General features: G+C 46.4%; 2 protein-coding genes and 1 pseudogene across 2 annotated transcripts; 2 read left to right on the forward strand and 1 right to left on the reverse strand.

Annotated features, from left to right (window-relative positions):
- Positions 1 to 18,157: 18,157 nt before the first annotated feature.
- On the reverse strand, positions 18,158 to 18,752 carry LOC113934194 (annotated as a pseudogene).
- A 6,780-nt stretch (positions 18,753 to 25,532) lies between these two features.
- On the forward strand, positions 25,533 to 227,738 carry MED27 (mediator complex subunit 27). The gene is made up of 8 exons (XM_027616754.1): positions 25,533 to 25,757; positions 27,975 to 28,119; positions 89,457 to 89,587; positions 155,590 to 155,683; positions 198,200 to 198,307; positions 207,919 to 207,960; positions 224,864 to 224,941; positions 227,164 to 227,738. Exons 1-8 carry the CDS (start codon positions 25,555 to 25,557, stop codon positions 227,296 to 227,298), a joined length of 936 nt encoding a protein of 311 aa, XP_027472555.1. The 5' UTR covers positions 25,533 to 25,554; the 3' UTR covers positions 227,299 to 227,738.
- On the forward strand, positions 191,971 to 192,643 carry LOC118356225 (28S ribosomal protein S14, mitochondrial-like). Its single transcript, XM_035723774.1, has one exon. It carries the CDS (start codon positions 191,971 to 191,973, stop codon positions 192,355 to 192,357), a length of 387 nt encoding a protein of 128 aa, XP_035579667.1. The 3' UTR covers positions 192,358 to 192,643.
- Positions 227,739 to 288,358: the final 60,620 nt, after the last annotated feature.

Here is a 288,358-nt window from a genome sequence, read left to right on the forward strand (position 1 = left end):
TCTACAGAAGCGGTGTCAATATCAGAGCACTAAATAATCTCTAGATAGCAGGAAGATGCAAGAATTTTTTTTCTTCATGGAAGATGGATGTAGCTTTTTCAAAGGCCTTAAATACTGAAGCAAGGAATTAGCTCTCTAAATGCCCTACAATGACTGGCCGCCTTGTCAGTCCTCTGAGGACGATTTGAATACCTAACTCCACTCTTCCATCAGTGTTCTTTAAATAACAGTGCTTGGCTCCAGGACCGGAGGCCCTTTCCAAACCCTAATGAATCCATCAATCACGGCTTGCTGCATCTTCTTCTTCAGGACGAGCTCAGTGAGCCAACAGGGGAAATTGAGGCAGGGGAGAGTTTAGAGTCTTGTCTAACTGAAGTCCCAGAGGACCTCAGTTTTCTCGCAGAGTCAACCCTATGGTCTCCAAGAAGAGGACAGGGCTGATTTCACTTGGGGCTCTAAATGGAAGTTACGTGAACAATCAGAGTGCTGCGTTATCACCATCAAATGCTTGCTGGACCCTATTAAGTGTAAGGCACTGATAGACATTGGAAATGAGGAATCAGCCTTGCTCTTTCAGTCTTAGAAGGAAGGAGTCAGGGCGGAAGGATGTTTGCTTAGCAATAAAAACCACCATGCATTGAGCAGTAGCAGCACCACGCTCTGTGCAAATTCTCAGCTGAGTGGCCCCACGGTAGTCCCGTGAGGTAACATCAACCCCATTTTACAAACGAGACAACATTGTCAGTGATAGAGAGCCAAGGCAAGGCAGCAGGCCTGGACTTGAGTCCCAGCTCGGTGTCAACTTGGGCAAGTCACGACCCTCTTCGGCAGCTCCCTCGTAAGTAAAGCGAGGGGAAGTCAGACTCAGTGACCCCGACAACTTCCTGGTCTTCATAATCTTTGGGTTCTGTGAATATTCAAATAGGCAGGCAGACTGTGTCCTGTAGCATTGGTTGAGAGCCTTTTGCATGCCAGGTCATGTGAATGCTGGTTGGCAGAGCTGATGTTGAGTGATGCATCTTTTGTTCTCAGAATGGAGAGATTACAGAAACCCATCCCTTCCTATAAAGTTATTGCAAAAATAATTAAATATTAATAAGCTCTAGTGTGCCTGGCACTGTGGGGAGGGGAGAGGTGTAGGTATAGAACGTAAAAAGAAGAAGAAAACAGAGTTTCTGACTTGAGAGATTTTGCAAGGATGCTGGAGAGGGGAGGCTGGTGCCCAATAAACTGCCCTCCACAAGGCAGTGTGGGAACAGGGGCTAGGGAAGCTGGGGGTAGTCAGGAGAGCACTGGAGGTGGAGTCCCAAGCCGCCTGGACTGTAGCCAGTCATTAGGGAGCTGGGCGAAGTGCCCCAAGTTTGGAACTGAAGACCTTCTTTCAGTGCGGACCTAGTAAGAATGAGCCCAGAACATATAAACCTGGACATTTGCTCACTCTGAGAAATAGCCCGTGAATGCCTTGCCGACTTGGGAAACACTTAAATCTAATCAAGGTAAACAGGGTGTATCATCAGGACTGACTAAGAAAGTGATAACTACATCGATTGCGCTCTAACCTGTCTGGAGAGGAACCATTAAGCAGAAAAGTATTGGTCAGCATCAAGCTTAAAAGAAGGAGAGTTGGATAGCAGGGACTGGTCAGTCTTTTTAAATATTTTGTATTTAAAATAAATTTTTAAAAAATCTTAAAAATGTTTTTATTTAAATTCAATTTAATTAACATATAGTTTATTAGTAGTTTCAGAGGTAGAATTTAGTGATTCATCAGTTGTATACAACACCCAGTGCTCATTACTTCAAGTGCCATCCTTAATGCCCATCACCCAGTTACTCCAGCCCCCTAACACCTCCCCGGGACTGGTCAGTCTTTACCCAATGCTGCCCAAAGGAGAGAGACACTGCCCAAGGCAGCATTTTTAGCATCTCTTTGGTAGCTCACCGTACCCTGAAATACTCGGGGAAAGAGCTCCCAACACGAGAACAGGTGGGAAATGCTGCACACCACATCCCCTCTGTGTGAGTCAACGTGGACATTAAAGTCCATTGAGGTCCAGAGAAGTTTTTCAGTAAAAAAAAAAAAAAATGAAAACAAAACACAGCAAAACCTACTTATCCTTGTTTAACCTCAAAATTACCAAACTTATTTGGAGGTGAGGTGGGGATAGGAATGTCTGTGAATATGAAACATAGTTTAGAAAAGAATGATCAAAGATTTAGCTCAAAGGCATTCATTGGTCTAGAAAAGGATAGATAATGAGGAATAGGGGGAAACAATTTTGGAAAGACATGCCTTAAATGCTAAACTAAGGTATACAAATGATGAGGAAGGTCCCCCAGATGCATTGTCTCAGATGAAGAAAGCTAGATGCAGAAGTGTGTGTAAGGTCTGCTTTCATTTTTTTTAAACAAAAAGGGGGGAATATATGTGAATATATACTATACACACATATATATGTGTAAGTATATATGTATATATATTAGTATGTGTGTATGTATATATGTACACGTGTGTGTATATACATACACACTTTTATAGGCACAAGACATCCCTGGAAATATAAAGTATAAATAAGAAATTAATAACACTGACTTCAGGGAAAAATAGGGGAAAGATTGATTTTTCAATGACTCCTTTCAAATTTTGAAACATACAACAGTATTATTTATTAAGAAGTAAGATAAAATATCTTGAAGTATATAGGTATTATTCATTGTAAATGAACCTAAAAAGTGACTATTATTAAGAGTCATTGCTCCCCTTAAAATATGTCAGTAACTTTCCACCCACCTTGAGATAGAGTCTAGACCCCCAAGAGGTCCTACACAGTCTGCCTCATCTTTCCCTACATTCCCTCTCATCTTCCCTACCATGGGCAAGGTGGTGTTCTTCCATCTCTTTAGACAAGCCACTGTCTTACTCTCTTCTCAGGTTTTTTACAGAAGATAGTTTTTCCTCTTAGAATATTCTCTTCCCAAATATTCATTAGGAAACCCATGCTCTTCATGCAGGTTTCACAAGAGGTTATGTCTCATCCACGCCCTTAGCTGCTTTCCATTGTGTCGACAGCCTAGCCACCCTCTCCAAGGTGTGCGCTATTCAGGCCGCTGTCCGTGGTGCTGAGAATGCAGTGGCTAACTGGGCAGTCTGCACTCATGGAGCTTGGATGCTACAGTGACCGAAGCTGAATATACCCAAGGAAGTAAATAAATACAGACTATTTATTAATAGTGTCCCTTCACTCTAATAGTGTCCTTTAGATTTTAAGTCATAAAGTCACTCCAGCTATGAAGAAAATAGGGCATGTCCAGAGAGAAAGAGAGAGAGACGGAGACAAAGAGAGAAACAGAGAGAGAGAGAGAGAGAGAGAGAGAGACAGAGACAGAGACAGAGATAGATTGAGAGTATTGTCACTGCCTTGTGGGCAGAGGTTTTTCATGACCCTTGAATTGAATGTCTGTGAAAAACAACCAGAAACAGAAAAACAAAGTAGAGCAAAAGGGTTGTTTAAAAACCCTAGAAACAAAGATGTCTCTAAAAGCAGGGTCTTGTCCCTCTTAAGAAATACTTCTGCTCTTGGTAGCTTTTCATAGATGCTATCTCTTATCTTTTATCTTTCAGCAAGTACAGAAACACTGAACTGAAGTGAAATCAAATCTTGATCCAAGCAAAGTGGAAGTGAGATTTCCCATCTTGGGGGCCAAGGTGCTTTACAAACACATTTTATGTGTGTGTCTTTCTAATCTATTGGAGAGTGTTGCCTTGGGAACCAGGACATTGAGAGAAAGTTAGGGAGCTAAGAGAGTGTGTTCCTCTGTTGCTCCCCCCACACACACACAAAGTGTCCTAGAGTGAAAGCAGTGTATTTATGAAGATGCTATCACTTTTTAAAGTTGACATCGCAGATCTGGACAGATATCTTCTCATAACCAGTTGTTTATCCACTTATTCCTATTAATTGCTACTTTCTGAATCCTGATTTGGTTACTTTTCTGAATTTTGGGATGTTGCTTCACCAGGATGGGAAACATGCATTTTGGAGGGGTGGCAACCAGAATATAGTCTTGATCAATGGAGAGATTTTATTTGTGTAGCTAAAGGTCTTAATCAGGATCCAATCCTCCAGGCATATTATTATCAACCACAGTTCTTAAGGATTGTGTGCTTTCTTTGTAAATATATGCGGTTCTTGATACGATGCCAGAAGTACATTTTAGGACAGGCTTTTCTCTTCCTCACTGTGCCCAGAACCTGAAATTGCCAGGCTATATTTGAGAAGTGAGCTCAGATGCAGATTTCTAGACTGTATTTTGTTTAGATAGTTCTTGTCCTAACCACCCACCCACCACCACCACCACCACCACTACCACCACCACCACCAGCCACCACTACCTGCAGGAAATATAGTTGGAATTTTGTATCAATGTGAGTTTTGCCAACCAATATCTCCGACGTTTTCATTTGTATTACCAGTGTGGTTGTCTGTGGGGTTTTTTTGGGGGGGGTTAGGGTATTGTTGCTTTTCATAATTGCTTATTGAACACAATATATAGCACAGAAGTTTTGAAACTAAGGTGGGGGGCAGAAATACCTCTTTCTAAAAAGATCTTACTTAGATCTATACTTAGATCTCAGTATAAATGGGATAAAAGTGAACTGTTTTTGGTTGAAGGGGGCCTGAAGATCTGCTCTCTGACCACCACTTCCTTACCTCTACCCTTAAGGCACAACCTTCATGATACTTCTGAGGAGTGTTGGTGACTTGGGGAGCCCAGTTTGAAAACCACTGATACAGAGACATAGCACTGCCTTGTTGTTGGGTAACCTGATTCTATTCTAGCTCCACCCTTAGCTGTTGAACACTGAGCAAGTCATTCAATGCCAGTGGGCTCAGTTTCTCCATCTGTATAGCGTTATCCCTTTGACTGACTGGTTTTAAATCCTGAACTCTTAGCTTTGACAGGGTGAAGATCCCACAACAGTAAAATTTAGATTCCAAAATTTTATGACTGTCAGATTTTGGAATTCTGCTGCTTAAGATTCTGAGAGTGATTGTGTACTTTAACAATAATTTCATAGTAACTTCTATATTTTTAAAAATTTATATATTTATTTATTTGAGAGAGAGAGTGAAAGAGTGCAAGCAGGGGGAAGGGCAGAGGGAGAGGGAGAAACAGACTCCCTGATGAGCAGGGAGCCCGATGCGGGGCTCAATACCAGCACCCCAGGATCATGGCCTGAGCTGAAGGCAGACACTTAATCGACTGAGCCACACAGGTGCCCCATAGTAACCCTTATATTTAAAAAAGGAAAAGGAAATATGCCTGGATGGGTTAAGTTTTTTTCAAGAAAGAGTGGTTAGTGAATGTCTTCTAGGAGAATATAAAGAAAAGTCTTGAGTTATACGAAGACCTGTGGAAAGAGTATTCCTGGGAGCTGGATCAGCACATGCAAAGGTCCTGCAGTGGGGAATGCGTTTAGTATATTCAAAGACCAACAGGCAGACGAGCAGGGCTGGAATGGAGCGAGCAAGGGAGAGAGTAGTAAGAGATGAAAGGAAGAGGAATGTTGGGGTCTTCTTGGGCAGAGCACTGAGTTTGAATTTTGTTTTAAGTGTAATGAGAAGTCACAGGAGAATTTTAAGCAAGGGATGACATAACCTGATTTACAGTTTTAAAAGATGCTTTTGGCTTCTGTGAGAAGAATGAACCAAAGGGAGGCAAGCATGGAAAGCAAAGAGACCAGAGAGAAAGCTAAAGCAGCATTCCAGATGAGTGATGGCCATGACGCCAGCAGAGAGGTGTCAGAGGAGATGGCGAGAGGTGGTAGGATTCAAAATACATTTTGATGGTGGAACAATCAGGACTTGATGACCGATTGGATGCTATGCCACACATACTAAGATACTGTGGACATAGAAAACACAGAGCAAATTCTAATATGAGCCTTAAAGGTCATGAGCATGGTGTTCAGAATTGTAGATGTTGGTCTGCAATTGGGCTGCTTCTCACGTGGGCAACTTCAGGGCGTCTGCTTCAGAGCAAAGAGTAGCAGGGATGAATTTATTCAACAATTGTTCAAGATTCTCTTGAGCCACACAAGATGGGCCAGTGAGCACAGATGTGAACATAGATCAATGGGATATATACAAATAGCATGTGCAGCCAAAAGTGGAAAAGTGAGCAATTTTCTTTTTCATAAACTTATGTATTTTCTGAGTTGTTTTTTGTGGGTAGCTATAACTCTTATAATCAGAAAAAAATTATCCCTTTAAGACAAAAGATAAATCTCATCCACTATACTATTGTTTCTCTTGCCGCCTTTGCTGTCTTTTGAATCCCAGTTCTCTGCTTTTAACTACAGCTTTTGGTAATTTACCTCCTGGTCAACTGACATGTGCCCCACCTTGTCTGCCCACCTGCCCTTCCTCCCAGTTCTGACTTGGGTTTGGGCTTCATGTGGCCCCAGGCTGCCCCTGATAGTTTCCTGCTTCGGCACCCTGAGCCACACCTGCTTAGATCTGGGTGCATCTTGCTCAGGCAGCCCCTGTGAATTGGCTGCCTGATTGATTCATTAGTCTAAGTTTGCTATTTCCCCAAAATGTTTTGAGGTTTTCCTCCTGACAACTGTGCTCATTGCAGTCATGATGAAAACAACAAAATGAAAAGGAACCTCACGGGCCACACAATTCCAAACGATGTAGGGAAACATTTGGTTTCTCGTAGCTGTCAACACAATTATACCCACAGAGGAAGAAAATGAAAGGCAAGGCGGAGACAGCTCAATTTGGCTTGGAGAGTGGGGCAAAGGCTTAGTTGGAGCTTTCATGCCTGGGCAGAAGGACGCCCAGGCCTCTCCGGCTGGGCAGGAGAGAGGCTGAGAGACATGCCAGCAAGAGCAGGTTGCAAAGCTGACAATGGATGAATCTTTCACCAAAGACCTGCCAACCTTCGAGAGAGTGCCTCACTAAGCCCCGGGGAGGAGATTAAGGAATCGTGAGGCCTCTAGGGGAGGGGATCCTCTAAGGCTGGGGACCCCGAGAGGGTGACCCTTCTTCCTAGCACAGCTTGCACGGGATCCCAAGCTGCCCTCAGAGTTCTTTTCCTCTCTGGGGGGCTCCCATGAATGAACAGAGCTGAACTGTATGATTTTAGAGAAGACAAAGTTAACTTTGGACGACTGATTCCTAAATGGGAGGAAGGGATGCCCCATTGGGTGCGGTATCAGAGTCCTAGAGGGAGCTTCTCTCATTTGCTTTCTACCTCCACCTCCCACATAGTCTGATTTTGCTGCCATGGGGGGAAGTGGGCCCCACTGCCAGCCAAGGCTACTGTTACTGACGGAAGCGTGTTAGTCACTCATTCAGCAAGTACTTGCTGAGCACCTGCCACGTGCCAGGCATAGTCATAGCCCTTGGGTGGATTGGGACTAAAAAAAAGGGCTGAGCCTCTGTGATTTAGACTCCGTGACAAAGACCAGGTAAATGTGACAACTGAGGTTTTGTTTAACTACATTTTCTCCCTTCTTCTGATACTACTTTTTTAAAAGGCAGAGGACAGATATTAATGCCCACATTGAGTGCCTCCAGTGTGGCACGCATCATGCTGCTGTGTGTGCATCATCATGTAATCCTAACTAGAAGGTGAAGAAGTGAATATTTACCTGCCCATTTTACAGAGGAAAAAAAGCTAAGGCTCAGTGAAGGTAAATCACCCCCTCAGGTCACACAGTGAGTCAATGACAGAAGCAGGATTTTAACTCGGGTGTCTCTGGTGCCAAAGCACGTGCACCCCAGCCTTGCAACTAATGTGGACTGGCTGCATTGACATCACTTGGGCTCTGGTTAGAAAGGCACCTGCTGAATCATGATTCGCATGTTAATAAGTATCGAGGTGATTCATTTACACGTTAAAATTTGAGAAGCACTGAGCCAGGAAATTCACACACAAAAACAATCTCACTCTCAAACATGTACACACTTTGGAAATCAAAAGGATTCATTACATTTCCCCATTCTATCTTCAGTTTCTCGAATGCTACAATACAGACTTAAAGAGTATTCCCCCCAACCCAGAGTGAGAAACACTGGAGTTAAGTGGTCAAAATTGCCAGATGGCTGTTGTATCCTGCTGATGCACCCTCTGGTATCCTCATGTGGTACTCAGGATGGGTTCAAGGTTAGGAGGGAGTGTGCAGGGGGAAGGGGACAGTTTTATTTACAAAGCTGGGTGGCTAAGCCTGAATGCCCCAATTCCACAAAGGAAGGCTAGAGGACATTGGCCCCTGTTCTAATATGATTGGTGAAACCCACTTTACCATTTCTCATTTCTCAGATGAGCTAGTGCAGATTTGCTGCCCTTCATGTGGGGCTAACAAGCATATAGCTCAATTTTTTAAAAAGATTTTATTTATTTGAGAGAGAGAGAGAGCACAAGTGGGGTAGGAGGGGCAGAGGCAGAGAGAGAGAGAGAGGGAAAACTGACCCCCGCTGAGCAGGGAGCACAACGTGGGGCTTGATCCCAGGACCCCAGGATCATGACCTGAGCTGAAGGCAGCCGTTTAACCAACTGAGCCACCCAGGCGCCCCCGGGGTTTCATTTTTTTAATCAACTTTGGGGTTTAAAGACCCTAATAATAAGCCTGGAAATCATTGACATGAGGCTACTCACAGGTCTCTAAGCCCTATAACCTTATAGGAAGTCAGAGTTGCTGTTAACCCACAGAGCAGCACCTTTGTGCAAGTTAGAAAAACATGCCCTTCCAGCTAGATGGACTGTGTTGACTTGGTGAATGGACTGTGAGATAGATCTCAGTTCCCACTTCCCCCTTGGCCTGGGGGAACACCCTGCACAACCACATAGGGCAGCCCTGCCAGAAGCAGTCATTTAAGATCAGTTATGAGATTGGATTGTCAGCTCTAGCAGGGTAGAGACAACATCTGTCTGTTCACTGTATCCAAGAATCTAGTTCAGTGCCTGACTGTGCTGAGCTCCAGGGTGTCAGAACCTGTGCAACCAAGTTCTGCCTGGGGTCTTTCTTGAATCCCTGGAGTAGCCCTCTTAGGAGCCAGGCACTTCATTGTTTTGTTTTTAAGATTTTTATTTATTTATTTATTTGAGAGAGGGAGAGAGCACAGAGGGAGAGGGAGAAGCAGACTCCCCGCTGAGCAGGGAGCCCGATGTGGGGCTCGATCCCAGGACCCTGGGATCATGACCTGAGCCGAAGGCAGACGCTTAACCAACTGAGCCACCCAGGCGTCCCAAGGCACTTCGCTGCTGATGGAGGGCAACATTTCCTTTTGCTCCCCAAGTCCTCCTTCCAGGACTGCCTCCCTCCCTGGAGATCTTCCCTGATTTGGAGACTGGAGCAGAGAAGTGAAGACAAGAGAGTGTCTCTGGCTGTGGGAGCAAACCAGACTGCAGTCACATTCCCAGGAAGTGTTGGGGGTGGGATACAAGGCAGAGCCCCATTCCCCACCACTAACTTTCCTGGCTGCCTCCAGCTCTCCCTCTCTGTCCACCACCCAGGTCTGTCCCTGGAAAGCGACGTCACTCCCAAGCTGACCCTGGCCCCGGGGCCGCCAGTCCTGCTGGGAGCACTGTGGGCAGTGACAGGTGCCCGCAGCTCACAGGACCCTGTCCACCACTGCTTTTGCTCTCATTACAGCAGTCACTGTGATCGCGGGGAGGTGGAGGGCTTCTGGCCTTGCCGGACCTCCTACGGATTTGATGTCCTTTGCTGAGATCATCTCCCTCCTGTGACTTAATGAGGCTGGAGTCAGAGAAAACCTGGATCTGCCAGAGGGGCTGCGTGTCCTGGAACCCAACACCTGCCTCCTTGTGATGACATCCTTCCCTTCTTTCCCCTTTAAATTAAAAAAAAATTATTACAGTGATATATTACATAGTTTAAGCGGTCAAATAGACTGTAAGGCTTATATTTAGAAATAGCCCCACAAGCCACCCCTGATCTTTTGCCCCAGAAGCAGCCACCTTCAACTCTTTTGGCTTTATCCTGATTTTTCATCTAATTGACTTCCTGCTGGAGAAAATGAGGGTTTAACTCTCCTACGCGCACGCGCACACATGCGCGGGCGCGCACGCGCGCGCACACACACACGCACACACACACACACACACACACACACTTCAATACCATAGACCCTCATTCAATCAATATTCAGTGCTTACTGTCCAATGATTTATGTAAACCGTTTTCCACAACCACCCAATGCCCTGTGATCACACTTTCGGTACAAGTTTACATTTCACAGAGCTGGCAAACTTTTTGGTCGCTTAGTTTTCTACTTGACTGTTGGTAAGTCATCTCCAAACTCTCCATCCTAACTATAAAGTTTTGGTTAATATAATAAAAACCTCTGGGACCTGTCAGTTGCATGTTTCACTTTTAACCCTGTGTCCTGGTTTCTCTCTGTTGAGGCTGATGGCTGTGCTGAGCCCACCGCACGCCTGTGGCCGGCATCTTCCAGGGTAACTTTGACCCTCTCCTGCGTTCCTTCTGCTGTGTCCTGAATTCTCTGTCTTCTGCTTGCATGGTTTACTCTCTCATTTGATGAAGCACATCTTCTAGTAGCTTCTTGAGAAAGGTACACGTATGAAAACTTCGGTGAGACCTAGGTGTGAGAAATATATTTAATCCACACTGGCACTTGATTGATAAAATTATCAATAAATTCTAGGTTGGGATCTTTTCTCCTTTTCTCCAATTTCCAGAGATAACGTTAAAATGACCAGTGCCTGATACCTCATCCTTTGTGTACAGCATTCTTTCTTTGGAAGCTTTGCTTTTTTGAAGATTTTATTTCTTTATTTATTTTAGAGAGAGAGAGAGCGGGAGGGAGAGAGAATCTGAAGCAAACTGCACACTGAGCACAAGGCCTGATTTGGGGCTTGATCTCGACCATGAGATCATGACCTGAGCAAAAACCAAGAGTCGGACGCTCAACCAACAGAGCTATCCAGGTGCCCCTCTTTGGAAGCTTTTGCTATGCTTCTATGTCAGGCACTCTGAGGGCCCTTTAAATCTGGAAGCATGTGCCCTACTGTTCTAGGAAATTGCTGTGTATTATTTCTCTGATAATCTCCCCTCTCCCCTTTACTTTTGGTCTGAAACTCCTAATTTTGGATATTGAACTTCCTGGACAATGGTAGACAGAATAATGCACCCCCCTCAAGATGTCCGTGCCCTAATCCTTATAACCTGTAAGTGTGCTACCTTACATAGCATAGGGGTGATTAAGTTAAGGATCTTGAGACAGGGAGAATATCCTGGACTATCCAGGTGGGTCCAGCATAATCACAAGGATCCTTATAAGAGGGATGTGAGAAGGGAAGGTCAAAGTCCAAAAAAGGTGATGTGATGAGCTTTGAAGGTGGAGAAGGGGCCACAAGCCAAGGGATACAAGTGCCCTCTAGAAGCTGGAAGATGCCAGGGAATGCATTTTCACCTCAAGCCTCCAAAAACTACACCAGCCCTTCTGACACCGTAATCTTAGCCATTCTCAGATACATGGCCTCCAGAACCATAAGACAATAAAGATATGCCACAAGAAAAGCACACAAAGACAAACGGGTAGTCATTATGTGCCCAGGCAATGCCCAGCAGTTCACATTCATTAACTTCTTTGCCGAAGCTCTCCTCATCCTCCAGATCAGAGTGGGTCTCCCGTTCAAACTCTTCTCCATGGCATTCATCATAATTCTGATCAAATAGCAAAGGCTGTGATTATTCCTTTGTTGTCTCTCTATGCACTAGACGGTAGGTGTCACGAGGGCTGGGATTGTGGGTCTCTTCATTTTATTTGGCACTTTGTCCTGTGGATGTTAATAAACATGCGCTGCGTGAATGACTAGGTGTCTCAGATGAATGATCTCAGTCATCCTCACAACCATCCTGTGAAATGGGAACTAGTATCCGTTTCACAGGTAAGGAAACTGAGGCACAGAGGAAGGCCTGTCGCTTTTCCAGAGAAGCATGGATTAGAAGGGGCAGGGACAGGTTTTGAGCCCAGCTCTGGGTGTCTGGGCCCTAAAGCCCATAAGCTCAGCCGCTGAAACTAAAGCTGTCCCTCCAGGCTCTGCCCCTCTGACCGTCATCCCTATGGAGGACAGAGCATCTTAATCAGGCGGGCTTGCAGCTATGAAGGGAGCTGCCTGGTCCCCTGTGGAAGCGGAGGTTTTCAGCGACGAATCCCACATCCCGCGCTTGGCTGGGCCGGGGGCGAGGCGCTCCAGGATTTGTCAGGTTGCTCTGGGATCCTCGGGAATGGGCAGCACTCCAGAATTACAGTGTCATCGTTATTATTGTTTTATCTAATCTGTTCTTGAGAACAACCATTTTGAAATTGGGCAAAAATACAGCCTAATATATTTAAACATATATATTTTTATTTTTATATAATTTAAAAATAAACGCATTGATGTACATTTTCCAAGTGCCTGCCTGCTGAATTCCTAATGTAATACAACATGACTCAGAGCTAAATTTAAAGAGAGAAGCACATATGTTTAAAGCAGGCACCAACTTTCAATCTGAGGAGAAACAGAGTCAAAAGTATTTTTTTTAGCGAGTGAACGGACTGAGTGCAAAGTGAATTATCTGCATGCCATCTGGGCAGTCTGCTGTTTCTCAATCCTTCGCAACTCTAATTTTAAGCCGTTATTTGGCCTTTAAATAACAATGTCTTTTCTTTCCATTGGAATTTGCACCAGATTCCGCATTTATTGCGCTATGGGCTCCAAAAAGAGACCTATCTTTGAGAGCAAAAAGAGCAAAAGTTATTGAACGTATTACTCTGCAGATTGGCTCTGGGAAAAAAACAGCAGTCTGATATTTTGCAAATGAAGTTTGACATATTCTGGGACGGCATATTGTACTCACCACAAACAGGCTGGTTGTGCCCGGAGGGGAAAGCTTAATTAAAGCCCCCTTAACAGCATGCAACTGGAGGAAGAAGACTCAGGGCACACTGTATGTGACCTTCATGTTGTTCCACAGGCCTCTCGTTTATGAATGGTCTTGATTTTCACCTCGAAGACAGTACAATTGATTATAGAATTTTAGCTCCAAGGGGGGTGGGTTCTGCTCCAACCTACCAACCAATGCCAGAATCCCTTGCGCGGAATCTCAGATAAATATCCGTTTACTTTCTATCTGGATACCGTTAGTCATGGAACTCACTGCCTTTTCCATTATAGGACGCCCTTTTGCAATATTACGGTGAAACCTTCCCACAGCTTCCTCACGAGTGGTTCTTGTAATTGCCACCAGATGCCACAGAGGGAGTCTTCCCTATGGTTGACATGAAGGTGAGTTGAAGGTCACCATCATGACCTTCCTCCTGCCCTCCATCTTCTCTGCTCCAAGCTAAGCATGCCCGGCTCTTCTAAGGAAAGAATGTGACGACTTGAGCAGGTTCTCTCTCCAATAAATATGGTAATATTTTGGGAACCTGTCCATAGTGGAGAGGACAAAGGAGATGTCTCCAACCCCTCTGCGAAGCCAGATATTTTGTCTATTTTGTTTGAAACCCAAACCCTCTATTCCCTTCAGAACCTCTGTGTATGTATCTTCTCTTCAGTGGTGTGGACTGTCCTGGAGACTAGATTCTGATTGGCACAGAGGTTCTCAAAGGGAAAGGCCTAATGACCACATCACCCAGTAAAAAGACCCCTCAGGTCCTTCCTGTTCCCTCTACTATGAGAAAAAAAAATGCCGACAAACTTGTCAGAGTTAACGTGAGGTGATTCCAACAAAGACTTGATGAAATGCATTGGCACATCATCAATGTGTGGCCCAAGGGCTATTTTGTTCTACAGTAGATGTTTGCGCCTCCCATGACTTCTCCTTCTGCGAGAAGGTTCTACCTGTAGATAGCCTCCCAGCTAGTCCCTGAGTTCACACAGGTCACCACCCAAAGATCTCCTTATCAGACCGATTTATCGGAATGGTCGCCTCCCTGTCACTCTGTTCATTCCTCCTGCTGTATTTTCCTTCTTAACTGTTCTCACTACATGACATGCTCGAGATAAAGCTATTCTTTTTATCACCTGCCTCTCTTCCCTAGAATGTAGGCTCTGCAAGGCAGGGACTTTAGCTATGGACCCTGGTGAATCCCTTGAGCATGTTCAATTCATCAATATTTATTGGATAAATGTTTGAGGATCAATTGGTGGATATCAGTCTCAGAATATCCTGCAGACAGGCTTGAGAATGACTGGGTTAACTTTAATGCTACATCCTTCATGAGCCCTTTCTGACTCCCAGATAAACTGACTCTCCCTTCTATAAGTTCTTTTCAAACTCCGTATTTAACATTCAGATGGCCTTGATCTTATAGCAGTTTGAGGTTTAGTTGACTTGCGTTCTTACCTCTCTTGTTAGGAGCAGTTCCCGGAGAGCAATCACTCAGCCAGATATCAACAGGTGCTCAGAAAACACAAGTATGAAAAGGAATGACGCCCTCCTCCTCCCCCTGTTCTCTTTAATAGAAAGGTTTTGGAGATATTTTGGCTTATGGTAGCTATTCGTGATGAAAACCTGTCATACCCAGAACAATTTGGGGTGCTGGTTAGCAGTTTGGGTGAGGCATAGTATGAGGAATATCTCAAAGAACTATTACTGTTTGCTCAGTTACATCCACTATAATGTTAGGTATCATTTAGAATTTATTTAAAAAGTCCTCTTACAACTTAACAATAAAAAGACAAATGACCCAACTTAAAAATGAACAAAGAATTGAACAGACATTCGTCCAAAGAAGATACTCAAATGAATAGGCACAAGAAAAGATGCTCAACATCTTTAGTCATAAGGGAAATGCTAGTCCAAGCCACACGAGTCCAGTTCACACTAGGATGGCTATAATCCAAAAAACAGACAGACAATAAAAAGCATTGGTGAGGATGTGGACAAAGCATGACTCTCATACATTGCTGGTGGGGATATGAAATGGCATAGCCACTGTGGAAAACCTTGACAATTTCTCAAAAATTTAAAGTTACCACATGACCCAGCAATTCCACTCCTAGATAAATAACCAAGAGAATTGAAAACATATGTCCACGCAGTAACTTGTACACATATATTTATAGCAGCATTATTCATAGTAACCAAAAAAGTGAAAGCCACCCAAATGTCCATCAACTGTTGAATGGATGAACAAAATGGGGTATATCCATTCTCTTTGGCCAGAAAGAGAAATGAAGTACTAACCCATGCTATAACATGGATGAGCCTTGAAAACATTATGCTCAGTGAAAGAAGCCAGACACAAAAGACCACTTATCATATGATTCCATTTATATGAGATTTGCAGGCTAGGCAAACCCATAGAGACAGAGTCATTAGTGGTCTCCAGGGACTGAGGGGAGCGGAAAATATTCTGGAATTAGATAGTGGTGATGGTTGCACCACTTTGTGGATATATTAAAAACAGTTTTTTAAAAGGTGAATATTAAGGTATGTGAATTATATCCATATGAAGCTGTTATTTTAATACAAAAAAAAAGAGGTCCTCACCTTTCAGTAATTGAACACTTACTAAAAGTGATTAGCATCTAGCTCTTACATATTCAATCCAGTGTGGAAAACAGAACAAAACGAAACAAAACAAAAACCCACCTGCAAACCAAGCAGTGGAATACTGTCAATTACCATGTTGACAGCCTTCAATCCTCCCCCCAGCCCCCCGCCCCCTCCAGTGCAGATGACTCAAGACATCACCTTTTGGGTGGAGATAAAACAGAAGTCCCTTTCTTGGGGAAATTATGCAGGAGAATAAAGTGACTGTTGGCAATACCACGTTACCTTCTTCCTTTCCAGCAATGACTATCACAGTGGACAGTGTGCTCAAGAAGCCACTTGGACTGTTTATTTCAGCCAGGCTGTCACCAGAACCAATAAATTCTTAAAAAAAAAAAAAAGGCTAGAATCTGAAAAACTTAAGGCATATTCAATACCCGCATGATATCCTTAAGAAAACAAACTTCACGATGGAAAACATCAAGCGATATAATGAAACCTACAAACTCATCACCAGTTTCAACAATTATCTTCTTTTTTTTAAAAAAGATTTTATTTATTTACTTATTGAGGTTGTGGGGAGGGGCAGAGGGAGAGGGAGAGAGAGAATCCCAAGCAGACTCTGTGCCCAGAATGGAGCCTGACGTGGGGCTCGATCTCATGATCCCGAGATCATGGACATTCAACTGACCCAGCCACCCAGGTACCCCTGACCACCAGTCTTCTTTCATCCTTTCCCCATCTGTCTCTGTGCCCCCATATTATTTTGAAGTAAAGCTCACATATCACATTATTTTACCCATAAATATGTACCACTTAAAGATGACTCTTAAAAAAAAAAAACCCACACAAAATAGAGGCGCCTGGGTGGCTCAGTCTGTTGGGTGTCTGACTCTTGATTTTTGACTCAGGTCCTGATCTCAGGGTTGCGAGATTGAGCCCCGCCCCAGGAGTCGGCTTCTCTTCTTCCTCTGCCCCTCCCCCGACTCTCGGGAGCACACGCACTCTCTCTCTCTCTCTCTCTCTCTCAAATAAATACATCTTAAAAAAACCCCACAAAATATATTCAAATTTCTCTTATTGTCTTACAAACTTTTGAAGAAACAGTTTGTACAATGCCCTTTTTTATTGTTACCTTCATTCTCCATGGAGACATGGAAACACAAATAGCAATCACTACTATTTACAGGAACAGCTATTGGGTGCCTGATAGTTGACTGGGAGCTTTCCACATATTATCTAATACCATTCTTGCATCAGTCGCAAGGAGTTAGCCGTTATCACTGTCCATGCCCTATTCCCCAGCTCAGGGAGGTTAACGGACTCAGCCAAGGGTCAAGCTGGCGGACCCAACCTCTAGCTCCTACTCATGCTTCTCCCTTGCCTGCCTTTATTTTGGGACTGTGCTGACCAATAGCGTAGCCACTAGCTACATGTGGCTACTGGGCTGAAAAGTAGCTAATGTGCTTAGTCCAGTTCAAAATGTACTGTAGGTGTAAGATACATGAAGAGTTCCAAAGGTTTAGCAGGCAAAAAAGAATGAAAATTATCTCAGTAATTTTCATATTGAAGCATCATGGTTTGGATATATATTAAATAAAATATATTATTAAAATTAATTTGACCTGTTTCTCTTTACCTTTTTCTTTCCAGTTATGGCAAAATACACGTAACAAAATTGACCATCTTGGTCATTTTTTAGTGTACAAATTCAGTGGTGTTATCAAGTACATTCACCGTGTTGTGTAACCATCATCCATCTCCAGAACTTTATGATCTTCCCAAACTGAAACTCTGTCCATTAAACACTAACTGCTTATTTTGCTTCCTTCAGCCCCTGGCAACTACCGCCTACTCTGGATTTGATGACTGTAGGTACCCCATGTAAGTGGAATTGTATGGTATTTGTCTTTTTTTGTGACTGGCTTAGCTTATTTCACTGAGCATAATGCCTTCAAGTTCCACTTATGTTGTAGTATGTATCAGAGTATCATTTTTGAGCCCGAATAATATACTTCTTTTTTTTTAATCTGTCAGAGAGAGAGAGAGCACAAGCAGGGGGAGCAGGAGGTAGAGGGAGAAGCAGGCTCCCTGCCGAGCAAGGAGCCCGATGTAGGACTCGATCCCAGGACCCTGGGATCATGACCTGAGCCAAAGGCAGATGCTTAACCGACTGAGCCACCCAAGCGTCCCGAGCCTGAATAATATTCTATTGTATGGATAGACAACACTTGCTTAACCATTTACCCACTGATGGTTGTTTCTACCATTTGGCTATTGTGAATAAAGTTACTGTGAACATGGGTGTACAAGTACCTTTTCAAGACCCTGTTTTTGATTTTTTTTAAATTTTAAATCATTTGTTTTATTTTTCGGTACTGGAAATTTTATGTTTACTTAAAACCTTACAGTATAACAGAAACAGACATATTAACCCATTGTGCCTCTGTATAAACAAATATTTTCAGAGTTTACTCCTGGTATTTTCTTCAAATTAACCCCACAAAACTAACTGCTTTGAGAGAACGTTTTATACTAGACTGATGATTTAAAAATAAGCTCAAAACCAACATGAAAACAAAGAATTTTCCTCTCTTTCAGGACAAATGTTTTCTATGAAGTTATCCTCTTCAAACACCTTTGGTCTTGATTCTGGGTGAACCAGGATGGTCGCTTCCTATCTCGTTCAATGATTTTCTTACCGTTGTCTTGTTCAGAGGGTGACTCTCCTGTGTACAGCACCAGTCTCCACGGAAGGAGCCTTAAAAGGGCTCCCTTCTTGTTTCCCTATCTGTCTTCTGAATTCTGCAGTCTCCTTGCACACCTTCTCATAGCAATAGCCACAAAGGACGTGTTTCAGTTTCAGGCGACCGCATTCAGGACAAACGTCAATATTGTTCTTAACTTTAATAAGCTTCTGAGGGTTTCTTCTCCTACAGCGGTTAACTTCAATGCTGCGTCTGTTCTTAGGAGCTGCCATTCAAAAGATACTATCGGAAAGGCTGAAAATCTCACTTCCATTGGTATCATTTGCTGGTTCTGTAAATATAGCTGGCACTTGGACTGCTCATGCTGGTCCCCACGGAGGACTGGGAAAACCTGGTCCTCTCTGCTGAAGTTTCCACCGTAGTAGTTCCCAACAGCTCCAGAGGAGTCCCCGGGCTGCCGGCCATGGGTGGACTACAAGCACCAGCATGGCTGACACCATCTTCCTCCCCTGTTTTTGATTCTTTTGAGTGTATACCCAAGAGTGGAATTGCTAAATAATATAGCACTTCTATTTTTTTTTTTTTTAAAGAGAGACACAGTGAGAGAAGGAACACAAGCAGGGGGAGTGGGAAAGGAAGAAGCAGGCTTCCTGCCGAGCAGGGAGCCCGATGCGGGGCTCGATCCCAGGACCCTGGGACCATGACCTGAGCCGAAGGCAGACGCTTAATGACTGAGCCATGCAGGCGCCCTCTATTTTTAAATTTCTGAGGCAGCACCATACTGTTTCCCACAGTGGCTGAGCCATTTTACCTTCCCATCATCAGGGTTTCTCCACATCCCCACCAAAATGTCTTTTCTTTCCTTCTTTTTAAAATAATAGCCATTCTGGGGCACCTGCATGGCTCAGTCAGTTAAATGTCTGACTTTGTCTCAGGTCATGATCTCAGGGTCCTGGGATGGAGCCCTGAGACGGGCTCCCTGCTTAGCAGGGAGTCTGCTTCTTCCTCTCCCTATGCCCCTCCGCTCTGCTTGTCCTCTCTCTCTCTCTCTCAAATAAATAAATAAAATCTTAAAAAAATAAAATAGTACTCATTCTAATAGGTGTGAGGCTCTCTACCTTTTTTAATGCAACTATTAGAAAATATGAGGTTCGCATTTGTGGCTCATAGTACATCTCTATTGGACAGCCGTGCTAATAAAGAGTCTGGGAAAGAGGTAGAATTCAGGTTCCCAGACTCCTTCACAGTTAGAGGTGGCCATGTGACATTGTTCCGGCCAATGAGGTGTGGGCAGAAGTCTGCTGGTGCCTCCTCTGCTCTTTCCTCCTTCTTCCTGCCTGAAATGCAGAGCTGGGACCCAGCCACCCTGCAACCATGAAGTGACAGAAATGAGTCTGGAACTAAGGGCACTCGGGCAGACTGATGAAAAGGTGTGGGTCCCTGATGAGCCATTTATGCGTATGTGTGAATAACCAAAATGTTGAGAGGTGGAATTATGTGTAACCTTATTTTCTTATGTAGGTTTTTTCTATAGTTTCCAACATTTCAAAGTGTGTGTTTGTGATGAGGTAAAATAAAGCAACACATGAAAAAGAATAAGACTCCAGCGTCAAGGTGAATGGACTGTCTCTTTGTCAGGAATCTCATGTGCCTTCTTTTGTTGTCTGACCTGAGGTTTGGAGGAGGGGGTGTGGAGCTGGAGGGGAGTGTTGGGAGAGTAGGGGGGTGCTAATGAGAGCCCCCCCAGACAAGGATCCCTGTGTTGCCGTGGCTGCCCATTTGCCTTGGCCACCCCTTGGGAACCTGAAAGCCTGGCATCTGCCCTCTACTCCCACGTTCTGTGTGAGGGTTACACGCTTAGTAGCTTCTGACGCTAGTGGTCCATTGTCAGTCTTGATTAAAACACACCATCCACATAACACAGTAATAGAATTAGAAGGCAATCCCTCCCTCAAATGGGCTGTGGGAGAGGCTGAACAAACAACTTGCTTTTTGTTCCACTTTGATTTAGCCTAATGTGTTGGTAAAAGGGTCCATTCCTGAGATGTTTTGTACTTAATTACGTATGAACACAGGAGAAAGCAGAGGTCCCTAACAACATGCTTGGTGGTTGATTAAGTGAGCATCCAAATGGGCAATCAATAATTTACTAAAATATTTAAAATACCTTCTGGCTTCCTGTGATGGGAAGAATATGGCTCATGTGTGGTCTGTTGTTGACTTCTCTGCAGGTGAAGGTATCCCTCGCCTTTCTGGTGTCTCTGCCTCTAAGCCTGGACACTTACCCCATTTTCTTCATAGCCAGAGGTTGTACTTTCACAAACACAGATCTAATCACAACACACCCCTTCAAACTGTCCATTGCACTACCTTACCTCTACCCCTCACCACACCTGCTCAGCCCATAGTCTCCTCGGAAGCCTTGCCTCGACCCAGGCTTCCCCTGTGCAGAAGGATACTGTAACCACCTTCTCTAAGAACTTCAAAATTCTGTGTGCAGGTCTCTTATCTTGCAGTTGAACCTCACTGTTTGACATTCCATTTGTGTCTGTCTCCCTTGCTAGGCTGTGAGTGAGTGCCATGAGAACAGGAACGGGTTCCATAGGGATCCTTATTTAATCCTTTTGTTCGGTGAGCGTAGCTGGGTAAATGAATGAGTCGAAGTTCAGGAATCCCGGTGCAGTGTGTTGTGATCAGCATTAACAAGGAGTGATCCTCTCCCTTTCCTCCTTCTTGAATTACTAACATGTTCCTCCTAATCTTACGCTCCTGGATTGTTAGTTGTTAGTTCTGGAGGTGATCCCACTTCCTTGTTCTCTAGATGTGAGATCTGAGGTTAAGAAGGGTTAACTCATTTGCCTGAGAAGACACCAGTCTAGGCTGATTTCCTGCTCTCCAGGGTCCTCTGTCTTTGGGATCATTTGGTCATCATTTTCATCATGTCAAAATCACGACAGGCAAAATAAGAGGAAAACAGGCGTGTGTGTGTTGGGGGGGGGGGAGGGGGTAGGTTCAGAAGAGACCAAAGGAAGTTTCTTGACCATACTTGCTTTAGATTAATTTTAATAAACCTGATTCTAAACACTTTAAAACTCACTGATGCAGTGAGCCTTCAGGTGAAGGTGAAGGAACACATAATCCACTTCAGGTATCTTCAGTGACATTTATTAGGGCTAGACTGCGCCTGGTTTTACCACTGGCTCCCCAACTGTTTAACAAAATGTTGAGCACATCCAATATCTATATTTGTTGAATGACTAACTCGCATGCCTACTATGTCCCCAGAACTGTATGCTGTCTCAGTTTAATCCTCGGAGCAACCCCCAAGGTCTTAAGCATTATGCCACACTGATTACGACAGGTGGCTTAGTTACGTTTGGCTTATCCAAGGCAGATTTGGGTTTAAATCTATCTGGTGACATTCTGCCCAACTGTCCAATGCAGTGTTCTGCATCTAGTAAATCCTTAATTATTATTATTAATTGATGAGGGTGCTTTCTCAGTCTGAATGCTTAAACCACATGCTCTCTGAATATGATGGGAGTTGCAGCATATTTTAATTAAATACTGACAACTTTAATTCTGATTGCTTATTCTAATGCTCTTGAGCTGATAGCACCAAGCTAATGGCTTGTTCATTTTGGAAGATATTAGCAGCAGGGTGCTGCCTTTTACCCAAACATAAGATCACAATAATTAAAATCTGATATTGCTCGAAATGAACTCCTTTTAAAGCAATTTATATCCTACAAACACACACAGATGCAAGCATATATGTGCCAACATTCTCGAGAATTTATGGCACCTTAGAGAAACTCTGTCCATTCCCTTCCAACATGAAAAGTTTTCTGTTGCCTTGATGAAAGACTCCTTACTAGGTTCAGGGGAAATGTGCATTTCCACTGATCAATTTCTGAGTTTCCCAGAAGAGGGGAACCAGAGAGAAGTCCTGAAAACTAATGACTGTGGGAGCGGAGGCTATTTGTATTTTATAGCTCCAATCAGTATCTAAACCACTGAATCAGAGTGTAAGACAAAGGAAAATCTTATTGTGTGGGGGATGGGGAGGGAGAGGGTGGGCGGGGGAGGTGGGCTGAGTAAGAGGGAGAGATACCTGAGTATACAGAGAGATTAAGTAATTTGGAGGGAGGATCCAAGAAGACAAACATAATACATCATGTTAACTCATTGCTTCCACAAACTTACACTGAGCATCTATTGTGCCCCGGGCACTGAAGACTGAGTGGTTATAGGCTAGCTGTGGGCCATGTCCCCCATGGTGCTTGCCTTAGAGCATGATTCTAACCAGAGGTTCATGTTTGGGCTTTAGGGGGGCTATGAACCCCTGGAAATTGTATGCAAAATCTCAGGTTTGTAAGTACATATAGGTGCAGGCAGAAATAGACTGGTACACTTTTTTCTTGGGGACAAAGTATGCAGCCAGGGTCACATTCTCTAAGCCTTCAGGGATCCCCAATAGGATGAGTAACCACAATAATAGAGCTTGCCTTCTCTAATCTTCCCCTAGAAGGGATGAACAAACAAGAAGTGAAGCCAAAACCAAAACAAGCCAACAAACAGATATTTTCCTTCGTTTTTATGAAGCTAAAAAAGGATTTTCTCCAAAAATCTTAAAAAACAAAACCCAAAACCCTACACTCCAAAGGAGATTAAAAAAAAATAAAAAGGTCACCAAGAAATAGTGAATTATAGGCACAGTTAAATGACAAGCTCTTAGCAACAGGGTCATGCCACTAGAGATTATCTGACCTAATAGACCCATTGTTCATCCTTGCTTGATTCTGTGCAGAGTCCTCAAGTGGAGATAGAAGCACAGATCACAGGCCCATGGGAAACTTTCCCAGCACATTCTCCTGACAGCTAAGATTTTCTCAGTATTTATTATTCTCCAGGCATTATTTCTGAAAGCTTTGCCTTCAAGGTATTATTAAACCTCACAGCTATTTAATAAAGATGGGTGTTATTACTAGTTCTATTTTACAGATGAGAAAATCGAGGATCAGGGAGATCTGCAACTTGTTTAGAGTTCCGCAGCTGGAAGTTTCTCCTATCTCTTACCCCTTCGCTGTAGGAAAAGCTGTCAATGGCAATACTATGAAGGTGGTGTAGATGTCAGGGAATGAAAGCTATTGTGTACACCCAAGACAACGAAACCCTTTTTTCTCAAGGGACTATTCATTTATCTAAATAGTGTCTAAAACACTCATGGAGAGCAACATGAGAGTCCAGTTTTTGAGCAGAGTTTATCTTCACTGCTCCACAACTAGAGGATTTGAATTGAGGTGGTGTGGGGGGTAGGGAGTGAGTATGGAGAAGAAAGAGTGGAGAACTATCAAGGAAGTGGGTTTGAGGTGAACTCCACAATTTCACATTGCTGGTCAGCACAGCCTGGCAGAACTGAAAATTTTTCTTACCACTTAGACAGTGTTTACACTTGCCATGCCCTTTATTGATGGCTGTTTAAAACAACTTACCTTGAGGCAATTTCAGACTTGATAGTTGCAAGAACCGTACAGACAATTCCTGTATGCTCTCCACCCAGATTCCATAACTGTTAATATGTTACCACATTTGTTCTATACTTCTCTCTCTAAATAGTTTCATACTATTTTCTTTTTCATAGAGACATTCTTTCATAAATGACGCTTTTATCCCTTCAAGCTATATTCCCACGAAACAAGGATGTCCTGTGTCATAACCACAGTTGAGTGATCAAAACCATGAAATCATCATCAGTAAAATACTATGAACTAATCCATAGACCTTATACAGATCTCACCAATTGTCTCCACGATGTGAGCAAAGAGAGTCCCAGATCACGTGCTTCTTTGACTTCCATGACATGGATGTTTTGTGGAAAAGTATAGGTCAGTCATTTTGTCAAATGTCTTTGCGTTTGCCTGATGTCCTGATCAGATTCTCGTTTTGCCTTTTTGGCAGGAATATCACAGAAGTCATGCTGCACTTTTCTCTGTGCTTTGTGTTGGGCGATGGTTTGTCCTACAGCAGTAATGTCAACCTTGGTCTCTTGTTGGGGTGGTGTCTGCCAGGTTGCTCCATCGCAAAGTCAATATGACCCTTCTTTTACACTACTGAATTAAAAAACAGGAATTATGGTAAAATATACACAACATAAAACTTACCATTCAACCATTTTTAAGTGTCCAGTCCTGCAGCATTAAGTGCATTCAGTGTTATGCACATTGTTATGCATCACCACCATCCACGGAACTTTTTCACCTTCTTGAACTGAAACTCTCTGCTGATTGGACAATAACTCCTCATTCTCCCCTTCCCCCAGCCCCTGGCACCAACCATTCTACTCTCTGTCTCTATGGGTTTGCCTATTCTAGGTATCTCATAAGTGGAATCTACAGTATTTGTCTTTTTCTGACTGCCTATTTCACTTAGCATCATGTCCTCAAGGTTCACCATGTTGTAACAGGTGTCAGAATTTCCTTCCTTTTGAATGCTGAACAGATGTTCCCTTGCATTTATATACCACACGTTGCTTATGAATTTGTCCCATGATGGACATGGGTTGCTTCAGCCTTTTGGCTATTGTGAATAATGCTGCTATGAACTTGAGGGCACAAGTATCTGTTCCAGTCCCTGCTTTCCCTTCTTTTGAGTATATAACCAGAAGTGAAGTTGCTGGATCATTATTTTTCCCTTCTTAATTAATAAGTGTCTTGTGGGATGATACGTGGAGACTATGCAAATATCCAGTTACTCCTCACACGTTCATCCACCAGTTTTAGCATTCCTTGATTCCTACCTGAATCAATTATTACTCTAATGGTTGCCAAATGGTAATTTCCCCCTATCATTTCTTCTACTTTTATCATTTGGCATTCTACTGTAGGGAAGAATCTTTCCTTTCCTCTCATTTATTTAACGATATGGACTCATTTTATCCAATCCTTTGCTCCACGGACACTTTTCTGCTCTGAGCAATTCTTTTCCCTCGTACTTCGAAGATCTCACCCGAGGTTGGGGAAACGCGGGAACTTTCTGTAGTTCTTTGTCACCATTAAGAGAACCGAGAGTGCAGCCTGACTTCCCCAAATCTAGGAGATCGCTTTCCTACCCGCTCATTCGTTTAGTTGAATGGAAACCCTCTTTCGGACGGCGTCTGCACTGACCCCCACCCCCCGCCCCGGGCCGCCGGGCCCCGCGAGAACTACATTTCCCAGAGGCCTTCGGGGCCTCGCGTCATCAGTGAGCGCGGCCTTTAGCCAGCGGAGGCAGCTCTGGAGAACCCGCTGTGGCGGCGGCAACATGGCTGACGTTCTAAGTGTCGGAGTGAACCTGGAGGCCTTTGCTCAGGCCATCAGTGCCATCCAGGCGCTGCGCTCCAGCGTGAGCAGGGTGTTCGACTGCCTGAAGGATGGCATGCGGAACAAGGAGACGCTGGAGGGCCGGGAGAAGGCCTTCATTGCGCACTTCCAGGACAACTTGCATTCTGTCAACCGGGACCTCAAGTAGGTACCGGCTGAAGGGGCCGCCGTCGGGGACCCGTCCGGCGCCCACCCTGTCCCGACCCCGCGCGAGTCTTCCTAGCCAAGGGCTGCTCTCAGTTCCTTGCTCGCTTGCTCTCTTTCCCTCCCCTCCAAGCCCATGCCTGCTCCTCAGGGACACCTCGTCTCCCACCCCCGCTTTCTCGTCTCCCTTCTCCTGGTTGTCTCCCGCCGCCCTGAACCTCCTGTGTGGTCGTTCCATTCCTGACGACGAGACGGGCTCTTCCCGTGAACTTCCACTTCTCATCTCCGCTTGGCAGGTTTCTCACCTGTAGGCCCTTTGTGCCCCGCCGTGCCTGATCAAATAGTACCAAACAGGACCAGCCCAGCGCTGCCCCAAACCCAAGTGCACTTGGTCTCTTGAGCACCAATTCCTCGCCCCTGAACCTGGAAGTCATCAGTTTCACACTACTCCGACTCCAAACACGATAAAACAGGACTTGATCTTTCCCTCTTCCCTGCCCCCTGCCCCCCCAAAACCACCTGATCAGAACTTCACTCCCGCTCTGCTCCTGTTCAGTTTCTTCCTCTAGAGAGACCTAATCTCAGGCTTAACCATCTTAATCACTTATGTTTAGCGACCCCCCCATATTAATTTGCGGTCCTTTAGGGTTAAGGATTGTATATTTCTCTTTCTTACAAGTCACTTTCTTTACTTCTGTTTTCTAAGTGTTGTGTAAGAAATAAGTGGGAGGATGTTTGTGGCATGCCCGGCAGGTAGTAGGAACTTTTTAATTGGTGAGGTTCTGAACTTGTCTTCCCTTCCTTAAGAGAGTCAGCCCTTCTCAGGGAGGTTGGAATTCCAGGATTTTTGCCTTTTACTTCTCAGAACTGACCTTAGCAGGGAAAGGCATTTGGTAAGATAGTCATCCTGTAATTTCTGGAATGGATGGATTCCCCACCCCCACCCCCAACTTGGTCTCCTTAGTAACCAGATGGAAGGAGGAGGTAGAATGGAGGAGGAGGTGGTGACCAAATGATGGGTGGTGCCTCTTTTGATTTTTTTCCCTAAGTAGTTGCCATTCTTTTTTGGTGGAAAGCCAGGAAATCACACACCCCTCCTCAACTCCCACATTCACTTGCTGTTCTCTGGTGCAGTGCCAGTTAATACTTTCCCTGCCCGAGGAGATGCACTGGCTGTTCTTTGCTCTCTTCCGTTTCCTCCCTTTGGTAATGTTCAAGGTCTTATAACCCTCCTCCATTCTAGAAAGTTTATATCACCCTGTCGCCTTTTTAAATCTTTATGCAGTAGTGCCAAGAAGAAGGTGGCTGAAGATTCCAAAATGAGTGTGGCATGAGAAGCTGTTCCTAGAGAGTCTTTTGTTGACAGTTTGAGACTGGCCTCACAGAACGTGCTCCTGGAATGTGCTTTTGCTGTTGGCTCACTTTCCCAAGCTTCTCTAGAGTTTTCCTGCTAGACTGAAGTATGTTTGACACAGCCCCCTCGGTGGTGTCTTCCCATTCCATTTGTTTATTTTATCTCTTCTTTGTTTTGTTAAGTTTTACCATCTGTGAAGTACCATGTACTAGTCTATCCCTATGTGAGTGGTAAATAATCATCATCTATTCAGGTACTTGCTGTTCTGCCAAATGTAATGATGTGTATGTGGGTCTGAAAACTCTTAGTGAGAAGCAATGTTATACCACATTTCAAAATTCCAGAAAGTCGCCCTCCCTATCCCGAGAATAATTTGAGTTGTTAAATCCTGACTTTAGGAGTCTTACTGGTTCCCATGCTCTTAACTTTTTTCCTCCCTTAGAATGGCACCATAGAGCTGGGTTTTAAAATAAGATAAGCTCCGGGGGCGCCTCGGTGGCTCAGTCATTGGGTGTCTCCCTTCGGCTCAGGTCATGATCCCGGGGTCCTGGGATCGAGCCCCACATCGGGCTCCCCGCTCCGCGGGAAGCCTGTTTCTCCCTCTCCCACTCCCCCTGCTTGTGTTCCCTCTCTCACTATGTCTCTCTCTGTCAAAAAAATAAATAAAATCTTTTAAAAAAATAATAAGATAAGCTCCCACTTAAGGGTTTTCTTGATTGTCTGTGATCTTAACCTTTCAAAGTAGTTCTTCTTAAGAGATTTCTGATGGACAGTTTGAAGAACAGCTTTTGACCAATGTGGTTGGCTAAAACCTGGAGTTTCAGTGGACTCAGGTTTATTTGCTGTATTTATTTATTTTTCAGTGAGCTGGAACGTCTGAGCAATTTGGTAGGCAAGCCATCCGAGAACCATCCTCTCCATAACAGTGGGTTGTTAAGCCTGGATCCTGTGCAGGACAAAACTCCTCTTTATAGTCAACTCCTTCAAGCATATAAATGGTCAAACAAGGTAAGGGAGACATGTCAGAAATGGAGCTGATATAGAAAAAGCCAAGTTTTCTTAACATTTCATAAATTCAGAAGGTGAGGGTAAGTTTATGTTTCTTTTTTTTGGTTCTTGATTCAAAATTCAGATTTTGTTCTTGGTGGGATGACAGAGTTGGAAGTTTAATAATTTCTCTGTGAGCTATTTTGTAGTCCTTTGGAGTCTTTGAGGATTAGTCATGATGCTCAGGTAATTAATTTTTTTTAAAAGCCCTAAATCAGGTGTATTTAACCTAGAGACCGTGTTTAGGGAGGCAGCTTTTATGAACCCCTTGAAATTGTATGAAAAATGTTGTGATATGTGCATTCCCCACCCCCCGCCCCCCGGGGAAGACTTCCTAGCTTTCATCAGATTTGGAGGAGTCCATGACCCCCAGAAGGTTAAGGACTGGTGGTCTAAATGTTCAGCCACTCACACTGTTTATGTTGCCTTCCCCTGTCCTCCTTGGAAGAACATCATGAGAGTACTGTTTGTTCGATTACTCTTTACTCTCTAACTACATCTGGGGGAGACTGTTCTAAATGTGCACCATGGAATTTGCTATTCATGGTTTCCTTCAGCAAGCAGGCCTGTGGCATAGACCCTGGGATAGCTGTAATAGGAAAACTAAACTGTAGTCTAAAAATAAGGGTAACAGGCTCATAAGCCTGGAAATAGTTAGTTTGTTTACTGACAAGTTTATTTTGTTTTGGTGCTGTGCATTGTTGTGTGTGTGTTTTTTTTTCCCTGCTGATGAAGAACTAGAATATGTGTTTGGAATGATTTGGGAAGCTTTTTTCATTAGACTGTGCTGCCTCTCTGGAGACCATTGTTCTCACAGTTATTGGTTGTGAATTGCTCTTCCCCTCCAGTTGTCCATCGTCTTTTCCCTCTTCTCTCTGGTCCTTTTCCCCCCTCTGTTTTGGATGAGAGATGAGCGTTGAGTTTTTCTGGTGTGCAGATTTTTTTCTTTGAGCTTCTCAGTAGTATTTAGTATACTTTGGTTTGAAGTGGAACCCTGGAAGCTACGTCTGAGATTCAGGGAGAAGTGATTGAACCTCTGATAACAAACATTTAGCCTATTAAGGGTTGTCCCCCAAACTCTGGGCTGCCATTGACAGAAAACCCAATTTGGTCTTGAGGATCAGGATGCCCAGTTGGTATGGGGATCTGTCACTCTCTTGTTCTCTGTAGATCTGCTTTCCTTGGTTGGCCTGATGTCTGTAAGTGGTGGAAAAGATGGCCTGACAGTTGTAGATTTGCATGGCTCTTATACCAGGTGATCTCCTGGTGTCATGCCAGACTCTGAAAAAGGATTTTAGCCCTGCTTGGTAGGTGGCCCTTATCTAACTGAACAGTTCGTTGAATCCAGGGCTGGGATTCTCTGATTGGCTGATGCAGATCACCTGAAGCACAGGAAGTGGGGCTCCTTGGAGTTGGAGAGGCAGTTCCCAAAAGGTGGGGATGCAGGGCAGATAAAAATTATTTCATTACCACAGCCAGACATGAGATTCTTCCAGCCCTACGCACATAACACTGCCCTATCTGGCTGTCCTGTTTGAGCCTCCTTGTTTTCCCAGGGACACTGTTGGTCATCCTTACATGAGTTTATCTAGGGTTTGGGTGGGATCTGATCAGTAGGTGCATGGTGCAACTTACTTCCGGTTGGACTCTTGGTAGAAAGTCTTGCTTTTTGGTGTTTGGACACAGAAACTGTGTTGGTATATCACGTGGGCAGTGTTGTTTTTGGAATAGCCTAGAGCTATGGAGACTTCTCAGTGGAGGGAAGACCTAGGCCAGTTGAGAAACCATGAGTGACCGGGACTCCTAGTGGAAGTGATTGGTTTCAGGTTGAATGAAGGTAGTTTAATTGTTTGCCGAATTTAATAGTTAGCGTATTAAAATAAAAGTTCCTTCTACTGACCCTTACCCTTGGCTCCAAGATGGAAAAGAGGTTGTATTAAGGAAAAGAAAGATTGTGTTCTGTGGAACTTCTTGTCCTGAAGATGCTATAGATTCAAGTAGTTTGTAAATCCCTTAAGAGCAGTGTGAAAGTCCCGGGGTTTGGGGGGGATGTAAGGGGGTTAAGTCACGTCCCTGGCCTGGTGAGCCCCTGCACAGTAGCTGCCCGTTCATTGGGAGCTGCTTGTACCCTTGATCGGTAGAAACAAAGAGAACAATTAAGAGATGTTTAGTTTAGCTCTTATTTTGCAGCTGAGCAGACTGAGGCCCAGTGAACTGACCTGCCCACAGCTTCACAGCTAGACTAGAATTTGCATTTCCTGACTTAGGTCAGTGTTCTTTCCTCTAAACTTGATGCTTTAATCCATTTTGGCTTAAGGTTTTCGACTATAGAAAATATTTTTCCCCTTCCACATTCATCCTAGAAACAATTGCTACATTATCTTTTATTCATGAATCTGTATGCATTTTACTAATTTGTAATGGTTTATTGAAAGATGGAGATGACAAATTCGTGGTACGAGGGTCCCCAAACTATTGCTCTTGTCCAGGGCAGACACCACTAATCACCTTCTGCATTCCTTCCTGCTGAGGTCATGCAGGGGCTCACAGCTCTGATCTGGGGCTAGGCGGCCCCTGCTAATTATTCAAAGATGGGCTGCAGGGAAAACATGTTTTTTTTATTTCCATTATGATAGATAATGTCCTGTTTGACTGTGACTTATTTATACCCTTCCTTACTCTTGAAAGGTTTTAAGGTCGATTACAAGAATACATAAAAACCTTGAAAGGAAAGAGGGAAACAATGGTGAGGATGCCTTATGTATGTACATTTCTTTAATAAACTCGAGAAATAGCCCCAAGAAATAAGCCAGTATTCTTATTTCCAGCTGGGGTTATGGAAGCAGCAAGCAATTATATGTGTTTATTTTGCCTCTCTTACAAATGAAAAGAGCTTTTTAATTGCTAAAGCTTTCATCATTCATCATTTTACCCTCAGAGAGTTTAAACCAGTAAGTGCATTAATGTGTTAAGTGAAGTTTGGGGTAACTTGCCAATGTCAGCTTTACTACGCACTGTTGGCTAAGAATTGAAGGAAGTGTGGGAAAGGCTTTGATACCACCCATTATATGATGAACTTTCTGTTTTATGTGCTATTGGCCATAGAAAAGTCTCGTTCGTGCTTAATGACTAAGTATTTTCTTTAGGGGATTTTGTAATTTTCGTAAAGTCAGTTGAAATATTAATTACATGGTAGTTGGCCTAATTGTTAGGATAACACATTTAAAAATTAATCTAGTGAAATGATGGCAAATTGCTGTGAGCAGCACTTTCTCCACGCTGAATTGGGGGAAGAATTCAGCTTTTCACTATTATGCACCTATAGATAATTGTTCTGTAGAGGGATGACAAGCTCTCTTGACGACGGCAGAAATCATTGGCATCAATGCTGTCCTTGCTGTGAGACAGTCTGAGATTCTCTGGCTTCTTATGTTCCGGTATGCTGAGGGCTAGGTGGAGTTTCTTCCGAAGATCCCTTGCTGAAGGTTTCTGGTGTCCTGTCACCAGGCTCTTATTTCTGACTTCGACTTTTATTTCTGACTTTTTCACTTGTTTGTGGTGGAGGCTGCTTGTGCATTTGCCCGAACGGCCGGCTGGGACTGCAGCCTTGCCCAGGTGACCTCTGAAGCAGAGAAGACCCCGAAGTGTCCCTTTCTTTGGGGGCTGGGATATGGGCCCAGAGGAAGGTGCCCCCGCCGCCTCTGATTTGTTTTTACGTGCTCATTTTTTCAGTTTTATTAAAGAAAGAGCTGCTTTCTATTCCAAGAACATTCAGTTGGCAAGTGTGAAGGCATTTCCTCCAGTCCAACTCCTTAACTGTTCTTCCCAGAATTTACATGGCCTTAAGTTACTGTGACCTTCATCTTGCTCAGATCCATCCTGGAAGGTGCTCCTTGTGGTTCTGCATCTTGGAGCTAACACGGGTGGGGTTGTTTGAAATGGAGCCTCTTCCTTTAGAGACCCTGTCCTCTCTTACGTCACTGAGGAGAGGTGCTGTGTCTGTCTTGGTCCCTGCTGGGAGTCCCCAGCACCTAGCAGGGCGCCTGGTACTCAGTAGGCATTCCTTTAGAATCACTGAATGAATGGAAGAATAAATAAAAGCTTTTTCTGTTGAATTTTTAATTTACAACCCCTTTTGTGGTTTGCTTGCTTGTGTTTTTAGTGAACTATGATAAAGACATTTCCATTTTTGGCCATTACTGAGAAATCCAGTTGCACTCCTTGGAGATGAGAAATAGTTCTGAGGTTCTGTGATGGAGGCCAGGGCTGGATTCCAGAAGGGTAATTTGGAAGGACAGGTGAGGTCAGTTGGTGAACTGATGATAAGCTTCTTGAGGGCTGAGGTTAGCAGTTTTATCTACGACACTTGTCACCCATGTGCCCTTTCTAAGAGAGCCGGGTTGACAGCCGGCGCTTAGGAGGGGATGGGACTTGATAGAAGCCTTCTGGAGTCAACTGAGTCAGGCTAATTTGAGCTACGGCACCTGGAGTCAGGTGCTGTGTGGCAGCTGTCGTTTTGGCAGTACTGAGAAAACCGGGAAGTGGAGAGTCAACCCTATCAGCCTCTCAGGGATTATCCCTCTTTGTATTGTCAGTCCCCGATTTCTGTTCCTAGCGTTTTCCTTCCCACCAGGCCTTACCCCTGCCTCGTTCCTCTCTCTGATACACATTTGGGAACTACAGATTCATTAAGCAAATAGTGAGGAGGGACAGTCACTTACCACCCAGACACCCCCAAAACCATAGTCATCATGACCTAGGACCAGGCCCGTTGTGGGATGGTCCTTATTTTTGCAAAGGTGCCATTCTTAGGGCTGTTCTTGCACCAACATCTAACCTTCATAGCCCCTGGTCATTCAGAATGGGCTTCTTCCGCAGCGAGTTTGACTCTAGGGGTTGCTGCCCTGGTTAGCCTTGAACCCTGTACCCTTCTCCTCCCTCTCCACCCCCAAACCTTGATACTGTGGGAGCCGTTATGAAAAGAACAAAGAATAACACAAACAGAAAAAGACAACAAAACAAAACCAATCTCCTGGATTTTTAGATACTGTTGGAATCAGAAGTAAAAGCAAGGATAGCGAGAAATGTCTGGGCTTCCATGTAAGTTCTGGAGTTAGGCTGTACTTACTCTGTACCTTAAGCAGGTGAGAAAGAAACTTTTAAGACTCAGTTTCCTCCTCTGTGAAATGGGGATAACACTAGTATTTGTGTCCTAGTATTGAAGATAACATGAAGCAATGCACATAAAATGCCTTAGGATACCTCACCTCACATACAGTGCCTGTCCTATAAATGGTGGTTTTAATTCCCAGGCATGGTAATAGTGGATGTGTGTATTTATGGAGCGACAGTATTGCTCAGCAGTTCAGAGCATGGGCTCCAGAGCTGGACTGCTCCAGTTCACATCCTGGCTCTGCTGTCTGACAGTGGTGAGGCTCACCTCTGGGCCTGTTTTTTCTTCACTGAAATGGGGGTGATCATTGTACCCACTTCAGAAAGATCTCATGAGGCTAAATGAGGTGATACAAGTGAGCACTTTCCTGGCACAGAGTGGGGTTAGCTTAACAAACAGTGACGAGGACAGACTTCCAGGCAGCGCTAGCCTATCTTTCAGTGATTTCTGCTCTATCGCACAGCTTCCCAGACTTGAGTTTGATATATTCTTCTGAAATTCTATGAATCAGAGATTCTTTTAGGTAGTCAGCACCTTTCTTCCCTGTGGAAGCCTGAGTGTAGATAGCAATAGTTCACTCGTTAATATGATCTAGTGGGAGGGGGATCTTTCCTCATAGAACCTGGAGCTTGGGTAAGGGATTGGGAGGAGGGTAGCTGACCTCTTGGTGTGGAGCCCTGGGTTTTGGACAGGGTAGGATGGCACGTGGGAATTGAGAGGCAGCAAAGACAGGGTGAGGGTCCTGGGGAGAAGCCGCAGGGAGTGAGGGGGCTGCAGAGAATGAGTTGAGAAGGGCAGTATATTGCTCAGGGCAGCCCATTTGTCCGAAGAAGGGAGGGGCCTTCTCACGTGGGCACTTCATAAGGCTGTGCTCCCAGAGCTCAGCATTCGGATTGGTCTGTAGGCCTCTTCACCTGGTGGGAAAACTCTTGTGGCCTAGTCAGGGATTTCTTGTGTTGTTTCTTTAGGAAAATGCTAGCGCACAAAGACTGGTATAAAAAGAAACATTTGGATTCTACCCACTTTGTCAATTAGGTGCTCATTACTAGCTGGGCTCTGGGGTTAGACTCTTCTCGGGTTTGAATCCCCAGCCTTCGCTATCAGTTTTATGATTCGGCGCAAGTTACAGAACCTGTCTCTGTCTTAGCCTCCTCATCAGTCAGAGTGGTTTATAGCAGCTTCTGTGTCGGGGCTGCGGTGAGGATTGATGAGTTTATTTATGCGCACGTGGCCCCCCCCAGCACCTAGAACAATGCCCAGTGTGTATCGGGGGCATTCACTGGGGTTAGCTGGTCCTACTCCTTTTCATATTTAAAAAAAAAATTTTTTTTTAAAGATTTTATTTATTTATTTGACAGAGACACAGCGAGAGACGGAACATAAGCAGGGGGAGTGGGAGAGGGAGAAGCAGGCTTCCCGCGGAGCAGGGAGCCCGATGGGGGGCTCGATCCCAGGACCCTGGGATCATGACCTGAGCCGAAGGCAGACGTTTAACTGACTGGGCCACCCAGGCACCCTCCTTTTCATATTTTTGGTAAAGTGTTTGAAAGGCAGCGTGTAGTTGTGGCAGCACATGGGACAGAGGTTTTTGAGAGACCAGTATTTAGTGCTGGCTGTCCACTGGCTCGCTGTGTGACCTTATGCCAGGAGCTTTGGGTTCTAGCTTCTCCTCTAGGTTCTAGCTTCCTCACCACTAGAATGAAGACTTGGATGGGATGATCTCTCGGGTCCTTTTCAGCTTTAGCTTGGAGAGTCAGTGGAGTTACTTGTGCATTTCTGTGGTTTTGGAAATGAAAGCATTAACCTGGGGAGTGGAAAAGAGCAGTTCTTGTCCAGTAACGTTTCTTAAACACAACGATTGTGTATGCATCTCAGGATATGCCAGAACAGAGCAGCAGCCTGGAGGACTTGTGGAAAATTACCTTCCAGAGGTTCTCTAGACAGCAGTGGCATCTTGTAACACACCAAACATAAATGTTAATGAAAATCAAGTGATGCCCCTGTAATTCTAAATGGTTTCTATCCCAAGGCTTTGGCCTAATTCCACATTTTTATGGTTCCGCTTACTAGTTGTGGTTTCTGAAAATTGCCATTTTATTGTTGCCTGGAATCAGATTTGTGATTCTCTCATCTTTTTCTCTAAAGGAACAGGAATTCTCTCTAGAAGCTGCCTTGGGAGGCTGCAGAGGCTGCTGGATGTGTGTCACGCCTGCCCCAGGAGTCACTCTGTCTGTGGGGGACTTATCTTGATTCCCTTCTTGGCTGGCTTACATTAGCCTTTTCTGGGCTGATTAGGTTGGTGTGGTTTGTCCAAAGCCTTCTGTGGATTGTAACCAGAGCCTGAAAAGGGCACTTTCTCTTCTCTTCTCTTCCAGGTATGTTTAGTAGAAAGGAAATGGTCCCATATCATTTTTCTTCATGGCGAGATGTACATTGATGGTGGGACGGAAGCATATCATTACAAGTACAGAAAGAATCTGATGTTACGCCTCCCTATTTTCTTGTCTGCCCTTCTTCGTGGTGGTGTGAGCCCGGGGCAGAGCTGCTAGATAATTAGTGCTTCTCTCCTGTTGTACGAGCCTTCTCTGGGCTGCCTCATCTTTCTGCGGCTTCAAGTGGCAGCCCCATACCGATGGCACCTCACTCCGTCACCAGCCTAGGTCTCCTGAGATCAGACCCACGTAGCAAAGTGCCTGCCAGGCATCTGCACTTGGAGACTCAGGGGCCTGTGAGACTAGAGTCCAGAACTAAAATCCTGCCCCCCCGACCCCCACCCCCAACCTGCTTCTTGTGCTGGGCCCTAGCCAGGTGCCCAGACCCTCACACCTGCTGACCGAGATCTATTGATTCTACTTCTTGAAAACCTCTTACTCTCTCCTCTCCATTTTGACTGCTCTTGCCTGAGCCCAGGCCCCCGTGATTGCCTGGGACATGCTGTAGCCTCCCCGCTGATTTCCTGCCCATTCCTACCCCTTTGAATCTATTTTCCTCTCTACAGCTCCCTGGGGATCTTGAGAATGTAGACATCTGATTGGTTGCTCCTCAGCGGTTTCTTCCATTTCTCTTAGGATTAGTGCCAACTCCCCAGCTGGCATTTGGAGGCATTCTAGTCATCATGCTGAGGGGCTTGAGTCCAGAAGCAGACAGCCCTTTGGCCAGATGCCTTAGCCTCAGTTTCCTGATCTGTAAACGGCAGGGACAGTCCTGCCTCCTAGGGCAGCTGTAGGAGTACATGAATCCTGCTCTTGTGGTTTAGCACAGAGTCTGACATGTTACCCATTTACCATCAACAGTCTGGGTATAGGACTTTCATGATCTGGCACCAGCTTACTTCTCTAGCTCCTGTCCTCCCGCCCTTCCTCCTGAGAAAAAAGGAACCCAAAACTTTTGATTATGGAAAATTTCAAAAATACACAAAAGTAAGTACAGTCTTTTTTCAGTGGTGGGTGGGGACCTGAGTACTTTAAAGCAATTCGCAGACAGGTCATTTCATCATGAAAACTTCAGTGTTCAGCTTTCTTTCTTGCCACTCTGCCAATTCTCAGTTACAAAATCGCAGATCCCCATGGGGCCATGATCTTTTCGTCTCAGGGCCTTTGCACATGTTATTCTTCCTTCTCCTTTCTTCCTTTGGAAAGCTCTTACTCACCTTGGTCTCAGCTGAGTTGTTACCTTCTAGGAAGTCTTCTGAGTTGTACCCAAATTAGGTCCCGGTGTTTGCACCTCTTACTGCTTTTTTTCCCACTCTGGCTCTTTATGACCCGCACAAGATTAAGCCTCGTCCCATACTAGGATTTAGACTTTGAGCCTCCATCTGCTGGACTGTAAGGGGGTATAATACCAATCTCGGTGCTGATGTGAGTGTCTAGAAAATGTGTGTGCAGTTTCTAGTTCAGGGTAGGATACATAGTGGCATTTAATAAATAGTAGTTGTTGGCAGTAGCTATTGCTAAAGGTGTCGTAAAACCATATTTGAATGGGTAGATTGAAGCCTCTAAATCTCTTTCTCTTTTCCTTTTTAGATTATGTATATGTTTTCCCTTCTGTTTGCTTCTGTTTGACTTTTTCAGATTGTTGTTGTTGCAGGGGAGGGAGGGGGTGAATGCCAGAGGCTGTCCCCTGAGTTCCCTGGCTGCCAGACCCCATCTGAGGAATCTTTGGGCTGGGGCCAGGAGTCCCCGATTGGGGGGGTGGGGGGGAGGAGGCTGTGGGTCTGCCTGGCCTATGGCTCTCAAGCTGCTTCCCGCATCCCCTTTACTTGGCATGCTCTTGCTACAGTCCACTGACTTGTTTTGGGAGGCTCAGCTCTTGCAGCCTCCTGGGCTTGGCCCTGGGCTTCACCTTCTGCTTTTGCTTGCTGACTTGACAAAGTGAATAGAACTGCCCCCGGGAACAGTTTACTCATCTGGTGAGTTAGGCAGGGCTGTAACTCCTGTTTCCCCCTCCCTCTGTTGCCCTGGCACTCTTACCACGACCCTGTGAGTTGGAGGCTCTTTCTGAACCTCTGGCTTCATCATGGCTGCCCCGTGAGCCTGCTGCTTGCCCTGCCCTCGGCCTGGAGCACCCGGCACCTTCTTGAGCGCATTTTCTACTGCTTCCTCCTCCGGCCCTATTAAAGTGTGGCTTCAGAGAAGACTCTGGAATAACCAGGCAGAGCTGACCTTGTCTGGTTTTGTCCCCCAGCCTCTCAGCAGCTGTACTGATCACACCGTGCCACAGCCGCTTGCTGTCCAGGTCTGTCCCCTTTTCTGCAAAGTTGGGGCTGTGGTGTCATCTTTGAATACCTGGCGTCTGGCACATCATAGGCACCTAGTAATCGAACCTTCCTTCCCTCTCCCGCCCCACCCTGCCACATTCCCAAACAAACTCTAGGGACTGTACCTCCTTCGACTAAGTGTTCGATCTCAAAGGGACCTCAGTGTTCCAGTAGGTCTTTGCCCCTCATTTTAGAGAGGGAGACTTCTCCAAGGCTATCCTGCTGGCCCTCTAATTGGGACCCACAGTACTGGCAGCTTAGAAAAGGAATGTCAGCTGAATGTCCAGAGCACCAGAGAGGTTCCTTCTGCTGTTAAGGCCCATCAAAATACTACCTTTTACCTGCGATTTTGCGGCCGCTGAGCCCCCTGTCAGGGGAGCAGGAACAGCAGCCAGTCCACGTGACACCTGGAAGGGAACCGTGAGGACGGGTGTGATTCAGTGAGGCTGAGCAGGGCCCAGCCTGGCCGTGGGCGTGGCTCAGAGGAATTGCCTTGACCGCCATGCGCAAAGCAGCCCCAGACCCTGAGATCCTGAGAGGCAGGCACCTTCGTCCACTTTAAGCTCAGGATCCGGTAAGTTGGGATCTTAGTAACTAAGCGGCATCTTTGCCGGGACTGCCTTGGCGCCCCTTACTGTCCTTGCTGGCCTGGGTGTCTGTGCAAGTATGGTTGTGTAAAGATAGGGGCCAGTCACCACTGTTGTTTTTCCCTTTTCAGCAGGAGTTGCCCTCCACTGGGTTCATGAGATGCCAGTTGCTCTTATCTTTTCCCTGTTAGTGTGTGTCTACCTGTTTTAGGGTAGGAGACTTACAGTGTGCCCTAGTTATTGTCGGTCAAAATAACAGTGGCTTCTTTGATGATTATTGATCACTTGTTAGTAGTTGCCACCACTAAGCATTCCAGCTTGGCTCTCTCCTGATGACTCCGTACAAGGTAGATTTTGAAGGGTGGGAGTCTACAGATTTTAAGTGCATACATGCGTTCAAAACGGTTGGGCTTGCTATAAAATGTTCAATCTTAATAATTCCCAAGCTGTGCTTTTGAGTAGTGTGCTCTTTGCCAGGAAGTATCAAATTCATCCATTCAGTGCCTACTTATTGAGCACCTACTATGTTCTAGGCACTGTTTTGGACACAGCACATGAAGCTGATAAATTCCTGTCTCCCGGGAACTTAGCTTATATTCAAATCTCTAACTTGATCAGAGGAGTTGAGTGCCCAAAGCACCTGGTTTTATAATAATAGTATTTTTTTAAAGATTTTATTTATTTATTTGAGAGAGAGAGAGAATGAGAGATAGAGAGCACGAGAGGGAAGAGGGTCAGAGGGAGAAGTAGACTCCCTGCTGAGCAGGGAGCCCGATGTGGGACTCGATCCCGGGACTCCAGGATCATGACCTGAGCCGAAGGCAGTTGCTTAACCAACTGAACCACCCAGTCGCCCTATAATAATAGTATTAATGGTGGTCTTGCCCCCACCCCTTAATTTGTGGCCTTTATATGTCTCAGTTTACCAGCCTTTACCATCAGAAAGGAACATAACTCATGGTGTGCTGGGTGACTTAATGGGCATATGTAACTGATCTAGAACAGTGTCTGAACATAGAGGAAATTGTGTCTTAGAGTCTTGATATCTTAAATATCATCCTGTTTTTATAGCTTGGTGCATTTTAATTCTGTCATACGCTTAATGCAAATGCACATTTATTGCTAGTAATACACAGTTTTCTGGTTTATTTGTCCTTGGCATGTCACCTGTTTGTCCTTACCCTGGTCCAGTCTAAGGCTGTGCTTGCTTTAAGGGGTTCTCATTAATTTCAAGAGGACACTAAGTATGTATTTTATATTTGTGTCCAGAGGAGAAAAACCATCACTCAGTCAGCTTCAGGGTACCAACTTCCTTGAGGCTGTTGACCTCAGACCTGACCCAGTTGGTCTGTTACTATTGTAAGAGAATTCTCCATGTGTTCTTTTTGATGTGCTTTAGTGACTCTTATTCCCTGCATTTGCACCTGGGTCTGTTTAAGTTTCATTTAAATACCTGAAGCCCTGAGGGATGATTTTGCCCATGGGTGACATTGGCCTGCTGCACTGCCTTCTGGACCTCACCCGGGGTCAACCTGGGCTCACTGAGCACACTGTGCTCTCTCTGGTTGCCTGACTGCCCACCTGGTTGTCCATCCATTTATTTCTCCATCTCACCATTTAAAGCCATTCTTTATGATTCAGTATGCTTCCTGGAATTGAATGCATTGATTCCAAATCCTGCATCATCCATGGTGTCTGTGATGAGAATTAGAATCACCTGAGTTTCAAGATAGACCAGATTCTCGACTTCTTCTTAGTGAACAGAAAACGATTAAGTGACCATTGAAGAGTTTTGTTTAGTGATTTGGTAGTAGTGCATTTTCCTGTTAAATTCACTGTGGTAGTCTCTGTGTGTTATAGCTCCTGTCTACTTTTCTCCTCCTTCACCTGCAAAATGAGTTTGAAGACCTTTTTTTGCCAGGGGGTGGAGGGTGGGGAAAGGTGGTGGTGGTGGTGAATGCACTTAGCACAGGGCCAGCATGTAGTAGGCACGCAGTGGGTGTTAGTTTTCCTTTGGTCACTGTGCCCTCTACCCCTAAACATGTAACTGCCCTCTACCATCCAACCTGCCCTCTACCCCTAAACATGTAACTGCCCTCTACCATCCAACGTGCCCTCTACCCCTAAACATGTAACTGCCCTCTACCATCCAACGTGCCCTCTACCCCTAAACATGTAACTGCCCTCTACCATCCAACCTGCCCTCTACCCCTAAACATGTAACTGCCCTCTACCATCCAACGTACGTGCCCTCTACCCCTAAACATGTAACTGCCCTCTACCATCCAACGTGCCCTCTACCCCTAAACATGTAACTGCCCTCTACCATCCAACGTACGTGCCCTCTACCCCTAAACATGTGACTCGCACCAGCGGAGACATTCCTGCCAGGCCAGGTCAGCCCCAAGCTTGGTGTGGATAGCAAAGATGCTAGCTCTGATTTTCAATGTTAAAAGAAACCACAGAGGACTATGGAGGCCAACACTCTCCCATTCCTTGTTTTCCCAGTCTAAAACAGAGCAGTCCGTGTTAATTTTAATTGCTTGGATGAGCTCAAACATTGAGATTTTAATGCATTTTCACAGTAGCTCAGACAGCGTAACCACATTATTCTGCTGGCAGTTCATTGGAATTCTCGGCCAAAATGCTGTACTTGGGGACCTCTGCTTATAAACCCAGGATGTGGTAATTTCCCAGCAAGATGTCTTGTGGGGAATGTTGCTTTTCCTGTTGAGACTTCCTCCAAACAGTGAAGTGTTGTCCTCCTCTATGCCGTAGTGATGGGCAGGGATTGTTTTCGAGGAAGGTTTTCAAAGCTTTTGGTTAGCAGAGGGTGTCTCGGGGGAGTTGCTTTTATTCTGATGAGTCACAAAATGGGAAAGGCTTCTCGAAAGTCTCCAGTTTGCTTTTGTTCCTGACGGAACATTGACAGCCCCTGGGCCCGGCGTGGGCTGGTGGGCAGCCCCCAACCACCGCACCTCCTGTGCCCTCCTCCCGCTCTGCGGGTAACGGGCCAGCCTGGCCAGGGGTGACACGTAGAGAGCTGATGTCCGGTGGACAGCTGGAGATGCCAGACTCCAGGGCAGGGTAAGGACAACCGAAGTTGAACCAGGCAAACCTCCCTGCCTTCTGGTGATTTCACCGAGTCTACACACCCACCACACTGAGCCCACACGTGTTCGGCCCTGTGCTAACACCGTGGTCTCTGGCACTTAGCACGGAGCCGCATCCTTGCTTAGTGAGTGCGTGTTGCTAAGTGGGTGCGGGAGTGCCCCCAGCCTACTCTAGGCCATCTACGGCCGGCCGGGTCGTTTGCAGGCGTCTTCTAACTGGCTTCCCTGCCTCCCCACCTGGCTTTCCCCGAACTGTGTCAGAATTACCTTTGAAAATGCAAGTTTGATCACATAAGTCTCCTGCTTAAAATGAGTTGATGATGCCTGTGCTCAGGATTAAGACATACTCCATAGTGTAGTTAGTAACGGTCTGAGTCTGCCCCCTGTGCCCTGGCACCTAACCCCCTTGAAGCACCATACTTACCCTGCCTGCCTTCCTCCCTTCAGTCAGCCTGTGGATGGGCTCCACCCCTCTTTTTTGTTGGGCTCATACTTTCTCATTTTATTTTTTCACATCTTTATAGTCACATATTCAGAAGTGTCTTTAGGTCCCCAAGTCAGAGTCCCCTGCTGTGTACTTCTGCAGCCCGCACCATTGCCCACGTCATGGCCTGACTCCCATTGAGCTGTAAGTACTGATTGCTCGGACTGGGGACAGGGACATGTCTGCCTGTTCACCATTGTATTTCCAGTGGCCAGCAAGGCCCCTCAGAAGAAAACAAGGCAACAAGACACTTCCAGTTAAATCAATCGCTTAAATATCTTTGAAGTCAATATTGTAATTTTTAATTGAATGTGTTTTTGAGGGGAGGAGGTAGGGGCCTAGGTAGGATTTTGGTCCCACTTTTCTTTAGGGCTGGGCAGAGATGACTTTTAACCCCATTTGTCCCCTGAGCACACAGCTGCTGAGGTGTCTTTGTTTGGTTTATGCATTCCACTCACAGCTTGGCTTGCTGAAGGATAACGCATATTAAGTTTTTTTTTCTTTTTAAACTAGTTTGAGGGTACAAACAGAAGGCAAATTATCTTGATTATTTTGAGGCAGATATGAAAAGGGCAAAGAAAGCATACAGTGAAAGTTATAGAGGCCCCTTATGTTTAACCTAACACTTGGCTGCCTCTAAAGTGTGGAAGTGTCACTCCTGTTGTCAGAACGGGGAGAGGCAGCATAGCGTGGCTGTAAAAACATGAGCTCTGGGGCCATATTACCTGGGTTCAAGTCCTGCTTCTTCCCTTTACTGCTTGTGACCTTGTGCAACTTATTCCTGTTTCCTGATCTGTAAAAGTAGGTTGATAACAGTATCTCCCTCAGGGTTGTTGTGAAAATCAAAAGCCCAGGCTATGGGAGGATCAGAAGCATGGCTGGTTAGCTGTTGCAGGAGCTCCCTCATTGCCAAAGATTCTCTTGTAACCCTGCATTTTTGCCTTATTTCACTAAAGAGGGAACTCACACTCCTAAAAGATCAGTGAACTGCCCCCAACTGCCAGGTGTAGGTGACCAAGAAGATTCATACATCATCTGATTCCCAGACCTCTTTATTCTGTAGTCTGCCTTGGCTGTCTCAACAAGGTAAAATCTTGGGATAGAAACTCCCAAAGGTTTACTAACCATTATGGAGTCTGTGTCGCTGAACATTTATATAAATCACAAAGGTCATTGTCAATAATTTATTTTAAATACATGAATGGGTTGGCAAAGGAGAATCTCTTACATGAATAATAACTCCCTAATTTACCAGTACTATGTTTAAAAATTTTTTTTTTTTTAATTTTTTGATGGTGTTGTCTTTACATTTGGCTGGCTACAGTATAACTTAGCCCCAGAAACCTTTTAGGACCACAGGCATGATCTGTGATCTTGGTTATTGCAGTACTCATCGGTTCCTGTGGCTTCTCCTGGCATGAGGCAGAGACGCAGGGACGGAGTTTAAGCTTTGGACTGGGGGGTGGAACTGTATTATATTCTGTGCCTGTTAGTTTTCTGCTCTCTCCCACCTGACTGGTGCTTGCCTGTTTTTGCTTGATAAAATATGTATTCTAGAAAAGGCCCTTCACAAAAGGCAGGAGTTCTCAATTTGGGGTCTGTGGTCCGGCCTCTGTTGGGTCCATGAATGTATGTAGGCATACTTTCCTGGAGATTAATCCTTAGCTTTCATCAAGTTTCTTTCAGAGGTCTGTGGCTCCAACAAGTTTAGGAGCCATCACTATGGAGGAAGAGTATTGTTTGTTCTTTTATTTAACTTGTAAACAAAGCATTTTATTAATAAAATATTTACACTCTTCTTACAGTACAAGTTTTCTAGTGATTGAGCGTGTTATACTCTGAAAGTTATTACAGAATACTGAAGCTGAAACAATATAATTCTAAAGTATGCCAAAGCAACCTTCATTTGCAAAATGATCTACCAGCATAAGTATAAAAAGCAAAATCTTACAACAAAAATCAGAAGGTCTAGGAATATTGTTATTTTAATACCACATCACCTCCAACTCTCCCTGACCCGGGCTGGACTGATCCTGCCAAGACTGTGGCCCCAGAGCCTCGAGGGCCAGGACTGGCAGGTGGGTGCGTGAATGGGGCGCCTTCAGTCTCCATAGCTCTGGCTTACTGTCTGATCCGAGAACTTGTTTCCAGAGATGTGGTTCAGCCTCCATCCCTCATGGCTTCACCCATGCCTTGCCCCTCCTTTGAATGGTCCCTCCCCTCTACGCTTTCTTTTCTTTCCTAAAGTGTCCTTCAGTGTTGCACAAATGCTTGGGAACACTGGAGGAGGCCTGCATCAGTCCTTGAGTTGATGAAGGGGGCTATTACTTGAGGCTGCTTTGGGGTGACGGGGGACAAAGGTAAGACTTGTAGATACCTTCCTCTGAAAGAAAGGAGGAAAATGTTTGGAAACTGTGTTTGAAAGTTGAATTTTGAAGCTGAGCCACATAGTAAGGTTGGGGGAGAGTCTAAAGGGCTTCGTGCCGGAGCTCAGAGAGGGTGACTCTCTAACGAGGGATCCAGAGAAACAAAGATCATAGCCTGGGATTGTGTGGTGGCCCCAGTAACAGCTCCCTCTGTGCTCATTCCCCTGACTGGTGGAAGAGGACCGGCCTGCACAGAATCTGCTTTATGGCATGCCCGTGTCCCACGGTATGGAGGGAACCAGCAGCCAGAAAGCCCAAGGCGCTGCTGTAGAACTTCTCTGTTCAGTCTTGTCACTTGTTCCTTTGGCCCAGCTCCTGGCCATGTCTCTCTGCTGGTGGCCGTGTGTTTGCAGTTCTACAGGATTGTGTCACTGTTTCTTTACCCCGTAGCGGGGACTCGCAAATTCTACCACTCCTCTCTACACACGGGAGCACATTTCTGCTACTCATTTGTGCTTTCACAGAAGAAATGGAGACTGAGTTTTCGTTAATTGGTTAATATTTTTTCTACCTTGGACCGCCCCTCCCCCCCGGCAGTGTGGGTATGGAGGCTGAATCCAGGCTCTGCAGTTTATTTACCGTGTGACCTTGGGGAGGCCGCTGGGTGTCTCTTGAGCTCAGTTTCCACTTCTTTAAGTGGGGATGATAATAGTTCTTACCTTCTTGGGTGATCAGCATTGGGTAAAGAACTTAGCTCAGAGCTCAATAAATGTAAGCTCTCAGGAGCTTGCTAATGAAATATATTAGTGAAGATTGATACTAATAAACTGATTACTAACCTGACCTCCTCCTAACAATTCCCACTAAGGAGGTTGGTGAGAGAGGGCATGAGGCCCAGTCACACACCTCAGCAGACAGAGATCTTGAGCTGTGTTTTGGGCAAGGCATATTAATGGCTCCTACCACCCCCATCCCCCCACCCCCCAATTTTGGCTTTCCTGAGGATTTATTTCCAAACGTGATGTGTAAATGGCTGTGGGTGTTCAGGCTGTAATGGATCTTGTGTTTAAGGCTTCCATTGTCACGGCTCAGCAGAGCCCTCCCTGCGCCCGCCCCTCAGATGGCTCGGCTCGTGACTGCACCTCGTCTGCCCCCATCACCTGCCAGCTCCGATTTGGGGGCTGTGACGCGCAGCCTTGGAGTGGTTCAGCAGGTTGCCCTTAGGAGAAGCTAGGCACTGGAGCTTGCCAGCGCAATTTGTAATTGATTAATTTATTTAATCTAACTATCTTGTATCAACCTGAGAGGATAATTATGCGCAAATTACTGTTTAAACTTGAAGCTTGTCTCCCTTTAACTAAGCCCCATGCTGGTCTATAGCTCTTCACTGAAGTCATTCTGAGGGTGATTCTGTCTCCTCTTGCCCTCCCTGAGATAACCAGCCTCTATCTGAAGTGAATACTCTAGTTTGAGTTAGATGCTTTTAAGAGAGGGAAAGCACTTGTTTGGATTCTGATCCCGTAGGTCATGTCTCACTTGTGGAGAACTGTTCTCTTTTATCTTGGCCTGTGAGTTACTTTCAGTTTCTCCAGTGTAGTGAGGATAGGTCATCCATCCACTGCTGCCACTTCCTTCTTTCAGATACGGTGGGATTTCCAGGATGGAGCCAGAGTGGGTTTATTAGTTCTTTTCAGGGATGGGAAGGAGGTGTGGACGCTGAGGGGTGGCACAAGCACAAAATCCCTTCTGTTTTACTGAATGTAACGTGCCATTGATTGTAAAATGTATGATGATTTTATGTACCGCCCAGAAAGACAAAGCACAGCCACAGACAGATTTTCAGACACAGTGATCGTAGGATGCATCGTGACTTCGGACGGTTTTGGAATAAGTGAAATGTGCTACACTGATAATAGGTCTGGTTATAAAATCCTTAACTTTTCACCGAAGTTGTAGAGATGTGCATCTGGGGGGCACAGACATACATTGTCATACAGTGCCCTTCACATGACCTTCCAATTGCTAAAAATAGTATGTACTTTGCCTCTCTGTGCGTAGGGAGAAGGGACTAGAATCCCTATATAGTATGTGTCATATCACGCTTTTTATGTATGGCTCTCAAATGCTCACGTTCAACATATTTTCACTCAGCCTAATATAAAGATTTTACTTTTATAATTGGTGGCCAAGTCTCATGTAATTCTTAGTGTTAAAAAAGATAAGATTGGTACTTTTGATTTTTTTTTTCCCTTGAGCACAGAACATTCTATTGTTTGTTTCACTCTCAGGGAGGCACAGTCATGACATCTCCATCGGGGTCATCAGGGAGGGGCTGAGGAATTCGAGGGGGTGCATTGATGATTCTGGCACCTTGAAGAAAGATAAACTTGGTTTTCTGCCTTCAGAGGGCTTATTACCAGTACTAAATTCAGGGAGTCTTTTCATTTTGATCAGTAATGTGTGGGGTCACCTGCTAGAAAACCCCTGGTGTAGGCAGAATTTTCTTGTTGCCAGCTAATTTTGTATCTGGAAATTTAAGTTCTGGCTTCTCATTCGCTTTGATATGTGCTCATATTTATCCTAGAGTAATTCAAGTTTACTGAGGTCCCACCTAAATTATTCCTGATTACTTCAGGCAGAAGGAAACTGGCCACAGATGCAAGAGAACATTTAAATGCCTTACTGAATGTGACCTGTGGTCCATGTAGCCCAGCTCTGTATTCCCTCTTTAGGGCATACTGGGCACTTTCATACCTTCTCTGGGGCTGTGCCCATGTGTGGTTCCCCCATAGAAATGATTGTCACAGCACGCCATAGCCCAGATTCCCAACCATGATCTCACTTGGTCCTCCCAGTGACTTATGAATCGGGCCAGTTGAACATGGAGGTCCCTGCTGGTTGGCTGAAGACCCCAAGGCTCATGGAAGGCAGGTGCTTTGCCTGACACCAGACAGCTTTGAAATGGCCATGGCCTGGGCTTTTTCCCTGACCCCACTCTCTCTCCCTTTAGAGATTCAAACAAGCCATAACACTTTAAATAATCCTTGCTTAATGGAGTTGGCTGAGGATCATCTCAGCTGATGCAGGCTTACTTTTGCCTTTGTCTAGGCTCCTTTGGTTGCAAGGAAGAGATTCACTTGAGTTCATGTAAGCAAAAGGGGGGCATTTATTGGGTGTTTTATGGAACCAGTGGGCGGGAAATAGAGCTAGGCTTTCCTAAGAGGCTGGCACCAAAAACCAGAGGATATCAGGAACTAGAGCAACTCCTCTGCCGGGAGGACTGACCCATGGTTCCTTGTCCTTGCTGCTTTGTGTGTCTCCATCAGGCTTTCCAGCACAGGCAGGTGTAGACAGGTGCACTTGGGGTAGGACAGCCTCATGGCGTCTGACTTTACATCACCTCAGTTTAGGTGAACAGTGTGGGCTGGATGAAGAACCTTTCAGTTCCACTCTCCAAGAGGGAATCTGGAGTCTGCTGTTTTTTATGGTCTAATGACTATGTCCATGGAGATGGGCCACTCTTGGAGCAAGAGGTCATGTGGAGCTGGTCCAGAAGCTTCTTCTGCAAGGTCATGCCCTCGGGTCCCCTGTCTGTCCCTTCTTCTCCTTGACTCTGAAAGTTGGAAAGTTGCTTTTCTGAAGTGGCACTTACCTGCTAGGAAGCTGGGGATACTTTCCCCTGGCGGTGCTTGTGTCATTGCTGGGACGGGAGATGGTCTGCGCCTGACTGTTCACCAGGGAGTCTGCTGCGGGAGTTTGAGTTTCATTCTTCCTCTTCCCTGTCATGACCGCAGCACTAGGAGCCCGTTCAGATGCAGGAAGATTAATCTGAATCCTTCACAGGAGCGGGGTATGTTGTAGGACTAACAGTGAGCTGCAGAAACCACCAGCATTTGTCCTGCATAACGAGGTGTCCATGAGGCAGGCAGGATATAAACAGCGTGCTGTAGTTGTTGTGCCGGAAATGGGAGCAAGGGTTCTTTCTGCCTGTTCATGTGTGAGGGTCAAGTTGCAACGTTCGCTCCACAGTAGTGTGATGTGATGATTAAGCCGTTGGGGTCTGTCTGAGGCCTGGTCAAACTTTGCCTCAACCACTTCCTCCGTCAGTGTCCTGGGGGCAAACCCCTTTGGGCCTCCCCATCTGCAAAACAGGCCTTACTCACAGCAGCTACCTCCCTGGGTTGTTGTTGGGGTTCAGTGAATTGATATACCTAAAGCATTTAGAACGATGTCTGGCATATAATAAGGGCTCAATAAATAGCCATTTTTCTTAGCATTATTAATCATTACAATTGTGCGGTGGTGGGTGGAGGTTGAACTGAAATGAGATGTTTGCATTCCCTGTGGATTTAACGGTCCTGGCTGCTCTTGACTCCCGTGAATGGATAGATAATGGGGAGTCCTCTCTGCACTGACTTTAGTCCAAATGCTTTACCCTTCCTAATGTTCTGTCTTGGAAGCAGCTCCTCAGTGCTAGGAGTGAGCTTAAGGCATCTTAATAGTAGCAGATTTCATTTGTGGTTTGGAGGATGAGTTGACCCACATCTAAATCCTTCTTGATTTAATCGTCTTTGCTGTCCTGTTTGATCTTGTAAATATTAATTTCGTCTGGTTGCGTATGTGGTTTTCAGTGGTCCCGAGGTTAATTACTGTATTTTGTTTATAAGGTAGTCATAGAAGGATAGGCGCATGGCAGAGACCTTACAGAAGCTCAGTCCCAGTTGTGGCCTGCAGACTTGCAATGAGACTTGATGAGCATTAGTAAGAAAATAATTTCCAGTTCCTTATAGATTTGGCTTATGACATTCCTACTGGAGTCTTCTGTTTCAAGAAATATCTAGGGCATAACGATTTATTACTGTTTGCTATTTGTTGACAGAAGTGAGGAATACCTAATCTTGTCTCCTGAGAATGCTCAGGGGGAGTCCCAGCATGGTCATTTGGGAAATGTTTCTTGAGGGCCTACTGTGTGCAAGGCTGTGTGCTTGACTCTGTGGGGGCCTTAGAGAAGACAGGACCCTGCTTTCACAAGCTTCCAGCTCAGTGAGAGGTGAGGTGGGATACAGATCCATGTGGCCCAGACCAGAAGGTCGTAATCACCAGGCAGGCACAGAGGGCTCTGAGGGTCTTACAGAGGAGACCACTGTGGTGAGTCTACCCTAAAGAAGACTAGTAGCGGGGCTGTTGACCTGTCTCAGAAAGATGTCTGTGCGTTTGACAGGCAGACATGGGGGGTTGGGAAGAGGATGAGAATCGTCCGTTCTAGGTAGAGAGGACAGTTTGAGCAAATGGAAAAAAAAATGAAAATCATAAACCTAGACTTTCTGAACCTTTCCAATCTTAAAAAAAAATTAGATTCCCATGCCATCATCTTGATTTGTGTGTGTGTGTGTGTGTGTGTGTGTGTGTGTGTGTGTGTGTGTGTTGGCCATATTCCCATGTCATTTTTACTTTTGATTACTTGATATTTTTTTAAATAGATGAACTTTTTTCTTCATACATTTGCTTTAAAAAGGAAACTTTGTGACTTATTCAATTATTCATTATATATGTTTCTAATAGACATTATAATACATAGGTACTAAAGTGAAAAACCACATTCACCTGGGAGCGACACAGGAGTCACCTGGTGGGTGCCAGTGATACACCCTCCACACTTCGGTCAACTCTGTATTTGGCTAATGAGACTTGGCTCTTTTGCCTGGAACATAAGGTGTGAAGAGAACAGTGGGAGAGGCAGAGCAGTAATAGGGAGTGTTATACAGGAATTACAAACCTGTGTTCTAGAAGTTCTGCCTGGGTTCATTGCCTGCTTCTGTCATTTCCTAGCTGTGTGGTTTCAGGCATGTTGCTTAATGTCTCTGTGCCCCAGTTTTCACATGTAAATGGGGCTAGTAATAGTGCCTGGGTTATTGTGAGGGTTGACATAATATCTATAAATTATTCCCTATAAGGTTTGACACATTGTAAGCACTCACTACAATGTCCGTATGTGTGTGTGTGTGTGTGTGTGTGTGTGTGTATTTTCAGAGGTAAGCATTTTCTCTTAATATCTACACACATCTCTCTCTCCCACTCTCCCTCACCCTTTTCTGCCATCTTCCTTTCCCTCTCCCACTTCCCCCCTTCTTTCTCCCACTCCCCCTCCCACTTCAGATCTTTGGTGCTTATCCTAAAGAAATTTGTACCCCCCCCTTCCCATTACTTTCTTTCTTCTTACCATGTTTTTCTTTATAGCGAAGCTAACGGGTTTCTGAGCAGCCTTTTCATGGAATCATTAAGGGACATACTTATAAAGCCTGAAGAGAGCAGTAATTTCAGTTGACCTGGAGTGTGGTGTGGGGAGCATCTCACTGCCCTGAGTTTGACTAGGCTTTGTTACAGGAGATTTTTTTTTTCCTCTCTGTGTATTTAAGTCTTGTCTTTGAAATGTTTCTTCTACAAAGAGTTACTAGGCTTTATTCCTGATAGCCATTATATACTTCAAAAACATACATATTACCTCACTATAAGATAGCCACTGTGCTGAATTAATCTTTTATTATTAAACCTCGAAATAGGGACTGTTTGCAGATTAAATGTCAGCTCCTCTCCACGGTGTTTTGTTTTTGCTTGTGAAGCAGAAATTGGTAGATAAATAGCTGACCCTTTGTAAAGGAAATGTAAAAGAATAAGATTGTCTTAAGGTGACTACTTCTGAGAGCCAAGAGATCGGGGTACTTGCTGATGCTGTTGTCTCCCTCCTGTGCCATCTCCGCGTGGCCCTCCATCTCTGCTTGTAAGAGCTGCATGCAGTTTGCCCATATCTTGCAAAAGCTAATGCGTGGGCTGCATGCGGTTAGTCAGAAAGTGAGCGGCAGCCATGTTGTTTCTCCTGTTGCCCGTTTTTCCTGGACCACAGTTTTGTTCTATTTGTTCATCTTTTGTACAGTTGATCATAAGCTGAATGTCCCTGTCATAGATAAGATGGCAAGGGAAGGGGCCTGCTTTGGCACCTTAGTCTTCTCCATGGGAACTCTTCTGGTCATAGTGTGGCACGTGACATACTCATTTACTAGAATCCAGAGCAGTGCTTTCCAACAGAATCTTCTGTGGTGATGGACGCGTCCTATATCTAGGTCATTCCATGTGATAGCCATTTGTCACGTGTAACTACTGAGCACTAGAGATATGACTATGTAATGGAGGAACTGACTTTTAAGTTTTATTAAATTGTAATTAAATTTAACTTAAATAGGGGTACCTGGGTGGCTCATTCGGTGAAGTGTCTGCCTTCAGCTCAGATCATGATCTTGGGGTCCTGGGATCAGGCCTCGTGTCGGGCTCTCTGCTCAGCGGGGAGCCTGCTTCTCCCTCTCCCTCTGCCTCTGCCCCTGCTCGTGTGCTCTCTCTCGCAAATAAATAAATAAAATCTTTTAAAAATAAATAAGTTTAAATTAAATAGCCACATGTGGGCTGTAGCCACTGTATTGGATGACGGGCAGATCTCGAGGCTGGAAAAAACCTTGGGCTATATAGATCAGTCCTGCCCCCCTTATTTATTTAACTGTACATATTTTTACAGTCCTGATGTCTGGTTCAGGGATGTGGGCAGCGGGTAGCATTGGTCTTTGAAAAGTATTGGCTGTAATGATGGGATGGGAAAGAAAGCAGACCCTCAGCTAAATGAATCCATCTGTGGCCAAGACAAGCCTTCTTTTCTCCCCAACATTGTCAGAATTTACAACAAAGTACATGTGGCATTTGGGTTAATCCTTCCAGAAGTCCATGTACCAGCTAGCTGTAGTTCTAGTCCTTCCTTCCGCGCTCAAGACAGCTTGCTGAAATGCAGATGAATGGCCGACATGTTGCAGCAATAACCTTGAATCTGATCCAGTTTATCAGTAAATAATTGGCAATCTCATGTACTGTAGCTGATATTGGGAGCGCACTACTTGAGATGCACCTCACAATTGGTTAGAAAAGCTACTGTCTTGACACTTGAGTTGAGAAAGGATTCATTGCTTAGAGTATTTGCAGCAGTGTGTATGTGTATGTGAGGGGTGTATTTATATATGTGTATGTGTGTATCAAGCCTGGGGTCCCCTGGACAAGTTCTGGTTGAGAAACATTGAGGCTGCTGCTGAGTCTTTTCAGTCATTCATCCAGTATTATCGAGTGCCTACCATATGCTCAGATGCTGAAAATACAGTCATGAAAAAAAAAAATCTCAAGGTCATTGCTCTTATGGAGCTTACATTCTGGCAAAAGAGACAAATAGAAATATATAAATAAAATCGGGCAATAATAAGTGCTTTAGAGGCAAAATAACTTAGGATGAAAGGCTGGAGAGACGGGCAGAGCTCCTTCAGATGGGATGGGGGCAAGGCCTGTGTGAGGAGCAGGGGCTCGCAGGTGTGGGGACCAGCATGCTGCTGTCTGTGGGGGGGAGCCTTGCCTCCAGAGGAAGCAGCAAGAAATCCAGCCTTGGAGTCTTCCGAAGGCATTCTGCTATAGTTGTTGCTGTTAGTATCTTTCACTGTCAAAAAAGATACTCTACATCTGTGATTCATATTGATTTCCTAGTGTTCTTTTCCCTGTGAATACAGGAGGGCCTGGACCCTGTCTCTTATGGTGACTTCCTGTGTTGGACATTAGTCCCCCAAATATGTCAGCGTCTCCAGTGGTCATCCCCCTGGCAGCTACCCCCCGAGCCTGGCGTTCAGACCCTAGCCCACCCTGACTGCCTGTCATCTCCCATCTGATGCCTCACATGCATCTTCCTTTAGGCAGACGGTTCAACTTTCTGTCCTTGGCACATACCCTGTACTTTCCAGATTTCCCTTTTGCTGATGTTATGTCTCTTCCGAAACACCCTTTTCTCCCCTCTCCCTCCCAGGTCCTCCCCATCCCTGAAGGTCCATCTGCTCTCACTTCTTCTGGGATGTTTCCAGTACCACCTTGTTGTGACTAGAACTCTTGTTTCCTGATTTGTAATTAAGTGCCGTTTATATTACAAGTAATGCTCTAATGTTTGGTAAGTTGGTAATACATATGATCAGACCCATCCCACAGTCTAGGGAATGATTTATTTCTCCAATCTTATGCTTGAACTCAAGGACTCTTTGTGGTATTAGGTTTAAGAAAAAGGAATGACTTTATTTTAGGATCATGCAATATCTATATGTGTATATATATGTGTGTGTGTGTGTGTGTGTGTGTGTGTGTATACACAAATATATCTCCCAATTCTGGATTCTTTTGAAGAAATTTTACCTTTTTGTGTTCTTTTTGGATGGCCTCCATTTCTTTCTGGCAGTGTTTTCCATTTGCTACTTTTTACGGAGGATTGAGTGTGTGGTTAGGGTAACACGGGGCTCTGGGAACCGGTGTGGCTAACAGTCGGAGGACCAGAGAGGACTCATTGGGGCTGCGGAGTGCCGGCAATGCTTTGTTTCTTTCTCAGCCCTTCCTGACTATAGGGGCCTGTCTCAGTCCAAGCACTCTGTGATCCCATGTGTGTGGCCTAACTTAGGCCCACCCAGCACTCTGCTGGACCTTCAACAGATCTTACCGATTTGTGACCGAGCAATGGGAGGAGCCGAGAAGCACGGACGGGTGACCTTTCAGCTCCTTGCACGATGCCTCCCCACACAGCACTCTGGAATCACTAGCTTGCCATTGTTCTTCTGGCTCCAGATGCAAACACATGCGTACAGAATCTCATCTCAGGAATATTGAAGTTTTTCCTTGATTTTTCCCACAGTCTGCAGAGCCTGATTTAGGGCCGCATCAGGATTAAGTAAGATTACCTGCATCTTCTCTCCGTCTCTCTTGTGTATCTTGTATGAATGTGTCCTAATAACTATTGATATCAAGTTCATCCCTCAAGAAGCCAAGACCGACCTTTGGTGTCCTGCTGAGGTTGCAGTTTTATGATGTATTTTTCTTGCAAGTAAAATCAATTGAGATAAATCTCGGTAACTTTTCCTGTACAATGAGATGGTTAGGCCCTGCTGCCATGGTAGGCTCCTCCCTCTACAGGGCACACTCCTGTGTCACCAGCAAGGTTGTTTCACCAAAATTGATTGGTCGATCCACTACTCTTAAAGGTCATGCTTAATCACATTTCAGGAAGATTGAAGAAGATACCAAATTGCCCAGGTGCCATAGTTGACTTTGTGCTCTCCTTCGGCACTGTTTGCTTTTAACAGTACAGCGCTAATTTACTAGGTGGCTACCCTAGTGCTTAAAGGGCAGAAACCCAGGGTGCATTTTTTATCTTGAAAATTAGTCACAGCTACTCCACTGTGGCTTAGAAGTGGTCTGTTTTGTTCACGGAAATCCTAATGTGCACGGATGACACCCCAGCATGCTTCCAAAACTCTGCTCTCCGCCCCGTTACCAGGGTGTCGGATGAAGGACAGACCGTGGCCACAGAATGGGTTGGCTCCTCCGTGTGGTTGATGAGCCAGGCTGATGGGTCCAGAGGGCTTCTGCTGTTGGCCTTTCATGTGAAGCCCGGTACTGTAGAACAGATGGAGGGGAAGGGGCCTCCTTGACAGTTTGGGAGGGTGGGGACCTTTAAGTTATGGGGAATCAAAAGAACAGTTTAGTTATTAGTGGCGTTCTGTGTGACAGCTTGACGTTCTGTAATTGTCCACAGAGACCAAGCTACTTTGGAACGGTGTTCTTGCGAATGTGTCATATTAATTTTTTTTTTCCTGATAAGGAGGACTGTTCTGATTTGAGTAGTTCTGTATAATTTCACATTATTTATTAACTGTCAGCAGGGGGAATGTTTTCCCTTGCCATAGTGGTTGACTAGAGGACTGGAAACAAGAGTGATTGAGATTCTTGCATTCAAGAAACATTTTTTTCATTCTTGAGAGGAAAATTTTGGTTGGAAAAATCTATAACATGACTTAGTGTCTAGAGAGATAATGTTGAGAATACTTGCAAGATAGGAAAATTTTTGTGCGTGTGTGGGAAGCAGCTAATTATTGTTTTCAAAGTAATATGTGCTCATTATCCCAATCTGAAAAACATAGAGAAACAGAAGAAAAAAGTCATCTATAATCCTTCTACTTTGAGTTTAGCGCTGTTAACACTTTATTTTCCTTCTAGTCTTTTTTCCTAGGTTAAATGTTTCTGTGTTTTGCTTTGTTGTGTTTATTCTTCCTATACAATGAAAACTACCCCCAGCCATTTCCCATTATACCCTAAGAATTTTTTGATGATATTATATGGTAATATTATTATATAGTGTTCAGAAAATTTAAATTTTAAAAACTGTATAATGTTCTACCATAGTTTCCCATACCATGTCCCTATTAGTTTGGACATTTAGTCTACTGCTGTTACAAATATTGATGGAATAAACATCTTTGTGCACAACGTTTCATCCTTGTTTAGAAGAACTTAGGAAGTTCTTAGAGGACAGAAGGTGGCCCTTGGAGGTTAGAGTCCCAGAAGTAGAATTACTGGGTGAAAGGGTATGGATTTTTTTAGTCTTCAAGATTTGGACAAACTTTATTATAAAACCATGGATCATCAGTTGAACCACTACAAAGGTGCCAAGTGGACTAGGGTGTGTGTGTGTGTGTGTGTGTGTGTGTGTGTGTGTGTGTGTGTGTTCATTCTTTACTTCTAAAAATTACATTTAGTTCTCTGTATCTTCTGTTTTCTTGCTGAGACTTTGTTTTTTCTATTCATTTCAAGAATGTTTGCCCTTACTTGTTGGAGCATTTTTATAGTAACCATTTAATGTCTTTGTCGGAAAATTCCAACGACTCTTATATATACACAATAGAATATTATTCAGATATGAAATGAAATCTTACCATTTGCAGCAACGGGGATGGAACTAGAGGGTATTATGCTAAGTGAAATAATTCAGTCAGAGAAAGACAATTATATGATTTCATTCATATGTGGAATTTAAGAAACAAAACAGAGGAACATAGGGGAAGGGAGGGAAAAATAAAACAAGACAAAATCAGAGAGGGAGACAAACCATAAGAGACTCTTAACTGTAGGAAACAAACTGAGGGTTACTGGAGGGGAGGGTTGGGGTGCTGGAATAACTGAGTGATGGGCATTAAGGAAGGCACCTGATGTAATGAGCACTGCGTGTTATATGCAACTGATGAATCATTGAACTCTCCCTCTGAGACTAATAATATACTATATATTAATTGAATTTAAATAAATTAAAGAAGAAAATTCCAACATCTCTGTCATCTTGTAGTGGTATTTTTACATATGTGTATTGAGATTTTCCTTATCATTTATATGCCAAATAATTTTGGATTGTATTTTAGACATTTTAATAGTGTCTTAGGAGATTCTATTTAAATTCTTCTGGGAATATAGATGGGGGGGGCAGGGAATATGGATAGTCTTGTTTTAGGAGGCAGTTTGACCCTGTTGGGTTTGGGTTGCTAGTTCAGACCCACCTTCTATGGGTGGTGGTTTCAATATTAGTTTTGTTTTCAAAGTCTCATGTGTGTGCCACTTAGTGTCTGTGACTTGGTGTTGTTCATCTATCCCATAGTTGAGTTGTTAGAGTCTATTTTATGCTCTCTAGGATCAAATCCATGCTTGTATCATTTAGGGATAAAGACGGGAGTTCATAAACAACTTTATGAGTTTGCTTCCCCAAGTACTTCTTTTTCTGCAATCTGTCTTGTAATTTCTGATTCTGTAGGTCTCTCCTTTCTGGTTCTTGGCCAAAAACACTGGGGTTTTATTTGCCCTTCTGTGCCATGTGCTTCTCCCTGTTCCATTTGCGACAAAGTAATAGGAGGGTAGAGAGAATGAAAATCTCAAGGTTTTAGGCCCTGTTAGCTGCTAATGCTGTCATCACCACTGCTGCTATCATTGCTGAGGGGCTGGGACATTAGAGAATGGAAAAAGGACAAAAACCAACAGGTGATTTTGCCCACTTTCTCTGAACTAAGTGACTCTTTCCCATTGTTTGAGCCAGAACTAGAGAACTTGTCCTGGAGTGTCTCCGTTTGCAATGACGTAACTTCCAGTTTAGGGCAGCATTGAATCCAGGCTGAGGATCCTGGTGGATAAACTCATCTCTGGCTTAGTGGTACTTCAAATTCTGGTCTTCTTCTTTTAATTCACCTGTTGCTATTTACTCCTCAAAATCCTCCAATAACTGCTCCATCCATCAAGCCAGGTTTGATAGCTGTAGTCAGTGGAGAGGCAGGGAGGAAGGAGCTTGCTCTTTCTTACCTGGACCTGGAATGAGGGATGGGTTGTTGTTTTTTTTTTTTTTTTTTTTTTAAAGACCCTTGGTATGTATTACCAGATTGCTTTCCAAAATGACTATTTCAAAATGATAGTTTACAATCCTTAGCAATATTAGTTGGTCTATTTCAGTGCACTTTCATGAGCATTGGGAAAAAATGTCAAAATAAAACAAGAATACTCCATCTGTATTTAGTTGATAGGTGAACCACAGCAGCTTACTGTATTAGTTTGTTTCCTTAATTGGTACTGAGGTTGAATTTCCACCTTTATATTTATTACCTAGATGTACTTCTTTTCTTCTCTTCATTTGTCACTTCTGATCTATTGTCTTTTAAGTTGCTAAATTTAGACATAGAAATTTATTTTTATCAGAATCAGGTTTGGTTGTAAATAACATGGTCCTCCCAAAATAATTCCAGGGCTGGTATGGGAGCTCCATATTGCCAGGGACCAAGGTTCCATTTATCTTGTTGCTTTGCTATGCATGGCTTTCATTCCCAAGTTGCCCAGTATGGCTGCTGGAGCTCCAGCTGCCTCATTCTCATCCCTAGCAGCAACATAGGACAAAGAGTGAAGAAGGAAAGGGCAAAGAGCACTCATCATGAGCTTTTAAGGAGTTTTCTCCAAACCTGCCAGAACATTTTGCTTACATCTTATTGGCCAGAACAGATCCTTGACTGTACTTAGCTGCAAGGGTTGCTGAGAAATACATTTCCCAATGCTCATGAAAGTGCACTGAAATAGACCAACTAATATTGCTAAGGATTGTAAACTATCATTTTGGTTGGTTAGCATCGGGTCCTGTTTAAAGACTTGGTGTTCTGTCACTGAGGAAGTAAAGGAGAATATCCATTCTGTCGACAGGCAGTTAGAAGTGGCTGCCACAGTATTGGTTTTCTTGGAATTACAAGATAATATCTGTTGTAAAACAAGCAAACAAACATAGAGGTCTAGAAAGTAAAAAATGAATAGTTGGGGTGGGATTCCCTCCCTCCCTACTCCCTTTGTCACACAGATAGAACTACTTAACAGCTTAATGGATGGTCCTTTAGGAGCTTTGTGTGGATGAGTGCTTGTGTGAGATTACCAAAAACAAATGTGGGATCCTACTGAACACACTACCTCACCATTGCCTTTCATTCAGTAATCGAGAGATTATTCGCATGTACACCAGAGTGCTTTATTCCATCCTGGGGATATAGTGTGGAGCGTTTGTACTCGGCTCCTCTTGGTAGACAGGTTGCCAACTTATTTCACACTTAAATAGGCTGCTGCACGGAGTGTTCTTGAACACACGTCTTGGCATATTTTGTACAAATATTTTTCACTGTTGCTCTTTAAAACTATTAATATTAAGCCTTTTTTGGTTTGCAGATCTCTTCCCAATTTGTTGTTTGCCTTAGATTTTGTTCTGTATATATATATATTTTAAGATTTTATTTATTTATTTGACAGAGAGAGACACAGCGAGAGAGGGGACACAGGCAGGGGGAGTGGGAGAGGGAGAAGCAGGCTTCCCGCAGAGCGGGGAGCCCGATGCGGGGCTCGATCCCAGGACCCTGGGACCATGACCTGAGCCGAGGGCAGACGCTTAATGACTGAGCCACCCAGGCGCCCCTGTTCTGTGTATTTTTTAACATACCAATTTTTTAAGTGTTTAGTCAAATCTGTTGGTCCTTTTCTTTTTGTCTTCTGTCCCTTTAAACTGAGAAAGTAGCTGTGAGATGTTCACATCTTTTCCCTGCCATGCTTGTCTGTGACTCTGTCATACATTTTACTTGAATTGATGTAAAATTACTTCTGGTGGATGGCGTGGGGTAACACTCTGAATCAAGCTTTTTTCCTGTTTTTAATGCCTTTCCGAATTAAATAATTTTATTTTTGCCTTGTTAATGGCATGCTTCTCGTTAAATGAAAACTGATCAGAAGTGGAAAAAAAATGAAGTGAGGGTCTTCATTTGATTCTGTTCTACAGGTAATTTTCCAACCATGGGATTTGTGGGTAAAATAAATGTGCCCTGTTTTTGATCATTTAAGCAGATACAGGGCTGTCCTTCAGATGTGAGGTCAGCAGATCCAACTGCAAAGCAGATAATTAGGAACAAAGTTAGCTTGCAGACTGAAAATTGTGGTGCAGTGGGCAGTCAGGCTGCCAGGAGCGCTCGTGGGGAGAGGTGAAGCCTGCGTGGTCCGCCCCGTCCTCCCATCGTCCCTCCCCCTCAGAACAGGCCTGGGCGCCCTCCCCCCCCCACCCCCCTCCCCTGCTGGGCGTTTCTGATGAAAGACCACCGAGAAAGGTGGTGGTGAGAAGAAGAATACGTTTAGAAAGTGTTGACAGAGTGCGTTCCCAAGACGACACACACTGTGCAAGGGTGCACAACACAGTTGTTCCCAAGCCTAGAAGCAACTCTGTAGCAAATGCTGTCCTTCTTTCACGGAGGACAGACTGAGGCTGGGGAGTCCGTGCCCCACCCCAGGTCCCACAGCTGCCAAGTGCTGGAGTTTAGGTTTTGCTTGATTCCAAACCTTGAATCGCGCTCACATTTCCTTCTTCTCTCTATCCCATCCACCTCTCCTCCTTCTCTCCCTTTTTCTTTAGCTTTCAGTATCTCATGAGTCACTTTAAAAATTGCATTTTTAATTATGAAAGTAACAGCTTAATTATTGAAATTTGGAAAATACAGCCAATATGAGGAAGAAAATAACTCTGCCGGTTGACACCCTTGACCCCAGTGGATATGACTGCCACTCTCCTCGCGTGTTGTCAACACTGGGTATCAGCTTGAGAAATCTTCACCAGCTCCCGGCGGGTCTTCATTTGCCTGTCACTGCTTCGTGTTTTGCCCCTTTTCAGTTGCTTTGGGTGGTCATTTATTGTCCTTACCGGGACACACGCTCTGGGTGCCCCCCCGTCCAGTGTGGCATCTCTTGCCTGGAGAATCTTTGTCCTGACTTATAAATAAGTTCCTGACCGTTGGAATTCCTTTTTAAATCTTTTAACTTAAATTCTAATGAAAGTCATTTCTTCCAGTTTACTCTTTTCCAAAAGCATATGTTTTCATTTGCTCTCCACTATAAGGGAATCAGAAAAGTTTTTTCCCCTTCTATTTTTTTTTTAAATTATGAAACATTTCATATAGAAAAAATGAGTCTTTGTATGCGAAGTATCAATATAGGAAGTGTATAAATAATAATAAAGTGAACACCTGCGTACCCACCCCTAACTTAAGAAGCAGAGCAGGGCACTTGTGAGCCCCTCCTCACTAAACCCCTCTCCCCCAGTTCCTCCAGGATAGCCACCATCCAGGACTCTCAGCGGTGCGTTTATTATTTCCTAAAGGTGGACATTTTTATTCCTTTTTTTTTTTTTAAACATGGTAAATGGGAATATTGAGCCTCGAAAGGTGAAATGAGTTGCCCCAGGTCTGGCAGTAAAAATAACTGTGATACTAGCACCTAAATCTGGGGCTTCTCCTGTGATTGTTATTTTTTTTTCTTTTTCCTTCTGAAACACTGCCCTACCTCTCCACTTTGATGCTGGTGTGTTTTCCTTTTCTCCCTCACCCGCCTAAATTTGACTGCACAGATTTCTGAAGAGTAAATTCAGGTTGTTTGGAAGTAGTGCTTTTATTACTGAGAGTTTTACATTTGCCTACTTCAGATGTTATTAGAAAACGTACCTTGCCCCTCCAAAAGTAAACTGGTGGTCTGTGGAATGTCTGTGTTGACCTCCCTAATTTGTTTCCATATCTGGAGTTGGCAGGGGGGGGGTACACCTGATTCACGGGAACAGGAGCACTCCTTTTATTACAATGTCATGGTTCCAAATAAGTCACCATGTCTCAGAAGATACTTAGCTAGCCTTTCAGAAAATCAAATGCTGGGGATTTTCCACTGGACCTAGTCCAGTGTTTGTTAATTTTTACCACTCACATCAACATTCAGATCACAGGTGTGCATTGCAGGTGGAGCCTACTACATCAGACCAGTCTAGCCATAGTGCCAGGTTCTGCAGTCCGCTCACGGATTGAGAGTCCAACTTCCGAAGTGCATAGCCCTCATCGGGGTTTTGCTTCAGCAACACCTCGGAGCGAATTCAGATCGTGGCCACTAGCCTCTGGGTACTGGAGGGGTGGGGATCGTAGGGCTCTTCCATCCTGGAGGCCACTGGGCAGTGTGGTGCCCGTGCAGTTTCTGGAGACACACATACCTTGCCATCCCACCCCTAGCTGTGTGAGCTTGGACAAGTGACCTCACCTCCCTGAGTTCAGGTTTCTCTGCTCAAAAGTGGGGACATTAGTACACATACTCTTGGGCATCAGGAGTCTAAACAAGGTTTAGAATGGGTATAACTGAGATGGTTTAAGTGCAGCCCACATCTCAGTAGCTGGCACGCAGAATGCACTAGTAATTGTAGCTGCCAGTAGGGATTGCCAATGTCCCCACCGTCACCAATTTGTAAAGGAAGACACGGAGGCTCAGACCTTATGGCCCCCTCAGAGGCTGAGCTGGGACAGGAACCCCGGTCTCTGAACCTCCCCCATGTGTAAGGCTCTTTCCACCCCACCACCTGCCTTCTTCCACACATTTCTCCGTCATTTACTTGTCACCTTCTCTGGCTCTCAGCAGCGCTGTTTCTTGCCTCCTCTCTTGAGCCGGCAGATCCTAACAACAGATGGTGCTGTTTTGAATTAAAACAATTTAACTCAAGATCCATCAACTGCCAACATCAAACACCCTTAAAAGAAGGAAAGAAACTCATTATCAAGAGTATTTAAACAAAGTAGGTATTTAATCTATCTTAATCATTTGCATTCTTGAGAGGAAGGAAGTCGGTGGCAGCTGCCACCGTAGGCCAGACCCCTGAATGTGCTTGCACGTGATGGCTTCAGACAGAATTTTCCCCCTTTCTTCTTTGCCACGCAGTACTAATTTGGACTTCGGTCCTAAGTTTTGAAGCCACACTGAATATTTAAAAATTGTAAAAGATAATCTTTTTTTTTGGTCCGCAAATCCTGTGGCTGCACATTTTTCGGTAGCCGGGGTTAGCTCTCAACTAGAGCTTTGTCCCATGCATGTGAGCCCCGAAGGCCGGCTGACTGGTGTGGGGCTGTGCGGCAGGCCTGGGCAGGAGGGTCCAGATGCGCTCTGTGGGCCCTGCGCTCTGGGGCAGGACAGTCACTTCTGCACAGAGCCCAGTTCCCCAAGGTAAATGCACATGTAATGCCGCCCCATGCATACCAAACCTGGTTCTTTCCAAAGCCTGGAGTCCACAGAAGGGCTCCTTGTGGCCGGATCACAGAGCTGATGGTGAAAGACGGTGTAAGAGCCGTGAAGACACGCACACACTATAGTAGCATCCATGCCCCTTAGCCCCTCTTGAGCCTGGGCTCCCCATCTGCGTGCCGCCTTGGGATCCCCACTGCCTTGGGCTCCCTGCTGGCGGCTCCACCCTTTCACCCCTGCCGCCACCCGTTAGGCCGTGATGGGTCCACGAGCTGTTGGCCGCCCTCTTTTGACCTGCCTTTGTTCCTTTGTTCTCTCCTTCTCTGCCCCTCTTCTTCTACTTGATTTGCTCGTTTCTGGTGCTCCCTTTTATTCTCTACTGCCCATGGTTTGGTTTTGTGACTAATGCCGGCCGGGTGGCCGCATTGCTCTGCTCCGCGGATAGTTTGTGAGCTGCAGCCCTGGTGTCCTGACCCTTCGCTCTTTGGAGCAAGGCTGCTGGCCCCTTCCCCTACCCCATCTCAGCACGAGGTGAAAGGCTAAGGGAAGCATCCGTCGTCTCCGAACTTAGCCAAACGGGGAGCTTAAACGTGCCGCGCAGGCAGCCGGGGATGTGCCGAAGCTGGAGTGGGCGTGTGAGTGTGCCGGGGAGCGCACGTGCAGCATGAGCGGCAGGAAGAAGCAGTCCGTTGAGTGAGTGTCACGCTCTGTCAATTTTAATACTTGTTGGGACCCTCGTGTCCTTGATCCAGATTCAAGCCTTGATGGGCCGCAAGGTCTGGGTGTCATTAAGCTCTGCCGTCTGTTCCCGTCAGGGCAGGGCTAAAAGTAAACATGCCGCCTTGCTATTTGTTTGCCGCATCCCACTTTTGCCCAACGTAGGGATTTCAAACCCTATTTATAGCTTTCTCGTGACATTTGCGTAGGCAGGCTGCCGTCAGGTGACACCATCTCCGAGTGTGGGACCGCCTTGGCTCGACCAGCCCCGTTCGTAGGCCCCACCCCTCCGCGTCCACCGTGATAGACGAGCTCCTGATAAACGGCTCTTCTTGAGTAACCCGCCATGCAGCCTCTTACCTAGTTCGGGTTAAACCATTCTCCCATAGGAAATAAAGCAAAAAGGTGTGACGGCACTTGCTTTTTCATCTTTTAATAATTCATTTCCCTGCCGCAGGGAAGAGAATGAGGCTCCGGCGGCTTGAAAGGCCTAGGTTTGTTTAGTGTTCATTGGCCCATGCATGGGGACTGGCACTGGGCACGACAAGATGAAGTCTCACAAGTAATCAATTTGTATCTGACAACGTTTTAAAAAGTGATATGTAAGTGACTGATACTGGTGTAGTAGTATGAGTGAAATTTATATCAAGAGTGTATGTGAGGAGGAATATATGTGGTCTATTTTGTTTAGCAAAATGTCCTTTTTTATTGATACTTTCCCTCCTACTCTGGTCTTATGACACAGAACAAGAAAAAAACACAGAATCATGAAATTTCAGAGCTGGAGAGGCTAAAGAGGCCATAGAGGCTCCTTTTAAAAGGAAGGGACTGGGGCGCCTGGGTGGCTCAGTTGGTTGGGCATCTGCCTTTGGCTCAGGTTATGATGTCTGGGTCCTGGGATTGAGCCCCGCGTCTGTCGGGCTCTCTGCTCAGTGGGGAGTCTGCTTCTCCCTCTCTCTCTCACATAAATAAATAAAATCTTAAAAAAAAAATAAAAGGGAGGGATCTATACTCACGGAGGTGAAAGGTATCCCCCCTGAAAGCTCCTGGAGGCAGGATCCAGTCTTAGTGTCTTTGTCTCCTCAGGCCCCACCCTGACATGGCATATGGTGGCTGCTCGAGGAGTGATTCTTGTGCAAGGGAACGCATCTCCTGGCACCTCTTCCTCATCTGTCATTCTCCACGTGGGCTCACTTGAAGTAGGGCTCTCCCTCCTAAAGTGTACGCACTGTGGCCTTTGACATCAGACAGCCCGGACGAGAATTCAGCTCCCTGTCCACTGCCGTGAGAGTCTGTCATGGAGCCAGTACGAGGACTGCTCCGGGGCACCTGATAATGACAATGGCCGGTGTTTATCGAGCACTTGCCACGTGCCAGGCACTGTGCTAGGTGCCGTGTACGAATTAACACATTTGATCCCCCAACAGCCCTGAGGTGTGTGTACAGTGATTATTGTTCTTTTTGTAGAGGTGAGGAGACTGGGGGCTGAGAGCTTACATTCTACAGCTAGGTGGTGGGGAACTGGTCCCAGAGCCGTACCCTTCATCTGCCCCAGAGCTCTCCCGACTCTCTCAGCGAGGCGCCTGACGCAGTGCACGCATCTGATAAACGGCAGGTGTGACGATAAAGTGAAAACGTTTGTACGTCAAACCCAACCGTTCTCGTAGTGTTCTTACTTTGCTTTCAAGCCTGGAGAGTTCTTCCCCATCTAGAAATCATTAACCATTTATTCCATGGGAGTTACTTTGTTCTGTGGAATTCCTTGCAGTTTAAAAATCCAAGTTGAAAGCACAAGGACCAAAAGGATACCACTTAGTTAGATTTGAAGCCATTGTTAAACCAGCTTGACCCTCTGTGTTCTTGGTCTGGGCCTGCCGTGGCCTTGTTGGCTCTCCCTGCTTCTGCAGTTCGTTCTCCACCAGCAGTCAAGAGTCCTTTAGCAGGGAAGGTCAGGTGATGCTACTCCTCTGCTTAATGCCGTGCAGTCGCTCCCACCCCACCCGAGTAAGAGCCCGTGTGCTTGCAGCGCCATGAGCACCAGCCATGATCTGCCTGCCACTCCACCTCACTGCTCCTCTCCCCTTTGCTCTCCCTGCCCCAGCCGCAGCTGCTGATTCTAAACCATGCAGGGTACACTCCCATGTCACGTCAGGGCCTCAGAGCCGGCCGTTCTTCCTCCAGATATCCCGGTATCCATATGTTCATTCTCAGATCTTTGCTCAACAGTTATCCTCTCAAGTGCCATATGTACCATTTGCAGCACCTCCCCCAGGCCCCTACCGTGCACATTTTAAACACGAACACGTTTCATCTTCTGACATACATATATTTTAGGTGTGTAGAAAAAGAGCTTCTTGTTTGCCTGGCTTCCTCTACTAGGAGGTGTTCTTTGTGTATTTCATGGATGTTTCCCAAGTGTTTAGACAATGCCTGGCACATTTTAGGGAGCAGCCCATAAGTAGTTGTTGAATGAAGGAGTGAATAACTGAATGAAAGAAATGGATGAAAGTGTAGCTTTGGTAAAGCCACTTTCTCTTTGGGCCTTTGTTTTTTCTTTTGAATCAAATAGCAGCTTGTGGTGGATGAGCCGGCATATTCTCCCAACTGTAACTGCCATTGAGTCTTTGCATTTTACTTGTGTTGATGTGGCCCTCATCGGTCCTCACCCCGCCCAGAGCGTCGTGGGGCAGGCAGGAATTAGCTGGTGTTGAGGAGGCAGGTGGCGGGTCTTTGCCAGCTCTAGAAATCTGCATTCTCATCTCATTTCCGATAAGGGAACACGCTCTTGTGTCAGCCAAAGCATATGCATAGGAAGCATGCCACTTCTGCCCGGACCACAACTGCTTTTGGGGGGGGGTGGTGCCCTGCCTCTTCTGCCTTTTTTTCATTTTGTGACGTTCCCCAGAGATTCTTTGCTAGGCCGTTCTCACCTCCCCACACTGGCGCGGCAGCTCCAGCTCACTCTCAGTGCCACCAAAGCCAGCCCGAGCCCATGGTTGCCGTCGATGTGTTTGCATATTACACAGCCATCTGTTCTCCGTGCCAGCCAAGCTTGAGATTTTGAAATAGGAATTACCAACCACTCCGTGGATTTCAATTGCTTGCTGTTTGTTTTGTTTGCCAGTAACTAGTCTTTCAACTGCTAGAGCCACTGTTCTAAAAGCCTAGCTTACTCGTGTTTCGTGCAGGCGCCTTGGGCTGAATGAGGTAGTATCTAGGTACCTAACTGAACCGTGAGCTCGAAGAACTTCTCGCCCAGCTGTGGCTGTTGATGCTGTCATTCCAGTAGGTGACACGAAATCAAAAAGTCATTTCAGAAGGTTACCATAACCCTAGATTTAGTGAGCCCATAAATTAAGATTGCACTTATTTCAAATTTGCTTATGTGCATTATAACTTGAGCTGACCGTTCTCCATGGTAAGTGGAGTACTAGGTGAGTATGACGGTAAGGGGTATGCTTATTACCTGCCTAGCAGAGTCTGTTATTACTACCAGCCTTTGTTGGGTGCTAAACCTGTTCCTGGCGCCGTGATGAAACATTGCGAACACGCTTTCTTCTTTCGCTTTCTTTAACACGCCAGGCTCCCTTGCCTCTGCTTTTTCACAGGCTCTTCCTTCTGCTGGAAATGTCCTTCTGGCATAGGCTTTTAGCACCTGTGCCTTTCCTTTGAGGCATTTGTCGCAAAGGTCATTCACTTGTAGTTTAGGGGGTTATCTGTTTCAAGTGTGTCTGTGCTTCCAGGCTGTAAGCTCCACGAGGGTTATCCCTGGCACCTGGCTCTAGAGCTGGAAATAGAATCGGGACTGTTTCTGCAGTGTCTGGCGTGCTTGAGTTTTCACCGACAGCCCCATGAAGCTGGGTGTGTGTTATTTGTGTTCTGCGGACGAGCAGACTGGGGTAAGGAGGTGAAAGTGCTGGCCCAGCACCACCCAGGCGGTCAGTGGCAGAGCCGGGATGCAAACCCCAAATCGTTTCCGTGTGCTCTTGTCTCAGTAAGCCGGGGATGCTGGTGCAGGGGACATGGTAATTACTAGTACAGCTAAAACACAGTAACACAGAAACTGAAAGACCTGTGTTCTGAGTGTACCCAAATGCTTAGGAAAATGAAGTGGTCCTATTTATTAAATGTGAGCCAGAGAATATTTTTGTTCTGCAGCTTTTTTCAGATGTTCCCAAAATATCTCTTTTTCTGCTTTAAACAATCCAGCACATGAATGTAATTTTGTCTCCCCCCCCCCCCACTTTTGAGGAGTCTGCAGGTCTTTCAGAGCCATCACTCAGGACGTCAGCTCACACTGGGTTGGACTGGGAGGGTGGGCCGTACAGCCCCTGACTGAGGACCCACGTTTGGAGCTTGCTTTATTGCCTCTCTGGCTGGGTCAGGGAACAATATGCTAGTTGAGTTGTGGCTAACTGAAGCTTTCGCCTGGTTGCTGCCCACATACGAAGAGAAGGCTTCTACCCCCGTCCCTACTCAACCTTTTTCGGGAACGAACTCGGACACCTGTTCCCCTTTGAAGGGGCTCTAGTGGTCTGGGTGTTGCAGAGCTTCCCCTAAGTGAGGTTTGGCCATTCTTAACTTCTCTTAAACTTCTCTTCTCTTAACTCTTTATTTTGAAAATACTTCCAGCTTTCAGAAGAGTGACAAGAATAGTACATTGAACTCTGTACTTTTTACCTAGATGTACCGCACATGCTCCGTGGCTGGTGTTGTACATATTAGCAGTTGTAAAAGTTTTACCAAAGCATTGGAGGATAAATAGGCTGCATCCTGACTCTTTATTCCTGAGGGTGGAGGCATCTTCACCCTGGCCACAGTACAGTTATCAGACGTGTTCTTTTGAAAGGCCACTGTTCCGTCCTTGTTACCCTTGACACATTCTTTTTTAAACAGTTGGTTGGAGTCTACTTTATGGATGTACCGTGACCAGTTCTTCATTGAGGGGATTTAGGTGGTTTCTGGTTTATTCTGGTTTATTATTACAAACAGTGCTATACCAAATACCCTGGTATGTAAGTATTTGTCCGGATATATGGTTAGTGTTTAGAGTAAGAATTGCTGGCCCAGGAGCAGCTGCATTTACCATTTTGGCAGATATTGTGCCCTTGCCTTCAGAGTAGTTGTACCTTCCCCACCAGCAGACACCAAGTGCCCCGTGCTCTATATTATCTAGGTTCTAGGTCTTCGCTCATCCCACGGGTGATCAAAAGCACATAACCAAGTGCCGGAGGAAGTGAGTGGGATGAGAAGTGTCAAGAGGAGCACTCCTTGTGTGGAATGAATTTTGGCAAACTGAACTGGAAAGAGAAGAGGTCCAGGCTTAGGACCCACCACAGTCAGCCATTGTGTAGTAACGGTGAGTCCAGAGACGTGCTCACCACCCGCATGTGCCCAAAGGAAGTGAAGCAGGGTGGGTATGACACATAGCTGTCATGAGCGGAGGCTCCCCTCTCTGAGGTCTGTGCTGTGGAGGTGTGCTAGACAGACTGTGTTCGCCTCTCCTCTGCCAGAAGTTTCCTTGGTTGCCTCAAAGAGGTGTTGCATCCTTCAGGTGTTGGCTCAGGTGGTACCTTCTCAGAGAGGCCTTCCTTGACTACCCCGTTCAAAATTGCTAACCTCTTGCCACTATCCCCCCCCCCCCCGCCTCCGCCCCTGCATTTCTCTCCACGCTTATTATTATGACTTACATCACCTTGCATGTTTTACTTATTCCTTCTGTTGATTATCTTTCCCATCCCCCCTCTGGAATGTACTCTGCACAAGGGTGGGAGTTCTGCTTTGTTAGTTGCTTTGTTTCCAATAGTGTCCTTAGAGCAGTGTCAGACATATTAGATTCACAGTATATATTTATTATTACTTATTGTTATCATTCATTATTGGGTAAATGAAATTCTCTTTGGCAATGCAGTGCAGCTTAGTAATGAAACTTACAGTCTGGGCTCATTTGGATCTGAGATCAGCTGTGTGACCGGGCAGGTAACCCTCACTTCTCTAAGCTTCTTTAAGGGTGAAGTGGGGTTCATTTCACCTTTATTGTGTTGTGAGGATTAAGTGCCTGGCACACAGGGGACACTTAGAGGCTGCTGTTACTGTTTTTGAAGTTATTTAGACTCAGAGTCTTAATTCATCTTTTCTGTTGACACATTCTCTTTTGAGGTGAGTGTGTATGTGCAGTTGTGTGCGTGTGCCCTGGTGGATTTATTACACTGTGAACGAACTAGGCTGCTTTCACAGGTCGTTTTAAGAGCTGAAGTCTTAGCACCAACAGTCCCCACTTTTTACGAGTGACAACTTGATGGTTTATAATAAACACGTACCTGTAACATCCTCCTGCCTGGGGCCTCTTTCTCACTGACCTGTGAAGACAGGAGAGGGGTGCTGGCCACAGTCAGTGCCTCCTTAGGTACTCTGCCTGAATCCACCGCATGCAGAAGGAGGAACCAGCCATCCCTAAGGTAACTAGTACATGAGAGTGAGGAGACAAGGAGGGCGTGCAGTTAGGCGTCTTTAGTAACATGACAAGAATGCAAGCTGTCATTTGGAGATTCAGTGCTTATCCCATGCTCATTTTTAGCCATGTTTCGGACCTGGAAGCAAGGTGTACCTTGTGGTTCTTCTGCAGACATCTCTAGAGAACATTTCTCAAGTTGCGCCCTTGGACAGAGCACTGTGATGGCATCAAAGCAAAGGGCAGGCTTTGTCAGGAAACCCCGTTCTTGGGGGAGTGAGAACCAGAGTTTGTTTTACTGTTCTAATCAGAATAGGTGACTTTAGTGACCTCAAGTCCTTTAGTGACCTTAAGTCCTTGAGTCTGATGATGAATTCATCATCTTGATTTGTCCGTGTATACTTTTAAACTCCCATTCCCTTTCTCCCTGGTATCTAATAAAGGTAATCACTTGTTTTCTGTTTCAGGTCTGTTTATATTTATGAGAGCTAATGATATGTTATGCCTTTGGGGAAGAAGGGAAAATTACCCCCTGATTCTTGAGCTAGGGAGGGGCTGAGCAGGAAGTCACATTCTTTATTCCCATATATTTAATATAGATTGCGGTGGTACTCATGGTTCCACATCTATTCATACAGGGCTGTGCATCAGTACTGTGTTGCTGCTTCTGAGATTGGCACTGTTATATTATTAATAGTGCTGATCACACATGCCTTGCATTTAATATAGAACATAAGAGGCTCACCTAGCATGAATGAAAAATCTCAAATTGAAACTGTAGATGCTATAAAATTTTTAAAGAATGGAATGTGTTATGGTTGAACTTTTGAAATAAAAATAGTGTATTTTTAATCGCCAAGTTATGAATGTCCTTGGATTCTTGAGCGGGGAGGAGGGTTGGTGGGGAAGGAAGGTAGTTGTCTTTCTCTTGCTTTTTTGCCAAATAGGATCCAGAGACTTAGGCAGAATACTAAGGATCTGAGTTCCACTGACAAGAATGAAGAGGAAATAGGAAGGAACTTAGGAAGGCCGCCGTTCTGTTATTAACTCATCTGGTCTTGCCAGTGATGGCAAAGCTCTCAGAACAGTTGGGTATTTATGTACACAAATGTATGTGCTGAAATACCATGCTCTGATGACATTCGACGGAGGGTAACCTTTGATGATGAATTTTTTTGCCCTTTTTAGGGGAGTGGAAGGGGAGGTGGGTGGTACTTCATAAGACTCTAAATTTACCAGAGTTTTTCAAATTTAAATTTTCTTAGAAAAAATGTCAAATGATTGTAGATCCGAAAATGCCTTTGTTGGCATTTTAATGGTGCTTTTTGAGCCCAGTATGGTGTGCAAGTGAAAAGGAAAGCGATTTCTTTTCTTGGTAATATGGTATTGAATCTGAAGCCCCGGACCAAACAATGTCCCAGGAGTCTTCATGATTTATATATTGTATGTGCTCTTTTCTTAAACATTGTTAACCTGTGCCCTTTACAGACAAAGCTGGGTCAGAAAATGTCAGGGGAGCTTTGGATTGCTTTCCTAAGCGTGTGAAGAAAATTATTGTCCTCAAAATCCAGAGGCTATGACGGGCATTCTTAATAGAGTGATATGTTTCGAGAGAGACACACCATGTAGGAGACTGCTTTTGGCTGGTGGGGAAGGAACAATATTTGAGTGATAGTCTACTTCTAGTCCGGACCGGTTGTGAGGAAAAAAATGGGTTCTTGTTGCTACCTGTCAGGCTGCTGGAGATGCCTATTTCATTTGTTGGAAAGGCGAATGCTCAAAGCAGGAAGCCTTTTGAAATGCTTATTCACACCCAGACAATTTATCATAGACTAGAAAGAAGGCTCAGCGTGGGGTGCAGTGCCAGTCTGTGCCCGGGAAGAAAGTGGCAGAAGAGAGTGGTCTTGCCGCAAGGCTTAGGGACAGGGGTTGAGGGAGGCCAGGAGGGAGGCTGGGTGGAAAAGGGCCGGCTCCTAGAGTGAGTGGAAGCAGGAGAACTGAGCGAGTGCAATGATGGCGGGAGCGCTGTGGTGGGGGAGTGCAGTGATGGAGGGTGGGCCCCTCCTGGGTGAGCTCTGCCTCGGGGGACCTAGCAGCTCCTCAAGTAGTTCAGATCTGCAGCTGATAACTTGTTCTGTACCAAATGTTATTTGCATAGGTGAAAATGGAAAAGTGTCTTCTTGTTCATCTTATCGTTTAGGTCATTAAAAAAAAGGATTTAAGTGAAAATGAGAAGAGAGACAGTTCTTTGGCAGAGCCAGAAGCGGCGTAACTATTTTCAACCCCTGTGTTTTGAAACAACATTGGTTACTTCGGTTCAGCTCTTTCAGAAAGTGGGAAAAAATCAAATGTGTGGGCTTGATAGGTGGTTTTGCCAAATTTACAGTCCAACGTTGAATTCAGAGTGCCACATCATAGCTTTTCAAAAAGTTTACTTTCTTGGTAAACACCGAATGAGAACCTATAAAAAGGAGCCTAAAAACCATGATTTTATTTCATGAGGCATAGATGTTCTCTCACTCCGTCATGTGTCTCTAGAATCTTTCCGTTGTTTTCCATTTTTCCAGGTGGTTGCCATGCTGTTCTTGATCTGGATTTGAAGCCAGGGGTGGGTCCTTCAGGCTCCAGGGCAGACGATCATGGCCCGAGTGCAGGCTCCTTGGGCGCGCAGCCATGATTAGCACCTCGCCCACCGCATCCACCTTCTGATGGCAGCCCTCACCAGTGGAAAACGCTTTCCACACCTCATTATTTCTACAACCTGAGTGAATTTGCAAATTAATTGATGTGTGGGAGGGATGGCATCTGCTATTGTAAAAACCTTTAACTGGCGCAGTAAAACTTGTAATAAAATTAAGTGTTACTATAGGAAACTAATAGTCCCTAGGTAATGACACACATTTTGTAGTGTGGAAGGGCTCACATTTTCAGGACCTGCTTAACTGGGAGGCTCTATTTTTTTTTTTTCCACTGTAATTTTTGTGTTCATCAAAGGAATACAAAAAGACGAATAGACGAAATCCTGTAAGATAACAAAAGCATTAGCCTGACTGTTCCACATGCCATTCCCTGGTGGGAGCTCCTTTCAACTCTTGTAGTTCTTTCTTTGGATGCTCACCGACATTGTTCTAAATAAGTTGCCTAGACTGCTGTTTTAGACATTACTGTCCACTCCACTATGGAAGATAATGATTTAACTCTCATTTCCCACCTTCTGTCCGTCAGTTTGCTTTAACTGATATTCAGTTTTTATATTATTGTGACTCTGAAGTGCTCACAGCTGAGCCATGTAGTGTACTAGGATCGTCCTTCCTTTTTGTGAGGGGTTGTGGTGGGGCGCTGTCTTGCCATTCAGAGTGTAGGTTTGCCCCCTGGTTTGTGGCTGTCCGTGAGCCCTGAGCCTCTCTTGGTCGTCCTCTCCAGAGAGTACCCCTCCCATCTTCTGATGGGAGCAGCCATTTGGGTGTTTAGAAGAGACTCAACCAATCCACCTGCTTTTATTCTCACCCCACACGGACCCTCCACCATACTGGGTGCCTCCGCTTGCTCGGCCTTTGGGGATTCTGCAGTCCAGTTCAGCTTGTTCTTTACGGACTTCTTCAACCCTCCTGCTACTCCCTCCCCGTGCAGGGTGAGTTTTCAGCATCCTTCTCTCTGCTGAGGTAGTGCTGGCCCATTTGCTTCTTGTCTTCTGAAATGGGTTCGGCCTCTCTTTCTGCTCCTATCTCCTCCCTCTTGCTTTGTCCTTGTGGGCCGACACCCCATGTTCCTGTGCTGTCATTTTAGTGGTTTGGGAAGTGAGGGTGAACATGACTTCATTCGACCATGTTCAACATGAAGACCTCTGGCTCCTGTCTTTTATTTATTTTCTTTCTTTCTTTCTTTCTTTCTTTCTTTCTTTCTTTCTTTCTTTCTTTCTTTCTTTCTTTCTTTCTTTTTCTTTCTTTTCTTTTCTTTTCTTTTCTTTTCTTTCTTTCTTTCTTTTTTCTTTTCTTTTCTTTTCTTTCTTTCTTTCTTTCTTTTTCTTTCTTTTTTTTCTTTTTAAATATTTTATTTACTTGTCAGAGAGAGAGAGAGCATGCACAAGCAGGGGGAGCAGCAGGCAGAGGGAGAAGCAGGTTCCCCACTGAGCAGAGAGCTGGATGTAGGACTCGAGCCCAGGACCCTGGGATCATGACCTGAGCCAAAGGCAGAGTCTGCTTAACCAACTGAACCACCCAGGCATCCCTAGCTCCTGTTTTAGATACATTTTTGCTTTATTTTTATAACATCTTAACTTTGTATTTTAAAAAAGTACATTCTGATGTAATGGGCTTGTATTTTCCATGAAGGTCTCCTTTTCATGGTATGATTCTAAGAGATTTGTGCAGACATTTGCACGTTGCTGGTTTGAAATAGAGTAATGTGTTTCTCGGTCCCTAGTACGCTTTCTAAGAAGATCCATCTGATGCTAATATTTCATTATATAGCAGGAGGGAAGAGATGATAAAATGCTGAGTTCTTGAGAAGAAAAGACTGACCTTTTTCCCCCTCTTTTACGTACAAGCTGGCTTTGAAACCTCTTTCTCAGTGGAGCTCTCTTATTATTATGGCTGTTAGCAGTTAGCTTTTCTGGAGTGTACAGTTGAGGGCAGGAGGACCTGGTGGGAGATGGCAGTGTTAAAAGCTGAACTTTTCAAAGAAGCAGCCACTCCATTAGAATTAGAGCCATTACCATTGTGCTGGGACAGGGGAGAGCCCGGCAGCCGAGGCTCTGGTGAGGGAGCACAGTGATGCTGTCCCGGCAGGGAGGGAGGGTGGCTCTGGAGCCACTGCAGACACCCTACCTCCGGGAGCAGTGGTGAGTGGCTGGCCAGACACTGATTCTATCAGGAGGTGGGGGTCTTTGGGAGGTTATTAGGTTAGCTGAGGTCCTGAGGGTAAATTTCTCATAATAAGATTAGTATCTTTGTAAGAAGAGGAAGAGAGACCAGCATTCTTTCTCTCTGTGGGCCTGGAAAGAACAGGTCGTGTGGGCACACAGCGAGGTGGGGGCCATGTGTAAGCCAGCAAGAGAGCCCTTACCAAGAATCTGTTGGCACCCGGATCTTGGACCTCCAGAAGCGTGAGAAATAAATGTTTGTTGATTAAAGCACGTGGACTATACAGTATTTTGTTCTAGCAACCTGAGCTGATGAAGGCAGACAGATAAAGCCTTTTTACATCTTTTCCTGTCCTTGAAAACTAGGATCTAAGCTACCGATTTAAGTATTCTGCCTTTAGGGGATCCTTGTATTTTCTCTGTGGGAAATGCAGCCCATTGGAGTCCACCTCTCCTGACCTCTGTGTCACCTTCAGCAGCAGCTCACACAGGGTAGCCTATATACCTTGATCTGCAGTTTTGGACCAAGCCTCCCCATCTTTTCTTTCTTATCTTTTTTTTTTTTTCTTTTGCAAGGCTAATGCAAAATGCAGCTCACAAGCCTATTTCATACCTTATTAAAACATCATTTCCCCTGCCTGTTCCCAGATTTCTGTGCTTAATCATAGAAAGGCAGCTTGTTCAAATATACATTATTCTTGTTTGGAAAACTCTGTTGGCTTGTCTTCCTTCCCACAACCCTCCATGTTTTGTAACCTTGTTCTTATTAAATATCATAATTTGCTCATTGGAGAGTTATTTGTAAACTTAATTAACTCTCTGTCAGTGTTTGAGTTAATTCTCTCCCTTTAATTTCTGCCTCCCTGGTCATGGTTTTCCATACCCTGGCCTGTGTCTGTTAAAGACTCAGTAAATAGTTTTGAAATGCCAGTTGGTGATATATGGGCCTCTTTAACATTTCTTTGATTTATGTGCAGTGCTGTGGAAAAGGCAAAGAAAGCAAATTATATGGCGAAAAATGTTGCCAATCTTCACTTTTTTACTCTTAGTTTTAAAAAGTACACTTATCAATCAAACCTGATGGATTTTCTTTTTTATAAAGATTGAAAATTTAACTATTTGAAGACTCCTGCGGTACATGTTCTGTATTTGCTTAATCAGGTGTAGTTGAGCACTAGAATAGGGCATCAGAATTCTGAAGCTCTTAGTGGCTACTGTTTGTCCCTATGCTGCTCTTCACCGCTCTTCAACAATATATGCATGAAACAGCCAGACTTCCCATAGGAGTTGCAAAGATGGGGGCCTCTCGAATGTTGGAAGCATACTGCCTCCGTGTTGCAACCCTGAGTCCGTGTGGTGGGCCGATGAGGGCTGCGTCCTTTTATTAGCCAGCTGTGACCTGCCTGAGGTTTCCCTCTGTAGCATATTCTTGCTGGGTCCCAGGTAGAGAAGACTTCTCAAATCAATCAATGAGTCACAAGTATTTCTGAGATTGTGCTATGATTGTAAGACACATACTATGATTGTAAGACACATTGTAAGGCTGCCTGCCTTGCTTCTTACGGTGCTGATTCCAGGGTTCCTCTGCAGAGATTCAGATCCAGCAGATTTGAGGCGGGGGCCTGCAATCTGAGCGTGCTACAGATGATTCTGATGCAGATGATATCTGGCTGTGCTTTGAAAAATGACTTGAAGGCTGTAGTGCCCTTTGATTGTACCACTCCCTGCTTAGAACCTTCAGAGACACCCCTCCCCCAAGAGTCTACCAAATAAAGTCCACAGAAGATGTAAAAAATTCATACCATTTGGTAGTAATATGGATTTTTAATTTGTTTAGGCAGGGCGTATGGGTCTGGCTGTGCACAGTCCCTGCAATGCCTTATAGGCATTGTCTGAGTGCTTTTTTATTTATTCAGCAAGTATTTATTTACAACTCGGTGCCAAGCACTGTTCTAGGTGTTGGAGCTGTAGTAGTGACTAAGATAGCCACAGTCTCTGTCTTAATGGATCTTATTATATTCTGGTGTAGGGATGGGGGTAGGGGTGGCAGTGAGGTCGGGGAGCTATACACTAAACAAAGAAACAAACAATATGTATAAAATACCTAGTTGGGTTTACTGCTATGATTAAGATAAAACACCATGGTGTGCAAGAGAGTACCTGGAGGCTCCTGTCATTTAGGGGGCCAAAGAAGGCTCTCTGAGAAGGTGAGGTGCAGGTTGAGACCTGCACGAGAAGTCAGGCATGGAAAGATCAGGGAAAAGAGTGTCCCAGGTAGAGGGGACAGCTAGTGAAAGGGGCCCTAAAACAGGAGTGAGCTTGGGTGTTCTCGGAGAGGAAGCTGGCCGGAGTGGCGGGGGACAGAGAGCTGGGGTGAAGCAGTGGAATTCCAGTGAGGCAGGCTGCCACGCTCTGTGTCTTGTGCCCTGTGCCACCGTAGACTGGCTGTGGCCACTTGGATCAGAGATGGGTGCCTAAGTCAAAGGCCGCCAGCAATTTATGAAATACAGGCTGGTACGGGCGCTGTGCCCGGTACCCCACGCTCCACTGCATGGCATGGGCTCCCAGCTCCTGTTCCAGAGTTCTTGGGATCTGAATGTATTTTGGATTTTAGAATATTTTGGATTACTCAAAGACAGTATGGTTCATATACCACATATTACATTAATTTCTCCAGCAGGGTCTGGGGCAGCACCCTGTAATCAAATACCGTGTAGCGAAATGTTAGACTGTTCACGCTAAGTGAGATAAATTAAGATTTAAATAGACTCACATCAGTTCATATCCGTTTTTGCCGTCACAGGGGTTTTGGTGCCACGTTGGTGAGAAAGCTTTTGACTTTTAAGAACTTCCTATACATTTTTATATTGTGGGGAAAAATGTTGCTGTGTACTGGCAGATTCTTGTTCCATCCTCTGTTTCTCCTGTGTGAGACACCAGCAGGCACTGAGTGCATGAGAAGGTGTGTGCACACGGGTTTGCACACTCATTCACACAGCAGCAGGCCTGGCTGTGAGCAAGGGCTAGTAGAGTGATGGTCTGCAGTAGAGTTGGAAGTGGCAGCAAGTGGCCAGGGGCTCAGAAGGCTGCAGGAGGAGAAGGGCCGGGGACTGTCAGAGCTCTTCCTGCTGGCCGGGACACATCTCCAGTCTCTTCCTCTTCCCGAGGGCTGCTCGTTGCAGCCTGAGAAGGCCGAGCTGGGCAATAGGGGAGGCAGGAGAACCCCATCATCTTCCCCTCTTTATGGGGACCTTGTGCAGGATTCAGAATCCAAATTCCTACTGTACTTTGACATTGAGTTCAGATTTCTTCTCATGCTAATCATGTATTCATTTGTTTAAAAAATACTTATTGAGAACATGTAAAATTTTGGAGAGGCCAAATGGTATAGTAGTGACAGAGCAGGGACCCTGGAGCCAGGCTGTCTGGATTCTGATCCTGACCCTGCCTCTTACTGGTTGCTGATGAGACAGTTCTGGCTCTTTTGAGGCTTACAGTTGGGAAAAGGAGTAAAGATAGATATATGCACAAAAATATGTAATGTACAGTGATCAGCCCTATAAAAGGGGTTTCTGGCTTCTGGACTGGTTCGAACAAGCTCCAACTCTTCTCAGCTCCCTGCATGCCAGGTCCTTAAGGGAAAGGCAACCTATTTATTTGAGTGTCATGGATGAAAATGAAACACTGGATGTGGCATCAGTTGCCTGTCCTGGCCCCAAAGGAGGCTCCTTCCCACATCCGAGATCTTCTGGATGGATGTGATTGGTGATGTGTTGTTAATATTCCTTCTTGGACATTCCCAGCTGGGTGCCTCTGATCCCCATTTTGGTTGCTTGCTTTGTTCTTCACAGCAGAATTTGGCAGGTTTGAGTAGGGCTTCAAATATCATGGGAGTAAGTAACTTGCACATCAGATCAGAGGCTCTAGCCTTATGGTCCAGCAATCCCTGTACACTCTGCTTCCCCAGATCCACCCAGAAAATAGGCCTGTTTTTCGCTGGTCCAGCTCCTTGAAGGTTTTTTTTTTGGTCAGAAGCAAGGCCTTCCAGTCATTGGCTCAATCACCCTTGATACTCAGTCTAATTGTTAATGGCTCAGCAATCTCAGCCTGTTAATAATATTCACAATTAACCTTTATTGAGTGTGTATTTTGTGCCAGTCATTTTGCTCAGCACTTTCATGTATTTGACCCTCACTAACTTCAAGACCCTGAGTGTGGTTTTGCTCAATGAAACCCCGGACTGCTTCTAGAGTATAATCAAGTAATATTGCGTAGCATCATCATCCCCGGTAATAGAAGGAAAGAACAGAAGCTCCAGAAAGTTGAACAACTCACCCCTAGCCACACACTTATGTGCAGGGCCTGTGATTTATATCCAGACAATTGGCTACATACCTGCATTCTTCATTAGATTAAAATAGTAGAAATCATGCCTGGGTCACATTGATCAGTAGAAAATTCACTCTGACCTGTTGTTCATTGTAAACCAAAAATATACCCACTGTTAGTAGGTATGATTTAGGGTTTTTAAAATTCCAAACAAAAAAATCATAGCCCTATATTTATCATAGGAAAATCCTACCACTTAGGCTGACATCTACTTTGCCTTTTCAAATACTTCTCATACTTTCAAGTACTTGTAGACAATCGCAGCCAGAACTTAAACCAAGAAAAAAACCTTCAACATTCCTCTAAAGAAGGAATCAAGTCCTGGGAGTCTGAGAAGAGACTTTGATCTTCCAGTGCTGAGTACTTTGTGGGTTGTGTGAGAAATACTCCATAACTTGATTGTTGAATACATCAAGGTTGAGCCAACTTTCTGGGCACTTGGGTTGTGTGTAGATTAAAAAGAACAATTTCCACAGTATATTAGAAGGAGCTTCCCAACTAATCCTCTGGGTTGCTTTTCATTTCGAGTGCTTCCGGTGTTTCCACAGGCCTCATACGATTGTCCTGGTTGTATTGAGAGTTTTACTCAGAGTCGCCCTAGAAGCACCATCAGTGTGATGGGTTCTCCTCGTTTGTACAAGCATTGAGTTGGGATTCCTTCTCTACACAGCTGCTCATTCAGAACAGCCTGTAGGGTACATTTCCCCACTTTTTTCCATTACACTTACCAGTTTGTTATCTGACGTGTTTGGGGTGACAGTAGGTGATGATTCTACTCCGTTTTGTGAAAATTCAGTCATTCTGGCGTTGTTGGAGGTGGTGAATTTCTGGGTGTAGTCACATCTGATCATCACAAGAACGACTCTGTCTTTGCTGGGCACTGTGCTTAAGGCTTTTGCATATATCCTGTCTCATTCCTACAGCTGTTCCTCCATCTCTTCCACTCCTTCTTTCACTTTGTTTGACATCATAGTTCTAGATCTTAAAGATCATGATCACATGGCTCCCTGTTGCCCTTCTCCTTCCGAGTTTTCTCTGCACTTCCTCCACATTACCTTTCCCTCTGCCCTACCTCTCCCTACTTCATATCCCAGGTAAGTCAGGGTTGGAGGGAAGTCTGACCAGATCCCTCCCCGGCTGACAGCAGAGGAAGCTGATGGGCGCTGCATGTGACAGTAAGGAAAACGGTGCTGGGAGCAGAAATGGACACTTAGTGACTTTGGCAGATGGTAGAGTTAAGCTCCAGCTAAACCTGAACTGACTGGAAGGCACATAGGAATCATTTTTACTGCCCAGAAGAGAGGTTGATAATAATCTAATCATCATTTTATATTTATCGGATTGGCCATTTAAAAAAATCATCTTTATTGGTTTCTTGACTGAAATCTCTGCAGTAATAACTGGGCAGATGACGAATACTTAGCATTCATTGTCTAGATTTGTGATCTACAAGTGTCCGGTGGTTTTCATTTTATTCATTTCTCAGTTGAAACCATCCCCCCTTTTTTGGAGGGGGGCAAGGAAGAGAAATACCCAGGGATGTACCTGTTTATATGGGAATATTCAGTTCTTCCCCCATGCCTCCCCTCCTCTATGAATGCTTTGGGGAGAAGAACAAACAAGGTATTTTGGTATGTCCGTAAGCATTCCATGCCCACTAGGCCCCTACCCTGCACTTGGTTTCAACTAATACCACAGAGGGGCCTTTTCCCCACCCCCTCAGTAACTGCCTCCATCAGAGACTTTTTGGTGACTAGGGAAATGTTTGCACTTCATAAGTATATTTAAATTTCACCAGCGTTGATTTTTATATTAGGAAGTCAAGTTCAAAACTGCATTTTCTTAAGAGAAGTATTTATAAATAACATCATAGGATTTCAACGTTAGAAGGGGCCTTAGATATAATACAGCCTCCTTTTTTTAGACTTTCGTTCTAGGCCTTATGTGTGCATTTAGAGACTAGTATTCAGCATTTCTGGTGGAAGCATAAAGATAATTCCGGGATGTGTCATTCTTCCCTGCTACTTCTGTCTTTAGTCATAACAGAGTCAAGCACACATTCTGTTTTTGTTGAGTATATAGTGTGTAAAGGGGTAATTATTCTGGGCTGGTTCAAGCTTAGCTGGGAGACGAGGACACGATGACCCATCCGCTGTGGACTTTCTCCTCTAGTAGGTGAACAAGATGGCACCGTGTTGTCTTCTCAGGGCATGTTCTCACTCATTGTCACCGTGCTTTTATGATCTGTCAACATCCTCAATGTTGACACATTGTCACATTTCTTTGGATCCTATTTCTATTTCCTGCCTGCATCTTAAGTGGTCAGGGGAGCCTCCAACATGATCTTCCTTTATGACTGTGCAAACAGGTTGAGGGCCTGGTCTGAGGTGCGAGGTGAGTAACAGAGACAGGAAGACATGGGTTCTAGTATATGCCCTGTCTGTTCTCGTCCCTTCATGGCTTTCTTTCGTCTTTTTACTCTTCCTTTACCAACAGCCTCCTTGTTGGTGGTTTCCTCCATTTTTAGCCACATTCACAGTTTGCTTCGTTAGTGAATCTGCTCAGATGGATAAGTGATATCTCTTCCAGCTGATTGGCATCTCTGAAGTATGATAACATGCATACAGCTGTAGTGTAAATAGGAGCAGTTGTGGAGAAAGGCATATTAATAAAGGTGTGAGATCTAGGACTACCAGAAGCACCATTCTAAACGACCCTAAACATTACAGAGGTTTAAAGAAAGTAAAAGGCTGCTACCCATCCTCTCTATTTGCTTCTTTGACAGTTTGTGAAGTTGGAACAGTTGAGGGTTCATGTGCAGGAGGAAAGAAACCCAAATGGCATTTAGCATGTAAATGATGCCACAGTCGGGCAGCAACACAGCCCTGACTTGGGTCCTGCTGTCCTAGTAATTGAAAGGCCTGAAACCCAGCTTCCCAGTAGAGAACAAATAGGCAAATAAATTGGAGGTTTCCTTCTTATGGTTTATTGATGCTGTTTTGACCAAGTAAAAAGATCATTTACCCATAAAGGCTCAAATCTAAGGTTGTTTTTCTTTCTTTCTTCTTCTTCTTTTTTTAATATTGGCTATTTGAAAGAAGCCTTAGGAGATAAAAGGAGGAAAGAAACTAATACCATTAGCTAATATTTAGATAAAAACCCAAGCAAAACAATTAGATTTATGGTATTTTTCTGTAGCTGTTTTCCTTAGCACAGATAATAACAGTCAGGCTTGCTTGTTTCTCTCCTTAGAATTATGTTCAAAAGAAGAATCAGAGCTTTATAGTAATACATGTTTTTTTCTCATTAGCTGGAAACAAAATATATTTCAATAATGAGGGGCAAAGGCCTTGTAACTCAAAGTGGTGATGAAGTGTTCCTGTTTTTGCACAAATATTGGGTCTAGTTTAATGGTTTAGGGGAAATAGGGATTGCATGAGAATCTCAGATTGGCCCCCACGCCCACCCCACCCAGCCACATCCGCATATCCCAGCTGTATGGGGTATGACTTGATCCAGGTGTCATATTGTCCTCAGATCAAGGCTGTGAGCTTTGGTGTGTTCTGTTGCACCTGGAAAGGATTTTCAACACACTCAGGCCAACCAGCACTGGCTGTTTTGGCCCGGGGTTTGCAGGGGAAGTGATAATACACGGCTAGTGTCCTTGCTTACTGCTCTCATGATGTATTACACACATTCTCAAAAACAATCCCTAAGTAAAAACTGATTATATGTGTGGACTCTCCCGGACAGTAAGAGAATTTATAAAAACCTATTAGGCAGTAGCACAATTACCCCATCAGAGAATAGTAAATAGCGGAGATGCCAGGAAGGTTAAATGTGTTATTGCCGAGTCTAAAATTTAGATTTTTGGGCAATATTGAGGTTTCTATGATTTCTTAATTTCTTTTCTCCACAGTTTTTAACCGTGAATGATATTAAAGCCTTAAAATGATAGAATTTAGAACTTTCCCAAACAGTCCACTTGAGACATGACTGGAGTCAGTAGAAGGGAGGAACATGTGACATCTCGGTACCTAAAAGAGGTCCGAGTGAAGGGGGCAAACAAAGGAACAGACCCCAGTGATGCTAGCTAACATCGTGTTCCCTGAGCGCACTCCCAGTTCCCTGTCTAGGAGGAGTCACTGTGCTCTCCCGCTGACAGAGATCACAAATGTCAGGTCCTCCAGGTAGAAAGATACAGCACACTTAGCCCCTGCCCCCCTGCACCCTCCCCCTCTGGGCATGTGTGACCTTGGGCCAATGACTTCTCTAAGGCCCGAGTCTCCTCTCCTATAAAATGGGGGTGGGGGGGCAGGTGGAGGTTGGTATCTCCAAGGCCCTTCTCTGATATTAGAGTTCTATGATTTGAAGTCATCCGAGTGCAGTCCCTATAGATGCCTTTTCCTGAACTCAAGCCTGAATAGAGGTTTAGACACACCCATTATTTTGGGCAGTTAGAATAAGAGGAAAGGAGGGGTTCCTTGTGGTTCTGCTGTGACGTGAGCCCCTGCAAAGCAGTGTGTTTGCTTCTGTAAGTGCCCAGCCTTAAGAGGACTGTCTGATGAGGCCATTCCGTTCTCTGTATTGGCTACAGTGACAGGCCAGGCCAGGCCATAGCAGTTTCACTAATCTGCCAGTCCACTTACCGTTGACAAATTCATTAGCTTCTCCTGTATGCAGTGCACTCTCCTGGATACTGTTGTGAATGCAGAGTAATCAATAACAAGTTCTGCACCCTCAAGAAATGTCTCCCCAGGTGGCCAGCTTAGCTTCATTCCTGGACCAAGAAGTAACACAAGGCTGCCTTTCTTGGCTGCCAAGTCCCAGTGACGGGCAGAAGCTTTGTGCTCAGAGAAGGGAAACTGGCCTGGAGGGACTGGGGGAGGAGGTGGCAGGACTCCATAGACTTGATCTCTTCCTCCCCTGCTGTGGGCCCTTTGTCTAAGCCAGCCGGAGTTTGTTTAACTTAGTTCATCTCACTCCTCACCCAAACGGTTTAGTTACCGGTCTGTCTTGCTAGTATTCTTAGAAACTTACATGAAATTGTACTTAAAGTTTTTAAAAATAAAGCAAGCTATGTCTTATGGTGAGGAGAACTTTTTTTTTTTTTACAACCCCCCCCCCCCCCCCCCCCCCCCCGCAAAAGAAGCCTTTGGTGAGCCTTTGAAAAGGAGATCATGATTTTCACAGTGGGGAGAATCAAACCTTGGTTGACCTGGCTTATAAATTTTGAGAATTTTGAATGTCAGGTTTTCTTAAAGTGGGATTCAGGCCATATGGCATGGATAGGATAATGTTGGGAATGAATAAATGCTGTACCATGGACCCCAGGGAGGTTTTAGCAAACGTTTCAGCTTTTATGTGCTAGACCTGATTGAATGCCACTGGCTTCATTAGTATATTGAATGTGATAGGTATGGTGACTTTCCTTCTGTTTGCTCCTCAAACTTCTGCCCCTTGCACAACAGATCCTCTCTGTCTTGGAGCAGATAGAAACATTCAGAACAATGGAAGACAGCCAAGTGGAGAGCCGACCAAAGGACATGGTTGCTCTTCTGATTCTCTGAACCCAAGATAGAAGGCAGAAACTTTGCATTTGAATCCTGTTTTTTACAATTTAGTTTAATAATATTTCCTTCCAGTATGTGTTGTTATTTGTAATTTGAAACATATTAAAGCTAATTGAATTTAGGCCTCAGAAATTTGGACTTATTTAAAAGCGGATTCTATAAAGAACGAGCCTATCTGGGTGAAAAGGGTTTTTGCGTGAAATTGTGGGGACATTGTTTCACCATTTTATGATGAAACCAGATACCCATGTAACTCCTTCAGAAACCCAAAGGAATGAAACTTCGGAGCTCGAGGAGAAGATAGAATACATGTTTTGTTGAGAGGGAGGGGGGATGTGTAAGATGACACAGCTCTCAGTAGCAGAGTTCCAGTTGCACATCTTCAAAGAGGATGCCGGTTACAGAGGTTGTCGGTCTGCACAGGAGAGTTTGCAAGGACCTTACCTTGTAACCCTTGGCACTTCTGCATGTTTAATATTACTAAAACAGGGTTACCTTATTTTTATTTTTTTAAAGATTTTATTTATTTGAGAGAGAGAATGAGCATGAGCAGGGGGAGGGGTAGAGGGAGAGGGAGAAGACTCCCCGCTGAGCAGGGAGCCTGAGGTGGGGCTCCATCCCAGGGCCCCGGGATCATGACCTGAGCCAAAGGCAGACGCTTAACTGACAGAGCCACCCTGGTGCCCCCAAACAGTGTTACTTTAAAGAAAATATCCACTAAATCAAAGTTTTCCTAATTCTAAGAGGTCTAAGGGCTCATTATGAATTGTTGAGATTTTCCCAGGTTTAGAGGTAATTTGTAGACGTAATTGATTAGAAAGGGCTACAGGTTGAGAACTGACCAAAAAGTCCTAGGTCAATCAGAAAATAGGAAGTTGACAATAATAGCAAAATTGCAGCTGAGAGAAATGCTCTGTAAATCCAAAGAACATTGAAATAGCTGTTAGCAGGGAGAGGCAGTTTACCAGTAAATAAATGCTCGCCACATCAACATTCCCATTCCCCACAGCTGTGTGAGGTGGAAGTTAAAAGAATAGATTGTTTTCTTTCTCACCCTCTTTCATTTTTATTCTTGCTGGTTAGTGGAGAAATGAGCTTGGATAGAAAAATCTCATTAGAACTTTGATAAGTTGCTTTTTGAAATAGAGTTGTTTCCATGCCACAGACATTTGGAGTGAAGTATGTTTATTGAAATATATTTTTATAGAAAATATTACAGAACCTGTAATTGAAAACTTATGGCAGCATTTTGGGGAGTGATATGTTCTTAATGTTAATTTGTGGATTCGCTCCGAACTCCCTTCTGCTGTTTTAGAACCATTGGCTGAGTGAACGTTTTCCACGAGTCTTTTAAGATCTAAACCGTGTTTCATGGAATGGAGTATTTGATGCTTAAATAATGTATAAATCCAGTTGGACAGGATCTGCCTGTCAGTTTTATTAACTTTGACCTTTTCTCCCATTATAAAGATGGTTCGGTAAATATTTAATGGGCCCCTTATAGATCTTGACAGCTGGAGCTGTGTTCCTGGAAACTGGGATACATATATATGATTAACAAATGTCGCTTAATCACTATGAGTCAGCTTTGAAGGGCAGGTTTTGTTTTTTTGGAAAGAGGAGTCCTTCCCTCTCCGTGTGCTCTTAGAGGTGCAGTGTATGTTGAGAGCGCCCAAGATGGTAGACGTTTTAAATCCTTTAAAAGACAGCAGCTAGCATGCATTTCTGCTGTTTTGGGTTTTTTTGTTTGTTTGAGCAAATGATCAAAATGATGCCAGGTGGGCAAAATCATCCTGCCACTCTGCATAGTTAGCAGGACTCTTCCACTCAAAGAGTCAGCAGGGCCGGAATGGCTGAGCTTGCATGGACCCTAATAAGATACAAAGAAGGAAGAGAGCCAAAAGGAGAGATGATTCCTTGAGCCAGGAGGGGACCCCTGCCAAGCTGTCTTTTCCTTTAATTCCATAAAACCCCATGCATATTGCACTCATTGCAAATTCTGGTGGGGAAGATCGAAACCCAAGTAGCTGACATTTTGAAACATTGTCTTTCAAACTTGTACTGTCCCTTGCTTCCATTGATTTCCCATTTAAGAAATCTGTAGGAGAAAAACAAATTTGAGCAAAATTCATTGGTCTAAGATGAGTTGTTAGAGCCAAATTATGCCCCCCCCTTCCACCCTGAGAAGAGCTCCATTTTTATTATGAATGTGATACATCTTTGTCTTGTATTGTGCAGCCATAAGGCTCTCATAGCAAATCGACCAAGTAAATCAAGAGCCTGTTAAAAAGCAATATGGATGCTCCAAACACAGACATTTCGGTCTTACTGGGTCACTGGATATCTTTATTTTTATGGCCACTTTCAAGAAGCAGATCATTTCGGTTGGTTCTGTTTTCTTGCTCTATTTGTACGCAGCCCACTGGCTTTAGGTGAGACATTTATTTTTCAGAACGTTATTACCCTTTGCATGCAGGGCCCAGCCCCTTTGATATGGTGGTCACCAGTGTCATTACCAGGAACTATAATGTAGCTGACTCTGCAAAGGAAATCTATGCCTTGAAGGAGCATTTTGAAAGGAAATTGATTCAGAGCTTCAGAGTGAATTACTATTTGTATGTTTAGTTAATTCTAAATAAATGTTTGAAGGACCTTGCTTAATTTGAGAAGGGAAGAAGAAACATATTGGATGTTATAAATGGTCTCAATCCAAATTCTTAGCTTGGCATTTTCACATTTGAATGTTTTATTTACATCTATTCAAAATTGGAATACCTTTCAAGGATAATTTTATTATTGAGAGATTGATGACAACTCTTAAGATCTACATTACCAAAGTATGGGATTAAAAAAGGAAGATAGCAGTCACTGTCACATGTCAGATTGGATATAAGCTTCACTTGGCAAAGAGTGAGAATGATGAGTTGTATTTTAAAACAAAAGATCCTGATGGTAGGAGATGAGGGTGGGGAGGGGGGAGACTGCACTGGGGCACAAGGGAACTTCTGCAGTGGTGGACATTGTCTGTACCTTGATTGGGATGGCAGTTTCACAGGTATAGACATTATCATAACTCATCAAACTGTACACTTAAAATGTGTGCATTTTATTTTATGTAAATTCTAACTCAATAAGGTGGATTTTTTTTTAAAGTCCTGTTGGGTTTAGAATTAGAGAAAGAATTCTCCTTTCCAATAGCGAAATGGAGGTCTAGAGAAGTAAAATGACGTGTCCTGAGTAACTTCAAAGCTCAGCAGTTTGTCCAGAACAAAGCAAAGGATGCAGGCCTGGAGCTCACTGAAAGTATTTTGTGTCCTTAGCGGTGCTGTGTTGTTCCAATTACATGTACACAGAGTGAAATGAACTTCTCCATCCCTTTCTCTTTGGTGAGCCTGTATCCATTTGTGTGCTTTGTTGTAAGATATACTCAGGAGCTTATTCTTAAGACTGATATTTGTATCTTCAGCACTGAAGACAGTGGCCCAGTGGTTCCGAATGTTGAGGCTGACCACACAGTGTGTTTCATATACGTTTATGATAGGGCATGTTGTGCACCCAGTTATGTGGTTTTTATTATAAGCAAGAGTTCCCAGAACTAATTTGTCTTTAAGGAATCCCTGTGGATCTTCTTATAAAGAATGACATAGGCTTTAAAAAACCATTGATATAAAGCATATATGAGATAGTGAAAAATAAAGAAGAAAGAAAAAATTACTTAAGTTCTGCTACTTAGGAATAGACTGTTAACCTTTTTTTTTTTTAAGATTTTATTCTATTTATCTGAGAGAGAGAGACACAGACTGTGCAGGTGAGGGGAGGGGCGGGGTGGGGAAGAGAATCCCACGCAGACTCCCCGCTGAATGTGGAGTCAACGAGGGGCTCTGTCTCACGACCCTGAGATCACGACCTGAGCCAGAACCAAGAATCGGATACTTAACCCACTTAGCCACCCAGGTGCCCCGATTACTGTTAACATTTGAGAGACTGTCTTTTTAAGTGTCGCTCTGTTTACAATGTAACCTGTTTTTGTTTTTTATTCAACAAAATGATGTTGTAAATTTCTTTCCATATCTTAACCAAGTTCCCAGTTATTGTTGGGTATTCAGGTGGTCCCCGGTTCTTCATCATTAGGTAATGCTGTGATGAACAACCTTGTCCACGCTTCTTTCCCTGTTTGTCTCAGCAGCTCCTTACAAGTACATTTCTTGAAGCAAAATGTTAGCCGCTGCATTTGCCGTGATTTAGAATGTTCTAAAGGGGGGGGGTTCAGATACATCAAGTATTGAGTTTCATACCCCTTGGCCTCCGTTTACCAAACGGTATTTTTCTTCCCCTTTTGTTTTGTTTGTCTGTGCAGTTGCAGTACCATGCAGGTCTGGCATCTGGCCTTTTAAATCAACAGTCCTTGAAACGCTCTGCTAACCAGATGGGAGTATCTGCTAAACGGAGACCGAAGGCTCAGCCCACGACTCTTGTCTTACCACCTCAGTGAGTAATGGGTTTGAAACAGTTCTTTTGTCCTGGGTGAACTCTCCTTGGTGCTTGTTTTTGGTGAATGGAAAGTTATTTTTTGTGAAATTGTTCTTCCTTTTGCCAAGGTACCTGCTAAGATTAGAAACAGCACACAGGTAACATCGTTTTGCATAGATCTTAAGTGATGCAGTTATGATGAGCTTCGTAATTGACATACTTTGTGTGTGACTTTTCCACCTAGGATTTAAAGATACCTCATAGCCTTTTCTTTATTTCCTTGTCACAGTCCCAAAGTTGGCAGAGCCTAAGTACGGTTGTCCTTATTTCACCGATGAGACAGCTGAGGAGCACATTTTGATAAGCTGCAGGCCGCCTAGAGAATCTGGGGGAGCTGGGATTCGAGTCGTGCTAGGCTCACTTGTTCTCTTTTAAACTCGTAAAATGTGAGCCCTTCTTTTTCCTAGTAGGAGAGATAAGAGCTACTGTGAGGTTCAGAAATGTACAGCGTGGTGATTGTTTTCACATGTGCATACCTCCATGTAGCTCCACCCAGATCAGGCCATTTGGCCACCGCTTCCAGAATCCCGAGAGGGCTCCTCCCCATGTTCCCAGTCTGTACGCTTGCTGCCTCCCTGCTCAGGTTTAGCACTGTTCCACCTTCTTTGAACGATTGATTTTTACCTGTTCTTGAACTTCATATCATTGGAATCACACAATGTGTAATCTTTTGTTATCAGCTCTTTTTCACCCAGCATAATGTCTATTAGATTTATCCAGGTTGTTTGTTCTTTTTTGTTGCTATGTAATATTCTTTCGACTATGCCACAAGGGATTCATCTGTTTACCTGTTCGATTATTTTGTGCTAGAAGCCCTGGTAGATGAAGGCCAAGGCTCACTCTGTGTGGAATCAGAAATGTGAACACGCCAGTCTTTGCTGATAGCTTCCCTGTGGCACACACACTCCCCTGAGCTAGGCAGTACTCCCAGACGGCTTGGCTGGGACTTTAGACACGTTCCCTAGCCTGTCCTGCCCTCAGATTGTACCCTCTTTTGGTTACAGGCTCAGTTACAAACTACAGTTGACACCTTGAACAATGCAGGGGTCATGGGCACAGTCAAAGATCTGTGTACCTGTGTATTACTTTTGGTTCCCCCCAGACTTAACTACCAATAGCCTAATAGTGACTGGAAGCCTACAGATAACAGAAACAGTCGATTAACATGTATTTTGTATGTTAAGTGTATTATATACTCTATTCTTACAATAAAATAAGCCAGAAAAAAGAAAATGTTATTAGGAAAATTATAAGGAAGAGAAAATACATTTATAGTACTGTATTGACAAAAATATCACATATAAGTGGACCCGTGCGCTTCCAGCCCGTTCAGGGATCAGCTGTACATTTTTAAATTTCCAGTCCAGAGGAGTGTTTCCAGGTGAGACTCAGTTGTTTGCCTTTACGCAAGATTTCACTTACTTTCTGTTTGATTAGCAAATATTGTTACCTGTTATCTGCAGGCACTGTCCTAGGCTGTGGAGGATACAATCATGAGCAACACAGATGTGGTCCCTTCTTCCTGAAGCTTTTTTTTGCTGGGGAAAGAAGACCAAAAAAAACCCAAAAAGTCCTAAACAATTTAACAAATTAATAATTTCCGGTTATGATTGGTGCTTAGAAAGGAACACATAGGGTAGAAAGGGATGGGATTGGGGAAACTGCTTAGACCGGGTGGTCAGAGGCCTCTTCAAGGAGATGGCGTTAGGTGGAGAGAGGCCCGCAGAGAGCTGGGACGTCACGGAGGGTGCCTCAGGATCTCTTCCCTCATCACTGGACACTTGAACCACCATTTCTTTGATTTTCAGGTTTTCTTCACAATTAACATTTGCTTCCAGGAGAAGAGTAGCATAACCAACCAGCCTCCAACAAGTTATTTTTTGCCTGCTGCATGCACAGGTGCACGTTTTTCAGACACTTTGAGTGATGCAAAGTAGAGAATTTTCACTGTTTGGTAGAAGGCTTCTGAAGGAACATTATCTGTTGTTCTCATATGTTGATTTGGTGATTCTGCAAATCTCCAACTTTCAGCTCTCCAAAGTCTAATGGGCCTTGTAACTTGTCATTTTCCCTGCATGGATTGTCTACTGAGGCAAGATGTTTGGTGAGAAGTGAAAGACTTTCTAATGGTCCCATTAGACTGGAGCCAAAAAGTGTTTGTTGCTAACTCTCTCTTGACAAAAGTCAGCTCTTAGTCCATCTGTTCGCCATTTGTTCATTTGCATTGGCTTGAAACCTGTTTACAGGTGACATGCTATTATGAGGACACTTAGAAACTATTTTAAGCACCAAGGCAATCAACAGACTCTGTTCTCATGCCAAAAAAAAAAAAAAATGGAGGTGTTCACAACTGTCATTATAAATTTATAATAAATCACTCAAAATACTTAGTTTCAGAGAGGAAAGTGGTTACTGTGTCCTAAGAATACAACTTTGGAATGATTTCCTATACTTAGTAGCCTGTCTCCTGTGAAAATTGACTGCTGCCTTTTCTTTTCACATCATGGAGCTTTTGGGGCTTACACTATTGTGGATCCCTTCAAAGACCTGTCCAGTAGGCAGGATCTATAGCTAAAGGACATTGAATGCACTTTTATTGAGCACCTACTATGTGCTTCTTATTGTGGTAGAGTCAGGAATAGAAATACCAGCAAGACAAAGCTGCTGGATTAATTGAATCCAAAAATTTTTAAATTAAAACATAGGCCACTAGTAATATATACATATTGTAGACCTTGAACAAACCAAAGATGACACGAAAGGAAAACATAATAATACCGTCACACAGAGAAAGTTATTGCTAAGGTTTTGATGGATATTATTCTCAAATTTTTCTATGCATATATAATGTTTAAAAACAAGAAACAACCTCCAAAAAGGATTATATTGTAATGTTCTGTATGACATCTCAACGTTTATTGAATGTAGTTGTTAGACTTGAAGGTCGTGCAGTTTTATCTATGGAGCATTTAAATTTGCATATTAATCAGCCATGTTGTGGTTGTATTCTGTAGACTATTGCTAATTACAAAATTTTATTACAAGCATGGCATGACCATAAACTAACTTTGTCATTAAGGAAATCCCTTATAAAACAACACCCAAACCCTCCAGGACTGGTGCATTAGTCATCTATTGCTGCATAACAGATCGCCACCAAACATGATTTGACAACAGTAAACATGATCTCTCACATTTTTCGTGGCTCAGGAATCTGAGAGTGGCTTGGCTGGGTGGTTCTGGCTCAGTCTCTCAGAAGACTGCAATCAGCTATCAGCCAGAAATGCAATCATCTGAAGGTTGGACCGAGGTTTGGAGGTCTTGTCCAGGGTAACTCACTCACATGGCAGGCAAGTTGGTGCTGGCTGTTGACAAGAGACCTCAGTCCCTCTCCATAGGAGGCTTGAGTACCCTCATGACTTGCGGGTGACTTCTCCCAGAGCAAGCCGTCTAAGAATGAGAGCCAGGCAGAGCTGATCCTTTTTATGACCTAGCCTCCAAAGGCACAGCATCCATTCCACCCCATTCTGTTGGTTAGAAATGAGTCACTAAGTCTGACTGATGTTTAAGGGGAGGGGATGAGGCTCTCCCTTTTGAAAGAAGGATTGTCAGAGAATTTGTGGATGTTTTTTAAAACCACCGCAGTTGCCAATGAGGAGAGTCATTGCATAGAGGGAAGAATGGCTGAGCCTGTAAGCCGCATTCACTTATTTATTCGGCAAATTATTTACTCAGGGCCTACAGGTGTTTGGTCCTATGCGCTGTGCTGGGGATTTGGAGATGCATAAGATAGAATTTGGCTTTCACGAAGCTCTGAGCAGAAACAGAGGAACGAACAAGTAGCAGGGAATCCTAGTAATGTGTGCCAAGTCCTAATGACATGATCCCAGAATGCTCAAGAAGGCCACGGGCAGGGTGCTGAGAGAGAGCCACACTTAGGGAGGCCTAGCCAAACTTCGCTGGATTTCTCCACTGCCAGGTGAAGGATGGAAGCTTGACTTTATTAAGAGGGCTTGATGCTTTCTCACACAGGCTTACAGGATTCTAAGGAAAGGGTTTATTTCTCGGTGGAGGAAGCCAGTGGAGGACCAGTGCTGGGCTCCGTACTCACCCTCCTCTGGACCTCTGTTGAACAGTGACAGACGGGTTTTTGCACTGGCTCGTGTCAGCGTCTGGATGGTAGTAAGTCTGCCACAACAAAACGGCTGGCTCTGCCTGAGTGTGCTGAGACCACAGGCCTGGCAAGAATGCAGGAGATGTGTACAGTGTGTTTGTTCTTAAATGCAGTTGGCTTGAACAGTAGTGGTCTTCGAAGGCTCTGATTCTCCCCTGAGTTCCCATAGGATTAGTGATTCATGGGATTAACGATTCCTATATTTCTCCTCCTCCAAAGAAGCTCGTAAGAAGACAAAGATGCTGTTCGTGATGAAAGATCTCTTATCACGTGTTAGCATTCAGAGGGGACTGATGAAGCCACCTCACTTCTGTGATTCCCAAGTGGTCATGTTGAGTCCGTTGTGGAAAGGGCCCTGTCGTTTTCAGAAAGGAGCTGTGTCCCCTGTTCCTGGGTGAACATTATCAGGCTTTTGCCCCTTGTAGGAATGAGATCAGCTAAGAGTGGCTGTCTTACTTGATTGATCTGCAAGTTGCCTATTGAGATATCTGTGTATGTAATACATGTCAGATGTGGCCATGTTTACTTGTGCTCTCTTAGATAACAGTCTCACATTCACGACACATTGTTCAGCCTGCTTTTGTGTTAACATCGATACGGGTTTTGATCCATATCGTCAAGCCGAATGGCCTGGGACACCTGGCGGCGGCCTGATGAAGTGCTGACTCGGTGGCAGCGAGGTGAGCGAATACTTACGTGTTCTTACTTCGCACATATAGATCTCATTTAGATTCGAGGGGAAAAATTGTTCTACAGGAAGGTTATTTTTAAAAGTATTAACCTCATCCAGCCCCTGGAAGTTGTGGGGACAGGCAGTTTCTTTTGTGTCGAGTTATCCTTCGTGAAAAGGTCCTGCCGGCTCAGTTAAGGGCACTTTTCCTTTCATAGGCTACCTGTCCTCTGGTCACTCAGGAGGCACTGTCCGTGCTCCCAGCCAGGGACAGCCCTTCCTCTCCCCCACCAGGTCCACGCTGTCAGCTGCTCCAGGCCATTCGGCCACTGGTCTCCTCTCTCTCCCGCACCATCAGGATTCCCCTTTCTCCTGGCTCATTCCTGGTAGCACACAAGCGCGCTCACCCACACCCTCCTCCCGCGGGAACGCTCGGCTCATAATCCCACTTCTTCCAGCCCCCAGCTCCTCTCTCGCCACTTCACAGCAGGACTCCTGCAAAGAGTTGACTTCTCTCCAGTTTCTCGGTCAGACCACCACTGTTCTAATTTCTATCCCTATACCCCAGTCTTGCCTCTTCTAGAACTCCACATAAATGGAGTCCCGCGGAACATATTTTCTTTCCGGTTTCTTTTGCTCCACATGATGTTTTGGAGATTTCGTTTATGTTGTATATGTCAGTGGTGCATTCCATTTTATCGCTGAGTGGTATTCCTCGATATTCTTTGGAGTCTTCCAGTACCATTTCCTCAACATTTTGCATCTGTTTCAGTATTATCTACCACCCTTCAGAGTGCAGGGAGTCTTCATGCTCCTGTTCTTGAATGACCTACCTCAGGTTTGAGTAACAAAAACACCACCACCAAAACAGCATGCAGGACAAGTGTTGCTGGAAAGAAATGCCACCAGTTCAGGAGGTAGCAGGGATAATGACACGGCGTGTGCACCTCGGGGTTCCAGTGTTTGAACAACAGATTGCCTTCGGTAGGGCCTCTCATTTGGCTATGGGAGTTTAACTGACAGAGGCTCATTTTCTGCCACTGCCTTGCACACTAATTCCCAGGAAGATCATCGACTTGAAATTACACACGGTGCTTATACAGATGATTGGATTCTTTCCAAGATGTGTGGTAAATGCCGCTTCTGTTCTTGAAAGGCAGAGCCTCATGTTGTCTTTTGCTTAATGTGAGACCAACAGGAATCACGGAGAGCAAAGCAGTGGCATAAATCTGTCCTTGGCGATAGTGATGAATGATGGTGGGAGCTTCTTGGGGTCATTGATGTTGAAGCCGAGCAAGGCGAATGTTTGCCAGCACGAAGTGCAGTAAACCCAGAGCCTCTTCCTGTAGCTTCCTGGCCATTACATCATTATCTTTTCTGCTGCTGATTTTCAAGACTTTTTTTTTTAACGTGTTTTTTTCTTTCGACCACACAGATAATCAAACTCCAGGGTTCTATAGTCACTGTCCCATTACAAAAACCTTGATACAGATGTTTGAGTAGTGACTGCAGATGCACTCACTTCCTTGCAGGGACCTAATTTTCTTCCTGATTACTTGAGCTTTGTTTTGCCTCATAAGGATCTTGATATTTGGTTGAGGACAGAATTTGGCTCTATGCTGATAAGTTTATATTAAATTCTTCAACGTAGATGATTATGGGAGCCCTGAACAAGAATATTTGACATCTCTTTTTGTTGGAGTTTAGCTTGCCTCGGAGCGGACCAACAGTGAGTAAACCATGAACGAGGGGCACCCTGGTTCATTGCCATGAGCTTTAGAAATGCAGAGCATTGTATCCTGAATCCCTTTCTGCGGGGATGCTCATTCCACAGGCTGACTCTTCCCGAGCTTGGGCTGCTGAGCAGAGCAAGCGTCCTCCTGCCTGTATGGCATGTCCCCAAAAGGAAGTAGAGAATTTTGCAGCTGTGAGTTTTGGAAAAGTCATCAAAACTTGAGTAGGAACTCACTAAATCCTTCTTTCCCCTACTGGCAAGTATTAAGTAACAATATTCATTAAATACCACTGAGAGGCTGTGTAATAAAGAAATAATCCCAGGCCTTGGTGGCTGTAACTCTCCAGAAGAGTTGAAATTGAGAATATAATTAAAGATTAAAACATTGTTTGCATTCTAGAACATGGAGAAATCTTTGTCTCCATTGCGGGACCGTATTAATAAGGAAGAGATCAGTTTCCAATAACCAGCATGGCAGAAGCTCATTTTATTCACATCAGTCGTGTTTAAGCTGCCTGACTCAGTGCCACTCTTGCCTTTTCCCTACAAGGCTGGCGCTGCGTCCAGGAACGGTGAGGGGTACCGGCCCCATCTCAGAAAAACGTATCCACAACTCTTCGGGGTCCTGAGTTTGCATAGGAATGTGCACACAGCAAGGGTTACCTCACCTGCACGTAGGTCTTCAATCCTGTAATTCCTTATCTCCCTCTGTTTCGTCAACAAAATTTTCAGCTAGTTTTCCGTACGAAGGTTAAAAGGCTGGTAGGAATGAGTGTGGCTGGCTCTTGTCAGGTTTTATGATTGTGACTAGGAAAGGGGGGAGAACCCTGTCAGGCCAGCTTGCCAGTGGCAGAAAGAAACCCTCAGTGGTCAGAGCTCCGTGCAGGGGGACCAGGAAGAGTCCGGGCCTTGCCCGATTGCATTGTAAAACTTTAACTGCCCAAGCCCTGTTTCATCTGCTCCCTCTGCTTTTTTGTGGCTGCTCACTTTGTTTTCTATTTGCCTGGAAATAGAATCCAAAGGCATTTTGAGGCCAACGGTGCAGAATAGTCTTCCTACGTGTGCAGTCCACCCTATTGCCTTGCTCTCCTCGTTCTTCAGAGTCTCTCGTTGGGGGGTTCGGAGGAGACACACTCCGTGATGGTTCCTGCAGTGTCCTTTCTCGTGTGTTTATGTGCTCGTGTTATTGGCAGGCAGAGAAGGGAAGCATGTCTCTCAGTCTGTCACTGACTGGGGAAAGAAAAATGTGGTCCAGTGACTGGGCAGGAAGAAACCTTCAACTTGTAACCACTGTGACGCTTGACTTTGTGGCTCTTCCATGGCATTTGCCACTCATTGTCTGACTTGTGTCTTGGTTAGACTGGAAACTCCTTGGGAACTGGGGCTCCTGGCCTCTGCTTTCCTGCCTGGGCTTGTCTCAGGTGCTGAGGGCTGAACGAGCACAGCCTCTGGGCTAGTTCCCCTCCGTGCTACCTGCCAGCCCCTTGCCCGCTGGCCGATAAGGCTGAGAACATCTTTCTACCAGATGTTTACTGCTCGTGGCTCTTAGTAAAATGAGAGTATAAGCATTGGGTATTTAGATGGCTGGGAACCAGGTGCCATTTGGACCGACAGAAATATCTCTGGGGGAGGATTTGGAGGTGCCGGTCTGGCCCTGCTGTGTGAGGATGGAGAGGATTGGATCTGGAGGCTTGAGCAGCAAGCAGGACCTGCAAGCCAGGCTGAGGCCTTGTAGTGCGCTCCCACAGGGAGCAGCAGGCCCTGGGGGCTCATGAGCAGGGGCCGTTGTGTGGAAAGGGGTATATTAGGAAGATTAATCAAGTAGCAGAATGCAGTTAAATTTGTAGCTGTTTAAAAGATAATTGGTTCATGTTACTTATCTTTTATCCCCTCTCTTTGGGCAGGAGAAAAATCTCTGGGAGAAATAAACGAGGAATCCCTCATAAATATTAATGTAAAAATCTGTCTATGGAGAATAAATATAGGGACATTTTGTTTTAAATGCTCTATGTCGTTGTGCTTCATTAGCATATATGTTGTAAAAGATCCTTTTCTCCCCTCGAGAGAACCATATTTAGTTTTACTAATAGCCGCACGCTGAAATCTGTAGCCTGTCAGGATTGTCATACTTTTGATGGACAGAACTACTTTGCTCTCCTGCTTCAGCCAGAGGGTCTCCATACTCAGAAGTGCTGGCCCCTGGCGGGAAGCCAGTAGGAAGTCCTGGATCTTGTCTTATTAGCTAGACCCTCCGTCTGGACCTTTGCTTCCTGCTGTCTGGTCCCCTACTGTGTGAATGCGTGTGTGCGTGTGTGTGTGTGTGTGTGTGTGTGTGCATGTGTGTGTGTTTATACTGTCGCTCTGTAAGCATTGACCAAGCACTTTCTACAGGCTAGGTGTTTGCTTGATCAGGCTGGAACTCTTAAAAGTGCAGAAGTCATGCTGTCTATAAACAGAGGAGAAACAAAGTGAGTTCTACTTGAAACATGTTAAGTTGGAGGAGCTCATAGGTCTTGAGTGAAATGATATGATGGACCTGTGTTAGGATACTCCATCCTCCCCTTTCTCAGAAGTGTGTGTGTTGGGGCAAAGATGGGGGTGGAGAGAATATGATAAAACTTAGCTACTAGCTGTTGAAACTGGGGGAAGAGAGCGTGATACTGTCGATGAGCTCGTTATACTGTTTTATCTACTTTTATGTGTATTTGAACATTTTCACAATCAGTGTTTTTAAAATATAGGTCTGGAACTTGGATTGTTGTTGAAGAAATAGTTTTGGTAATCAGCTCCTTAGGGGTGGTAGGGGAAGTCTCAAGAGTGGATAGAGTTTGTCAGGGGTTGAGGAGGGAGACCAGAGGAGGCCGGCAGGAGGAGTCGGGGAGGGGTCCTGCCGCCCCGCCCGCTCTGCCCATCTTGGTGGCCCTTCAGCCCCTTACTGCCTGGTTCTGGTCCTGGCCTCACTCTCAGCCCATCTGTCCTTTGTTTATCTCAGACCTGGTATGACATAGATGAGGATTTAGGTCTCGGTGTCTTCCACAGATTCTGAATCAAAGAGAAATTGCATAAAATAGAAAACTATAATAAAGAACTTGGCCATTAAGCACCAAGTCAAATGTGGCAGCCTGCAGAATCAGTTTAAAAATTGTATTTCATTGTATCCGCTAATTGCATTTCTCCTTTACAAGGTGATTTTATCCAGGAAGACAGCTGTCTAGTGTGGTTATGACATCACTCTGGCCATTACTGGCGAAGGAAGAGAAGAAATGGGTGGTTGTGTAGTACAGCTCATCAGATAGAAGCTGGATCTTTTTTTTCCTCTTTGGATTTTTTTAAATCCATTTTTGCATAACAAAGAGCCAGAGTCTCAGGATTGTTAATATTTCACACTATATCATTCCCATCTAACGCTGTTGGGAACTGAAACTTTTTTTTTTTTTTAAGTCTTTCTGTTCTTTCTTAATGGAAACTAATTTTGGTGGTCTCTTGATGTGTATCTCTTTTTCTTTTTCTCTCTCTGTCATGTAGGCTATTAGTAACCCATAGATTTTGGCCCAGAAAGTCCCTGTTTAGGGTTATAAGTGATCAAGAAGCAGTGAGCCAATTTCTCTGTTCACTTGTGCCGAAAACTGTTCTATAACCTCTAACAAGTAGAGTGACCTCAGTAACATGAGGATAGGCATGAGTAGGAAGTGGCTTTGTCTCTTAGCTTGAGGCTTTTAGGGCAGGGTGAATTTTGATGATTTTGATTGGGTGATACTAGTCACTCTGATAGTCCTCATTCAGGAATTTTTAATAAGAAAATGTGAAAAAACCTATTTCAGCTGAGACTATACTTCCTTCTAGCTTCCTGAGACGCTAGGTAGATCATCTCCCCAAGTCTGTGTAGTTGTGTCATTGTCTTTCTCTTCGGAAGCAGTTTCTCAGCCTAGATTAAGCTCTGAGCTCAGGCCTGCTGGTCCTTGGGATGAGCTGTCAAGGTCAGTTCTCACTCTGGGGACATTCTGCTAGCTGGGTAGTACAGGCATACCTCAGGGATATTGCAGGTTTGGTTCTCGACCACCGCAATAAGGTGAATATTGTAATAAAGTGAATCAAATGAAAATTCTGGTTTCCCAGTTCATATAAAAATTATGTTTATACTATACTGTAGTTCTCTTAAGTGTACAATAACATTATCTAAGAACAGTGCACATACCTTAATTAAAAAATGCTTTATTGCTAAAGAATGCTAACTATTATCTGAGCTTTCAGCAAGTTGTAATCACTGATCACAGATCACCGTAACGAATATAATGCTAATGAAAAACCTTGAAATATTGCAAGAGGTACCAAAATGTGATACAGAAACATGAAGTGAGTAAATGCAGTTAGAAAAATGGCACTGATAAACTTGCTTGATGCAGGGTTGCCACCAACTTTCAATTTGGAAAAAGTACAATAGAGAGCGCAGTCAAACGAGGTAGGCCTGTAGTGGACTCAGTGGGCTCCCAGGCAGAGGAACCAGCCAGCCACGTGTGGGTACCCCACCCTTCTCCAGAGATGAGGGGGCCTTTTAAGCAGTGATTCCCAGCCCTGGCTGCACATTAGAATCATATGAGGACCTCTTCGAGGGGCAAAACCCCATCATCGATACGTTTAAACAGCTCCCAGGAAGATTCCTGTTTACGTGTGAGATTCAGAAACACTGCTTCAGGAGGGGGTGTAAGGAGCACTCCAGGGTTGGGGGGATCTGGGAAAACCATCATCAGAATCTCTAGATCAGGAGGAATGACTGTTGTGGGGAGACTTGGCAGAGCTTATTGTTTATGGCTTAATGCCACAGTTGGGAACCTGTTAGAATTTAAAACTCAGAAGGAGGTGGATCCTAACTTGGTTGCTTCCTCCATCAGCTCGCAGATGTGCCCAGTGCTGCCAGTATGTTTCCCTGACCAGTTTTAGCTTGTTACCCTTGAGTCCACAGAAAAGACAGTCTGGTAATATTTTACTTTCCTCCTTTCGATAGATATTTTATTTTATATTGTGGTTTGGTTCCTCTAGTTAAATTAGTATCTCTAAACATGTTGCATTGTCATTAAAAACACTTAAATTTTTTATGTAAGTCAGAACTACACAATTCAGTTTGTTGCAAATCTGATGTGTAGTCTTTTTGTCTTTACATTTTTAACAGCTTTATTGTACCTGCTTAAAGTGTATAAAATTTGACATATGTATATACCTGTGAAATCATTGCCTTACTTACCATTATAAGATAATGAACATATTCTTCACCCTGAAAGTTTCCTCATGCCCCTCTTATGATTCTGCTCACTCTGCACCTCTATCCCCAGGTAACCACTGGGCTGCTTTTTGTCACTATAGATTAATTTACATTTTCTAGAAGCTTATATAAGTGGGATAATACAGTGTATACTTTTTTTTAATGGGACTTTTTTACTCAGCATAATTATTTTGAGGTTCATCTCTGTTGTTGCATGTATCAGGAGATCATTTCTTTTTACTGCTGTATTGCATTCCATTGAATGGATATGACCACACTTTGTTTATCCATTCATCTGTTGCTGGATATTTGGGTGGTTTTTAATTTTTTTTTACTACAAATAAATATTCAGGTACAAATCTTTGTATGGACATATGCTTTCATTTCTCTTGGGTAGACACTTAGGAATACAATGTCTAGGCCATGTGGTAAGTGTATGCTTAACACTTTAAGAAATTGCCAAATTGTTTTTCAAAGTGATTGCAGTTCTAGTTGCTCCACGTCCTCACCAACACTTGATGTGGTCAGTCTTTTAATGTCAGACATTCTAAGAAGTATGTAGTGGTATTGCATTATGGTTTTCACATGCATTTCTGTAATGATTAATGATGTTGAGCTTCTTTTCACATGCTTATTTACCATCTGTATATCTTCTTTGGTGAAGTGCAGAAAAAAGGGTGAGGCCTACTACATGAGAAGGTACTTTTGAGAAAGGTCCTTTGATGGCTTTGAAAAGGTCTTCATATAGATCCTATCATAGATAATTTATTACATATTGATTGATTAGTAAGTATCTGTAAAATATCTCCTGTGTGTGCATCATTCCACCAATTGCTGTGGGGAATTCAGAGGAAATAGTAGTCAAAGACTGGAGCACCTAGGAGTCCAAACCCTCCAGGTTTTGCTTGAATGTTTCATGGTGTTTCTTCACCTCGTTCGTCTTCTTTTTTATACCTGTGTCACAGCTGTGAGTCTAGAGTTGGCTGGTGCTGGGGACAGGCTTTTAATTTAGTTTGTCCTGATTTTTCTGGTAGGGGACTTGTCTTCCAACCACCGGAGTCTAGCCTCTTGCTGTTCTTTATCTTTAATTGGTATTTATTTGCAGCCTGCTCTACCTTTTATTAACTTTAAAGATTCAACAGATAAAATCTAATATCCATAATGCTAGGTACTGGATAAGGTCAGGGATGAATAAACCTTACTTTTAAGGAACTTAGAGTGTCCTGGAGAGACAAGTGAAGAGGCCATTTGGACCCAAAAGAAGGACATGAAATTGACCCTAGGGAACCAGGAAAGGCTCCCTGGAGGATTGGACTCGGTAAATTAAAATTTCCCATAAATGGACTTAAGTACAGTGCTGGTGTCTCATAGTAGAATGGCCTACAACGGGCCTGATATCTGATACCCCCAAAAAAGAGACAACAGGAAGGGGCAGAGGCAAGAAGCCATGGAGACAGGAATGGGACCTGCTGAGTAAGACCACCCCTACATCCTCACTCTTCTGCCCATGTCTTCTCCTGGAGGCCACCTCCCAGAGAGGTGAAGAGACGCCGCCCCCGCTGCTCCTAAGGAGGCTTGCTGGGACCCAAGCAGCTGCTTACCCCCACAGGGTCCTGTCACTGCTATCTTCCATGAGTGCTATGACGTGATTGGAAGACTGGGAAACTGCTGTGAAAGTGGACCTGAGACACAGGCCCCTTCTCTGGTTTCCTTCTAAGGCAGGCCCCCACTCACAGTTGTTCTCCCTTAACCTTGAGAAACTTTATCAGGCTTGAGTCTCAGATCAAACTTGTAGAAGCCCCCAGTCTCCAATCATGGTGGACACATGAAAATAGGGTAGGACAGCCTTTTGGGGTTCCCCGGTGTGCCGGTGTGGCCCACAGATAAACTCCCTGCGCATTCCTGAGCTGAAGCTTCTCAAGCCCCTCCACCTCTCTTACTCTGCTGTATGTGGGGCTCAGGCAGAGGTATTCCTACATAGATCTCTCACAGTTCTTCCAAAAAGCTCTTGGCTCCAGGGGCTTTCCGTCTGTGTAGCTGTCCCGACTCCCCACACAAGGAGTTAGACTTGCTGGGGCTTAATGTCCTCAGAGGAGAAACTTAAGGGTCCTTAGCTAAAAATTCAGGAACTGGTCCCCTCTCCAACCCTCGCCCCCCTCACCTACTCCTACACTTATATCTAAGTGCCCCGAAGACAATATCCTTATGACTTCCTCACAATCTTAAATAGTTGCACTTCATTTTTGTCATATCATTAAGCCAACATAAATCCCAAGCACAGTATCTCTAGAAAGATGTTCTTTTCCTATCCAACATATAACAAAATTGATTGAGCTGTTGTTTGGTTGGTTGGTTGGGTTTTTTTGCTGGGCTTGGGCACCTTGGGGAACGTAAAATAAAATAATTGAAATAAGTAAACAAAGCCTCCAAAATCCTTTTCTTTTTCTTCACCAGAAATCCCAGTTTTTCTTGTTCATTAGATTGCAGCCCCCAGCCCCCCACCCCCACGGTGTGGCAGGCACCAAACTTAACTTTACACGTCAGGTGGGGAACTGGGCTCGGTTGTCACAAATAACTTTCCCTCTCCTCAGTTTTTGGTACTTTATTTTTAACAAAGGGTACTTATCATTTAAAGATCTCCTAAGACCAATTAATTCAGGGCGGTTCATTCAGCAGACATTTAGACAGTATGTGGCATTGTCCTCCCCGCTGAGGGACCTCTGACACTGTTGAGGGACATGCCTGGAGTGTCCTGAAAACCCAGACCTGGAAGAGCCAGGAGGCAGCTACTTCTCTGCCCTCATTTCAGCGTGAAGGAAACTTCACTTCAGGTAGTGAAGCATTTTTCTCAGAGAAGTCACAGAGATTTATTAACAGCAGAGCCAGGACCGGAACCTCTTGACTGTTTTGTTCCTGTAACGCTCCGGCTGATACTCTCTCTACCACCGCGTCCCACTCCTGGGTTGGGAGTGACAGGGAAGGGAGAGAGAGAGAGAGAGAAACAACCAGGATATTAGAAAATTGTGTCTTTTTTCGGGGGAGGGGTGCTTCTGAGTGGAACCATAGAATCGCCATCCCTGTTTCGCTATTCTGAGATTTCCCCAAGTGGGGTACTTTGCTGATTTCTCCTTGAGTCTTGCAAACCTGGCAGGAGCCACACGGCCTGTTGTTTCGGTTCTTTGCAGGTGGAAGGGGATGGTTTCAGCATTTGCGTGGTAAGAATTCCAGCTTTCTGCTTCAGCGCTCCTTGTGGCCCTGGAGCTCTGCCCTTTTAGCGCTGCTTTTTGGCAGAAAAGCAATACTTTATCAGCCCGTAGGAACAGATATTTCTGTTGTACAAATGAGCCCAGATTTATAGACTTAGAGTTCAAAGAAATGAGTTGAGAGATCACCAACCAAAGCTGAATCTACAGTGAGGGAAGAACCGCCATAGGACTGGTTAATAATGAAAGCAGCTACAAAAGGCACTCATTTTCGTTTGTCTTCTCAGAGGTACTGGTACTCTCCTGGCTGACACTGAGGCTCAGAACCTGTGCAGTCTCCCAGCTGGGAAGTCGGGGCACTGGGTGGGCACGGGGATTCCAGGAGTCACAGCATCTGGGCTATAACGGGGCAGGGTTGTGCACCCCTGTCCCAGGCCAGGGTTTCCGCAAGCAGATGCTGAGATGGAATTGGGGGTACAGTATATTTAGTAGGGATCAACACCTGTGAAAGGAAGGAGGAGAAAGCAGGCTTGGACAGGGGGTGGCTGTCAGCCATGATGCAGGCCTGACAAAGCCTTATCTACCCAAGAGATCTCTGGAGTGGACCTGACCTGTGAGAGCCTTCCAGTCTTTTCTTCTAGACCCTTGACAGTCCGACCACTTACTATTGCCCATGAGTCTGTATGTCATCTAACTCTGTCACTTGTTTTTCCATTCAGTGCACTGGTTGAAGCACTACCTGTTGGGAGACACTCCCCGCCCCCCCCCCCCCGCCTGCCACCCGCTGTCTTTCATGACCACCCCAAGTGAGTCTGCAGTATAGCTGCCATGCATTGTTGCCTTGTACCCACATACCAGGGTGGCTTATCTGTAAAGCGAGCTTGGGCTTTTCCCTCCTTCAGTTGATCAGATGGGGTTCCCTACACAACCATAGATACGGGCTGTGAGAGGAATGCTGGGCCAAACCTGGTGGGTGCCCTGGGGTCTGAAGTCTCTGGTTCTGCTTGTGCTCGGCCCCACATGTGCTGCTTCTGTCTTAGAGTTGATTGTTACTGGGCCTGCTCAACCTTAGAACAGCACCCAGAGAGGCCCACCAGACATTGGGCTTCTTTCCTTGTGATGAGGTGCAAAATGCAATAATTCGTATTTTACTTTGGGATAGGTATTAAAAACTGTGAAAGGTCTGAGACTTTTACCGCCCCCCCAAGCTAAAATATTAGCTTATCACAGTGACATGGATGCTGACAGAAGTCCCAGCAAAATGAGTAGTCAGAGCGTCGGCGGGGCCTCTGTTGGCTCCTTGAACCCCATTCCCATGGGTTGATGCAGGGGGGCCTAGAGGGATGCCTGCACTCTCAGTGGGTTACATCAAAGGAGGGAACAATGAGCCTGGGGAACCCCGGCATTGTAGCAGCCTGTAAGCAAGCCTGTTCTTTATTTACGGAGATATTACCTCATCCCTCAAGGCTGCTCACTGCAAACACAGCCTTGAGAAACGTTCCAGATAAAGAGTGGTTGGGGCTTCAGCATACCCAGCAGATGTGTGGCTGTGTGAGAAATTGGTCTCTCAGTAATGAGATGTCCTGGCATGTGCCTGGCCCCTGGGTCTCTAAACATTCGATGGATGTGGGAGACAGAACTTGTGTTTACCAAGGCCTCTGATGACTGGGCCACCTCTTGCACCTCCAACCTGATCCACATTATGTCACTGATGTCGGGGATCACTGTAATGATCTGAGGGATGTCTGGACATCCAGGAGGGCAGAAGTTTGCTTTCAGGCAGAACTGGTAAACGTATACTGTCCTGTGTTTCATGGAACACGAACTGTTTCTGATCTTTTTTGATTGGAATAGAAAATACGCATTCACTAAATCAGTGGCTTTGTAGGACCAGAGGCTGTATTATTCTGTTCTAAAAAGATGGCACATTTGACACAGTGGCCAGGATCAGGGCTACCTCTCTGATTGAACTCTCCATGGTCTGCAGTCTTCCTCCGGGATCCATCTGGTTTCTGCAGGGGTCAGACTGGCAAATTAAGCAGATGTGATGGAGACCATGCCCCTGCCTTCCATGGCTCTTTCGTGATGGCACTTAACCTCTGCCATTGCCCTGGGATGCAGTACTGTTTCTGATTTACTGTCTTGGCTGGGGGATAGGAGTGGGACAGGCCAGGGGAGTATCAGACTTCTACTTGGCCCTTCCCCACTCTGTGAATAATATATCCCACAGACCAAGGACCTAATGTGGTGATGGTGCCAAATGCCAGGTATGTCGATCTCAGTTATGTACCCCAGATGGGTCTGCGGACCCAGTGAGTGGAACCGCTATAAGCCAGAGCTTGGCCAGGACTCCCCATCTATTACCTAGCCCCCATGTGCCCCGCTTTCAACAGTGGGGGGTGTGTGATGCAGCTGCAGGGCTGTGGGAACTAGTATCAGTGCAGAGAAGGGGCTCTCTGCAGCTGATGCTGACCCTGAATGGGCTGACAGCTAGGGGTTGCATGCCGACTGTACTCCCCACAGCTGGGCAGCCAGGCCTTCCTGAAGGGGATCTGAGTGGTGGTCTCCATGTCTGCCATGTCTTCCTCCTCGATGAAACTTGCTGTGCGGCTAAGATCCACAGTACTGGTCTTCAGTCTTACCTCTTCCCACTTAGTACTAATCTTTTTTTGGTATAACCTTTCAACATGGTAAATAAGGGTTTGCAAGGAAGAAACTTTTGCTTTTTTTTTTTTTAATGAATACCAGCTGATGTTAAACTACTGTGTTATTTATTATCAGCAGACTTATGTAAGGAATACAAAGAGCACTTGTTCTTAGAAATTTACAGTCCAGCTGGGGATTTAGAACATAGCATGTATGAAAGTAAACAAGGAAGTAGACTAAAAAAGCAGGTTCCTGAGTTGACTGGGTTTGAACCCAGGTCTCCCATTCACTCTCCGTGTGCCTCAGGGCGTGTGACTTGACTTCCCTCACCCCTCATTTTCTCATTAGTAAAGGAGGGATAATGGGCGGGAGTGCAATATCCACCATATGGTGACCACTTGTTAAGTGCTGGCTGCTCATTTATTATGATTATTGTTATTTATAGTAATAGTAGTGGGACTCGTGAAATGAATATTGTGGGCAGTGAGTTCCGCCCTTCCTTCCAGGGAGGGGCAGTGAGGGGCTCTGTGGTGGAGGCGGGCTCTGCAGAATTATCCTTTGTTTGAATATGTGTGTTCCTTTTAAGAGTGGGCACCAAAGAGATGCAATATTCATAGATTAGAATGTTACAGATTTTTGTCCCTGTTTGCATGCCACGGTCTATCATGTCTGTGTCATGTGAGGCAGAAAGATTCCTGTTAATCGTGGTGGAAACAGTAATGAGGCCTTCTTTTTCTTTTCTTCTCATCAGTTTTAGACTCAGATAAAATTATGTCTCCCATTGGCATGTATATTTTCTACTGTGTACATATGCACGGACACATGCACAGTATGCATGGGGGAGGACATTGTGTTCTTTCCAGACAATGTCATAGGAATTGGGCAATGAAGAATAATAAAATGTTGTAACAGAGGTCACCAAATGAACTTCTAAAAGCTCTACTAACGGGCATTTTTGGTAAATGTCTTGGTTACTAATAATTAATGAATCTAAGACACCGAAGAATCTGAGTTCCTTCCTGAACCTTCAAGGAAAATTAAATTCCATTTTATGTATTCTGTGTTGTGTGTTTTATTGTATTTTAATTTTGAAAATTATTGATTTATATATGTTAAGTGTGGTGCCTTAAAACAGGAAGTTAGGTTGTGAGTACCCTGGCTTTCGGTGAGAGGCGGGATGAGTTAACAGGGCTCACATTTGCCTGCTACCCTTACTGAATTTGATTCAGATCTTTGAGAGGTGTGGGCAGGGATAAGTATCAAAAGTGTTTTTATTGCTTTTAATAGTGAGTTAGAAAATAGGCTGCTTTGGATTCCCACAGCACCTAAGTCAATTGGGATGTTCTTAACTTGTTCCTGGCTGGGTTAGAGAATGTGGAAATAGCAGCTCTGCTTTAAAATGTTAACTGGGAGCGCCTAGGTGACTTAGCCGGTTAAGCGTCCGACTTTGGATCTCAGCTCAGGTCTTGATCTCAGTGAGTTTGAGCCCCGCATTGGGCTGCACGCTAGCGTGGAGGCTACCTTGAAAAAACAAGAAAGACAAAAAAAAAGTTCTGAATGGTGGTGTCTGAGGGTATTTCTCTCTCAACAGGTGCAGACTCAGGTCTCTGATGACACCTGCAATTTTTGAAATGCAGCTGTACTTTAATGTAGCAAGCGTCTGTTGTTTTGTATGGCTGCCTTGAAGATATTTGGGTACAAGTAGCAGTTATGAAAAACTGTCAGAATTTGTCTTGGAAGGGAAAACAGGTTCTTTTAGTGCCTCTGGGTTATGATTTAAGAGACAGGATTTACTTTGCTCTGCTCTTTAGCACACCTCCAAATTTCTCATTGTTCTCTGCCCCCGTGATGCCAATGACATTGATTAATGAACTGACCACAGATGTTTATGTATTTCCCACCCCACATCTGATTAGTGCACAGTGTTATGTGCCCTTGACTATGAGGAGCTTGCAGTCCAATTGGAGGTTGAAACTCTGTTCAGAGGCAGATCAGAGACTATGAGTTCCTGATGATTTCTGTAGTCAGTCCTTCATGAGACTCTTGTGAGCTGAAGTCCTCTGGAAAGTAAGATTTGGCCAGATCTCCTGCTCTAACAGAAATCCTAGATTGGGTCAGACCCAAGGGCCCCGGGGCAGAACTCAGGGTGGAGCATGGAATTCAGGGTGAACCAAGAGACCATACCCTCTCAGAGGGACGCTGAAATCAATGGCCAGGTGGGCTGAATGAACAAAGAGTGGATCCAAAAGGACTAAGTCCATGGTTCTGAACCATTTTTGGAATCACAGACACTCCCTTGCCTTTGGGAAACGTGTAGGATGTTCTAAACATTTGTGGAATCGGCATACTAGATACTATTTCATATATTAGAGACCTCGGATGCCTAACCAGACAAGATCCCTGGTCTCATGGAGATAATAGTTGTGTTTCAGGACCCCCGGTCAGGAACCTCAGGGTTGGTCCAAAAGAGGGAATCCAGATGGAGGCCCCTGGACAAAACAGAAGATGGCCATCAGAGCAGGAAGGTTCCAGAGGAGTTGACTCCTTGGAGAACCAGAGTTGTTGGAGATGAGCCGTAGGTATTTATTACAAGGTATCCAGGGGCTCAACCATGGGAAGGGAGAGCGCTGTTAAGGGCCCTGACCCTTTGCAGACAATGTTGGATCTGGACTTTGAAGGAAGCAGAGCCTTTCTTAAACAGAGAAGGTGTGGGGAGGAAATGTTGGGTGGCCTGGGGCAGGACAGTGAGGAAGACCAGAGATGGGGCTGGTCCTGTGGGAGTAGGAGAGTCTGCTGCCCAGGTTGTGTAAGCAGGAGCATGGGAGGCTTCTGGCTCAAGTTAGAATCTAAATAGTAGGGAGTCAATGACGAAGTACTTGGAGCCAGATGCTGCTGGTTCAGTTACGTTACAGGTGAGGATACTGCTTCCTAAAGGCGGGTGTTAAGATAGAACTGTATCATACTGAAGTGGATTATAGGTGAATTGATAACGAATTTGTGTTATTTTTTTTAGAGAGAGAGAGAGTGTGTGTTAGAGGGGAGGAACAGAAGGGGAGGGAAAGGGAGAGAGAATCCCGAGCAGGCTACATACTCGGCGCGGAGCCTGACTTGGGGCTCGATTTCAGGACCCTGAGATCATGACCTCAGCCAAAATCAAGTTGGACACTCAACAGACTGAGCCACCCAGGCGCCCCATGAATTTGTGTTATTCTATTTCAATTTTTGAAAAAGTATGTTTATGTGGGGCGTGGGTAAAGAAAACAAGATGGCAAAGCATGGCTGATGTGGGAGTTTGTGAGACACTTCTCTCTCTACCTTTGGGTTTGTTCAAACATTTTCATAGTAAAAAGTTAAAAATAATATAGCTGGTGGCACGATGATGTGAATGTACTTAATGCCACTGAACTATACACTTGAAAATGGTTAAGGTGGTCAATTTTATGTTACGTGTATTTTACCACATTTAAAAAACAATACATATCTTACCTACAAAGGGGTAATATCAGAGAGTGATTGGCAGCCACAGACCCACTGCTGAGGCCTCTTAAGACAGTTTTAGGGGATGAAAGGTCAAGGGAAATCTTGGGCTCCTGCTGTTGTCTGAGACCAGAAGTTCCAGGCAAAATATCAGAAGCAGAAAAGCTTCCTCTCTTCATGGCGCTGCTAAGGGAAAGCTCAGTCTGAAATTAGTGAAGGCTGAATAATGAGGTATTTTCAAAGTGTTATAAATGTGTGTTCTTTTGTAATTTTTACCAGCCTCTTATATAATTGCCACAAGGCCTTGGTTTCTTCACCCACAAAATAGGGGCAGTAGTATTTACACTTTGTAGTTGTTACAAAGTTTAAATAAGGTGATGAATATAAAGACACCCAGCGCCATTCCATCTCCCCACACCTCTGCACATCTCCATCCAGAACTAGGCTCCTAAGTTGATGGTTTCTTTAATGGACAATAACAGTTGCCGCATTAATAACTGTTCCTGTGTAAACAAGCATATCTAAGTGGCTAACAAGGAATATTTTCTCAGTATTTAACTGTCACTTTTTAAAATTAAAAAATGTGAGTTATCCCTGTGCTAGAGAAAATTTTGGAAAAGGGAAAAAGAGCTTATAATTTGACCCCTTTAGTATCATAATTTCATTTTACTTTGTTACTGTTGTATTTATAAAAGTAACTTTCCTAGCTCGTATTTTTTAAAAATTGTGACCTATAGACACAAACTGACCTTTTATAGCAGCTTTTTGCTGCACAGAAGCTCGGTGTGTCTTCTCCTTGTGTAACAGGGACCTCTGAGGGCCAAGGGCCGGGCAGCCACTGACTCACAGCCAGGACCCAAGCCTGACTTAATCCCCCGTATCCTGATTCCTAGTAGACTGCTCCCCCCACTGCCTCGGTGGAATCTAGATTAATGAGGTGTTCTGGAACTTGTTCCAGTAGGGAGTGGACCGTTTTCACTTGTAATTCTTCAGGACTGCCCATAGCATTTTAATTGCTTGCTATTGTGTCAAAATATTGTCCTCCTGGCAGTTTGAGGTAATGTAAACAGAAAGCAAGACGAGATAGAAAATTGAGTAAATTTTCAAGAAAATAAGAATGCCTTTGAAATACCTAAAAGACTGATTTAATATCATCAGGAAAACATTTTGATCTCATGCATTGTCAGTTGTGATATTTGGGGGAGGTAGTGATTTCTTTAAGACAGAATCTGTTTGGCATGAAGTTTAACACAGCTGTGGAGAGAGCTCAAGCTCCCGCCTGGCCACCTTCCCACCTGTCCCCCTTACCCACTCAGTAAATTGTTCCACTGGGCTAGTTTCAGGACATGTCGCATCACGTCAGACTTCTGACTGACTGTTGCTCATTCCCACAACTTTCTGCTCATTCTTATCTCCATGCCTTTATTCCCTGTTCCCAAAACTTACTGAAACTTTGGTCTCTGTGTCAGGCCTCTACTCATACACCTAATTGGGGGGTGGGAGTGGGGTTAAAACCAGCAAGAGATGTACCGGTCAAAGGAAGGAGCATAACTTCTTTGGAAACTGGTGGCCAGGGAAAGTGTTGCAGAAGGTTCCAGGAATCATTCCCTCATGGTTTTGCCGTGGCACTCATTCAGTGCCAGGAGATGGTGGAGCAGTGCCACGAAATTTGGGTGGAAAGTTTGACCCAAGACTTTTATATTCAACCAGGTTTTGTTATACAGAAAGACAGCAGTTCTTAATAAAAGAGGGTGGGGGGGTGGTTAAAGCTTTTCTTTAAAAATCTACTCAGTGACAAAAATCCAGTGAGTCAAGGGATCCATTCGGTCATTCAGCGAATATACCTGTTAGTTACGAAGCTCTGTTCTAGGCACAGGGAATATACCAGTTTACATCACGGTGAATAATTGGCATAGCCATCGGTCATTTTATTTATTTATTTTTATTTACTTATTCTTTAAAGATTTTATTTATTTATTTGACAGAGAGAGAGAGAGAGCACAAGCAGGGGGAGCAGCAGAGGGAGAGGGAGAAGCAGGCTCACCAAGCAGGGAGCCCGATACGGGGCTCAATCCCAGGACCCTGGGATCATGACCTGAGCCACCCAGGCACCCCAACCATTGGTCATTTTAAATATATAGTCAAGGGCGCCTGGGTGGCTCAGTTGGTTAAGCGACTGCCTTCGGCTCAGGTCACGATCCTGGAGTCCCGGGATCGAGTCCCACATCGGGCTCCCTGCTCGGCAGGGAGTCTGCTTCTCCCTCTGACCCTCTTCCCTCTCGTGCTCTCTATCTCTCATTCTCTCTCTCTCTCAAATAAATAAATAAAATAAATAAATAAATAAATAAATAAATATATAGTCAAGGTCAAATAATTGCCAGAAATAATAGTATATCAGAAGGTAAAGGTTAAAAATCATGGGAATACAAAAATATTCACAGAGCACATAGAATTGAGTTCAGGTAGGCAAATTTTCTTATCTTATTTGGGAGCCAAAGATATGTCTAAACATCGAGAAATAGAGGTTTATGTGAATGATGTAAAATTAGAAAGAAAACCCCTAGAAGGACTTAAAAAAAAAAAAAAAAAAGGATGCAGCACAATCCCCCCAAGGCAACAAGAAAAACAATCCCTATAGTAGGAGATAAAAACACAATGCAGTAATAGCTGAAAACCTAAAATAAGATGACCAGATTTATACTACATACTGTATTTTCAGTGAACACCAATGGAATAAATACCTATTAAAGTAAAAAGATTCAGATTGTCCCAAAAAACAAAACCCTACTATGTATCTCATTCAAGGGATATTGGACAAAGGCAGATCTTACGTTTCTAACCAAGAGAAAACTCGGTTTGCAATAAATACTAGAGAAGTTGAGTTCAAGGCCTGGGTGTAAATAGCTGACCCTGGGAAGAACAAGAAGTGCCTGGAGAAACAGAGACGGAACAGTAGGTGGGGACGGCTAGGTGGGGGCCTCCTAGGAACCCTTAACAGATCAAGGAGACAAAGTCAAACAGGCATGTGCAGGGCTTGGATGGCCCCTTATTCTAGTTTGTAGCTGAAGTATCACCGCCTCCAAGAGGCCTTCCCTGACCACCCAATCTAAAGTAGCTCCCTAGTCACGCTCTGTCACTCCCGATTTTGATTATCTTTGTAGTGCTCTTCACTCATTATTGGTGTATTACCTTGGTTTGTTGTTGTTGTTTTAATTATTTGGCCAAAATACCTGCAAGAAGGAGAGACCCTGTTTGTCTTGTTTACTGCTATAAGCCTAGTGCCTAGGACAGTGCCTGGCAGATGAGTCATTCTTAATTTAGCAAATATCCACTGTTCTCGGTGCTCAGAATATTTCAGTGAACAAAACAAAGCCCCCTGCCCCTGTGGTGCTTACATTCTGTCAGTAAGCAAGTGTGTGGAAGACAAGTGTAACAAATGAGAAGCCTAGAGAACGTTAGAGGTGATGGGTGCTGCAGGCAGGGAGTAGAGCAGAATAGGAAGAACAAGGGGAGGTGGGTTCCCGTTTTAAAAAGAATGGTGAGGGGAGACTTAGCTTGAGATGGGGACATTAGAGAAATGTGACAGGGCAAAGGTTATCCATGGAGGTCTCTGGGGAAAATGTGTTCCAGGCAGAGGAAAACAAAAGAAGGAGGATTGCCCTTAGGTTGTGAAGACAGGCTGACGAGGCCTTGAACATCAAGTGAGTGTGCCTGGACTTGTTCTTGACACTAGAGGTCAAAGACTGGCCCTTATCAGATATATTTGAATCCATTGGTGCAACACTGATACGTGGAGGTCTCTGGGGAAAATGTGTTCCAGGCAGCACGTGATAAACTGATAAGTGACCTTGAGCCAAGCGCTGATCATGGGCAGTTTTGCCTTGGTGTAATAGAAACATTCGTTCTTGTTTTATAAATTGTTTTGAGGGGTACAATATGTGCTCATTTCAGTTATTAAATTGTCCATTTAGAACATTTATTAGCACAAATGAATTCAATTATTTCAAATATAGAAGCAAAATATTTTGTGGAATGAAAATATATGATATAATTAGACTATTAATGAAAACACTTGCGTACCTCTGCATGATCGAAAATGAAAGCTTAACAGTCTCAAAAGGATGGTGCTAAATATTTACATATCTGTCTGAGATGCACATTTTTAGATGCTAAAAATATTCATTGTTAATGACTGGAAGGCAAGTCTAGGTTTAATGTAGTAATAAACCTCCATATATTTGTCTCACACAAAAGTCAAAGCCAATTTTGTAAAGTATTCCAAGCAGCCTTTGAAATAAGAACTACTGCTGAAATAAAAGGACAGTTTTCCCAGGCAATTAGCAGTACCTCTTTAGTGAGGGGAAAGTTTGCAGAATTACTGGGAAATGAGAAAGTTTGCTTGGCAGCTTGGTTCTTACTCTTTCAGTGTTGCGTCCATGTCTTAAAATCTTCCTTCTTAAGTGCGCCCGTTCTTGAGGCATTAAGAGGAGACTCAGGGTGAGTTCAGTGAAAGTACAGCCACATTTTATTAGCTAAAGCAAGTCACAAGATCATCGCAGACTCAAGGGGGATGGAGCGGCACCACACAAGGGCATAAATAGCAGGAAGTGTTCCACTGGGGGCCATCAGTAGAGTGGCGACTGCACGGAAGGGCATGTGAAGTGTCTAATGAATGGGCCTGTGGCCACCGTTACCACTGCTGCTGATACACACGTGTATATGTGGGCTGGGGAGGGAGGTGGTCTAAGGGTGGAAAGGTCCTTTCTCCAGTTTCTCCGGATTGGAATCCTGTTTCTCACCTTCCCTGTTGCTTCATAATAAAGTGGGAAGAGAACAAGTCGGTCAAATTTGTTTGGAAATCTGAGGACCGTTTTTGTTAGAAAGCGTGGTAATTCCTCGCCTGGCAATGCGCCCCTCTCCCTGAGGCCCTCTTGCTCCCTCTGGGTGGTAGGAAGATGATTCTGGGCCCGCACAGCTGACCAGAGCCCTCCTTCCTGGCTTTGCAGCATTGCTGTATGATGGTGTCAGTGTGAGAAATTGCCTTCCTGCTCTTGTGGGTGCAGACCAGCTTCAGCCACCCAGGTGGTTATAAATTCCGTGAGCTCCCTCTGATCTAGTAATTCCTTCTCCTTGGAATAGCTGATGCGGGAAGAACGCTATAGCTTGCATCGGTTAGGACTGTTTGTCATAAATGGCCACAGTTTAAAATAAACAAACTGAGGGAGAAAGGAATTTTGGATCATCTGTGCTTTTTCTTATGCATTTGACTTCTTCATTACCAGAGATGACATTTTAGTTACATTTCAGCATGGGAGCCCCGACCCCATGGAGCTTTACGCATGTCATGTGCCATTTTTGAGGGAAAACGTCCTCAGCCATAACCCCTGTGCAAAAATCAGAAGCATGTGATTTGTTCTAATTGATCCAAAACAAATAGTGGCTTCCTTAAAATTTGCAACAATTGCTGTGAATGAGCAAATGTTTATACAAGGTGTGAAATTAAGTCTCATATAGTTGCAAAATGTGAGTCCTAGCCAGCATCTCTGAAATTATATTTATATATTTAGAAACAATGTCATTGGTGTTCTTTGTTGCAATCAGGAGCCCTGCTGCTTCAAGAAATGATACTCTCCTCCAGATTTAGCTCTTGATAAAGAAAGCTGTGTTGATTTCTGGTGAAAAATCTGCAGTTTAATCCTTGCTTTTAAAATGTAAAAATTATGTCAAAAATTTGGGGTGACTGAAACTCTTCCTCCAGGGTTTTAGTTCCTAATCTGCTCCATTGAACTGTTTCTTCCACTGACAAGGAATTAAATTGTGTCTTTGCTGACTGCTGTCTACTTTGAGAGGTGTCAGAATTCATTGAACTAAAGAGACTATAGCAGTGAAGTAGTTAAAAAGCTCGACATTTCTGGTGCCTTTTTTTTTTTTCTTAAATGGGACTAGGCAGGCTAATGTTTCTCTACAGCTTTTCCACAGAATAGTCAAAACCCATTTTAAAGAGATCGTTTCCAAGAAGAGCAGAATTCACAAAGTGATTGAATATTGTGCACTGATTTTTAGGAACTAATTGGGAAGCCTAACTGTCTACTGTCAGATTCTTCCTGATAAGTGAAGAGTGATGTATTATTTTGTACCCCTTACCTATTTGCCCTAAGGTCCCATTTGTTTTATGGAAAGACAAAGTGCAGACACATGAAATAGCTCACTGTGGACATGAGCTGGTGCCTGCCAGTCTGTTTTCAGGTTTCCTGAATACTGGAATCTCTTAATTGTTGCAGCCTTCTGCTGATTGCAGTAGTCCATGGCTTGGGGTCAAAATCAGGTGCGCTGTGAATGTGAGGAAATTTTTGCCTGGTCCGGCATTTGATACTTAATGAACTGAGTGGCTGGTTCCTTTCTAAAGCAGTTTAGAGCTGCTGCTCTTGTGAATGGCGGCTCGCTCGTTCTCCTCTCCCCTCCACCCACCTCCCTTTTTAAAGGCTGTTTGCACATTGTAGCTTATAGATATACATGTCCGTATGCGCTTATGTCTCCATCCCCCCCAAGAAACAGCGACTTTCCTGTTAGTGATATATTTGTACTTTTGTCAGTTTGCAGACCAATAAACATTTAAAGAAGCGGTTACAGTTTGAGTTGAGATTCTGAATTGGAGATTCGTATACTTTTATTACGTTTTAAATGAAAAGTGGAAATGTCAGTTTGGGCAGACCATGTAGCTCAAGGTTTTGAGGAAGAAAGAAGACCCTGTTGAATCCTGTGTGTGTGGGGGGGTGGATTTTATTAAATATCTCTCCATCCATCCATCCATCCATCCATCCATCTATCTATCCATCTTTCTTCCTGGTGCCAGGTGCTACTCTATAAGGAGGTAGCATTGTCTAGTGGAAACAACCCTATTCCAAGAGAGGGAATATTCAGGGTAAGTGGCTCTGTCACTGAGCAGATGTATTTCCATGGGGATGTCACATGACCTCTCTATCTCCAAAAAGGGGGATTAGGTTAAATCGAGAGCTCCATGGGGCACCTGGGTGGCTCAATCGTTAAGTGTCTGCCTTCGGCTTGGGTCATGCATGATCTCAGGGTCCTGGGATCGAGCCCTGCATCGGGCTGCCTGCTTGGCGGAGAGCGTGCTTCTCCCTCTCCCACTCCCTCTGCTTGTGTTCCCTCTCTCGCTGTGTCTCTCTCTGTCAAATAAATAAATAAAATCTTAAAAAAAAATAAATGGGGAGCTCCATTCATTTCTTCATTCAGCAGACATTTCATTGAGCACCTGCTAGGTGCCAGACACTGTGCCAGGGGCATAGTAAATAGCACTAAGCCCAGGATTCCCTAAGTGACCTTCTTTTAGTCATAAAATCCAGGGATTTAAAAAAAAATACTCAGTAGCAGGCAAGTAATGTAACTTAGTTGGAAAAACTGAATATTTGCTCATATATATCATATGCTTCTAATACAGAAAGAAAAATAAACACATAGAGGTTAAATTTCTGAATCTGCATAAAACATGAGATTATTGCAAAGATACTCTGGATCTTATCTGTTTCAGTTCATTGGTTGGCCTGACGTTGTTCTTTAAAATGATGAGGCCAAAAGGAAGGTGGTAGTTCCTAGGTTTGACCTAGATTGAGTGTCTGCAGCCTCCAGCCCTCTGCCTCCAGAGAGCCAGACAATACCCAAGGGAGCCCCCAAGGCGCAAGGCCTCGGTTGGAAGGAACCAGGGAAAGGCAGGTGACAGCCGTCATCTCTGTATGCATCACCTGCCTGTTCCAGCTTGTGCACCACATTGTCACCAGATATTTGTAGCCAGATCAGCCAATGTACGTGAAGTTTAGGACCATAACTCATTTGTGTATACGAAGGGCTCTTTTTTGGCATAATTTTTAGGGTTTTGTGTTATTAAACAAAGGGCAAGGGTGGTGGGAGAAGGAGTGGAGATGACCTAGCCATATTACAAACAGTAATGAAATTTTCTTTCCTGGAAGTTCTTTATATATGTAACGGTAAAACTGAATGAGATGGTTCATCCAGGTTTGCAGTTGTGTTGATGAGTGGCAGTGTCTCTCCACCAGTGAGACATTGAACTCCCGTGCGATACGGCACAAGGTTCTACGTTGTGGGAGAGTGCCTGGGACAGTCGGTTCTTATTTTAACATGATAGACTTTAGAGCAGTTTTAGGTTCACAACAAAACGGAGGAAAAGGTGCAGGGAGTTCCCCTATACCCCTCTCTCTCTGCACGGGCACAGTCCCCCACCAGACTGGTACATCTGTTACTATTGAAGAACCTCCAGTGACACCGCATCGTTATCACCCAAAGTCTATACTTTACAAGTTCACTCTTCATGGTATACATTCTCTGTGTTTTGTCAAATGTGTCATGACATGGATGCACCATTATCACTCGGAATAGTTCCACTGCCCTAAAATCCCCTGTGCTCTGCCTGTTCTTCCCCAATGATTCTTTTAAATGTTTTATTTTTTAAAAGTTTTTGATGGAGAACTTTAAATATACACAGAAGTAGATAGACTGTTGTGATGAATGCACCGTGTACCCTGGCAGCCACCAGCCTCTCACATTATTTTGAAGCAAACCTAAGACCTACCGTTTTATCCGTATTTCAGTGTGTATATATACATGAAGTATAAGGACTTTAAAATACATAGTCCTGAGACTGGTATCTCACTTAGAATAAAACTAACAAGAGTTCCATAACATCAGATGTACAGTCAGTTCTTAGAGTGCCACTGGTCTCAGTTTTTTATTAATTGCTTGGCAGCTTGGTTCTTACTCCCCTTACTTACCTGTAAGAGTGCCACTGGTCTCAGTTTTTTATTAATTGCTTGGCAGCTTGGTTCTTACTCCCCTTACTCCCAATTTGTTTGAATTGGGATCCTAGTAAAGTCCACATCTTGGTTGATGTGCGTTTTGTGTCTTTTATTCTATTGTTCTTCCCCACAACATTTCTTTTCCTCACTTTCTCTCTCTCTTGCGCGCGCGCTTGCACGCGCACACACACACACACACACACACTTTTGTTCCTGCTTTGAAGAGACCAGGTTGTTTGTCCTTTAGAGTTTTCCATAGCCTGGATTTTGCTGATTGCATCCCCATGAATTTGTTGAGCATGTTTCTCTGTCCTCTTTAGGTACTATAAATTGCTAGCTGGACCAAGAGGTTGAACAGGGTCCTGTTTGCTTTGCTTGTTTGTTTTGGCAAGGCTGCTTCATCGATGGTAATGTCTTCTATCAGGAGGCAAAGAATGTCTCGGTGCCCCTCTTCCTGATGATATTAGTCATTTATACTCAGTGTCTAGATTCATTAGGGTACAGGGTGGTGATGTATTAATGCTCTTGTTCTTTGTTCATCTATTGCTTCTATAAAGAGAAACTTCCCCTTATCAACTATTTGATTACCCAACAGGACAGGCAGAGTAAATGCTGGATTTTGTCCCCTTATTTACCAGTTTTCAAAATAGAGTTGGTTCTCTAGCATCCTTCAATAATAACCAATTCACTTTTTTTCTAATTATTTTAAAATTAAAGTTTAAAAAAATTTTTTTGGTTAGGAGCACTCAATTTTGAGATGGCTTAGATGGTCTTTTCCGTAGACTCAGAGCATCCCCAGGCTATTGGAGAGCTGATTGGATCTGGGTTCCAGAACCTTCCCAAGAGAGATCAGTACACCGATTTCAAAGGGAGGGAAGCCTTCTTCAGGGGCCAGCCAGCAGAGCACATTGGTCCGCACCACTCAGAGAGCCCGTAGGGTCGGGGACTGGGTTGGATAAATCAGGTTGCGCTAACCTTGGTTTTAAGGGAGTTAGGAACACTCTTTAGCTATCATCTAGACCAACTTACTTTTACAGATGTGGAGAATGAGGCCCGGAAAGATTGCCTAAGGCCACAGCCATAGTGACAAAATGGTCACTAGAAGCCAAATTTTTGAATTTTTGACAGTATAATAGTACTATTTCCAGCAAACGGACTTTGACCTAACTGCCCTGGGTTCTAGAGCTGCCACTTCCTGATTTGGCTTACTCAGTTGACACTTGACTACTCTGTGACAGTCACAGAGCAGAGACCCCCGTCAGAGGATGTGTCACATGTGGAGTGTTCCTACAGAAACAACTTTGACTGCCAGAAACCATGACTGGAATAACAAAACAGGTGGCTGAAGGGTTAACCTTCCTGACTTCTGGGCTTGGCAAGGCTGCGGAGAATTCTGCTCAGATTCAGCCTTGTAACTGACGTCAGAGTAGTACAGCTGCTACTGGAGTCCCAATTAGTGCTTTTCCTGTTTAAATGGGGCTCTTGCGAGTCGAATCTTGAAATAACTGTGTTGTGATCAGGGTTGGGAGAACAGATATGGGGAAGGCCTCTTATAATTACAATGTTCTTAAAGCATAATGATCTGTTTTTCAGTCTTTCCTGATTAGATAATAGCATTGTAGCTTAGATGCAGAACCTGCTCAGTTTATTGCTGTGCTCATTTATTTGGTTGCATGTCTTTGGGTAGTTATTTCCATAATCACTGTAAATAGTTTATATTTACTGGTTTTTTAAAAAGCAAGCAAGGAAGCAAATTGGTCAGAAGTTTAGTGTGTCAACGAAGAAAAGGGACTTTGAAGATACTTCTTCACTCGCTTTCCTAGATTGCCTTGTTTTTCCCAGTAGAATTGGGTTTTTTTGAGGTTTTTTTTTAAAGATTTTATTTATTTATTTGAGACAGAAAGAGCGAGCACACGAGTGGGGTGGGGGGCAGGCAGAGGGAGAGGGAGAAGCAGATTCCCCACTGAGCAAGAGCCCAATGTGGGATTTGATCCCAGGATTCAGAGATCATGACCTGAGCCAAAGGCAGATGCTTAACTGACTGAGCCACCCAGGCGTCCTGCCCTGCCCCCAACAGGATTGGTTTTACGTCATTGGTAAGGCCTCACAGTACTGGACAATTGGATCGGTGACAGCATCCATTCCCGTTTGGTTGCAGGACTGGTCCTCAGGGACCTGGGAATAACCCCATCACTCATCTCAGTAACAAAATAACCTAATGCACCCATTGCCTAGTATCTGTTCTCATTTTCCTCTTTTTTTCTTGGCCTTTGATTTTAAGAGCATAACTTACCATCAACTGATCAGGATAATGGAGAGGATAATTGAATCTCTAGCATGAAAGCATTTTAGAGCTTGAGTGTGGTTAGATTCCGGGACAGAGGGAAAGAAAAGAGGCTCGGCCCTTCCTGGGCTTTCTCAGTTTGGCCAAGGGACCTCGGGCTCACCTGACTTTAGTTCACCTCAGTTACTCCGCTTCTAACCATGAGAAATTGGACCACTAGGGTTCTAACATCTCTTTTAATTCCTCTCTGTAACATCACTCTGGTCCTTACAGAACTCCTCTCTCGTGGATTAGATGGTCATTGCCTCTACCAGTTGTTACCTCTGTCCTCACCTCTGCCTTCTTGGAGGACCTGCCTACCCCACACCCCACAGTCTTCCCTCACAGACCCTGCTGAGTGGAGTGACTCTTGGCCACCAAGTCCCCAGAGAATCAGGTAGAGCTAGCCCTGAGAGAGACAGACAGATGCTGCCTAGACCCCTCACCCCCTCAGTTCCTAGGCTGTGTCCCTCAAAGCGGGCAGCTTTCCTGTTATTTGGGTCTGCGAGAGACATCTAGGTGTCCTGCCAGTGGACTTCCCCTTTTTCCTGCATTTGGTTTTATTGGATTCCTATTCCTTGCACTCAGTTGATCCCAGTGACATCTGTATCCTCCTCATTTCCTTACATTTCTCTCTCTGTGTCATTCCTTATCTCGTTGCAGGTGAGGTGTTCATGTTTCTTTTTGCCTCTCTAGGCTGTGGACTCTTTGAGGGCAGGGATTGTGTCTTGCTCGTCTTTGTTCTTCAGCACTGATGACAGTATAGGATGGTGGTAAATGTTGGTTAAAAGAGTGAATGGCTGTAGCTATTTTACATTTTTTTATAAAATTGATTAGAACCATGTAAAAAAAAAAGGAATGAATGGCTCTAGACCACAGTACTTCTTTTTTTTTTTTTTAAACTGGACAACTGAAACCCAGAGAGATGCTATTTGCTTAGACTTTATGAAGCTTGTTTATTGAGAAGCAGAAACCAGATCAGAATTTGGGACGCTTATCAAACTGTGCTTCTCTATAGCTGTTGGTTTTAGACCCCTTTCTTCTCTGTCAGTTCATTTCTTGGTGTTCTAGCATGGAGCAAAACTACTGTCTTTGTTTCTGCCCATTGTCTGTTGGAGGTGTTAATAGCAGTGGGGTTGGCCAGCAAGATTAAAGAAAGAGTACCATGGTCTGGATGGCCACCAACCACATCCCTACATGTTCTTTGTAACAGAGGGATGACTATTTACAATATTAAAAATTAGGTGAACTTCTCATAATAAAGATATAATGCTAAGCTACCATTTATTTGGTGATAAAATTGGAGATAGATTCCTTTTAAAAATATTGGCTCTAGGATATTATAAAAACTTACTTAAGTATTCAGCAGACCTTCTCCAAATCACATATTTAAAGGATAAAAAATAAATAACAGTAACCAAAACAAGTTTTACAAGTGACTACAAAGTAATTAAGTTTCTTTTTCTGGTGTTTTACATTGGCTTAAAGGTCAGCGTGAAAGTATAGGAGAGTTAAACTTGGAACCGAGCACACAGACAGCGTCACTTAGGCTCCGTCGACCACCCACTCCCACCCAAGCTTTTCACACCTGAATCACACAGTTCTCCCTGGCACGTCTGGGCTTTGCTGGTCTTAAAAAATGTGGATGCCCTTCTGAACTGATGAGAAATGGAGGAGAGATCTAGAAAACCAGCCCTGAGGAAGTGGTCACAAGTGTAGCTGCTAGTGAAGGGACAAGTGGAGGATGCCCACTGGAACACAGCAGAGATGGTGGGAGAGCCCTCGGGGTGGAAGTAGGGCGTGGGAGCCGAAATTGGAGGGGACAGATGTTGGTTGAGCGTAACCCTGTTACCCATTCTTCTCTCCTGTGCTACACTTCTGGACAGACAGGCAGGGGAGCCCTGGGGAGGGGAGGTGCTGGATAGCCCAGACCACACAGTCAGGACTCCTGGATTCTGTGTTGAGCTCTGTCATTTACCAGCCGGTCACTTCTCTCTAGGCCTGAGTTTTCTCATTTATTGAGAGAATTAAGCTTGGCAATCTCCAAGGGCCCATCACACTATAAAAACCTATCTATGTAGTTAGATATAATCACACATCCTGAGTGTCCAGGGTCGTTAAGATCTCAGCCTGGTAGTAGTACAGGTGGTAAAGAATGAAAATCAGGATGTGGGCCCAGTATGACATGGAACCCCATGTTATTTTCGAATCTGTATGTCAGTTAAGCCTGATACCTTCCTTCACAGGTAGAAACCCCAGTGTAATTTAAACAGTAGGACAATTTATTTATAATAAGACAGTTTGTTATATAGTAAGTTCCAAAGTGGGGTAGCTCTGGGGGCAGTGTACTTCTGTTGCATCATATTTAGTCAGATCTAAGATGTCTCCAACTGTAAGATGCACCCTTCTTTTTCATTCCACTAAGAAAGAAAAATCTGTCAGTTAAACTGTGACGTACTGTTTATTACAAAACACATCTGATTTGATTTCAGAGATGATTAAATGGGGAGGAAATGTATCTTAGAATCCAGGGAAATACAGTAATTGAGTAGCTCATGGATATCATCTTTCCAGACTGCTGTCCTCAACATGTGGGCCTTGTCAGGCTAGCTCCTCCCTCAGCAGTTGCAAGATGGCTGCAGCCCATCCAGTCATGACGGGGTAAAGGACTTAGGTGGTTCTGCCTTTCTTGTGCCCCCGTTAAGACAAAGGAAACCTTCCCTGGGAGCCCCACAGCTGATTTCCCCACATGCCCATTGGCATCCTAGTCATTGCCAAGGGACCTGGAGTTATCCTAGTTGTGGTTAGAGTCAGACTACTCAGGATTTACCCTCCACGTGGGGACTCGGTCATCTTACAAGGGTGATATCTGTCATACTCAGGATTTGATTCACAAGGAGGAAAGAGGGAAACATAGGTAACTATTGAAGCAAGTATCCAGATGAGAATTTAGAATTTTTCCAGATAGAAATTGGCGACAGGAAGATGATTTGTGATTAATGTCAGTGATCTTGCTCTGAGCATGAGTGTTTGAAATTTTGTTGCTATATTAAATTGTTTATGAATTCTGCTATGGTAATTACTTTCTTTACATTCAGTGGTAAAGTACAATAATCAGTTTTGGAAAAATTATCAACTTTTTAAAGCCATGAAGTTTATTTCTAGATGTTTAGTGATTGATTATGACATGTTGCCCTTAAAATTCCTTTAAAGGGGGGGATTCTAGATTAACGGTATTTGAGCATTTCTTATCTTTCTTCCTGCATACATATTTAGGCTTAATTTTTATTGTTTTTAAAATGCTTTAAAAAAGGAAGTAGGCTTTCTCAATGCTCCTGCCTTTTTTTTTTTTTTAAGATTTTATTACTTATTTTAGAGGGAGAGAGAGCACGCACACACACACTAGTGAGCAGGGGGAGGAACAGAGGGGGAGAATCTGAAGCAGACTCGGAGCTGAGCGCAGAGCCCAATGTGGGGCTCAGTTCCCCGACTGCGAGATCATGACCTGAGCCGAAACCAAGATTTGGATGCTTAACCAGCTGAGCCACCCAGCCCAGCCCCCCCCCCCCCCATATTCCTGCTTTTTTATTTGGAACAATGTAGCTGCTTACTCTTCTTCTGATAGAGGTCTGTGAAAATGTCGACATTGTAGCCCACTTGCTGCTTGGTAAGGGAGCATGTTACCTGGCTCTCCCTCTCAAGCCTTCACCTGCGTGCCCACAGGGCCGAAGAGCTGACTTAGTTCTATTTCCTGCTTCTCCCCCCGTGTGTTGGTGCCTAATTTGTTCCTGATTTTCTGGACAGAACTGATGGAGCAGACGGTAGGCGGCTCAGTGTCCAGACAGTAACTTTTGTGGTGTAATAGCTCTTTTTGTGGATGTCAGCCGCGGTCTTCTGGACCTTGTTCCCCCAGGAGCATTATCCCTACTTGAGGCTCTCTTCACTCAGCCCAGGGACTTGGAGAGTTCAGGGGAGAAGGACGGTTAGAGTCAAAGACAACATTCATTCATTCGTTCAGCGGATGTTTACTAATAAGCCCCCTCGGTTGCGAGGCCGGGTGTTGTGTGCTGCGGACGAGCCACCACAGACATTACGTGGGCAAATCACCTTGGACTTCAGTGCCCTCAGGAGGAGGATCTGGCTTTTGAGGAATTTATTGCTGGAGGTAACATTTGTTCTTTGCTGCCTTAGAGGTATTTCTGTGCTTTGTCCCTCAACTACATAGGGATCTCCTTGACTCTGTTTACAGTGCAGCGTCTCTGAAAATCAGCATTTCGTACGGGAATAACAGCAACATGACAGCTAAAGCTGCCATCCTCCAGTAAATCTAAACACACTATTTTGTATTGAGGGCTTGCTCCAATTGGAAATTGGAATATGAAATTTGACCTCACTTCCCATGTAGGGAGAAGGGACAGATCATTTTAGTATTCATTCCTCCAGAAGGATCTGACCTCTCATATTTGAAACCTTTAGGTTCATGATGGAACAAATCCAATTAGAAGATGTCCGTACTAGAACTGAGAGGGCTGGGAGGGAGACGGCAGTTGCCAACGTGGACGGGCTTTTTAAAGGCGAGGGAGTTCAGTTGGCCTTGCAGTAAAATCTCTTCTGTGAGTTACTTGCAAAGGCTGCGCATTTATGGCTTTATTATCTGTGTGTCGGGAGAAGCCTCAGCCAGGGTACATGTAAATCAGACTTCCCATGGTGGTTTAAATCTGACAGTGCTTTCGATATTTCCTTTTAGAGATACAGTCTCCTTTGCATAGAGCACCTTTTAGAGATGACCATAGAGGATGCAAAGCTTTCTTCTTGTTTCTGGGGGGAAAGTTACGATCCCAGAGATAATTATGACAAGACAGCATCCGAGAGCTCTCCCCTGGCCTCCCTCCCTGCCAGTCTAGTCCAGGAGCAGTATCTCCAACTCTGCGCTTCTCTCCGTCATCAATCGTGGCCTCATCTCACACCGGAAGTCCTGCAAACCCCTCATACTGGTCTCCCTGCTTCGATTCTTGCCCCTACACAGCAGCCAGAACAGCCTTTTCACAACGTCAGATCATGATTAAACCCTCCAGTGGCTTTCCAGCACATCCAGAAAATATTCCAAACTCCTTGTAGTGGTCCACAAAGGCCTATGTAATCTGGCTCCTGCCTGGTTCTACAGCCTCCACTTCTCCTGTGGCCGCGCCCCCCCCCCCCCCCCCGCCCGTTCTGGCCACAGGCTCTCCCCGGTTCTGGAAGTCTTGTTTCTGCCTCATGCCTCAGTACTATCTGTTCCTTCTGCCTGCCATGCTCTCCGCTGATCCCCATGTAGCGCCCCCCCCTTCATTCAAGTTTCAAATACTCGTGAAAGAAGAGAATAGTAGGATGAACTCCCATGGGACAGCCTCCTGCATCCTAAATCATTGTCATTTGGACTGTATCCTTTTTTCTTTGTTTTGTTTTTTGGGGTTTTGTTTTGTTTTGTTTTTGCTTTTTAAAATTGTTATTGCTATGATTTTTTTTTAAGATTTTATTTATTTCAGAGAGAGCGAGAGAGAATGTGAACCATGGCGGGGGGGGTGGGGGGAGCCCGACAGGGGTCTGAATCCCAGGACCCTGGGATCATGACCTGAGCCAAAGGCAAACGTTTAACCAACTGAGCCACCCAGGCGCCCCTGTAATGTTTTATTTTTTCTAATTTTTGTTTTTAAGTACTCTCTCCACCCTTTTTAGGGCTCGAACTCACCACCCCAAGACCAAGAGTTGCACACTCTACCAAGTGAGCCAGCCAGGCGCCTCACTGCTATGATATTTTAAAGCAAATCTCTGACATCATGTCATTTTATTCCTGAATACTTGTTTCTACCACATAAGGGCATTCTCTTTTACAGTCACAATGTCATTACCACACTTAACAATAATTCCCTTGTATCATCTACTCAGTCTGTATTCACGGCTCCCCAGTTGTCTCAAAAATGTTCCTTCACAGTTGATGTATTTTTTTCCTCAGGATCCAAACAGACTCCACACAATGTCTCCAAGTTTTGTATCCTTCACTTGTCTCCCCCTCTCCTCCATTTCTCCTCTGTGCTTTCTGGGGGTGTCTCTGCTCTTATATTTCTTTTTTTTTTTTTTTTAAGATTTTATTTATTTATTTGACAGAGAGAGACACAGCGAGAGAGGGAACACAAGCAGGGGGAGTGGCAGAGGGAGAAGCAGGCCTCCCACGGAGCAGGGAGCCCGAAGGCGGGGCTCGATCCCAGGACCCTGGGATCATGACCTGAGCCGAAGGCAGACGCTTAATGACTGAGCCACTCAGGCGCCCCTCTTATGTTTCTTTTAATTCGATTTTTATTCCCAAAGTTTTTTCCCCCTCATACTTTACAGAGTTTTCCTAGTTCTCTTTCATATGCTTCTGTTTGGCCATCTCACTTCTGAGAACTTCTGTTTCTGACTTGTGCTGGTTTTCAAACCAGTTAGTTTTTGTGATTTCTTTTAGCTTGGTTTGAAATAATTGGTCACAGTTTTTATCTGCTTGCAGTCACTTTTTCATGGGGTGGACTGTTTGTTCAGTTGCACCTTTTTTTTGTCTTAAACTACTGAGTAGGGCAAGATCATTTCTGTTGTGTCCCCGTGTGATGGAAGGCAGGTCCGTGGATGGAGCATGGTGGCCAGAGTGGCCTTCCCAGCTCACAAAAGACATTAGCACTGGTTTGCTTCTCAGAGCTCCATGGCTCCTGGGCATTAAGGGTGCCGGGTGCCCAGCCTTTAGGTGCTGTGTTTGCTACTCTGCCCTTGCTCTGGACAGCCTGTCCTCCTGCCTTTTGGGGTTTCCTACCCTGTTCCATTTGATTGCTGCTCCTAACATGTGCGTCAGGAGAAAGATCTGCCTTTCTGAGTCGAGTGTTGCTGGATGGGTCTACGGCCCAGGCAGCCCTGGCTGGCCCTCCTGCAGTCCTCGGTGAGCCCCGTCTCGGGTGCGCATGTCATCTATGCTCAGACCCCAAGAGGCGGCTCTAAGTGTGCCCGCTTTCCCACACCTGCTGCAGGGTTCCCGCTCACAGCAGGGGGGCGGGCTCTTTTTGGAGGAGGGTATTTCCTGGTGGCTTGGAGGTTTTGTGGCCTGTGGGCCAATCACTTGTTACTTTTCCCGTTGCGCCACCCAGCCTTACAGCTGCTGACCCTGGCGGTCCTACCCATTTGTATATTGTGGTTTGTGGAGAATTTTTAAAATCAAGTTTTACTGAGGATTCATCCATCTCTCACTCTTCTAGTTGCTCTGTCTTGTTTCTAGGAGGAGATGTAGAGATTCCAACATTATGCTGGCTCATCAAATTCATTGTTGCCTCAGACGCCTGCCTGACCACCACTGAAGTAGCCACCCCCACATGCTGCCTTCTTGCTCCCCCCCCGCTCCCCCCAAGATGTGTGCCTGATAGGCATTGCCACCTGAGCAGAAACTTCTCTTCATTCTCTAGTTCCTTGTCGGGGACATGTCACTCACTCCTGAATCCCCACTAGGCTAGAATAGGGGTGGCCCTGTAACAGTAGATGGGAGGTCACGGGCATAAAAGGCCCTGTCCCTCCCTGGCCAGTCCAGACATTATGAAGCTTTTCCCAAAAACTCTACCCCTTTTAACCATGATTTATATTACCCTGAATAATAAGTAAAAGTAAAATCTTTTTCCAAAATGTTTTGAGGGCACATAAGCTTAAAAAAAAAAATGCAAGAAGAGGGGCATCTGGGTGGTTCAGTTGGTTAAGCATCCAACTCTTGATTTCAGCTCGGGGCATGATGGGATCAAGCCCCATGTTGGATTCTGCACTGGGCGTGGAGTCTGCTTAAGGTTCTATCTCTCCCTGTGCCTCTTCCTGCCCCCCCCCCCCACACATGCGCTCTCCCTCTCTAAAAAAATAAATGCAAGAAGAATTAATTCCATTTAAGATATTAGAGGGGCACCTGGGTAGCTCAGTTGGTTAGGCATCTGACTCTTGATCTCAGCTCAGGTCTTGATCTCAGGGTCATGCTTTTGGCTACAGTTGGGCTCCATGCTGGATGTGGAGCCTACTTAAAAAAAAAAAAAAAGATACTAGAATAGTAATGAAATATGCACTGAATTAAATATCAAAAAATTTTAAAGTCAGGTTTACCTGTCCCAGCAAAGAGCACTGATGTCTTGGTCTCTGCCTTTCTGCTACGGAGTCTCTTATTACACTGTGTTTATGCATACACACACATCTACTGTAGCTGAAGACAGAAGAGTACCTGTCATCTAAGACAGTGTAAACTCTAGATTCACAAGTAGGCATTTCCACCGCAGCCCCATAATATGGTGGGAGGAAAGATGGACTTGGAGCCACAAGCAAAGCAAGATTCTTGCCCCACCTCTGCCCCTTCACAATTACATGACCTTGGGTCTCGCACTTAATGCCATTAGATTTCCTTCCATCAGCTCTGAATACTAGAATTCTTGTAAGCATCAGTATCTGGTAGCTTAAGACAGACTCTAACCCCACATACAAGTGTGTTTTCTGAGTTGGAGTTTCTGCTGTAAATCCAACCTGTATTACAGAAGCAGAAGTCATACCTTAAACAAATCATACACTTGAGTTTAATTTTACAGCTATCCATTTGCAAGTAGCCATTGAGCATTTTTGTTGATTCACAGTCATGGTTTCATGGGGGATACATTTAAGGGAGATTTCTTGGTGAAGTACAGTTCTGAAAATAGTACTCTGCGTTCCTGATACTTTTGAATTAACACTCACAAATTGGAACAGCCCTGGGTTCATTTTGAATAAGCTTGTGGCACACTGTTTATTCAAGCACAAAGATTCTTGCACAGAATAGAGAACAGTGTGAGAAAGCATTCCGTTACTGATAGAATCACAGTGATTACTACTGCATATCATGTCGAGTACATATGTACAGCACATCACATACATTATTACTTAGCCACGTTGTGAGAAAAATATTACTATTCTTCCTGTTTTACGGAGGAGGAAACTGAGATCAGAGAACATGGAACAGTGCCACACAGCTAATGAAGAATAGTTCTGGTGAGCGTGCAGATAGTACTTAGTAGGTGCTGTGCTCTGTCCTAAGTACTCTGCATTTATTAATCCAGTCAGTCCTTACATATCCCTGTGAGGTCAGTACTACAGTAGTCTCCCCCCTTATCTGTGGGAGATATGTCCCAAGACCCCCAGTGGATGCCTGAAACTGCAGTTGGTACTGAACCCTGTATTGACTATGCTTTTTCCTATACATACATATCTGTGATAGAGTTTAATTTCTAAATTAGGCACCATAAGAAATTAACCACAGTAACTAATAACAAAATAGAACAAGTATAACAATATATTGTAATAAAGTTATGTGAATGCAGGGGCGCCTGAGTGGCTCAGTCGTTAAGCATCTGCCTTCAGCTCAGGTCATGATCCCAGGGTCCTGGGATCGAGCCCCAAGTCGGGCTCCCTGATCAGCGGGAAGCCTGCTTCTCCCTCTGACACTCCCCCTGCTTGTGTTCCCTCTCTCGCTGTCTCCCTCTCTCTCCCTCTCTCTCTGTTAAATAAATAAATCTTTAATTATAAAAAAGTTATGTGAATGTGATTTCTCTCAAAATATTGTACTGTGTTCACCCTTCTTCTTGTGAGGCTGTGAGATGGTAAAATGCCTGTGTGATGGGATGAAGTGGGGGCGTGACGTGGGCATGGGGACAGAGTGTTAGGCTGCTGTTGACCTTCTGACTACACATCAGGAGGGTCATCTGCGTCAGGACCACAGTTAACCGTGGGTAACTGAAACTGCAGATAAGGGGGGGGGCTGATGTATTGTGCATCTTTTACAAACGATGAAGCTGAGGCTCATAGAGGGTGAGTGACCTGGCCAAGGTTGCATAGCTAGTTAGTGTCAGAGCAAAGATCAGAACTTGGGCAGTCAGGGTCCAGAGTCCAGGTACTTCACTACTATGTCTTGATGCTCAGCAGCAACATGGTGAGTGACAGAAAGACTCCAAAGTTTGTTACTTTTAACCATGTCATTAGAAGTGTGCTAAAAGAGCAAAAGGAATCCTAAGAAATTTTAAACTTGTTCTTCCTTCTGTTAGGGGCAGCAGTGAGTTTGTAACCTTATTGCTTGTGACCTGAAATCAGCAAAAATAAAACTTCCTCTTGCCTGGTGTTGAAATCTCAAGTTAGGGACCATTATTAGCAGGAACGCACTCTTCATCTCAGGGGTCAGAACCATATTGTAAAGTGGATGGCCTCCCTAAATATACCCATGGTTACTGAGAAACGTTCAAGACTCTGAATCTGTGATTTATCACCTGCTGTCTTGCTGATGCTTGGTTACCGTCGCTGGAACTTTAATGTTTGAAAGATATTAACTTAAAAGGAGAATTCTCAGATGGGGGCGGGGAGGAGGAGGACTAAAATCAGTGGCATATTTTTGTGAGAAATTGGAGATGGTACTTGTTAACAAATGGGAGTGGCCTAGCTTTGTCGTTTAAATGGAATCCTATAGTTTTTTTGTTATTTGAACTGTTTCTTAACTTCAGGATTGTATTAAAGAACAAGAGAAGCCCAGTGATGCCTTTGAACATAAGGTAGTCTGAGAGTCTCATCGACATGGAGACTCCCAGGAGACAGATGCGAGCTCTGCATCTTGGCTGGCCCCTGTGCCAACAGTGAGCCAGCAGCACTGACCCAGGGACCATAACTGACAGAGAAGGGCCAAGATCAACAGATCAGCATGACTGCCTCACCTCATGGTTATTGAGCTGATTGCTTGGAAAGTCTTTAGTGGTTTTTCAACTTGAAAAGGACAAATTTGAAATAAATAAATTGATCCATTAACCTGTTACAGGAAGGTTCCCACTGTGCTTAGTTCCCCCAAATCATCTCAGATAGGGTTGACCAAGCCACACTGTAATAGATTTTCAGGGTAATATGTGGACCATAAAATGACCATTAACCAACTTGCTTTGTTTACGAGAGGCAGGCACTTAATGCCACTGGCCTCGTGCTGGAAGCACATTGCACTGTGGTATGTTTCAACACTGCGAAGTCATTGATCAGATGAAAATGACCAGTTAGCAAGTAAGTGTTTCCTGGGCTGTAGGCTTTATGAATAATGTGTTCTTCAGTTAAAAACAGCACTTTAAGCAATTGTTTAAACCTAACCATTTGGGAATGAGGGAGAGAGCTTCATGAATAATTTATTTTCAAAAGAAAAGATTAAGGGATCTCAACTTTTTCACCTTCCCAAACCTTTTTACTGAAGTTGAAAATATCTGCAAACGATACAGATCCAGATAAATAACTCATCATATACACAGTGTAAGTTTATATACTTTCACTTTTAAAAAACCTTTATTGAGAAAGGTGTATGCGTGAAAATACAGTGAATTTAAAATAAGAAGTGGGTATGGAATTGCTGGAAGGGTTGCAGGATTTCAGATGTAACATTGAACATGCATTAGCATAGTGCCATGGGAAAGCTTGAAATATGGTTAATGTGTCCTTGTATCGGAAAGGACTCCATCAAAGCAGACCAGTTTGATCCCTTGTGCTTAAACATTCTGCTTTCCACTTTCTAAAACAGATCACCATCTTATAAGAATTGCACATCCTTGATTCAAGGTTTAAATAAGGGAGTTTGGGGTGGGAATTAGGTACCAATATCATGATGCCCAAATCTGCACCACCACCACCTCTTCCTCCTCTTGCTCTTATGTCATTAAAAACTCCCATGGTTTTATATTTGTGGCCCTGCTATGTGGCCAGAGTGATTTGCCTCAGTGGATGAAATTTTCCTTGACCATCCTGACCTTGAAGAAATTAATCAAGGTGCAGACGAGCCCAGATGTTGCCTCACAGTCGTCATGCCACCTTCACCAGCACCATCAGTACCGTCACCACCTCCTCTGCCGTCAGCGTCATCACAGCCACCTCCACCACCACCATCCCCGGAGCTGCCGACAGCTGAGATTTATTGAGTGATTACTTGGCTTCAGGCCTGTCCTAAGCATTTAACCCCTTATTGAATCCTAGCAACCTTCTGAGCTAGGTGCAACTGTAATGATTACTTGCCCAAGTTTACCAGAGCCCCCTCCACAACCTCACGTTGAGACCAGAGGTGCTCACACCGGGCGGGCAGTTGGCACACTCACGTATTCCCTGCTCAGTGTTTGACCCCGTTACAGATTGGAACATAGTCCCGAACCATGAAGTATGAGAGTCGGCCTAACTGGCATTGCTGTGGAAGACCCTGTCACAGAGCCCTTGTCTTCAGGTTGTCAGGGTAACGCATTTGGAACAGGCAGCACACATAGTAACAACAGCTAGGAGCCAATGCTTATATAACAGGAGGAGAAACAGGAAAAAAAAAAACTATAAATATAAAGCACAAGGCTTCAGTTGGTACTCCTAATAATTAATGAAAAATTAAATTGTTTTCTTGTTGGGTGTAAGTAGATCTTTATTTTTAAAAAACATTCATAAAAACAGATGACATTAATTTTAGGCATCCAAAGAGACAGGCGTGAGGAATCAGAAACCTTTGCTAATGAGAAAGCACTTTCTCCGGTAGCGGTGGGCCAATGGGGGCGGCTTGTAAGGGTCAAGTCTTGCACCTTGCAGCCATTGGTATTAGAAATACTTTTGCCGTGATATAGGAATCTTGACTGTTCCCATCTTTTTTTTTTTTTTTCCCCTGCTTGCTGCTTCTGGGGGCTTTAAACAAGTTCATGTTTAGGATGGTGGGCCTCCCATTTGGAGCCAGTCACACTTGAAAAATACCCTTTGAGATTATCTAAACTTAATTTCTGGCCATTTTGTCTCAGAAATACTAACCTCAGGGGGTCTTTGTTCTCTACACTAAAACTTAATCTATTTGGAAAAATTCCATTTACTCTCTGTAGAAATTGACTGGACATGGCTTCTGTGAATGGTACGGTTGCTATTATCTCTGAACACCGTAAAAATGAACTTTGAAACAGTTGGGTAGGACCCAGACAGAAAGTGATGTATGGCTTGAAAATGGTTTAGTTGAACATTATGCTCCAGCATTTTACTGGTCCTTGCGGCACAGGTTTTAGAAATACATGTTTGGGTTTTTTTTAAAGTTTTATTTTTGGATTGGAAACTTTCTCGCAAACCAAAATAGATGAATCAAGTGTGCTTGAATCAATGCTGAAATGTCATCCACATCTGCGGAATGAAAATCATTAGCCAGTTACTTGAAATCCACATGAGATGAAACTATCTTCCTGTGTATGCCATCCAGCTTCTCCTCTTTGCTGAAGAATGCTCAGAATCTTTACAAAGGCTGGTTATTATTTTATTCCGAAAGTTTTTCAGAAAATACCAAAGCAGCTATTAATTGAGCGTGGGGTAGCTCCCAGCATGGACTGATTTGAGTACATCCAAGCACACATTTAAACACAGACTCATTATTTCTCCCAAATCTGTGCTTGAAAAGAGATCAAGAAGATTTCCTAAAACCTTGTGGCATAATTTCAATTACACTTAAACTGTGACTAGAATTTACTATTGGAAAAGCAAGAGTAGATATGAATATTATAAAAAAAAGAAGTGCAGTGGGAAAATGTACTGAAAACTGTTTTACATGTGGCTAAAAGAGGCTCTTAAATCTGTCTTTTAGAAGAGTTTACTGGTTCATAATCTTTATTAGTAGCCACATCTGAAAGGTCAGATTCAGAAGGTTTGAGTTCTCATTCCCCAGCCTTGCCTACAGCCAGCCAGAAGGCTTTAAATAAGTCAACCAGCCCCTGGGTGCCTTGTTTCACTCTCCATAGAGTAAAGAATTTGGACTAGATACCTCTCAGTTGCTGCCCAGCTCCACAATTATGATTCCTTTGGGGGCTATTATTATAATTCTCAAATCTGTCAACTTGTGGAATAATATATTTCCAAGCATGAATTGATTCTCTAAAGTGCCTTCAGTCCTTGTAGGAAGTGGTGCTAGACATGGCAGTCTACCCGTCCTCTGCAGAGAGCAAGCAGAAGGCCTTGCAGCCTTCGGGAGGTACCATCCCAGTGGTCATGAATGGACCCTGCTGTTTGGGGTGTGAAGGGATGTAGAAAGCTGAGTTTCCCCAAGACTCCTTAGCTAGATAATGAAGGCAAAAGTTCACACACCCTGCTGTCTTCATTAGGACTGGGAATGCAGAGGCCAGTGGTGGATCATTATTTACCGTGGATATCTAGAAAAAGTCCTATTTCCCAGAGCTGTCAACAGGCCTTTGGAACCTTCCTGAAAATGATGAAAAGTTTTAGAGTCATGCTAATCAAGCTTAAATGCTTTACATTGTTTAACAACAAATAATACGCTACTGTTTTGAATTCAACAAAGAAAGAAACCTTTGAATTAAGGCTGAAAAATGTCAGAGAGCATTTCAGGCAGGGAAGAAATACAGTGGTTCAGTGGTTGTGATGTGCATTACTGAGAGCCGCCTTCCAGACAGCTTGCCTTTCTTTCCTCTGAAGGGAGTCACCATTGTGTTGATTTCTTGCCAGTTGCAGCATATGCAAGGCCATTGTCATGGGCATGTGATGGGTTTAAATGTCAAGATTTTTGCCCAGTGGGCAAAACCCTCACTTATACCAGAGGATTAAGAATGTTGCAAAGCTGGAGTTTAACCTCCTTGTTTTCATTCTCATTTAGATCCAAATAGACCTCTCTGATAGCACATTTGTCTCTTTCTTCTCAACTGTGGCAGGAATAATTCCACTGTAATTAGGCAGGTGTTGAGTTTTAACCCCGAGTGCTTCTACAGGCTGTCATTTCCTTGCCTCTCCCGGCAGCCTCTCTGCTCTGCTAGCAATCCTTCCACTTGTAAACTTTTGCCTAATATTTAACCTCAGTGTTCCCTGCTGGAACTCTCTCTCTTATTATTCTCATCGACCGGGAATAATTGATCTGTCTTCACTCGGCAACTTCCATTTGCATGTTTTAGGAGTAACTGTGTCATCTCTCTCATCTAGGCTGAAGACAAACTCTCTGCCCTTGTTACATCTGTATACACCTTGTTTCCAAAGAGGATTACTGGTTGTGTTCATCTTCCATGCATACCCTCTGATTTGTCATCCCTTTATTATTATTCACATTGATACTGCACCTGTTTTTACCCAAATGGAATGATTATGTGTCCTTTTTACACGTAATCCTCCATATTAACACAGTTCCAAGCAGTTGACTTTAACACCATTGTGTTGTTGACTCATTCACAGGGTGATTCACTGCAGTCCTCCTTGTCGAAGACAACTGTGGGATCTGAGCAAGAGAAACTGACATTGTTTTATCGTTATGAGCTGTGTCCCTAACTTGAATAATCTGCTCTGCCCACTGAAATATTGCACGTGTGTGTGTGTATGTGCGTGCACGCATGCACGTGCACACACAGACACATGCATGCATGCACACCCACCCACCCCTTCACAGGTCAGAGCTCGAGTTACACCTTCCTGGGTAGGTGCATATGGGGGTATTTGGAGGATTAAATGGGGTGATTGATAGGACACAACTTCGTCTGCGTCTGTCCTCGTGGCAGATCTGTTTACAAGAGTGGGTGTCTGAAATATAAGAACTTAAGGACCTGGATGGTTATACTTCTGCTTATACTCCTTGTATTTCTAAAGCAGTTAACATTTAAATAAATAATTGTTTTTATCTATTTTATTCTGAGATCCTCAAGTGAAAGGCATGTTAGATAGGCCCTTTAAATTACACGTATTCTCTGAACATCCTACTCGGCCACATTAGGGCAGCCTACTCGGCCACAGTCAGCATTCAGTTGTGAACTGTAGTGGGCAGAGTCTTTCTTGTAAATTTCCTTGATTACAAAATTGTTGTTTCCTGGGGCTGTTGTTGAGATACTCTCCTCTTTAGTCCTAAGAGTTAGTTGCAGTGGTCTTTTCTGGTTACAGGTTTCTTTGGAAGTAACTAGTAATGGGTTCCCCCAGACAGTGACAAAGGCAACGTGTTTTATGCAGAACTGTACTTGGAATAGTTTCTGCTATTAAACTGCTGATGGGGGTGGGGGCGCCTGGGGGGCTCAGTCTCTTGAGCATCTGATTCATGATTTCAGCTGAGTTACAATCTCAGGGTCATGGGATCGAGCCCTGGGTCAGGCTCTGCACTGGGCATGGAGCCTGCTTGGGATGCTCTCTCTCCCACTCCCTCTGCTGCACCCCCTTGCCCACTTGTGCAGGCGTGCTCTCTCGGGCGGGGGTGGGGGAGGTGATAGATCTTACTAAAATCTCTCAAGTACAGTAGATTCCAGTTATTCCAGTCATTCACAAAGGCTAAGGAGTTTTCTAGAATAATTACCATATGTACCATTCAAAGATGGAGAGTCTTTAGAACTGTGTAATTGTTTGTGTACATAGTACACTCTGAGGAAATGTATATTGAACTGACTAGAACCAGAAGGACCGTCAGAGACCCTCCTTTTCCGAAGAAGAGGAAACTAAAGCCAGACGGGCTAGAAGAGCTGTCCACGGCAGCCCACAAGTGAGTAGGAGGGCCAGGGAAGAGCCCAGGCCTTTCCATACCATCTGCCCCACACACAGGGGTAAAGGAGGAGTGATGGAGGACACATTGGTGAAAGGACCCAGTTACTTGGATCCTGGGTGAGAGTTCGATGTACTTACTTAACCATCATCATTATAGAACCTAGTATTACTGTGTGCGTGAGAGATATACTAGGAAATGTGCTAATTCTTTCCATGCATTATCTCCTGTAGTCGTTACAACCACCCCCTGAAAGATACTCTTGTTATCCTCATCTCAAGAGGAGAGTTGAAGTCCAGTAATTTGCCTCACTTAGGGGAGCCGGGACTTGAACCCACCCAGTGGGACTCCAGAATGAGTGCCTTCCTGGTTTATTCACTGTTCCCTCTCAACAGGAAAAGAAAATATTTTCTATCCAAAAATTATTTTGAGGGAAATACCTTATTTTTGGTAGTGATACACAGATCTAACTAAAGTATTTTTTATATTCAAAAGCATGTGAAATGCTTAATAGTCCAGATGGGCAAATACGGAGGCCAGAAGGGCTTCGCTGTATGAGGTCGCCCTGCTGAAAGTTGACCACTGTGGGGTGCACTCGGCAGGTGGGGGCTGCATCTCCTTGGGATGGATTCATGTCCATTTTCACCAATCATAAAGATCAGGCCCAGGCTCCCGATGAGAAGACGGAAGTGATGATGAAACCCAGCCTTTGTGCCTGAGCCTTGGGGCTCTGATTGCCAAGGTGCTGGCTCTCACATGCATTAGAGCTACAGTGCAGCTCATGGCCTCTCCGACACGGGTGCAGCCGCAGGACCAAACCGACTGAGTCACCAAGGGATCCACTGTCTTGCCTGTCTCTGCAAGACTTAGTGAAAACCATTTCATTTGACTCTCATCCCATATTTAATATTTGAGATTAGTTTAGAGAATTCAACACATATTCTAAATTTTTTTTTAAAAATCAACTTTATTGAGGGGTGCCTAGTGGCACAGTTGGTTAAGCGTCAGACTCTTGTGTTCCCTCTCTCACTGTCTCTCTCTCTCAAATAAATAAATAAAATCTTAAAAAAAAAAATCAACTTTATTGGAGCTCCTGGGTGGCTCAGTCAGTTAAGCATCTGCCTTGGGCTCAGGTCATGATCCTGGGGTCCTGGGATCAAGGACATGGTCATGATATATTATCTTTTCTGTGTATTGCTAGATTCTATTTGTTAATATTTTGTTAAGGAATTTTGTGTCTTTGTTTATGAGGAATAGATTATTGTAGTGGCTTTGTCTCATTTCAGTATCAGGGAGGATACTGGCCCCATTAAATTGAGAAACGTTCCCTCTTCTTTTTTCTGAAAGTTTCTGTACAGTTCATTCTATTGCTTCCCTAAATTTTTGATAGAATTAACCAGTAAACCCATGTGGGCCTGGAGCTTTCTTTATTGAGAAAGTTTTTGATAACAAAATCAATTTTTAAGAAGATAACAAATTCAATTCAATAGGAGCTCCTTAGGTTTTTATTTCTTCTTAATCAGTTGTCTGATTTATGTTGCAGGGGCTATCCTTGTCATCAGAGTAATTGAGTGCATTGGCATAATGTCATTCATAATATTCCCTTACTACCTTTCTAATGTCTCTGAAGTCTGAGTGGTATCTCCTCATTCATTCCTGATACTGGTAAATTGTGTCTTTGCTCTTTTTTCTTCCTTGATCAGTCTAGCTAGAGATTTCTCAGTTTTACTTATTTTCTTTTAAATTATCTGTTTTTTATCTCAATGATTTTTCTCTACTTTTTGTCTGTTTTCTATATCATTTATTTACATACATTATTGCCTTCCTTCTCCTTACTTTGGGTTTAATTTGCTTTTCTTTTTCTAACTTCTTAAAATGTAAGCGTAGATCTTTGATCTTTCAGTCATTTTTCATTTTTTGTGTAAGCTCTTTTGAACTATAAACTTCCCTCCAAGCTTGGCTTTAGCTGCATTCTACACATTTTCATATATTTTTATTATCATTCAGTTCAAGATATTTTCTGATTTTCTTTGTGATTCATTCTTTGTCTCATGAATTATTAGGAAGTATGTTGTTCAATTTCTAAATATCTGGGGGGCTTTCCTGATATATACATATATTATGTGTGTGTGTGTGTGTGTGTGTGTGTGTGTGTGTATATGTATATATATATTTTTTAAGATTTTATTTATTTGACAGAGAGCACAAGCAGGGGGAGCGACAGGCAGAGGGAGAGGGAGAGAGAGAAGCAGGCTCCCTGCTGAGCAGGGAGCCCAATGCGGGTCTCAATCCCAGGACCCTGGCATCATGACCTGAGCCAAAGGCAGACGCTTAACCACCTGAGCCACCCAGGCGCCCCAATTCCTGATATATTTTTGTTATTGATTTTTAACTTCAGCTGTGGTCAGAGAAAAACACATTCTGCATGATTTTTAGACTTGTTTTAAGACCTAGTTTATGGTCTGTCTGAGTGAATGTTCTCTTTGCGCTTGAAAAGTTTATATAGTCTCCTATTTGGGGATATAGGATATATATGTCATTCAGGCCAAGTTAGTTAAGAGTTCAAGTTAGTTCAAATGTTCTATCTTACTGATTTTCTATCTGCTTATTTTAATAATACTAAGAAAGGCCTGTCGTTGACTCCGTTTAGGAGCATTTAGGATTTGTTATATCTTCTGGATGAAGTCACCCTTCTGAACCTTTATTCTTTTCTTTGTTTTTTTAAATCATTCTTATGACCTTCTTTGTTTATAAATGATGGGCTTTATTCCCCTGAAGTTTTCCCCTCTCCCTGGGCAGAGGAAAGTTTCCTTGGGATAGGGTGCTGCAGGGACTGAACTTACACGTAGGGCTCAGAGGAGTAGTGATGGTGTGGGTAAGCAGGAGGTCAAACTGATTAACTGTATTTCTCCTCTGATTTGCACTGTATAAGAGTTTGTGCCGGATTTGAAAAGACAGCCACAAGATTTCTCAGTTTAGGGAAGTAAAGAGAAGCGTTGTTTGTAGTTTGGTGAAGCCGCTATACACCTGTAGAGGGCGCCCTCTGAGATTTTGTTCAGGGCCTGCAAGCATCACCTACCTGTCTCAGGCAGAATCCTAGCTTTGGCTCCACTGGGAGAAATGTGTCATGGCATAATTTTTGACTCCTTTTAGTTGACAAAAGGAATTTTGCGGTCAGTGGCCATTCATGCTGCTGCCTATGTGAAAGTCATTTTATTTTCTGTTTTGAAGACCCGCTTCCCATGCTCAAATTGCACATTCCCAGACACACGTTCCAGTGTAGTCAGCTCCTGGGGTGACTGATCATCCACAGCCCTTGCTTCCCGGTATTGCTGACCTAAACAGCCTGGCCCCTCCTAGGATGCTTATCCATTTCTCTCTCTTCAATATCTCCAGATGTATGCAAAAATCAAGATTTATTTAGAATGGAAAAAAACACAATTTACAAATGCAAGCAAAATCTTTTTGAAGCAAGCTGTTTAATTACCTGCCTTACTTGAAGGGGGTTTCTCTACTCAGTCATTTACAAGCCACCTTTTGAATTTTTGCCATAACCTTGGTTGGCTGTTCTATTATTTGCATATTTTTCTTTAAATAAACTCATTATTAAAACTTAGCCTCATTCTAGGAATGGAATCACAGGTTTTATTTGCTAGCTATATATTTTTCTATGTACATATATATTCACATGAGAAATGTCCATCTGTATCACCTAATATCACCTCATGTACCACTTTGTGAATATACATGTCACACTATGGGAATTGTTAATCTGGGGCAAATGTGAATTTGACAGTGGCCTTAGAGAGAGAGGAAGCAAACTAGTACTTGCAGTGGTCCTAGAAGGAATGCTCTCTGCCTGTGGCTTAGAGGCACTCGTCCCTTTACGAAGAAAGAGGGAATGAGGGGAGGGGCAGAAGGTGAGACTGGGACCCCCGTTTCTCGGGGGGCAGTCCTTTCATTGTGGTTCCTTTATTCTGTCTGAATGCCGTGCATTTGAAACGACCCATAGCCACTGTTAAAACACTCCAGAAAATATTTGTTGAATGAATGATGTTGAATTAAGTAGTAAGCAGAGGCTCTGTAAAGTTTTTTTTTATTACCAGTTTAGACTTTTCATATCACCATTACCCTCAATTAATTTGACTGTTTTTCAGTTTACCATTTTTCTTATTCTAGTGAGGAAATTGCCGGGCTGATTTTAATGTCGTACATTTTACTTGAGAAGAGTCTTCTACTGTCCTGGGAGGAAACTCTAACAAGGGGACTATTTGCAGTTTGAGACTTTATAGAAGACTGTTAGCAAAGGTGCAGGCGGGTGTCGGGGAACCGCAGGGAGTAGTGCAGTCCCTCCGGCTAGCTCTTGCCTGAAGGCTGTGCTTACAGGAAGCCCGGGTTAGAGCGGTGAGGAGGGATGCTACCCGTTCCTGGTGACTGTGTCGGCAGAGTATCTGCCCTCACCGCCCCTGCCTTCTACCTTCCACATCGCCTGTCCATGCCTCCCTTCCACCAAACCCATCTAGAAGCCAGCGGGAAAGGAGCCCGTTGTGGAGGTCCACATGGCTCAGCTGGTCAGGGCAGCGAACACTGAGGAGAAGGTTGGTCTGGAAGGGAGAATGTCTCTTTGGTCTTATCCCACCCCATGCCCTTTATGTTTATGTAAGGTAGGAGGGCAGGGGGTTTGGAGAAACAGGGAACACAAAATGCAGCTATTACTGCCCCCCTGCAGCTGGAAACAAAATCTAAGTGAGCAGGCCTAGCCGACTTGTGCCACCACCCAGTCTAAGTCCTCATTACCCTCTGCTGCTCAGACTTGTGCCGGATGGGGGGTGTCTCCTATCGGCCACCCAACTGGAAGCCAGAGTTTAGAAGGCTTGTCGACGGAGCCTGTGTGTAAGTCAGCCTCCTGGCGCACAGCACAGAGTGGAAGAAGGGGGAAGGGCGATGTGGAGGGGCAGGAAAGGTATCCAGTCTCGATCCCGTTCTTGAAGCCAGATCTAGGCACTCCATCCCACTTCCTTACTAAGCCCTGTTCCCGGATGAGCAACAGTTTTCCCTCTCTCCTGTATGCCTTCCTTCGAAAATAATGAAAAGACCTCTCCTTGCTAACTACAATGCAGTCATGTGTTTAAAAATGAGCAGGACACCAGGAAGAGCATTCCCTACCTTTAATGCTTATTCTTCAAGCAGTTTTTAGTCTGGGGGTTGACTTGGCTGGGACTTTTATCCCTCCAGACTCAAGCAAAAGTTTCTGGAGAAAAAGGCAGTATTTGTACATATAAAAGGAACAGCTGATGTTGCTAACTGCTTATTTTCTGCCAAGTGCTGTATGTGCTCCATTCTCATTTAATTCCCACAGTGACCGCATGGAGAAGGTGACGCTTTTATCTTTATGTTACAGAGGAGGAAACCGAAGCTTGGAGAGCCTTAAGTAATTTGGGATGAGGGCAGAGTGAGATGGTGAGTGTCAGGGTCCATGGGATTCCTAAGCCCTGGCCTCAGGCTCTGCTCTGCTGCGGACACTTGCGAGGAGTCTCCATGCAGGCAGGTGTCCGTGGAGAGCTCGCTGTGTGCGCTGGACAGTGTACCGGGGGCTGGCGGCAAGGAACAAGACAGACTGTGCCTCCCTTTTGTGGAGTTTTCCGTCTGGTAGGAAAGGTATACCTGAAACAGTCAGTGTACCAGATGTGTGCAAGAGACTGTGGAATGTACTATGAAGGCCGTCGTTCATGAGGGGTCTTCTGCTGAAGGTTTGGGGCAGCAGAGAAACAGAGGGGGTCAGATTAGGGATGAGGAGTCAGGCAGCGAGTGCTCCAGGCAGCCATGTGTGGGAAAGCCCCCTGAGTGCCCCTTGAGAGACCCTATCCAGGAAGATGTGCTTTGGGTTCCATTACTTTCCATTTGTTGTCATCGAGTAGGCCTTCTAACCCAGCTGCTGGCAGAAAGGGAGCAGAAAGAGACAACCTCACTGTGTCTACAAACTGGTGGGTGGTATTTTCTGGTTTAGAATTTGTTACTTTTTATAAAAGGAACAATTACAAAACAGGGTTTTGCTGACTCTTTATTTTTTATTTAGTCTTGATCCAGTCTGGTTAACCCAGTCCCGTCTGCGGAATGCTTATGAAATGTGTATTAAGTGCAAAATCATCCAGGGACTGGAGACGGGTGGGCCTCAGACTCTCCTCAAGGAGTGATGGCCTGATGAGTGAAAGTGAAACTTGTGTCATACAAGCATATTTGTCCCAGGAGGAGGGGTGGGGAAGAGTTTTGTGTTTTCCTGAAATGTGTTGGCTGTTTCTGGCCATTTCTGCATTTGCTTAATGTATTGTTATGGTTGGAACAAGTTAGGCGTTCAGCGATTATCTGCATTGTCTTTGGCATTTCTCTTTGTGAGATCTACCATGTATGTTCTCAGGGACACTAAAAGTCAGATAGGAACAAAATCTGGTCCTACTCGTGAGCAGCAAATTCTGAATTAGTGGAACGTGGTCACCACGTGAAAGCATTGCCATGAAGTGCCAAACGTGAACAGGCCAGTCTGCACTTAGTAAACCAGGCCTCAGCTGCAACCCAGGCTGGGAAAGAAAGCTGTGGGAATTTGGGAAGGGGTATAGCTTTCCAGTGGGCATCGTCTGTCCTGACCAGCTCCCTGGTTGAAAGTCAGAGGCCCCGGGGTGCTTTCTCACAGTGTGAGTTGTTCACACATGCCTCACTGCCCATCTGAGCTCCAAGTGTCATTTCACCAGATCTGACTGGAGAAGACTGAGTTAGTAACTATTGCTAATTGGTGTTGCTGGAAAGCTCAATATGGGTTTTTTTCTTGTTTGGGTTTTCTCTCTCTCTCTCTAACATGTAAGGGCTTGTAGAGGAGGTAGATGTTGAGTGAAATTATAATTCTTTCCTAAGCTTAATACATTGTTTAAATGTTTTAGGAAACAGGGGGGCCCACAGATATCTGAATGTTTAATCATTAATATAAAATGTACAAGTATTTCACCCCTTCTTGTTACCTGACATTTTTGCACATTAATTGAGAGTTGCCATGTCAAAAACCCAACAGGAGAATGGAAGGAAATTTAACTTAGTTGTCCTGTTTTTCTGGAGATCAGCCTGTGGCCTTGACGGAAGATGGCTTGTCAGCAAGTGAAGTGTAAGCCCCGTGAGGATGGAGTCCACCTTACTCAGTGTTCTGTCCCTGGCTCACTTAGGCACTGAATGAATATTTCCTGGATGACTGGGAAAAAAGGAAATCATAAATTGATTTCATTTTGTTAATATGCTCCTAAAATTTCTCTGTTGTTATATAAAAAGTTGGGGGAATGACACAAGTGAAATATACTTTTTCTGCGGAATCCTTACAGGCCTGACGAGAGCACTGTGGTGTGCAAGGAAGCCCTAAAGTGGGGCATCAGACGTGGGTTCTGGGCTCAGCTCGGCTGCTCGGCTGTGCTGCTCCCTTGGGCAAGTTGCTTAACTTTCTTTCTTCTGTCATTTATAAAACGGGAATTTTGGACTCGCCTTTCTTACTTCCCAGAGTTGCTGAGCAAATAAATGAGATAAGGAATGCAGAAGTGCTTTGAAACCTGGAAAGCAATACCCGCTTTCCTGCTCATCCTGACTCTGCAGCAGAAAGCACAGGCCAGAGCCATCCCTGCAGCCATCCTGTGCTCACAGAAGGCCTTCTTGGGCAGCTCATTCCACTGTTTCCTGTCCTGAGGGTTTAATAGCATTTCCTGAACACAGTCATTGTCGAGCACTATGGGCACCCAGTAAGTATGTATTAATAGATCTAATAGGGATAGTTTACAATGCATGACCTCTCTAAATCATGTGGAAGAAGAGTTCTGGTTTAGATGGTATTTGCCTTGTGTTCTAGTTCATGCACACCTGTGAATTTACTAGGCTGCGTGGCCCCAGCCCCGGAAGAAGGAAGGCAGGCAGGTTCATTTCTGTGTTTCTGTATGTGATGGGTCTTTGTGCCTTGGTTTCAGCTTGAGGAAATGTAGGATAGCTTTTGTTTGCTTGCTGTGGTGGTTCTCCTGCATTTGTTCAGGTAACGTATTCACATAGTTGAATAAGCTGCTAAGGAGAGAACAGGGGAAAGCTCCCTTCCACTTCTCTGACCTGGCCTCCATTTCACTCTGAAGAAGTAGCTCTTCCTAATCTTGACAGCCCTCTCTGCTTAGGTGTTGAGTTTCCATAAAGAAATTGTGAAGTTTTGAGTGTCTTTCCTTAGAAGAGAGTAATAGCACAATTAGCATTGTGGGCAGGGAGAGCAAAGCAGTGTACTAAAAGATGGAGCAGAAACCTAAGCAAACGCTCTTGTTCCCATCTGTGATACATCTAGTCTTGCCTTTTCATGTACAGTTGAGAAAATACTTTTCATTTTCTTGAGAGAATAACTGGAAGGCTTTCACAGACATGATACAAATATCTTAACAAATCTGAGAAGTTGGACCTAGGTTTCCTGTCTTCTTTCTTCAGCATATATTGAGACCGATTGTTGAGTCTCAGGCAGTCTCATTCTCGTGGAGGAATTAAACAAGCCCCCTTCTGTTCCCACCCACTGGCAGTCCTCTTGGACTCATCATTCTGGACAGGTGTGGAGGAAAATCTTGAATCATTTTCAGAGCATGCAAATGGTTGTCTTTTTTTGATAGCTGCTGGGCATTACCCTCTCCCTAAAAAGGTGGTTTATTAATATATGCACCCGTAACTTTCAGATTTTGTATGGGTGGGGGAAATGAACAGCATGTGTCATACACACTGTGTGGGGTAGATGCTATTTAAATCTGGTTTGAGCTGCTAAACATCTCACTAACATGGGATCGCTGGCTGGAGTCCAGGTTTGTTGGTTGGGTTTGTGTTTTTTCTTTTTTTTCTTTTGAGGAGGGGTCAGACTTTAGAGAACCAAGCCATCTGTCCAGCAAATTATTTTAAGGCTTTTAATAACAAATAGTTTGCAATATATTTTAACGTGTGGAGTAGAAAATTAATGTTTTGCAAAACTGGTATCTTTAGAAATGTCTTCCACATTCAGTTTTGTTATCATTTTGGTATTGTAATCCCAATTTGGTAGCACGCATCTTTATACTAATGTTTTGCAGAATTAATTAGTTCGTTAAAAGCAACATTTTAAAACCGGTACGTCAGTAACACAGCGCACTCCTTTAGAAGGCTCTTGCTTCTAAGAGGCATTGAGCTTCTACTAAAACAGATGCAGGGGTTTTGTAGCTGCATATGAAGCTGTAAGACTTTTGAAGAATCTCTCCTGCTTTCTTTGAGGTTTGTCTGTAGTGCTCTCTGGTTGCTGTTGTTTGTGCCTTTTGGTGGTGAATGTAATGCCCTTTACAGCACCTCCGATCTTCGTCCGTGACAGACAACTTTGCATTTTACTTGTGTCCTCCCTGCCTGGCCTGGGTCTTGGCTTAATTTTAATGTCCTGTCTACTCATTCAGCAAATATTTAAGGAGCATCTAGTGGGTACCAGGCACCCCGGCAAAGGTGCTGGGCTTCAGCATTGAATAAAGCAGCCATCCCGGCCCACAGAGAATCCTTTCAGGCAGACAGGCACTAAGCAAATAATCACTAGAAAAATTGCTTAATTAAACTGGGATGGGAGCCACAAAGAGAATTAGAAGTGCCATAGAAGTGAGGTGTAGGGCACACTGACTGATGGGGGCTGAGGGGGAGGGCCCGGGAAGGCTCCCTGAGAAAGTGTCTTTTAAGCTGGGAACCAAAGACTTGAAGCGTGAGCTGGACTAACCTGGGCACGGAAGCAGAAGTGGTTGTGGAAAGACTTCCAGGCGGAGAATGCGGTTTGTGCACAGCGTGCAAGGTAAAAGTGCAAGCCTGCTCAGGGTCGTGGAAGGAGGCCAGCTGAGGCTGGAGCAATAGGAGCCTCCTCGGCCCCCTCAGCACTCGAGACTTAAGCTCACCACCAAGCCGTGTCTTAAGCAGTGATGCAGAAAGCAGGGACCTCTTTCTTGATACAAGCAAGGAGCTTCTGGAAAGCACAGGTGATGCGACTTTGGAGGGCAGAGATGGTTAGTTGCTCTCGGGTGACCTCTAAGGTCACAGAAGCAGGTCCTTGACTTCATTGGAGTCAGTGAGAGTTAGGTGTTTAAACATAAGCAAACAAACAAAAACTAACCTTGGACTCCATCATGGAAGCATGATTTTAAGATTATGAGAACTGATCCAGTCATCGTACCCCTGTATTACTTCAGGGTGTTCACTTCTAGGCTGCAGCAAGTACAAACTTATTTCTCAAATGAAGGCAGCTTTGTTGAAAAATAAAACTATTCAGAAAAGAACAAAGAAGAAAACCAGATACCTCCATTCCAAAACAGGTCTAGAGCAGTTATTCTGAATTTGGGGTTCAGGAATGGACTTTAAGGAGCCTATGAACTGCAAACAGCTATATGTAAAATGCTGTACAGATGTGCATTTTAATTTTCAGTACCTTCCTAGAGAGTTCTGTGACCCAGGAAGATTAAAACATGCCGATAAAAGAAATTGGAAAACCTGATAGTCTTTTATGTGTTTGCAGAAAGCCTTGAGGTTTTGGAGGCAGTGTTTGTGTGTCATTCCACGAGGCTGCAGTGGGGTAAGGAAGTGGAGATGCTGGGGTGGCGGTCCAGCAGTCCAAGGGCTGCCTTGTGAGATGTGATAGGGGGAGCCGCCTCTTGGAGATGCTTCTCATTCCTGGATTGACTGGTCCTCTGATAAGAGGACCTCTGAGTGCCTGGCGTTTCTTAATTCTCTGAATAAGGACATTGAAAGGAGCAGGCCAAGCTACTTGAAGACAATCAGAAAGAACAACACTTATAAGGCTTCAAAAATTAATGTTAGAAATCTGAGAATGGCGTGATCATTTCTGATGCTGCCAAGATGTTGAAGTCGTGGAGACGGAAGCTTAGTCCTAAGGAAGCCTTTACAAACCTTGAGAATTGGTTGGATTGCACTGGGGAAAATTGGAGAGTCTGACTGCAACTGGGGAGCAGAACAGGGAAATTGGATTCTCTCATTGCTAAAGTTAACTTTCTCCCTGAAAATATTGAAGTTCTGAACCACACCTTGATCTGAACCTGTGATTTCTAGGAGTTTGTATTTCTAGTCCAATTCTTGGACCATAAGCCAGCTTATTGCCCGAGTGCTCTGGAAGGAGAGCTTCCAGCAGCTCACCGTTTCGAAAGGCCTCTGTAATGTAAATAGGAACAGCAATCTTTCCAAGTTATTACCCTCTTAACAGGTTGACAGATATGTGCAAATTGTGACTCACTGCTCAATTTGGCACTAAATTAATGTCTTTCCGCGCCGCGTCTGCTCAAGTGTAAACTAGTCACCACTGCTGTGTTACTGCTTGTTTGCCTATATTCCAAAGGTAAAAATTAAAGGAATTTGATCCTGCCACAGGACGGAGTGGAGCATATGGTGGACGTGTAGGAGGAGAGCACGCTGTTCCTACCTGTCCTCAGCCCTGTACTCAAAGTGGGACGTGACACGCTGCCGAGCTCTGTGCAGACCCTGGCGAGCTCGTGGGCTCGGGAGGCAGCATCCCTAGAAGTGCCGCCAAGGAGGTGGTACGGCAAAGACCACCTCCCCTGCCATCCGGCTTTATAATTTGACGTTCCTAGCTTTCCTTATTTCTGTCAAGTGACTAGTGGTGGATTTGCGTTTTAAAGGTTGGGTATATCTGAAAATGAAATGTTCTGATTTTTGCTTCTAGGATTTAGACATTGTTTTCCTCAGTTAAAAACACAGCTGACTTTCTCTCTTTCTCTTTTTGGCAAATACATAATGTCACCTGTAAAAAGAAAATTTGCATCTCCTTTATGTTAGGCGTGTGAATGAAAAACAGTCTCCTTGAGATTCATTTTTGCTTCATAAAATCTTTGGATTGAGTTTGCTGAGCTTCATCTGAGATCCCTGATGGGGGAGGAAACCAAACGTGCCACCCCAGACCTCTCCACTGTCCTGTGTTGACAGATCTCATAAATAAAGGAATCCAGAAGCGGCAGGGGACATTTGCTGTCTGCCTGTTTAGAACTCTGGCCCTCACTAAAAAGCCAGCAAAGTCAGGTAGTTGGCGTGGAATCCTAGAAATCCACATGCAGAGCTTGGTTTCTGGAATCATCGGGTAACCTACTCATTCCCCTATTTCCCTAGCCTACTAAAGAGACAGGTTTTCCAAAAGCATTTTGAAACCTTCAAGGTGAAAGGTACAAGGGAGAGCAAATTATGATGTTACCTTTGTACTGAGGTCCCGCTTATTCATTTGCATTCTCCTGTCGAGAGTTACGATGATTATTGATTGAGGATTGGTTCCGAAGACATTGCCCACCCCCTCCTCATTAGCATATACTTAGCAGTGACCTCCAATCACACAGGACAGTGGATTTTTGCTTCATGCTGAATCTGAAGTAACTGGCTTTCAACCATACATACAGATTTAAAAAATAAGTATGTAAATGCAGAAATCTTTCCAGTGACTTGCTGTATACTTTTGACATGAAGTTTGCCATGTGTCTTCCACCATTTCAAAAAACATCAGGCAGTGGTGAAACATGAGTTTGCTTCCTCCTTCCTTCATCTTTTTACCCGTTTGTAGCGTTTATGCCTAAAGCCAAGGTTGTATCATGAAGCTATAAATCTAGAAGGGAACTGTGCGAGATGACGTGTGATGTCTTGGTCTGTTCCTTACCATCCAGGAAAGGTTGTTTCCTCAGCCATTTTAAAAAGCAACAGAATGGGAGGGGATGCCTGGCTGGCTCAGTTGGTTAAGCGTCTGACTCTTGATTTCGGCTCAGGTCATGATCTCAGGGTGGTGGGATTGAACCCCACATTGGGGTCTATGCTGAGTGTAGAGCCTGCTTGTCCCTCTCCCTCTGCTTCTCCCCCGGTTCGCACACATGCATTCTCTCTCTCTCTCTCTCTCTCATAAATAAATAAAATCTTTTTTTAAAAAGATCAACAGAATGGTGTTGGGGGAGCACCTGGCTGGCTCAGTCAGTGCAGCACATGACTCTTGATCTTGGGGTTGTGAGTTTGAGCCCCACATTGGGTCTACATAGAGATTACTTAAAAAAATAAAATCTTAAAAAAAATCAACAGCATTTGGGCCTTGCTTTTAAGAAATAATTCTCATTCTTTCTGAGCTAGTTCACTTTTTAAGGCCTTGCCCTTATCTTACGGTCCTTTCTAGAGGTGGGAGAGAGCTGTTTGCTACTGAATTCCTAAAAGCCGCTCACACCCTTGAAAGATGGCAGTCTCCCGTCAACCCCCTTTCCCAGGAGCAAGTGGCCTTCCACACCCCCTTTTTTCACATACCGCTGCTCCAGTCTGCTTACTGTCCTTATTACTTACGACTGGGCCCCCTGTGGTTTTCCCTCCCTTCAGCTCCAAGTCTGGAACTGTACAAGACATTCTCTAAGGAAAACCTGACCGGTTCATCAGTACGATTATTCCCTGACTTTCATGACTGACACATTGGTGTTCACTTTTTAACAAATGGCACTGTGTTGTCTGCTATCTCTTGTGAGCCCCTGGTTTTGAACTGAAATCTTCATGCTGTGAGTAGAGAGTTACTCTCCCTCTTCCCCCAAGAGAACATAGCTTTTATATGTCCCTGATCTAATGGATATGTAATTTAATTTATCATATCCAATGGATATGAAATCCAATACAAAACCCTTAATAGATAGTTTTGCATCTCAGCTATTGTATTATACATCCCCAGTGTGATTGGGTGGTAAGCACAAATGCTGGTATGATTTTATTCTCAAAGGATGTGAGCCAGACCCAGCTCTGTTGGTGCTGTAGATTGGCATCATCACAGTGAGCCTCCACTGGTGGGGAGAATTCATCCTGCTAAGAGAGGGCATTTCTGCAGAGCAGGCCCCTGATGTCCCCGTGAGAGTATTTGTAATTTCCCGGTCCTTAGTATGTGCCAGACACCATGCTAAGTATTTAATGTGTCGGTGATTATTAAACCTTAAGAGAGTTAAGTTCCATTTGGGCCAGAAAAAGAGAAGACTCTCTTTTGGAGGAATGTGTCCGGGAAAAAACGGAACTGACAGATTGCCTGGTATGTCTGACTGTAGTGAGAGAAGTTTTAGAGTCGGGTAGAGAGTTCAGGGATAACATTGTAGTAGGCACATAGAAAACTAACCAAGTGAAAATCAAGGCAAAACAGAAAGTTGTGCAAATAAATGTATGTACTCATGAGCTCCTGTGTGGCTCTGCTACTTAAAATACACACAGAGATTTGGGGCACAGTCACTTGAGTGTCCAACTGTTGATTTCAGCTCGGGTCATGATCTCACGGTCATACAATCAAACCCTGCATTCAGCTTCATGCTGGGCATGGAGCCTGCTCAGGATTCTTTCTCTCTCTCTCAAAAAAATTTTTTTTAATATATATGCAGAGATTTTAGAATGTACACACCAAATACTGACTTAAGCAAAAATTATGATATTACTTGAATTAGAGTCCAGCCAGGAAAATAGGAATTCAGGCATTTGAAACCAAGAGAATTTAATCCAGGGAATTGGTTATGTAGGTGATTGAGGTGAGAAGCCAAACAGGAGACAGCGAGGCTACCAGAGATGAGCAGCAACAGGAAGCTGTTGCCGTCCCTAGACCAGAAAGGCAGAGGGAGGAGCCTCTGTATCGGAGCCCAGTGGCCAAGATGGTGGCAGCTAAATTCTGATCTCCTATAGAAGAAAGTCACTAAGTCATGCTTAAAATGAAAAAGCATCCTAGCCACAGCAATAAGACAACAAAAAGAAAAGGTACCCAAATCAGTAAGGAAGAAGTAAAACTTTCACTATTTGCAGATGACATGATACTATATATAGAAAACCTGAAAGACTCCAGCAAAAAACTGCTAGAACTGATACACAAATTCAATAAAGTTGCAGGATACAAAATCAATGTACAGAAATCTGTTGTATTTCCATATACCAGGAATGGAGCAGCAGAAAAAGAAATGAAGGCATCAATCCCATTTACAGTTGCACCAAAAACAGTAAGATACCTAGGAATAAACCTAGCTGAAGAGGGGAAACCCTATGTACTCTGAAAGCTATAAAACACTGATGAAAGAAATTGAAGATGACACCAAGAAGTGGAAAACCATTCCATGTTCATGGATTAGAAGAACAAATATTCTTAAAACATCTATACTACCTTAAGCAGTCTACACATTTAATGCAACCCCTATCAAAATACCAACAGCATTTTTCACTGAACTAGAACAAACAATTCTAAAATGTATATGGAACCACAAAAGACAAAAGACCCCAAAAAGCCAAAGCAATCTTGAAAAAGAAGAGCAAAGCTAGAGGCATCACAATTCCAGACTTCAGGTTCTATTCCAAAGCCACAGTAATCAGAACAGTATGGTACTGGCACAAAAATAGACACGAAGATCAATGAAACAGAATAGAAAATTCAGAAATGAACCCACATTATAATGGTGAATTAATCTTCGACAAAGCAGGAAAGAATATCCAATGAGGAAAAGACTGTCTCTTCAACAAATGGTGTTGGGAAAACTGGACAGCGACATGCAAAAGAATGAAACGGGGACCATTCTCCTCACCATACACAAAAGTAAATTCAAAATGTATTAAAGACCTAAATGTGAGACCTGAAACCATAAAAGTCCTCGAAGAAAGCATAAACAGTAATTTCTTTGACATCAGCTGTCTTTTTTCTAGATAGGTCTCCTGAAGGAAGGAAGACCAAAGCAAAAATAAACTACTGGGACTACATCAAAATAAAAAGCTTCTGCACAATCAAAAGAAATAGTCAACAAAACTAAAAGGTAACCTATGGAATGGAAGAAGATATTTGCAAATGACATCCACTAAAGGGTGAGTAACCAAAATATATAAAGAACTTATAAACTCAACACCCAGAAAAGGAATAATCCAATTTAAAAATGGGCAGAAGACATTAATAGACATTTTTCCAGAGAAGACATACAGATGGCCAACAGACATATAAAAAGATGCTCAACATCACTGATCATCAGGGAAATACAAATCAAAACTACAATGAGATATCATCTCACATCTGTCAGAATGGCCAAAATCAATAACACAGGAAACAACAGGTGTTGGCGAGGATGTGGAGAAAGGGGAACCCTCTTGCACTGTTGGTGGGAATGTAAACTGGTGCAGCAACTCTGGAAAACAGTATGGAGGTCCCTCAGAAAGTTAAAAATAGAACTATCCTATAATCCAGTAATCTCACTACTAAGTATTTACCCAAAGAATATAAAAATGCTAATTCAAAGGAATACATGCACCCCAATGTTTGTAGCAGCATTATTTACAATAGCCAAATTTATGGAAGCAGCCCAAGTATCCATCAGTTGATGAACAGATAAAGAATGGTTAAAGGAAAAAATGCACGTATGCACACACACACAGGAATATTATTCAGATGTAAAAAAGAATGAAATCTTGCCATTTGCAGCTACATGAATGAAGCTAGAGAGTATTATGCCAAGTGAAGTAAGCCAGAGAAAGACAAATACCATATGATTTCACTTAAATGTGGAATTTAAGAAATAAAACAAATGAGCAAAGGGGGGGTGGGAAGAGAGGAGAACAAACCAAAAAAAAAAAAAAAAAGACTGCTAACTATAGAGAATACACTGCTGGTCACCAGAGGGGAGATGGATGGGGGGATGGGTGAAATAGGTGGTGGGGATTCAGGAATGTTCTTGTTGTGAGGAGCACCGGATGTTGTACAGAATTGTTGGATCACTATATTGTACAACTGAAAGTGATATTACACTGTATGTTAACTAACCAGAATTTAAATAAAAGCTTAAAAAAATGAAATGAAAAAGCAAGAACTAGCATTAGAAACATATCATGTGGAAATATGGAGGTAAATACCAGAAGAAAGCCTAAAAACTGGTTGGCCCTGAAAGGCAAAAGGAGGAATGAGAGAGTAGTATTTTTTGTAAAAAGACATGAATCCCATTTGCCTTCTTGACTATATTGCATTGATAAACAGCTGAAGAGAGAAGTCTTTAGTACACTGTAGATTTGTGTTTCTTTGACTAAGGTTCCAGTTCATATGTGTGCATTTCTTTTTCCCACTTAGGTATGTTGATGATGTGATCAGCCGCATTGACAGGATGTTTCCTGAAATGTCCATCCACTTATCCAGGCCCAATGGCACATCAGCAATGCTTCTGGTAAGTTTTGCTTGACCTGTCTGTAGGACCATGTGGAAGAACACTAGCCTCAAGATTGTCTCTGGCTCTGTGTCGTAGGATCTAAAGAATGGAGACTAAATCCCGGTTTGATGGTGAATAGCATATTTCTTTTCACTGGTATCCTGTAGTTTCAAAATTCTGCACATTGAAACTTGGCTTTTGAACGAAATTGCAGAGCCCATATAAGAATGACCTAGAGAGGAAATATACTGTAAAACCATTCCACCTGTAAGTCAGTTCAGGATGTTTTGGTGAATCTTTTATATTGTCTCAAAGAAATGCCCAACTATTGGATCCTGCTAAGAAAAACACCATTTTAAAATAGAACCAGGTTCAGGGTGCCTGGGTGGTTTAGTCGGTTGAGCATCCGACTCTTGATTTCGGCTCAGGTCATGATCTCATGGGTCGTGAGATGGAGTCCAGTGTCGGGTTCCACACTCAGCACAGAGTCTGCTTGAGATTCTCTCTCTCCCTCTGCCCCTCCCCTGCTCACTCGTGCCCCCCCCCCCGTAAATAAAGAAATAAAATTAAAAAAAAATAGAACCAGGTTCTGTGGAAAATCGCTTATAAAATCCATTATGTATTTGAAGAAGTGTTCTGAGACTTTATCGCTGATGATTTCCAATTTTGTTGTTTCTGATTTTGAGTTGCTCTGAGCATGTTGGCCTCACATCCTCACCGCTGATGTTTGCATTTGCATGAATTCACCAAAGACAGGTGTGATTGGGAAATATAGTGGAATAGAAATGCTAAGTTTTATTAGTAATTAGAAAGGCATAGAGACCTCAGGGATGTGAAGCTTTTCCAGCACTCTGTGATAATGTGTGCTTGAAGAATACTTCTCTGAACACAGATTTTGAGGACCCACCACATTTTACAAAAAGCAGAATTAATCGAATCAAGAGTGATGGTTCTTCATGGGCATCAGGGAGGTGAGCTTCAGGATTGAGTGTTTTTTGTGTCTTGTCAGCTGTTGCTGCTTTGGGGCCTCTTGTGAACTCCCTATACTTTAGCGTTTTACTTTTGCAGAATCTTACAAAGGGCCAGTCACCCAGGATGAGCTACGATTCCCTCCAGCTGTTCACCTGAGGAGAACGGGCTTGCTGTGTGCGTGCATGTGTGGTTTTCTCTTAAGAAAGGAAGAGATGTGGGCTTATTAAATGGGTGCTATTTCTTTTGTGAGAAAAAATTAGTGCACATTGGGTATCGTGCTACTTTAAATTCTTTCCGTTAAAAAGTACAGTGAATGAGTTAATACAGCGTTCTTTTAATAGAAAAAGAAAACAATTTGTATCTGTCTACAAAACATGCACTATCTTTTGCCTCAGTTAAATGTAGAAATTGTCTAAATTTTAAGATCCTCCAGGCCCAGCAGCTAAAACATAAATCCTGCTTTCAGCATACCTGACAGGAACCAAGGAGTTAATGAAGATAAAAATGAGAGCATCCTCAGTGAAATAGGTTTGTTCAAATTATTTCTGGGTCATTGAGCTTCCATTTCATGATGGAGGTAGGGATTTGGCATTGAAGGGAATGAGCAGAGGGAACAGGATCATAGGTAAACAGGTCTAAGATATTAGAGTTACTTCCACCTGAGAAAGCGGGCTTTTATTTCATGATGACCTGTCAGCCCTGTCTGCTTTCCCATGGAGCAGCTGTTTTAACAGACCGATGAGGGAGTTTAGGGGCTTAATTCAGGGAAAGAACCCCATTTTATATATGCATTTTTACCCCCATGCGTGGCTAATTCAGAACACTATATGCGTCTAGCCTAGCTGTTACCTTCCTTAGGTGACACAGGAATTCACATAAGGTGGTGCATATTTATAGGAATAGCAGTAGGAGATCTGATTCAGAATCAGATTGCTGGGTGGGTAATCATACTTTTAACAAAACTGCTTGATTTGGCTTTTACTTTTACAAGATGACATTTTATTAGGTTGCAGACCTCTGGCCCATTTGCTGCTGCCACCCAGACACCTTCTCTGAGGCTGAAGGGAATGCTCACCCCGCAGAGGAGCAGGACCAGCACCTCCCTTACTGCCCTTGCTTGGCAGCTGCTCCCCATGACCTCAGTGGAGAATGTTTGGGACCTGCACCGTAGGCAGTGAGGGCACCCCACGGGAGGTGTAGGCAAGAGTTGGAAGTGTTGTTTTCTGGAGATGAGTCTGGAATGGATTGTATACATCTGGAGTACAGTGTATTCTGGAAAGCTTCAGGAGATGAGCGAGACTGACCAGGACAGACCGTTAAGGCTGGTGAAGCAGGACACACACGAGCAGTCTCTGCTGACATCTCCTTTTATGTGCCTTGAACAAGGCGCACATTGCACCTGTGCTTTTTAATAAAATGACATCTCCTGAGTCAGCCAGGCTTCCTTGAGTGCAGTCAACAGAACCCTGCTCTGATTAACTTAAGCAAGAAAAGAGTTCGGTTTTTGTCTTTGTTTTGCTTTCTAATGATGCTGGATGCTCACAGACTGGAAGGTAGAGGTGATCTGCCACTCGGGACAAAAACCAGGATAGCTCCAGGGGCGTCCAGAGCAGGATGACGGTCCTTTGGGGACACTCTGGGGGCCCAGAAACGCTCCAGTTAATCTGTGCAGCATGATTATCTGCGATCAGCACGTTCTGTTGACTTGTTATAGAGCTCTTCCAGTTTGGGTGTATGAGTATCGGCTTGGGGTGGGGGGATATCTTTGTGCACATACGTAGTAAAACGACGTAAAGTCACCGAACTCCAGAGCGTTCTGTGAACAAAAGGCAGGTGCGGTGATCCGTTCTGACCCCCACCCCCACCCCCACCAAGCCGGGAAGCAGCAGCAGAGTGCCTCAGATGTACAAAGATCTGTAACTGGGAGCCACAGTCTAACATCAGTGTAGAAGGGGAAAAGGGAGGCTGTAATTTGGTACTTTTCTAGGGGATTGGGGCCAGCTTGGCTCATCGAAAGAAAAACCAACCTTTCTTTGTTGGCTGGAGGCATCAGGGCTTCAGAATCCATCAGAACCATTAGGAGTGCCCATCTTCCGGCCTGGGCACTGCGTTTGACTTGAAGCATATACACGTATCCCTTTCACATGTGCGGACCCCCAGATAGTGCATGCGTGGGAGGGGGAGCTAGAGGAGGGAAGGGAGGACCAGTAGGTGCTCAGGGAGTGTTTGTTGCATAAGTATGTGAATGACAGATAAAATCATCCTACTCTCCCATAGATATCAGTTTGTCCATGTTGGCTGCAGTGGGACCCGCTGTTCAGGGAAGAGGCAGTCAGCATTGGTACTAGTCTGATTCCAGAGCTGTCAGAACAGTTTTCGCCTTAACTTCTGGCATCTTTGTGAGCCTTAGGTAATTAGCTGTATCCTGTAAACACCAAGTCCTAGCTGATAGGAAGTATAAAGTTTCAGCCTCTTACATAATCTTTAAATACACTGTGGCTGGCTCTCTGCTCTGTTGGGGGGTGGAGGGGACCGTTTTGGTCTTGTGTAAGTTAATAACTCATGATATAATAAATCCTGTTTCCGTTCTTTGAAGGGATGAGCTCAGCCATCCAAAAATAAATCTAGCTATGTTGATATTTAGTTTCAGTTAATCTACCACCTAACATCCCATTATTAATTTTCTTCAAACAGTCAAAATATTGTAAGAGCTTAACTGAGTCAGAGACTAGAACAAGCAGCTGGCTTCTTTCGGCATTTAAAATATTAATCTACAATTTTTGACTGATTCACTAGGTGTACGAATGTAGAAAAGAAGAAAAAGATGAAGCCTCAACCATGATATTTGAAATATACCTTGAGATTTTATAATCTTTATGTTATATGATTTATAAGAGAGAAAACTCATTTATCAATCTTTCTAAATATAATTTTAACTAACCTCTAATTTCTTTAACATATTCATGCCTTGCTTTTGAATGACACATCTTTTTTCAACCGTTCAGACGCATTATCTCATTTTGCCCCATCAAAAGCTCTCGCAGTGGGAAAGACTGTTGAACAGCTTAACTATTCTGGGCTTCAATTTTTTCACTGGGTTCCATAGTTCTCAAACTATAGTAGACCCAAGAATCACCAGTCTAGTGTGTGGGAAATGCACATCCCTGGCAGACAGCACAGAAATTCCAATTCTGTGGCTCCAGGATAGAGCCCAAGAGTCACATCTCACAGGTGCCCCACCGAAGCCTCAGGTAATCTGTGCAGCACGTTTTGAGAACCAGTATTACAACCCTTTGTACCCTTGAAGTTCCAGTGAAGTCCAGTCTGTTTGATAAGTCCCAGCTCTGGTGTCAGACTGTTTCATGAGCTAGGTTCCTAAAGCATTTATTCATTCCCTCAGTAAATACTCTGAGCACCAGGAGAGAAAAGCATGGTTGTGGATGCTGCTCAGCATTGACTGAGGTCCATGCACTCGTGGAGGCTGTGTTGTGGAATGGGAAATGGACAGGACACCAGCTAGTTGTTGCATGATATGATGGCAGATGAGAAGGCTAAGGGGGAAGGAAGCAGGGCAGGGGCTGGGGGGAGAGAGAGGTGCCATGGGAGTGGGGCTGGGGGTCAGGGGAGCCCTCTATGAGTAGGCACCTGCCGGAAGTGGGCCAAGGTGCTCATGGGTCCGGGAGGGGCAGCACAGGTACAAACGACCCTAGCGGGATGACAGTGGGTGTGTTCGGATAAAACCAAGGCGGCGAGGGTGGCTGGAGTGCCGGGATCCAGGGGAGGATATGAGGCCGCGGAAGCCACGCCGCGGTAGACCAGACTCACAGACCGTGTGGAGGGCTGGGGTCTTTTAAATTTTATCTTAACCTTAGGTGTGGATCATGATCCTTGATTCATGACACACTTGTCATCATTGATCTAGGCATGGCCCTTTCATATTTCTTTAATAATATAGTGAACATTTGTGAACCTACCACCCAACCCCAGAGCTAGAATTTATCTGCAGCCTGTACACCCAGGGAGCAGCCCCTCCGTCCCCTGCCTCTGCCCCATAGGGAGCTGTCAGCCCTCGCTTCATGCTTCGTTCGCTTCCCTGCCCTGCTACGAAGGAAGCTTTAACACGTATGTATCTATTCTTAAATAATGTATTCTTTAATTTTACCTGTTGTAATTAATATTTTTAAAAGGTATCATATGTTGTCTTCAGGGACTTAATTTTTTCACTCAACATTTTTTTTACTTGGTATCATTAAAATAGTTGGTTTAGCTATACCTTATTCATTTTGTTAATATGAAATATTCCATTATATGAATATATACTAATTTAGTTATCCTTTTTTCTATTAGTGGTCACTGATTTGTTCCTGGTTTTGGTTTTTATACTATAAACAGTCTACTTTGAACATTCTCGTTCATACCCTTGGGACCCTGGGCTGAAGTTTTTCCCAGAGCTTCTCCTAGGAGCAGAGTGCTCGGTTTATGGCGGTGGTTCTCAGCCGGGGTGATTTTTGCCTCCCAAGGGACATTTGGTAAAGTCTAGAAACGTTTTTACTTCTCACAACTCGGGGGGGCGGTAGTGCTACTGGCATGTAGGGGGTAGAGCCCAGAACCACTGCTAGCCATCTTACAGTGAGCAGGGCAGCCCCCACCTCAAAGGGTCATCCAGCCCAAAATCAAAGTGCCAAAGCAGAGAAAGCCTGAGTTAGGGCACCCAGACTGCCTGGGAAAACGCCAAAGGGTTTTCCTAGATGGTTGCACTCATTTACACCGACCAACAATTCCAAAGTAGTAAAACATGTCTTTCCCAGACATACAAAGATTCAGGTGGTGACTTTGGTTGAACTTCAGATTTCTGAAGATCATCCGGTGCTGAAGTTCTGTGACTCCCAGCAGTCGCTTTAGGAAACTACACCTGTGTGTGAGCTTTTTTGTCACAGCACAGAACATTATTGGAATTCTTCATTAAATGCTTTTTTTATGCCGTTTTATAAGATTTATTTAAAAATCCAGTCAAGAAATGGGCAGAAGACATGAAAAGACATTTTCCCAAAGAAGACATACAAATGGCTAAGAGACACATGAAAAAATGCTCAACATCACTCGGCATCAGGGAAATACAAATCAAAACCACAATGAGATACTACCTCACACCAGTCAGAATGGCTAAAATGAACAAGTCAGGAAACAACACATGTTGGTGAGGATGCACAGAAAGGGGAACTCTCTTACACTGTTGGTGGGAATGCAAGCTGGTATATCCACTCTGGAAAATAGCATGGAGTTTCCTCCAAAAGTTAAAAAAGAATTACCCTACGACCCAGCAATGGCACTACTAGGTATTTATCCAAAGGATGCAAACACTGATTCGAAGGGGCACATATGCCCCAATGTTTATAGCAGCAATGTCCACATAGCCAAACTATGTTAAGAGCCCAGGTGTCCATCAACAGATGAATGGATAAAGAAAGATGTGGTATGTGTGTATATGTGTGTGTGTGTGTGTGTATAGTGGAATATTACTCAGCCATCAGAAAGAATGAAATCTTACCATTTGCAATGATGTGGACAGAATAGAGGGTATTATGCTAAGCAAAATAAGCCAGTCAGAGAAAGACAGATACCATATGATTTCACTCATATGTGGAACTTCAGAAACAAAACAGATGAACATGGTGGGGGAAGGGAAGGAAAAATAAAATAAGAGAAAAACAGAGGGAGGCAAACTGTAAGAGACTCTTAACTCTAGGAAAGAAACTGAGGGTTGCTGGAGGAGAGGTGGATGGGGGCAAGGGGTAACTGAGTGATGGGCATTAAGGAGGGCACTTGATATTATGAGCACTGGGTGTTATAAAGACTGATGAATCACTAAATTCTACCTCTGAAACTAATAATACACTATATGTTAACTAAATTAAATTAAAAAAATATTTTAAATCCATTTTTATAGTTCTACTTCATTTTGGACACATCAAAATCGGTTTACCAAACCTGTTTCCAAAAGACACTTGTTTCCAAAGATCAAATCCATTCTTTGTGGCAGCAGCTCCCGATAATGGTTTGGCAACAGGGGGTCAGAGAGACCCTTCCAGGAAGTCTAAAGTCAGAACGATTTTTATGGCAATACTAAAACATCGCTCTCCTTTCTTACTCCTGTTTACTCGCACATTCACAGCGGAGTTTTGCAGAACCTCTGCACATAAGATGATGCCATCACACTGGCACCTGTTGATTGGCTCCAGTAGTCTGCAAACATTTCTGTTTTACTTTTAATATGGTAAATATTAGTAGCTGTATCCCACAGAAACAGAAGTTCCTTGGGGTCCTCAGTAATTTTCAAGAGTGTAGAGAAGTCCCAAGACCAAAATGTTTGAGAACTGCTACTTCAGGGAGAAGTATATTCAACTATCAAGCATATTCAAAGCAGTATATCAAACTAAATTTCAGAAAGGTGGTTCCAGAAATGTTTGTTGCAATGGCATTGATATGAATGGAAATTTATTAGTGATAAAAAAACTTTAAGGTTTGAAAAAAAAAGTCAAAAAGTATAAGGCAAAGGGATGGGAGACATTATACAGGACAGCTCTGTTTCTTCAACAGAGTCAGTGACGGGGAAAAAACAGGGAGGACAGAATGCTGAAAAGGCTCAACAGCAGTGTGTGCAGTGTGGAACTTGTTTGGATCCTGATTCAACAAACCAACTGTAAGAGAAGATTTTCTTAAGCAATCCAGGTGATCTGCACATGGTCTACATTTCAGCTGATACCAAGGAACTTGGGGTGATTTTGTTAGGTGTGATAACGACCTCACAGTCGTGAAACAAAAGGCCTGTGTTTTAGAGGTGGGTACTGAAGTTTGTAGAGCTGACACAACTTGATATAAGAGGTATGCTTTAAAATATTGCAACAGACGAAGGGAGGGATAGATAAAGCAGGTGCGGCAAAATCTTGATCATTTTTTAATCCGGGTAGTTATTAAGCAGGCGCTCTTCCTCTGTGTCTGAACATGTTCACAATCAGAAACACTGGATGGCCGTCTAAATGCAATTCTCTGCACAAATTCTCCAAACAATACAGAAAAACAAAAATGCAAATACAGAAACCACACAGTAAGCACAACTAGAAGACCAAGAATGCCCACACTCTAAACTATGTGTGATTAAAAAAAAAAAAAAGAAAGAAAAGGAAATGCAAACAAATCCTAGTGTGCTATATCACTTGTGTACTCACTGTTAAGCTTTGCTGAGGGGAAAATGCCTTACAGAAGAGGACATACTGTGTAGTTGCATTACATGAAGTTCTAGAACAGGCTAAGATTAAGGTGGATAGAAGCAGAACAGTATTCCCCTGGGAGGGATGGGGTGGGCATCGACTGGGAAGGGCATGAAGGAACATCCTGTGGTGGGGCAAATGTTCTTTATCTTCATAGAGATGTGATTTCTGTGGCTGTATGCACTTTTCAGAATTCAGAGACTGATACACTAAAGATATGTACACTTCACTGTAGGCCAATTTTACCTCACATTTTAAATAAATGTTAAACTCTACTTAAAGATGTGCTTGCCTACATGTTTAGGGATGAAGTATACTAATGACTGCAACTTTCAGATGCATCAAAGAAAATAAGATGGGTTGATAAATGAATAGATAGATGAATCTGTGATAGATGGATGAATCTGTGATACAGCAAGGAGAATGAAATGACAATTATAGAATCTAGCTCATGGGAATATGGATGTTCACTCTACAGTTCTTCCGACTTTTTAGGTATTTGAAATTTTTCATAATGAAATGTTGAGCAAATAAACACCTCAAGTGAAGACATGCTGCACCCCGAAGGAAACAAACACCACAAAGCAGAAGAAGACAATGTAATATGGTACTCCGAACTGGTTTTAATATCCTCAAGCATTTGGGGAAAAGGACTTTTTAAAAAGTCCTTGAATCAGAAATTAAGAACAGAAATGAAACGAAAAGGATTTAGTATACTTGGGAGAAAATGATAAAACTGTCTCAGAAATTAAGACTAAATTTCAAGATGTTCGAGGAAGAAGATAATCACATGAAGTTTAATAGAGAACATGGAGGAAAGGCAGGGAAACAACCGGAAGAAAGACAGACACCAAAACAAAGAAGCAGACTGGGTTGGAGGGGAAGTGGTTGAAGTGAGAGGCAGGCAAAGAAGAAACAACATGTATATAATCAGAGCCTGTGGAGAAGAAAAATGAAAGAACAGAACAAATGGTCTCAATATGTAAGACTGTAAGAAAATTTCTAAGTTAAAAAAGGGCTGAATCTGCACATCAAAAGGGCTCACCAGATGCTTAGGAAAATTGACCAGCAACAGTCAAGTCTAAGACACATTCTAGTAATGCTGGCAGACTTCAAAGAGGAAAAAATCCTCAAAGCTTCTAAGCAAAAAAAAAAAAAAAAAAAAATCCAATAACTTACAAGGCAAAAGAATTAGACTGGCATCAGATGTCTCAAAAACAATACATAAAGCAAAGCAGTGGAGCAGCATTTTCAAAGAAAGTGTGAATCAAGGATATATGTGTCTTTCAAGTAGCAAGGCCCGGAAAAACCATTGTAAACATACGAGAATTCTCTGCCGGTCAGCCCATCTTGTGGAATCTGCCAGAGGATGAGCTACATCCACCCACGAGCTGAGTGGGGAGCCCAAGCCTAAGGACTGACAGTGAGCATGAGATGTGTTCAGTTGTTGATGCAAGACTCTTTGTATGTGTGATAGATGAGCATGGAAGGACACCATTAAAAATTGATAAACGAGATGCTATCTAAGAAAAATGGGAGTCTACAGGCATTAAAATGTATAGGTACAAAGTAAACAGACTGGGTCAGCATGAGAACAAAAATATAAGCCTTCCTGAATACAATCCATCAATCAATAACTGAGTGAGCAAGCAAAGACAACATCACTCAGGGAAGGAAGCATCAGAGAGATAGTACACATGATAACTATGTAATTATGTGACTAAGTCGAGACCGTATATATCAGTAAATATGAATGAATTTAATGCAATCATTAAAAGATTTTTTTTTCAGTTGATATTAAAGTTCATATGGAAGAGAGGATAGGAAGACAGCAAAAAAGAACTTGTCTCTTGAGCATTGAAACGTACTCTAAAGCTTCTCTAATTAAAACTGTGTGGTATTGGCTTATCCGTAGACAAACAGGCTAGTAGAATAAAATAGGCAAGAGGTAGAATCAACTATGTATGAAACTTTAGCATAAGATAAGGGTAGCATCTCAAATCGACAGGGCTTCAGTCATAGAAAGGAAAAAGCTTTTAGGTGGCCAAAAACATCCTAGTGAAGTCAAGGCAACCGGCAGTCTGGGAGGAAATATTTGCAACATATATCATAGATACGGAGCTAACATCCCTAAGGTCATTTTTTAAATCTTAAAAAATAAAGGGGAAAAGACCCAAAATGGGGTAGAAAATGGGGGAGGGGAGACAGACAATTCATGCCCCCCCCCCAAAAGACAGGAAAAGATATTCACCCTCCCATCAGCAAATTAAAACCTCACTGAGGTGCCATTTCTCACTATCAGACTGGCAAAAATTAAAAAAGTATCACAACACATTCTCTTGGTAAGCCCCCAAGGAAACACACACCACCATACGTTGCTGGTGGGAACACAGAGCAGTGTAGCCGCTTCGGGGGGACTTTGGCAACGTCTAACACAACTGTGTGTGTGTTGTATTTTCACCCAGCGGTGCTACTCCAGGAAGTTACGCCGCTCATGTACCTCCTACAGTACGAACATGCACATCCACAGGCTTATTTGTAATTGCAAAACCCTGGAAATGACCTCCGTGCCCCAGCAAAGGAGAGGGACTGCATAAATTATGACACAGCCACACTGTGGGGCCACGCCATTCCTGTTTTCATCTTTAAAAAAAAAAGCAAATACCTCTGACTCCTACGAAGTGATTTCCAGGATCTGTTGTTGGGAGCAAAGAAGCAAAGTGCAAGAGTGTTCTTTAATATGCTTCCTTCTTGGTAAGAAAGAGAGGATATCAAATAACCATCATCTGCTCATCTCTAAAGGGGAAACACACAGAGAAATCAGGGAGAGAGTTGCGTGGGCAGAGAGTAGGTCCGATGTGTGTGGGGAGGGGTGACATGGCTCTGAATGTACCTTTTGTATAGTTCTGATTTTCAGAACCATGTTAATGTTTCATATAATAAATAAGCATTTATGTAATCATGCATGATTCTAGGATTAAAACTTGTAAAAGAAACACTGTCCTTTCTGGTATAGAATTCATTGGGCACAGAGAGGCTGTCCTGATACTAGATATTTCTTCCATAAGTTTCCTCATGTGCTAAGCGTGTGCTCTGTGCCAGGCCTGAGCTCCGTTCTTTTTTTTTTTTTTTAATATTTTATTTATTTATTTGAGAGAGAGAATGAGAGAGAGAGAGAGCACATGAGAGGGGGAGGGTCAGAGGGAGAAGCAGACTCCCCGCTGAGCAGGGAGCCCGATGCGGGACTCTATCCTGGGGCTCCAGGATCATGACCTGAGCCGAAGGCAGTTGCTTAACCAACTGAGCCACCCAGGCGCCCCTGAGCTCCATTCTTTACACGTTGCCACCTCACCCCCAGTCAGGACCCCAGCTGCTGGGTGGCTCAAGGCACACAGCTGAAAGATAATCCCCAATCATTAATTAGTGACAGTGTGACAGGTCAGACCCTAGTCTGTCTGACTCAAGAGTTCAGACTTTCATTCATTTGTGAGAGATCACCTGAAGCTCCTGCCTGCTCGGGGTGCCACTTGGAGTGTCCAGCCTCCCTTTTGCCGGAGATGAACTTGGGACTCAGCACCCCAGGAATGGGAAACTACACTAGGGACATAATAGGGAGGGGGCCGTGGCCTCGGTAATTTTTCTGGACCCACTTGATTTGAGGTTTCTTAGGCAAAGTATGTGTGTGCTTCTGCTAAATATACTTGGCTTCAGCTTTGAAAGCAAGTGATTTTAAGTTCTTTGTAGATACAGTATTCTGTTAAAACATACAGATGTTTTGTGGGAGCTCCCTATCCTGTTTCTACTTAATCTTCTAAAATTAGCTGGTGCTGTAATGGCAGGGATCTTAACCTTGGTCCATGACCCCTGGGAGGTGATGGATAGGCTTCCAGAAATCTCTGCAGTTTTTGTGTGTAGGTGCACTTACTTCTGTGCCTCTTCCTGAGGGACAGAGGCTGTGGCTTCTGTTAAAAAGGCGCCTGGTGCCCAGAGAAGGCTAATTACACTGGTCTTAAACCCCAGCTAGAGCTCCCAGTCCTGTCTCTTTAGGTTACCTGGTCGGTCACCGGCTGATGCAGCTTCTACTCTGAGTCTTCTCGTTTTATACTCAGTGTATCTTACACCTGTGCTCGCTTCCGGGTGAGTTTCTGGTGGCTTCCAGGTTATAATAGCGCAGCGCCAGAAGTACTTGCTGTTAGCCATGCGGGCCATGCATAGGAAACAGACGGGTTTGAAACTTTCAGGCACCAGAGCAGAGAAGCTTAAAAAAATGCATGGGCATTAAATCTGGTTTTCAGTTTTCTGACAACTAAGTCTTTAAAAACATTTTTTTTTAGTTACATAATTTTCTGACACAAGCATTTTTTTTTAAAGATTTTATTTATTTATTTGACAGAAACACAACGAGAGAGGGAACACAAGCGGGGGAGTGGGAGAGGGAGAAGCAGGCTTCCCGCTGAGCAGGGAGCCCGATGCGGGACTCAATCCCAGGACCTTGGGATCATGACCTGAGCCGAAGGCAGTCGCCCAACCAACTGAGCCACCCAGGCGCCCCACAAGCATTTTTTTTTCTTAGAACTAATTTCAAAGAGCAGTTTATACTGTTTGTTTCCTTCCTTCCTTCTTGTTTTCAAATACCATTTCCTAGTATATGTTTCGTCTTTAGTTTCTGTAGCTATTAATTCAGCATAGTCATTCCCAGAGGCAGTGGTGCACTTACATCTGTCATCTGAGTGTGTCTTTAGTTTGATAGTTGCCCTGATTCCCTAAAAATACTTAGTCTAAATTAACAAAAGCCCAGTGAGGCACCCCAGAACCACACCCCAAAATACCAATATGCCAGTAGTCATCAGGTTCTGCCATTTCTAAGGATACCCTTTAAAGCCCAGAACTCACATCTACAACTTCCCTCAACACATGTCAATTGCATTTGCCCCCCGCAGATATTGGGAAGCATATTCCATCAACCTTAACAGGTATATTTCATTAAGCTGGCATTTACAATAGTGAATATAAATGTTGGAGAAAGCTGTTTGGAGTTGGATTTTACTTTAAAAATATTTTTAATGCATTATATGAAATTAATGTCTGGTAGAAACAGGTGGCACCTACCTTTGTGAGGCAGGGTGAACGGTGGGTTGAGGGAATGCACTATACCACAACTACTGTAACTTTTTTTTAAATTGTCTAATTCAGTTGGATTCAGTGCTAAGTGGTGGGTCTTAGTTCAGGGTACCCAATTTCCAGACTCTGTGTCTTACACCCTGCCCCCACTGTGACAGCTCTCTGTTCCAATACTGACTTCATTCTTGTAACAAGTACTTACCGATCAAATACCATGTGAAAGATAACTCCGAACTGTCAGGTCAAGCAGTGAGCCATCCCCAGACATGCAGAATGCCGCATGCACATTCCTGATGTGCTGTCAGTCCTGTCTGGCGTCTTCCAGCCAGCCCCTCCACCCATCCCCTCTGCTCTCCGCTCTGTTGCTGGAACTCTTGCCACGGCCATCCAGTTGGTCTCCCAGTCTCCTTGGTTCTGGACGTTCCGCCTCCTCTCCATCTTCCACATCTGACTGATCATCCCAAAGGGCAGGTCTCACCATGCCCGTGTCCTACTCTGTTGGCTTCTTATCGCTTGCAGGATATATCGGCCCTCCTCCGTAGGGAAGCCTGTGTGGTCTCTATAACCTGGCCTCGGTTTACCTTTCCGCCCCTCCTCCCCCCACCCCTCTCCCCTCTGCCTGGGCGTTCTCAGTGCTCTCGAATGGTCCCAGTGGAGGCACCACTGGCATTTTAGATGGAATGGCTCCTCGGGGTATGGAACTGGCCCATGTACGGCAGAAGCTTTAGTGTCCCCGGCCGCAAGCTGTTAAATGCCAGCAGCTCTCCTCCACTTACTGTGACAAGTGCAAATGCCTTCTCATTTCCAGAGACTCCTTGGGAACCAGAGTCTCCAGATGCTCCATGCCCATTTGCTTCTGTGTTTTGTGCCTGTCCTTCCCTCTGCCTGTGGTGTTCTTGTCCACCTCCTGCGCTTTCTGGCAAAACTGCTATGTGTTCTTTAAGATTGGGATCTAATGTTACCTTTCAAGAAGTCCACCCTTACTTCAGGCTGAGACGGTTTCTTCCTTTGTGCTCCTATGCTCTGTTTATGCCTGTATTAAAGAAATATACTGTGTACAGAGATGCCATGGGTTGATCTGAAATGGGTCGCTTTGCTTTAAAACGCACATGACCGTACCTACAGTATCATCTGGTACATGCACAAAGCCCTCCTGAAAACCCTAAAGAGGAAGTGCTGTGATCTGGCCAATTACCTGTGAACATCTCTGTGTCCACGTCATTATGTGACATTACATGGCTCTCAATACTAGACTTGGGGAACTTTACAAAGAAGGAGGATTCCCTTGGGGCTTCATAATCACCGTAGGACAAAGAGACAATGTAAATTATTATTGTTGGTCTTGTTACTAGAAGAACAACGATACTGATAAATAGATTCTCTGAATCCCTTGCACCTTGTCTCAGAGTTTGTATTTGACCAAATGGAGCCATTTCTCTCAGCACCCACTGCAATCAATAACGTGAAGCAAAAATGATGTTATTCTTCCCGAGTCATAATCTTTGTTTTGAAGAGTTATTAACACAGGAGCCCAAGCTGCTATTTCCTTTAGACAATCGGGTTGTCCTGTTTCAGATTTATACACAGCAATTGAATCTCATTAGCCCAGACATACACTGCATAGACCAGGCATGTAAATAATTGAAACCTTCCAGAGCTATATTAAATCTTCAACTGATTTTAAAAGCATTTTATCTTGGCATTTTACTTAATTCTCTAATCCCAATCTACACAGTTGATTTTTCCTCCAGTTAATCTTTTCCTTTTGTCTGGGCGTTGAGATAAAACAGTTGCTCGATTCTAATAAAAGTGACATACACAATCCATTCCCTTTGGCAATTGGATTAAAAGATGAATATGAGCCTACACTAATATGGTCTACGGTATTATTAATTGTATAAACTATATTATGTTTCATTTTAATTACAATTAATTGAATGAACTGTGCTATGTGCAGTTATCGGAGCAGCAGTGGTCATCACCATCCCTAACCCAGCCCCTCAGCAAACCGCAGTGAGGACGTGGCTCTGGAGCCCGCGCGGGGTTCCAGTTCCTGGCTGGGCCGCTGCTGGCTGCGGGACACTGAGTGTCGCCTGGACTCTGTGCCATCGTTTACCCTGCCGCCCGGAGCTGCTCCGAGTCCTCACTTGTGGGGTTGTTGTGAGCTCTCCCTCTCCTACCACCTCTACCTTCACTACTACTGTTAATCCAGGCAGCGTGCAGTGATTTCTGCTGGACCTAGGTGAAGGTCATGGCATTTCATAGATGTTGTTCATGACATAGTTACCATGATGACCGTCGATCACAAACATTGTGAATAAGAAAATTCCTTTGTTTCTGTTCAGAAATCCTTTGTGATCATGTGGGACCTTTTTTAAACATGAAAATACTTACCTTCTGTTTTTGCCCCTCATTCTTGCCTTCTAATTCTAGCTAAAATTACACAGTGATGGTCTTTGTGTCAGCTTTTAAGGTGGCTGCTTGTTTATTTTACAGGACATAAAATACCCTATCTCTCCGGTTCTTTAAGTGGGAGGTTTACCCAAGTAGGGGCTTGGTTGGGTTTCGCCTTTCATCATAGCCTCTCCTGTTCCTTCAGGATCTCCCCTCCTTTCTCTGCGTATTGGTTCTCAGTCTTTGCGGATTCTTCTTCCTCTTCCCGAAGCGTCAGTGTGTCCCGGGACTCAGTTCTTGGACCGGATCCCTCCTCTGTCTACTCGTATTCCCTAGATGACCTCAGATACCCCATGGTTTTAAAGATGTTCTGTTAGCAGATGATGCCCAACTTGACACCCTTAGTCCTCTTCCCCTGGGCTTCAGCCACAAATCCCCACGTCTGCTGACGTCTGCACTTGATTTCCACACTTGATATGTGAGCAGTGGCCCCTGCGTCAGTCAGTGTCATCTCCCTTCTTCCTGTTGCCCAGACCGGAATTCTCAGAGTTCCCCTGCCTCTTCTTTCTCACCTGGATTATTGCAACACCCTCCCAACTGGCCTGCCTGCTTCTGCCCTGGCACCTCTGTCATCTCTACACCCTGCAGCTGGAGACTGCCCAGAAGACTCTGCCAGCTTCCCATCACACTTACAGACCTCTTCGCATGATCTCTAAGGTCCACCGTGTACCGCCCTCTTCTCCCATGTTACGTCAGGCCCCATCTCCTACTACCTGCCCCTGGCTCACTCCACGACAGACACACTGGCCTTCTCATGGCTTCTAGAGTACATCAGGCCTGCCACTGCCTCAGGGCCTTTGCACCAACTGTGCCCGCTGGCCCTGGCTCTCTCCTTCACTTCCAGAAGGTTCCCGGGTCTTACGTGAACACACTATTTTAAAATAGCACCCTACCCACCCGCAGCCACTCTGTCTCTGCCTCTGCTCTATTATTCTCCATAGCATTTTCACCATATGGCATGGTATTAACTTCTTGTCAATCTCCACCCACTGGAATATGAGCTCTGTGAAGGCAGAGACCTTGTTTTGGCCACTGCTGTATCCCCAGTGCCTAGAACAGTGCCTAGCACATGCTGAGTGCCCATTAAGCATTTTTGAAGTATGAATGTGCTGTTTTGCAGTATAACCCACACCAACCCTCGGAGGTAGGTACTGCACCAAAAAGCAACATAAGTTGCTAGAGGCATGTAGCAAATGAGTGGCAAAGCTGAGGTTTAACCTCTGTTAGTTTGACTCCAAAGTGCATGTTCTTTCTGCTGTCCTACATAGCTTCTCGTTTCTGGGTGCTTCTGAGCTGCCACCAAATCTCTAGAATGTTACTGTGCTTTTGAAGCCTCCCCATCTTGATTTTGTTCACCATTGTCACCGAAAACTTCTTGAGTGCCTGGTTTCCACAGAGCTTGCACCAGTCACAGAAGGTAAAAGGCGGGGGTCAGTGCCTGGTGCCTGCCTGTCCACTCTCAGCCTTGAACAAATCCCCCACTAGACCGGGAGGTCTTCCAGAAAAAGAGTAATGTTACCGAATTCTTTCTTGTTCTTACTCCTATTTCCCAGGCTCAGAACTGTGCCTAGCACAGAGGAGGCACCTGTTAATAGCTATTGAACTAACGAATGAACACGAGCACAAATATCTGCTAGGAGAGTTCAAGTTCTATGTTTGTTTTAATTCAGCAAAGACTGACTTGAATACTGCCCTTGGTAGGCACCTCCCCAGTGTTCAGAGAATCGCTGGAGTCCCCGGTGCTTGTTGGAAACGTCAGTTTCACCCCAGTGCTCACAGGGTGAAGCAGAGTTGGGCATCTGATTCCACAGGAGTTCAGTGGGACTCACACCTTGAGAAACCCACTCCCTGCTGCCCAGTGAAAATACAGACTGCAGGAGAGACATCACAACTGGACCATCAAGGAAGGGGTGAGATTTTGGTGAGCCGACAGAAAAGCTTTCTCTGCAGGGAGAAATAAAACTCACACGTGAGACTTGTGACCCTAGAGCAGTGTGCCCCTGCCACCACCATGAATATAATTCGAATCACTGCTACCACGTGATGTGCCTGCTGTGTGCTCCTCTATTTGGCCCTGCATCTCTGAATGCTTAGTGATTTGATTTTCCCAACCAGCCCCTCAATGCAAGATGTTACTGCCATTTCATAGACAAGAACACTGAGACCCAGAAGGTTAGATAATGTGTTCAAAGTCACATTAAGTGGTGGTGCTGGGGTTTGAATTTAAATCTTAAGAGTGAATCTTTGAAAGATCCAAGAAGCACCAAAGTCCTGGTCCTTCTGTCGCTCTCCTACTGTCCATGAAGAGGTCCCATGGATTCAAAGAAATACAGGAAGCTCCCAGTACAGGCAGGTAACTGGGGGAAATGCACTGAAATGCTTCCAGTGTTCTTTAAATCTTCTTAAAAGAATGATGGTTTTGATAGCATTTAATTTTGGTAGGCAATGCTTTCTGAATATACTCCTGACTTTCCCGTTTCTATTTTCTTCTTTCACACAGGCTCTATCAAATGATTGTTTTGTTGATAAATTTAGTGTGCAGTTGGGACTTACATGTAGATTGTACCTACCCTCAAAGGGAGAGAGGATTTTATAGTTTCCATTCATTCTCATTAAAATCAGAACATTTGCATCTTAACTTTTACATCTTGTTCCAGGAATTTTAAACAGTCTGATTGTATGGAAGTGGGTCGTATTAATTGCAAATGGGCTAGACATCTGCTCACTAACACGGAATGATTTTTTTTTAGCTCTATTTTGTTTTTATATATGATCTACCAGAACGATTAAGTGAGGGCTGTCGGTGATGCTGTTTCAAGACTAGGATTTTCAGAAACTTACAGTGTAACCATAAAAATAAATCTAAGAGTGAATCTTTGAAAGTTCTTGAACTGGGAGTAATTAAATGTGTTCGAGTTGATAGATTTTTATCTACAGTCTCTCCAGGAGCCGTCTTCGATGCTTGGAGCCTCTGTGGGTCTTGTGCACGGGAGTCCAACTCCAGTGGCTTCCAGACTCTAGGGTATGGGAGAGAGGAGCAGAATTGCTGTCTTGTGTCTGTCTGCAGGGAGTGAACAGGGAAAGGTGTGTGTCTAAGGCTCCAGGCTGCTGGAGGCTGGTTGAATTAGGCAAGTTATTTGTTCCCTGCTAGTAATAGAACAGTGGGTTTCTTGGAACACTAACTCTTAAGGAAATTTGTATGTGCCATAGATTTAGGAAGCACTAACCGGTTAAATAAAGGTAGAAATAAGGTTCTTTTTGTTAACTTCAAAAAATAAAAGTTGTTTTACCAGCACAAACGGGTTTAGTAGGGAACAGCAGAGACTTGCAATTCTGGACATGCAAGCTATGGCAAAACCACAGGCAAGTCCGACAAAGAAAGGAGAGGAGCATGACTTTATGGAGAAGGAAGAGGACCCTGGGAAGGGCTGTCCTGAACCGAAGTCCCCTGGAGAAAGGCAGGAGTTCAGGGCGAGGGTGGTTCCTCACTGGCTGAGTTGCTGGGCTCGTGGATTTCTCGTCGGAGAAGCAGCGTCTCGGTCCTTCCCTGTTGGGTCTGTAGTCATGATTCCCTCCTGTGGCGGGGGCCTCTGCTGGGGTCTCTAAGTGATGGTTCTTCTGCGACTACTGTCAAGTGGTATGGCGCCCCCTTCTGGCCTCCTGCCTCTACTTTAGCGGGGTTTCCCTTGACTCATTTCACTTTCTTGCGGTCCTCTTCAGAACACTGAATATGCCTGCATGCACTGTGAATCTTTGAGAGGAGGACAGGCTATACAGAGTTTTCCCAACGTGATTGACCACAGCCTCCTTTTCATGGAATACACATTGGGAAATGTTGTCTTGGTGAACTCCCCTAGGACTTCTTTTTAACTTAGGAACTGAAGAATCCTGTTGATGCAGTCTTAGTCATATAGCGTACTGTCCTGTCTCAGTTCCTCAGGGAGGTTGCTGCAGCCATGTTGCCACCCTGGACCTTTCAGGGCCTGGCTTTCTTCAGAGTTGCAGGTCCCAAGCCAATGGTGCCACTGGCCCAGTTGGGGGGCAGGAGGGAGTTGGGGTCTCTGTGTACCCATGCATGTCCACATCTGACAAGGAGAAGAAGGTGATAGATGGGTTAGCATCAGTGACTGGGAAAGGACAAGTAAAATAGGTAAAAGATAAAAAGAGTTCTAGAACGAGTGACATTTTTCCTAAAGTAGTTTCCTGACCCTGATCCAGTGCCTGTTATATGGAGGGGCCCAAGTCAGTATTTGTTGTATGAATAAATTGTTAGGTGCCTTTGAGGCTTTTGCAGAAAAGATCTGATGTTGATATACCATCATACTCTGTTTCAGGTTAGTTGCCAAATGTATACAATCTAGAACAGTGTGCCCCTGTTAAAACAATTATTTTTGCAAATAACAGTTGTCCTTTTCATGTAGAAAGATCTATGTGTACTGCCTTGCCACAGAGCAAATGTTCCTGGGCATTATCATTCTAGGAGTGGGAATGGGTTTTAACCAATTGATCCAGAACCTTTACTTCATCTCTCTTAGAACCAGTGACAGAAAGCTGACAAATGTTAAGAGCTGTCGTCTACCATGGAACCGAGCAAAGCTAGTTGACCCACAAGAGGGGTGAGGCTGCAATTTGAACCCATGGCCTAGACCTCATTCACGTCAGGCATCTGAAGCACCAACATCATGATCATAGCTATTCAAATCCTTTTCCTCATGCTCAACTGTGATGTTTTCCCCTGTTCAGTCCCCGCCGACTGCTGAATAGGGCTTGTTACCCAAAGGAAGGATCACTTGCTCACCCTTAATATGGGGAAATCATTTAGAGCACTTAATTTGTGTTGACTCTTTATTGGTGCACTATTGCAATTAAGTTAGATTAATGAAAGGTAAATTCCAGTCTATACATGAAAAAAAAAATCTCTTGTAAAGATCCTAATTAGTATGTGTGTTTATTTAGCCTCTCATGGTTTAATTGCATCCCATCTTGCTATTTACAAACAGGCATCATTAAAGAATAATGAGCGTGTGAAGAGCATTAATACTAGCAGCAGATGAGGTAACTGGAGGTTGGTGGGGAGAGGAAGGGACGGATGGGAAGTCTGCTAGTTTGCATTATTTCCAGGAAGGAGAGTGCAGAATGACACTCTGAAGCAGTCCTCACGGGGAGGATGGAGCAGACATTGTGCAAGGCCGCAGCTTGTCCTCTGGCTGCAGAGAGTTGGGCTGCTTTTGACTTGTTGCTGCAGTGTCATCTGTACAGGCGAGCCCAGACGCACAGTCATCTTGTAACCTCGGCTGGTGGCGCTCAGATGGAAGCTTCCTTCTGCGCCCCGCTGTGCAGGACACCTGCACCTCACGTCCGCGAGGGCTCCCGAGGATACCCAAAAAGCCATCCCAAGCGTGTGACGTTCCACATGGAGCTCAGCGCCAGTCCTTCGGTAGCTTTTTTTTTTCCTAATGTCCAAATGTAAGATCAGTTGAGAAATTGGTTTCTCCTTCACTGGTGCACCCCAACATCTCATCCAGTTTTAAGTAATTTGCAGTTGTTCCTTGAAGCCACAGAGCAATCTTCCCTTCGTTAGGTGGATGCGTGATCATTTATATTCTCTCCCAGCCTGGCTGAAGTGTGGAAAACCTGAGATTCCAGACAGGGACAGCAGTGCAGCAGAAGGAATCCAGTAAAAACAAGACGTTTCGTCGTTTCTTGCAAGACTCTGATTCGGGGCATAAAAGAAATGTTTCTCATTACTAAGAAACAAAGTGTAGACATAGAGGCATAAATCTGAGGCATGGCGTCCTGGTCGCCTAATGCTTGCAGGAGAATAAGACTTCTAAATAGCAGTGTCTCAGTTTCCCCTTATGTTACGGTTATCATTGCGAACAGTTTTGTGAACGTATTCTATATAAATGCAGATTGCTACTATTCAAACTATATTAACACCTTAGATTTCTCCAGGGATTCTGGGTGAGGAGAAGTCCAGGGCTTAATATATTTAAAATTGGGTTATAGGAATTCACAGTTTTCAGTACATTTTATGACTTTGTTCAAACAAACTACAGTTTAAGCTACCCTAAATAGAGGCCCCCCCCCCCTCAAAAAAAAAGGTTGTCAGTCTTCTAACTGCTGCATGTATTTAAGGACACCACTAGCTGTGTTATCAAACACAGAAGGACCAGCCGGGCTTGTGTGGATGTCTCTTTTGTTGTTGTTAACTTGCAACTGTTCCATTTTCAGCTCTCAGAACTGTGGGACATATTTTCCCATTCATATTAATTGGATTTTAAAGTGACTTTGTCCCTGTATTGATTTGAATTAATATTTTCTACATCAAGGTCAAGTTGGCACACATCCTATAGTTGAAATATTAAAAAGCCAAGTGCTGCCTAACGGGGTATCGATGGAAGAAGTGGCAATGTAGCAGGGCTACGTGTGCCACACAGGGCTCTGTGGGTACCATTCCAATGCTCGTGGCAGGCGGCAGATCTGCTCCGGGACCACCTTCCTGGACTGGAGTCTGCCTCATCAAAGGGATAGTTCCTGTTTCAGTCGGACCTGCCTCTCCAGCGAAGAGCGTCTCTGAGCACTTCAGAGCCTGGATCGTGCCACGCGGGGGTGTGGGTTAAGATGAGGTTTCAGCTCCTGCGCATTTACGCAGGCTGCCTCGAAAACCAGCGGCTGTTACCCTCACTCATAAGCTTGAATTGTGAATCCTAATCTCCAGACTGCCCATCTGACATCTCTCCATTTAGATAGTTCAAAAGTACCTTCAGCTTGACAAAAAAGGAAGTGGTTTTCCCCACTCCCTGGTTTCCCCCTCTTCTTCCTCTTCTCATCTTTATAAATAGCAAAACCGTCGACCTGGTTCTCCCGCCAGAAACCTAGAAGCCTCCATAGCTTCTAGCTCCCTCTCTCTTGCCTCACATCCAGTCTCTAGCAGTTCGTGTCAGTTACGTCCTAAATCCGTCAGCTTCTCACCGTCTCTGCTGGCTTCACTCCTGCTCAGTGTCCCCCCATTTCTCCTCTTGCTCCTTCCATGAAGCAGCCAGGGGCATGTGTTGTAAAAGCACACAGCAAACCTGTCATTCCTCTGCTAAAAACCCTACAGTGACTTCCCATTTCTCCCAGACTCAAAGTGGTAAACTCCTTATCAGAGCTTCAGAGGCTCCTCATGGCCCACCTGGCCTGCCACCAGCCAAGCCAGCACATGCCACCTTCCCACCTGCCCCGCTGGCCTTCCGCTCCTGGGACGCCAGCTCCTCTTCCCCTCAGGCCTTCACACAGGCTTCTCCCCAGCCCAGGCTGCTATGCCCCAGCACTATACACAGACTGGCTTGGCTTCAGCCCAACTCGAACCACCCCCTTGTCCAGCTTTATTGTCTTCACAGCCCCATGCAGTGAAATGGTCTTATGTTTGTTTGCTGTCCACCCAGACCTGCCCCCTAAAGAATGTCCACTCATGAGACGTTGTGTCATTCACTCCCTGTCTAATCCTGGCACATAGTGGGTGAGCGTCTGTTGAATAAATATTTGAGTGAACTAAATGATCTGATCTAAATGTCACTTTTTTCACACATGGGTATTACCTCAGTAATCTCTCATTAAGCCATCCCCCTTTTCTTCGTTTCTTTCAGAATTTCTTGCAAATCATGTTTCTTTATATATGAGTTTGTTGCCTGTTAGCTCTGTGAGTGTGTGTTTCTCCATCTCCGTGTACCTGACGCCTAGCCTGCACATGACTACACACTGAGCAGGTACTGTTGGGTAGAAGGAGGGAGAGGGGGAATGAAAGTGCAAGCTGTTCGTGGTCCAAGGCAGCTCTGGGTTGCAGGGTGCATCTGTCTGTCCTTCTGCGTTCCTCCTTCCCCACCCGTTCATTCCTTCCCTCTCTTCCTCCATGGCCTCCTTCTCATGGGGGTGTTGTGCCTTCTTCCCACCCTTCTCCGTCCTCTGCAGACCGAATTCTGGAAGGAGGCAGTTTAATTGGCCCAGCAGTGTGGGCAGAGCCTTCTGTTCCAGGCCACCAAATAGGGTCGCCCTTGGACAGGTACCGCCCCCGGGCCTCCCCCAGTGCAGGGGACAGCTGCTTCCCTGGCGCAGGTAGGCTCGGTGAGGCAGGACCATTGCATGTGGTGGCTTCCTTACCTGTGTGTTCAGTATAGGGAACGAGTAAAGCATGCCTGTCGTTGAGGATCCTTCTTCAGATCTGGTAGGAGAAACTTGCGAACACAGTAGTCAGCTTCTCCTTTCGTCAACTAACCTGAACCCCACTGCAGTCACATAAATCTTTCCGGAACTGGGACACCCTGTTTTCATGCAGGCCGTGTGTCAGTTCCTCACTCTCCTCTTTCCCAGACGAGCTGTTATTACACAGTTGGAAGATATGTTTTATAAATTAAAGTGAGCTAAGTTTTATTTTGACAATCTGGAGGATTTTTCCTAACACGACAAGAGAAGCCCAGAGGTACCTGGAGACCCAGATCAGGACGGACAGCCCTTCTCTGTTCACTCTGGTTTTTTTACCTCGTGTGTAAATTTTTGTTATTGTTCTGAGGGGGACCTGAAGGGAGCTGGGGTAAGAAGATTATGAGGAGATTTATGTTTAGCATGTGAAATAGGAAGTTATTTCTCAGGCCATCCTTCTCATGAAACCTTTCGGTGGGACTTGGCAAATGAGTCAGTCCTCTCTGGTGTTCCCCTCCAGCCAGGTTAGGTTTGACTTTAGAAGAGAGGGATGGATGGGTTCAGGAGGAGCAGGTGCCCAAATGGTTAACATGGGCGCTCCTTCGCAAATGAGTCCAATTCATTCATCAACAGAATAAGCCACTGAGTGCAAAATAAACCTCATCTTGTTAGGCAGAATGTTTAGTAATTATTAAAAACAATTGCTACCATGTAGCAAGGGCCAGTAGTGACCACCCCTCACCCCAGGCACCTAGTAACACCAGCTTTCCAGTTCACATAAAGGTTCCGTTTCCGAGATGAGACAGCCAGGATTCCCCGTGGGTTGCTTTTCCCAGGGCCACCCCGCTCTCTGTATTTGGCAGGGGCAGAATTTGAACTTGGGTCTCTGGGCTCCATGCTGCTTTTCCCCCGTGACGAGGAGACCAGTGGGAGGAACCCCGCTTGACCTCTGCTGGAGTACCTGCTGTGTTTTAATCACAGTGCTGAGCACTGTCTGTTATCAGGTGTCTGGTATCATTTCCTCTCACAACAGCCTTATCCTGGGTTTACAGGCAAGAAATTGGGTTCTTAACAGGCCAGGTAACTTGTCCCAGGTCACACGGCCAGGAAGGGGCAGAGCGAAGACCTTAGCTCAGGTCTCTGTTTCTCCCAAAGTTCATAAACCTAATTCCCATGCCTTCTTGCCTTGCTGGCAAGTTGATTTTCTGACTTGTTGGTAGACAGAATCTAAAGTCAGCTTATCTGCTTCATTTTTCCCGGGTCTTTGTCAAAAGGAAAAATAGAATTCCTGTCTTGGGGCTGTGAGGACTCTGTATCACAAGTTTAGTCCATACGTTGGGGTTGCTTTCTGGTTTCATTTTTCCTTATATTGCATTTCATTACATTGCATTTATCATCGGAGGTCCATCCCGTTGAATAAAACGAGTGACCTTTGGCATGCAAGAACATCTTTTTTTTTTTTTTTAAGATTTTATTTATTTGACAGAGAGAGACACAGCGAGAGAGGGAACACAAGCAGGGGGAGTGGGAGAAGAAGCAGACTCCCTGCTGAGCAGGGAGCCCGATGTGGGACTCGATCCCAGGACCCTGGGATCATGACCTGAGCCGAAGGCAGACGCTTAACGACTAAGCCACCCAGGCGCCCCCACAAGAACATCTTCTTATCTCTGACAATCCCTTGCTTTGACCCCTTGGTTTCCAAGTCACATCACCCGTTTCCCTTTTACAGTTCTGTTGCCGGCCAGCTCTTTGCCTCCTCTTGCAGGCCACTGACAGATAATGGATCTGCGCCTCAGCCTTGCCAGAGTTTCAGCTTCTCAGGGTGGGTCTGTGTCCGTTTCCTTGTAGCTATATCCCGTTTTAGCATTTTCCTAGAAGGAAACAACAGCCCGTTTCCCTCTGTACCTCTTAGTTGCCAGTCCCCCTCACTACTGCGGCTTCTGGAAGCCTGCTGTTGGGAGAACAGTTCGCCCACCATGAGTATTGGGACTACACATACCTAGCAGCTATGCAGAAGTCAGAGTGCTAAGTTTTGTTTAAAAAAACACTAAAGGGCACCTGGGTGGCTCAGCTGGTTAAACCTCTGCCTTCGGCTCAGGTCATGATCCCGGGGTCCTAGGATCGAGTCCCACGAGCAGGGAGCCCGCTTCTCCCTCTCCCTCTCCCTCTGCCTCTCTCTCTCTCTGTCTTTCATGAATAAATAAATAAATAAAATCTTTTAAAAAATAAAAATTAAAAAAAAACGTTAAAATTAGATGAAACAAGTGCTTTAATAGGGTCATATAGATGGGATCCGGAGTGTGAGTTTAAAGCCATTTGTGAGGGAAACCAAAAGTCTCGTGAAGCAGGGTTTCAAGCCACTTACCAGAGACCCAGAAAAGACAGCGGGGTGGCTGGAGGATTAGATGAAGCAAGGCTCTGTGGTCGCCATTGCTTATGATTCAGAGATACTGGTATGGGGTCATGGGCTCAGTGTGGGAAGGGGGAACAGTGAGAGGCATGCTTCTGGCTCTGCACAGAAAAGCAGTGAACTTGGACTCAAATCTTTTGAAACCTGAGCTGCCTTCTCTTGAGAATGACAATAAGACAGCCGGCTGGGCTGCGTCCCGGGTTCTTAAAGGGGGAAGCTGCAGGCTTCTGGGCATGCCCCTGTCCTTGTCCTAAGTCAAGAGGTGAGGCTGCAGTATGTGGGGGAAGACTCCCAGGAGTCAGGGATAAGCCTGGGTGGGAAGTGGACATTTTTTTCTAGGCCTCATCTAAGAACATCTCTTGGAGGAATGTTCCATGAAATACCATTTGTGGAGTGTTCGTCTGTACAACCAGCTCTACCTTTCTGCTAAATTGGACAGGTGCCAAACCAAGGATTTTCTGATGATGCCAGACAGCTCAGTGAAGGAGTACACTGCCCTCCCCAAAATTCTTCATACACCGTGAGCCCCACATTGGTATAGCACTTATATGCCCTGCAGTTAATTCAGGCATGTGCCAGCTTTATCACCTCCTTCAAGGCAGGAGCCATATTTGACACTTCCTAACCTCCTCTAACCTCCTTCTAACCTTAACAGGTTAGGTTACACTGAATGTGCCCCTTTAAAAATGGGGGAGTTGGGAAAAATGCTTTTTAAAGTCCTTTCCAGATCTAAGGTTATATGATTCTCTGAATCCACATCCTCACCCAGGGCTTCACATGGCACAGACACAGGTATCAGTAAATGCTTACTGAAACCGTTCACTTTATCCTCCTCTTTATTTGGAATTAGTACGAAGAAGACTCTTAAATACACTGTACTGAAGAAAAATTGTTTCTGAGCCTCTGTAGAGATGCCTCTCTGCCACTCCCTCCCTCCCTATCCCTCACCCTCCAAATACACTTTGACAAACATCACTTAAAATACAGCACACCCCTAAAGCATGTCTACGTATTACACTTTACCTTGTTTATACTTGGAAAATAACATTCGTGAATGGCCAAATGATTGGCTTCTTTTCCCCCCTCCTTTTTTAACATTCCCCTCCCCTGAAGCAGAGCTCAGCCATGCAGCTTTTGTCTGAATGACAAATATCATGCTACCCCCTTCACTTCCCACATACATGCTTTATGCCTGGTCAAGGATGCCATATCTGGTACTGGCTTCCACATGCAAAAGAGCTTTTGGTCCACTCCCCTCCCCTGTCTCCAGGACACGCCCACCTCCCTGTCTCCTGGACACAGATACTGCTCAGTTTCCAAGTGCCTTTCTCCCTGCACCAACCCCGAGGGAATAAGCTTTTAAGTGATCCCTTTCTCTCACCTTGTAAGCTCATGTGGTCTGCCAGTATAGATAAATCTCAACTACCAGATTTGCTAAGTTTGTGTTAGACAACAGTTGGTGGCGGAGCGAAACTAAATATTTTTGCTATTATCCTCAACTTTCCTCCCACTTTCCCTTCTTATCTTGTGACTTGCCTTGCCATCGTGAACTGGAAATTCTCTTACTGGGATACAGCTTGGCAGGTGACCGTTGTGAGACCCGACAGAGACCACCGATGCAGCCCCAGCTGCCCAGAGCCCAGCTAGCCTCGCAAGTGACACGGCAGTGACGGCACGGCTGAGGGCACCTCCCTGCAAGGGTGATGACCGGCGGGGAGGCCCACTGGCTTCCTCTGACTCTTCACAACCTGACATTTGGGCACTCATGGGGACAGACACAGGAGGAGGAGTGAGTGAGCTCTTCGGAAATGTGCTGCTCAGTAATAGAAGTGTTACCTTGGTAACAGCAAGCCCGCTTCATTACCAGATGGCATTAGCTTTATTTGTGGTATCCCAAGCAGTTGCCAAGAACCAGCCTGTAGCCCCTGTCACTGGGTGTTTCACCCGGGACTATGGCCGGCACTGGCTACTTTATGGAACGATGTCCACTGGCCAGTTTATGATGCGTTGCCATGTCAGGCTACCAAAACTCCGAGGTCATTACAACCTGGGGCATCCAGTTATGTTCGAAACTAGTGCAATCTGGGTATATGAGAATCTGAATTCTTGTAGAGTGACGGGAGGGCTGGAAAGAACATTAGAGAATGTGCATTAAGCTCCATCTCGATGAAGCTTGAAAGGCTCCTATGGCCCTTTCCACCACACCATGCTCAAGAGAAACAGGCTAGCAGCCTTGCGTTTTGTCGTAGCCATGTTTCACATGGATCAACTCGATTGATTTCCTCGCGGGCCCCTCCACATTTCGCAGCTGAGTAAACAGGCATGAGAGGTGCTTTGACTTGCCCTCAGTCACACAGCCCAGTGGCAGATGTGGAACTGAAGCCCAACTGACCTGCACACTAAATTGGCCTCTTTTGGGTGTCAGCAAGGTGTGTCTAGATCAGCCCACAGGACAGCTTCATTCATGTCTTCCCCTAAACTGCCCGGACTTTCAGTCTTGCAGACTTCCCACTCAGCAGTCGGTCATCAGAAGGCACGTTTTTGTTCATACCTCAGGGCCCAGCACCACTGTCATCCACTCTCTACAACTTCCCTTTAGCCCCAGGTACCACAACAGAAGGGAAAATTAACTTCAGTGGCAAGTTCACTGAACTGGTTCCACCTTTGATGTTAACTGACTTCAAATGATTTCACTTCCGCCAAATCCAGACTGGGCTTGGGCCGAAGAGCAGCAGTTACCGCTGGGAACTTATCCCATGCCGGGCCTATCCCTCACCCTTGCTCGGTGCATTGTCTTGCTGACCTCTCACAGTCACTCTGAGGTGGAGCTATCGTGATCTCCGCTGGGTGAGAAGAAGCCAACGTTCAGAGAAGGTAGATGACCGGTCAAGCTTTCCAGCAGCAGAGCTGAGACCTGACTCCAAGTGCGTCTGATTCCAGAGCCTTGTGATGTCAGGCTTCAAAGTTGTGCATGCAGTTTTGTTATGACCGTGTTAAAAATTCAGAAAGCCATAAGCTTATGCGTATTCCACCTAAATGAGCACCAGGGTCCTTTCTGGGTTTCTAAAAAATAAGAAAGGACAACCTTGGGGCGCCCGAGTAGCTCAGTCAGTTAAATGTCTGCCTTTAGTTCAGGTCATGATCCCAGGATCCTGGGATTGAGCCCCGCATCGGGCTCTCTGCTCAGCGGGAGCCTGCTTCTCCCTCTCCCCTCCCTCTGCCTGCTGAGTGTGCTCGCTCTTTCTCTGTCAAATAAATAAATAAAATCTTAAAAAAAAAATGAACAAACTTCATAGAGTTTCCCGATTTGAGAGAGAATGGAATTGTCCAGAAACTGCTGCAGGCTAGTAGGGGCACAAGCCGTGGGAATGCTCACTGAGGGGGAAGGTGGAAAGGAGAGTACAGACCTAATTCATATTCATAAAATGAAAAACAAAAATTTTAACCCTTCAAAATTCTTTGCCCCTCTTGCCCTGGCCGTGGTCCTGAAATGCCATTTCCCACTGAAAAGAGCCAGGGCCGTGGAGGAGATGGCTGACTCGTGACCTTGGGCAGGAATTGTACCAGACAACCTGGACTGTCCTGTACCAGATAGCAAGGGAGCTGTCACAAATACTAGAGTGTGTCAAAAGGACCCGACCAAGGAGATGCCCACGGGCCACAGGGCAATGTGAGCATCAGGAAGAACATAAGACTAATAATTGTATCAGGTACAAATACATCAAATATATTGAAATTCATGAGTTTATAATAATGGTGGGTAGAAAACTAAGCCATCTGCATTGGAAGGAAACTAGTGAACCGATGCATTGTTTTGAAGACTGGTAAATAAAGGGAAAGAATGGAGCATTTATCCTGCCTCTCCTGTGTGATAACCTCAATCACTGAGTAGCCAACTAGTAGATGGGGCTAAGTTTTTTTTATAAAAGTGTCCCAACTAATAAAAAAAGGTGGAGCCATCACATTGGCATGTGGCCGGCTGAAGCCCCTGGTGAATTAGTGGGTCAGCAGCTGCCAGCGCCACCTGTTGAGACACCCAAGCTCATTCGCCTCCCGTTGGTAGACCATAACACCGCCCGTGAACTCGTCATGCCAAAACACCCCAAGCCAGAATCTCCTCTCATGCCAACCTACAGGAAGTACAAAGTAAGGAGGAACATATGAAGTACACCATGGGGACGCCATCAGCGAAATCCAGACTGCAGAAAACGCTGTAGAAAAAAATGACCCAGAGAGGGGCGGAGCAAGATGGCGGAGGACTAGGAGACCTGGATTTCGTCTGGTCTCAGGAATTCAGCTGAATAGGGATCAAACCATTCTGAACACCTACGAACTCAACAGGAGATCGAAGATAAGAATAGTAACAACACTCTGAACAGAAAAGCGACCACTTTCTGGAAGGTAAGACGTGCGGAGAAGTGAATCCGAGGCGATATTCGGGAGGATAGACGACGGCGGAGGGGGCCTCCGTCGGCCGCTTCTGGCAAGTGCTAGAGCCGCGGAGCACAAAATCGGACCTTTTAGAAGTCGGCTCCGCGGAGGGACGTCGTTCCAGTGGCTAAGCGGGGGGTGGAACCCTCACAGGACAGTGTGGTCTCAGGACCCTCGGGGTCACAGAAAGACCGGGGGTGCCTGAGTGCGGCAGAGCTCCCAGGTATCGGAGCGGGGAAGCCAGCTGCAGAGACGGAGCCGAGGCGCGGGCTCTCAGCTCGGGGTTGCCATAAACTGTGATCCGCGGCCCAGTCGGGCCACTGCGCCTCCAGCAGGGACCCAACAAGCGGCAGATCCAGGGAGACTCCCCTCCCTCCCCCGGGAGGAGCGGCGCGGAAGCGCACCGCAAGGATCTGCTGGGTTTGGAGACTCCACACGGGGTCGGGTGCCAGAGATAGAAACGCTCAGTCACAGGCCAGGTGAGCGCGGAGTACGGCCGGAGACCGGGGAGACGGGAGTGACTGCTTTTCTCTGGGGGCGCACTGAGGAGCGGGGCCCTGAGTTCTCAGCTCCTCCAGGCGGAGATTGGGAGCCAGCATTTTCACCCTGGTCCTCCAAAGCTGTACCGAGAGCTTGCAGGAAACAAAAGCTCCTGAGAGCAAACCAGAGCAGCTTGCTTAGCCCGGACTCACAAGGGCGGGGCAATTCCGCCTCCGGCAAAGACAGTTGGGAACCACGGCAACAGGCCCCTCCCCCAGAAGATCAGCCCGAACAGCCAGCAAGCCAAGACCAAGTTTACCGATCAAGGAGAACGGGAGAACCCCAGCGCTAGGGGAATACTGCACATAGAATTCATGGCTTTTTTACCATAATTCATTAGGTTTTCAAAGTTAATTTTTTTAACTTTTTTTTTGGAATTTTTCTTTTTCCCTTTTTCAAACAACATCTTATCAATCCCTTTTTTAAAAAAAAACATTTTTTGTTTTTCATTTTTAGAGTCATATTTTTATCCCTTCATAGTAGTTACCCTTATTTTTGCCATATATATATAAGTTGTTCTCTCTTTAAAATTTTGAGATACAATTTCTTCTAACAGATCAAAATATACCCTAAATCACTAGGGTATGGCTTTGTTCTATTCTCCTGCCTGATCACATTCTCTCCCTTTTTTTCTCTTTCTTTTTCTTTTTTCTTTTTCTTTTTAAATCTTCTTCCTTTTTAAAAACAACTTCTTATCTTATCAATTCCTTTTATAAAATCTTCTATAATTTTCATCTTTACAGTCATCTTCCATCCATTCATTGTATCAACCCTTATTTTGTACATATATAAGTTTTTCTTCCTTTAAAATTTTAGCAGGCACTTTCTTCTAACAGACCAAAATATGCCCAAAAGCTACTGTGTGGCACTGATCTATGCACTAGCCTGATCATATTTGATCATATTCTGTTGTTGTTTGTTTTATCTTTTTCTTTTTCCTTTTTTTTTTTTTTTTTCTCTTCTTTCTTTCCCTTTCTTGTCCCCTGGTTTCAGGTCTTTTCTGATTTGTATAGAGTATATTTGCTGGGGCCGTTGTTAACCTGTTAGCATTCTGTTCTCTCATTCATCTGTTCTCCTCTGGACAAAATGACAAGACGAAAAAAATCACCTCAGCAAAAAGAACAAGAGGTAGTACCGTCTGCCAGGGACCTACTCAATACAGACATTAGTACGATGTCGGACCTAGAGTTCAGAATCATGACTTTAAAGATACTAGCTGGGCTTGAAAAAAGCGTGGAAGTTATTAGAGAAACCCTTTCTGGAGAAATAAAAGAACTAAAATCTAACCAAGTCGAAATCAAAAAGGCTATTCATGAGGTGCAATCAAAAATGGGGGCACTAACTGCTAGGATAAATGAGGCAGAAGAAAGAATCAGCGATATAGAAGACCAAATGATGGAAAATAAAGAGGCTGAGAAAAAGAGAGATAAACAACTACAGGATCACGAGGGCAGAATTCGAGAGATAAGCGATATGATAAGACGAAACAACATTAGAATAATTGGGATCCCAGAAGAAGAAGAAAGAGAGAGAGGGGCAGAAGGTATACTGGAGCAAATAATAGCAGAGAACTTCCCTTATGTGGGGAAGGAAACAGGCATCAAAATCCAGGAGGCACAGAGAACCCCTCTCAAAATCAGTAAAAATAGGTCAACACCCCGACATCTAATAGTAAAACTTCCGAGTCTCAGAGGCAAAGAGAATATCCTGAAAGCAGCTCGGGAGAAGAGATATGTAACCTACAATGGTAGAAACATTAGATTGGCAACAGACCTATCCACAGAGACCTGGCAGGCCAGAAAGGACGGGCATGATATCTTCAGAGCACTAAATGAGAAAAATATGCAGCCAAGAATACTTTATCCAGCTAGGCTATCATTGAAAATAGAAGGAGAGAGAAAAAGCTTCCAGGACAAATAAAAACTAAAGGAATTTGCAAACACAAAACCAGCCCTACAAGAAATATTGAAAGGGGTCCTCTAAGCAAAAAGAGAGCCTAAAAGCAGCATAGATCAGAAAGGAACAGAGACAATATACAGTCACAGTCACCTTACAGGCAATACAATGGCACTAAATTCATAACTTTCAATAGTTACCCTGACAGCAAATGGGCTAAATGCCCCAGTCAAAAGACACAGGCTATCAGATTAGATTAAAAAACAAGACCCATCAATATGCTGTCTGCAAGAGACTCATTTTAGACCCAAAGACACCTCCAGATTGAAAGTGAGGGGGTGGAAAACCATTTACCATGCTAATGGACACCAAAAGAAAGCTGGGGTGGCAATGCTTATATCAGACAAATTAGATTTTAAAACAAAGACTGTAATAAGAGATGAAGAAGGACACTATATCCTATTTAAAGGGTCTATCCAACAAGAAGATTTAACAATTGTAAATATCTATGCCCCTAACGTGGGAGCAGCCAATTATATAAGGCAATTAATAACAAAAGCAAAGAAACACATTGACAACACTACAATAATAGTGGGGGGGCGCCTGGGTGGCTCAGTTGGTTGAGCGACTGCCCTCGGCTCAGGTCATGATCCTGGAGTCCCGGGATCGAGTCCCACATCGGGCTCCCTGCTAGGCAGGGAGTCTGCTTCTCCCTCTGACCTTCTTCCCTCTCGTGCTCTCTCTCTCATTCTCTCTCTCTCAAAAAATAAATAAAATCTTAAAAAAAAAAAAAACAATAATAGTGGGGGACTTTAACACCCCCCTAACTGAAATGGACAGATCATTTAAACAAAAGATCAACAAGGAAATAAAGACTTTAAATGAACACTGGACCAAATGGACTTTACAGAGATATTCAGAACATTCCATCCCAAAGCAACGGAATACACATTCTTCTCTAGTGCCCATGGAACATTCTCCAGAATTGATCACATCCTAGGTCACAAATCAGGTCTCAACCGGTACCAAAAGATTAGGATTATTCCCTGCATATTTTCACACCACAGTGCTTTGAAATTAGAACTCAATCACAAGAGGAAAGTCGGAAAGAGCTCAAATACATGGAGGCTAAAGAGCATCCTACTGAAGAATGAATGGGTCAACCAGGAAATTAAAGAAGAATTAAAAAAATTCATGGAAACCAATGTAAATGAAAACACAACTGTTCAGAATCTTGGGATACAGCAAAGGCAGTCCTGAGAGGAAAGTATATAGCAATACAAGCCTTTCTCAAGAAACAAGAAAGGTCTCAAATACACAACCTAACCCTACACCTAAAGGAGCTGGAGAAAGAACAGCAAAGAAAGCCTAAACCCAGCAGGAGAAGAGAAATAATAAAGATCAGAGCCGAAATCAATGAACTAGAAACCAAAAGAACAGTAGAACAGATCAACGAAACTAGGAGCTGGTTCTTTGAAAGAATTAACAAGATTGATAAACCCCTGGCCAGACTGATCAAAAAGAAAAGAGAAATGACCCAAATCAACAAAATCATGAATGAAAGAGGAGAGATCACAACCAACACCAAAGAAATACAAACAAATATAAGAACATATTATGAGCAACTCTGTGCCAGCAAATTAGATAACCTGGAAGAAACGGGTGCATTCCTAGAGATGTATCAACAACCAAAATTGAACCAGGAAGAAATAGAAAACCTGAACAGACCTATCACCACTAAGGAAATTGAAGCAGTCATCAAAAATCTCCCAACAAACAAAAGCCCAGGGCCAGGTGGCTTCCCATGGGAATTCTATCAGACATTTAAAGAAGAATTAATACCTATTCTCCTGAAGCTGTTCCAAAAAATAGAAATGGAAGGAAATGAGGCCAGCATGACCTTGATCCCAAAACCAGACAAAGACCCCATCAAAAAGGAGAATTACAGACCAATATCCTTGATGAACATGGATGCAAAAATTCTCACCAAAATACTAGCCAATAGGATCCAACAGTACATTAAAAGGATTATTCACCATGACCAAGTGGGATTTATCCCTGGGCTGCAAGGCTGGTTCAACATCCACAAATCAATCAACGTGATACAATACATTAACAAAAGAAAGAACAACAATCATATGATCCTCTCAATAGATGCAGAAAAAGCATTTGACAAAGTACAGCATCCTTTCTTGATCAAAACTCTTCAGAGTATAGGGATGGAGGGTACATACCTCAATATCATAAAAGCCATCTATGAAAATCCTACAGCGAACATCATTCTCAATGGGGAAAAGCTGAGAGCTTTTCCCCTAAGGTCAGGAACGTGGCAGGGATGTCCACTCTCACCACTGCTATTCAACATAGTATTAGAAGTCCTAGCCACAGCAATCAGACAACAAAAAGAAATCAAAGGCATCCAAATTGGCAAAGAGGAAGTCGAACTCTCACTCTTTGCAGATGATATGATTCTGTATGTGGAAAACCCAAAAGACTCCACCCCAAAACTGCTAGAACTCATACAGGAATTCAGTCAAGTAGCAGGATGTAAAATCAATGCACAGAAATCAGTGGCATCCCTATACACCAACAACAAGACAGAAGAGAGACAAATCAAGGAGTCGATCCCATTTACAATTGCACCCAAAACCATAAGATACCTAGGAATCAATTTAACCAAAGAGGCAAAGGATCTGTACTCAGAAAACTATAAAATACTCATGAAAGAAATTGAAGAAGACACAAAGAAATGGAAAAACGTTCCATGCTCATGGATTGGAAGAACAAACATTGTGAAGATGTCAGTGCTACCTAGAGCAATCTACACATTGAATGCAATCCCCATCAAAATACCATCCACCTTTTTCAAAGAAATGGAACAAATAATCCTAAAATTTGTATGGAACCAGAAGAGACCCCGAATAGCCAGAGGAATATTGAAGAAGAAAAGCAAAGCTGGCGGCATCACAATTCCGAACTTCCAGCTCTATTACAAAGCTGTCATCATCAAGACAGTATGGTACTGGGACAACATGGCGGCCTCCATGCTGGGCTCTTTGCTGCGGACCGTCCGGCAGATGGTTCCTTCATCACCTTCAGGCCAAGTTCGAGGTTATTACATAGACTGGAAAATGTTGCGTGATGTGAAGAGACGAAAAATGGCCTATGAATATGCAGATGAGAGGCTACGGATCAATTCACTCAGGAAGAATACCATTTTGCCAAAAGATCTTCAGGAAGTGGCCGATGGAGAAATTGCTGCCCTTCCCCGGGATAGCTGCCCTGTTCGAATCCGAAATCGGTGTGTTATGACGTCCCGTCCACGTGGTGTAAAGCGGCGCTGGAGGCTTAGTCGTATTGTCTTCCGTCACTTAGCAGACCACGGGCAGCTGTCGGGGGTCCAGCGAGCAATATGGTGACCCGCTCTGGAACCTACTGACCAGGGAAACCAGTTCTGGCAAGAAGAGGCTTCTCTAATAGACAAAATCCTAGTTTTGTAGGGGTCCAGTATGGGAGTCTAGTCTACCTGATGCTGCCTACGGTTAAATTACTTTTTAATTTTAAATTAAGAAATTTGGTGGATGTTTCAGTCAGTGAATTCTGGCTCTCTGTGAATTATCTCTTTTCTTGGACTTAAAAATTAACCGTACTGTTTCCATACATAGTGCAAGGAGTAGAGTAATAAAAAATATTCTGTGAAAAAAAAAAAAGACAGTATGGTACTGGCACAAAAACAGACACATAGATCAATGGAACAGAATAGAGAGCCCAGAAATGGACCCTCAACTCTATGGTCAACTCATCTTTGACAAAGCAGGAAAGAATGTGCAATGGAAAAAAGACAGTCTGTTCAACAAATGGTGTTGGGAAAATTGGACAGCCACATGCAGAAGAATGAAACTGGACCATTTCCTTACACCACACACAAAAATAGACTCCAAATGGTTGAAAGACCTAAACGTGAGACAGGAGTCCATCAAAATCCTAAAGGAGAACACAGGCAGCAACCTCTTCGACCTCAGCCACAGCAACTTCTTCCTAGAAACATTGCCAAAGGCAAGGGAAGCCAGGGCAAAAATGAACTATTGGGATTTCATCAAGATAAAAAGCTTTTGCACAGCAAAGAAATAGTCCACAAAACCAAAAGACAACCGACAGAATGGGAGAAAATATTTGCAAATGACCTATCAGATAAAGGGCTAGTATCCAAAATATAAAGAACTTATCAAACTCAACACCCAGAGAACAAATAATCCAATCAAGAAATGGGCGGAAGACATGAACAGACATTTTTCCAAAGAAGACATCCAAATGGCCAACAGACACATGAAAAAGTGCTCAACATCGCTCAGCATCAGGGAAATCCAAATCAAAACCTCCATGAGATACCACCTCACACCCGTCAGAATGGCTAAAATTAACAAGTCAGGAAACGATAGATGTTGGCGGGGATGTGGAGAAAGGGGAACCCTCCTACACTGTTGGTGGGAATGCAAGCTGGTGCAGCCACTCTGGAAAACAGTATGGAGGTTCCTCAAACAGTTGAAAATAGAGCTACCATACAACCCAGCAATTGCACTACTGGGTATTTACCCCAAAGATACAAATGTAGGGATCCGAAGGGGTACGTGCACCCCGATGTTTATAGCAGCAATGTCCACAATAGCCAAACTGTGGAAAGAGCCAAGATGTCCATCGACAGATGAATGGATAAAGAAGATGTATATATACACAATGGAATATTATGCAGCCAGGAAAAGGAATGAGATCTTGCCATTTGCAGCGATGTGGATGGAACTGGAGGGTGTTATGCTGAGTGAAATAAGTCAATCAAAGAAAGACATGTATCATATGACCTCACTGATATGAGGAATTCTTAATCTCAGGAAACAAACTGAGGGTTGCTGGAGTGGTGGGGGGTGGGAGGGATTGGGTGGCTGGGTGATAGACATTGGGGAGGGTATGTGCTATGGTGAGCGCTGTGAATTGTACAAGACTGATGAATCACACATCTGTACTTCTGAAACAAATAATGCAATATATGTTAAGAAAAAAAAGAAGAAGAAGATAGCAGGAGGGGAAGAATGAAGGGGAGTAAGTCAGAGGGGGAGACGAACCATGAGAGACGATGGACTCTGAAAAACAAACTGAGGGTTCTAGAGGGGAGGGGGTTGGGGGGATGGGTTTGCCTGATGATGGGTATTAAAGAGGGCACATTCTGCATGGAGCACTGGGTGTTATGCACAAACAATGAATCATGGAACACTACATCAAAAACTAATGACATATGGTGATTAACATAACAATAAAAATTATTTAAAAAATAAAACAGAAACAGAAAAAAAAAAAGAAAAAGAAAAAAATGACCCAGTTTCTTCAACAAATAAAATGGGGGTGGGAGTAGAGATGCGGCGCCTTTAGTTTAGGAGAGCCTCATGAGACATGTCAGCCAATCACATTGTGTGGGCTAGATTTGGATCTTGGCACAAGCAAACTTTTTTAAAAGCACCATTTATGAAACTGTTGGAAATCTGAACCCTGACCACTTGAGTTTTGATAACACTGAAGAATTCTTGTTGCTTGAGATGTGGGATGGCAACGTAGTCTTGCATTTTTTTGTTTTAAGAGTCCTTTTAGAGACACGGAAGGATATGTTTACAGATAAAATGACGATACTATGGCTGTTATTTGTTTCGATGTAACACACGAAGGGAAAAGTAGGTGGAGGTGGAGGTGAAACAGGATTTGCCAAGAGCTGTAGTTGTTGAAGTTTGGGGCAGTGGTCTGTGGAGGTTCCGGTTTCATTTACTTTTTTGTCTGTGTTTAAATATTCCGTAATCAATAGGTTAGGTTAGGGGCGCCTGGGTGGCTCAGTCGGGTAGGTGTCCAACTCCTGATTTCCACTCAAGTCATGATTTCAGGGATGTGGGATCAAGCCCGGCATCGGGCTCCACGCTCAGCAGAGAGTCTGCTTGAAGATTCTCTTCCTCTGCTGCTCCCCCCACTCACACGCGCACACTGTCCCTCTCTAGAATAAATAAATCTTTTTATAAAATTTTTAGATACATAAATGGGTTAAAGAAATTAACTAAATTGCTCCTTCCAGGAGGGGGATGGATTTTACTTTGTTTTGATTTAATGGTACCTGTTACTGACAAGAGAGAAGTGAAATAGGTACATTTGTACCTTTGTAGCTGGCATAAATAATCCTTATGGCTCTCCTTGGCAGATTGCATCAGAAGACTTTAAATATTTGTACTGTTGGCCCCAGTAATTACAGTTATACAAATCTATCTTCAAGAAATAACCCCAAGCACAGCAAAAGCTTGGTGAACAGAAGTGCACATTGTAGGCATATTCATATTAGGGAAAACTTGGAAGCAACTCATGTCCAGCAATAGGAGAATGGTTAAAGAAATTATAAATATATCCACTCAGTAGAGTGCCAGGCAGCACATACTGCCACTTTTGAAGACTGCACAGCAATAAAGAAGTGGCCCAGTCATTGAGCGTCTGCCTTCGGCTCAGGTCATGATCCCAGGGTCCTGGGATCGAGCCCCGCATCGGGCTCCCTGCTCCGCAGGAAGCCTGCTTCTCCCTCTCCCACTCCCCCTGCTTGTGTTCCCTCTCTCGCTGTGTCTCTTTCTAATGAATAAATAAAATTTTTTTTTAAAAAAAGAACAATGCTTACATCATAATTTTAAATAAAAATTTGATTTGAAATTAAGTATATAGTTCCGGTTGTAACCATGTTAAAAATTCAGAAACAGTAGATCATTTTTCCCCCAGCTTTATTACAGAGTAATTGATTTACATCACGGTATAAGTTTAAGGTGGACAGCACAGTGGTTTGTGTGCAATGATGACCACAGTAGGTTCAGCCAACATCCATTTTCTCCTGTAGATTCTGTAGGAAGAAGAGAAAAGGAAAAAAATTTCTCCTTGTCACGGGAACTTGTGGGATTTGCTCTGCGCACAACTGTCCGCACACCTGTAGCAGTGCTGGATGTGGTCAGCATCTGCGCATCGAATCCCCAGGACGCATTTCTCTCGTAACGACGTTTGGACCTTTTGGCCCCCTTCTTCCATTCCCCTGCCCTGCCCCTCCGCCTCTGGTAACACAAAGTCTGACCTCCTTTTCTGTGAAATCCATAAATCTTTGATAGTAAAAGGATTGAAAGGAAATCCCCCTTAAATATTAAATATTAATGGTTTTGAAGGGCAGACTGTGATAATTTCCTTCCCTTTTACCCTAATTTTAGGTTTCTCTATAACAAGCATATTTATTAGCTAAGTTTTTAGTATTTGTTAGCTTTAAAATACCAAAATTCACTTTTGAAAAGAACAAAGATTAAATATAAAATTTCTAGTATCTTTAGTGTGTTTTTTTTTTTCTGAATTCCACCTTAAATACTTGAGAAATGACAAAGGCAATTTATTGGTTAAAGTCAGCTAGACTTTGGTTTTTTAAGGAAATAATAGCTTAGTTATCTCTGCTTATTAGCAAAGAGAGTTAAAATGGGCAGTTGAAAATGGTGGCCCTGTTGGAGACGGCGTGTTGGACCTCCACTGCAGCCCAATGAGAGGCTGTTAATTTCAGTGCTTATAATTACAAAACTGTGAACTTGATTCTTTTCCTCCCTCTCTCCCTTCCTCCCCATAGACTGCATGTGAACTAGAGAGAGTTGGGGCTCCTACCTCGGTGGTTTAGGGACATCCTTATCTAGTGATTTCCAGTAATCCAAGAGGTGGCCCATTAAATGTTACATGGTGTAGCAATATTTGAAAGTACTATACAGAAATGAGATGTTTTTATTAACATTCTCTTAAACGTAAATAATGGTATCATCTCTTTTTCTTACCCTGTTTATAGTTGGGGACCATTTTAGGCATACAAAAAGAGAGATCCTCTCAGCACTTAGAAGTTACTGAAGGAACCAGGGGCCCCTGGGTGGCTCAGTGGGTTAAGCAGCTGCCTTCGGCTCAGGTCATGATCCCAGGGTCCTGGGATCGAGCCCCGCGTCGGGCTCCCTGCTCCGCGGGAGGCCTGCGTCTCCCTCTCCCACTCCCCTCTGCTTGTGTTTCCCTCTCTCGCTGTGTCTCCCTCTGTCAAATAAATAAATAAAATCTTAAAAAAAAAAAAAAAGCTGTTGAAGGAACCAGATACTAGGAATGTTTGCTCATACCCAGGACTAATCAAGGAAAGAGGAGGGTTGTTGCTGGGGACGGTCAGACAGCAGAGAACGGGGAAGTGAGGAGAGGGTGCTTGAAGGTGGCATCGACAGCAGCAGAGTATATACTGGATCACAGGATTTGGATTGGGGCGGGGGCTCTTTTCAGCCCGTTCTTTGATATTGGAGCCTTGTCAAACGAGCCGGACCATGGACCCCGCCTGGGTCCTGTTCCTAGTCTGCCTCCAGAGTCTCACTGGGAAATGAACAGAAGAGGTGTAGCAAGGTATCAGGAGTCACATGAGCCCCTAAAAGAAAGGAAGGTGCTGTTTCTATTCTTAGTGCTGAGCCTGTTCCAGCAAGCACAGCAGTTACTTTCTCCCTGGCATGATATGAAGCTGCGCTTTTTTTTTTTTTTTTTTAGGTGTGTTGGTTTTGTTTTTTGTGTTTTTTGTTTTTGTTTTTGTTTTTTTAATCCATAATAGGTGCTTAGATTCTAAGAGAGTAAAAGCACTTAATGTATTTCCAGGATCATGTTCCTTTTTGGAGATAAAATTCAGCTACTTTCCATTTACCTTCAGAGCTTACTTGGTATTGCTTCTCTACTTACACTGAGCTATTATAAAGAGATAGTTCAGCCGGGTGGGCGTTTGGTGCCTGCCTTTAATCTCTGTGCTGTATTCTTCTACATATTCCATGGGTGTACGTAGGGCCATGAAATAATAGGAAAACAAATGTGCTTACCAAATCCTAGGATGCCAGAATCCTAGGATAGCCTTTGAAAAAGATAATCTTAAGACTGAAAAAAATAAAAGGAAATTTTACTTTATCCAGCAGATATTAAACATATGGAACTTATCCTGAGATTTATGAGCCAAAAATATAAATAAATTCAGTGTAGATTGTAGGAGGGTCTTGTTTAGAGCTTGTTCCTGAACACTTCAGGATGCCTTCCCTCGGAGGGCCCTCCCGTGCATCTCTCAGCAACAAGAGGGAGAAGTGATCCTTTCTTCTTCACAGTCTTGCCCATCCTCATGCATTTGTATGTTCGAGTGTAAGTTTTCATGTTTGCATGCATGTGTTTTGACAGGTGACCTTGGGAAAGGTGTTGAAAGTGATTGTCGTCATGCGGAGCCTATTCATTGATCGAACAATAGTAAGGGGATATAGTGAAAATGTCTACACAGAAGATGGCAAGGTAAGCATTCTGGAGTCTTTTGTTTCGTTTTCCTTTATTTTCTGTGTCCCAGAACAAACGTAGTAGAGTCCCAGATGAATGACATTAAACACTAGCAGTCATAGCTGAAATGATCAACAAGCATGGTTTATCAGTGTGAAGATGAACGTTTTACAGAAAAACATTTCTCTCTCTCTCTCTCCCCTTGCATTTTTCATCAAGCTTCTGCTTTTTCCTTTAAGCCTGATGCCCTTAGTTGAATTTCTAATTTATCACCTTAGACCCCAGTTGCCTCATTAAATGTGTCTTCTGAGGAAATGGATTTCTTTCTTTCTTTTTTTTTTTTCCCGCCCAGTAGTATACAGCACATCAATAGCCCAGGGTTTGGCATTTTCGGCATTTTGCTTTTCCTAGAACCATGAGGAAAATTCGAGTTACTTTGACACACAACCTGCTCGGGATCTTTTCCTATGAAACTAACAAGGAGCCCTGAGGAAGTGGCTTATCCTCAGCAGTACATACTGAACACTGCAGTTGAAAAAAGAGAAGTTCTTTCCATGGGTGATTTGTCTCATAGAAAGTTCACCCATGTGAACCCCTAATTTCTCTTGACTGCACACTGTCCATATGGCTCTGTGGAGAGCATCAGAGGATGCTAATGGGAGCTGACAGCCTTCATTTGTGTTGGTTTCCAGAGTGTAATGAGCGCTCCGCCTGAGATACCCACCTGGATGCACCCCGGCCACTTCTTGCACCAAGCCTCTGTCTGCCTCTCTCTCCTGAGCTTTCCCTTCTCTTCATGAAGCCCATTACAATTTTTAAAGTTTGCTATAGTTCTAGCACTCACCACCCAAAAGCCACATTATAATGAGGATAGAAGATTCTTCAAAAAAGGTGACAGATGTAGCTTCGCACATAACAGTGTGCTATGTAAGAGCTGTGACCCACAAAGTGATGAGATTTGTGTTTTGAACAAGTAACCCAGCATCTCCACATCCCACACAAGTGTTGTCAACGAGGGAAGCTACTCTTACTTCAAGGACTCTGCCAAGTTCTCGTAGATCTCCCCATTGAAAGCAGAGTGTTCCTCAAGGGGAGATTTCTGTTTTCTTTTTGGAAAAACCAAAGTGTCTTTAGAGCAGCTGTGGAGAATAAAGCACGTCACCGGGGCAGGCTGGCCTTTGTGTGAATGATTTGTGAACCCTAGCGGCCCCTCTCACGAGCAGCTCTAGACGAGTGAGCAACAGCAGAAACACCCCCAGCCAGGAGCCCCCACCTCACTGGGCCCAGCCGTTTAGAGGTGTGGTTCTTGTCGCCTTTGTTCGAGGTTCACAACTCCTCAGTCACACATGGTATGAATCACAGTCCTTGCCCTCCAGAGACCCACAAGTGCACTGGGGAGAGAAGGCTGGAAACATAGAAAGCTAAGCAACAGTAGCAACCGTGTGACAAGAGGTATAAACTCAGGAGAGGGAGGAAGCATTCCCTGAAGTTAGATTCTAAGGAGTGAGGGTTTACCTACTTTGCATGATCTCTTTAACTTCGTATTTGCCCCACACGGAAGTGTCCTAACTAAGACCTGTAAAGCAAAGCACTTAGCACTTCGCCACCTAGTTACCACTCAGTAAATAACAAGTACTATTTTTATTCTGCACTTAAAACAAGGGATTTAGAAAATTGTCACATATGTATGCTTCTAGGATTTCTCTCTGGTTATTCCCCCTGAGGTGCTCCCAACCAACCCCACCCCACGCCCCCACCCCGTACTGTGGTTTCATGTGTCAGCCCACAGAGATCACTCCCGACCTGTGTCTAGGTGGCGCCTCTCCTCCCCAGGTGCTGCACCTCACCTTCAGCCCGCCCAAAACTCCGCTCACCATCTTCCTCCTGAAAGTCGGTTTCTCTCCACTGTTCCTCATCTGGGGTAACTGTACCGCCACCTAATTGCTCAAACTGCCCTTCCCCTCCCCCAAATCTAGTCTCCGTCAGCGGGTTCTGGTGATTCTCCTGCTTACATCTCTCCCAAGTTGGGCTCCTCCTGCCCCGTCTCCCCTTCTTCCGGGTTCTCCTTATTCCTCAGTGGAGCAAGTGCACTGGCACCTCATGCCTCGTCTCCAGTCTTACTTCCCTCCCGCAGTCTGTCCTTCACTTGGCTTCCAGAGCGGTCTTCCCAAAATACAAATCCAAGCGTATGATTTCTTGCTTTCACCATCCCCTGTTGCCCAAAACATGCAAGAAAGTAGAATATTAATGGATATTAGACACAAAGCGGTCCGTGGTCAAAATGTCTGAGAAACACAGGATTAGAGAAGGTTCAGAAGGTTTCTTTGTCTTGGAAACTTTAGTTTGCTTTGTGTCCTGTGAATTTCCTAAGAGGAACATATAGTGTGCGGTATTTTCCTAACTTATTTGAACCCCAAATTCATTATTTCTTCTTTTCCTCTCAGTATATTGTGACACTGGCGTTTCGCAGAACATGCTTCTGAAAACCCTGGCTTCTAGAATAAAATCCAGACTCCTTAGCAACACATAGAAATGCCAGGTGATCTGGCCCCTGCCTTCCTTTCTGACCTCAGCTGATGTCATTCTGTGAGCACGTTTTCTCTTACTCTCTAGCCTTTTGTGCTGTTTGTGGCTCCCACAACTCTCTCACTCACTTGCACCCTCAGTGCCCTCGGCCTGAGATGCTTTGTCCTCCTCATCCTCCTGACACCCTCAGCTCTTCCCTTCATCCTGGCTTACTGCCGTCCCCTTTCTCACCCTGTCCCCGGTTCCTGGGGGTCTCTTACACGAGCACGGACTCCAGCTGGCAGGCCCCAGTTTGCGTCTGTCTGTGGCACAAAGTAGCCTCCTCCTGAATATATCCATAGCGTTTTGACCAGTCTTTTTCTAGAACTAGAATTAGTACGTCATGGTTATTTGTTTACATGTCTATCTTGAAATTAATAAAAACACTGAGAGTACTCTGTATGTTGGCCTGGTAGGCGTCATGATAAGCAAACTTTGCCCACAGTGGTCATCGGGTCCTAGGTTCTGCTTAAATTAGAATCGCTCTCCAGAGAAGGCAACTGAGACCTAGAATGTACAGTGACTTGCCTGCAGTCACACCCCGCCAGGCCTCAGACCCCCATCTGCCAGGAGCACCTCAAGGGCCCAGACCCTGTCCTGTGACGCTGTCCCAAGGAGATGCCGCAGGTGCCTGGAGTGCTGGAGAAGCCCGGCGCTGTGTGGGAGGGACAGTGGAGAAACCTGCTTAGGTTGTGCCAGTGCTTTAGCTGGAGTGGAAAAGCGGAGAACCAAACACCAGAGACAAAGACCAAAAGAAGCAGCCGAGAGTGTAGTTATAAGTGCAGAAAATGAAGGAGACACATATGCATGTGCACACGGCGCGCATCTTCCTAATGAGAGATTAGCGTGGGTTCTCTGTTCATCAGAAAGAAAATGAGTGTGTGTCTGGGAACCTGAATTCTGCTATGATTCATATCACAAATGTGATACAGGAAGACTCTTGCTACATTTTACAGCTGCACACATTGGCCCAAGTGGTCAGCAGGGACCCTAAAACAGGGAAGAGCAAGACTGAGAGACCAAGGCGTTTGTTGTGTTAAAGGCACATTAACCGCCTTTGGCAGAGGCGCTCTCTAAACGACCGCTCTGCCCAGAATCGAATCCTAGCCAGTTTGATTAGTACCTTCTTTTTTTCAGAGCACTTTACAAAACCATGCAGACATTATTAGTGTTCTATTTTGAGTACCAATGCTGGTATATGTGAATTTATATATAGTTATACACATGTAAGCCTTAGTGTAATTAACGTGCTGAAATGTCTAGCACATCCCAAAGAAAATATAACCTTTGGAAGGAGCCCCTGGAGCTTGAGGTGTGGTCCTCAAGAGCAAATTGCTGCTTGCAGTTCTGTTGTTCCGGACATGCAGGTCTGCATTTGCTGAGCTGGTGCCTGAGCGCTTGCCTGGGGGTGATTGCTGCAGTCTGAGAGCTCAGCCACTGATACTGTGGGCGTCGCTCGGAAAGCCGTAGGCTTGCTGGGGTCTGAACCCAAAGCAGCCAACACCTCCGGAAAGGTTTAATTATCCCTGTTGCTGCAATAGCGGCCCGGCGTCCCCTCCACCGTCCCCTCCACCACCCCACGCCCTGATCTCCAGACCTGGCAGGTTTTTTTTCCCATCAGAATCCCAGCAAGGCTATCACTTTGCACTTTGCAGGAACCACCACCGCTGCCGCCCTCATCGTGTTGCCTCTTTACCTGGGATGCACATTTTTGAGACCAACTCCAATAGACTAATTCCTCTAATAAAATGTAAAAATGCTTTTAAAACTTACCAACCTGCTATTCACTGTAACCAGGGAGGCGCAGAGAGCCATGACTCAGCATGTTAAAAGGCAGATTTGGGTTGAATACCTGGCCATTGTCCTGATTTTATACCCACCAGACTTAACTGAAAAAATATAAGTGTCTCGGTTGAATTTATCTTATTATGGGATTTAGGTTATGTTAATGCTATAGCTTCATTAATTACCCCATATCAATAAAAAAAGGCAGCTTTTAGCCTCCTAGCAAAAGAGAGGAAAAGAAGTAGTGGTATCAAAGGGAACCTTCAAAGACAGCCAGAGCTGTCTCCAGGGTAATTTCTGATCCCCGCATTCTTCCCACTTCAAAGTTGGATGTGTGTGGGGGCGGGGGGGGGGGCGTCGAGGGGGATGGGGAAGCTTGAATCTGATTTCTCTAATAAGTGTTGGCATCAGCCCCGTTTGATATTAGATGCAGGGAACGTTTTGATTTGTTATAGCCTTTGAAATTGTTCAGGCGACCTTCAGAAAAACGTTCTCTTGTTACTTATGGGGGAAGGGGGAAAAGCTGGGGAAGGGGCCTCCGGTTTAATTCGCATGCAGATGGTGCCCAGAGTTGTGCTTTTCAGCAGTTTCTAGTAATAGAGGTCTGTCCTGATCGAAAGTGAAAAGTTGAAGAACAGCAGACCCGTAACACTAGTTCTGTGGTGAGACTTGTTCACTTCCTGATTCTCCGGGGAGGACTGGGCACATTAAGAAGGTGACCAGGTAAAAGTTTATGGTTTTGAAGTTTGGGGAATCATGGAGAAATGTCCGACCATTGCTGGTTTATGGCCCTCTGCCCCTGCTGACACATCACCTGTTGACCTTGCAAGGTGAAGATGCTAATAAATCAAAGCTTTAAAAGTTGAAGATCCTTGTGAGGCTTATGAGTTTTATTTGGAATTGTCAATTTTAGATAATTTATGGTACCTTGTACTATTTTTTGAAGTGAAGAATTGGTAACTTTCTGAGAAGCTGCCAGGATTTTCACTGGCTGCTAAGCGAATTTCAGTGGTGATGATTGTCACATGAGCGGGCCTCAAAGCAGATTTGTCATGTTGAACTTCTGCAAGAGTGCCACCCCCCGCAACAGCTGCTACCACTTGGCGGGGGGCTCGCAGTCAGCCCTCCTGAATTCTAGCTGAAAGGCGGTCTTCCTCCCAGGTTGAGAGCTGGGCCTCTGGAGGCAGAGCTGGTTTTGGATTTTCTACCACATACTTCTTGTGTGACATTGGACAGGTTACTGAACTTCTCTGAGCCTCCATGTCCTCTTCTGGGAAGTGGGGATGGTTTCATCATCCTCGTCCAGATCTCTGGGAGGATTCCGAAAGCTAACACAGCTCCGTGTCCTTGGGCTCTGTGCTCAGAGTGGAGGCTGCTTGTCCTTCTCCCTCTACCCCTCGCCCCGCTCATTCTCTCTCTCTCTCTCTCTCTCTCAAATAAATAAATAAAATCTTTAAAAGGGAGGGAGGGAGGAAGGAAGGAAGGAAATGCAGGTGTAGTGCAGGCCACATGCATGGTCCTCAGTGAATGGTGTCTGTCCTTGCTGGATGTGCGGCCGTGCCGGTGCCAGTGGGCATTGTCATAGCTGGTGAGCCCCTGCCTTCTGATACTGGGCCATTCTGATTTTTCGTTTCGGTAAGTCAATTTGATCGTCACCATTCTCATTGGTTGAGAGGACCTTTGACATCTTGATGTTTAACCTGAGAACAGATATGTCTGTGCTAGGGCAGTTGGTCATCTGTGGGGTTTGTTTCCATTTTACCCAAGAACAGAGCACATTCCTACCCCTAAAATACTCATTCCAGGCCTCAGAGTCCCAGAGGCTACTCCGAAGACTGCAGATTCAGCCACCAATTAACGTAAGGTTGGCTTTTCCATTTTAAGATCTTTCTAACGCTTGCCCAGAATACTGAGAGGTGCTTTACTTTCTTTCCCTGACATTGTAGTTCAGAATAATTTCCCATTCATCAGGCTGGAAGTTTACAGCTTCCAGAATGCTCCTTTTTGAATATCACAGCCAGAAAAAAAATTGGTAGCCATGTCTGCCTTTGCGGTAAATAAGCTAAAGCTAATAAATATTCACTGGGATCAGTCTGGGCTCCCTGAAATGAATTTCTGAAATCTTCCTGGCCCTGAGGAGAGGCAGGGCACTGACTCCAGAACGCTCCCTTAAATGGCTTTCTTTGGCATAAATCTAGCAGAAAATCAAGTACAAACTGCCTGCTGTGCCTTCGCAGCAATAGGGGAACCCATTGTTACCGGCTCCCTTTCTTACCCGTGTGCACCTGGTACGTAGGGCATATTGTCCGACATCCTGCTGCCCCAGATGGCTGCAGCTCTTCCCTTGGGTCCTGAATTATCTATTTAAACCGCCTTTCAAAAAGAGCAGCACGCTCACTTTGAATGAGCGTGGTGTGTTTTGAGAAGCCACAATTAGGCTGGAGAGTCCATCTCTTAATTAAACTTGTGCGTATTTCTCCCTGGATGATTTCTCTATTAAAACATTCTGCCGATGCTGAAGAGTTGGGTTTGTTTTCTTTTTTTAAATAATTTTTAAATAATTTTTATTTAAATAAATTAAAATATAAATTTATTTAATTTATAAATTTAATTAATTAATTAATTTAAAATTTAAATTAAATTAAAAATAAATTTAAAATTTAAATAATTTTTTAAATAATTTTCTCTTTTAAATAAAAACTAACTTTTCGGTTTATATGCAGCTTCTTCCTTTTCTCTTTTTCCATGGCCCCATGTTTATGCCTTGGTCTGCCTATGTATGTTGGGAACAGGCAGGAAGGATAAACAGTGGAGAACCTCAAAAGAAACAGCTACCGGCTTCCAAAGGAAGGAGACCTGTGTGAGTTCCAAGTTGAGACACTGATGTTACTCTTCCTAAAATTTAGATTTAGAATCTTTGGCATCTCCCTGTCATCTTGGCAGTGATTTGGCAGAACTAAGAGATACAAAAAATCATTCTTATTCATTCTGCAGTCTCTGAATAATCTTTAAGTGCTGCATTTTTTAAGCCCTGGGCCCCACTGCGGCACTGAGGAACAGTAGGAACCTGCCTTCTCCTCCCCAGGATGACCAGCTGGCCAGCAGTTTTCTTCAACAGAATTGACAGTGTGGGGCATTCATACCATATGAAGGAAACCTTCTTTTGAGGTTTCCTTCAGAGTTATCTGGAGGTAACATGTCACTTTTCCCCCTACAAATTGCTAGCCTACCAAATTAAAATTCTAATGCCTAAAGATTTTTTTTTAATCAAGTGGCTGAAGGGGGTGGTGGAGTACAGTGACTGAAAATTGATACCACCTTTCTGAAGAGCAGTTTAGCCAGAGTAGAAGGAGAGGGTTCAGTTAGGGGCTTCTCTGGAAATCCAGGAAGGATGTGGTAACACGAGAGGGGTTGGGGAGAGGTGGACCCATTCGAGTGAATGTTCAGGCAGAGTTCTTCCAGTACTTTTCCTGGGCTTGGATCTGCTAACCCTGGCCCTCTCCAGCAGGAGCCCCACAGAGGTCCAGGGGGACCCTCTCAGAATCCTCTAAACCTCCTCTGTGGCCTGAACGTTCTCAGACACAGTGCAGTGTACATTGCACTCATTCTGAACAGGAAGAAGCCAGGGAGAAGTGAATGTGTGCCTGTGCACAGACCACCTCTCAATTCCAAGGGCCATTTTCAGAAAACCAGGTTTTGGTGTTTTCCTCAGAACAAAAACAGAACTCCGAACTGCCCCATGTCAAGTGCAACACTTCACTTCCTGTCTTCTTAGAGGAACCTTCCCGTGTGATTGCTTCTCATGTTCCCAGGGGCTCCAAAATCAATAACACAACCTATAGGCCATACAGTCGTATCTCAGGTTTCTACCTTGACCACTGGCCAACCCCAAAGGCAGGTTCCAAGAGGCCCATTGAGCAGGTGTTTCAATTTGTTCAGCTCTGGAACTCACATATTACAGTTGACTTTTTAGCACCTGTGGGACATACTGACTCTTCTAATCTGCACTATCCTTAAGCTATCTCTCAGCACTGTATTGGGGATAATTCTGTTTTTGCTCTACTTAATTTATAAGTATAAACTCACAGAACAATGAGAATGCATTGACTTACCATACAAAATTGTAAAACAAAAATCCTTTTGGTTAGATTAAGCTACTGACATGCTCTGTGCAAGACCCAGTGTAGCCCGAAGAGGATGAACTCGGTTGACTCCGAGCCCTAGCCACAACCTCCAGTTTCCTCATTTGTGAGGCAGGGGTGCCCTCGATCAAGGGTCCCTGGCCTGACCAGCCATCACAGTTATACCACTGCTTGGGGAGCAAACAGACGAACAGATGAACAGATGCTCAGGCCCACTGTAAACTTACTAATTCAGACACTCCAGGGGAGGAACCAGGGAATCTGTATATCAAAATACAAAAAATATCCCCCCAGCAGCTTCTGATGCCAGCCAAGTTTGAGCATCATCAGGGGAGACCATCCATAAGAAGCCATGGACAATTGAATGGCTCTGAACCATTGTCTCATCACCTGGAAAGTAAGGTTGCTAGTGGGACCAGCCGCATTGGTTTGTTCTAGGGATTAAATGAGCGAGTGTGTGTGGAGGGCCCCGTGTGACAACTGGCGTGGAGCAGGTGCTCAGGAGCTGGTAGCTGCTAATTTTCCTCCACTCAGCAGGGACCTACTGATGCCTGTGACATGATAGGTCCCACACCAGGACAACATAAGCAAATGAAATAAAGTACCAGGTGGTTTTAAGTGCAATGAAAATCTCAAATTTTTGAAAAGATAATGAGAATCAAGACGACAACAGGTATGGAAATAATATTTTAGATGGGGTAACTGGAAAATGACTCTCTAATAAGGTGATGTTTGAACTGAAGAAAATTAAGAGGAGCCATGTAAGTGTTTGTGGGGAAAAAGAAATCCGTGCAAAGGCCCTGAGGCAGGATTGATGTTGGCATGCAAGAGAACCATGGTAGGAGTCAGGTTAGAAAAGGGAGCCAGGGGCTCCGCTCATGTGGCCTTGGATGCAACAGGTGTCTCACACTCACTTCCCTATATCCCTTCTTTTGGTTTCCTTAAATCACTGACAGGTTGAGAGAGAAGAAGTTCAAGCAGGACATTTAAGATGCACATGCAGTGCCACGATTCTGTTAATTCCATAATTATGTTTATTATTTCAAGCTGATGGGTGTAACAGTAGTTACAACGTCATCTCTCGAAGTCCACAATTCTAAAATTGATGCTGATGATGCTTTATCTCTTTCCCCCCAGCTTGATATATGGTCCAAATCCAACTATCAAGTATTCCAGAAGGTAAGCTTTACTTTTTGCTTCTTACTCAAGAGTCAGGAAGGGAAATACGAATGCTCGAAGGTATAAACATTGGTCTTAAGTTAGAGCCTTTTTTTTTAAACTTTATTTTATTATGTTAATCACCATACATTACATCATTAGTTTTTGATGTAGTGTTCTCTATGATTCATTGTTTGTGTATAACACCCAGTGCTCCATTCAATACGTGCCCTCTTTGATACCCACCACCAGGCTAACCCATCCCCAAAAGAGTGAAAAAAGCCAGACACAAAAGGCTGCTCACAGTATGATTCCATTCATATGACATTCTGGAAAGGTAAAACCTTAGAGACAGAAATCAGATTGGTGGTGTCCAGGGGCTGGGAGTCCGGGGAGGAGATTGTGCCCAAAGGGGCAAGAGGAAATGTGTCGGGGTGATGGGCATATTCTGTATCTTAATTGTGGTGGTGATTACACATTGTATTATGTTCCCAAACTCACGGAACTAATATACCTACTCTAGAGGAAAACTGCTTTCCTTCCTGTGTAGGGAAGACCCCAGTTCTTCCCTCCTGTTTGTCTCCAGTGAATCTCCATTACTGTGCACATAAAACAATTCACTTCTGCTTCCTCCTGGTCACTGAACATATGGGGGTTTGCCCCATAGTAACAGGACACAAGCTGGGTGTCCTCCAGTTTAACTCAGCCTGACACGATCTCCCCGGAGCTACAGACCCCAGTCACAAGTTCCGTTATCTCTGCTTCTGCCCTCGTGGCAGTAGATCAGAGGTTCCCGTGCCCCCTCCTCAGGCTCTGTCAGTTCACCAGAGCAGCTCCCAGAACCCGGGGAAATGCTTACTTAGGTTTACCGGTTTATTAAAGGACATGATAAAGGATACAGATGAACCGCCAGACGGAGAGATACATAGAGCAAGATGTGGGAGGGCCTCAAGCGCAGGAGTTTTGGTCCCCATGGAGTTGGGGTGCATCACTCTTCTGGCGTTGTGTTGTCTAGTCTGGAAGCTCTCTGAACCCCATACTGCTGGGATTTTATGGAGCCTTCCTCATATAGACATAACTGATCATTAACTCGATTTCCAGCCCCACTCCCCTTCTCTGGAGGATGGGGGATGAGACAGAAAATTCTAAGACTCTGATTACCCTAATTATGGCTTGGTCTTTCTGGTGACCAGCCCCCATCCAGGTGCCCACCCAGAGTTGCCTTGTTAGAACAGGAGATGCCCCTAGTGCTCTTATCACTTAGGAAATTATGAGGGTTTCGGGAACTCTATGCCAGGAACCGGGGGTAGAGATCAAGCAATATATTTATTCTTTTTCTGTTATCTCGCACCTACAAAGGGTGAATTTTGCTGTATGGAAATCATACCTTAAACAAAAACAAAAAGCAGAGGCTTTTGAGTTGTTCCACGCTCACCCAGTTTTTAAGCTCAGTTTGTCAGAGCCCCGTGGTCTACACAGGTGCCTAGTATGGGCTGAGGGAGGCGGGCTGGCCCTGTCCTCACCCCTCCCCCCACCCCCGCCACTCTACTGTCTGGTCACCTCTTTGTCTGATGTCAGGCTTCCTCGTGAAATGCTATTTTGGGGAGCTGTCAGAAGAAATGTGACTAGAGGAAATCCTTTCCCGGCTTTTGATGGTAGAAGGGGCCCTTCCCCAGAGCAGCTCAGCACCTGGAGCTTACAAGGGCTCCCACCACCCTGTAGCACCCCTGTAGGAGGCCAGCTCCCCTGCAGGACACCAGCTGCTTTCGTCTGCTCTCATCCCGCCTCTGTCTCTGCTTTCGTCCAGTGGCACACTTGGTGGGGTTGCTTGTAATTTCATTCGGTGCCCCATCCAGCTCAACAGCGTGAGCCAGGCACTCTGCTAGGTGCTAGGAATACGAGGGGAAACCAGACAGACAAGGAGGCACAAGAAAGAAGGAAGGTAACTCCAGGGTGTTAACCAGGGGGCTGCAGTTAAGAACAACAGGAGGGGCCTGTCACGTTGGGGCAGTCACAGGAGGCCTTTGTGGGGCAAGACCTAAACCGAGACAGGCTGCTCATGAGAGGGAACCGGTCACTTGAAAAGCTGCGGGAGGAGAGTCCCAGGCAGTGGCGGCAGCAGCCCACCAAGCTTGTGCTGAGGAGCACACATCCTGAGAGCCGTTGGAAGCCTGTGTGATCAGAGCATGCAGTGGGCCGGGAGGGAGTGCTGTGGGGTACAGGGGCAGAGCCGCGGGTGGGCAGGGGTCTCTAGGTCCGGGGACAGAATTCGGATTTTATGTGGTGCAGAGGAGGGACGTGACTTTGAAAGCTGAGCCCAAATCGTTTCCACTTCATTAATAGTTATGTCTAAGGAATGCCAGGTAGCTTAGAGAGAAAGCATAGAACTTTTTTTTTTAATTGAGGGGAAATTCACATAACACAATTCCATGACTTTCATGGTGTAGTGGAATATCCCCCCATCTAGTTCCAAAACCTTTTCATCACCCCAAAAGGAAACCCCGTCCCCATTAAGCAGTGAGCATAGGGCTTGTGTATCAAAGCAGCATAATGGACCAGCTCTGTAATGGTGTTTACTACATCACTTCACATTGTTCCCGGACCTTCTGCATGAAAGGCTAGGCCAAGGACGGATGCCTACAGCTGGGAGAGGAGTCTGAGGCCCAATGCCACACATTTAGAGAGCCTGCAAAAGCATTAAAATTCCACAGTCTGATCACAGTTAAATACAACATGCTGTCCTGGGTTCGATCCTGAGACAGAGAGATTAATGAGAAAATGAGCTTAGTCACTAATAAGTAACCAATGTTGGTTTCTTAGCTGTGCCGAAGGAGCCGGGTCATGACAGGTGTCAGCAGTGGGGGAAACTGGGCAAGGGGTACATGGGAGATGTGTGTACCACCTTGGCAACCTTTTTAGTCCAAAATTAAGTTTACCTTGAAAAGAAAACCATCATCTTGACTCTTCTAACACTCCTCTACCCAGCTGAGCTAGCGAGAAGCATAGTAGAGAAAATTGGTCCAGAGCCTGAAGGGAAGGTGTGTGTGGTCATAGGTAGGCTTTAGGACAGGCAGCTATATTTGAATCTTAGCCTTCTCATCTAAGTGACCATACCTGAGGCATTTACTTGCTCGGTATGCCTAAAGTCTCAGCCTTAAATGCTAATAGCTTTGTCCATGCTGGCTGCTTTGTTGTGTTCTTCCCTAGCAGCTGGTGGAAAAGCATTCTAAAGAGAAAGAACACTGGTCATTATCAGCATCATATTTCACTTTAATAGTGAGAAACATTAAAGCAGTTTTGGGTCTTTTGCCTGGTTTATCTCTGTGTCCTCTGGTAGTGCAATGAGTTACCTCCTTCGGGCCCCACAAAGGCAGGCCGGCCGTGGCTTCGGGGAGCCATGAGCATTGCAGACCCTCACTGGTCTTTTAACAATGGTCCGATTTCTATTCAAATACCCTTTGTGAGGGAGGGGCTTGCACATGCTTGCCTTTGCGTAGATACTTTTTTAAATGTTCTGTGTAGTATTAAGTATTTTTGAATGCAAGCAGGAAGTTTATTGGGAAGTCATAAAATGTGTGAAACACAGATTTGGTGAAGCATAGATGTGGAGAGACAGCGCTATATTTTTATTCTACCTCCCCTAAAAATAACCTGCCAAGCGCTCTATGTATTTGTTTAAAACTACAAACACACACTAAAGCAGCGTTTAAAATCTGACATTAGTCTAGTCGGAGAGACGTGGGCACACCGGCCAGTTCCTCCCTTGCAGTCTGTGTGGTGGGTCTGAAGCAGTGAGGGCGGGTGCATCTGTAGGGATGGGGATTTTACCTCACCTGCTGAATGGCATGTTGTCTGTGTGTGGGCAGAGCCCTTTCTGGAAACCCGTCATCATCCCTACCTTCACCTATTTTTAACTAAATGGACTTGACCTGATGCTGACCTGTACTCAATTAAAAGAACCACAGTTTGGGGACAGGAGAAGTGCTCTCTGATTACAACTGACTACACGTAACGAAGTCCTTTTCCTGTTCCAGGGGCAGGTAAGAGTCAGTGAATTAAGGAGTCTTCTGTCTTCCCTACTAAAACATTGTCTTTTTGCTGCCAAAGTAAAGAATATATTGGAAAATAATGTAGTACAGAATTAAACTTCCGTCTTTTAGCAGTAAAGCTTTCAGCTAATCATCATCACACGGAAGGGGTTGGGGATTTTGTTTGAAGACAAAGTCATGCGCTTGCGGAAGATGCGGGTGGGGAGGATGGAGGACATGTAGGGTGGCCTCACAAAGAGGCAGGACGGTCTGGTGCTTATTTTTCTGTTAGTCTCAGGCCGCATTGGTGGACAGAGGACAGACCGCACAATGAAAACAAAGCTGGGACCACTTGTCTCTTGTAGACTCTGGGAGCCTGGTACGATTTACGGGACGGTGGGCAGCATCTCCAACTCAAAATGCCAAAAGAGAAGGATTAGCGGGCAGCATTTCTAAACTCTGCTTTTTAGTCTCAGCTTTTTCTCAGAATCCTATTTGCTGCTTGTCCACCCACTTAAATCTTGGTTGTCCTGATGGATGTTACTGCTAGCGTTTCCCACAAAGACACTGAGAGCGCTGCGGTGAACACTCCCTCCTGCCTGTCGGTCTGCTCACTCCCGTGCGCGGAGACTGGGACGGGGAGGCCTGGCTGTCTGCGTTGTCTGAAAGGTTCAACCTGAAACAGGAGGGAAGCGCGTTCTCAGACCGCAGTGACACGGTCAGGGAGGAACCTTGGCCATCGGTAAGAAGGGATCTCTGCAGCCGAACGCAGTTCCCGAATGTGCTCACCATGGCGATCAGAGACGGGAGTCCTGGGCCCTCCCCGTCTGGTTGGAGGAACGCTCTCCCGGCATTGCCCTGCTGTGGAACCCCAGGACTTCCTTTCCGTGGCGTTTATTATGGGGTCGCGATTACTGCGGACCGTGGGTGTTCCCCTGCCCACAAGCACAGCGCAGCGGCTGCAGAGAGGGGCCTGCTGGGAAGGCGGGACCCCCCCCCAGCTCTTTTCCCTCACTGTGACAAAGCAAGGTGGTGGGAGGAGGGCTGCCTCACTGGAGCCCACCCGAGCGTCCACTTGCCTTTTCATTCCTGGAAAAGAATGTCAGGAGCTAAGAGAATGGAAGCGCACACCTGTCACATTCTCCGCAGGCCGTGCACGCGGGACTCCCTGGGTTAAAAGACAAGCTCACGAGGTCCTGTCACAAATCCGACCCCATGAAACGAAATGTGGCCTGCCTTTTGTCTGCAGCGGGGACTGTCAGCAAGCCCTTTCCCTCTTCCTCATTAGACCCCTTACCCTGGCGCAGGGAAGCGGTGGACGGCCAGGGACAGCTTGCTGTGGGGCCGTGGCTGCCGACAGGTTCCCGTCGTTCACTGTGGTGCCCCGGGGGCTCGGTGCACTTCGTCCTAGGGTGAAGAGGCTTTTTATAGCCAGCGTGTCTCCAGCAGAGCAGACTCAGAGAATGGGACTTAGAAATAGGGGAGCCATCTGAAAGGGCAGAAGCACAAAGGGCCAGGAAGGGTTTCAGGCGTGTTCATATTTTTCTGACATTTAAACTCTGCAGGGGCAGTCGCTGTTTTGATCTTTAACCTCCTCATTTCAAAACACTGTGCATTTTCATCCAGCAGCTTAGGGAGAGTGAGAGCAAATCTGCAGCTACTTACTGCGTTAAGTCTTGGCAGGGAGACTGAGGAAAGAGGTGGGACGTGTGTGCGGCCGCAGACAGGCAGGTGCGTTGGGAGAAGCAGTGCCAGAGGGACCAGCACATCCTCCGGAGCATTGCCACTCGGAGGGAAGCACAAGAGTCATCGCCCATGCGCGTCCGGCTCGGAGCCCACAGTCGTTCCAGAAGCTTCGGAGGGAAGAGCGGCTCTCTCGGGGCTGTGCCATCAGAACTTCGCTGCGGACGGGTGGGTTGTCCAGTGGCGGAGAGTATCCGCTTCCTCAGACATCCCCTCACTCATTCATACTCGGACACAAAGACCTGGCCTCGGCCTCGCACAGACTTTGTTAGGGGGTGTCAACTGAGTGGCCACCCGGGGCTTTTCCACACAAGAGACGGAGTCGTCCAGAGAAGAGTCACTGCTCTGAAATTTGGGATCCATTGAATACCTCCCACAAGTTGAGTGCCTGCCCAAGTGGTACGTGATAAACCTCACTTGTTACTAATCCCAGGTCCCAGGAAAGGGAGCCATCCCAAGGACGGATGGTTCCCAGAGGACGAGACTAGCTCTTCTGAAGGAGGCCGTGTGGCGTGTCTCACTGGAGCGTGTGTACCTGCTGCAGCATTGCACGTCGCTGAAGAAGCTCAATAAATAGTTATTTTCATTCTCCTCTGTAATATCTAAAATTTCTTCTTACCGGCTCATTTACGTTCCTTTCCATAAGCCCCCCTGAAATGCCACAAAGACCTGGAAGCGCCTACAGCTGTGGCCAGATCTCGAAGCCCTGGTGCCACATCTCCATCCCTGCCCTCGCTCAGTGTCCTGCTTAGGTGAGGCCGTCGGCAGAGGCCCCCACACCTAGAAGGGTTCTGCAGCCTCCGAAAAGGGGTCTCTTTTGTGTTGTAGAAGGGACCTCTGCTTTTTCCAGATCCCGTCATTCTGACAAGTGCCCTTTTCTCTTAAATCCTGATTAACTTTTCTCAAGGAGGAGAACTTACTTTTTTAGACCAGATATGGTGGCACTTGGCGCTGTTTCCGTGCATCCCATGGCTGCCTCATAAGTGTGTCTTGGTGCTCCCAGACAGAGAAAATCGCGGGCACCCCTCTCACCAATGTGAGGGCAAGTGGGCAGACTCCAGACAAGGGACAGTGCGGGAGCAAGGCCCGCTGGAACCCAGTATCATCAAGCTGTCGACGCACTTCAGGGAAGGAGAGGTGGCAGACAATCCCAGGGTCATCTCCAGGGGTGGCATTTCCTAAGCTGAGAGCTGGGCTGGATTGACCAGGTTGGATAAGCAGAAGGAAAATGGGAGTGGATGTTGTGGAGTGTCAGCCCCAGGGGCCATGGGTGCTGAGAATGGCTGGGAGGGATCATTCCCCTCCCCCTACTGCCTTTTATCACCACCTTTTCTCTTCAGGGGCAGGCTTGAATATTCACAAGCTTCTAAAAACCCAGAATAGATTGGATCATGGATTTTCCCCTTATGATACCCCAATACCTTCCATCCGCAAGGCTCCCTCCACCACCGCTGAGCGTGGTAATGGCCAAGAGCCTTGTTCAGGTCCTCACAGGTACCCAGTTTCACGGTTAGAGTGGAATAGGAAAGCTCGGGCCCATCCTGCTGGTTCATGGCTCTCTGCATTAGAGGAGTCCCAGAGGAGTCGGTCTTGATTCTGGAGCTCGTTTCTTCCTGAGGGCTCACATGAGCCTCGGGATACCCCAGGTCAGAATCCAGCACCGGCTTCTGGGAAGCCTGGCCGCCCACCATTGCCCAGTCCCCGTTCCCACAGCCCAGCAGGCTACCTCACGCTGCAAGGCGGCTCTCCTGCACTGAGCCTGCCCCCCATTCTCGGGCCCTGGCCCACATTCCCCACGGTGACCTTTTCTGGGAGAGGCAGTGGCTGAGAGCCATTCTGCCGTGTGTTCAGTCCCCGACTGACCACCGCTCCCTGTGTGGTCTAACTTGCCTCAGTCTCCCCATATGTAAAATGGACATCATACGAGTCCCTGCCTCACAGAAATGGGGTGAGGTTGAGTCCACAGGCATGAAGTGTAAGGTGAACTTCCAGTCCGTGGCACACCCAGCTTCTCTCAGGTGCTTGTTGGCAGTGAGCACTCTCCTCTCTAGGAAGCTGTCCTCCTTCCGCCAGTCTCTCGCCTTGAGGACCACTGCTCACATCTTCTCATGTCTTCACTGTCGCCTCTTCATGGTCTCTTCACAGTGGACACAGATGTGAAGCCTCAGGTTCTGGAGTCAGATGGGCCTGGATGTGCATCCAGCTCTGCCGTGTGTGAACTGGCCAGCTGGGGATGTAGCCTCTCTCCGGGCTTCAGGTCCCTTGGCCACAAAAAGGGGCAGTAGTAGAACCTACCTCGTGGGGTGCGTGCTGTGAGGATTCCGTGTGGAGTGCTGGGCGCTGTGGTTGTGCCCAAAGGAAGTGGTCAGTGCGTGACAGCGCTGTTCCCATGTCAGGGGAAGGCCCCGGAACTCAGAATCCACCGCCCGCTTTACGGTAGGGGATCTGCCATGACAGCCCCACACACTCCCACCGAAGCAACCACCGTGTTCCTCTTTCTCCAGGCAGAGGATCTCCCATCCTGGTCAGAAAGTGAGCTACACAGGGAACAAGGCACCTGGAATTACAACCCCCCAGCAGTGCCCTGACGTGCTGATACGGAATCACAGTCCCAGGACCTGGAACGTTCCCTCGTGTCCCGAGAGGGCCCGGGGCACCTCTGGTGATCACCAGAAGGCGCCCAAGAGCGATGTGTTCCGCCCTGACGCTGTGTCCGCCCCGCCCAGCACCCTGCACACAAGGCGGGGTGCCCTCCCAGCTCTGCACACCGGGTTCTTTCCCCTGTAGCTGCCTCGGCTTTGGTAGGGAAGTAGGTGGGATGGTCTGGATTGTCTTGGGAGCCCAGATGTCTCTGGATGTGTTTCTCTAACTGCAAGGCTGTTCCTGCAGAAAATAACGTCACACCAAGCGGGTACAGAACAATTCAGGTATCTTTGGGGCTTGGACTTTGCTGGCAGCCAGCAACAGAATCTGGCATTTTACCATCTGGAAAGCGTTGAACTTTCATTCGTTCATCTAAATGAAGAGCTTATTCCTTAATCCTGGGAAATGTCAAGGACCTTTTGTGTGCAGCTCCTCTCAGCCCCGCACAAGGGCTTTGGCAGAATGAGGCTGGTCGGGACTCTGGAGACTTCCCTTGTGGCCACTTGGGGGTTTCCCTGTTCACCCAGGCCCTCCTCCCCACTGTGCCCCACGACCTCAGCTTTTCCCACTTCCAAACCCCCTTTCGATCTGCTCCCCTAGGGAACACCCCTGGCCAAAGGTAAATCAGTAGAATCCCGCCTTCTCTCTCATTCACTCAGGGTCCCGTCAGGTGCGTGGCACCAGGGCAGTGCCACCTTTTTGAGCACTCTCCTCTCCGTGGATGCCCTGAGCTAGGCCCCCGGAGGGTACACGAGCCCAGCGTGGCCTCGTCCTCACAGAGAGCACAGCCTGGGGTGAGGCCGGGCTCCTGGTCACGGTCAGGCAAGCGCAGGGCTGGGCTGTCCACAGGTGCTGCCGGGGCTACAGGCCAAGGGACAGAAGGGCTTCAGGGGAGGAGCATCCCAAGCTTGAGCTCAGAGCAGTCAGGAAAGCAGGTTTGGGAGGAGGAATCCTTGGAGCAGCTGGCAGTGTGGGAGCCTGTCATGGGGCTGGGGGGAGACAAAGCTGGGACCTGGTTCATCGAGGCCCTCACACCCCTTTCCATGGTGTTTCCAAGTTCCCTGCAGGTTCCGGGGGGGTGGGGTGGCGGGGCGGGTTGTCGTCATTGTTTTGCCTCTGGAGGCCATCTGCCACCAGTCTGCACTCAGATCCAGGGAGCTCGGGGGCTTCCCTTCAGGGTGTCCGTGGCATCTTGGCTGCAACTTTCAAGAGATTGGAGTGAAACCCCCAAACCAAACCAAAAACTCCTTTATGGCAGCCCTGGCATGTGCCACAGGCTGTGTTCAGTACTTTATAGACAAGGTCTTAACCCTTCTCAGACAGAGCTTGATCTCGAAACCATGGCCACTTTTCCAGCAAGATGGAGCAGCAGGGTCCTTCTTCATCTGTCCAGTTCCCACCCGGACAGCCCTGGCCTCTGCTCTCACCCCTGGCAGTGCCACCAGGCTCCAGGGGACAGTTAGAAGCCCTTCAAAGCCCAGGCCAATGGCCCTTTCATCGAGCAGAGAGGGAAGTATTGATCTTGTCTAAGTAATGCCCAGTCCCCCCGGACTGCAGTGCTTCTTCCTCAGGCCTGCAGGCCTGGTGAACCTGCGGCATACAAATCCAGGGTGCAGATTAGAGATTTGGGCCGCATAATAAAAATGAAACAACCTCCTTCCGCTCTACTGTACTTTTATCCCGGTTTTAGAAGCGTGTCCCTGCTCCGTTCCCCATCACCCCCAGCACTTTCAGGACTGACTTCATAGCATTTCCATTTTGAAATACTGATGGCTTCTCTTTTCATGGAATGAGTACTTCTCGGACTGTTTTAAATATTCTTCATAAAGCAAGTGCTCCTCCTCGGAGCAGTGTTGCTGGCAGGGATTATGGTCTCTTTAAACATTTTAACACATGAGGTTCACATCTTTGACTCCTGGACCCACACAGAATGTTCTCATTCTGAGACGTTCCCAGTGCCCCTCTCCTTAAGGGTGGGTCTGTCCTTGGCAGAACCCTGAGTAGAGACCCCAAACTCTTGGGCTCATCTCCTTATGGAGCACTCAAGTATATCCAGTGAATGAAAGTTCCTTTTTATTCTTTGACTTGCAGCATGTGTACAACCAAGTGGCAAATGTTTGGTTTGTGCTCCAGAGTCTCTCTGAAGCCCATCAAGATGGGAAGAGGCTTCTAGCACCAGGAGTCGTGCTGCTCTGACAGTCTCCCTGGTTCTGAGCTGGGTTCTCCAAGCTCTTTGTAACTGGCCCAGAAGCTGAGGACTAGGTGGGGTGATAGAAGGTCACATCAGAGCAGCGGGTGGGTTCCTGGAATGGGGCAGACCGGCTCATCCTTTTTATTAGAACAAAGAGCTGTAATGTTACCGCTGGTTGGCCTGAGGGTGGAGCTCCGCACAGATGCACCCTCAGGGCGTGCAGCCAGGCCCTCCAGCAGCGTCCGCTGAAAACCCAAGCCCAGGGGTGCCAGTGATCCCGGCCTCATGCTCCTTTACCAGGGCCAGCAGGGAGAGTGATGCGGCCAAGGTCACCCAGCTAATTAGTGATGAATCCAGGACTGAAGCCTGTCTCTCGACAGCTCCACATCACCTTTCCCCGCACGCTGCCTTTGGTTATGTTAATGTAGGCCAGAGAGAATGTTCTCTTCGGAGTATGTAGAAGCAGGTATTGGCTGGAGGGAAGCCAGAATCTGGGTCTCTACCTGGCTTCTCTTTTAAAATAAGCAACTCCTAAACACTTGGGTACTTAACTTTCCCCATTAATCTTGTGGGACACACTTTTAATAGAAGCCTCAGCTCTGCTGGCGTAGTGGGGGCGGCCGTGGGCCTCACGGGCTGTGTGCTGGCAAATATTTGGCTCCGTGCCATCAGCCCAACGCAGCAGGAAGTGCGGCGTGACCACCAGAGCCCAGAGCTAGCTCAGCGCCCCCTGGCCGCAGCCCTCGCCCTGCTGGTGGGAAGCAGGCAGTGGCCCACAGCGGCCTGTTCCTCTGTGGCCCCTAATGCTGCTGACGTCACAGACGTCACAGTCACCTTGGGGAGCTTTGTGACCACACACATCCTGGCCCCCAGCCTGGGCTCCCCTTTTTTTTTTTTTTTTAAAGATTTTATTTATTTATTTGAGAGACAGAGAATGAGAGATAGCATAAGAGGGAAGAGGGTCAGAGGGAGAAGCAGACTCCCCGCTGAGCAGGGAGCCCGATGCGGGACTCGATCCCGGGACTCCAGGATCATGACCTGAGCCGAAGGCAGCCGCCCAACCAACTGAGCCACCCAGGCGCCCTGGGCTCCCTTTTAGAAGCTGAGGGACGGTGCCCCGGGCACCACCTCACTTCTGTGCGCCTCGCCTCTGCTGCTCAGCCAGCTCTCCACCCTGGCCTGGAGGCCTGCACATAGGCAGGGTGATGCCTACAGCCCGGGCGAGCCCAGGAATCCCTGAGGACAAGCTCTGGGCCACCAAGTAATGCAGTACAGCCGGTCCCTGACTTACAGTCTTTCAACTTAGGATTTTTCGACCTTCGAATGGTGTGAAAGCAACACACATTCAGTAGAAACAGTACTTAGAAGTTTGAATTTGGATCTCAAGCTGGCACTGAGCGAGTGGTATGATACTCTCTCGTGAGGCTGGGCAGCAGCTGCGGCCCTCGGTCAACCCCGCCTTCACGAGGGCGACCAACCCCTCCGCCGACAACCGTTCTGCGCGTCACTTTCGGTACAGTATTCAGTACGTGACATAAGATACTCTGCATTTTATGTCGTCTTGCGTAAGATGGTTCTGCCCAGCTGTAGGCGAGTATAAGTGTTCAGAACACATGTAAGGTAGGCCAGGATAAGTGTATTAAATGCATTTTCAACTTAACGGTGGATTTATCAGGATGTAACCCCGTCGTAAGTCGAGGAAGATCTGGACCACAGATTCTGTCTTTTTAGAAGAGTAAACTGCTGGGGAATGATGGCATATCGAGAGTTTTTGCCCCCTCCCTATGTCTCGCTGACCCTTTCTGTTTGTCACCACTCCGTCCTTTGTTCTTCCCCAACAGATAAAGAACAGAGTCTTTGTGGTCGCCATGAAACCCGGGCTCTGTGGGGCTGACCTTCGGCACAAAGTAGCCTTGCTGGCCCTATCCCGTTCTCTCTGCCCCACGGCTGGCCAGAGGCCGCCAGTGGGAAAAAGAATTTGGACTTGACATGCCAAAATGTAACGGAGGGTTCCCCCTCTCTTTTGCACCCCCCCTTTATTCTCAAGCAGTGTACTTAGGGTTTCCCTTAATTAACATATGTGCACCTGCCCGAAGGCTGCCGTCTCTTGTTTGCCCTGTCTCCCCCTTCATTCTCCATGGCAGGGAGACTCCACCCAGAGACCCTCTTGAGAGCCCACCTGTGTCAGGCCCTGTTGGGATGGGCACCTGGGATGTGACAGCGAGCAAGAGGCAGAGGGAGAGCTGTGTGAGTGGCAAGAGCTGGGGCATACGTGAAGAAACCAGCCCCGAGTCCTGCCTCCCTAAGAGTCCTGGGGGCCATGCCCTTCTGGGGAGGGGGTGGCCTAGGTGTGCAGCCTCTGTCCGGGCCCAGGCTCCTGCCGTGCTGCTCTGGAGCTGCTTGAGTGGGCCGGTCACTTAACCTCCCGTGACCCCTCTCTCTCTTGGAAATGGGCTCATCACAGTGCACTCCCGCTGCGGTCGTGAGGATTAGGTGAGAGAAAGATCGGAAGACCCACGGTGGGGTGGGTGCTGCCGTTCAAGTGCTTTTCCTGCACTGGCACATCGAATCCTTGTCCAAGGTCGTGTGACTCGTAAGTAACAGACAGCACTCAGACCCACGCCGTCTGGCTCACAAGCCCCGACTCCTCCCAAGCCTTGTGGTGTAGACCACCTCATGCGGGGCTTCAGCTCTTACCGCAGGCAGCTCTGCTTTGGCTTTGGCTAACATAACTCGTGATCGCCCAAGCACCCTCTCATTCTCGGATTGAAGACGTCAAAAGCTCCTTGCACACAATATGGTGGAGGAGCTTTGGGAGACTTGTTTTGACTGGCATCTCCTTCACCAGTGTGTTGACTGGCAGCAGTTTCAAGGGCTCTTGAAAGATTCCTTTCTCCCTCAGAGCTTAGTTCCCCGCCAGTTTGGGTGCCTGAAGACCTTCTCTGCCGGTTTGAGCTGGGGACAGAATTTCGGTAAACCCTGGTTGGCAGAAGAGGAAGAGGAAGCTGAAAGTGAGACTGATGAAGTCCCTCAGATCTGTGATGGGCCATGGGAATGTCACCCTCCAGCCATGAGCTGGAAGGGGGAGTGCACCCTAGACTGAGCAAAAAAAAACAAAACAAAAAAACAACTTTGTTACTGAAAAGTGTAAAACAAGAAAACAGCAAAGGTAGAACGCTTTGACAGACGGAAGATTATCGTAGGTGAATTTTCCCCACACTCTACAGCCATGCCTAAGCCTGGTGCTTTGGAGTTTGGCCGCAGGAGCCCCAGAACCAGGAGTGGCGGAGTTTGTGAGGAAGGGAGTAGAAAATATAACAAATCTGTCAGCTTTGTTTCCTTCTATTAAGATGTCTGTCATTAGTGATGGAAAAGTGGGGAAATTAAATGATCATATCAGCACGAGAAAAAACTGGCACCGTTTGGCAAGTTAAGGGAGTAGTTTATACTGGACCTTGTGAAAAAGTGGCTAAATTTGGCCGGATTGCCAATCTACTAATAGAGAAACTAGTTAGCTACCCTCTCCGGGAGCCAGAGACCAAAACAGTGCTGTGGTGGAGCTGGAGGACCTGGAGGACATTTTCTGGTTCATTCAGTTGTTCTGCTCTCGAGCGGCCAGGTGTCTGGCAGCCACATTGCACATCTCCTGACCTGGGCTTCTCATCGGGCCTCTGGTGCGCCGAGGACTTCACTGGGCTGGGACGCGTGGCAGACGATACCCGGGCCCATGGGGCCTTTTTCAGAACCTGTGTTGCCGGCCCCGGGGTTCCTGTTGGGAGGGGTGGCCCAGGCTTGGGCCTTGCAGCTTCTGGGCTCAAACACCCACTGCCCCTCCTCAGCTGTGTGACCTAGCCACCGGCCCAACCTCTGGAAGTCTCCATCTCCTCTTCTATAAAATGAAAAGGGGAGTACACCCACCTCGGTTAACTTTCAGTTTCCTGCTGACTTTTATATGTTGGTCATATAAAATGCTTCCTGTTAAAAATTCTACAAAGAAAACACGCAGCCAAACAAAGCAGGCCAGCCTGGGCCATGGCTTCTGGGCGGCCAGCATGACCGGGGGAATCCAGCCCCAGGACAGGTGCTCAGGCTGCTGAAGTGGACGGATCTAGGCCCGTCCCAGGGGCCTCCTGGGGCTAGTGGTGAGCTCTCCACATCTGGGGAAAGGAGCACACCCGCAGCCAGAGGACAGCAGGCCACCGGCAAGCAGCTGGCCTGGCTGCCCCGCTATGACAGCACTCATGTGTGGCAGGGCTTGTTAGAAGCATTGCAAAATAAATAGCAGGGGCTGGAGAAGGAATTCTCCAGAAACTCTTTCTTTTGTAAATTTCCCATGAAATGGCACTTGCACGGGTGGTTTTATTTAGCACGGGGTCTGGGTGGGCAGGAAGCAGCCTCCAAGCTCAGGGGCCGTGGGGCCCAGTTTGCTTTGCTATGTTCTATAGCCATAATTTCACCCCACCGATCACTACCCACCGTCTTGCCAAGTTATCATTACTACTGTTTAAAAAAAAAGCGTTGCTCATTTTAGAAAGCTGTCTGTCAGAAATGCTTAAAATAAAAACAGTCTGCACTTGAAAGGATAAGTACCACTTATCTTGAAAGTCACTTGGGTAACAATTTCTCAGCAATGTTGGACATGCGACCTGTAGCTGTGTTTTCAAGAAGGCCGGTGCAGATGTTCCTGGTATGTGGCCTTTAGTGAGTGGGCATTTTTAAGTTTATTTCTTGATTCAGCAGATATGTACTGAGCACCTGCTAAATGCCGGGTGATGTTCTAGGCCTTGGGGACGTAGCATGAACGAGATGGGCCTGATCCCTGTCCCAACAGAGCTAATCATCTTGTGGGTTCACCAGCCACCAGGCAGGCCACAGAAGTCCAGCAGGGAAAGAGTGCTCATCCAGAGGCGAGAGGAGCAGAAGGGAGAGGAGACAGGCAGGACTGCAGCCTGGCTGGGAGGAAGGTGCTTCCTCCAGGAATAAATGCACAGCCATTTATTTAGGGAAAGTGAGGCTCAGGTTCTGTAAGCTACGGAGCCTGTGTCCTCACTCTTTGGGGGTGTGGCCTCTCTGACCTTGCGTGTGGACACAGCTAGACTGACTTCTGGATCGTTTGCAACTCACCATGTGGAGCCTGGAGCAGCCCCTCCAGGTCCCTTCTACCTGACTGCTTCGCCCCCCTGCTGCTTAGGTCCATTGGCGCATCACATGGTGTGTGGGGACAGCTAGAAACTGGGGAAGTCTGTGCCAGGTAGACCCATGTTTACTCCTGCTCAAAGTTGATCATTTTACCTGGGTTTGTTTTGTTTGTTTCATTTTGCTTTTTAACCACATTTCTAATGACAAGAATCCCTAGTAAAGACAGTCAGCTAAACCATGAGTTTGAACACAACTGTCAAATCAGGTATCATCTATTAATTTGCTAATTGATGGCAGGCATTAGCAATTTGAGGTGTCAAATTTCGGAACTACAAGGGATCTTAGATTACTCCTTTGTTTCTCAGAAGGGACATTGAGACCCAGAGAGATTAAGCAGTTGGGGGCTTAAGGCCAGTGTGCGTTCTGTCTGGTCACCGGTTGCGTCTAGTAGGCCTAAAGCAGTTGTGCCCTCAGCCCTGCTGATAAAGCCTCTACTTGGAGTTTGGGGACAGTGGGTGTGGGCCACCAGGATGCTGAAAATAGGCCACAACTTTGGAAGAGAAGACCACACTTTGAGTGGCCAAGGCTCCTCCGAAGGGTAATAGGAACTGTGAGACCCAAGGGAAAGATCATCAGAAATGACCAGATCCTGGGTGACAGAATCGTAAAATCTCGTACGACTACAAATTGTGAGATAGAATGAGAATTACAGGAAGCAGAAAGATCAGTTCCCCTGCCAGGGACATTGTTCCAGTGTGAAGATGAAGTCGAATGTGGACAGGTGGAAAAGCTTCTTTGCATCCATGCAGTGTTATCCTGAGGTGACTTGGCTAAAAACCGTCTTTGGTCTGCCGGTCTTTCCCTCTCCACCAGCCTCAGGCCATGCCCCTCCTCTCAGGTGCTGCCCCTGGCCTGGGTTTCCAGTTGCTATAACTCACTCCTCCTACCTCCAGGCCTGAATACTTGGCATCCTCTCTGCCTACAACTGTCCTTTTCCCCTGCCCCTGCTCCCCAACTTTGCTAACTAATTTTCGTACTTGAGATTTTATTTTAGATGCCCTTTCCCCCAAGAGGCGTTCAGAAGCAGATTGGTTTATCATAGAAAGGGAATGCACTGGTTTAGTTTTCTCTGTGCTGGTTTGGACTGGCTTCTAACTCCAGTCATTATCCTTGGTTCCAGGTGACGGACCACGCCACCACTGCCCTGCTCCACTATCAGCTGCCCCAGATGCCCGACGTCGTGGTCAGATCCTTCATGGTAAGTGGCCTTACGAGTCAAGTCTCCTTCGGGAACCTTGGCTCCCTCCAAGTGAGCAGGCAGCTCAGAAGGTCGCTGTTCCATCTCTGGACCTCTAGGGCCTCACAATGGGAGATGGGCCAGTGTAGAACTGATGCTTTCTTTAAACCAGGAAGGGATTTATGAGAAACCGTTTCCCACTTAATTAACTGGTGTTTTCTGTCAGGCTGAACAAATGGTGGTTTCAGGAGTGATCTCCCAACACAGTTTCCCACATTGATTTAGTCAATAAGATATTTACTGAGCTCCTGATCTATGCCAGGCCCTGTGCTTGGCACTGAGCAGGTAGCAATGAGTAAGACAGATCTTGCAGTGCCCCCCCCCCCAAGACGTACATTGTCAGAGCTAGAGCTCGGGATGGGGAGTGACCCCAAAACAGCCAGACAGCCATTGCCCTGGTGTGTTGGAGTCCACTCCTGCCAGCTCTTGTTACATGTTGAGAATTTTGCGACCTGGTTGTTCAACCATTGGTAGCTTGAAATTGAACCAGAACATTTGCACCATGGAAATCAGCAAACGCTGCAAGTCACGACTTGCCGCCGCCCCTAGGGCTGAGTCCTCTGCATGGCTCTGCCCAAGGCTGTCACGTGACCAGCGTTTGGCCTAAGCAGGGCCATTGGCTAGCTCTGCTATATCCTGCCGGGCAGAACTGGCAGCTGTGTGTTCAACATCATGTGGACATGGCTTCATGCTCTCCCCTCAGTAGGCACCATCTTTCACGGTGGCTAAAACTCCCTTTTCAGTGCATGCTAGGAATGCTGCCAGTTAGAGACCTACTCAGAAGACCTACCTGTTAGCAAGTCCAAATCAGTGTTGACAGCCAGGTGGAGTAGTGTTTATCCACTTCATCCCATCACGGTTTGCCTCAGCAAGTGAGCTTCTTAGAAAACCTGCAGTTCATTTCTTGGAAGATGCAAACCTGACTTATTGATCCACTTCACCACGCTGGGGAGGGCGAGCTAGCAAACCTGGGCACTCGGCAGAGCCGCGCATGAGGGGCTGTCTCATGTGTCGAGAGGACAAGTCAGCTGACAGTCTTCGGCAAGCTCTTCTTTTTTGGACAGATACACAGTCTTGCTTTTTAACCTAACATGTTGTCATGCCCAGTTTCCCTTTGGTAACTGACTCTGGGATTTGGGGAGGATCTGAATTTGATCAGCACTGGAGGATAAATAGTTCAGCTGAATGATCCATCGACTTCCTCGAGTTTATTGCCAAAACCTCAAACACCTGGCCTTTGGAAGGGGGACGGTATCGATGGGCCCCAGTCTGCCACCACGAAGGCAGCTGTGATGTGATAGAAGGATTTATATCAATAAACTCGACCTACCTCTTCAAAGAACAGTTTTCTCTTATCGACGTAATGCAGGAGGACATTAAATGATGAGATTCATGTGCCCCTGTCACAGTGAGAACTTGCTTAACTTGCTTGCCTATTGTTGTGGGGTTTGAGTTGGTTTTTTTGTTGGGGTTTTTTTTTTTTTTTTTTTTTTTTGGTAGCGAATCTCCTTGAGTTTGAGAATTGAGTTATGGGAGTCTCATCCTTATGTATGATGCCCGAGAGAACTCTGCACTCTGAACCACTCAAGTGTATATTTGCCGCTTATTATGTTATTTGGTGGCACCAGGTTGTCCCCGCCATCCCCCAGGTGCACATTGGGCCACATTGTGACAGTGAGTGATGACCTCTGAAATCAAATTAGAAAGAAGGCATGTTGACCTCAGTGGAGAGTTCAAACATTGTCATCAATGCGAAGTCTTCCTCCACACGTGTCCGTGCCCGCTCCTCAGTAGCGAACAAGGCGAGAATCATTGTGCATCTTCAGGAGACACGGGACACAGGAGTGAAACTTGGTTCTGTGTGGCCCTGAGCCCCAGGCTGTGCACTGGTGCACGGCCACTCCTTCGGGAGCATTTCCTGCCCCTGAGAGCCAGAATTCCTATCTTAAAAACTCCCTCGGGGTGGGGGGTGGGGTTGCTGGGGGAGCACCAGAAGTGAAAATCAGCCGCATTGTGACCTCGTGGATTCTGCATGCAGCACTCTGGTGAAATCACGGGCCATCTTTTGGGTCACAGCCAACTTGAGTTCTCTGGCCTCGAGATCATTAGGCTTGACAGGAAGGATGACATTGGAAGCACCCGGACCCCATTTCTTTTATTTCTCTCCTCACTTCTCTTTTTAGACCTGGTTAAGAAGTTACATAAAGCTGTTCCAGGCCCCGTGCCAGCGCTGCGGGAAGTTTCTACAAGATGGCCTTCCCCCGACATGGAGGGATTTCCGAACCCTCGAAGCCTTCCATGACACCTGCCGTCAGTGACCCAGCCCCAGCCCCAGCCCAGCCTGTGGGCCCCACCCAGCACCTTCCCAGACAAGCCCTCAGTCGGATGGCTCAGACCTATCCTCCCCGCCCAGACACAATACCGCCACTCGGCCTGTTCCTAAAGCATATCGTACGTTAAGGTTGAGCCTCTTGCAGAGCAGATTCCATCTTGTGTTGATCGGACTAATTCTACACTGTAACTGGTTTATGGAAGGCAGAGAAGACCTTTTTAGAACTCAGAATAAGAAAGTTAAGCAGCATGTTCTTCTTTGTATGTTAGCAACGCCGGCGAATTGATCCTCCTGGGTCTGTGTTCTAAGTCATTTTCACGAGCCCTTATCGTTTGAATGAGCCCATGTTCACATATATTGTCATGCTGGGTGTTTTGTTTTGTAACTTATTTTTTTATATATATATAAGCAGTAAACCTTTTGTACCCCGGACAAGGCTTTGTCTCCTGTTTCTTAAAGCACCTTCTACACTCAGTTGAGTGAACATGTGAGCAGATCTGGGCCTTTTGAAGAAAAAAAACCACTTAGTAATGTCTGCGTTTAAAACCTTGTTCTTTCTGGGGACACATTTCCTTGCTTCTTGCTTTTAGGAGAGAGGACAGTGTTGGCAAATACTCCATTTCAAAGACGTTTTTGCAGTTTGAAAAATGGATTGTTCTTTTTGAGGAAAAAAGCACACAGATGTTGCTTTCTGCTAAAGCAGTAACACACATACGTACCAAAGGGAAAGGAATCTGCCCGGGTTACCAGCTAGAACACATGTAAGCAGGCGTGAGAGGGACGCCTGGCTTGTTTGTCCCATGTTTTGTCCTAAATATCACTGTGAACAGATGCTAGCCCAGTCTGCTGAGTTCATGCAGAGCCTTGACCCCAACACTGAAAGCCATAACCTGTTTATGTGAAGAAGCATTGACCTGGTGAAGGTCTTGAAGGAAGGGGGAGTTTCCTAGAGCTTTCCTGGCCCAGCCTACAGTTCAGATGTTCTCTTTGCAATGAAGATGCCAGAGAGACTCTGCCTTCTTGAGATGTCCAAAAGAATGGGTGGTTCCTACCTGGGTTCTGGTACGGCTCGGGCCCTCGCCACCTACCCCCACCAGGCTTAAAGGATAGGACCGTGCCTCTCGAGGTGTGGTCCAGCAGCAGGAGCATCGTGGGGGCCGATTAAAAACCAACCGAAGAAGATGCCCTGGGAGTGGGGTCCAACAATCTGATTGTTAACAAGCCCCCCAGAGATTCTGCTGTGGGCCCCAGTGTGAGAACCCCTGTTCCAGGAGATGGGCATGCTTCCGGGGCCCAGTCTGGGGAGGTGTGATGAGAGGCAGTGAGAACGTTTTTTCCATACAGCCAGTAATTCCAGGCTAAATACCACGGTCGTCACATTCAAGCTATTATCACTCATGAGAGGCACCATTATTTCATGAACCACTAACACTAAGAAAGAAAAACATGCTGCCCATTAAACCACGGCACAGGCCTTCATGAGAATCCTGTATGACACGGGAGTCGGTCACACCAGCCTTTCATTGCTCTGAAACGTCTTTCATCTATTCCAAGGGGGCTGTCAACTTCTGCTGGAGTCTCCTTGTCAAGCAGGGGACAGACGGTCCCTGGGAACAGACCAGAACACGGCTTCACTGGCTTGTGTGTCTCTTCCCTTCTTTGGTCTCGTAAGACACTTGTTTGTTGCTTTGTGAGAACATCCGGAATTGAGGATGTGGGGTCTGTAGCAACATCTTGTCCCATTGCTGCCCATCTTTTCTAAGACATTTAAATGGTACATAGACTGACCCCACGGGACTCCAGGGTGCATTGTCGTATGCAGTGAGGACAATATGACCAGCTCTGACCAGGTTGGAGCATGTGGAAATGACAAGTACGTCGTGACTGTCAGCTGGCTGACAGCACCTGTCAGAGGTGTTGAAATTGGGGGGCGGGGGTGGGCCACTGGTGAAATTATGGTAACGGTAGATCACCTTGGGAGAAGGCTATGTGGATTTTTAATTGTTTGAATCCTCCTGATTGTAGCAGATCTGAGAAGGTCTCCGTTGGTACTGGGGGTCTAACTCCTGCCAACCTCCCAACCTCCGTGTTCAGGAGAGAGCGAGCCGGCCTTGAGTTCAGAGCCTCAGGCAGGCAGGAGTTTCTAGTTAATGACATTGTTTTCTCTGTGTCATGTTTAGTGATACTTTCCATTCGTGACAAATGATGATCGTTTCCCATTTACAGGAAGCTATAAAGTTTCCATTCTAAACAAATGTATTTAGGCAGGAAAGTGGAACCGTTAGAGAAAAATATTAAATTAATACTAGCACAGGTGGAGTGTGGTTACAGCAGCGGCAGGGGACATGCACGGCCAGGGTCTGAATTCTGGCCCCCTGCTCCCAGTGGTGGGGGCCCAGACAAGCCACCGTTCCTTGGTTATCACCCTGTTTGAGCTTCTGTAAGATGAAGGCTGACAGTGACCGTGAGAGAGGGAAGCTGGAGGGTGAGGTTTTATGGATGAAACAAGATTGGCCATGAGTTGATCATTCACTGCGGCTGGGCATTGTGTATGTAGGTGATGCTTGCTGTTTTGTTCTCTATGTTTTATATACTTTTTTCTTTTCTTTTCTTTTTAAGATTTTATTTGTTTATTTGACAGAGACAGCGAGAAAAGGAACACAAGCAGGGGGAGTGGGAGAGGGAGAAGCAGGCTTCCTGATGAGCAGGGAGCCCGATGTGCGGCTCGATCCCGGGACCCTGGGACCATGACCTGAGCCGAAGGCAGACACTTAACTGTCTGAGCCACTCAGGTGCCCCTATGTACTTTTTTCCATATTTTATATACTTTTTAAAAAATCTTTCCCTAATTAAAAGCAGGAGGAAAAATACAAGGGTTGGGCCAGTCAACCATTAAGGCCTTCCCGACTCTAGCACTCGTGTTCTTCAGTCTTGAGAGGGAAAAGCTGAAAGGAAATGTACTGAGGTCTGGAAAGGTGAGCGGGGCTAGAAGGGTGAATGCTTGGTGCTTCAAGAGACGGACACGTGGGCGTCTGGGTGGCTCAGTTGGTTAAGTGACTGCCTTCGGCTCAGGTCATGATCCTGGAGTCCCGGGATCAAGTCCCACATCGGGCTCCCTGCTCAGCAGGGAGTCTGCTTCTCCCTCTGACCCTCTTCCCTCTCGTGCTCTCTATCTCTCATTCTCTCTCTCTCAAATAAATAAAATCTTAAAAAAATTAAATTAAAATTAAAAAAAAAAAAAGAGACGGACACGAGGGACACCTGGGTGGCTCAGTCAGTTAAGCGTCTGCCTTCGGCTCAGGTCATGATCCCAGGGTCCTAGGATTGAGTCCCACATCGGGCTCCCTGCTCAGCGGGGAGTCTGCTTCTCCCTCTGACTGCCGCTCCCCCTGCTTGTGCTTGCGCTCTCTCTCTCTCTCTCTCTCTGACAAATAGATGACTAAAATCTTTAAGAAAGAGAGAGACACAAGGGAGACTGGCTTTTTGTCAACCATTAGAATCCAGAGAACGTGCTGACCCAAAGTCAGCAAAAGTAGAGGCCAGTGGGTCAGGACCAGTGACAGGGTGGCAAATCATGAGGGGAGCTGGAAGGCCTGCCGCCACCACTGGGAGCAAGGCGTCAGGTCCCCGAACTGTCCTTTGGTGCCTCTCACAGAAAGGAACGTGGCCATCACTGGGTATGCCACCCAGATACGACTTAGGCTGTCCACCATGACCTCTAGACCAGACCTACAAGGCATAGTACATGACTTAATCATTGCCCGACAGCTCAGTGCCTGCTCTGTGCCAGGTGCTCTGTCCCAAGTGGGTACGTGGCGTTTCCCCTTGTCGTATAGACCAGGAGAGGGTCTCACACAGCAATACGCCCGAGGGCTGGATATGTGACTGACCACGTCATCGGGCCCTGTGGCTACTGAGCAGCAGGGCCTCCTCCACAGAGGCAAAGGGACCAGTCCCCGCCCTGCTGGGGTGTATCAGCTGACAAGTGCTCTTGGCCCGAGCTCGGACATCTCTGTCCAACAGGTGCTTACTGCCGTGATCAGCAGTGACGCATTTACCTGTACTTTCTGCCGGCCCTGCTACCACTGATGAGCGGGCCAGCCGTAGGAACAGACAGAGTGGAATGAGGACGTCTATGCAGGGTTGTCCAGATTTTTTTCCTGAACTAAATTGGGAACTGGCCTTTTGGTATCGAGTGATATTTTTCTACTTCACACCACTGACGGGGAGCTGCAGGCACGAAACGATGAACTTTCAGTGTTAATGTGCAAACTTTCCATTGCATTCAGACTGTCAGAGTGCGGGCCTGATGCTAAATCGAGAGCCTCGGAAGGTCACCCTAGTTGGGAGGGGAAGGGACATCAGCCTCACCACCAGGATTCTCACGAGATCCGGAACCACAGCCAACTTGATGGGAGGCGTCATCAGGCCATCAGGTCTGTGGACGAGAGGACAGAGCAGGACGACTCACCTTGCTTGTCGGCGCCTCCCAGCTTCTGCGTCTCTGCTGGCGCGATCTCTGTTGAGGATGATCTCTGTGAACTTTAATTGTCCTGCATTTGACAGGAAAGGGTGGGCCAATTCCATTGCACCTGCTCAGAGCTCGTTCAAGCCTGCACGATAATGCGCCTGGAAGACGAGCCGGAGCAGAGTGCTGTGGACCAGTCTGCCTGCCGTCAGTCCTTCCAGTCCGTCTGCATCTGCTCGGGGAATAATTAGGCTTCACTTTCTAGGACAGGCGGATTTCTTTCCCCATCTCTGCCATCCTTCCCTGCTCTCATCCCCACCCCAGCTCCTTCAGCTAGCGGAAAGGAACCTCAGAAATCACTTTCAAGTTGAATTTTAAATTGCAGGTTGGCTGCTCCCTGTCATTAGTGCTTGAAGAGATAAACCTTAAAGTTCACGAGCACATCCAGGTAAAGCACCATCTTGGCAGCTTTACGATGATTAGTTACTCAAGAACAGCTCCAGCCTGTCTCTGTGCTAATTGAGTTTGAAATTTCCACTGGGGATTGGCTTTCCTCTGGGACCATATGATCTCTGGTTTGGTGTGAGCTGAACAGGCGGGTTCTTGCCGGCAGGGGGCTTCATCGGCATCATGCTTGCCCGAGCCTGACAGAGGCAAAACAGTCACGTGTCCCTGGGGGTTGGGAGGGCGGGATGGCGGAGGGAAGAGACGGGCAATGAGAGAGGCCAGGAGGACAGCAGCCATGAGCTTGGGAGCCGGCCTGGGACGCCAGCGAGCCTTGTCAGCCCCCGCGCCGTGGGGCGGCTTGTTACTTAACCATGCTGCTCCATTTCTGCAATTCCTAGCTGTATTCTCTCTCATCAGCTTGCTTTCTTAATTACTAGAGGAGTACGTGTGTTCCGTTTATAGAAAATTAGATAATGTGGATGAGCAAAGGAGAAAATAACCATAATTCCCACTAGCAAGAGATAATTGCCAGAGCAGTGCACTTCGCCGTCTATCTTCCCAGACCCTCCTATGGATAGGTTTGTGTGTGTCCATTTTTTGCCAAAAATATGAGCATATTGTGTACTGTTTTGAAACCTGCTTTTTCCCATTTAGCAAAAGGCTAAGTTGCTATAGCACAGAGGCCCCAAAATACAGTGGCTTAAAGAATGCAGACACTTACTTGTCTATCACTGCGGAGCTCCAGAGGGCCTGGTTCAGACCCCAGGGCTGCTCTGCTCCATGCAGAGATCTCGAGGCTCCTGTTCCTGCTACACTCACTCCAGCCCCCGACCGAGGACATGGGCTGTGTGGGGGAAGATGGGCCACAGGCCCCTTCCAAGTTTACTAAAAGGAAAGGACAGACAGGAACGTGTGCCCAGTGTTTTAAGAGCCAGACCCAGCACCGGCACGCGTCCATTCCATTTGAACTTCATTAGCAAGAACTTAGTCACGTGGCCAACCTTGCTGCCGGGACGGCTAGGAAATGCATTCTGTAAGTGTGGGGCAGCTGAGGGTCCAGCAGAAACTCTCACTCTGACACAGAAGAGAGCCTGTTCTGATGGACGGCCTGCAGCCTCTGCAAGCTGTCCCGAACCGCCCCCCACACACCGCCTCAGGAGTGGGGCAGCGATGACCCTGTCCTCTCAGCTTTGTTTCTTTGCTTTGTCCTTTGTGTTACAATCTCCTTCCACTGGTGACCATAGTATAGACAATGAACCTCCTATTGGGCTTCTTAAGCTTTTTATGTTGCAATAATTGTACATTCCCAGGAGGTTGCAAAGACCTGTATAGGGAGGTCCTGCCCTTCGCCAGCCACCTCCCTGCCACAGTCAAGATAGCTGACTGTACCCTCCCCACAAGACCCCCTCGTTCTACGCCCTTCCACCCACATACACCTCTTCCCCCCATCCCCATCCCCTGGCAGCCTCCGATCTGTTCTCCATCTCTGCAGCTTTTCCACTAGCATTATATACCTGGAATCATGCGCTGTGTATGCTCTTGAGGTTGGCTTTTCTCACTTGGCACGGTTTCCTTGAGGTTCATCCAAGTCATTGTGTGTGTCAGCAAACCATTCCTCTTAGTTGCTGAATAGTATTCTGTGCTGTGCATCGCCACCCTTGAGCCGTTTATCCACGGGAGGACGTTTGGTAGTTTCCAGCTCATAGCTCTTAGAAATGAAGCTGCCGTGAGCGCCTACATGCACGATCCTGCGTGAAAGATGGTTTCTGTTGCTGTGGGTGCCCGGGAGGACAGTTGCTGGGCTGTATAGGAAGTCCATTTTTAGTTTTAAAGGAACTGCTGAGCCGTTTTCCGGAGTGGCTGTGTCCCTTTACTTTCCTGCCAGCAGTCTGCACGGCACCCAGTTTCTCCGCATCTTCACCAGCATTTGGTATTGCCACTACTTCTTATTTGAGCCATTTGATAGGTGTGAGGCGCTATCTCAAGTGACTCGTATCTGCATTTCCCCAACAGCTAATGCTGTCAAAGATCTTATCATGTGCTCAGGTAAAGGGTTTGTGCGGGTCTTTGCCCACTGTCCATTTGGATGTTCTTTTCATGTTGAGTGTTGAGGGTTCCTCACACATTCTAGACGCAGATCCTTTGTCGGTCATGTGATGTGCCCGTGTGGTCTCCCGGTCTGTAGCTTGCCTTTTCATCCTCTTAATGGGGTCTTCCACAGAATATATTCAGTTCTTATGAGGTCCTGTTTATCAGTTCTTTCATTCACGGATCATGCCTTCTGTGTCGAGTCTAACCTGGTGGGTTTCAGGTGACCAGGGAACGTTAGGAATGTTGCCGCCGCCTCCCCCTCCTCCCCCCTCCTCTCCTTCCTCCCTCCCCCTCCTTCTTCTCTCTCTCTCTTTCCCCATCTTAATTTGTAGCTCAGTCTATATCTCCATCTCCATCTCTTGGCAGGGAGCTTAGCTGCCTTCTGCCTATGCACTGGATGGACAGTCAGATTGTCCAAGGCCTGGAGACCCGCCCTCGCTCACCCAGCAGGTGAACGACAGTGTGAGGACCAGAGCCAGACTCCCCTCTGTCTACATGTTTTCCCCTTCCCCAAAACTTCGTGGGATAGCATTTGACCTACAGTGTCAAGATGAAATAGATCCTGCTAGGGATCACTGGGGGACATCTGCCTGTGGTCGGATAGGCAGCCGCCTGCCAAGTCCTGATACTTAAGCAAGCACGTGTGATGTCACTGGAGGGAAGACAGGAGGGCTTCCTGGGGAAGATCCCCCCACCCCCACCTCACACACACGCACACACACACACACACACACACACACACAGTTCCTGGCCTCATGGACTGTCAGGCCACCCGGAAACCCCACGCTGACGGCCGTGCCTTGGGAAGGGGAAAGGGGAAAGGGGAGCATGGGAGTATGTTGGATGTGGGAGCTGTTTGCACCGGCAGACCACCCCCCACCCCTCTGCCCTTGGCACCTGGCCCTCTAGGCAGCACTCAGCCTGCTCAAGGACTCCAGGGAAGGATGGAGTGCCGGCCCACAGGCTGCTGGGAGCCCACCCTCAAGATGGGCCGTCCTCACCCATCTACCCGAGCCTCAAGCTTACTGTCACCTTCCTTTGTGCGGACAGCATCCTAAAACATGGAAGGGGCAGGGGGCCTTGGGCTGGGAGTGGAAAGACCCTGCAGGATAGAACCCTTTCACTTCAGAGAGCACCAGCATGTCGTGTCCCTCCCGCCCCCCCCCCCCCCAGCCACTGGATTGTTCTCAGCCCATTCTTCCTCCAGAAAGCCACATGGCGCTTGCACACGCACACTCTCTCTCCTTTCCCAGTTACTAAGCGTATGCCCATCCAAACCATCTCCTGCTCCAAAGCACCCAACAAAACTGCATTTCCCAGATCCCTTGCATCTAAGTGGAGCTCTGGAATGTGAGCAGCAGTTTTGTGTCACTTTCAGAGCCTAAAGAAGGCCCGCGTTTCCTATGCTCTCTCTTCCTTTTCTGAGGCGGTATTGGAAGCTGCACACAGCAGCGGGACATGATGGAAAGATCCTGAATCCCCGTGTCCCTACCTGGAGAAGAGCTGCGCAGGTGAGCCTCCCCACCAGGAGCTTCTGCGGTGGATTTTGTGTGAGAGAAGTTAACTTTCAAACCTTTCATTGTGTTTAAATAACTGAGATTTAAGGTGGTGGTTGTTTTTTTTTAATAACTGCTAGTTTTATTTACCCCGAACACCATCTAAATACACTGGAAACAGGCTGTAGATAGTATTGGATCAATGGCAGAGGTTACTGTTTCTACTGCTACTCTATTTATTAGCTTGAGTACAAATCCTCTCCACTTGGCATAGAAGAGGACCACATAAAATGTCACCTCAGCCTTGCGGTCTCGCTCCCCTGGGAAGAGCCACCCTATCAGACAGGCCCTGACCGTTCGCTGTGGAAGTGTGCGCGTCCCTGTCCCTTCCTGTCCCCTCCCTCGGTTCATCAGAGCACCCCTGGCTTTGGACGTGAGCTGTGTATCTTGTCATTCGCACCCCCCATGAGAGTGTCAGGAGGGCGAGGACTGGGTCTGCCTCGGGCACTGCTCTGTCCCCTGGCATAGCGTAGGTGCTCAGTAATCTCTGCCAGACACTGACAGGAGGAAGAAAGCCAGGCTCAGGAATCTGCTCTGCTCCTAAACAGGTGACCCTGGGCCAGTCACTTGATCCCTCCGAGTCTGGATTCTTCCTCTGGGAATTGGGCCAGTGAGTTTGGCCTTGCAGGTGCAGAAGTCTTGCAAGTGACCACACCAGATGGGTATTGTGCGCCTACTGGGTGTACCTACTGGGTACCAGGGATAGTTTACATGTCAACTGGGAGAGGGCCAGACAGTGCAGGTGGCCTTGTCGGTGAATCCCTTGCAGGCATGAGTGAGGATGCTGTGGGGAAGTCGTCCACGTGGGGCCTGTTCTGTCTCCTGCCATGCCTTTGTGACTCCCACCCGTCTCTCCTTACCACTAAAGAAAAGCCTCAGAGAAGAATCCAGAAGTCTGATGGCAGTGCCAGGGGATGGCCTGCCCCCTGCAGACACGGCAGAGCAGCCTCAGCTGGGCATGGAGACCATCTCTTAAGCACAAGAGATTTAAGACACATTTAGAAAGTGCAAGTGTTTGGAAGAGAATATCTGAATCCCAGGACACCGCCCCGCTTCCCAATCCTATCTGCATTTCCGTGACTGTGCCCTCCCCCCTTGCCTTGATTAGAACAGGGTCCCTTTTTTGCCATGGCCTTTTGATATTTGACTTTGCACTCGATCCCCCTAAAGCTAATAGGCGCTGGCCTTTCATTTCCAAAGGGTACTTGGTCAAATTAATGATCGCCAAAAGGCCATAGTTAATTTGCTGTCCTTCCTGTTTCTTTCCATTAGTTTGCAAACCACCAAAGTTTAAGAAAACTCCTGAGCATAAAAGAGTAGGGATCTAATTAGGAAGCAGGCAGGTAGTTCTAAACTTTTTCAAAACCTTAGGGGCTATAGCCAAGGGAGGGCTGGGAAACCGTACTAGCAAGAGAAAACCAGTCCACTGCGTGGCCAGGTCCTAGCTGTGGGTCTGACGCATAGAGGCCTGGATGACCTTCAAGTGGGTGAGCGTGCGACGCCGTGTAACGTGTCCTTGGCAAGGGATCACAGCCCGGACTGTCTGCCCAGGCTCCAGGGCGCCTTGCTCAGTCTACAGGAGAAAAGGGCTGAAGACCCTGGGGAACAAGAGCAGTCCTCCAGGCTGCCTCCTTCCTCAGAATATTAATACCGATGACCTGAAGCAAGTGGGGTGAGGTTAAAGTAGTTTGCACTTGTCCGAAGTGAACCGCACCTCACTGCATAAAGGTTGTGGGTCCTCACGGGCCTCAGCCTGATGACGACTCTGTGCCCCGAGGCCGCCAGGCGCACGTCAGCGATGCCATCCCACCACGAGCCATGGTTGTGGCTGGCACCTGCCCCCCTGGGAGCACATGATTTACAAGAATCCAGACCCCATGGTGGTGTTACCCCTTCTTGGGATTAAATAAAACCTCGCCTTGCCTTTGGGAAACTCCCCCTGCCCCCTCATCAATCCACGTGCTTCCATTAGATTGGCTCCCTTGGTCACCCCTTCCCACCCCTCACTCCAGAGGAGGGAAATCCCAGTCTCAGTCCCAGACCCCCCTTCGCACACGTGCGCGCGCACGCACGCACACACTTGCTGTGATTGGTTCAGGGATAGCATGCTATCTAACCAAGCCACGGACACACTATTATATCTTCCTGGGGAGCTAAGAGGAAAGTGGCCACTGATTTCCACTGAACTTGAGCGGAGGGAGTTGAGATAGAGCTGGAGCAGCCTCCCTCTGCAGGAACCTAGCTCACCCCTGCACGGCTCCAGCCAGGGTGGAGAAGGGGAACATGCCTTTTCTTGCAACATCTGTTGTCAGTGCTTAACATCACACCAGGGGGCAGAGAAAAAAACATTTAAAGGGCCCCGATCCATCTTCTAGATCAGGCAGTGACGGATGAATTTGGAACCGAAAGGCCATCAGTTGGCAACTGGCGAAAGGAGGCACTGTGAGGTATTACCAAGGATCGTACATTCCTGTCCTGGATTCGATGGCTGGGAATGAGAAACAGTTTGATTTTCAAACCCAGCAAGTTATGGCTCTTTTACGTTTCCTTTCAATTTACTTAACAACTGAAAAGCTTGCTTTTTAACCCATCCTTCCCTCGTGCATTTTACTGTCAGCAGCCAGAAGAAACGAAGCAGCTTCTTCAGCCCTGTGCCTGTGAGTCTCCTTCAGAGGATATTTGAGTCCCCTGGGCAGATTTCCAGGTTTGTGCGTTATCCCAGGGCCAGCGCTCGAGCTTCCCAGCACCACATACACAGCAGGGCTCCCCTTCCTCCTCCTGCCAGTGGCCTTCCCCTCGCTCCTCTCTGAGCCCCTCCGGGGGCACCCCCAAGCCCCCTCTGGCTTCTGCCGCACGGCCCCCAGCCCGCTGTCTCCCAGAGCAGGCCACTTTTGGGCACCACGATCTCAATTGTCACTTACTGTCACTCCACAACCCTCCCCAATTTAGTGGTATATCCCCCCATTTTGAGTGTGGGCTGAACTTAGTGACCTGCTGCTAATGAAGACATGGAAAGGTGGAGAAACCCGGCAGGCGCCACCCTAACCATCAGCAAGGTCACCAGAACCAGCCGTGGTATAGCTGGGCTCTGACAGGATGGAAATGGCACTCCACCTCTGTGAGGTTCTTCCCCCAAATCTATACCCCCATCTGATCTTGGGGAAACATTCAACAGACCCAAATTGAAGGGCATTCTACAAAATACTTGACCTCTACTCTTCAGAAAGTGTCAAGGTCGTGAAAGACAAGGGAGGACAGAGAAACTGTCCCAGATGGAATGAGACCAAGGACACAAGGCAGTATCCTAGATGGGGTCCTGGAGCAGAAAACCAATGTTGGCAGGAAAAGAGAAGAAATCCTAATAACATCTGAGGGTTAATAGCAGTACATCAATGTTAATTTCGTACTTTTGATAAATGTGGTCATTGCAAGACATTAATATCGGGGAGCTGGGTGGAGGGTACATGGGAACTCCGTCTACTGTCTTTGCAACTCTTCTGTAAATCTAAAATCATTTCTAAATAAGGTGTGGGGGCGCCTAGGTGGCTCAGTCAGTCAGGCATCTGGCTCTTGGTTTCAGCTCAGGTCATGATTTCATGGTGGTGGCTCCACGCTCAGCACAGAGTCGGCTTTAGATTCTCCCTCTCCCTCTCCCCTTACCCTCTGCCCCTCACCCACTCATGCTCACTCACTCTAGCTCTAAAATAAATAAGTCTTTTTAAAAATAAATCAATAAAAAGGTGTGTGTGTGTGTGTGTGTGTGTGTGTGTGTGTGTGTGTGTGTGTGTGAATTTAGTTGCTCAAAATCACAACCACCACATCGCTCACTGATTTCCAGTGGGGGCAGGCTCGGCTGGGAAGACTCCACCACATGGAGCCGGGTCCCAAGTATTAGCATCCCAAGAAAACCAGGTAGACACCGTATCATCTTCTACATCCTAGCCTCAGAAATTATATAGCATCACTGTTAGTCAGCCAGTCACTAACAGCCCAGAGTCAAGGGAGGGGACCCAGACCCCCACTCTGATTAAGAGGGGTGACAAGAATGTGTGACCTCGTTTGAAAACCGGGACAGGGGCCCACCCTTCTCTTTTCTTTTTTTTTTTAAATTTTTTATTGTTATGTTAATCACCATACATTACATCATTAGTTTTTGATGTAGTGTTCCATGATTCATTGTTTGTGCATAACACCCAGTGCTCCACGCAGAACGTGCCCTCTTTAATACCCATCACCAGGCTAACCCATCCCCCCAACCCCCTCCCCTCTAGAACCCTCAGTTTGTTTTTCAGAGTCCATCGTCTCTCATGGTTCGTCTCCCCCTCCGACTTATTCCCCTTCAATCTTCCCCTCCTGCTATCTTCTTCTTTTTTTCTTTTCTTACCATATATTGCATTATTTGTTTCAGAAGTACTGATCTGTGATTCAACAGTCTTGCACAATTCACAGTGCTCACGTTAGCACATAGCCTCCCCAATGTCTATCACCCAGCCACCCCATCCCTCCCACCCCCCACCACTCCAGCAACCCTCGGTTTGTTTCCCGAGGTTAAGAATTCCTCATATCAGCGAGGTCATATGATACATGTCTTTCTCTGATTGACTTATTTCACTCAGCATAACACCCTCCAGTTCCATCCACGTCCTTGCAAATGGCAAGATCTCATTCCTTTTTCTGGCTGCATAATATTCCATTGTGTATATATACCACGTCTTCTTTATCCATTCATCTGTCGATGGACATCATGGCTCTTTCCACAGTTTGGCTATTGTGGACATTGCTGCTATAAACATCGGGGTGCACGTACCCCTTCGGATCCCTACATTTGTATCTTTGGGGTAAATACCCAGTAGTGCAATTGCTGGATCGTATGGTAGCTCTATTTTCAACTGTTTGAGGAACCTCCATACTGTTTTCCAGAGTAGTTGCACCAGCTTGCATTCCCACCAACAGTGTAGGAGGGTTCCCCTTTCTCCACATCCCCGCCAACATCTGTCGTTTCCTGACTTGTTAATTCTAGCCATTCTGACGGGTGTGAGGTGGTATCTCATGGAGGTTTTGATTTGGATTTCCCTGATGCTGAGCGATGTTGAGCACTTTTTCATGTGTCTGTTGGCCATTTGGGTGTCTTCTTTGGAAAAATGCCTGTTCATGTCTTCCGCCCATTTCTTGATTGGATTATTTGTTCTCTGGGTGTTGAGTTTGATAAGTTCTTTATAGATTTTGGATACTAGCCCTTTATCTGATAGGTCATTTGCAAATATTTTCTCCCATTCTGTCGGTTGTCTTTTGGTTTTGTGGACTGTTTCTTTTGCTGTGCAAAAGCTTTTTATCTTGATGAAATCCCAATAGTTCATTTTTGCCCTGGCTTCCCTTGCCTTTGGCGATGTTTCTAGGAAGAAGTTGCGGCGGCTGAGGTCGAAGAGGTTGCGACCTGTGTTCTCCTTTAGGATTTTGATGGACTCCTGTCTCACATTTAGGTCTTTCAACCATTTGGAGTCTATTTTTGTGTGTGGTGTAAGGAAATGGTCCAGTTTCATTCTTCTGCACGTGGCTGTCCAATTTTCCCAACACCATTTGTTGAACAGACTGTCTTTATTCCATTGGACATTCTTTCCTGCTTTATCAAAGATGAGTTGACCATAGAGTTGAGGGTCCATTTCTGGGCTCTCTATTCTGTTCCATTGATCTATGTGTCTGTTTTTGTGCCAGTACCATACTGTCTTGATGATGACAGCTTTGTAATAGAGCTGGAAGTCTGGAATTGTGATACCGCCAGCTTTGCTTTTGTTTTTCAGTATTCCTCTGGCTATTCGGGGTCTCTTCTGGTTCCATACAAATTTTAGGATTATTTGTTCCATTTTTGAAAAAAGTGGATGGTATTTTGATGGGGATTGCATTCAATGTGTAGATTGCTCTAGGTAGCATTGACATCTTCACAATGTTTGTTCTTCCAATCCATGAGCACGGAACGTTTTTCCATTTCTTTGTGTCTTCTTCAATTTCTTTCATGAGTATTTTATAGTTTTCTGAGTACAGATCCTTTGCCTCTTTGGTTAAATTGATTCCTACGTATCTTATGGTTTTGGGTGCAATTGTAAATGGGATCGACTCCTTGATTTGTCTCTCTTCTGTCTTGTTGTTGGTGTATAGGAATGCCACTGATTTCTGTGCATTGATTTTATATCCTGCTACTTGACTGAATTCCTGTATGAGTTCCAGCAGTTTTGGGGTGGAGTCTTTTGGGTTTTCCACATACAGAATCATATCATCTGCAAAGAGTGAGAGTTTGACTTCCTCTTTGCCGATTTGGATGCCTTTGATTTCTTTTTGTTGTCTGATTGCTGTGGCTAGGACTTCTAATACTATGTTGAATAGCAGTGGTGAGAGTGGACATGCCTGCCGCGTCCCTGACCTTAGGGGAAAAACTCTCAGCTTTTCCCCATTGAGAATGATATTCGCTGTAGGTTTTTCATAGATGGCTTTTATGATACTGAGGTATGTACCCTCTATCCCTATACTCTGAAGAGTTTTGATCAAGAAAGGATGCTGTACTTTGTCAAATGCTTTTTCTGCATCTATTGAGAGGATCATATGACTCTTGTTCTTTCCTTTGTTAATGTATTGTATCACGTTGATTGATTTGCGGATGTTGAACCACCCTTGCAGCCCAGGCATAAATCCCACTTGGTCATGGTGAATAATCCTTTTAATGTACTGTTGGATCCTATTGGCTAGTATTTTGGTGAGAATTTTTGCATCCATGTTCATCAAGGATATTGGTCTGTAATTCTCCTTTTTGATGGGGTCTTTGTCTGGTTTTGGGATCAAGGTAATGCTGGCCTCATAAAATGAGTTTGGAAGTTTTCCTTCCATTTCTATTTTTTGGAACAGTTTCAGGAGAATAGGTATTAATTCTTCTTTAAATGTCTGATAGAATTCCCATGGGAAGCCACCTGGCCCTGGGCTTTTGTTTGTTGGGAGATTTTTGATGACTGCTTCAATTTCCTTAGTGGTGATAGGTCTGTTCAGGTTTTCTATTTCTTCCTGGTTCAGTTTTGCTGGTTGATACATCTCTAGGAATGCACCCGTTTCTTCCAGGTTATCTAATTTGCTGGCATAGAGTTTCTCATAATATGTTCTTATACTTGTTTGTAGTTCTTTGGTGTTGGTTGTGATCTCTCCTCTTTCATTCATGATTTTGTTGATTTGGGTCATTTCTTTTCTTTTTGATAAGTCTGGCCAGGGGTTTATCAATCTTGTTAATTCTTTCAAAGAACCAGCTCCTAGTTTCGTTGATCTGTTCTACTGTTCTTTTGGTTTCTAGTTCATTGATTCCTGCTCTGATCTTTATTATTTCTCTTCTCCTGCTGGGTTTAGGCTTTCTTTGCTGTTCTTTCTCCAGCTCCTTTAGGTGTAGGGTTAGGTTGTGTATTTGAGACCTTCCTTGTTTCTTGAGAAAGGCTTGTATTGCTATATACTTTCCTCTCAGGACTGCCTTTGCTGTATTCCAAAGATTCTGAACAGTTGTGTTTTCATTTTCATTGGTTTCCATGAATTTTTTTAATTCTTCTTTAATTTCCTGGTTGACCCATTCATTCTTCAGTAGGATGCTCTTTAGCCTCCATGTATTTGAGTTCTTTCCAACTTTCCTCTTGTGATTGAGTTCTAGTTTCAAAGCACTGTGGTCTGAAAACATGCAAGGAATAATCCCAATCTTTTGGTATCGGTTGAGACCTGATTTGTGACCTAGGATGTGATCAATTCTGGAGAATGTTCCATGGGCACTAGAGAAGAATGGGTATTCCGTTGCTTTGGGATGGAATGTTCTGAATATGTCTGTGAAGTCCATTTGGTCCAGTGTTTCATTTAAAGTCTTTATTTCCTTGTTGATCTTTTGCTTAGATGATCTGTCCATTTCAGTCAGGGGGGTGTTAAAGCCCCCCACTATTATTGTATTGTTGTCAATGTGTTTCTTTGCTTTTGTTATTAACTGCCTTATAAAAGTGGCTGCTCCCACGTTAGGGGCATAGATATTTACAATTGTTAAATCTTCTTGTTGGATAGACCCTTTAAGTAGGATATAGTGTCCTTCTTTATCTCTTATTACAGTCTTTGTTTTAAAATCTAATTTGTCTGATATAAGCATTGCCACCCCAGCTTTCTTTTGGTGTCCATTAGCTTGGTAAATGGTTTTCCACCCCCTCACTTTCAATCTGGGGGTGTCTTTGGGTCTAAAATGAGTCTCTTGCAGACAGCATATTGATGAGTCTTGTTTTTTAATCCAATCTGATAGCCTGTGTCTTTTGATTGGGGCATTTAGCCCATTGACATTCAGGGTAACTATTGAAAGATATGAATTTAGTGCCATTGTATTGCCTGTAAGGTGACTGTGACTGTCTCTTGTCTGTGTTCCTTTCTGATCTATGCTGCTTTTAGGCTCTCTCTTTGCTTAGAGGACCCCTTTCAATATTTCTTGTAGGGCTGGTTTTGTGTTTGCAAATTCCTTTAGTTTTTGTTTGTCCTGGAAGCTTTTTACCTCTCCTTCTATTTTCAATGACAGCGTTGCTGGATATAGTATTCTTGGCTGCATATTTTTCTCGTTTAGTGCTCTAAAGATATCATGCCAGTCCTTTCTGGCCTGCCAGGTCTCTGTGGATAGCTCTGTTGCCAATCTAATGTTTCTACCATTGTAGGTTACATATCTCTTCTCCCGAGCTGCTTTCAGGATTTTCTCTTTGCCTCTGAGACTCGGAAGTTTTACTATTAGATGTCGGGGTGTTGACCTATTTTTACTGATTTTGAGAGGGGTTCTCTGTGCCTCCTGGATTTTGATGCCTGTTTCCTTCCCCACATAAGGGAAGTTCTCTGCTATAATTTGCTCCAATATTCCTTCTGCCCCTCTCTCTCTTTCTTCTTCTTCTGGGATCCCAATTATTCTAATGTTGTTTCATCTTATCGTATCGCTTATCTCTCGAATTCTGCCCTCGTGATCCTGTAGTTGTTTATCTCTCTTTTTCTCAGCCTCTTTATTTTCCATCACTTGGTCTTCTATTTTGCTGATTCTCTCTTCTGCCTCATTTATCCTAGCAGTTAGTGCCCCCATTTTTGACTGCACCTCATTAATAGCCTTTTTGATTTCAACTTGGTTAGATTTTAGTTCTTTTATTTCTCCAGAAAGGGTTTCTCTAATAACTTCCATGCTTTTCTCAAGCCCAGCTAGTATCTTTAAAGTCATGATTCTGAACTCTAGGTCCGACATCGTACTAATGTCAGTATTGAGTAGGTCCCTGGCAGACGGTACTACCTCTTGTTCTTTTTGCTGAGGCGATTTTTTTCGTCTTGTCATTTTGTCCAGAGGAGAACAGATAAATGAGAGAACAAAATGCTAACAGGTTAACAACGTCCCCAGCAAATATACTCTATACAAATCAGAAAAGACCTGAAACCAGGGGGAAAGAAAGGGAAAGAAAGAAAAAAGAAAGAGAAAAAAAAGAAAAAGAAAAAGATAAAAACAAACAAAAACAGAACAAAACAAAACAAAAAAACAGAATATGATCAAATATGATCGGGCTAGTGCATAGATCAGTGCCACACACTAGATTTTGGGTGTATTTTGGTCTGTTAGAAGAAAGTGCCTCCTAAAATTTTAAAGGAAGAAAGACTTATATATGTACAAAATAAGGGTTGATACAATGAAGGGATGGAAGATGACTGTAAAGATGAAACTTATAAAAGGTTTTAATAACGGAATTGATAAGAAGTTGTTTGAAAGAAGAAAGAAGATTTAAAAAAAAGAAAAAAGAAAAAAATGGGAGAGACTGTGATCAGGCAGGAGACTAGAACAGAGCCATACACCAGTGATTTAGGGTATATTTTGATCTGTTAGAAGAAACTGTATATCAAAATTTTAAAGAGAGAACAACTTATATATATATGCCAAAAATAAGGGTAACTACTATGAAGGGATAAAATATGACTCTCAAAATGAAAAATAAAAAAATGTTTTTTTTAAAAAAGGGATTGATGTTGGTTGAAAAAGGGAAAAAGAAAAATTCAAAAAAAAACAGTTAAAAAAATTAACTTTGAAAAACTAATGAATCATGGTAAAAAAGCCATGAATTCTATGAGCAGTATTCCCCTAGCGCTGGAGTTCTCCCGTTCTCCTTGATCGGTAAACTTGGTCTTGGCTTGCTGGCTGTTCGTGCTGATCTTCTGGGGGAGGGGCCTGTTGCCGTGGTTCCCAAATGTCTTTGCCGGAGGCGGAATTGCCCCGCCCTTGTGGGTCCCGGCTAAGCAAGCTGCTCGGGTTTGCTCTCGGGAGCTTTTGTTCCCTGCAAGCTCTCGGTACAGCCTTGGAGGACCAGGGTGAAAATGGTGGCCTGCCACTCTCTGCCCGGAGGAGCTGAGAACTTGGGGCCCCGCTCCTCAGTGCGCCCCCAGAGAAAAGCAGTCAATCACTCCCGTGTCCCCGGTCTCCGGCCGCACTCCGTGCTCACCCGGCCTGTGACCGAGCGTTTCTATCTCTGGCACCCGACCCCGTGTGGAGTCTCCAAACCCAGCAGATCCCTGCGGTGCGCTCCCGCACCACTCCTCCCGGGGGAGGAAGGGGAGTCTCCCCGGATCTGCCGCCTGTTGGGTCCCTGCTGAAGGAGGAGGGGCCCGACTGGGCCGCGTATCACAGTTTATGGCAACCCCGAGCTGCGAGCCCGCGCCTCGGCTCTGTCTCTGCAGCCGGCTTCCCCGCTCCGATCCCTGGGAGCTCTGCCGCACTCAGGCACCCCCGGTCTTTCTGTGACCCCAAAGGTCCTGAGTACACACTGTCCTGCGAGGGTTCCACCCCCCGCTTAGCCACTGGAGCGACGTCCCTCAGCGGAGCCGACTTCTAAAAGGTCCGATTTTGTGCTCCGCGGCTCTAGCACTTGCCAGAAGCGGCCGACGGAGGCCCCCTCCCCCGCCGTCTATCCTCCCGAATATCGCCTCGGATTCACTTCTCCGCACGTCCTACCTTCCAGTAAGTGGTCGCTTCTCTGTTCAGAGAGTTGTTGCTACTCTCCTCTTCGATCTCCTGTTGAGTTCGTAGGTGTTCAGAATGGTTTGATCCCTATTCAGCTGAATTCCTGAGACCAGACGAAATCCAGGTCCCCTACTCCTCCGCCATCTTGCTCCGCCCCCCCTTCTCTTTTCATCCTCATGCTGTGGGATACGGAACTGCCATCTTGGAAGATGAAGTGGTCTTGGGAATAGAGGCCACACGTGCAGAACAAGATAGAACAGAGTCGGTGTTTGACGGCCCCACAGAGCTCCATGCCGTCCCTGTCTGCCCACCTCCCGGCTCAGATGAATGACAGGAGGAAAGTCTGTTGTGTAAGTCGCTGCTCCCTTGTCTCTGTCCCTCTCGGCCCAACCCCCTCCTAACTAACACGCCCGTCCTCCTGGCTTTCTTGGCCCTTACCACACTGGGCGTGTATTTATTCCTGTGAGTATTTGATCAGAGTCTAACTCTGTTACCTACCCCAGGAGGTTCTAAGCACATAGTAGGTATATGTTACGAACCTAAGCTTTTTTTTTTTTTTTATGGCTTGTTTCATGGTTAACTGGGGGTTAAGAGGAGTAATGGAAAATCCTTCCCACGCTGTGGAGCCCAGGGTCCAGCCTGAGGACCTCGCGGAGCCTTACGCACAGTGAGACTGAAATCCTAGGGTGCTGAGGGCGCGCTGGACTGCAGATTGCTTGGATCGGTCAGGGTAGGTTTTGGTTTTCTGTCTAGATGAAGGTTAGCGTTTTTACACCGTGTAGCGTGAATAGCACCATGACTGAAATGCCACAATTTACATGACTCGTTTCATGTCCTTTTAACACTCTGTCATGTTGGGCTTTGCCCCTTCCAGGGTGCTTCACACCCCCCGATCGTCAGCCTCCCCCTCCCCAGTGCTGCACTCGGGGTAGTGTGTTCTGACCCGAGCCCGCGCTCTGATTCGAGCTGACTGTATTCTGACTTCCGGACATGCCGGAGTCCCCCTCTGCCTTCCAGTAGCCACACTTCCGTTCTTCCTTCTAACTGAGCTCCCCATTTGAACCTGAGATAAAGACTTCCTGTCCCAGCTCCTTTACAGTTAGGAGTGGCCATTGAGATGTGACTCTAGTTATGTACGACTGCTGGGAAGTATTCCTGAGGAGGTGGTGAGAGAAGGGAGATCATTTCTGCCCCTTCTTCCTTCCTGCCGGCTGAAGTGTGGGCATGATGGCTGGCATGCATGCAGCCATCATGGACCATGAGGTAGAAGCCACATGCTGAGGATGGCAGAGCAGCAAGAAAGGAGCCTGGCTGTCTGGCAACTCTGACGTCCATCCCTGGTCGTCTTTTGGGTGGGAGACAAGTAGGCTACCTTGATGAAGCCACCATTGTTCTGGCTCTTGTGTCACAGCTGAATTTGATCCCAACTGATATCTGATGGAAGTTAGCTTTTTTAAACAGTCCTCTGTATGAGCTTGTTTTCCTGTGTCTCTTTCTTACCTTCCCGAGGAGCTAATTGAGAGTTCCAGTTAATTGCCTTTGTTTTGTTCTTGTACGTGGTGTTTGTCGCAGGCACACGCGAGGCCCAGCCCATGTTGAGAGCTCTCCTCTTCCGGTGTGTTGTTGGCTGCCCTCCCCAAGATCATTAACACCCTGATTCCATCAGCCTCTTTTGAGACCTGCACAATTGCGGTGTCTGCTGGTGTTTAACACTCCTAAAGGTTATTGAATCCATCTTTAGTCAAAAAAGCGATTTGATGAGCATGTTTCTGCCTCATGAAGAGAAAGTGGCTGCACGCATGTGCTCTGAGCTGCAGTCAGCCCCGTGGCTGCCCATCTCCTCCTCGCCGATTTAATTTCTCGGCTGGCGTTGGGCAAATAGAGCAAGCTGGCTTTTTCATGTGCTCCTCCCAGGCCCCCGCGCCCCCCCTCCCGGCTCCTCATGCATTTTTCATCTCGGCTCCCCACTCCCTCTGCCCTTCGAACAGTATTGATCAGCTGATTAAGCCATCAAGGCACAGCAAACGCCAGGGCCCCACTCCTTCCTCCCCTGCCCTGTGTACCTCTCTTGCACGTTACAACAGGCAGATGCTTCTGCAGCCCACCCACCGCTGACCTCTGCATCCCCTGCCCTTATTTTGTGGTGTTGGAATAATCAGCAGATGAACTTACCAGAAACCAGGTCCTCAGCACCTGTCATCTAAATAGAATATTTTGAGGCTTTATTTTTAAACCAAGCCTCTGAAGATCCCCTTGTGGGGACCTCTTTGAAACAAAATTCAGTATTACTTATCTACTGCTGTGTAACAAATTGCCCCAAAATTTAGTGGCTGAAGGAACAAACCTGGAATATGTCGGAATACGTCACATTTTCTGTGGGTCTGGGATTCAGGAGCATCTTTGCTAAGTGGTTCTGCCTCCGAGTCCCTGGAAGTTTCCATCAAAATGGCAGATGCAGTCACCGGAAGGCTTGACTGGGGCTGGGAGATACGTCTCCACCCTCACCCACACGGCTGTCAGCAGGAGGCCCCAGTTCCTCCCCAGTGGGCACCTCCACTGAGCTTCTAGAATGTCCTGCTGGCATGGCAGCGGGCCTCCCCCAGGGCGAGGGATCCGAGAGAACAAGCAGGACCCCACAGTGACCTGGGGTCACCTAGTGTCCCTGCCTGACACCCGCCAGCCTCCTCAGTCACCTCCACCTTCAAACACGCAGCTCCGGGCATCTGCCTGACCCTCCTGGGCTCCCCCTCTCCCGGCCTGGTTGCTCCTTCCCCGCCTTGAGCCGCAGGTGCATCCTGCCCTCTCCCTTCCCCAGCCCGCTGCAGTGCCTGGTAGCATAGTCCGGTGTTCCCCAGAGACCAAAAGGCAGGGACCATCATCCGTGTGTCCCCCACACCTCCAGGGCTGGCCTCTGGTGGGTCCATACTGACTGAAGGAGGCCTTCCTCTGGCCTCCGTGGGTGTGTATTCATCTGCTCCTAGTAGAGCAGGAGATGGAAACTGGTGCTGGTGTGGAGGGATCTAGACACCAGCACGAGGAGCTTATTCCTGAGTGTGCTCCCCAACTCCCTGGAGGGGGCCCAAAGGGGGGCCCAGTGTCTGCCTGGGTTAGGATGGAATAGGGAGGCACCTCTGCTGCCGGCAGGGTTGGTCTTGGTGGGTTTCTGTGGCTCCACACCCCGGGGACGGCCCAGCACAGCTCCCCACTTCCCTCTCTGAGACTCTTCTGCAAGTCCATGCTAAGGCAGGCAGCTCCTTTTCTGGAACGTAGAGGTGCAGAGAGGGCTGGGACTGCACTTAGGCATGCTCACTGTGCTTCACCGGGCAGCCCAGCATATTCTGGATCGCCCACATTTTCCTAAAGGGAAACACAGAAGCAGAAGAGCCTCACCATCGATTTGCCCATAATTAGTAGCTGTTTCCCAGGTTCTCACAGGAGCCACCCCCTCCTGTGAGAGGCACGCACAGTGAGCGTGCCTAAGTGCAGTCCCAGCCCTCTCTGCGCCTCTACGTCCAGAAAAGGAGCTGCCTGCCTTAGCATGGACTTGCAGAAGAGTCTCAGAGAGGGAAGTGGGGAGCTGTGCTGGGCCGTCCCCGGGGTGTGGAGCCACAGAAACCCACCAAGACCAACCCTGCCGGCAGCAGAGGTGCCTCCCTATTCCATCCTAACCCAGGCAGACACTGGGCCCCCCTTTGGGCCCCCTCCAGGGAGTTGGGGAGCACACTCAGGAATAAGCTCCTCGTGCTGGTGTCTAGATCCCTCCACACCAGCACCAGTTTCCATCTCCTGCTCTACTAAGGAGCAGATGAATACACACCCAAGGCAGTTCCCCCCAAACCCACCCTGATGGCTCCCCATCACTGCATTTGTGTCTGGAGCTCACTGTGCCCCAAGTGCAGCCCCAAGCCAATCCTGCCCTCCAGCTCCCTGAGGAACCTGCGCAAGCAAGATCTTTCATGGCCAGTTTCAAGGGGTTAATGGAGGACGGAGTGGAATTTACTTACAACGCTGACTCCACTGAATGCTTTCACCAGGCATTTTGCGGCAAAGTTCTTTGATTTCCCGCTGCCTCCCCCCGCCGCCCCGTGTCCTTTCCCACCATTACTAAATACCAAGAGATATTCTGGTCCGAGTTCCCACTCCCCCAAGCCCTGATTCACACAGTTGTATGTGCTGGGGAGTATGAGACTTGTCACCCTGCCACCTGTGAACTCGGATGGGCGGGTGACACCGGCAGGAGCACCAGGAAAGAAGCTGGCATTTGAGCTCAGAACAACTTGGCTCTGCAGACATCACCAGTGCCCCCAACTTCAAACCCTCGGAAGCCACCCATGTGAGCAATGACGTCACCTCCCATTTAAACCACTTCTTCCTCTGATCTTCTTTTTCTTACCTCAATGTATGTGCGTTTCTAACTGCCTGGCGGGCTCCCAGGCTGAGTCTCCGCCTTTTTTAAGGGCAGATGCCCCTAAGCACTGCCGGCTCAGACAGGACTTTTTACCTGGTCTTTGGACATCTCACCTTGTTTGGGGCTCTGGTTTTTCATTTCCACCCAATTTCAAATTCACCTCCTTGTCTTCCAACCTGACATTTGAGTTGGGATAGGCTCCGTAATAGTAATGGTAACATAGTCATAGTAATAAGAACACAGTAGCAGGACACTCCCAGGGGGCCTGCCGTGTGCCTGGCACCGTGAGAAGCCCCCACTGCAGTTGGGTTCTCTGGAAGCAGGTGCCAACATGGGATGCAAGATGTTTATTAGCCAGCAACACCCATGAACAGGGGAGGGCGGAAGCAGGATTGGGCAGAGGGGTGGGGGACCCGTGAGGCAGGCCAGCCCCGCGCGGGAGCTCAGGACGAGCACCCTCTGTCCCAAGTGTCCCACATTGGTCCATGCCCCACATCTCAGTCTCTGGATGCCAACTATCCTCGAAGGACATGGACCGGCTGAGGAGGGTCTCCACAGGCCAGGCCCACCCTGGAGGAGCTGAGAGCTGGAGCCCTTCTGCTGCCCGCCCTCCTGCAGCCGGGTAGCAGGTCCTTCCTGAAGGGGATGGGGACAGAGCCTCTCCATGTCCACGGCAAGCCTTTCATCTCCACAATCCAGCTTGCACCTCACAGCAGTGCCCTGAGGTGCTTTTGCAAATAAAAGAGTGGGCTTAGAGAGTTTAAGTCCCTCGCCCGAGGTCACACAGCTCAAGTGCTGTTGCACATCTTCCTGGCTGCAAGGTTCAAGTTCACAGCTACCACTACACTGCCTCTCAGGCCGAATAGTGGGATTTTAAAGATGAAGTTGAGATGAGTGGCCCTCCCTTATCCTAAGGAGCAGACACCATGCTCTGCTGACTTCCTGGCTCCCTTTCTGAGTTTCCCTTTCCGCAAAGCAGGTCAGGCCAGCCGGTGATACCACCTTCCTTCCCATGTCACGTCTTCATTCTGCAGTGAAGCCTGAGATGCTTGGCTCCTCTGCTTCTCCCATCGGTTCTGGGAGCTTCAGGTGTCCCTCCAGTTCCCCCTTTTCCTGTAGAAGATGCCGGAGTCTGTTTAGGCTGTTGCCACCAGGAGCGCTAACTATCTGAAAGCTAGAGAGGTGTGACCGTGACCAGCACCCCCTGGAAAACACTGGACACCTGTACCTGCAAAGTTTTATACAGATCAGCTGCTCGAGGTAGTAAGTTCCCTGTCTGGAGAGGCAAACAAGCACAGGCTAGAAAGAGGGTTACCTAGATTTTGAGCAGATTCAACAAACACAGTAGATAAAAGTTAGCTGATTGCCAACTGTTCTTGTTTTGTTATCACTACCGCCAGCCGGCCGTAGCTTGTGACAGTACTTTGGTGTTCGTTTACAGCAAAGCGCTCGCCTTGTTAGCCCCGCCCCATGTTTAGTTTCCAGGCTGAAATGGAATGTCCTTCAGAGGGAAGGAAAGGGGTGTGTTTGTCCTTGGCAAAATCAGCATCATTTTACCCAGGGACGTGGGATGATGCTCACAGGGCTGGCTCCATCCTGAACCACCTCCAGAGGAGCCCGGCTTTCGAAACGTGTGGATGTTTTGGTTTTTTCAAGAAGAGAAAGTGGGGGAAAATAGGAAGTGAAATACCAGATCTGTTTTGTCCACTGGATAATCAGTTGTCATAAGAGCCAGAATTTTTCATGAAGCTATTGTGAATGTTTTTCCCCTTTCAATGCCGGTGTTCTTAACAAAACTGCCTTCTGTTTCTCAGCTGCACAGGGTTGGGGGGGCTCCCTGAGGCCGTGAGGAGGAGAAGATACAGAGACAGGGGGGCCTGACCACTCCCAGGGAGGTTTCATCACTGGGAAGCACCATTCATGGGAAACTATAAGCAGGCGGCAGGCACCCCAAAGCTGTGCCAGGCCTTCCTCCCCAAGCTCAGCTCTGGCCTGGGTCGGCGCAGGACACGGGGCTCGGCCGACTCCAGCTTAAGGCCCGCCTGCCCCCTGGGGCCTGCAGGCTACTGAACAGGCCAGAACCTTGGACTCCTTCCTCCCTCCCAGCCAGTCCTGGCATGTCCTCCACCCCCCACCCCGGTGCCCACAGCCCTCCCTGAATCCAGGTCCTTATGGCCTGCAGCCCAGCAGGGTTGGCCGGCTTCCCCTCTGCATCTCTAGGGGAACCTTCCCCTTGCCCACAGTCTCACGGCCCACAGACAGATAAAGAACTTGCCTCAGGTCACAAGCTACAAAGTAGAGAAGGTGGGGTTCCGCCACAGGGCTGTGTGCCCCCAAAGCTATGCTGCTTCTCGCGTGGGGCCTTCCTTCAGGATGCATCTGGTCCAGTGGGGTCACAAGGCCCTCGGAGAGGAACAGACAGCAGGCTCCAGGGAATTCAGAAGAGGGCCCTGGGTATCAAGAGTATCAAGGAGGGCTTCCTGGAGGTGATGGCATTTGAAATGAGCCTGGAAGGACAGACGGGGTTTGAGCAAGAGAGCTGGGGGATATGAGCATCTGTGGGAAACCCGCAGGCTGGTCCAGGAAGCTGTGAAGAGAGCGGCAGAGCTGAGTACCCTGCCCCCACATGCCTGGCATACCCCCCCACCTCCCGGCAGAGTCCAGGGTGGCTAGGACGGAGAGGAGGCAGGGTAGCAAAGAAGCCCTGTGTCTGGCGCCCCTCAGAGTAGGGAGGCCATCCGAACTGGGGCCCTGGGCCCCAAGGGTCTCCCCCAGCTCCAGGACTCCGTGGCAGGCAACCTGGCATCATTGACAAATCTGTGAGATGTGGGGGAGGGTCTGCCGCCTACATCGAAGGGATCCAGGGCCCAGAAGTTTCCACAGTCCCAGGGTGAGAGAAGGGTCCAGACACTGGGTGGGCTATGACTAAGGGGAGAAGGGTTCTATACTTCGAGCCGCTGAAGGTCGGGAATCTCCAATCCCTGAGGCACCACCGCACATTCTCACTTCTTCAGAAGCTCTAGGAGGGGAGCTGCCCCCAGCCAGACGGTGGCTTTTCCAGCCTTTCTGGGGTTCCTTCCCCTCTTTCCGGAGGGGCCTCAGCCGTGATCGATGATGGGCCTCTCAGGCCTGACACAGCCTCTCTTCTGATAAAGTTTGCAGCTAAAAATAGCTTCAGTTTTACACACTGCCTCTCCCCCCAGAGCCGGAGCTGCTCTCCAGAGCTTCCTCCGAGAGGCCCGTGGCTGTGCCGACCTTCCGGTCGACCCTGCTCTGTGCTGGGGAGGGCGGTGACACCTTCTGTCTGCCCCCCAGACCCCCAGCACATCTTCAGGTGGCCAAAGGCTGCTCACGCCTGTGAGAGGGACAGTGTGAGGTGGTGGCCAGCAGGAGCAAGGGGGAGAGGTGAGCTGCCAGGCCCAGGGGTCTGGGGAGCTGGGAGCTGCGCCTGGGGCCCAGGCAGAGGACCCACAGCTCACCTCCCCAGTGGGACGAGAACTCACAATGTCGAAGAATGGACAACAAACAAAATACCCAAGATGGGCGATGCCTGTCACACAAGGACTAGTGTGTTAAGAGCAGGTCCCGAGGCATCTGGGTGGCTCGGTCGGTTAAGCCTCCAGCTCCTGGTATCGGCTCAGGTCGTGATCTCATCGGTCATGGGATTGAGCCCCACATCTGGCTCCACGCTCAGTGGGAATTTGCTTGAAAGATTCTCTCCCTCTACCCCTTCCCCCCCCCCACTCTCTCTCTCCAATAAATTAATAAATCTTTAAAAAAAAAAAAAAAAAGGTCCTGATTCCTCCCCTCCCCACGACAGTGCTGTGTCTCCTCACCCTCGCCTGCCTCACGGTGGGCACAGTCCACTTCTCCACCCTTTGATTCGGGCGTGGCCACGGGACTGGCTTGAGCCAGGGGATGTTAGCGGACCCTGAGCACAGGCCTGAAGTGTGTTTGCACAGCGGGGCTTGCCTTTTGCACTCAGGTGGTCCGCCTTGAAAGGAGCTGCCCCAGAACGAACACAGATCAGACCTGGATCTACCCAGCAGTCAGGCCCAGCCAGATGAACCAGGAGCAGTCGGCCGCTGAGCCAGCCCCATCAGACCTCCTGGAATAGATTCCTCACTGTGCCGCTTGCCACCTATCCGTCAGCTTGGGGGAGCTACTTGGACATCCTGTGCCTCACCTGTAACACAGGCCTAATCAGCATCTCCCATAAGGTAACCAAACTCCAAAATATTCATGCCATAACACAATAGAAATGTATTTCTCATTCACGTTCTGGTTATCTACTGATTTTTTTTTTTTTTAAGCTACTTTGAAAACCAACTTAAAACAACAACCGTTCTATTAAATCTCACAATTTTGTGGGTGAGGGATTCAGGCAGAGCTTGGCTGGATGATCTTGTGTTCCATGTGGCTTTGACTGAGACCATTCATGGTATTCAGCTGGTGGCTGAACTTGTCTGGAGGAGTCAAGGCGGCTTTACTCACCAGCCTGGTGCCTTGGCATAGCTGCCCGGAGGGCCGGCCTCCACTCGCCCTCTCCCTCTCAGAGGTCTCTGGGCCTCTCCATGTGCTCACAGGGTCTCTCCTTGTAGTCGTCTGGCCTGTCTCTGTGGTCTCTCCAGCAGGGTGGACATTCTGCACAGGACAGCTCAGAGTCCCAAGAGATGGGAAGTTTAGTGGGCCCAGAAACGGACAGTGTCATTTCTACCGTATTCTATTGGTCGAAGCAGTAACAAGGCCCTTGGAGGGGAGGGAATTTAGACCCCTCCTTTCAGAGGGAGAAGTCACAGAATTTGTGACCCATCTTTAATCTACCACACACATGAAAAGTACAGTCAGCATCCCAGAGGGGCTCTGCTCCACACGGTGACTCAGAGACCCGGGCGAACAGGCGCTCTGCTGTTTTCTGCATGTCACCCCCAAGCTTGTCCTGGTGTCGGCATCCAGCTGGCAGATACTGGGAAAGAGAAAGCAAGCGTTCCTACAGGGCGGTCTGTGAGCCAGCTCTGGAAGTGGCATGTATCACTTGCACACACATTCCGTGGCCAGAACTCAGCGCACGGTCTCACCAGACTGCAAGGCAGGCTGGGAAATGTGTCTGGCCACGAGCCGGGAGGAAAGGGAGACAGGCTCGGCCAGTCCACCCATCTCCCCTCTTGAGGTACGTGAGGAGTAAATGGCTCAGTACGTGGAAAGGATGGCTGGCACGCCATCAGCAGCCCTGCGTGGCCCTGCTCCCCTCTCCCGAGTGCACCTGGATGTGTCCAGGCATGCATCACACATCTGCATCACTTCATGGTTTGCTTGGACGTGGTGGTACCTGCCAACACCCCAGCATCTTCAAAGGGAAGCATGTCCCCGTGCGGGGACAGCCATGGGTGTCCATACCAAGTATCTCATGGCTCCCGCCTTGGCCACAGCTGAGGGGACCAAGAGTGGCCAGGCCCTCACTGGTCACTGGCCCACAGAGGGCCCTGGTGTAAGAAGCTTTGCCTAGATAGGCTGGACCAACCCGACAGAGATGAGCTGAAAAGAAGCAGAGAGAAGGTCATGAGGTGGAGTGTGGGGTGGGAAGGGCCAGGAGCGGCTAGAGTGATGTGGAACCAGAAACTGTGAGGAAGCAGAGACTAAGAGCTACAGAGGAAAAGCTCTAGAGAAGAAGGTAAAGAGGTGGGTTGGTAGCAGGAGTTTTGACAAGATGCAGAATGAGAAGCAGAGACCGAAAGACAGCTGAGGCATGCTCATGGCAGCTCAGAAACCGTGAAGACGTGGCTCTGTCTCTGAGAAGCCGTCTTACGTCCTGCCCTGGGCACAAGCCCCACAAGATGTCTTGGTCAGGGGTCAGCAAACTTCCTATAAAGAGCTGGATTGTCGGTATTTACAGCTCTGCACGTTTCTGTCGAAATTGCTCAACTCTGCCATCGTGCAAAAGCAAGGATATGGAAACAAACGAACGTGGCTGTGTACCAATAAAACTATATGGACACAAATTTTCATTTCATAAAATTTTCACATAATCCAGAAATAGTTTTAATCTTTTGATTTTTTTTTTTTTTTTTACTACTGTATTTAAAAATCTAAAAGCATTCTTAGCTCATGGGCAGTACAAAAACAGGCATTTGGTGAAATTTAGCCCATGGGCCATAGTTTTCTGACTCCTGCTCTTAGTTCATAAGAGCTGAGGGTGCCATTCTGTTTGGTCACCAGCACCCAAACCCCCTTTCTGGGTCAGCAGACAGCTTTCCCTAATGAGGCAGAGCCCACCTTCCACTGTCAGAGCTGAACACACAGAGGTGCCCCAGACCCAACCCTACCTATCTGCCCCGACCTCCATCAGAGGCGAGTGGTGAGAAGGAGAGACCTTGCAGGATGGGTCCTGGTGATGGGCAGTGACCTTCCAAAGCAGGCGCGACGGTGCCTGTGGCAGACGCTTAACAACTGAGTCACCCAGGCGCCCCTACATGTTCAGTATGTTAGAAGGCAAGAAATAAAAAATGCCACAGAGGAGAAATAAAAATTCCTCATGATCGCAACACATGGAAAGAAGTGCAATTAGTCTTTGATGCAAACCCTTGCAGGTAGAGATCCAGATTTTCCTCTTCACTCGCCGGCATCTTGGAAGAGTCGTGAATTGCTAGTAAGCATCGTGATTGCTAGTAAGCATCGAGAATTGCTAGTAAGCATGTGTTTCCATCTCTTTATAAATAACTGCCTCATGCGCCATCAGATCCATGTATCTGATATGTCCACCAGTCCCCCACTACTGGGCATGTGGACTGTTTCTGGGTTTCATTGCTAGAGATAATGCTTGGATAGGAGAATGCCGTGGACTGCCATGCGCCCCTCCCTCCCAATTCAGATGGTGACATCCTAACCCCCAGGACCTCAGAATGTGCCAATTTGGAGATGGGCCTCTAAAGAGGTAATTAAGCTAAAATGAAGTCATATGGTTGGGCCCTCATCCAATATGACAGGTATCCTTATAAGGAGGAGATGGGGACACACGTGACACAGACTGATGGGGGACCATGGGAGGCCACGGCAAGAAAGTGGCCGTCTGCAAGCCAAGGAAAGAGGCCTCAGAAAATACCAACCCTGCCTCCACCTTGATCTCAGAGACTGTGAGAAAATATATTTCTGTTGTTAAAGCCACATAGACTGTGGTACTTTGTGATGGAACCCTAAGAAACAGAAACACTGTCCTTTTAACTCAGCCTTTGAGTACCTTTCCTGAGGCTAGAATCACAAAACGGCGATTATGAAATCAAAGGGTATACATGTTTTAAAGATTTTGTATTTTGAAATCATGATAGACTCACGGGAAGTTGCACAAAGGATACAGAGCCTGTGGGGACATCTTACGGAACTAGAGCACAGGATCCAAACCAGGAAATTGGCGTTGGTGCGAAGCTGTGGCATGGTCTACAAGCTCCATTCAGTCTAGTGGTCCCATATACCCTTCCATAGATTGATGCCCCAGACTTTCATTTTTGTATGCTATCGCAAATGTTATTTTCTGTTTCATTTCCTTTTCCTGTGTTCCTAGAAGAAGGAAACTGAATGATTGGTCTTGTTTCTGCCATCTTGCTAAATTTGCTTATTAATCCTGGTAGTTCGGTGTAGATTCTACTGAAATCTTAATGTATGTGATGATACTGTCTATAACTAATGGCAGTTGCTCTCCCTTCGATCCTTATACTTCTCTCCTTGCTTTTTGCATTGGTGAGGAATCCAGGATGACTTGGAATGAAAATGATGATGATGGGAAATCTCATTTGCTTCCGGTCTTGGCTGGGGGAGGGGGGGCTCTATAACCTGCTCTCAAGTGCGATGTCTGCTGTGGATTTCCAGTATCTGTATTTTATCAAGTGATGCTCCCCGCTGCTTTAGTCTCTCAGAGCTTCCTTTTTCATGGATGGGACTGAGATCCATCAAATAATTTTTCTGCATCAATGGAGATGACCCTATCATTTTTCTTCTGGTTTTTATTCTGATTGATTTTTTTAAAGATTTTTTAATTTATTTGACAGAGAGAAAGACAGCCAGATTGATTTTTGAATGTTAAGCCAACCTTGCATTCCTGAAACAAATCCCACTTGGTTGTAACATTGTTTTATTTGACTTGCTAACATTTTGTCAAGTATTTTTATGTCTGTTTTCACGAGGACAGTTGATCCATAATGTTCCTTTGTTGTGATGTCCTCATCAGGATTTACCATGAAGGTTATGATAGCCTCATAAAAATGACTTGGGAAGTAACTCTTCTTTCTGTATTCTCCGGGAGATCTTGTGTAAGATTGGGGGGGGGGGGTATTTCTTTTTTAAATGTTTAGTAGAATTCACCGGTAAAGCCATCTGAAAATTTCTTTGTCAGATAGTTTTAATTTTGGATTCAATTTCTTTAATAGATAAGGCTTTCTTTTTCTTACAGCAGTTTTGATAAGATTTGTTTTTAAAGTATTTTTTCTACTACATTTAATTTTCAAATTTATCAGCATAAAGCTGTTCCTGATATCTTCTCCAAGGCAGCATAAATGTTAAACCTCCACATTATTATGGTACGTTTCTGTGTGATTACCAATATTACTCCATAACACCTCCATCACAGCACTCGACGACTTATATCTGCATGTTGTGTGCATGTGTCTGTTTTGGTCACACACACATCCGCCCCTCCCCTGTCCCTGAGCTGTCACCAGATGGAGCTCACTGTCCAGAGAGACACATCATAGACAGTGCTGAGCCAGGGCCACAGTGGGCAGCTGCCCCCCGAGATCCCGAAGCGACCAAAGTGACTGACTGCTACCGAGTGTCTCAGATTTCTTTGAAATGAAGCTCCCAGATGCTGTATGCACTGAAATGTCTAAGGGTTCCCCAAGTCCACCCAGCCAGAGAAAGTCATTGATAGATTAGTTTGAATGAAGATTAATCAATAATTTATGCTGATGTTTCTCCTCATGCAGCAGGGAGACCCATTTTGACGGGATTTGACAGGGTCAGGCACACCTCGGTTTAATTAAAACTGAGACAGAAAATTAAAAGGAAAAAAAGTGCCCACCAACCCTTTGGTGATTGGTCACACAAGATGGACTCAATCTACAATCGATGAAGAGGGATTGAGGAGCAGATGGGGATGTGGCAGGAAAGTCCAGATTCAGCAGATGCTTCTGCGCGACCGCCCTGATGGAGCACAGCAAATGTAAATACACTTATTGGCATCTCCTCATAATGTGGCCTTTAGGAGGCAGGCCCTTTGCACGCGATGATGGATGGTTCTGCTGGCTGGAGTGTATGCCATCTCTGGAAATCAGCACTGCTTAGGCCTCTCTTAGAGGAGCCGGAATGCCAAAACTCACATCCCCAGAGTGGCCATCGAAAGGAGCAAGTAGAAATTAATGATCATCAATCTTCCCAACAAACAGGAGACAGTCTCGGGACCTGGTGGAGAATCAGCATCAGGGTGAGCCTCTTGGTGGGACCCTCCATGTTTTCTGCCCCCCCCCCAGGTTCTCAGCAGGATCTCCCTCCTTTTTGGGGTATTCTGTTAGAGAAATCCCAGCCAAATCTATCCAAACACTTGGGATCTTTCTGAGCTAATGGAACTGCTCTGACAGTTTTCATTCACAGCCTCCCTGTCCTCTGGATGTGGGTGTAAGTCTTTGAGGAGTTAGGCCTAGGGTAAACTCAAGTAACTGTCCAATTCAGAATGGTATCTTTGCCCCGGGCCACTGAGACTTGCTGAGTCAGGCTAGTCACCTAATGTCCCCTTCCAGAGGACAACTTCTTACCCAGGGGATCCTCAGTCCCACCCAACAAGTTTGCTGGAGGTGGCCAGATATGTCTCAGAGCCAGACATGGATAAGCCCCACGTGACAAGTGAGTAGCATACAGACCTCTCTCCGCACTGCTGTGTCCATGGCAGACATTGCTAATCGATCCCTGCATGTTCTCCTGGTGCTAGGAAGTAGGAAGCCCAAAGCTCAGCCTTCCCTGCCCATGCAAAGTAGCCGAAGTTCTAGTTCCAAACTGGACAGGGAGGGGCAGAAGGTGGAAAGAGACAGAGGAGAGGTAGGAGGTGAGCATGTGTATCCCCATGCCTCCTCTCCAGACTTTGGCCTGGAGGGATGCTGCTTTGGATAGGTCAAAAGGAAAGTTGGGAGCAGGAAGCTCTCTGTTCAGATTCACATTTGGAACTCTGGAAGGAGATCACCTCCCAGGCAGCACCCCGCCAATCCAGAAACCCAGTCAGGGGAAGCTCAGCAGCATGGTGAAGGGTCCAGTGAGCTTTCTCGGACACCTACAGCTCCCCCAAGGCCTAAATGGGCTGCGGAGGCCCCCACATACCTGGAGGCAGTGGAGAGTCTGCAGGACATGCTGACAAAGGGGATGAGGACCCTGCAGCAGAGGCTGTGCTGGTTGGTAGAGACCAGGAGTCATGGGGGAGACACAGAGGAGAAGGAGGGCTGAGCCAGCCAAAGAGCATCCCGGGACCCAGGCAAGGAGGACCCACTGGGATGTTACCTGCAGCCACACCAACAGTAGAGTTTCAGTCCTGGAGGCTCCTGGGCAGCCACGGCCAGCAGAGAGCGGCCGGGATGAGGCCACCCTCCACCCTCTGCCTGCAGACACCCTTCCCCTCAGCCACCATGCATCACCTGCACCGCAAGCCACCATGTTGAGGAAGAGCTGGGGGTAAGGGGATGGCCTGGGAATGGGAAAGATCCTTTGCCCAAAGCAGCTATTTAATAGTTGGATCAGATTTGGTCTAGGAGATTGGAACTCCATCTCATCCATGCCATGCCAGCCAGACGTTGTTCCCTGGCACGTCGACCCCTGAGCTGAGTGACCCAAGGGCTGAAAAGCTGGAGCAGCTTCTCCCCCACTCAGGCCCCCCAGGCCCCCACAGCCGCCTGCCACCTGTCTCATCCACCACTGGCTTCTTCACCTTGGCCTTTTTTTTTTTTAATTTTATGTGGCAACATAGACATAAGATTCACCATTTTAACGATTTTTAAGTAAGCACTTCAGTGGTACTACGTACCTTCGCACTATTGTGCAAGCTCACCCCCATCCGTCCCCAGAACTCTTCATCTCCCCCAACTGGAGCTCAGCCCCCAGTGCGCACTGACTCCCCAGCCCCTGGCGCCCACCACCCTCCTTTCTGTCTCTGGGAACATGATGCTCTGAGTGCTTCACATCAGAGGAATCATACGGCATTTGCCCTTTGGTGTCTGGCTCGGCTTACTTACCTAATGTCCTCCAGGCTCATCCCTGTTGCAGCCCACGTCAGGATCTCAGAATCGCCTTCCTTGTTAAGGCTGAATTTTTAAGACTGAATCCATTGTACGGGTACGCTGCATTTTGTTTATCCATCATGTTTATCCGCTCACTGATGGACACTCGGGTCATTTCCACCTCTTGTCTGCTGTGAATAGTGCCACTGTGAACATGGGTGCACAGATACCTAGCTGTCCAAATCCTTGCTTTCGACGCTTTGCGGTAAATACCCAAAAGTAGGGTTGCTGGGTCCAATGGCAAGTGTGTGTCTCCTGTCGTGCTGTGTTCCTCAGCATCTGTACCATCCTCCGTGCTCACCAGCAAAGCACAAGGGCTCCAACGTCTCCACATCCTCACCAACACTGGTTACTTTCTGGTTTTTTGATGATAACCCTCCTAGTGGGTGTGAGGTGCCTACTGTCACTTTTAAATAAATGTGAGCCCCATTTCCTTTCGCAAACCCTTCCGTATTCTTCCTGGTATGAGCCAGAGTTGTGTTCTGGAACCTGACCGATCCAGGAGGGGAGACTGCACGTGTGTCAGAGCCACAGGGCTGTGGGGAGTCCGCAGGAGTGGGCACTGTCCTGGCACGGGTAGCCCCGGCTGTGTGCAGGGCCCCCGGGGGGGGGGGCAAAGGGAGGGGCCATGCGCTTGCGCAGAGGATGCCCCTGCTGCAAAGGAACACAAGACTGTTTAGAGGATCATCTGTGTGCCCGGAAAATAACTCAGCCCATATTTGGTGAACACTGGGTTCTTGCCAGGCACTGGGTTATTAGGGTGCTAATTTAGAACTGGTGTGTGGTATAGGAGGTGACCCACCCATGAGACACTGTCCTGCCCATACTTCCTTGTTGTTGTTGTTGTTTTTAAAGATTTTATTAATTTGAGAGAAAGAGAGAACACAGCAGGGGGAGGGGGAGAGGGAGAAGAAGACTCCCTACTGAGCAGGGACCCCGTCTCGGGGCTCGATCCCAGGACCCCAGGATCATGACCTGAACCGAAGGCAGATGCTTAACGGACTGAGCCACCCAGGCGCCCCTGCACTTCCTTGTTACTAGAGCCTACATCCCAAACTAGAGGCTAAAAATGCCCAAATATCTGCCTCCCAAGACTTCCTTACATGTAGGCATGGGCAGGTGGCCCAGTTCGGTCATTTGGGACCTGGGGTCTGTTGGGGGCCTCTGGGAAAGTTTTGAATCCCTAACAGGAATAGTAGGGAGTAGCATTTTTCTCCTCTTCCCTACAGACCTTATTGAGGAAAGATGTGATGTTTGGAGCTGCGGCAGCTATCTTGTCACCATGAGGTAAAGTCCTGTCCTCATGCTGGGAAAGTGGAAAAATAGGAAGATGCTAGGTCCTTGCTGCTATCACTGAGCTCCTGAACCAACGTCAAGTCTCTAATTATGTGAGAACAATAAGCCCCTATTGTTAAAGCTACTTCTCACTGAATATTCTATTACGTGTGGCCCAGGGCATTCTATCTGATACAAAGAGGCTGACTAAAACAAAGAGTCACATATACAAATGAAAAATTCTAGCTGAGCTGCATCCAGTGAAGGAGCCGTACCTGGTGCATTTAACAGGGAGCGAAGACCCCGTCAGAGAGGTCAGAATAGCCTCCCCAAGGAAGTGACCATTGAACAGAGGTCCAGATGAAAACCAGTAGATTTTAGGCAAAGGGAGCAGCCTATGCAGAGGGATCATGGGAAGTCCCTAGGCGTGCATTGGAGTCACTTAGGGAGCTTTTAACAGTTACAGCACACACACACACACACACACACCCATTCAAATTAACTGAATTTCCAGGGTTGGGAATCCAAATGCACAGCAGGCTTGAGAACCGTAGACTAAGGGGCGGGGATGGCTGGCCTGCAGGGTGTGGACGAGGGAGGGACGGAGGAGGCTGGGGGTGGGCACAGCTAAAAGCATCACAGACCGTGCTCCACCACATGACGGATCCCTGAGGGGCCAGAGCACAGCCAGGGGGTCTGGCACGAGAGAAGGTGATCACTGAGTCACAACGACTCTCGCTGATCTTCACCCAGCCGGCCACTCCCTGGCATGGGACCCACTGCATTTCACATTCCCGATCTGCTCACTGGGGACCACAACATCCCGTCCAACCCAGAGCAACTGGAACCTGGGGACGGTGGCCTGCATCAGGGAAGCCAAGCAGGTAGTGGTTCCTGGAGGTTCCCTTTCGGGGTCTTGGGACTCTGTCCCCAGTGGGGCTTTGAACCCAGCTGTGCCCTGGAAGGAGGAGGTCACAGCAGCCATGAGGCTGGGCAGCCCTGTCGCGATTGTCCCTTGTGCTGCTGTGTTTCGCACTGAAGTGAGTTGAACGGTGGCCCCCCAAAGATGTGGCCACCCAGAACCTCAGAATCAACCTTATTTGGAACAAGGGTCTTTGCAGATGTAATTAAGATAAGGCTCTCAAGATCACCTTGAATTAGGGTGGGCCCTAAATCTGAGGGCAGGTGTCCTTATAAAAAGAGAGGAGCCACAGATACAGAAACGCAAGGCCAGAACACCAAGCGAGGACGGAGGCAGAGAACAGAGTGATGCATCTACAAACCGAGGGATGCCTCAGATTGCCCAGCCTCCAGAAGCTAGGAGAGAGGCACAGGTCGGCTTCTCCCTCAGAGCCTCCAGAAGGAAGCCCTCCGCCGACACCGGGGACCCTGACCTCCTGAACCGGGAGAGAGGACGTTTCTGTTGTCCTCAGCCATGCAGCTTGTGGTCATTTGTCAGGACAGCCCTGGGCCCTCCTCCACCACCCTCCCGGGTCCCTCTCCCCTCCTTCGCCCCTGCCGTTCCCCCATACACACACCCATCAGTGTTGGGGCCTGGACAGAGCGAAGCAGAGCATCCTGGTTGAGCCAAACCGCCAGCTCGCCTGGCACCGGGATGGTGGCCCGGGCAAGGAGGGGCCGGCTCCTCAGCTCCACGGGAAGCTTGTGATGCTGTGGCTGAGACCGCCCCCACCCAAGGTGACCTTCTCATGACAAACCCGGTGCTGGTATAAATTATTCACATGGAGCATCTTGGAATGTGCTCCAAACACACGGGCCCGGGCTTTTTGTTGTTACCCCCTCCTCTGCCTTTAAAGACATTTGTCAAATCCACGCCTGACAGAGAAACAGAGCCGGGGCATCGGGGAGGGGCGGGGAGCTCGGCGCCCACGGGGCCCCGCCAGCTCGCCAGCAAAGGGCTCTCAGCGGCGGCCCCACAGCGGGCCTTGAAAGCTCATGTCTCCTCGCGGACAGAGCTGTCTGCCGGCCGCCGGGGCCTTTGATTCCTCCCTGACAGGGCGCTGACGGATTGATCTGGCGCCCGTACATAATTCATGAGCCCCGGAGCAGCTGTGAATTCTGAGCAGACCTTTTCCGTGGTGCAGACAGAGCCGGGCCAGAGAGCAGGGCTGGGGAGTGGGGTGCAGGGGCTGGGGTTGCCATAGGAGGAGCTTCATCAGGAGGTGAAGAGCTAAAGGGACGCTCTGGGGCTGGGGGAAAGCAGTCCCCTCGGACGTGACAGCCACCTGTCTGTGGTCTGCCGTCTCAGGAGCAAGGGCTTCAGGGCGCTTGCCCCATGCTCCGTGGTGGCCTGAGCACACCCATCCAGGTGGCCTACAGGGTAGGGGCTGCAGTGCCTGAGGGGCCCTCAGGCCACCGTCCTGCAGACACAACTAGGTGGGTGACCTTGGGCAGGTCACTCAGCCTGCCCGGGCCAAGCCCCGTCCCCGTGGAGGCACGGTGATAACATGCTGTAGGCAAAAGGCGCTGTCTCCCCGCATCAGAGCATGTGGGGCAGTCACTGTTAGAGGTGAATCTTCTAGCACATCGTGCCGGTCTTCCACTGGCCTCCCTGGGGGTGATGGCCCCACTTCCCGGAGCTTGGCTGCAGGCGGGCCCTCGGGACCTGGTTCACACTTGGGCTGGATATACAGACCAGGATCCCAACAAAACAGGAAGAAAGCCAGCAGCAGGTGGAGAAAGGCTTTTCAAACGCGGTTTCTCAGAACCCGGGGTATGGGCTCCCAAGAACCACCTAGGGCTTTAACAGGGCAGCACCTGGGCCTCCCCGGGGACTCCAGCTCGGGGGTACAGGCGGCCAGAAGTCCACCAGTCCTCTGGACCCTGACCCAGAAGAGGCCCTGGGACCACTGCGGAGTATTTTCCAGTTGGAGCATGGCTTGAGGTGTTTTTGGAAAACAATTAGGTTGCTCTTGTTTTCCCAATATTTCTGTTTGGTTGAGGACATTGATCCCCCCCCCCCACCTAGTATTTATCGTTGATAGATTTTTTTTTTGTCCAATTGCAAAAGTAATACTTATGTAGATGTTTGTTCTCTTTTTTTCGTGCTGTTCTGTAACTTTTTTAGCATGAAAAAAAGCAATATATATCTCCTGCCAAAAGACATGGAAAACAGAAACAGGAAGAGGTCAAAATCTCCCACAATCCCTCCCTCCAGAGATGATGGCCACAACTGAGCGTGTTGGTCTAGGGCTTCCCAGGACTCTGCCGATGTGAACACAGAGACATCCTATCTTATTGTAATTTTTTTATTGTGCTAAAATGTACATTAGCACAAAGTTTACCACTTTAACCGTTTTTAAGTACCCAGTTTGGTGGCATGAAGTACATTCCATCACCGCCATCCATCTCCAGAACTTTGTCATGTTCCCCAAACTGAAACTCTGTCCCCATTAAGCACTGATCCCCATTTCTCTCCCCCACCCCCCGGTCCCTGACAACCACCATTCCACTTTCTGTCTCTACGACTTTGATTACTCCAGGTACCTCCCATGTGTGGGATCACACGGAATTCGTCCTCACGTAGCGTAATGTCCTCCAGGTTCACCCATGTTGTGGCAGGTGTCAGAATCTCCTTCCTTTTCAAGGCCGAGAGATATCCTGCGTGTGAACTAAAATTTTCCCGCGTGGTACAGACTGCTCTGCACCCACTAGTTTTTCATACAACATTAGATTGAAAACATTCTCCCATCAGAAACTGACACATAGCTTCTTCCACTTCTCCCACCAGTTACACCCTCCTGGAAGCAGCCTTGGGTTGGGAGCAGGAAGCCTGGGACCCCTGTGGGGGGCGGGGAGGGGTCCCCAGGACCACCCCCAGGATCGGTGATTAGCTAGAAAGGATGACAGGACTCAACGTATAGTTGTATCTCAGCAGAAGGATATGAGGCAAAACCAGCAAAGGGAAGAGGCGCCGGGACAAATCCCAGAGGAAGCCAGGCACGAGCTTCCCAGAGTCCTCTCCCAGTGCAGTCACACAGGACATGTTCAGCCTTCTCCCCAGCGTGTTGAGAAAACACATGTGAGGTGCTGTCTGCCAGGGAAGCTCCTCGTCACAGGCTGGTCACATAGGCACCCTCTGCCTGACACATGCCAAACATCCAGACTCCTCGAAGGAAAGCAGGAGCTTGGCATAAACCACGAGGTTTGCACCAACAACAGAGAGCCATTCTTAGCAGTTGGGCAATGGTGGGAGCTCTCCCGAAATCCAGGTTCCCAGATGCCAGTCCAAAGCCCACCTTGCAGGCAGACCTTTCAAAGGAGAGCTGTCTCAAGCCTCCTTTGTTAACTCTTTTCTGGGTGTACACAACCAAAGTCCAGGATTTTTTTGTTTAAAGATTTTATTTATTTATTTATTTATTTGACAGAGAGACAGCAAAAGAGCACAAACAGAGGGAGCGGGAAAAGCAGACTCCCCACTGAGCAGGGAGCCCAATTCGGGGCTCGATCCCAGGACCCTGGGATCATGACCTGAGCTGAAGGCAGATGTTTAACCGACTGAGCCATCCAGGCACCCCAAAGTCCAGGATTTTAAAAGCCCAAGATTTAAAACAAAAATGCAGAACATCTGGCCACCATGGGCCTCTCGTTCACAGGCTTGCTCAGCTGGGGCAGAACAGCCACATCTTTAAGGCAAGAGGTAGGGGCTATGATTGGTCATCGTTCTAATCTTGTAAAGTAGCTGTAGGTTTCAGAGTAAGAAGAAGTCTGATGAAGACATGCAGGACCCTCCACGCTGAAAACTACAAAACATTAGAGAAATTAGCAAGGGTCTAAACAAATAGAAGAATAGACCATGTTCATGGATTGGAAAACTATAATACTGTAAACCATGTTCTTTCCCCCGATTAGTATCTAAACTCAGTGTAATCTCAGTCAAAATCACAGTAGGTTTATTCTTGGTGGAAACTGACAAGCTGATATAAAATTTATATGAAAAGGCAAAGGGCCAAGGAATAGCCAAGAAGATCATGAAAACAGAGCAAGGTTGGCAGACTTGTCTACCAGATATCAGACCCATGGTAAAGCCACAGTAATTAGGACACCACGGGATTGGCACAAAGATAGACGAACTGACCCATGGAGCAGAGTTTCCAGAAGCAGAAGCGCCTCCCCACAACACAGTCAACAGGGCCAGCCCTGGACAGTGAGGATAGAAGGGTCCTCTCAAAAACATGCCTCACAATTTATTAAACAAAGACTACATTCCAGATGGATTGCATATCTACATGTGAAAGGCAAAGCAGTGAGACGCTTAGAGGAGACACCTGTGTGACCCCCAAAGAGACAAAATGTACTATCCACGCATGAGAAAAATTAATAGATTAGACTAGCGTGAGGATGTCCACTCAGCAGAGATGCCTCCTGAGAGAAGGAAAAGGTAATCCACAGAGTCAAAGTTATTTGCTATATAGGGACTTGTGTTCAAAACACTCCTACAAATCACTAAGAAAAAGACAGACATCCCGGGAGGAAAATAGGCCTGAACAGGTGCTTCACAGAGGGGCTAACAGGCTTCTCAAATGGCCAGGAAGCGTATAACAAGAGGCTCAACATTGGCCATTGGGGAAATGCAAGGGCAAGCCACAATGTGATGCGACTACCCCCACACGAGAACAGCCAAACTGACAAAGGTGGAGAAACTAAGAGTTGACAAGGGTGTGGAGCAACTCGAGCCCTCCTCCGCTGCAGGGAGATGGGGATCACAACCCCACTTTGGAAGACTGTGTGCCAATCTCTAGTAACATATACATACCCAATGGCCCAGCAACTCTGCTCCAACCAGAAATGCACAAGCATGCTCAGGAAAAGACACGCACCAGCATGTTCGTCCCATCACCGGGTATACCTACCCAGAAACCCAACGACAGGAGAACAGGTAAAGTGTGGGATTCCCAGCCAAAGGAATACTATACAGCAAGGCGACGTACCCGTCTGCCACTGTGGGCGGCAACGTGATGGCTCAGGCTGGAAACCAGGCACAGTGACCACGCACTGTGTAATTCCACTTACACAAAGTGCAACCAGAGACGTGAGAGGACTTCTGAGTGATATAATCAAGGAAATGTTCAACTTTTAATGTCTGTGGGCACAGCTCCTGGATTCCCAGGGAAGCTATACTTGAACATTTACCAAGGTCAAAATGATTTGGCACAGCCTCAATGCATGGGCTCTATTTCTGCCCCGAGCACACATTGTACATCTGCTTCATTTAAAAAATAACCAAAAAGGAGCATTCCAAACATAAAGATAAGAAAAAGGAAAGAAACTTCCCTGATCCGCATAAGGTTAAAGTCATACAGCCCCGCGTGAACTAGAAACTTAAGATCGGCAACTTTCTGAAATGTCCTATGATTTGCAACTTTTTTATATAAAGAATGTATACAACCCTGCACCAAATGTTCCTTCTCTGTAGCATCTTTTGTGAAGATTGTATATCCCAGGCAGCTGTCCCAACTTGAGCTCGAATGAAACTCTCTCACTTTCTTTTAAAGTTTCTAAAAGGTTCTAACACTTTTGTTCAATTTGCATTGACATGAGGTGCTGGTTACATGGGTGTTCAGTTTGTGAAAATTCATATGCTCATGGGCACTAACTCATATACTCATGTACACTCATGGGCCCATTATTAGGTGTGATCTCCTTAAGAGTAAACAAAAATTGGGGGAAAGAAAAGATGGCGCATGGCCCTGGTTTACCATACCCCACTAGGGCCCTTCTTCCTCATTTGGCATTGTGACCTCTAACCTGGGTGACCTCTAAAGTGCCTCTACCCTGTCCCATGAGGCCTCCAATAGAGTGTATTTGTTCTCACCTGCAACCCAGAATCATGCCAATGAGCCAGTCAATACCATGTTACCAGTGGATCCAAGTGCCATTGTTATTTACTAAATTATAAAGGTTCTAGCAATTCAGAAAGTCTAAAATCTCCTGGGTGAGACCCAGCCCTGGCTCAGGGTCCAGGTCCAAGACCAGGAGTCCAAGAAGTACCAAAGGAAGGGATTGGGAAACCCATGCCCATGCCTCCCCTGGGGTAGGTGTCCCAGCCCCCTTCCTGACCAGGGGCTGGCACTATGGCCTCCACACACCAAAGCCAGGGCAGCCCGATCCCACCACAGATGGGTCAGAAGCAGAACGGCGCTAATCCCAGCTCTGACTCTTACTGACTGCATGAGCCTCTCCGGACCTCCATTCCCTCATCTGCAGTGTGGGACCAATAGCACCCTTTGATGGGGTTGTTGCAGAAATTAACTGGAATCACTTAGCGCAGAGCCTGGCACAAGGCCAGCCCCTGGCAGGTGGCACCTGCCATTGTTACTGTTGTTACCATCATTGTTGTCTTTCTTACTCTTCTGTTCATTTCCACTTTAGATGTCATCATTCTGGATGAGGACTGTGGACTCCCCTTCCTTCCCTCAGACCCAGAAGGTAATACAAACTGTTAAGCTACAAAATAAAACCACCAGTTACTTTACTGATAAAATGGGTTTAGTCGGGAATAGCAGAGAATTGCAGTTTGGGACATGCAAGCTACGGCAAAACCACAGACAAGTCCAACAAAGAAAGGAAAGGAGTGTGATTTTGTGGAGAAGGAAGAAGAGGTCGGGAGGGGCTGTCCTAAACCGAAGTCCACTGGAGAAAGGCAGGAGTTCAGGGCGAGGGTGGTTCCTCACTGGCTGAGTTGCTGGGGTCGTGGATTTCTCGTCGGAGAAGCAGCGTCCATCCTTCCCTGCTGGGTCTGTAGTCATGATTCCCTCCTATGGCGGGGGCCTCTGCTGGGGTCTCTAAGTGACGATTCTTCCTGTAATTGACATCTAGTGATACCGCGTGAGAACTCTCCTTTCTGGCCTCCTAACTTCATTTTAGTGACCTTTTCCTTTATTAAGTTTCACCAAACAAGGGTAGAAAACCAATTTCTCAGATGAACTAATTTTTAAGCAACCTGGTCCACACAGCTAACCGGGCACAACACCCTTTTTGCTCACTCACTCCTTTCTCCAGCACACACCCAGTCCTCACTCACTACTACCAGGGCCTGGGCTGCTCCCAGCACCCACAGCAGGTCGGTGAGAAGCACCTCTGCAGGCTCCGTGGAGGAAAATTTATTTTTGCAGCTTTGAGATGCAGAAGCAGCCCAAGGTCATGGGAGCCAAAGGCTGCTGGAGCTTGCATTTCATTTGGCTTTTATGAAAGTGGTGCACCACATTCCAAAGGCCCTCCTCATATCCACATCCTAGGGGAGTTCTTCTATGATAATTTAGACCAGCTCCAAAAGGTGTTCTCTGGAAAGGTTTATTAAAAACCCCAGCAAACTCCCTGTTGTGGGCTCCATCCAAAATCCAAAGTGCATAAAGCCTTGAGCATTGGGGTATCACTGCAAATGCCCAGGGGATGTACCAGCTAGGTCCTCACAGTGCCTTGGGCCCCTCTGTGAAGCCCCCAGACTGCAGCTCTAGGACCAATGAGCCTGTAAAGCCTCAGGGAAAGCAAATGGACTTTTCAACTTCTAGGGCAGGAAGGCACCTACCAGCTCAGGGCCAGCAGGGCATAGTCGTAGGAGGCAACAGGTAGCAGGCAGGCTGTTGCTCCCCCACCCATACCCATGGCAGACATTGCTAATCGATCCCAGTGCCCTTTCCCACTGAGCCCAAGCAAGCCTTCTGAATTCTTCTTAGCGCAGGGCTCCCTGTCTGCCAGACAGACTCATGGGAGCTAACCAGTGCAATGTCTGCCATCCCCAGCTGGTGGGAAGGAACCCTGACTCTAGCCCCAGCTCTGCCCAGTCACCATGATACCTTGAGGTGGTCATTGAGCTCACTGGGCTCCATTTTCTGGCCTGCGAGGTGGAGAGAAAAGCTCTCTATCATTCATGCTGCTCAGTCAGCCTACAACAAAGACCGTAAGCTCCTGCGTTCCCTCTCTGGCCCCTCCCTGCCCACCCCCCGTATGTCAGATGAGTGCAGAAGAAAGGCTGGTCCATCAGCGATGCTGACCGGGAGCTTGGGAAGCTGCTCGGACACAGTCAGGCCCTCAGACCTGGCTCACTGTGAAGAGCTGGCTGTTCTGTAGATGTAAAATGACCCACCACACTCAGTGGGGCTGAGAGAAATCCAGAAAGGCTTCCTGGAGGAGGAGGGAGAGACGTGGCCAGGGGATGGGGGAACATGGTCAGAGGAGCATGATAGTGGCCAGTTGCTCACCTCATTACTTCTCCCACCAGGATGATGGCAAACCCCAGAAAGAAATTATTTCAAGGGAGGGGAGGGGAGACACTGGCCATTTCATGGGAAAGGATCTGCTCCCTGGCCATGGCAGCATGTGACGCCACCCATGGGGACATAGCCAGGCCCCCTCCCTCACTCATACTTAATGGCCACGGTGGAGTTACCCCCCCACCTCCTGTCTCTCCTTCCTTCTTTCCCATCTCCATCCCTGTTGCTTTCCCTCCTCGTCTTGTTCTGCTTGCCTGGGGGCATGGGAGATGGGGTACAGAGACACTTTCTCACCCAGCTCTGCCCTCGTGGTCCCCCTCCAGCCCAGGCCCTGCTCAGCCTGCCCCCTCCACCTGTGGGCAGTGGCTGGCTCCCTCCCACTGGGTATCGGCCTGGTGCCCCCCACGCTGCTGCCCCCAGACTAGGAACCAGGGGAGCCTGGGGCGGCTTCCAGTGCCCTGTGCCTAAAAGCATTTGGACGCTGCCTCTGGGTCAGCGCCAGAAGCTTCCGCACAGACTGACAGGTTGGCCAGGGTCGCCGCCCCTGCTGGAAGGTCCTGGAAAATTCCAGCCCTCCCCTGGCCTCAAGTGCTGGCTATCCTGAGAGGTCTCCCACCCCCACTCTCCACCCCGGCTGGCCTGTTCCCTGAAGCAGTCTCAGCTCACGTTGTCCTCACTGGCCGGGCCCTCGGGAATGCCAGGGCGGCCCTGGGAGGAGGCAGCTTGGCTTGTGGGGGGACCAGAGGTTGTGGGACACAGTGACCTTGCCCAAGTCCACTCCCTCTGGAAACCAGTCCATCTGTGGACACGGTGAGCCAGTCCAAGGGCAAAAAATTATGTATGTTTTCAAAGGAATCAGGTTGGTAGGAGTCTGGAAATGCCTGCCGGTCCCCAAGCTGCAAACTGTATTCCCTCAGCCTTGCTGTTTGGGAGACAAGGGCTTGAGGCTGATGAATTTGTCGAACACACGGCCAGCTCCTGGTAATGAAAATAAGAACATCAGCGGTGGTGACCAAGAGGAACAGAGAGCGCGCCACGTGCCGGGCACCGTGCTGAAGCCTTCCTGTGCAGAGCCCTCGCAGGCCTCGGCACACCCCTGTGGGGTGGGAGTCCACGCTCCTCACCCACGTCTTACAGAGGAGGAGACTCAGAGAGGTCGAGAGACTGGTCCAAGGTCACGCAGCCCGAGAGTGGAGAAGCTGGGAGTTGGCGCCTCATCTTGAGGAGACAAGCGGCTCTTCCTCTCCTGCCTCCCACCAACTCGTTCTTCACCAAAGCCCTTGCCTCATGGGCAGAGCAGCCTCAGCCTGAAAATCTCCTGCGACGAATGCCAGTCCTGAAATGTCACCATTGTCCCTCAGTTCCCTGGGCCAATGGCTTCTCTTTTACCAATACTGCCTCCTCTCTCTGTGCCTTCGCTCTGCCCTTGCAAGGGGACTGGAATTCTTTCCTGAGCCTGGAGAGGCGGCTGCTGCTGCTAGAATGTGGGTGATAGGGTGGGAACCCCCAAGGGGGAAAGTGCAGGGGACCTGGGCGCAGAGACAAAGGAGCTGGGACTGCTTGGGATCCATTTCACGCCAGGCAGTTTCACGAACATCTCATTGTGCCCGGTAGAAATCACGACCCCAGTTTACAGATGCGGAAACTGAGTCTCCAGCAAGTAAGTGACCCACCTGAGTTTGTGCTTCTGGTGGGTGAGCCAGCCGGGCGTCTCATGGGGTCAGATGAGGGGAGGAGAGCACCTGTGGGGAAGCCCCGGGGTCCCCGGGAAGAGCTCCCAGCAGGCGTAGGCAGCCGGCGCACGGGGAGGGCTTGGTGTCCTGCAAGAAGCCCAGTCCCCCTGGTTTCTCCTGAAGGCTCTGCTGGCCGTGGGTGCAGAGTGGCCGGTGGGGGTGATAGCAGTGCCTCACAGAGTCACGGGGCCAGAATGGAGCCGCTGCCACCAGCTATGTCTGCAGCCCAATGCCTTCCAGATCTTGGCAGGGCCCCATCCGCCCTGCCAGCTCAGGGCAACTGCTGCTTTGGACGTCTCGGGGCCAGCCAGAGAAGATTCTCCCTGCCCCCGTCCTGCGGCAAGTGTGAGCGGCCTCCCGGCCTGGAGAACACGAGACTGGAAGGACGGCTGGCCCCCTGCCTACCGAGCCCACCCTGTGCCAGGCTCTGCGCCTAGGGCTCCCCATCCCGATGTCCTCTTGCTGACTCCTCCCTGTACAAGGAACAGGTGACAACACCTGCCCAGAGAGGGTGTGTCCACTTTCTCAAGGCCACCACTAAGCCAATCAATGATGGCATGGAAATTGGAACCCAGGGCTGGATCTAGAAACCCTCCAGATGATTGAATCCCCCTTGTCAGGCGTTCTGGCCACTCCACATAGCCCTGGTTCTTGCTCTGATAAGCATCCTGAACTATCTGGACTCATTCTTTCCTTTGAGCGAGGGTTCGTGAGCGCCTCTATGAGCCGAGCCCCACGCCGGCGTCTGGCGATGAAACGGCAATCAAGCAAGACAACAGCTCTGCTTCCCGGCCTCCTGCAGTCAGGCGGGGCAGACAGTCCCAGGAACTAATGTGGCAGTTCAAGCTGGGAGTCGATGAGAACCAGGACACGGGGCCTCAGGCCGGCATGGAGGTCAGGGAAGGCCGGAAAGGAAGCCTAGGGTTGACATCTGGTCAGCGGGCATCAGAAGAGAGAGGTCAGCAGCTGGGGGAGAGCGGGGAGAGCCCTGGGGCAGAAGGAACCGTGTGTGGTGACGGGGGCAGGGCACGGAGGAGTCAGGGAGCCGCAGGCCAGGGTGGCCAGGGGCAGAGGGAGATGGAGACGGCCAGGGCCAGTCTCTGATCGATCGAGAACGGTGAGGGTCCTGAGAACGGGGGGGGGTGTTTGTCAGAGTAGGTTGGGGTGCACAACGTGACAAGGGCGTTGGTTGACGACTGAGCGGTCTGCTAGGCGGTTCCCCTGCATAAATGACCCCCAAGTGGTCTTCTGCCCACTTCCTTTGTGGACAGCTGTTGTCTCTGTGCCCAGGGGCCACACCTAACAGGAACCGATGCTTTCTCAGTAGCTCCTCTGCTCCACTGTGGGCAGGACGCAGACCCTGCATGTCTGCTGATCGCTGTAGTAGTCCGTCTGAGCAAAGCGCCCAGACTTTGGGGCCGCTCTGCTGACCCTCTGAGGGGTTTTGCTTGCTCTTTGCTGAAGTCTGGCCTCTGGGTGCCCGCCCCCATGAATCTTCACACACACCCCGTCCCTCGGAGAGGGAGGTGTCTGGTCGGCAGCAAGCATGCCCCTCTGTAGGGGCAGCAGCGTAGCCAGCCTGCGGGAAGCCTGGGGCGCTGTCCAGTGCTGCCTGTCAGCTGACGGGTGGGTGCCCTCCCGGAGCCCCACCGAGAGGCTGCGAACCCACGGGGGACCAATTCTGCCGATGCCCCAGCACCCCTGGCCCACTGGGCACTTGTGGATCATTCCAGTTATGAATGACCTGTGTCTGGCACTGTCCTTGAGGGGTGGAGTCCCCACGGGGAGACGTCCAGGCAGAGCAAGGCTCACCCCACAGTGAGCCAAGGGCTAAGGCTGCTGCGGGTCCTCCCTTCCTGCCCTGAGCATCTTGGTGAAAAACGCCTCCCGTACATTCAGCTCATCTCCTCCATCTCCTTGTCACTTGCCACCTCCTATGACTAATTCAGACGCCACCCAGGCTCCTTGGCTGCCGGATTCTAGATTCATCCTGGAGGCAGGACCCAACCCAGAAGGGCAGTCAAGAGGCCTCTCTTCCACCGAGGGAAAACAGAACATTCACCAAAACTCAGCATTGAGCAGATTCATACTAAGCTAGTTTGGTGTTTTCAATTGGCCAGGGGCCTAGAATCCGACTGGCAGGGATGGAGCAGACAGATGGGATCCTATATGAAGCTACTGACTCATTCAACTTCGAAAGAGAAGAAAACCTTATTAGTCAATGTTTCAAAGGACTGTGGTTTCACAGGAAGCTTCTCCGGCCCAGCCAGCTGGGGCGGCCTCCCTCACTGGTACCCCCGGCTTTGCCTGGTCCCACTGGAGGCCCCCGCCCTCCCCCCCAGCCAGGCGCCCACCAGCCGGTTCTCGTCCCCAGAGCTGCTGCTTCCTTTCCCAGGGGCACCGGCCACATCCCCGCTCTGAGCGCAGAGTGACCTGTTCTGGGTTGAAATGTGGCCCCCCAAATTCATATGTTGTTATTCTAACCCCAAGCGCCTCAGAATGTCACCGTTTTTGGAGACAGGGTCTCGACGGAGGTAACTGAATTACAGTGGTGTCATTGGGGTAGGCCCTAATTCAACGTGATGTCCTTCCAAAAAGAGGAGACTTGCACACAGAGATACGCACAACGAGAAGACAAAGGGAAGAGACACAAGGAGAAGGGGCCCGTGTGCAAGCTCAGGAGAGAGGCTGCACCGGGTCCTCACTGCCTCCGAAGGAGCCAGCCCTGCCAGCACCTGGATCTCAAGCTCTTGGCCTCCAGAACTGAGAGACAATAAGCGTCTATTGGTTAGGCCACTGGGTTTGTAGTACTTTGTCACAATAGCCCCAGCAAACTCTACGTGACCTCACCCCAGAGGCTGCCGAGGCCACGGCGAGCACGGACATCTGCCCAGCCCAGCCTGCTGCTCACCAGGCCTGCTGTCCTGCCTGGCCCCCTCCGTGGCCCCCACGACCATCCACCGCTCCACGGATCTCCCTTCCAAGGAGCTGGAGGGGGTGGTCAAAGCTTGATTTCGTTCAGCCATGTCATCTTCTGAGAACGCTGGTCACGGGGTATCAGCATCCTAGACTGAGCCCAGGGGCAGCTCAAGTCTGAATGCGTCCCCTCACCCAACATCTGCACACCTGCTGTGTCCTGGGCTCTATGCGCACCATCGATGATCCCAGGATGCAGGTGATGTGTTCCCTGTGGTTACAGAGCTTTCAATAATCCTTTACATTGGTTTTCAAATCGTGTGCTTTCAGGAGGTCAGTAAGGAAACCACAGGACAAAGCACATATAACTGCATGTCAGTGGTCCACCGCTCCCTGCTCCGGGCCCCACAGGCCAATGATCTCATGGGAGCCTTTCAAGGATCCTTTTAGGGTAGACCATATCATCCCATTTCAGGGATGAGGGGACGTGAGCTTGCAGATGGTGACAAAGCTGCTAAGTGACCTAGCAGGATGCTGAGACCACCAGGCATACTCTGTCTCCAGGCCCAGCCCACACGCCCCTCACAGGGTGGTTCTGAGGACCAGGAGGGAACCTGTCCAGGCTGGGCGACTCCCCGCTGCCCGGGGGGGGGGGGGTCTGGGGCTCTGGGGGTGTCCCTCCCAACCTCTCCCAGAGCACACAGTGCTTCTGGGTTTTGCTTCGTGAAAAAGTTGCGATTTTTACTGCTGCCGAGCATGTGGAACTATGGCTTCATTTTACGGTGTATGGAGCTAGTTTTATGTACTCTTGACAGTTTCAAATTCGCTTTCCTCTGAGGGTTGGGGGGGTGGATATGTAGCCCTTACCTCGCTGTGACCCCACTCCACACTTGTGCCGAGCCACAGATGTAGAAAGGAGACAACCAGCAGAGTCCCAAGTCCTGAGGTGAGCAGCTGGTTGCCTGCCTCTACCGGACAATGGGGGCGAAAGTACTTTGAAAGTGAGAGTCCTGGGGAAAGAGAGAGCTCAGCTTAAGGGGGCTTCCAGTCCAGGCAGACAGAGGGGCTGGGAGGGTGGGGAGACGATGAAGGCTCTGGGGAGGCAAGGGCCCCCCCTCTTCTGACTCCAGCAAAGCTTTCTTAGGAAGCATTGCATTCAGGCTCCCCATTTAGAAGAGAGGAAAATCCAAGGTCCGCTGGTCCCAGTGGAAGGTTCTGGGCCAAGCGAGGCGAGGGGGCCTCTGGGCCCCTCTCTCCCTCCCCATTGGGAAGCCTCCCCGCCCCTGCCCCTCACCTAGCCCCTCCTCTCACTGGGTTCCCATTTCCCATCTTGCTCACTGATCCATTCAGGTCAGAGCAGAGGCCAAGCAGAGGGGTCACCGCTAACTATATGCTAATGACAGCAGGGACCAATCAATCTCCCCCTTAATCAGGCAATCAGTGTGCACTGCAGGTGTGTCCGATCCTGGCCTGGGGGTGGGGGGTGGGGGTGGAGCGCCAGCAGAGGGAAAGGAGGAGAGGGGAGGGGAGCCAGAAAGGAAGGGGAGGGAGGGGCAGCGCCCAGGCCCCAGCCCTGACCCCAGCACGTGGGGGCCTGAGCTCGGGGCCCTGCCTCCTCCCCACCCTGGAGAGCCAGCTGCAAATTGAAATCACTGCTCAGGAAAGAACCAAGAGGGAAGGAGAAAGGGGGGGGGGGGGGGAAGACAGCATCTTTTTAATCAAGGCTCAGAGCTACAGCCACTAATGAATTCAAGGTTGTCGGGAAGCCCAGGGCAAGTCTGGGTGGAGAGAAGCCAAACGACTTCCTCCCTCCCCTGCACTCCTGCCTCGCAGCTCCCTGTCCACAGAGGCGAGGGGTGGGGGCAGGCTGGGAGGGAGGGCTTTTAAACCTTCCCCTTGGAAGAGCTCAGGTCCCTGGTCCTGCCTTTTAGAGATGGAAGGGCCGGCCAAGGTCACAGGCAGGGCAGAGGCTTTTTCACCAGCCCTCAAGCCCACCACAGCTCCGGTGCAGGCTCCCTCTCAGCCTTGGTTTAGGAGGGGCCGTTCTGATGAGAGATGCACACAGCCATTTCCTGGTCCTTTCTCTGAACAGCCCTCCTGTGCCCCCACTGGAACTACCGTTCTTTACCCGATTGTGCGCCAGCTTCAGATACAGCAGCGCCCTGGATTCTCACAACACCTTAGTTGTTATGATTATGCCCATTTTATAGGCGAGAAAACTAAGGCTCGGTCAGGATCATGGAATCTGCCAATGTTTCAGCCAAGTTGGGAGGGGGGACACAAAGCCTCTTGGCCTCCAGACTCCCCTCCGGGAACCCCATGGTGGTTCCTGCTTCAAGGTCCTGGTTAGGGCCAGCCCCGCCCTGTCCCTACCCCTCCCCACCCTCCTCCTGCTCTGGAGTGTCTTGATGCTGCCCCTATCTCTGTAACTCCTCAGCCCCCATCACCCGCTGCAGCTTTTTCCCCGTTACAGGTCAGCTTTGGATCCAGATCCTGTTTTCAGAGTGTGAAGGCGCCAGGTTATGGCAGGTTGGGATTTAGCCTGTTTGTCCCTTACTGGCTGTGTAATGCTAAGGGAATTGTTGGCTGTCTCTGGGCTCAGCAGGCCATGGGTGGCATGACCCAGCTACTCTCCCCTCGCCCCCTGTAAGGCCTTTCCTGTGGCTCATGTGTCCTTCTCGACAGATGAGTCAACTGAGGCCCAGAGGGGTTAACTCACTTGCCCAGGTCACCCAGCAAACATGGCAGGGCACTTGAGCACATGGTTCTGCCCCAGCATGCCCCACGCCCAGCAAACCCTGACAGCCCCCTCCACTCCCCCTGGCTCTTTGCCACCTCCAAAGAATCCTGACGGATAAGCAGAATGAAAGGCTGGTCTGAGGAGGAACAGGGTAAATGATGCTGGTTAAGGAATTCATGGCCTGGGAAGCATATTCCCAGAACAGCTCGTTTTGGAAGTTCTGCTGTTAAGAGCTCTGTGTGGTGGGAACTGTGGGTGGAAACTGAGGTTCAAGGCCACACCCACGGAGGAGAAAACAGGGGCCTCATCTGCTTCTCCCGCACCGCCTGCCTTCGGGCTTGGCGCTTGGTCCCACCGTAGGTGCAGCCCTGGGCACCGAGCTGGGCGGGACCTGGGCCCTGAAGCTCCAGGTTTCTGGAGAAACCCCACTCGGGGTGGCTTCCGTCAAAGGGTGGGGGCTAGGAAAGGTGAGAGAGCCCCCCTGCAGCCGAGGCCTGGAGGGGTTGGCAGCAAAGCTTTAGAACTGCCAAGACAAGGGCCACTGGCCATATTTGAATTAAAAGTAATGAAATACATGTGAATCAAATTTAAACCCACGTCAAGTAACTGAAGTGCAAAATACAGATCCTCCATCGTCCTTTGAAGGGCTCAGTAGCCACCTGTTGGAAACCAAGGCTGCGGCCCAGGGACCTGCCATCCGCCCCAGCAGTCAGGTACAGACGCAGAACCTCAGAAGGTTCTACGCACAGGTGTCTTCCGGAGACATTGGGTTTTCCTTTCCGGGGGTTGGATCCTCCCGTTTGCGCCTCTGGTGCGTGGCCCAGCGCGGCCGCCCACAGCATTTCCGTCCTCGCAGGTCAGAATCCCGAGAGAGCAGCCACAGGGGGCTCAGCCCAGTCTGCAGATGAGCCCTGGGTCCCTTGTGCAGCTGTGCCCAGGGCATCGGGGCTGTGGGCTGGGGGTTTCCTCGGAGGGGACATGTTTCCTGGGGCCAGAGCAGGGACAATGAGAGCCAGAGAGAGGTAACATTATGTAAATGCCACCCCAGGTGGGGATGTGCCTCTCTGCTGGAGCCTTCCTGTCGCCAGCAACCCGAGGCTGGAGGTTCTGTTCTATAGATAAGACTACTGAAGCTTGGAGAGAGGGTCAAGTAACTTATCTAGGATTGTGCAGCCAGTGATTGACAAACCCTCAAGATCAAGTTTCCTAAGATGACTATTCTGAGAGCAAGGCTGTCTCTCCAAGGCCAGCAGGCTAGCACCAGTGCAGGCCACCCGTGGGCTTCCCTCTCCCTACCTCCAGCTCCCCTACTCCTTCATCACGCCCTCGGGAGAGAAGGGCCCCCACCGCTCTATGAAAGTAACACCCAGATCACTGCTGGAGGTCACAGGGTCTGAGTGCCTGTGATCCCGCATGGACCCTGCCCAGGAGACAGGCCTGCTTCCTGGGGTGTGCAGGGCACAGAGTGAGGAAATGGACTGGCAGCCATGTTTCTGCTGGTCCCAGAATCATAGCTCCTTGTGCAGTGTATACTCAGGGCAGATAGACTGCAATAGCAAATAGCCCCCAGATCTGAGTGACTCAACAGAACGAAGGTGTCCACTCATGTCACAGTCCAGTGGAGCTTATTGCAAAGGAGGAGACTGTGCTCTATGGAGTCATCCAGGGACCCAGGCTCCCTCCAACTAGTGGCTCCACCATCCCCCAGGGCAGCGGCCAGCAAGCTTCTTCTGTAAAGGGCTAAATAGTAAGTATTTTAACATCATAGGCCATGCAATGGCAGCTACTCGATTCTGCCATCATGGTATGAATGCAGACATGGACAACATAGAAAGGAATGGGCGTGATCATGTTCTAATAAAACTTTATTCATAAACACAGATGGAGGGCTAGATTTGGCCCCTGGCCCATAGCCTTACCACTCTTGTCCTAACGTCTTGGAGACCTTCACTGGACCATCTGCATCTGATGAAGAGACCAGGAAAGAGAAAGCTATTGGGGAATCATGCAGGAGGTTTTGGGGTGAAGACGGGAAGTGGCAGACATTGCTCTCACCTACTGGCCAGAACTCAGTGGCATAGCCCCATCTCACTGCAAGGTGGGGCTAGGAAATGTAGGTCTCCTGTGTGTCCAGGAGAAACACAGGCCAGAAGTTTTCAGTGGTCACCTGTTCCCCACTCCTACCCCTGGTCCATGCTATAATTGCCCCCAGAGAAGAGGTCTTCCTCATCAGTCTTTGGAAGCTTTAATAACAAGAATGGTTTTCCAGCATGCCCCTGAAACAGTTCTTCTAGTTTGACCATAGAGGCCTGGGACGGCTGGAGGGGGGGGGGGGTCCATCTGAGCCCCCTGACCCCAGGGGAAGCCATCAGCCTCTGTCAGGTAGGAAAAAATGATTACTTCGATCTGCTACCCTCGTGTTTAGAAGCTTACATCATGGTCAGCTCATTCATTAATCAGTTCTTATGGGATATGGGGGGGGGGTTACCATAAGCGAGACCTGCTTGAACCCTGCCCTCATTCCCCCAAAACCTGTGTGGGTTTTTTGTTTGTTTGTTTTTTAAGCTCCTTTATTGCCCCTCACATGAAGTAGGAGCTGGGCCAAGAGCCTTACATCCTTCTTAGATCATCTCCTGGGAAGAAGTCTGTGATAGATCATAAAAATGGAGCTAAGGCTTCCCCCTCTCCCTGCATCCACATCCTTTGCCATGCAACTTGGCAGTTCTCCGCTCTCACCCTGGAATCTCTAAGAGGCTGTCTTTTGCCCAAAGGGATTTTAGCAAACTGATGCAAGCAGAGCTCCAAAATCTCTCATGTAGCGGGGTCTGCACTCACTCTGGCACTCTGCCATTGCACTCTGAACATGCATGGGCTAGCCTGACGGAGAATGAAAGCCACATAAGACAGAGCCAAGTTTCCCGAGCCACCCCAGCTGATAGTCCCCTGAGCTCCAGACATGAGAGCGAGCCCAGCCGAAGCCTGCAGAGCTGCAAGACCTGTGGCCCACCAGCTGACTCCAAGGGGTGTGAGAAATAAGTGCTTGTTGTTGCATGCCCCTGAGATTTGGGGGTTATTTGTTGTGGGGCATCACTGCAGCAGATAACTGAGACACTCTTGTTCCTTCCATTTTGAAGATGGAAAACTGAGGCTAGGAGATGTTAGGTAATTTTCTCAAGGTTTGGCATTTGGTAAGTGGGTTTGCCCCTGTATCTGTCTAACCATTGCCCTTGCTGCTAGAGCACAAGCTCCATGAAGGCCAAGGCTTTTGTCTAAAGATTTAACAACTGCTTGATCCTCTCAATGATAATGGTGTCTGGCACATAGTAGGTGCCAAGACTTGTCCAGTGAGTGAACAAATTCTTCTTTTGAATGGTAGCAACTGAGAGGACCTTCTTGTTCTCAGGAAACACATGAGGGCATTGACCCTTCTATGGCAGGGAGAGAAGGAAGCCATTGAACCAGCAATCAAAGTCCCTCCATCAACAGGAGCCTGAAATCAAGGCCAACACTAGGGATACGTTACCACTCAATCATGTACTTTATTCTCTAGAAGGCCCAGGGAAACCAGGGCAGAATCAAAGGGTAAGGAGAGAAAGGTTCTTTAAAAAGCACTGGGCTTTTGACATGATGACAGCCCCTTTGGGAAAGATGTAGGGAAGAGGGTGCAGGGTGTAGCTCAAGGCGTAGGCTCAGAGCACGGAGGTTGCTGCTTGGTACAAGCCAGGATGTGACAAGCTGAGGCCAAGGCAGTGCCCAGAGGGACATCTTGGGGGATGGTGGGGAAGAGAGTCTTGATCAGGCCCCTTCATAAGCATCCTACTCGCCCCTGTTCACCCCAACCTTGCAACTCCAGGAGCTCCCCAGAGAGCCCCTACTCTGCCTACCATCAGCTCTGAGAGCAGAGGAAGCAACATTTTTTTTCATTGGCTGGGGTTTAACACACACACACACACACACACATACACACGCACACAGGAAAATCGATTTTCACTTATCTTATTTCCCCCATCACGCACCCACACTCCAATAACCTTATGAGTTCATCATGTTCCTGCTCCTGTTGTTTGTCAGCATCGATATGTCTCTAATTGAAAATAAAAATGCAGGAGTGCATAGGCATGCATGTGCACCCATCACCACACAAATACATACATGCACACACAGAAACCCATCCTCGTGGACCAGCTTGGCTCTCTGGATGGTCTGATGTTATCTAATAGCCTGACAAAGCAAAGCAGCCTCCTGTAAGGCATGTCTTTGGTTCACTGTCTCTTGAAAACTCTAGAGATCCAGCCTCAAATGTCCTTCTTTTCTCCCTTGGAGCCCATGCAATTTTCAGACTATGCCAGGGTCTTTCTGAAAGCATAGAAGCTGGTGTCACCTATTGATTGGGCCCCCAGAAGAGAGACAGGACTGGGCCACTGTGTCCTTTTCTAATTCTTTCTCTAAAAGTTTTAATCACAGGCTGACAGTGTCAGCTTGCATTATATTATGACTGTCTATCCCAGTACTCATTGTAATGCATGCTGCATGGCGTGCAGTGGGTGCTCAATAAATGTTTGTAGAAATGAATGTAATTTCTTAGTGATGAGAGTGTTCTTAGAATAAGGGGGAAGATTGCAGTGCTCTCTGCTCCACCCCAGTAAAAAAAAAAAAAAAAAAAAAAAAAAAACCTTGCCATCCCTGACTCTTCTAGCACTGGTTCTTTTGGAGGTACAGTTTCACCATAGGAAGCATCAGAACTGGGCTTGTTTCAGTGTGTGTTTCAGTTTTGGGTCATTTCTATGAATCAGTTAGACTGGCAGTTAAGAGCTGGACTCTGAGGCCAGACAGACCTTTGCCTGAACCCTGGCTCTGGCGTATGTATGGCTTCAGGCAGGTTACTCAATCCCACTGAGCCTCCTATTATAAATGATAATAATAATAGGACCTGCTTCAAAGATTTATTGTGTTCTCAGTGAGACAAAGCAGGAAAAGGATCAACACAGCCCTAGCACAGCATTAGTGCTTCTTCATGGTGGTGGTGCTAATGCTGAATCATGCATAGTCCAGGCTTGGCTCTGCTGAACAGAGATGAGAAAAAGCAAGAGCCATGTCCCCTGTGGGCCCACAGTTGGGTGGGGAGACAGAGAAAACTCGTGAAGAACTAGAGAAGCATTGCTTGCTAAACTTGGCTCTAAGTTTGGTAGGAGATCGGAAGAGTGAAAGGGAAGAGTGGGCTGAAATGGTCAAGAGAGGCTTCCTGGAGGAGAAGATATGGGGATGAGCCTTGAAGCATGTGAGGGGTGGGTCAGATGATGAGGTGATGGGGAGAGGGGCAAAAGGCCTGGGGCTAAAAGGAAGGGAATGTGTGCAATGCCTGCAAAGAGCTGCTGGACAAGAGGAAGGGGTGTGAGCACTGATCATAGGTCTGGAGACATGTGGTGGGTTTGGCTTTCACCATAAAAGCAGCATCAGAAGCACAGTTTGTGTGGGAGAGGTGCCCATGTTCCCACTGGGGGAGTTATTGCCTGGTGACTGCAATAATGTGAAAACAAAATTCTCTCCTTCCAGTAGTCTGGCAATGGTTGTGTCTGACCAGAAGCCTTTGTTTGGTGTCACTTCACACTGTCTGCCCCATCTCCACTGCTTCTTTTCTTCCCTGGCTCAGAAGTCCTGAAAGACGGTGGCCAGGATTAACTGAGCGCAGGCAGAGGTGGGGACCAGCAATGGTTGGTTCAGCACCATGGAGAGCGCCATGGGCTGCCACCACAACTTTACGCTCCAAAGGCCTGTGATTTCCATGTTCCCATAAAAACCCTCCTCTCCTCTGGGTACCGATTACTGCTCTTCTGCTGTGCCCATTCTCAGATCTCCACTCCTGCCTATTTTTTTTCTGTACCTCATATTCTTAAAGCCTAGTTCTATCTTCCAAGAGGTCAGCTGATACGTGTGCCTCATTCATCCCATAAGCCTTTCCCAGTGTCCTGTGCCAGGCTCTGTACTGACATAATGTCTAGGCTTTTCTCCGATGGGAGTGGGGGCCAGTGAGGGCCTCTCTGCTATCAACTAATGTGCACTTCCCTAAGATCTCCTGAGGCCCCTGAGTACCTTCGCCAGAGGCACAACTTCAAAGAAGTGAATGCTGGGCACCCATCAGAGGACAGTTGCACCCTCCAGTGCCCCATGAGTTATTAGTCAGTGTGGAAACAGCTGCTGTTGAGGGTGCACTGTTACTGCACCGGCCACTAAGGTAGGCACAGCTGCATAGAAACCGTATGCCCTCCCTGCAAGGTGGCACCTTGATTACCTACACTTGACTAGTGTACCCAGAAAGTCGGGGTCACTCTCCCCATGCCACACAGCTAACAAGGGGCAGAGCAGGATGGGACACCAGTTTCTGGCTCCAAAGTTCGGCTCTTTCCTCTCTTCCCTCTCTATAGGAGCAACTTCAGATGGTCCTATTGGGTTGAAATGCCATTCTTATGGGTCAAGAAATGGCTGAATACCAGAAATATCACCTTAATTTTTTCCCTTTGAGGACATCCCTCCCCCTGCCAAGTGTCTGCTTCCTCCCAGAGATTCCAGGCCACTGGGTTTGGCCAGCAGCACACTTCCCCTCTGTGGGCAGGCTGGGTAGAGCTTTTCCTCCAGGGCAACTCTCTGCTCAGAGGTGGCCCCGCTGAACCAGCCAGACTGCATGACCCTTGCAGCAGCTAGTGAACACAGGTCACAAAGAGAAAAGCAGCTTTGTGAAATAATCCTTGATCTGGGAGGCTGCTTGGTGTGAGCACGCGGCTTCATCAGAACATTTCTGGAGGGGAATTAATCATGAAGCTCAGTGGCATCGCCGGAGGTGGGAAGGGGTGAGGAAGGTAGTAGGGTTTGGGGATAGGGAGGATAGTCCATGCCAGCAACCAACGCTGGAAAAAGTTCTGTGAATATCAATGGTCCAAACACAGTCTGGAGGCTGGGTGAGGACACCAGAAAGCAGGAAAGGCCAGGCTGAGAGAGAATTGCATGAATGAGAAATCACCTATCGGCCTTTGTAGCTGGAGAAAAAGAGGACTGGTGGCATTTGTTCATTCGTTCAACCTTCTGTTCAATCAGTCTGTATTCACAGAGGTCCTCCGTGTGCTGGCAACCTGTGCTGCGGGCTGGGACTGGTACTTTAGTGACAGGACAGATGTGGCCCTGCCTTCACGGACTTGCAGAGACATTTGGAATTAGGGGTTCTGGACTTATTTCCAGAGTTCCCCCCACTCTTCTGACCTCTATTGTGTAAGATCATTAATATTGAGCCTTTGTCATGTGCCAGGCACAGTGCTGTGCTCTCAAAAAATCCTGACGGTACGTGGGGCGCCTGGGTGGCTCAGTCGTTAAGCGTCTGCCTTCGGCTCAGGTCATGATCCCAGGGTCCTGGGATCGAGTCCCACATCAGGCTCCCTGCTCCGCGGGAAGCCTGCTTCTCCCTCTCCCACTCCCCCTGCTTGTGTTCCCTCTCTCGCGGTGTCTCTCTCTGTCAAATAAATAAGTAAAATCTTCAAAAAAAACCCTGACGGTACCTTGTGGAAATGGGTGCTATTTTCTGGTATTACAGATGGGGGAATGAGGCTCAGAGGGGATACAGAACTCACCCGAAGTCCCTGAGTCAGTGGGTGGTGATCTGGGTTTCAGACCCAGGCCAGTCTGAGTTCAGAGCTCACTCTCTTAGCCACTTCTGTTTCTCTAAGGAAACAAAGGTTTTTAATGCTTTGCCCAGACTCCAATTCCCTCGGCCTCCATATCCCCACATCCTGACCTCTCCAAGCTCAAAGCCTTGATGCAAGTTCCTCTTGGCCCTCCTTAATCTTCCATGTCCTCTCACTTGCTGTGAGGCT

The sequence above is a fragment of the Zalophus californianus genome, chromosome 13 (assembly GCF_009762305.2).
Source record: "Zalophus californianus isolate mZalCal1 chromosome 13, mZalCal1.pri.v2, whole genome shotgun sequence".
In the NCBI taxonomy this organism is placed as follows: domain Eukaryota; kingdom Metazoa; phylum Chordata; class Mammalia; order Carnivora; family Otariidae; genus Zalophus; species Zalophus californianus.

Excerpts from the sequence above, each read along its gene's own strand:
- MED27 (XM_027616754.1), top strand. The coding sequence starts at position 25,555 with ATGGCTGACGTTCTAAGTGTCGGAGTGAACCTGGAGGCCTTTGCTCAG. Across the intron at positions 198,308-207,918 it reads TCTACACAGAAGATGGCAAG|CTTGATATATGGTCCAAATC; the intron begins GTAAGCATTCTG and ends CTTTCCCCCCAG. Across the intron at positions 224,942-227,163 it reads TCGTGGTCAGATCCTTCATG|ACCTGGTTAAGAAGTTACAT; the intron begins GTAAGTGGCCTT and ends TTCTCTTTTTAG.
- LOC118356225 (XM_035723774.1), top strand. The coding sequence starts at position 191,971 with ATGGCGGCCTCCATGCTGGGCTCTTTGCTGCGGACCGTCCGGCAGATG.